This window comes from Capra hircus (assembly GCF_001704415.2).
Source record: "Capra hircus breed San Clemente chromosome X unlocalized genomic scaffold, ASM170441v1, whole genome shotgun sequence".
NCBI classification, from domain to species: Eukaryota; Metazoa; Chordata; class Mammalia; order Artiodactyla; family Bovidae; genus Capra; species Capra hircus.
In genome coordinates this window covers 1,060,868-1,349,225 of record NW_017189516.1, presented here as the reverse complement: position 1 = coordinate 1,349,225, position 288,358 = coordinate 1,060,868, and the positions used below count along the sequence as shown (strand labels likewise).

Sequence of the window (288,358 nt, the reverse complement as noted above, 5' to 3'; positions counted from 1 at the left end):
AAGTTTGTAATTGCTGGATTTTATGGTACTGCATGTCTAGTTTTTGAGGAAACTGTTGCATTATTTTGCAAAATGGTTGTACAATTTTACATTCCCCAAAAAATTTACTAATGATTCAGTTTATCCATTTCTTGACCAAAATTTGGTGGTGCTATTGTTTGTTGTTGTTGTTGTTTTATTGCAACAAGCTTGTAGTGGTGACTTGTGATTGTACTTTGCATTGCCCTAATGGTTAATGTTAACGAACATCTTTCACATGATAATTAGCCACTTGCTTGTCCTTTTCCATAAAATGTCTGCTATGTCTTTTGCCAATTTTTAAATGTATTATTAATATTTCTGTTTAAACTGTCCCATTTCAAGTGTCCCATACATGTATATATGTGTATGTATATGTATATTCAAGGTATTATATAACCATATATATATATATATGCATAAGTGAGTGAAGTCACTCAGTCATGTCCGACTCTGCGACCCCATGGCAGGCTTCTCCGTCCATACTGGAGTGGGTTGCCATTTCTTTCTGCAGAGGATCTTCCTAACCCAGGGATTGAATCCAAGTCTCTGGCATTGTGAAAGTGAAAGAATGTGAGGTCGCTCAGTCATGTCCTACTCTTTGCAGCATTGTAGGCAGATGCTTTACCATCTGAGCCACTAAGGAAGTCCTATATATATATATATGCTGCTGCTGCTGCTAAGTCGCTTCAGTCGTGTTCGACTCTGTGCGACCCCATAGACAGCAGCCCACCAGGCTCCCCCATCCCTGGGATTCTCCAGTATACATATAAATATGTATGCATATGCTTTTATGTATATTCACACATATATATACATATCAGTTTATCCATTTTTGTCATTTTATGGATTATGATTTTGTTATTGTGAAGTCTAAGAAATGTTTTCTTAGCCCTAGATTTCAAAGAATTTCTCCAGGGTTTCTTTTTTTTTTGATTTTATGATTTTATATTTTATATTTAAGTTCATGATCCACTTTGTGTTGGATTTTATGTAGAATGTGAGGTTTAGGTCAAAGTTCTTTTATGTTTTTCAATATTTTTGACCTATAGGTATTCAGCTGTTTCAGCACAATTTACTGAAATTCTTTGCCCATTCATCCATTGAACAGTGATTTGATTTTGCAACAGTGTGAAAATTATTTGGGCATATTTGTGTGGGTCTATTTCTAGATTCTCTATTCTATTTCATTGATCTGTGTTTCTAGCTCTTTATTAATAACACACTACCTTGATTATGATATCTGTATAGTAATTCATAATATTAGGTAGAATAATTCCTTCCACTTTATTCTCCTTTTTCAAAATGATTTTACCTATACTAGTGCCTTTCTACATGTCTATATAACGTTTAGAATTTGTTGACTATGTCTATGAAAATCTTTGCTGAGGTTTTGTTAGAAATTGCATTAAAACCTATAGATCTGTTTGGAGAGAATAAATGTTTTAATAAATTGAGTCTTCTAATCTATAAACACATTATGCCTATTTATTTTATTTTTTATCAGCATTTTGTAACTTTAAACATACATCTTGGACATGTCTTGTTAGAATTTTATCTAAGTATTTCATTTTCTTTGGAGCAGTTGTAAATAGCATTGTGGGTTTTTTGTTTGTTTGGGGTTTTGTATATTCATTGTTAGTACATAGAAATGTGATTGCTTTTTGTGTATTCATCTTGTATCCTGCAAACTTGCTGAACTCAGTTCCATAAGTTTTGCTGTGTTTTTTATTATTTTTTTATAGATACCTTGGTATCTAGTTATTCTAGGTAGACCACCATATCTTGTCTTCTACAATTATGGATAGCTTTATTTCTTCCTTTATGACATTTATGTCTTTTGTTTCCTTTTCTTGACTCATTACTTTGACTAGGACTTCAGGTACTATGTTGAAAAACTAAGAATAGAACTGCTGTATGATCCAGCAATTTTACTTCTGGGTGTATATCTGAAGAAAATAAAAAAATATGTCCACACTCCCATGTTTATTTTAGCATTATTCTCAATAGCCAAATAAGGAAACAACCTAAGTATCTGTCAATGGATGAATGCATAAAGTGTATACAATAAGATATTATTTAGCCATGAGAAAGAAGGCAAATCTTGTGATTTGCAACAACATAGGTGGACGTTCAGGGCATTATATGGACATTTCAGACAGAGAGAGAGAGATACTGTATGATATCACTTACATGTGGAATCAAGAAATGCCAGACTCATCAAAGCAGTGTGTATTGCTGCCTACAAGGGGCTGGAGGTGGGAGTATTGGGGGGATGTTGGTCAAAGGATCCAAACTTACATTTAAAAGGTGAATAAGTTCTGGAGAGCTAGTGCATAGCATTGTGATTATAGTTAACAATATTGTATTATATAATTCAAAGTTATTAGGAGACTGGATTGTAAATGTTCTTTCCAGAAAAAGAAATGACAATTATATGTTGCAATGGAGGTATTAGCTAAGGCTATACTGGTAATTATATTGCAATATATAAATGCATCACATCAACATATTTTATACCTTAAACAGTGTTATCAATTCAGTCGCTAAGTCGCATCCAACTCTTTGCGACCCCATGGACTGCAGCATGCCAAGCTTCCCTGTCCATCACCAACTCCAGGAGCTTACTCAAACTCATGTCCATCGACTCAGTGATGCCATCCAACTGTATCATCCTCTGCTCCCTTCTACTGCCTTCAATCTTTCCCAGCATCAGGGTATTTTCTAACATCAGGGTCTTTTCCAATGAGTTAGTTCTTCTCATCAGGTGGCCAAAGTACTGGAGTTTCATTTTCAGCATCAGTCTATCCAATGAATATTCAGGACTGATTTCTTTTAGGATGGACTGGTTGGATCTCCTTGCAGTCCAAGGGACTCTCAACAATCTCCTCCAATACCACAGTTCTAAAGCATCAATTATTCAGTGCTCATCTTTCTTTATAGTCCAACTCTCACATCCATACATGACTAATGGAAAAACCATAGCTTGACAAGACTTTTACTTCAATTTTAAGTAAAGTGATGAGAGTGAGCATCTTTGCCTTCTTCATAATTTTAGATATTCTCACCAAAATCTATGTGCTTTTTACAGATGCTATTAAGTTGTAGAAGTTCTTCCCAATGCCTATATTTCTGAGAGTTAAAAAAATATGTAATTAAGGGTTAGGGTATTTTTCTGTGTCAGTTGATATTACCATATGATTTTTCTTCTTAGCTTGTTTATAGGAAGGATTACATCAATTGATGTTGCAATATTGAACAAGTCCTGTGTAAACGAAGTAAATCCCACATAGTCACAGTCACAACTAATTTTACATATTGATATGTATGATCTACAATTTTTTTTTTCAGATTTTAAAATCTATTTCAAGAGGTATATTGGTCTATATTTTTCTTTTATTATGTTGTTTTTGGTTATAATATTAGTGTAACACTAGTCTCATAAAATGAGTTAGGAAGTATTTTCTTCTATTTTCTGGAAGAAATTATGGATATATATTATTTTCAGGAGATTTTTTCCCCAATAGCAGTTTTATTGAGATGTAATTTATATGTCTTAAAATTCACCATTTAAAATATATACTTCATAGGCTATTATTATATAGACTGAGTTCTGCAACCATCACCACTATAATTTTAGGAAATTTTTGTCACTCCAAATAGAAATGCCATACCAATTACCAATTAACCCCTCTAACCTTTCTTCTCTCACTCTCACAACCCATAGCAAAAACTAATCTTTCTGTGTCTAAGGAATAGCTCATTCTGGTCATATCTCATAAAAGGAAAAATATAATACGTGGGTTTTGTCATCAGTTTCTTTCAATTAGCATAATCTTTTCTCCGTCTATTCATGTTATATGAAGTATAGTTGATTTACAATATTCACAATATCATGTTAGTGACATGCACAGCAAAGTGATTCAGTTATATTTTTCAGAGTATATTCCCTTACAATTTATTATAAAATATTAAATATAATTCCCTGTGCTATACAGAAAATCCTCTTTACTTATTGATTTAATGTACAGTAGTTAATATCTGTTACACTCATAATCCTAATTTGTCCCTCATTTCCTCCCTCTCCCCTTTGGTGACCGTAAGTTTGTACTTTGCTTCTGTGTGTCTGTTTCTGTTTGGTATGTAGATGTATTTTTTATCATTTCTTTAGATTCCACATGTAAGTATTATCATACAGTATTTGCCTTTCTTTGTCTGATGTACATCAGTAAGCATATTTTCTAGTTTCACCAATGTAACTGACTATCTTATTCTTTTTTACAACTAACTTTCCATTGCACATATATAATACACTCCTTTAAATATATATATTTAAATATATTATATATATATATATATATATATAACACATTTTTTAAGCTATTCTTTAGTTCTTTCCATTGTCTTGGCTATTATAAACAATTATAATATGAACAAATTGGGTTGCATTTGTCTTTTCAAATTAAAGTTTCATTTTTTTCATATATATGCCCAAGAGTGGGAGTGCTGGATAATGAAGTAACTATATTTTTAAATTTCTTAAGGAATCATCATAATATTCTCCATAGTGTCTGTACAAATTTACATTCACACAAATACAGCAGGAGGGTTCCTTTTTCTCCACATCCTCTCCAGCATTTATTGTTTGTAGATTTACTGATAATGGCCATTCTGACCTGTGGGAGATGATAACTTATTGCAGTTTTGATCTGAGTCTCTACAATCCATTGAATTCTACAGGCCAGAATACTGGAATAGGTAACCTTTCCCTTCTCTAGTGATCTTTCCAACCCGGGAATCAAACTGGGATCTCCTGCATTGCAGGCAGATTATTTACCAGCTAAGCTACCAATTCAGTTCAGTTCAGTCGCTAAGTCGTGTCCGACTCTTTGTGACCCCATGAATCGCAGCACGCCAGGCCTCCCTGTTCATCACCATCTCCCGGAGTTCACTCAGACTCACGTCCATCGAGACAGTGATGCCATCCAGCCATCTCATCCTCTATCGTCCCCTTCTCCTCCTGCCCCCAATCCCTTCCAGCATCAGAGTCTTTTCCAATGAGTCAACCCTTTGCATGAGGTGGCCAAAGTACTGGAGTTTCAGCTTTAGCATCATTCCTTCCAAGGAAATCACAGGGCTGATCTCCTTCAGAATGGACTGGTTGGATCTCCTTGCAGTCCAAGGGACTCTCAAGAGTCTTCTCCAACACCACAGTTCAAAAGCATCCATTCTTCAGCATTCAGCCTTCTTCACAGTCCAACTCTCACATCCATACATGACTACTGGAAAAAACATAGCCTTGACTAGATGGACCTTAGTCAGCAAAGTAATGTCTCTGCTTTTGAATATGCTATCTAGGTTAGTCATAACTCTTCTTCCAAGGAGTAAGCATCTTTTAATTTCATGGCTGCAGTCACCATCTGCAGTGATTTTGGAGCCCAAAATCATAAAGTCTGACAGTGTTTCAACATTTTCCCATCTATTTCCAATGAAGTGATGGGACCAGAAGCCATGATCTTCGTTTTCTGAATGTTGAGCTTTAAGCCAACTTTTTACCTCTCCACTTTCACTTTCATCAAGAGGCTTTTTAGTTCCTCTTCACTTTCTTCCATAAGGGTGGTGTCATCTGCATATCTGAGGTTATTGATATTTGTCCCAGCAATCTTGATTCCAGCTTGTGTTTCTTCCAGTGCAGCATTTTTCATGATGTACTCTGCATAGAAGTTAAATAAGCAGGATGACAATATACAGCCTTGATGTGCTCCTTTTCCTATTTGGAACCAGTCTCTTGTTCCATGTCAAGTTCTAACTGTTGCTTCCTGACCTGCATACAGATTTCTCAAGAGGCAGGTTATTTGGTCTGGTATTTCCATCTCTTTCAGAATTTTCCACAGTTTATTGTGATCCACACAGTCAAAGGTTTTGGCATAGTCAATAAAGCAGAAATAGGTGTTTTTCTGGAACTCTCTTGCTTTTTCCATAATCCAGTGGATGTTGGCAATTTGATCTCTGTTTCCTCTGCTTTTTCTAAAACCAGCTTGAACATCAAGAAGTTCACGGTTCATGTATTGCTGAAGCCTGTCTTGGAGAATTTTGAGAATTACTTTACTAGCATGTGAGATGAGTGCAATTGTGTGAGTATTCCTTAATAATTAGCAACATTAAGCATCTTTTTGTGCGCCCATTGGCCATTCTCTATGTCTTCTTTGGAAAAGTGTCTCTTTAGGTCTTTTGCCCATTTTTCAATTGAGTTCTTTTTCTTTTATATTGAGTAGTATGAGATTTTTATATTTTAGATATTAAACCCCTGTCAGTCACACTATTGGCAAATATTTTCTCCATTCAGGTTGTTTTTTCATTCTGTTCAAGTTTATCTTTGCTTTGAAAAAAGTTTTAAAACTTTGATAAGGAAAAAATTTGATTATTTTTGCTTTTACTCATTTAGCCTTGTGTGACTGATCTAAGAAAATAATACTATTGTAAAAGGAAGTTTTGCATATGTTCTCTTCTCGGAGTTTTATGGTGTCCATTTTATATTTAAGTCTTTAAATCTGTATGTGTTTATTTTCATATATGATGTTCAGAAGCATTCTAATTTTATTGATTTTTATGTAGCTTTCCAGATTTTCTTGAAAGAGACTGTCTTCACCACTGTATATTTCTGCCTCCTTTGTCATAGATTATTTGACCATAGGTGTGTCACCTTATTTCTGGGCTCTCTATTCTGTTCTTTTGAACTATATTCCTGCTTTTGTGCAAATGTCACACTGTTTTAATTAATATATCTTTGTAGTATAGTCTGAAGTCTGTAAAAGTTATTCATTTCAGCTTTATTCTTTTTCCTGATGTTTCTTCGACAATCCTGGGCTTTTGGTAGTTTCATATAAATTTTAGGATTAAGACTTTTAGTTATGTGGACAATGTCATGGATATTTTGTAAGGAATTTCAATAAATTCGTAGCTTGCTTTGAGGGACATGGCCATTTTAACAATATAAATTCTTTCAATTCAAGACCACAGAATATATTTCCATTTCTTTGAAACATCTTTAGTTTCTCTTATCAAGTTGTATAATTTTCAGTGTATATGTCTTTCACCTCCTTGATTAAGTTTATTCTTAAGTCTTTTATTGTTATGACGTGAATTTAAATGAGATTTTTAAACTTTCTTTTCCTGATAATTCACATTCATTAAAGGAAATGGAAAAAGAAATTCTGGTTACTAATCTTATATCTCCCCTGAGTGAACAATGAGGCTAAGACTTCAGAGCTTTAGGGGATGAATACTAAGTTTTTCTCCTTACCAGAGCATGTGAGATCTTCTTTCCCAGACTGATGATGGAATGCGTACCTCCTGCAGTGAAAGCATGAAGTCTTAACCACTGGATCACCAGATGATAGGCACTGGAGCAGTGGCTATGTGGAGCTGGAGTGGCTGTGAGGAGATACCCCACATCCAGAGGCAAAGTAGAAGCCCCAGCAAGATAGTAGATGCTAGAGCAGTGGGTTCACAGAGCTGGAACAACTTGGAGTAGATAACCCACATCCAAGGGCAAAGGAGAAGCCCCAGCAAGATGGGGGGGGGGAATTTAAATTTGGAATGAAACCCCATTCCCGCAAGAGCAGCTCAGAGGGTTCAAACAAACCTTGTGTGCACCAGGACCCAGAGACCCCACAGAGACTGAGACTGAACTGTGTTTGAGTGTCTCCTGTGGAGATATGGTTCAGTAGTGGACTGCTGTGAGGGTACAGGCTCAGGATGCACCAGACATGGGTATGGCTAGGTGTAGCATACTTGGGTATGGCATAAGCCCTCTTGGAGGAGGTTGCCATTAACCCCATCATACAGCTGCCAGAACTTACACAGGACTGGGAAATAGACTCTTGGAGGGCACAAACAGAACTGTGTGCACACCAGGACCCAGGAGAAAGGAGCAGTAACCCCACAAAAGACTGACCCGGACTTGCCTAGGTGTGTCCAAGAGTCTCCAGTGGAGGCGTGGGTTGTTGTTGGCCTGCTTCAGGGTTGGGGGCACTGAGTTTAGCACTACATGCATGGGGCCTTTTGAAGGAGTTAGCCATTGTCTTCATGACCTGCCCCATAGTTTGGCCTCAGGTAAATAACATGGAGGCAACACAGCTCCACCCATCAACAGAAAACTGGATTAAAGATTTACTGAGGTTAACCCCACTGATCAGAACAAGACCCAGTTTCCCCCTCAGCCAGTCTTTCCCATTATGAAGCTTCTATAAGCCTCTTCTCCTTCTCCATCAGAGGGCACAAAGTCGGAAAACCACAATAACAGAAAACCAGCCAATCTGATGACATGGACCAAAACCTTCTCTAACTCAATGAAACTATGAGCCATGCCAAGTTCTGACAAAATGTGGTTCACTGGAAAGGGGAATGGCAAACCACATCAGTATTCATGACTTAAGAACCCCATGAACAGTATGAAAAGGCTAAAAGATGGTACACTGAAAGATGAACTCTCCAGATTGGTAGGTGCCCAATAAGCTACTGGAGATCAGTGGAATAATAACTTCAGAAAGAATAAAGAGATGGAGCCAAAGCAAAAATAACACCCAGTTGTGGATGTGACTGGTGATAGAAGCAAAGTCCAATGCTGTAAAGAGCAATATTGCATAGGAACCTGGAATGTTAGGTCAATGAATCAAGGCAAATTGGAAGTGGTCAAACAGGAAATGGCAAGAGTGAACGTTGACATCTTAAGATTCAGAGAAATAAAATGGACTGGAATGGGTGAATTTAACTCAGATGATGATTATATCAACTACTGTGGGCAAGAATCCCTTAGAAGAAATGAAATAGTCATCATAGTCAACATGAGTAAGAAATGCAGTACTTGGATGCAAACTGAAAGATGACAGAATGATCTCTGTTCATTTCCAAGGCAAATCATTAAATATCACAGTAATCGAAGTCTATCCCCTGATCAGTAATACTGAAGAAGCTGAAGATAAATGGTTCTATGAAGACCTACAAGACTTCTAGAACTAACCCCCCAAACATAGGGGTCCTATTCGTTATTGGGGACTGGAATGCAAAAGTAGGAAGTCAAGAAACACTTGGAGTAACAGGCAAATTTTGCCTTGGAGCACAGAATGAAGCAGGACAAAGGCTCGTAGCTTTTGCCAAGAGAACACACTGGTGATTAGAAACACCCTCTTCCAAAATCACGAGAAGATTCTACACATGGACATCACCAAATGGTCAATACTGAAATTAGATTGATTATATTCTTTGCAGCCAAAGATGGAGAAGCTCTATACAGTCAGCAAAAACAAGACTAGGAGCTGGCTGTGGCTCAGATCATGAAATCCTTAGTGTCAAATTCAGACTTAAATTGAAGAAAGTAGGGAAAACCACGAGACCATTCAGGTACAACCTAAATCATATCCCTTACAATTATACAATGAAAGTGAATAATAGATTCAATGGATTAGATCTGATAGAGTGCCTGAGGAACCATAGACAGAGTTTCATGACATTGTACAGGAGACAGAGAGCCAAACCATCCCAAAGAAAAAGAAATGCAAAAAAAAGTGAAATGGCTCTCTGAGGAGGGATTACAAACAGCTGTGAAAAGAAGAGAGGTGAAAAGCAAAGGAGAAATGGAAAGATATACCCATTTGAATGCAGAGTTCCAAAGAATAGCAAGGAGAGACAAGAAAGCTCTCCTCAGTGAACAGTGCAAATAAATAGAGGAAAACAATAGAATGGGAAAGGCTAGAGATCTCTTCAAGAAAATTAGAGATACCAAGGGAATATTTCATATAAAGATAGGCACAATAAAGGACAGAAATGGTATGGACCTAACAGAAGCAGAAGATATAAGAAGAGGTGGCAAGAAGACATAGAAGAACTATACAAAAAAATTCTTCACGACCCAGATAATCACAATCTAGATCACTGACCTAGAGCCAGACATCCTGGAATATGAAGTCAAGTGGGCTTTAGGAAGCATCACTACTAACAAAACTAGAGGAGGTGATGGAATTCCAGGTGAGCTATTTCAAATCTTAAAAGATGATGCTGTGAAAGTGCACCATTCAATATGGCAGAAAATTTGGAAAACACAGCAGTGGCCACAGGACTGGAAAAGGTCAGATTTCATTCCAATCCCAAAGAAAGGCAATGCCAAAGAATGCTCAAACTACCGTACAATTACACTCATCTCACACGCTAGTAAAGAAATGCTCAAAATTCTCCAAACCAGGCTTCAACAGTATGTGAATCATGAAATACCATATGTTCAAGTTAGATTTAGAAAAGGCACAGGAACCAGAGATCAAATTGCAAACATCCATTGTATCATCAAAAAGGCAAGAGTGGTCCATAAAAACATTTATTTCTGCTTTATTGAATATGCCAAAGTCTTTGACTGTGTGGATCACAATAAACTGGAAAATTCTGAGAGAGATGGGGATACTATACCACCTGACCTGCCTCTTGAGAAATCTGTATGCAGGTCAGGAAGCAACAGTTACAACTGGACATGGAACAGCAGACTGGTTCCAAATAGGGAAAGGAGTAAGTCAAGGCTGTATATTGAAAACCTGTTTATTTAAATTATGTGCAGAGTACATCATGAGAAACACTGGGCTGGAGGAGGAACAAGCTGGAATCAAGATGACTGGTTCTATAACCTCAGATATGCAGATGACGCCATCCTTATGGCAGAAAGTGAAGAAGAAATAAAGAGCCTCTTGATGAAAGTGAAAAGAAGAGGTAAAAGTTGGCTTAAAACTCAACATTCAGAAAAGTAAGATCATGGCATCTGGTCATGTCACTTCATGGCAAATAGATGGGGAAATAAATGGAACCATGAGAGACTTTAATTTGGGGGGCTCCAAAGTTAGTATAGATGGTGACTGCAGCCATGAAAGTAAAAGACTCTTGCTCTTTCGAAGAAAAGACGTGACCATCCTAGACAGCATACTGAAAACCAGAGACTTTACTTTGCCAACATAAGTCTGTCTAGTGAAAACTATGGTTTTTCCAGTAGTCATATATGGATATGAGAGTTGGACAAAAGAAAGCTGAGCTCTTAAGAATTGATACTTTTGAACCGTGGTGTTGGAAAAGATTCTTGAGAGTCCCTTGGGCTGCAAGGAAATCCAACCAGTCCATGCTAAAGGAAACCAGTCCTGAATATTCATCAGAAGAACTGACGCTGAAACTGAAACTCCAGTATTTTGGCCACTTGATGCAAATAACTGACTCATTTGAAATGACCCTGATGCTGGGAAAGACTTAAGGCAGGGGTGGGGGACAACAGGGGATAAGATGGTTGGATGGCATTGCCGTGGCAATTGAAAAGAGTTTGAGTAAACTCTGGGAGTTGGTGATGGACAGGGAGGCCTGGCATGCTTCAGTCCAAGGGGTCGCAAAAAGTTGGACATGACTGAGTGACTGAACTAAACTGAACTGAATCTTGCATCATGCTAATTTGCAGAGGTTATTTGCTCTAACAGTTTTTTATTTTTTTTTTTTTTGTGTGTGTGTGTGTGTGTAGAGTTTTTAGGATTCTCTATATAAAGTATCATGTCGTCTGCAAATAATGACTTTTTTTTTTTTACCACATCCCTTCCAACTTCTATAACTCTTTTTTCTTTCTCTTGTATAATTGCTGTGGCTCTGACTTCCAATACCATGTTCAATAAGAACAGTGACAGTGGGTATGCTAGTCTTGTTCCCAAATTTAATGAAAGGCTTTCATGCTTTTCACCATTGAGTATTATTTTGATTATGGGCTTATCATAAATGACTTTTATTTTGTGGATGTATATTACCTCTATATCCATTTTAATGAGACTTTTTTTCTTATCATGAATCGATGTTGAATTTCATCAAAAGATTTTTCCATGTCTATTGAGATGATCATGTAGTTCTTTGATTTGTTAATTAGGTGTATCATATTGGTTGATTTGCATACATTAAAATATCCTTGCTACTCTGGAACAAATCCAATTTGATCATGGTGTGTAATTCTCTTTATCTATTGGAATTGTTTGCTAATATTTTGTTGAGTATATGTGTATCTATATTCATCAGATATTGGCATGTAATTTAATCTTCTTTAGTGTCCTTGGTTTTGATATCAGGATGATGATGGCTTCATAGAAAGAATTTGGGAGGGTTCTTTCCTCTTCAATTTTTTGGAGTAGTTTGGGAAGGATAGGTATAATTTTTTCTTTTTATGTTTGGTAGAATTCCATAGAGAAGCCATATAATCCTAGACTTTTGTTTGCAGAGTTTTAATTTTTTAAATAGCAGATTCTATTTCACTTCAGTGATCAGTGTGTTCAAATTATACATTTCTTCTTGGTTCAGTTTTGACACACTGTATGTTTCTAGAAAATTATGCATTTTTTGTGTGGCTCCTGTGCTCAGTGTCCAACTCTTTGTGATGCCATAAGCTGTAGTATGTCAGGTTCCTCTGTCCATGGAATTTTCCAGGCAACAATTCTGGAGTGGATAGCCCTTTCCTACTCCAGAGGATTTTGCCAACTCAGGGACTGATCTCACAACCCTTTTGTCTCCTGCACTGCACACAGATTCTTTACCACTGAGCCACCTGGGGAGGCATAGTTTTTCCCAATTATCCAATTTGTTGTTAATTAACTGCTCATGGTGTTCTCTTAGGATTTCTTTTTTTATTATTGTTATTTTGCATTTCTTTGGTATCAGTTGAGATTTCTTCTCTTTCATTTCTTATTTTGTTTAATTGAGTTCTCTATCTTTTCTTATTGGTGAGTCTGAGGGAAGGTTTGTCAGTTTTGTCTGTCTCTTTCAAATAAATATATAAAAGCCCAGCTCTTGGTTTTATTAATCTTTTTACTGTTTATATCCTCTGATATTCATTTTTCCTTCCTTCTGCAGAGTTTAGATTTTGTTTTATTTTTCTGATTCTTTTAGTTGGTTTGCTGTGCTTAGTCACTCAGTTGTGTATGACTCTTTGCGACACCATGGACTGTAGCCTGCCAGGCTCCTCTGTCCGTGGGGATTCTCTAGGCAAGAATACTGGAGTGTACTGTCATGCTTTCCTCCAACGGATCTTCCCAACCCAGGTATCGAACCCAGGTCACACTCACTATAGGTGGATTCTTTATCATCTGAGCCACCAGGGAAACTCCTTTTAGTTGGTAGTTTGGGTTGTTTTTCAAGATATTTTCTTGTCTGTTGAAGAAGGCCTATATTGCTATGGACTTCCCTCTTAGAATTTTTGCTAAATCCCATAGATTATGTAAGGTTCCATTTTCATTTTCCTTTGTCTCAAGGTATTTTATGATTCATTCTTTGATTTCATCATTAAACTGTTAGTTTATAACAACGTGGTTTTAATTTCCATGTGTTCATTCTTTTTCTATTTTTCTTTCTGTGATCATTTCAAGTTTCACACTACTATGGTCAGAAAAAAAAATGTTTAAAATGATTTCTATCTTCTTAAATTTTTCGAGGTTTACTTTATGACCTACTGTGTGGTCTACCATAGAGAGCATTCCATGCATGCTTGAAAAATGTTTTTATTCTTGGGTTCTTTTGGATATCATTTCCTGTGGATGTCAATTTAGTCCAACTGATACTCTGTGTCATCTAGGACTTCTGTTGCCTTATTGATTTTTCTCTCTGGATTATCTGTCCATTGATATCAATGAGGTGTTAAAGTATCCTACTCTTATATCATTATCAGTTTCTCCCTTTAGGTGTTTTAGTATTTGTTTCATATACATTGATGCTCCAACTGAAAGAGTTAATTCTTAGGTAGGTTCATAAGGAATCCAGGGCTCTTGGAGGAGGAGAAAGGGGTCTGGGACACTAGAGGATGAAAAAGGGGTCTGAGGTCCTTGAAGAGTTTCAGTTCTGTCCCTCAGTGCTGTCCAATTTTTGGTGACCCCATGGACTGCAGCACGCCAGGTTTCCTTGTCCATTGCCAACTCACAGTGCCTCCACAAACTCATGTCCTTCACGCCAGTGATGCCATCCAACCATCTCATCCTCTGTCGTTCACTTCTCCTCCTGCCTTGAATCTTTCCCAGCATCAGAGTCTTTTCACATGAGTCAGTTCTTCATATCCGGTAGCCAAAGTATTGGAGTTTCAGCTTCAACATCAGTCCTTCCAGTGAACACCCAGGATGGATTTCCTTTAGGATGGACTGGTTGGATCTCCTTCCAGACCAAGGGACTCTCAAGAGTCTTCTCCAACACCATAGTTCAAAAGTATCTGTTCTCCAGTGCTCAGTTTTCTTTATAGTCCAACTCTCACATCCATACATGACTACTGGAAAAACCATAGCTTTCACTAGACAGACCTTTGTTGGTCAAGTTATGTCTCCTTTTTATATGCTGTCTATGTGGTCATAGCTTTTCTTCCAAGGATCAAGGGTCTTAATTTCGTGGCTGCAGTCACCATCTGCAGTGATTTTGGATCCCCAAAAATGAAGTCTCTCATCATTTCCATTGTTTCCTCATATATTTGCCATGAAGTGATGGGACCTGATGCCATAATCTTAGTTTTCTGAATGCTCAGTTTTAAGCCACCTTTTTCACTCTCCTCTTTCACTTCATCAAGAGGCTTTGTAGTTCACTTTCTGCTTGAAGAGGATAAAAGGACAAACTTTTTTTTTTCCTACATTCCTTCATCTTAATCACATTCGTTATTTTCTTAAACTCTGAGTTATTATGACAACACTCTTTGGGAATAACTTTCTTTAAGCCCAGAGTTAATGATTATAGAACAAAATCACTCATCTTGCTCAAGGTTATGTTTTTCCTTAAGCTTTGTGCTAATGATTACATAACAATAATATATCTTTCTTTGAGGACATGTTTCTCCTTCTTAATAGAAATATTCTGGCTAAGCTTGTTATCTTAAGAGGTATGTTGTGGGAGTGGGCCTAGTAAAACCTTTCTATTGTTAGTAACCAACTGAAAAATTATATAAGTCCCTGATAAGACTAGCAAGTGAGGCACTCTCTGCCCCCTTCTGATGTCTGTGTCAGAAGCTTTCTCTGTCCTTTTTTCACTGTTAGAAAACTCTGCTACACAAAATCTCTGAGTGAACAAGCCTTGTCTCTGGTCCTGAAGCTAAATTCTTTTCTTCTGAGATCACGAATCTGACACAGTTCACCATAAGGTATCACAATATTGAGTGTACATATGTTAAGGAGTGCAGTAACCTCTTCTTCTATTGATCCCTTTATCATTATATAATGCTGACTTTTTGTCTTTCTTTGTGGATTTTTTAAAAGTCTATTTTGCCTGATATGAGTATTGCTACCCTTGCTTTCTTGTTGTTTCCATTTGCATAAAATATAATTTCCTTCATTTCACTTTCAGTCTGTGTATTTCTTTTGCCCTGAAAACAGTCTCCTGTAAGCAGCATATTGTAAGTTTTACTCTGACCTAGATCTAGCTGTAAGCTGTGTTGTTGAGTATGTGAAGCTGGGACACTCTCTTTGAGAAACAAACTGTTGCATACTCCTGTCCAGGGAGTTACTGAGAAATATAGTACTTGACTAGGTATTCAAGCATTCAAAATGAGCACAATTTTGACACATGGATGTGAATAGGAGAGGCATGTACAGTGTAGCTGGACATTGATCAACTCAAGCAATGTTAACAGTTAAAGATTAAATTGAAATGAGGGATCTAAATGCAATGCTATTTGAAATAATGTATTATTATGTTTTAAAAAAAATAGTCATTTCCATCAGTCATTTCTATGATTTTTTTACAACAGTTCTTTTTTAAGACACATGATTTTCTAAATTTATCATGCCACCCCAAAAGTTAAGAACAATTTTTGTTCATGTTGCATATATAGAATTATAAATAGCTAGTAAATCTTTCCAAATTTTAATGTACACTTCACACTGATAAATTGTGGTACACTATTCTACCATTTCTCTCTTAAAATATCAAGGTCTCATACAATGAAAAACAACAGTCAAATAGCTAATGGCAGCTATCTGCTCCACTTGTCATCCTCAGAAATTCTTCTCACCTTCCACCTGTCAAAGCTTTTGTCTGTTGTTATAGAGATAGAGTGGTGTCTCATGCAATTGAGACACATTGTTCATTTCAGTTCCCTGAGTTGTAAGACTTGGTGGCCAGAGGCCACCATTATTTTTCTATCCCATCTGTCATCCAGCAAGCAAGAATAAGGTGTGACTTGAGATGCCAGAGGTGTCTTTCGTTTGCTCATGGTAAAGAGTCCCTATTATTTTTGGTCCCAGGCTGATCTGTTGAATTTCTGAGGTGAAGTTTCATATGATAGATTCCCCATTCAACTTAGACCATCCAGCTTATTTGTTGACTTAGGGCAAGTATAGCTCAGGGGGTACAAAGTGTGCTCCACATGCCATTGCAGTACCTGCCAGAACTCAATGGTATTATTTTTAAACTGTAACAAGCACAAAATATATTACATAGTTGGTGTTCAATCAATCATCACTGAATATATTAGTGAATGACAATAAAGGAAAATACATATAGTATGATTTGCATTGAACCCAGTCTCTGATGTGAACAGAATAAGACATACAACTATTGAACTGAGCAATGTTCAGACACTGTTGCACATAGGAATGCAACAAAAATGCATGCTTCATTTGGGTTTACATGTTCGTATCATAGGTCTTCCTTTTTCTGTATTGAAAAGTACAGATTGAAACAATATTACAAAAGCAACAGAGTCCTCCAACTTCTGTATGTGTTGTGGATAGTTTACAGGTGTGCTGAAATTTGTTCTCTCTTATCCCTCAGAGTGGTTGGCCAGCATATGAAGTGGCCAGAGTTCTAGAGATGAAGTTACCAAAGTCCCAGTGCAAGTTACCCCTGGTTCAAGAACCCCTTTCTGCTTATTTCAGTATACTATAAAAACATTTTAAATGTCCACATGTGCCATGATGGGAAGTGGTTTGTAAATTCTAGACATCATAATCTTGAGTACCCCCGGTAAATATTTTAATGTATAATACTCACCCGAGACTTGTTTTGTTGCTCCCTAGCTGCTATTGAGAGTTTACATATAATTTTTAAATATTTTAGGGATTTTCCTAGAAAATTCATCTTTACCGTTTTATCTATATATTTTTATTTAATCAAATGTGCCATACCATCTTACAATCTTAGTGAGTCCATGACAATTTAATAGTTACTCTCCTATTAGGAAACACTTTATCTGTCTAAAATGAAATAAGTGAAAGTGAAGTCACTCAGTCGTGTCTGATTCTTTGTGACCCCGTGGACTGTGGCCTACTAGGCTCCTCCATCCATGGGATTCTCCAGGCAAGAATGCTGAAGTGGGTTGCCATTTCCTTCTCCAAAAAATGGAATAAATCTGTACTAAAACAGGCCAAGGATCTGTAATTCAGTATATGCTCACCCTAATTTTTAGAGAAAAATGCATAACCACCCAGCATATACATCAAAGGAGAAGAAATACTCCTTTCTTGTGGTTAAAATGTTTGTCTCTACATTGAAACATGTGAAATTTGCCACCTGTGATAACCCATTATTGATTCACTCATTTGGCAAATATTTCTTAAGCATCTTTTTTGAAATGATAAATTCAGAAGGAGAAAAAGAGAAGGGTAAGGCATGGTTCTTATTCCCAAGGAGTTAATAGTCTGTTAGGAGAGGCAAGACATGAACACATTAAAAACAGTTTAAAATAATGTTACAAAAAAGCAAGCTATTTCCCATGGTGACATAAAATGAAATGTGTCAAAGGACTTATAATGATTATAGGTAGTATAGGGGTTCAAAGGAGCACAAGGGTGTTATGCGACTTCCTGGAGATGATGGGAGCTAAACTGGGCTTTGAAGAAAGGAGGAAGAAAAATAGTAATAACAAACACTCACATAGCAACTAATCTGTGCCAGACACCTTTTTCAGTCATATACTGCTTCATTTAATATTCACTAATACAGAAAGTTACAGGGCTTCCCTGAAGGTTCAGTGGTAAGGAAGCTGCATGCAATGAAGGAGACACAGGTTTGATCCCTGGGTCAGGAAGATGCCCTGAAGAAGGAAATGGCAACCTTCTCCGGTATTCTTACCTGGAGGATTCCATGGACAGAGGAGCCTGGTGGGCTATAGTCCAAAGGATTGAAGAGTCAGACATGACTGAGCATGAGTCACCACTGAATAGAGAAGGTTAAGAAACAGAGAGCTTTGGTGACTTGCCTAAGGTAATATAGCTAGTCGGTGTGAGAACAAACCATGGGCAGTCTATGTTTTTACCACTATACTGTATTATCCCTTGTAGATATACTAGAACATGAGAAGTAATTGAACAAAGACATAGTAGGGGGTACTAAGATCAATTAGTAAAGAAGGGGTTGAGACTGATAAGAAAGGTGATATGTTTCTTGTGACTCTGCCCCTGCTTTTTTTGACGTTAGGGCTCTTCAACCCATCTAATTATGATTAATGCTTATGGCCCAGTACTGCCAATCCTTCACAAGAACCCAAAAGACCAAAGCTTATCAACCCTATTTGTCAGTTACTTGTTTTTACTAACTCTGTAATTTCTTAGGTTTAAAAATGAGTTGTTCAGACAGGTAGTGTTTGACTTTCCCTATCAGTAACTTTGGCTTTACAAATTAAATGCTTAAGACTTATGGTTCAAGATAGAGTAGAATGGCCTGGGCTCATCTCCTCCTGTGAGCACCAAAATAGCTACTAGTTGTTGAACAACCATTGACAGGAGAATGCTGTAACCCACCAGAAAAAGATACCCCACATCCAAAGACAGAAGAAGCTGAGATGGTAGGAGGGGGCAATCACGATAAAATCAAATCCCGTACCCACTGGGGAGGTGACCCACAACCTGGAAAACAATAATAACAAAAAAGTTATCCCACTGTTGTGAAGGTTCTGAGCCCCCATATCAGGCTTCTCAGCCTGGGGATCCAACAAAAGGAACTGGGAATCCCCAGGAATCTGGCCATGAAGGCCAGTAGGATTTGATTATAGGACTTCTGCAGGACTGGGGGAAAGAGCGACCTCAGTCTTGGAAGGCACAAACAAAATCTTGCATGCGCCAAGACCCAGAGAAAACAGAAGTGACCCCACAGAAGACTGAACCAAAACTACTTGCTAATGTTGGTGGGTCTCCTATGAAGGCGTGGCTCAGTAGGGGCTCATGACAGGGATGGGGGCACTGTCAGCAGCAGTCTAGGAAGTTCCCCCTTGGTGTAAGGTCTCTTGGAGGTTGTCATTAACCCTACCACAGAGCCAATAGACCCCAGGGCTGGGTAACCTAAGCAAAAAAAAAAAAAAAAAAACAACTAACAGGAAGGGAGCACAACCCCAACCATGAGCAGATAATTGGATTAAAGATTTGCTGAGCAAGGCCCTGCCATCAGAGCAAGACCCAATTTTTCCCACTACCAGTTTCTTCCATCAGGAAGCTTCCTCAAGCCTTTTATCATCTTCCATCAGAGGATAGACAGAAGCAGCAAGAATAACCACAGTCCCACAGTGGCTAAAACCAAAACCACATAACAGAAAGTTAATCAGGATGAAAAAGCTGAAAATTATGTCCCAGAGGAAGGGACAAAATAAAACTCCAGAAAAACAACTAAATGAAGTGGAGATAGGCAACCTTCCAGAAAAATAATTCAGAATAATGATAATGAAAATGACCCAGTATCTCAGGAGAAAAAAAAATGGAGAAGACACAAGAAATGTTTACCAAAGACCTAGAAGAACTAAAGAACAAACAAACAGAGATGAGTAATACACTGCTAAGTCACTTCAGTCGTGTCCAACTCTGTGCGACCCCATAGACGGCAGCCCACCAGGCTCCCCCATCCCTGGGATTCTCCAGGCAAGAACACTGGAGTGGGTTGCCATTTCCTTCTCCAATGCATGAAAGTGAAAAGTGAAAGTGAACTCAGTCATGCCCGACTCTTAGCGACCCAATGGACTGCAGCCTACCAGGCTCCTCCATCCATTGGATTTTCCAGGTAAGAGTACTGGAGTGGGGTGCCATTGCCTTCTCCAGAGTAATGCACTAGAAGGAATCAATAGTGGAATAACTGAGGCAGAAGAACCAATAAATGACCTGGCAGAAAGAATGATGGAAATCACTGACACAGAACAGAAAATAGGAAAAAAAAAAAAAAAGAAGAAGAATAAAAAATTAAGATATCCTAAGATACATCTGGGACAACATGAAATGCACCAGCATTCACATTATAGGGGTTCCAGAAGAAGAGAGAGAGAAAGGACCTGAGAAAATATTTGAAGATATAATAGACAAAAATTTCCTTAACATAGGAAAGGAAATACTCAACCAAATCCAGGAAGTATAGAGAGCCCCAGGCAGGATAAACCCAAAGAGGAATACATTGATACATATAGAAATCAAACTGATAATAATTAAAGACACATTAAATGTGTAAACTCTGGTGTCAAACAAATTCCTCAACTTGCATTAGATGAGTTAAAATAGGTTCTTTGAGAGTCTTGCCTTTTGGATCAGGTCTTAGAGCTTTAATCTGTGTGATAATGGGGAGCAATTGGAAGTGATTGATAAGAGAACACTGAAGTAATACTGGTACTTTACCTGGCAGTCATGTGCAGGGTGAATTGATCAGTTTCCAGAAATGTACAACTATACAGAGTTCATTTTTCTAGGACTTTTTTCTCCCCTCCATTTAGGAAGTAAAATCTTATGATCAAAAAATTCTAAGCTAATTAATCTTTTTTTGTTTATTTTTACTTTTCAGTTTACCTATTCACGTGGTTTACAGACTTAACATTAAACTGAGAATATTTGCTTAACTATCTGACATACATAGAAATCTGTTTGTTTTTGACATTTTGTAGGCTTCAATATAAAAAGAATATGTACGAAATATGCAAGATTTCAACTTTCTTGTTTTTAAATTTTGAATTTATTTATTTTATCATTGAAGGATAATTGCTTTACAGAATTGTGTTTGTTTCTGCCCAATATCAAAATAAATCAGCCATAGGTATACATATGTCCCCTCCCTCTTGAAACTCTCTCCCATCTCCTTCTGTATCCCACCCCTCTAGATTGTCACAGAGCCCCAGTTTGAGTTCCCTGAGTCATACAACAAATTCCCACTGGTTATCTATTTTACATACAGTAATGGAATTTTTCATGTTACTCTCTCCATGCATCTCGCCTTTTCCTCTCTTCTCCCTGTGTCCATAAGTCTCTTCTCTATGTCTGTGTCTCTATTGCTACCCTGCAAATAAATACTTCAGTACCATCTTTCTAGATTCCATATATATGTGTTAGTATACAATATTTATCTTTCTCTTCCTGACTTACTTCACTCTGTATAATAGGCTCTAGGTTCATCCACCTCATTACAACTGACTCAATTGTGTTCCTTTTTATGGCTGAGTAATATTCCAGTGTATATATGCACCACAGCTTCTTTATCCGTTCAGCTGTCAATGAACATCTAGATTGCTTCCACATTCTAGCTACTTTAAATAGCACTGCAATGAACATTGGGATACATGTGTCTTTTCCAGTCTTGATTTCCTCATGGTATATGCCTAGGAGTGGGATTGCTGGGTCATATGATCCTTTAATTCCTAGTTTGTTTTTTGTTTGTTTGTTTTTAGGAATTTCCATAATGTATTCTATAGTGGCTGTATCAATTTACATTCCCACCAACGGTGCAAGAGAATTCCCTTTTCTCCACACCCTCTCCAGGATTTATTGTTTGCAGACGTTTTGATGATGGATATCTTGACTGTTGCGAGGTGATATCTCATAGTTTGGATTTGCATTTCTCTAATAATGGCCAATGTTGAGCATTTTTTCATGTGTTTGTTAACCATGTATATGCCTTCTTTGGAGAATTATCAGTTTATATCTTTTTCCCACTTTTTGATTGTTGTTGTTGTTGTTGTTTTTATGCTTTACCAGTGTTGACTTGTATTAGCTCCTTGTATATTTTGGAAATTAATCCTTTGTCAGTTGTTTCATTTGACATTATTTTCTCCATTTCTGAGGGTTGTCTTTACACCTTAACTGTAGTTCCCTTTGCTGTGCAAAATTTTTGTAAGATAAATTAGGTCCCACTTAAATTATTTGTGTCTTTATTTCCCTTAATCCAGGAGGTGGGTCATGGAGGGTCTTGCTGTCATTTATGTCATACAATGTTCTGCCTATGTTTTCCTGTAACAGTTTTATAGTTTACAGTCTTAAATTTATGTCTTTAATCTACTTTGAGTTTATCTTTGTGTATGTTGTTAGGAAGTGCTCTAAATTCATGTTTTACATGTTAGCAGTTCAATTTTCCCAGCACCACTTATTGAAGAGGTGGTCTTTGCCCTATTGTATATTCTTGTCTCCTTTGTCAAATATAAGGTACCTATAAGTGTGTGGATTTATCTCTGATGTTTCTAACTTGTTCCATTGGTCTATATTTATTTTTTGTGCCAGTACCATACTGTCTTGATGACTGTAGCTTTGTAGTATAGTCTGAAGTCAGGAAGGTTGATTCCTCTAGCTTCATTCTTCTTTCTAAAGATTGTTTTGACTCTTCAGGGTCTTTTGTGTTTCCATATGAATTGTAACATCTTTGTTAGTTCTGTGAAAAAAATGTCATTTGTAATTTGCTAGGGTTCACATCAAATCTGTAGATTGCAAATTGGTAGTGTAGTCATTTTCACAATATTTATTCTTCTAACACAGAAATATGAAATATTTCTCTAACTGTTTATGTCATCTTTGATTTCTTGCATCAGTGTCTTATAGTTTTCTGTATACAGCTCTTTTGTCTCTTTAGGTAGGCTTTTTCCTAGATTTTTTTTAAATGTATGGGATTGATTCCTTAAATTTTCTTTCTGATTTTTCATTTTTAATATACAGGAATACAAGTAACTTCTCTATATTGAAGTGGGTCTCTGGTAGACAGCAATATATGGGTCTTCTTTTTGTACCCACTCAGCCAGTCTATCTCTTTTGGTTGAGCACTTGATCCATTTACATTTAAAGTAATTATTGATATATATGTTTCTATTACCTGTTTCTCAATTGTTTGGGTTTTGTTTTTGGAGGTCTTTTTCTTCTCTTGTGTTTCCTGTCCATATAAGTCTCTTTAACATATGTTGTAAAGCTGGTTGGTGGAACAAAATTCTCTTAAATTTTGCTTGTTTGTAAAGCTTTTGATATCTCCATCAATTTTGAATGAGATACTTGCCACGTAGAGTAATCTTGGTTTTAGATTTTCCCCTTTCTGTACTTTAAATATATTCCACCATTCCCTTCTAATGGTAGAGTTTCTGCTGAAAGATCAGCTGTTAAGTGTAAAGGATTTCCCTGGTATGTTACTTGTGGCTTTTCCCTTGCTGCTTTTAATATTCTTTGTTTGTGTATAATCTTTGTTAGTTTCATTAATATGTGTCTTGGCATGTTTCTTCTTGGTTTATCCTGTGTGGGACTCTGTGCTTCTTGGACTTAATTGACTATTTCAATTTCTATGTTGGGAAAACTTTAGACTATAATCTCCTCAAATGTTTCTCATACCCTTTCTTTTTCTCTTCTTCTTCTGGCACTATTTTATGTCGAATGCTGGTGCATTTAGCATAGTCCCAGTGGTCTCTGCGACTATCCTCAGTTCTTTTCATTCTTTTTACTTTATTCTGTTCTTCAGTAGCTATTACCATCATCAACCCTCCAGCTTACATATCTGTTCTTCCACTTCAGATATTTTGCTATTTATTATTATAGAGTATTTTTCTTAAAGATATATCTAGTCTTTCCTATTCTATTGTTTTAGTCTTTTTTTTTTTTTTGCATTGAGCACTTAGGGAGGCTCTTATCTCTTCTTGCTATTCTCTGGAACTCAGCATTCAGTCGGATATATCTTTCCTTTTCTTCTTTGCCTTTTGCTTCTCTTATTTACTCAGCTATTTGTAAGGCATTCTCAGACAACCATGTTGCATTTTTGCATTTCTTTTTCTTGGGGATGGTTTTCATCACTGCCTCTTGTATAGTGTTATGAAACTCCATCCTTGGTTCTTCAGTCACTCTATCATATCTAATCCCTGGAATCTATTAGCCACTTCCAATGTATAATCATAAGGGATTTTTTTCAGGTCATACCTGAATGCTCCAGTGGTTATCCCTACTATCTTCAAGTTAAGTCTGAATGTGGCAATAAGGAGTTAATGATTTGAACCACAGTCAGCTCCTGGTTTTCTTTTTGCTGACTGTATAGAGCTTCTCCTTCTTTGGCTGCAAAGAATATCATCAGTCTGATTTTGGTGTTGACCGTTTGGTGATGCCCAAATGTAAAGTCGTATCTTGTGTAGTTGGAAGAAGGTCTGTGCTATGACAAGTACATTCTCTGGACAAAATTATGTTAGCCTTTGCCCTGTTTCATTTTGTACCTCAAGACCAAACTTGCCTGCTACTTCAGGTAACTCTTGACTTCATACTTCTGCATTCTAGTTCCCTATGATGAAAAGGGCTTTTTTTTTTTTTCCTGTTAGTTCTAGAAGGTCTTTTAGGTCACTATAGAACCGTTCAACTTCAGCTTCTTAGACATTAGTGGTTGGGGCATAAACTTGGATTACTGTGATATTAAAATGATTGCCTTGGAAATGAACAGAGAATATTCAGTCATTTTTGAGATTACACCCAATACTGCACTTCAAAGTCTTTTGTTGACAAAGAGGGAACATTTGTTGACCAAAGGAACCTTTAATGCAAAGATGGGCACAGTAAAGGATAGGAATGGTATGGAGTTAACAGAAGCACAAGATATTAAGAAGAGGTGGCAAGAATACACAGAACTATTCCAAAAAGATCTCCATAACACAGATAACCACGATGGTGTAATCACTCACTTAGAGGTAGACATTCTAGAGTGCGAAGTCAAGTGGGCCTTAGAAAGCATCACTATGAACAAAGCTAGTAGAGGTGATGGAATTCCAGCTGAGCTATGCCAAATCCTAAAAAGATGATGCTTTTAAAGAGCTGCACTCAATATGCCAGCAAATTTGAAAACTCAGCCCCAGGAGTAGAAAAGATCAGTTTTCATTCCAGTCACACAGAAGAGAAATGCCAAAGGATGCTCAAACTACTGCACAATTGCATTAATCTCACACACTAGCAAAGCAATGCTTAAAGTTCTACAAGCTATGTTTCAACCATACCTGAACCAAGAACTTCCAGATATTCAAACTGGATTTTGAAAAGGCACACGGACAAGAGATACAATTGCCAAAATGAATTGTATCATAGAAAAAGCAAGAGAATTTCAGAAAACCTCTCCTGCTTCATTGATTACTCTAAAGTCTTTGACTGTGTGGATGACAGCAAACTTTGTAAAGTTCTTAAAGAAATGGGAATGCCAGAAACCCTGACCTGCCTCCTGGAAATCTGTATGAAGATCAAAAGCAACAGTTAGAACCAGATATGGAACAATGGACTGGTTCCAAATTAGGAAAGGAGTACCTCAAGGTTGTATATTTTCACCCTGCTTATTTAACTTATATGCGGGCATCATCATGTGAATTGCAAGGCTGGATGAAGTACAAGCTGGAATCAAGATTGCCAGGAGAAATCTCAATAACCTCAGATATGCAGATGACACCACTCTTATGACAGAAAATGAAGAGGAACTACAGAGCCTCTTGATGAAAGTGAAAAAGTTGCCATAAAACTCAGTATTCAAAAAACTAAGATCATGGATTTAGGTCCCATCACTTCATGGCAAATAGATGGAGAAGCAATGAAAACAGTGACAGAATTTATTTTCTTGGGCTCCAAAATCACTGCGGATGGTGACTGCAGCTATGAATTTCAAAGATGCTTACTCCTTGGAATTAAAGCTATGACCAACCTAGACAGCATATTAAAAACAGAGACATTGCTTTGCCAACAAAGGTCCATCTAGTCAAAGCTGTGATTTTTCCAATAGCCATTGTGTGGATATGAGAGTTGGACTGTAAAGAAAGCTCAGCACCAAAGAATTGATGCTTTTGAACCGTGGTGTTGGAGAAGACTCTTGAGGGTCCCTTGGACTGCAAGGAGATCCAACTAGTTAATCCTAAAGGAAATCAACCATGAATGTTCATTGAAAGGACTGATGCTGAAGCTGAATCTTCAGCCACCTGATGTGATCTACTGATGCATTAGAAAAGCCCTTGATGCTGGGAAATGTTGAAGGCAGGAAGAGAAAGGTACAAAAGAGAATGAAATTGTTCAATGGCATCACTGACTCCTGCACATGAGTTTGAGCAAGCCTCAGGATTTGTTGATGGACAGGGAAGCCTGGCATGCTACAGTCCATGGGGTCACAAAGTGTTAGACAGGACTGAGTGACTGAACTGACAAAGATTATTTTTAATTTCAATATTTTTGTCATCTGTTTATTCTTTATTTTTTTCTAGGTCTTTGTTGCCTGTTTTAATTGATTTTTCTATTTTCTCCATTCTGTTTTTGAGGTTTGGATCATATTTACTATCATTACTCTGAATTCTTTTTTAGGTTGTTTGCCTAGATCCTCTTCATTTATTTGGAATTGTGTGTTTCTAGGTTGTTCCTTCATTCACGCAGTATTTCTCTGCCTTTTCATTATTTCTTTTAGCTTATTGTGTTTGAGGTCCCTTTTTCCCAGTTTTCAAGGTTAAATTCTTTCTCCCTTTTGGTTTCTGCCTCTGGTGAGTAAAGTTGATCCAGTGGTTTGTATAATCTTCATGTAGGATATGACTTTATGGGGTGAAGAGGAGATATTTGTTTTCCCTCTGATTGGCAGGGCTAGAGTTGTAATCCTGTCTGGTGGTGACTGAGTTTGTGTTTTTGTCTTGTTTTTTGTTTGGATAAGGTGTCCTGCACAGGATGCTGCTGGCAATTGTTGATGACAGGTCTTATATACAGGTGGTTGCCTTTGTGGGAGTCATCACTAATTAATACTCCTTAGGGTTAGGAGTTCTCTCATAGTCTACTGTCTTGGAGTTTTGGAGTCCCATTCCAAAAGGCTCAGGGATTTATCTCTGGCTGGGGAACTGAGAATCCACAAGTTGTTTGTTACGGCATTAAATGGGATTAAAACAAACACAAAACAGAAAGAAACAAAATTACAAAATCAGGCAAATAAAGGAATATACACAAATAAATATACACCTATCAACTCAGTTCAGTTCAGTCGCTCAGTCATGTCCAACTCTTTGTGACCCCGTGGACTACAGCATGCCAGGCCTCCCTGTCCATCACCAACTCCAGGAGTTTACTCAAACTCATGTCCATTGAGTAAGTGATGCCATCCAACCATCTCATCATCTGTTGTTCCCTTCTACTCCCGCCCTCAATCTCTCCTAGCATCAGGGTCTTTTCAAATGATTCAGCATTTTGCATCAGGTGGCCAAAGTATTGGAGCTTCAGTTCTAACATCAGTCCTTCCAATGAACACTCAGGACTGATCTCCTTTAGGATAAACTGCTTTGATCTCCTTGCAGTCCAGGGGACTCTCAAGAGTCTTCTCCAACACCACAGTTCAAAAGTATCAGTTCTTTGGTGTTCAGCTTTATAGTCCAACTCTCATATCCATACATGATTGCTGGAAACACCATAGCCTTGACTAGATGGACCTTTGTTGGCAAAGGTTTCTGTATGTGTATGTATGTATATATATATATGTATGTATACACACACACACACATATACACACATATTTGCTGCTGCTAAGTCACTTTGGTTGTGTCCGACTCTGTGAGACCCCATAGACAGCAGCCCATCAGGATTCTCTGTACACAGGATTCTCTAGGCAAGAATACTGAAGTGGGTTGCCATTTCCTTTTCACACACACACCTATAAACAAAACCAAAACAGTAAAAAAAAAAAAAAAAAAAGTACAATGGATTGACCCAGCAAACAAAGGAAACGAAAAATAATATCAACCAAACAACTAATCTCAAAAATATACAAGCAACTTATACAACTCAATTCCAGAAAAATAAACAACCCAATCAAAAAATGGGCCAAAGAACTAAATAGACATTTCTCCAAAGAAGACATCCGGATGGCTAACAAACACATGAAAAGATGCCCAACATCACTCATTATCAGAGAAATGCGAATCAAAACCACAATGAGGTACCACTTCACACCAGTCAGAATGTCTCTGATCCAAAAATCTGCAAGCAATAAATGCTGGAGAAGGTGTGGAGAAAAGGGAACCCTCTTACACTGTTGGTGGGAATGCAAACTAGTACAACCACTATGGAAAACAGTGGGGAGATTCCTTAAAAAATTGCAAATAGAACTGCCATATGACCCAGCAATCCCACTGCTGAGCATACACACTGAGGAAACCAGAAATGAAAGAGACACATGCACCCCAATGTTCATCGCAGCACTGTTTATAATAGCCAGGACATGGAAACAACCTAGATGTCTATCAGCAGATGAATGGATAAGAAAGCTGTGGTACATATACACAATGGAGTATTACTCAGCCATTAAAAAGAATACATTTGAATCAGTTCTAATGAGATGGATGAAACTGGAGCCAATTATACAGAGTGAAGTAAGCCAGAAAGAAAAACACCAATACAGTATACTAACACATATATATGGAATTTAGAAAGATGGCAATGATGACCCTGTATGCAAGACAGCAAAAAAGACACAGATGTGTATAGCGGAATTTTGGACTCAGAGGGAGAGGGAGAGGATGGGATGATTTGGGAGAATGGCATTGAAACATGTATACTATCATGTAAGAATCGAATCACCAGTCTATGTCCGATGCAGGATACAACATGCTTGGGGCTGGTGCACGGGGATGACCTAGAGGGATGTTGTGGGGAGGGAGGTGGGAGTATGGTTCATGTTTGGGATCGCATGTGCACCCATGGTGGATTCATTTCAATGTATGGCAAAACCAATACAGTATTGTAAAGTAAAATAAAGTAAAAATAAAAAGTTAAAAATGAAAAAAAAAAAATATCAACCAGTTAAAAATAAAACTAACTAAAGCAAAAAATGGAAAACAAAAATAAAGCAAGGTGCTACCTGGGGAATAAAGCAACAAAAATAAAACAAACTAACAGACATAGTGAAAAAAAGAAAGAACAAGAAGAAAAGAAAAAAAAAGAATAGAATTACAAAGTTAAATAAAGATTGATAAAGAAGATTTATACATATACTAAATGATAACTACAATGGGAAAAGAACAGTTGGAAAAGCAAACAGAGTAATAAATACAGAAAAAAAATTATGTATAAGTTAAACAAAAAAAAAGAGAGAGAGAGAGAGAGAGAGAGAAACAGGAAAACCCCACAGAACTGCAAAAGGCCAACCTAGAGGAAGAAGTACATAAAATAAAAAAATAATGATTTGAAAAAGTTTCAAATGCTTAAATAGATTTAACAAAATCAACAACTACCACAACAGCGGGAGAAAAAGGGAAAAAAGTAAAGGAAGAAAATCCAGAAGCAACTACAAAACAAGTCAAAATAGAAGAATCATAAGTGTTTTTATTGAGTCTCTGTTGTCAGTGTCGTTTTCCTCATTGGCAATCACAGTCCACCTCCCCACTCTAGGATGCCCTCCAATACTGGGCTAGTTTCTGGACCTGTTATGGGGGCAGCTCAGACTCTATTCTGGTTCTACTCCTGTTTGTTCTTGCCTCCAATGTTCAGAGCTATCAGAATTAGTGTGTTTTCTTTTGTGGGCACTCTCATTGTCCTTTTACATATTCCATAGGCACAGAGACTGCCTAGTTGATCACTCGGTTTTAATCTACAGCTTGTACAGGTATTGGGAAGGTTTTGGGTCCTCTTCCTTAGCCTCACTCTCCCTGGGTTTCAATTGTAGTTTTATCTCCATCTCTACAAGTGGGTCGTCCACAGGGGCTTGCTCCTGAGGCTGCCCTGGAGGACTTGGGTCTGCCACAGTAATGACCAGATGTGGAAGTATTGAAGCAGGTTGGCTCTCAGGTACCCTGGCAGCACCAGATAGTCAGGGAAGTCAGCAGCCAGGCCTACAGGAAACATGATATAAAAGAGATACCCCTCTTCCAAGGTAAGGAGCAGCAGCTGCTGAAGATCACTGGAGAAATAACTCCAGAAAGAATGAAGGGATGGAGCCAAAGCAAAAACAGTACCCAGTTGTGGATGTGACTGGTGATAAAAGCAAGGACCAATGCTGTAAAAAGCAATACTGCATAGGAACCTGTAATGTTAGGTCCATGAATCAAGGCAAATTGGAAGTGGTCAAACAAGAGATGGCAAGAGTGAACGCCAACATTCTAGGAATCAGCGAACTAAAATGGACTGGAATGCGTGAGTTTAACTTAGATGACCATTATATCTACTACTGTGGGCAGCAATCCCATAGAAGAAATGGAGTAGCCATCATGGTAAATAAAAGAGTTTGAAATGCAGTACTTGGATGCAATCTCAAAAACAACAGAATGATCTCTGTTCATTTCCAAGGCAAACCATTCAATATCACAGTAATCCCAAGTCTATGCCCCAACCAGTAATACTGAAGAAGCTGAAGTTGAACGGTTCTATGAAGACCTACAAGGCCTTTTAGAACTAACACCCAAAAAAGATGTCCTTTTCATTATAGAGGACTGGAATGCAAAAGTAGGAAGTCAAGAAACACCTGGGGTAGCAGGGAAAATTTGGCCTTGGAATATGGAATGAAGCAGGGAAAAGGCTAATAGAGTTTTGCCCAAGAGAATGTGCTGGTCATGGCAAACACCCTCTTCAAACAACACAAGAGAAGACTCTACACATGGACCTAACCAGATGGTCAACACCAAAATCAGATTGATTATATTCTTTGCAGCCAAAGATGGAGAAGTTATATATAGTCAGCAAAAACAAGACTGGGAGCTGACTGCAGCTCAGATCATGAGTTACTTATTGCCAAATTCAGGCTTAAATTGAAGACAGTAGGGAAAACCACTAGACCATTCAGACATGACTTAAATTAAATTCCTTATGATTATACAGTGGAAGTGAGAAATAGATTTAAGGGCCTAGATCTGATAGATAGAGTGCCTAATGAACTATGGAAGGAGGTTCGTGACATTGTACAGGAGACAGGAATCAAGACCATCCCCATGGAAAAGAAATGCAAAAAAAAAACAAATGGCTCTCTGAGGAGGCCTTGCAAATAGCTCTGAAAAGAAGAGAAGTGAAATGCAAAGAAGAAAAGGAAAGATATAAGCACCTGAATGCAGAGTTCCAAAGAATAGCAAGGAGAGATAAGATCACTTCCTCAGTGACCAATGAAAAAAAATAGAGGAAAAGAACAGAATGGGAAAGACTAGAGATCTCTTCAAGAAAATTAGAGATAATCAAGGGAACATTTCCTGCAAAGATGGGCTCGATAAAGGACAGAAATGGTATGTACATAACAGAAGCAGGAGATATTAAGAAGAGGTGGCAAGAATACACAGAAGAACTGTACAAAAAAGATCATCATGACCAAGATAATCACGATGGTGTGATCACTCACCTAGAGGCAGACATCCTAGAATGTGAAGTCAAGTGGGCCTTAGAAAGCATGACTATGAACAAAGCTATTGGAGGTGATGGAATTCCAGTTGAGCTCTTTCAAATCCTGAGAGATGATGCTGTGAAAGTGCTGCACTCAGTATGCCAGCAAATTTGGAAAACTCAGCAGTGGCCACAGGACTGGATAAGGTCAGTTTTCATTCTAACCCCAAAGAAAGGCAATGCCAAAGAATGCTCAAACTACCACACAATTGCGCTCATCTCACATGCTAGTAAAGTAATGCTCAAAATTCTCCAAGCCAGGCTTCAGCAATACGTAAACCATGAACTTCCAATGTTCAAGCTAGTTTTAGAAAAGGCAGAGGAACCAGAAATCAAATTGCCAACATTCCCTGGATCATAGAAAAAGGAAGAGAGTTCCAGAAAAACATCTGTTTCTGCTTTATTGACTATGCGAAAGCCTTTGACTGTGTCAATCACAATAAACTGTGGAAAATTATGAAAGAAATTTAAAATAAATAAATACATAAATTTTACTAACCAAAAAACAAAATTCTGAAAGAGATGGGAATACCAGACCAAATTACCTGCCTCTTGAGAAACCTATATGCAGGTCAGGAAACTACAGTTAGGTCTGGACATGGAACAACAGACTGGTTCCCAATAGGAAAAGGAGTATGTCAAGGCTGTACTGTCACTCTGCTTATTTAACTTATATGCAGAGTACACCATGAGAAATGCTGGGCTGGAAGAAGCACAAGCTGGAATCAAGATTGCTGGGAGAAATATCAATAACCTCAGATATGCAGATATAACACCACCCTTATGGCAGAAAGTGAAGAGGAACTAAGGAGCCTCTTGATGAAAGTGAAAGAAGAGAGTGAAAAATTTGGCTTAAAGCTCAACATTCAGAAAACAAAGATCATTGCATCTAGTCCCATCACTTCATGGGAAATAGATGGGGAAACAGTGGAAACAGTGTCAAACTTTCTTTTGGGAGGCTCGAAAATCACTGCAGATGGTGACTGTAACTATGAAATTAAAAGATGCTTACTCCTTGGAAGGAAAGTTATGATCAACCCAGATAGCATATTCAAAAGCATAGACATTACTTTGCCAACAAAAGTCCATCTAGTCAAGGCTATGGCTTTTCCAGTAGTCATGTATGGATGGGAGAGTTGGACAGTGAAGAAAGCTGAGTGCCGAAGAATTGATGCTTTTGACCTGTGGTGTTGGAGAAGACTCCTGAGAGTCCCTTTGATGGCAAGGAGATCTAACCAGTGCATTCTAAAGGAGATCAGTTCTGCATATTCTTTGGAAGGACTGATGCTAAAGCTGAAACTCCAATACTTTGGCCACCTCATGTGAAGAGTTGACTCAGTGGAAAAACCCTGTTGCTGGGAGGCATTGGGGACAGGAGGTGAAGAGGAAGACAGAGGATGAGATAGCTGGATGGCATTACCTACTAGATGGACGTGAGTTTGTGCGAACTCCACAATTTGGTGATGGACAGGGAGGCCTGGCATGCTGCAATTCATGGTGTGGCAAAGAGTCAGACACGACTGAGCAACTGAACTGAACTGAACTAGCCTCTGGCAGCTCTGCCCCAGTGAGGATTGAGCATGAAGGTGGTGAAGCTGCCTGGGTCACAGGTACCCTGGTAGCGCCAAGTTTGCAGGGATACTGACTGCCTCAGCCACAGAAGCTATGGCTCTATCAGGGTCTTTTTCTAGCCTCTGGCAGCTGGCAATCAGAGGGCCCATTTGGCTGGTCCTTCTCTCTTGTGCAGCCCATTCAGGCACTTAAATCGCCCCCTGGCTAGGGTTCTTCTCTGTTTCTGAGCACTTGAGGCGCTTAAATGCCCACCCTGAGTAGGGTCCTTTAATATTTCTAGGCTCTTCAGGCACTTAAATCTCCCTCTTCCCCCCACCCCAGGCTGGGCTCCTACTCTGTTGTTGGGTGCATCAGGCACTTGAAGGGCCAGCTTCTCTATTGTTTAGCTATTGGTGCTGGCATATGGGGAGAGAGAGGTTACTGTGATGACTGCATCCGCTATGCATGACTCAGCAGTATCACCTTGCCTCCATGGCTGCCTGGCTTTCCTCCACAGGTATTTCCAACTACAATCTCCTCTTTCATGTTCCTTGGGGCTGTCTCCCAGCAGTCAACAGCAGACCTTGCCCTTGGATTGCTCCACAATCCCTATTCTCCAGCTCCCAGCTGCTGTGCTTTCTAGGGAACTTCTGTCCCTCTCCAGGCTTTGGTAGTGGTTGTCTGTGTGATTCTTATTCCATTTAGACTGTCACAGATCAGTTGCTTCACTCACAGCCTCAAATGTTTCTCCTCTGTCCCAAACTATTGCCCCAATGTAGGGATTGAACCCCTGTTTCAGTTTCCCCACCCATCAAGGCATGACCAATCCTGCTGACTCTCCTCCCGCCCCCCCCCCCACACTGTTTCTTCCATCCTACCAAGTTTTGCATGATTCTACTTATTATTTTCCATTGGTAAGGTACTCCTGCCTGCTCTCAGCTGGTGTTCCGCAAGATCCTCTGTATCTAGAAGTATATTCTTGATGTATCTGTGGAGATAGATGTACTCCACATCCACATACTTCTACGCCATCTTGTTCTCCCTAAGATTTCAATTTTCAATGATTTATTTTAGGCTGTCACCAAAATTTGAAGGGAAAATTTTAGGAATTTCACAGAGAAACTTTACATCTCATTATCTCTGCATTAAAATATTGTATTACTTCCCACTATAAACTTGCTTTTAAACTGTTCAAAATCTGCTGTATATGTTAAGAAGTCTTTGCAGCTTTTGCTTTTCATTTTCCCTTTATTTTACTTTGTAAATCCAAGAAATCCAATTCTGAAAACAATTCTATTTTTCTTTATGGTGCTTGCTCCAAATCTTCTTTGGTAAGGGGAAGCCCTGATTATCTACAATTTCCTCAGTCTAACCTAACAGCTGTAAACACTTAACAGCTAATCAGTTGAATTCAACTCACCTGTGTGGGTGATCCTTGCCCGCTCCATCTGCTTTGATTCAAGGTTTTTATTTGTTTTGTTTTGTTTTTGGTTTTGTTTTTTTTGTTTTTTTTTTTTTTTTTTGTAAAAGGCTTAAAGGGAAAAGAACTAATAAACCTGCAAGATTACCTTTAGCTATTTTGAGTGTTATTCAAAGTACAAAAGTTATAAAACAATATATTTAGTTTTTATTGACTTACAATGTGTCAGTTTTTAGGTGTACAGCAAAATAATTCATACATATGTAAATTCTTTTTCAGATTCTTTTCTAAGTTGCTACAAGATATTGAATATAGTTCCCTATGTTGTTCAGTAGGATACATTTGTTTAATGCTTATTTCTAATCAACAAATGACTAACATTATTGACAATAAATACTATTGACAACAAATGGAATTAGGCTTAGGGTTAAGGTTAACCTATGGGGTTTGAGGCTCTGACACACATAAACATGAAAGGGAAAAAGAAAAGACGAAGTGGATATTGTTTATTGTAACTGTTCTGGGTGTTGCTTTCTGAAACTACATAGATAGTGCAAACTTTGCAATTGGGTCTATGAGCATATTTGCTAGACCTGTAACTTGTTTTGACTTGAGGTAGTATGGCATGTTTTTACTTATTATTTTTTTAATCTTCCTTTACTGGACACCAGGGTCATGCTGACTAAATGTGTGTAAGTGCTATTCTTTCTCTTTTAAAAACTTGAAGTGATGCAGTCCTGTCATATCTGATGTTTGGTCTTTGTGATGAAAGGAATAGAAGTGTGTTTGTTTTACACATTCAAAACAGAGCTAGAAGACCAGAGTTGGCATTTTATCAAGCACATTCCTGCATCTCTGGGATCTTGAATTTCCTGAATTGTATCAAACTCCAGGACAACACCAGCCCTTCTCAAAGGAACATCTGCTAGCAGCTTCCAGCTGCAAACCTATAGTCTCAAAGTCTTCTCTGGGAATATACAAAACAAGGATTTCAAACCCCAACTAATATGTTTTCAGCAACCTTACTTCTTGCAGCTCCAGTGATATTTCATTAGAAAGAACTCATGGAACTAAGTGTAATGCTGCAGATTTTGCCTTTATAAGGCTACCTCATCCCCACTTTGTAATCCAGTGGGAGACAATTCAAGTGCTTCTGAAATCTGTGTGTTCCAGCCTCTAGCTTTCACTTTTGCTCAAATGAAACTCTCTTCTTCTGTTCTTATTATGAATTGTATGCTGATTATTTCCATGGACAAAATAGAAAGTAAACAATTCAAATGGAAAAGAAAACAAAATAGAGCAAATAAACAACAACAAAATAGAAAAAAACAAACCAACTCAAACTCTTAATCTTTGTCAACTGGAAAATATTATTAATTAGATTAAATTGGAAATGTTTGCAAATGAATGTACCATTCTGTGAAACTACATGTTAGGACTTTTGGTAGAGAAACTATTGTTGGGCAATATGACAGATAACAGGGCCAGCAACTTATATTTCAATTTCAAGAAGAAAAATAAAATAAAATGTCCAAGCCACTATCACTCTTATTGTCCAATTGATTCCTGAAAAATTTTCCTCAGCAAAATCTGTCCCTGCAATCGTGGTGGTTATTTATATATTTGTGAACAACCCTGGAAGGGAATCAATGCATCTGGATGATCCAACAAAGCCTTGATATGCTCAACAAATCCATGGTGGGAAAACCAACTGGATTGCATAGAAACTGCTGGCAAACTGTTTATTTTTTAAAACTGAGATAAGCATTTAAGATCTATACCTTAGCTAGTTAATGCATAATATAATATCATTAACTATAATCACAATGCTATATATTAGATATCCAGAGATTATTCATATCCAAACTGCAAGTTTGTATACTTTTGTCAACATCTCCCCATTTTCCCTGATAGCCACCAATCTACTCTCTGATTCTGTGAGTTTAGCTTTTTTAGCCTTTACATAGAAATGATATTGTCTTTCTGTCTTAATTCACTTAGCATAATTCCCTCAAGATCCATACATGGTGTTGCAAATGACAGGACTTTTTATTTCTCTCTCAATTGACTAGTAGGTAGGTATGCAGATAGACAGATATCACTGCTCAGTCACAAATTCCTGTCTGACTCTGCAACCCTGTGGATGCATGCATGCCAGGCTCCCCTGTCCATCACCGTTTCCTGGAGTTTGTTCAAACTCATGTCCATTGAGTTGGTGATGCCATCCAACCATCTCATCTTCTGTCATCCCCTTTTTCTCCTGCCTTCAATCTCTTTCTGGAATTCCCTTGCTTTTTCTATGATCCAACAGATGTTGGCAATTTGGTGTCCAGTTCCTCTAACTTTTCTAAACCCAGCTTGTACATCTGGAAATAAGTTAATATTTGAAATATATAAAGAAATAATAAAGTCAATAAAAAGAAAGCCTCAACAATCCAATTAATAATAGACATTGTTCCAAAAAAGACATATAAATGGTAAACAAGTAAATTAAAAGATATGTGATAGCATTAATCATCATGGAAATACAAATTAAAACCACAAAGAAGTATCAGTTAATACTCGTTAGAATGACTATTGTCAAAAAGACAAGAGATAACAAATATTGATGAGAATGTGAAAAAAAAAAAAACCCTCTTGTGCACACTGGTGAGAATGTAAATTAATTGACTCAATAACTCTGGAAATTTCTAAAAAAAAAAAAAAAAACAATAGAACTACCATATTATCCACCAATCACACTTCTCTGTATATATCCAAAGTAAATGAAAACAGGTTATCAAAAAAAATCTACATTCCCATGCTTATCACACTATTAGTCACAATAGTTAAGATATGGTAACAAATGTATCATATACACTGATTATGGTAACAAACATATTCATCAGTCAATGGACAAATGGATAAAGAAGATGCAAGAGAATTCCAGAAAAAAACATCTACTTATACTTCATTGACTACACTAAAGCCTTTGACTGCGTGGATCACAGCAAACTGTGGAAAATTCTTAAAGCCATTAAATACCAGACCAACTTAACTGCCTCCTGAGAAACCTGTATGCAGGTCAAGAAGCAACAGTTAGAACCAGACATGGAACAATGGACTGATTCGAAATTGGGAAAGGAGTATGCCAAGGCTATATATATTTTCACCTTGCTTGTTTAACTTACATGCTGAGAATATCATGTGAAATTCTAGGCTGGACGAATCACAAGCTGGAATCAAGATTGCCTGGAGAAATATCAACAACCTCAGATAATGTAGGTAATACCACCCTACTGGAAGAAAGAGAAGAGGAACTAAAGAGTCTATTTAAGAGGTGAAGGAGGAGAGTGAAAAAGCTGGCTTAAAATTCAATACTCAAAAACTAAGATCATGGTATCTGGTCCAATCACTTCATGGGAAATAGATGGGGAAACAGTGGAAACAGTGTCAGATTTTATTTTGGGGGGCTCCAAAAACACTGCACATAGTGACTGCAGCCATGAAATTAAAAGATGCTTACTCCTTGGAAGGAAAGTTATGACCTAACTAGATAGCATATTTAAAAGCAGAGACATTACTTTGCCAACAAAGGGCCGTCTAGTCAAGGCTATGGTTTTTCCTGTGGTCATGTATGGATGTGAGAGTTGGACTGTGAAGAAGGCTGAGCACCAAAGAATTGATGCTTTTGAACTGTGGTGTTGGAGAAGACTCTTGAGAGTCCCTTGGACTGCAAGGAGATCCAAACAGTCCATTCTAAAGATCAGTCCTGGGTGTTCTTTGGAAGGACTGATGCTAAAGCTGAAACTCCAGTACTTTGGTCACCTCATGCGAAGTTGACTCATTGGAAAACACCCTGATGCTGGGAGGGATTGGGGGCAAGAGGAGAAGGGGACGACCGAGGATGAGATGGCTGGATGGCATCACTGACTGATGGACATGAGTTTGAGTGAACTCCAGGAGTTGGTGATGGACAGGGAGGCCTGACGTGCTGTGATTCATGGCGTCCCAAAGAGTAGAACACGGCTGAGTGACCAAACTGAACTGAATTTCTGGCACATAACTCTATATTTCAAATATTGTTATTCCTTATCATTTTATACTTTATTTATAATACCTTATTAATTGACAACAACCCAGTACTGACTTCATCTTATTCTATCCTCCAAGCATAGTTAAAATGCTGCTGCTGCTAAGTTGCTTCAGTCGTGTCCGACTCTGTGCAACCCCATAGATGGCAGCCCACCAGGCTCCCCCGTCCCTGGGGTTCTCCAGGCAAGAACACTGGAGTGGTTGCCATTTCCTTCTCCAATGCATGAAAGTGAAAAGCGAAAGTCAACTCGCTCGGTCGTGTCTGACTCTTCGCGACCCCATGGATGGCAGCCCACCAGGCTCCTTCGTCCATGGGATTTTCCAGGCAAGAGTACTGGAGTGGGGTGCCATTGCCTTCTCCATAGTTAAAATATAATTTGTAATTGACTTAGTACTAATTTACAATATCATTATGACTGTGCAAGTGCTGCTCGTGACTGAGCCAAGGAGTATACAATAACTATATTTCTTTGTTTGTAATTTTCTGCTTTTCCCAGTGTTTAAAATGGTGTTTGTATTTACCACAGTATTTTTCAGGGATTGATAATTGCCCTGTTTAAAATTTTTCATTTTTTTTCCTTTGTATCTATTGTTACTCTTCCCTCCATCTCCAATAGCCTCTCAATACACTTTTCTACATAATCAATAGTATCTGATTATTAATTACTGTATTTTTAATTTTTTTTTCCATTTTTGTTCTAATAATACTTGCATACAGATACCTCCATTTTCCTGTAGTCTGGACTATTTGCTCTTCAAGCCTACTGCACAATTTTAATCCTGGCAATTTCTTTACCTTTCTCCTAATTCCCTCCATACTATATTTTCTGCTGTCTTGCTTTAATCCTCCTTTTTGCCGAAGCACCTCATGTATGATCTTCAAAAGGAATGGTGCAATGATGATAAATGTTGAGCCCTTGTGTGTTTAAATATACATTTATCATACTTTTGCTTAATTTAGTTTGCCTGGATATTAACTTTTAGATTGAAAAAATTTACCTAAGAGTTTTTTAAAAATTCCTACATATCACAACTTCCAATGATGCTTCTCAGAAATATGATTTTATTTTAATTCCTTTACAAGTGACATGCTTATTTTTGAAACTCTTAAAAGTTTTTACAACTGTTTCTTTATCCCTGATGCTCTCAAATGACTTTCAGGTTATTCTTTATTTATCACGTTGTACACTAAGTCAGTTAAGTTATACTTACGCTATTTATTTGTATTTAACTTTTATTTAAAATATATGCACATATAAACACATTTAATTTTATATAAATTCACAAATGTGACTTAAATCATATTTTGCTCTGAGGGCAGATAGCCTGGATTCATATCCTATCTGCATTATTTACCATTTATGAGACCTTGGTAAAGTCATAAAATTTCTCTATTTCTCAGCTTCACCGTCTGTATAATGAAGTATGTATATCATATAGTCAATGAGAAATGAGTTTATACATATAAAGAAATTAGTCCATGGCATGTATGAGTTATTGAATATATGACTTTAAGTCTATCTCTTATTAAAATTTATATTTTTTCTTGCCTCTTCCCACCCAATTTTTTCTCTACTTTTTCATAACTATAATCACGACCTAGTATATATTGTCTTATTTTTCTCCCTGCTCATAAAATCACATATAGACAGCAGTCATTGTATTGACATTCTGCTGGTGTTGAATTTTCTTATTTGTCCTTTAATTGAAGAAGAATTTTTCCTTCTCTCTTATAAGATATTATTGTTTGATAGAGAATTCTTGGGTGGTAGGTTTTCTAACAATATTTTGGCCACTATAAAAATGTTGAGTCTTCTTGCTTTATATTTTCTGATTGGAAGACAGATGGTTGTAAATCAATGAAATCCTGAATGTAATGACTTATTTTCCTCTGGCTAATATTGAGAGAGTCAATTCCTCTCTCAATAAGAAGAAAAAGTCCAGGGGTCCCCAAGGAGGGAGGGGTCTGGAATTCTCAAGGAAGAGAAAAGGACAAATGTGCTTTTATTTCCTCTACATTCCTTAGGATTATATAACAATAATGTATTCTGCTTGAGGACAATTTCTAGAAAAAACCTTCTGACTAATCCTGTTATCTTAAAATGTAAATTATGGGAGTGGGTCTAGTAAGGTCTTTACAACCTCCAGACATTCTTTTGATTCACTGTAATAACTAATTAAAAGGTATATAACTCCATTGCTAACACTAGCAAGGGGGTCCTCTTTCTGCCCCTTTCTGATGTTTATTTCAGAAGCTTTATCTATCCCTTTTATATCTTAATAAAACATTATTACACAAAAGCTCTGAGCAATCAAGCCTCATCTCTGGGCCTGGATTGAATTCTTCTCCTCTGCAGGCCAAGAATCCCAGCATCTTTCGTGGTTCAGCAACAACCTTTCATCTTGGGGGCTTGTCTGGGATTCTTCAGGACAAGATAAGGATGCTTGGAGCTCTAGTTCTTTGTTCTCCTAGCAAACACATTTTCTGCTGTATTTTACTAACCGTACAGTATGCTTGTGTGAATGAATGACATGCCCTGTGCAAAGCAAGTGAGGAGCCCTGCTCTGTGGTTCTGCAGTGACCTCATACAGTTTATGGCAGAAACCTGTTGGGGGATTATACTGACCTGCCAATGCCAAGAGGCACCAAATGTCTCCTTCGGGGACTGACGAGAAATGCACAAACTCTCCTTGGGCCTGTGGCCCAAACTCTCCTTTCTCAGTCAAACTTTCCTGACCATTTCATAACTTCATGGGAATTAGAACTACTTCGGATTACAGACTTTCAAGGGACATGTGATCTATGCTGTTACTGTGTGCTGTTACTTAGGTCCCAAACTTGGATTGGTAGTCAGGAAGCACCTAGCCTCATTAGAAATCAAAAGTTCAGAAGCTAGATGGAGCTCTAGCTTCAAGAGCATCTCTGAGGTTAAAGGTTATGCAGATTGGAAGTACAATGAGTTTCTTCCTTTGATAATGCTAGCTCTTAGTAGACCAGAGGAGGCTTTCCAGTGGCTTTTGTCCCAAATCCTTAGATATTCTTTCTGTGGAATCTGTGCAAATTAAATGGAAGGACTGGCCCTAATAACTCGAGGACAAAAATCACTTTTTCCTCACTGGCTAGCCCTTCACCATCTCTTTTGCTATCACTTATACTGGTGTGGTGACACTTGGAAGGAACATCTGTTTTATGTTCGTACCAGTCTTATTGTGGTCATAAATATACTCAGGGCTGTGCACAGGCACTCAGGTGAGGTCATAAATATACTCAGGGCTGTGCACAGGCACTCAGGTGAGGTCATAAATATACTCAGGGCTGTGCACAGGCACTCAGGTGACAAATGTTTCCCCCAGCAGTCTTAGCTTGGGAGGCATTCCAGAAGGTTACTTTGATTGCACCCCAGGTGGCATCAGAGGCAAGCAAGGTTTTAATGGTGAGGAACTGGATATCAGTCTGGGATGCCATCCGGTCTACCCCTGGTGCATCTCCACCCCAACTCAATGGGAGGGACAAGTATGGAAAGTAATGGACAGACTACGTACAACCAGGGAAGGAAAGCTTCAGTGTAAACTCTGTCTATACCCCAATCTATAGCAGGGAGGGATGCCTCTGGTAGAAATATGGCACTTGTTCCTTTCTTTCTTACAGATGGGAGCTAACAATTCCAGCCTCACTCCTTTGAACTGTATCCTGAGAAACTGGGATAGATTTGATCCTCAGAGCTTAAAGAAGGCACTCCTGATCTTCTTCTGTGATACTGAATGGCCACAGTATTCTTTAGAAGACGGGGAACACTGACCTGTTGAAGGATATCAATTATAACTGTTTGACAATTAGACTGGTTCTGTAGCAAACAAGGGCAATGGTTAGAAGTAGCATATGTGTTACCCTTTTTCTCTCTGCAAGGTATGCCAGATTTATGTCCTAAGGGCATAGATTTGGGTATGAAACCTTCAGCTCCCTCCTGTCCTCCTACTTTGCCCCCATACCTGGGACTCCAAGCTGAGCAAACTGAAAGTCAGAGAATCCCCTCCCCCCCCCAAGAAGGGTTTCCTTCATCTCAGTAGAAACCCAAACTAAGATTCAAATGGCCCAAGTAGAGGTCCAAACAACCCCTCTCTTAGTATTACCTCAGACTACTCTGGTTTCAACAGAAACTCAATCGAAGTAAGAGAAGCTCAGACAGCAAAAATTAAGGGTGAAATACAGGATTAAGATGGAGGACACGAAACAGAGAGATCAAGAAAAGCAAGTTTCTCCAATCTATCCCTGGGATCTTATGCACAGAGCAGCCAGAGAGACTTAGGAACAGCCACACAAGCTGTTGCATCTTCATGAAGCACCCACCAGGAGAAATAATCAGTCTATGAGAGTTAATAAGCCCTTTTCTTAACAAGGAATACAAAGAACCAAGGATCATCTGGAAGATTATTTAGAGGACCCAGAAAAATTTATTAGAGGTTTTAAAGGTGTTACATCCTTACTTGAAAGGATGTGTTGTATATCTTGGGACAAACACTGACTCCTAACTCAAAAACTCAAGTTTTGAGGAAAGCGGTTACTTATGGAGATGAATGGCTTGGTGATGAATCAGTAGAGAAGAGAGAGGATGAGATAGCCACCCTACCCACTGGGAATCAGGCAGTCCTGACCATAGAACCAGACTGGGACTATAACACTGCTAAAGGAAGATGGGGTCAGAGTCATTTTGTCAGATGTACTCTTGAAGGACTCAGGCAAGCACGTGCTAAGACTTTAAACTATGCCAAATTGGCAGACATAGAACAGGAGGAGAAGGAAGCTCCTGGTAAATTCCTAGATAGACTGAGAGAAGCTCTTCACAGATGCACTGAGATTGATCCCGAAAGTGAAGAGGGAAGAGTGATCTTAAAAGATAGATTTCTCACTCAGTCAGCTCTAGATATCCACCATAAGCTATTAAAACAGGCATATGGACCAAAACAGTTTTTAGATAATCTGTTGCAACTGGTCTATTATGGTAGGGAATATGAGGAAAAGAAAGAAAGGCAGAAAAAGACAAAGGAACACCCTTGTAATGGTTGTCAGAACCATTCTTAAACAGCCTGAGAAAAATGCCCAGAGGGAACGAGGTGAAAAGGGATGAGTTTTCTATTACTGTGGAAAGGGGGGGCACCTCAAGCAGGATTGCCCTCAGGCATCTAAGCTGCCCCCGGATCCATGTCTGGTCTACAATGGACCACACTGGAGGAGACACTGCCCTCAGAAGTGTAGGTTTCAGGGGTTGGACTCTCAAGACAATCAGGACTGAAGGTGCCTGGGGGTCCCTACACAAGCTCCCATCTTAATTACACCTGAGGGACCCCGGTAACTGTGGCAGGCCAATCTGTCGATTTCCTTTTAGACACTGGGGCGACTTTCTTTGTGCTTACTGAAGCCCCTGGCCCACTTTCTTCCTGATCCACTTCCATAGTGGGACTGTCTGGAGAAGTCAAAAGGTATTATTTCAGTTGTTCTTTAAGTTGTAACTGGGACACTGATATTCTCACATGAGTTTTTGATCGTGCCAGAGTCTCCCTCACCCCTTTTGGGGAGGGATATACTGAGCAAGGTCCATGCCTCTGTTTTCATGAATATGGAGCCCTCCCTTTTTCTCCCTTTAACTGAACAAAATGTAAATCCTAGAGTGTGGGCTGATGGAAAATCTGTGTGTCGAGCACAAAATGCTATTCCTATAGTTGTCAAGATTAAAGACCTGCACTTATTTCCACATAAGAAGCAGTATCCACTGAAACCTGAGGTTAAGGATGGGTTAAAACCCATAATTGAGAATTTAAAGGAGCAGGGGCTATTAATTCCCTGTAACAGTAAATGCAACAGTCCGATTTTGGATATAAAGAAATCAAATGGTACATGGAGACTTTTAACTTCTATATATTGTACTAAAGAAGTAGCTGTTATGCACTGTAAAGGGCACAGCAGGGATGGGAGTAAAGTAGCCAAAGGTAATCAGCTGGCTGACTGTAAAGCCAGGAAAGCAGCACTTTATGAAACCCCTTCACTGCAGACACCTTTGATCTGGACAGGTCCTATGGAACAGGAAAAACCACAATATACTGAGGAAAGATATGAGAAAAGAGCAGTAAAGATTACTGATAAAGGATGGTTACAGTCCGCAGATGGATGATTAATTGAAAATGCCCAATGGAAAGTTTTCCTAAAGCCTTAGAATTAACTAATTATGTAGTTCAGCTCTCAGCTTTTCAACAGGCTTTAATGGAACTCCAGGAGATGACTCCTGACCAAGCCTCTGAGTCAAGCAAGCCTCTATTTGAGCCAGGAACTGAAGTTCTGTTAAAAACATTGGGATCTGGGAGCCAATCCCTGAAGCCCCTGTGGGAAGGCCCTTAGGTTATTCTTTCTTCTCCCACATCTGTCAAAGTGCCAGGAATTGATTCGTGTGTGCATCACACTTGAGTTAAGAGGTGGCACCGTGACCAGAACTAAGTGATGTCATTTTATGTTTTTACTTTATATGCTCTGACTTTGTTTTTTACAGATGAGCCTGATAATCTATGTGAGCCTACTTCTGCTGACTTCAAAAGTCCTGAGTCTGCCATTTGACCATCAATACAATGCCTTCCTGTCCTGCACTCATGCCTATGCCACATTCCACAATTGGTCTAATTGCTGGGTCTGCAGAGCACTCCCCTCCTCATCAGTTGAAGACTTCCCATGGTGGGTTTCTTTACATCAAGGAAATTACTCTCTTCAACTCTGTGATGACATCTAACAATCCTCAGATGGACTGATGTAACTACGGACACAATGTGACTTTTAATTTTGATTTTAACTTGGTTTAATGAGTATTTTGCCTTACATCTGTAACTGTATAATGAGGTTTGTTTCTAGCCATCTGAAAGCTTTTAAGTTACAAATGGTTGTCCAAGCTCCTACGAGTGCCACAGCCTCATCCAACTATTACTTACCAGGGCCCCTGGATCAGAGATCCTCAATATGAGGGTTAGGAGAATATGTTGCCTCACCAATTTAGGGACAATGCCCCTTATCAGCTCAGAAGCAGTTATGGAATGAAAATGACTCCCCTTTTCCTTGACAACATAATTCTCCTAAAAGAAAAGTGGGGAATGAGAGCGTCAATTCCTAGGCAGGTTGATAAGAAGTCTGAGGGTCCCCAAGGAAAAAGGAGTCTGGAATTCTCAAGGAGGAGGAAAGGACAATTTTTTTCCCCTCTATATTCCTTAAGGTTATATAACAATAATGTATCCTACTTGAGGACCGTTTCTAGGAAAAAAAAAAAAAAAAACCTTCTGGCTAATCCTGTTACCTTGAAATGTAAATTATGGAATTGGGTCTAGTAAGGTCTTTACAACCTCCAGACATTCTTTTGATTGACTGTAATAACTAATTAAAATGTACATAACTCCATTGCTAACACTAGCAAGGGGGTCCTTTTCTGCCCCTTTCTGATGTCTATGTCATAAGCTTTCTTTATCCTTTTTATACTTTAATAAAACTTTATTACACAAAAGCTCTGAGTGACCAAGCCTCATCTCAGGCCCCAGATTGAATTCTTCTCCTCTAGAGGCCAAGAATCCTAGTGTCTTTCGTAGTTCAGGAACAACCTTTCAATGTCAACATGTTCTACTTATATTTGTGTTTTAGTACTTTGAATTTCACTTATTTACACAAGGTTTTCTTTTCTTGAAAAGCAGGCTTATTGAAATGTATTTGATATAATTTTTAAAACTGTACATGTTTAATATATGCAACTTGATGAGTTTGGATATAAGCATACACCTGTTAAACCATCTTCACAATCAATGCAATAAGATATATTTATTACATTCAAAAGTTTACTTGTGTCCAGTGTGTGTGTGTGTGTGTGTGTGTGTGTGTGTGTGTTTATAGTGAGAACACTTAACATGAGGTCAACACTCTTAATGAAATGTTATGTGCATACACAATATTATTGACTGTATCACTAAATTATACAGCAGATCCCTAGAACAAATTCATCTTACATAAGTGAAGCTTGATCAGGTACCTCATGTTGCTTCCCTAGTGGCTTAGATGGTAAAGAATCTGCCTGCAATGCAGGAGAATTGGGTTCAATCCCTGGGTTGGGAAGATCCCTTGGAGAAGGGAATGGCAACCCACTCTGGTATTCTTGCCTGGAAAATTTCATGGAGAGAGGAGCCTGACCATCTACAGTTCATGGGTTCACAAAGAATCAGACATGACTGAGAAACTCACACACACACACACGCACACACACACACACACACACACCCCTCATGTTAGTGAAGTCATGCTGTATTTATTCTATGACTGACATTTCTTTTTGCATAAAACCATCCAGATTCATCCACATTGTTGCAAATGGCAGAATTTCATGTTTTTGGGTTAACTAAAGTGTTATTGAACATTTTTGTAGATTATACTTCATTTGCAGTTATTATAAAATGTCAGCTATTTCCCCTGTGCAGTACAATACTTCTTTTTATCTTATATATTTTACATTTAGTAGACTATGCCTCTTAATCCCTTTCACCTGTCTTGCCCATCCCCTCACTGCTCTCCCTATGGGTAGCCACTAGTTTCTTCTCTGCATCTGTGAGTCTGTTTCTTTTCGTTGTATTCATTTTTTAAATTCCTCATACAAGTAACAGTAAATACTATTTGTGTTTCTTTCTTTGACTAATTCACTAAGCATAATACACTGCAGATCCATCCATTTTGTCACAAATGACAAAATTTCACCTGTCTTATGGCTATTAAATATTACATCATGTGCATACACACACACCACAGCTTCTATATCATCTGTTGATGGACATTTAGGTTGAATTCATCTCTTGGTTATAATGGCAAAAAGTGAAAAGAAATTAAAGAGCCTCTCAATGAAGGTAAAAGAGGAGAGCAAAAAAACTGGCTTAAAACTCAACTTTCAAAAAACTAAGTTCATGGTATCCAGTCCCATCACTTCATGGTAAATAGATGGGGAAAATAAGGAAACAGTGACAGGCTTTATTTTCTTGGGCTGCAAAATCAATGTGGGTGGTGACTGCAGCCATGAAATTAAAAGATGTTTTCTCCTTGGAAGAAAAGCTCTGACAAGTCTGGACAGTGTGTTAAAAAGTAGAGATGTCACTTTGCCGACAAAGGTCTATCTTAGTCAAAGCCATGGGTTTTCCAGTAGCCATGTATGGATGTGAGAGTTGGACCATAAAGAAGGCTGAATGCCTAAAAAATGATGCCTTTGAGCTATGGTTCTAGAGAAGACTCTTGAGATTCCCTTGGACAACAAGACGATAAACAGTCAATCCTAAAGAAAATTAACACTAAGCAGTCATTGAAAAGACTAAGGCTGAAGGGGAAGCTCCAAATTTTTGGCCACCTGATGCAAAGAGCTGACTTATTGGAAAAGACTTTGAAGCTGGGAAACATTAAGGGTGGGAGGATAAGGGGATGACAGAGGATGAGATGATTAGATGGCATCATTGACTCAATGGATATGACTTTGAGCAAATTCCAGGAGATAGTGAAGGACAGGGAAGCCTGGCGTACTGCAGTCCATGGGGGTCCCCCCACCATGGGGACATGACTAAGTGACTGAACAAGAAAATATATATGTATGAATGCATGTGTGCTCAGTCATGTCCAACTCTTTATGACCCTGTGGACTGTAGCCCACTAGGCTCCTCTATCCATTGGGTTTTCCAGGTAGGAATGTTGGAGTGGGTTGCAATTTCTTCCTCCAAAGCAATTTCCCAACCCAGAGATCGAACCCGTGTCTCCTGTGCTTCCTGCATTAGCAGGTGGGTTTTTTTTTTTATTACTTAGCCACCAAAGAAACAGTGGTATGAAGCTAAAAATCAATTGTTGTTTTTCAGTCACTCAGTCGTGTCCAACTCTTTGCAAATTCATGGACTGCATCATTCTAAGTTTCCCTGTCCTTCACCTTCTCCTAGAGTTTGCTGAAACTCATGTTCATTGAGTCGATGATGTCATCCATCCATTTTATCCTGTGTCACCCCCTTCTCCTCCTGCCCTCAATCTTTCCCAGCATCAGTATCTTTTCCAATGAGTCAGCTCTTCCCATTAGGTGGCCAAAATAATGGAGCTTCAGCTTCAGCATCAGTCCTTCCAATGAATATTCGGGATTGATTTCCTTTAGGACTGACTGGTTTAATCTCCTTGATGTTCAAGGAAATCTCAACAGTCTTCTCCAGCACAACAGTTTGAAGGCACTTTTTGTGGTTCAATTCTCACATCCATACATGACTACTGGAAAACCCATAGCTTTGACTAGACAGACATTTGTAGGCAAATGATGTCTCTGCTTTTCAATATGTCATATAGGTTTGTCATAGATTTTCTTCCAAGGAGCAAGCGTCTTTTCATTTCAAGGCTACAGTCGACATCCACAGTGATTTTGGATCCCTCTTCCAAAAAAAGCCTGTCACTGGTTCCATTTTTCCCTATCAATTTGCCATGGTGGAATGGGATCAGATGGCATGATCTTCATTGTTTTGAATGTTGAGTTTTAAGCCAGCTTTTTCACTCTCCTCTTTCACCTTCATCAAGAGGCTCTTTAGTTCTTTGCTTTCTGCCATTAGGGTGGTGTCGCCTGTATATCTGAGGTCATTGATATTTCTCCGGGGAATCTTGATTCCAGCTTGTGCTTCATGATTCTTGATTCCAGCCTGGCAGTTCACATGATGTCCTCTACATATAGGTTAAATAAGCACGGTGACAATATACAACCTTGACATATCCTTTTCATAATGTGGAACCAGTTTGTTGTTCCATATCCAGTTCTAACTGTTGCTTCTTGGCCTGCATACAGGTTTCTCAGGAGGCAGGTAAGGTGGTCTGATATTCCTATCTCTTTAAGAATTTTTCACAGTTTGTGTGTTCCGGAGAGTCAAAGGCTTTAGCATAGTCAATGAAGCAGAAATATTTTTTTTTTTCTGGAACTTCCTTGCATTTTCTATGATCCCACAGATGTTGGCAATTTGATCTCTAGTTCCTCTGACCTTTCTAAATCCACCTTTTACAACTGGAAGTTCTTGGTTCACGTTCTGATGAAGCTTAGCTTGAACAATTTTGAGCATTACCTTGCTAGCATTTGTGGTTAGAAAAGATGTAATTTCTATTGTTTTATTTTATTATTATTATTATTATTATTATTTAGTTTTTTTATTTTTAAAATTTTAAAATCTTTAATTCTTACATGCATTCCCAAACATGAACCCCCCTCCCACCTCCCTCCCCATAACATCTCTCTGGGTCATCCCCATGCACCAGCCCCAAGCATGCTGTATCCTGCATCAGACATAGACTGGCGATTCAATTCTTACATGATAGTATACATGTTGAGACTGCCTTCTATTCTGTTAATATCATGTGATCTATTATGGAGAATGTCTCATGTTCACTTGAAAAAAAAAAAAGTGTATTCTGACTGGTATTAAATAGAATCTCCTGTAGATATCTGTTAAGTCTAACTGGTCCAATGTATCATTTAAGGCCATTGTTTCCTTACTGATGTCCTGTCTGGATGACGCATACATTAATTTAAGTGGGATACTAAAGTTCCCTACTATTAGTATATTTTTGTCAATTTCTCTTTTTGTATCTGTTAATATCTGCTTTATTTACTTAATATTTCCTTATTTTTCTATACATATGGGTACCTCCATAGGACTATAAGAAGCTTTTTTCAGTAGACTCTTTGCAGGCCCGAAGGGAATGGCATGATTTATTCAAATTATGAAAGAAAAAAAACTTTCAACCAATAATACTTTGTCTACCAAAGTTATTGTTTAAAAATTGAATGACAGATAAAGAGTTTTCTAGAAAAACAAAAGCTAAAGGAGTTTACCAACACTAAATGGCCTTAAAAAAATGTTAAACTGACTTCTTTAAGCTGAAAATTAAAGGTGTGACTAGTAATAAGAAAACATTTTAAAGAATAAATCTCACTGAAAAAGTAAGTAATATAATAGAGATACTGGATTAATCATACATAAAGGATATGTAAAGGATCTGGAGAAGATGGTGGGGGAGTAAGATGGGGAGATCACCTTTCTTCCCACACATACATCAAAAATAAAGCTGCATGTGGAATAACTCCTGCAGAACATTTGCTTAATGCAGACAGAAAACTCCAGTTTTCCAAAAACACAAGTCAATCTGCTCAGAATGAGGTAGGCCAAAGAAAAAGACAAAAAAGAGACAAAGATTTCAGGATGGGGGCCTGTGCCCTGGGGAGGGAGTCCTGAAGGAGGAAAACTTTCCACATCTTGGCAATCACTTCACAGTCAGAGATGGGGGTAGGGGAGTAGGGAGCTGCAGAAACTCAGAGGGGAATTCAGCAACAGGTGCCAGGAAGGGAAAACAGAGAGAATTCATGACAGAGATCTTTAAGGAAAAGCACTTCCCAGCCAAAAAGCGGTTTACATTGCCCACAACAAGAGGGGCCTGGGTGCTGAGGTTCATGCTGTGGGGGTCATACCCCAGGGAGAGGTCCAGTGTTGGTTGCCAAGAAAATACTCTGAGGAAGCTAGAACATAGCTGAGGGAATCCAGAGAAAAGGCTGGGCTTGTCAGAGAGGCAAGAGATTGTTGGCAAAGTTCAGTTCAGTTCAGTTGCTCAGTCGTGTCCTACTCTTTGCAACCCCATGAATCGCAGCACATCAGGCCTCCCTGTCCATCACCAACTCCCAGAGTTCACTCAGACTCATATCCATCGAGTCAGTGAGGCCATCTAGCCATCTCATCCTCTGTTGTCCCCTTCTGCTCCTGCCCCCAATCCCTCCCAGCATCAGGGTCTCTTCCAATGAGTCAACTTCACATAAGGTGGCCAAAGAACTGGAGTTTCAGCTTTAGTATCATTCCTTCCAAAGAAATCCCAGGGCTGATCTCCTTCAGAATGCATTGGTTGGATTTCCTTGCAGTCCAAGGGACTCTCAAGAATCTTCTCCAACAACACAGTTCAAAAGCATCAATTCTTCAGTGCTCAGCCTTCTTCACAGTCCAACTCTCACATCCATACATGACCACAGGAAAAACCAGAGCCTTGACTAGACAGACCTCAGTCGGCGAAGTAATGTCTCTGCTTTTGAATATGCTATCTAGGTTGTTCATAACTTTTCTTCCAAGGAGTAAGCGTCTTTTAATTTCATGGCTGCTATCACTATCTGCAGTGATTTTGGAGCCCCAAAAAAATAGTCTGACACTGTTTCCACTGTTTCCCCATCTATTTCCCATGAAGTGATGGGACCAGATGCCATGATCTTCGTTTTCTGAATGTTGAACTTTAAGCCAACTTTTTCACTCTCCTCTTTCACTTTCATCAAGAGGCTTTTTAGCTACTCTTCACTTTCTGCCATAAGGGTGATGTCATCTGCATATCTGAGGTTATTGATATATCCTCAGGCAATCTTGATTCCAGCTTGTGTTTCTTCCAGTCCAGCGTTTCTCATGATGTACTCTGCATATAAGTTAAATAAGCAGGGTGACAATATACAGCCTTGATGTACTCCTTTTCCTATTTGGAACCAGTCTGTAGTTCCATGTCCAGTTCTAACTGGTGCTTCCTGACCTGCATACAGATTTCTCAAGAGGCAGGTCAGGTGGTCTGGTATTTCCATCTCTTTCAGAATTTTCCAGTTTATTGTGATCCACACAGTCAAAGGCTTTTGCATAGTTAATAAAGCAGAAATAGATATTTTTTCTGGAACTCTCTTGCTTTTTCCATGATCGAGCAGATGTTGGCAATTCGGTCTCTGGTTCCTCTGTCTTTTCTAAAACCAGCTTGAACATCTGGAAGTTCACGGTTCACATATTGCTGAAGCCTGGCTTAGAGAATTTGAGCATTACTTTACTAGTGTGTGAGATGTGTGCAATTGTGTGGTAGTTTGAGCATTCTTTGGCATTGCCTTTCTTTGGGATTGGAATGGAAACTGACATTTTCCAGTCCTGTGGCCCCTGCTGAATTTTCCAAATTTGCTGCCATATTTAGTGCAGTACTTTCACAACATCAGCTTTCAGTATTTGAAATAGCTCAACTGGAATGCCATCACCTCCACTAGCTTTGTTCGTAGTGATGCTTTCTAAGGCCCACTTGACTTCACATTCCAGGATGTCTGGCTCTAGGTGAGTGTTCACACAATCGTGATTATCTGGGTCATGTAGATATTTTTGTTCAGTTATTCCATGTATTCTTGCCACCTCTTCTTTATATCTTCTGCTTCTGTTAGGTTCATACCATTTCTGTCCTTTACCGAGCCCATCTTTGCATGAAATGTTCCCATGGTATCTCTAATTTTCTTGAAGAGATCTCTAGTCTTACCATTCTGTTCTTGTCCTCTATTTCTTTGCATTGGTCGCTGAAGAAGCCTTTCTTACCTCTTCTTGCTCTTCTTTGGAACTCTGCATTCAGATGCTTATATCTTTCCTATTCTCCTTTGCTAGTCATTTCTCTTCTTTACACAGTTATTTGTAAGGCCTCCCCAGACAATCATTTTGCTTTTTTGCATTCCTTTTCCTTGTGGATGTTCTTGATCCCTGTCTCCTGTACAATGTCACGAACATCCTTCCATAGTTCATCAGGCACTCTATCTATCAGATCTAGGCCCTTAAATCTATTTCTCACTTCCACTGTATAATCATAAGGGATTTGATTTAGGTCATACCTGAATGGTCTAGGGGTTTTCCCTGCTTTCTTCAATTTAAGTCTGATTTGATAATAAGGAGTTGATGACCTGAACCACAGTCAGCCTCTGGTCTTGTTTTTGTTGACTGTATAGAGCTTCTCCATCTTTGGCTGCAAAGAATATGATCAATATGATTTTGGTGTTGACCATCTGGTGATGTCCATGTGTAGAGTCTTCTCTTGTGTTGTTGGAAGAGGGTGTTTGCTATGACCAGTGCATTTTCTTGGCAAAACTCTGTTAGTCTTTCCCCTGCTTCATTCCACATTCCAAGGCCAAATTTGCCTGTTACTGCAGGTGTTTCTCGACTTTCTACTTTTGCATTCCAGTCCCCTATAATAAAAAGGACATCTTTTTTGGGTGTTAGTTCTAAAAGGTCTTATAGGTCTTCATAGAACCGTTCAACTTCAGCTTCTTCAGCATTACTGTTTGGGGCATAGACTTGGATTACTGTGATATTGAATGGTTTGCCTTGGAAACGAACACAGATCTTTCTGTCATTTTTGAGATTGGATCCAAGTACTGCATTTTGGACTCTTTTGTTGCCCATGATGGCTACTCCATTTCTTCTGAGGGATTCCTGCCCACAGTAGTCGATATAATGGTCATCTGAGTTAAATTCACCCATTTAGTCCCTTTTAGTTTTCTGATTCCTAGAATGTCAATGTTCACTCTTTCCATCTCTTGTTTGACCACTTCCAATTTGCCTTGATTCATGGACCTGACATTCCAGGTTCTTATGCAATATTGCTCTTTACAGCATCGGACCTTGCTTCTATCACCAGTCACATCCACAAATGGGTATTGTTTTTGCTTTGGTTCCATCCCTTCATTCTTTCTGGAGTTATTTCTCCACTGATCTCCAGTAGAGTGTTTGGCACCTACTGACCATCATTTTGCCTTTTCATACTGTTCATGGAGTTCTCAAGGAAAGAATACTGAAGTGGTTTGCCATTCCCTTCTCCAGTGTATCACATTCTGTCAGACCTCTCCATCATAACCCACCCATCTTAGGTTGCCCCATGGGCAGGGACCCTTTAATTCCTCACAGATCTCAGGAATTGCTCTAATTTCTTGCAGATATCAGGAACTTGCCTTCATAAAGGCCATAAGTTGTAGGAACAGCAGTTATGAATTTACCATAGAGAACATAGAGTTGTTCAGAAAAGATGGCAGGAAAGCCAGAGGTGAAACTAGATGCAACTGCAGTTTACAGTCCCAGAGTGAGGAACTCAAACCGAGTGGCTACTACCAAAGCCAGGGAGAATGCCTGCAACAGTGGACAAAATAGTACTGCTGTGGTTCCAGCCCTGGAAGTAGCAGCGACCATCAAGCCATGAGCAGGCACAAGCTATAGTCCACACATTCCTGGGAGCCAAAGCAGCTTGGCTCTTTCTATGGACCCATGACCTGGGAGCAGTTTCTCTGGGAGATCTCATGACCTGCCTCAGACTATAATAACATCAATCAGGTCTCTGCCACCACAGGCATTCCCTGGTACATTACAATTGTGGCTGCCATACCCCACCCTCTCCCCAGCCCAACTGAGCTAGTGAGCTTTAATAAACCTCGGCCTTCATCACCTTTTTTCTGGGCAGGGAACAGACACCGGAGGGTGGCCTACAAGCAGAGGAAGTCCCAAAACTAATGCAGACCACCATGGGCTGCATGACAAAACAAGAGGTATGGAATTAGCACTTGAAGCCATAGGTTCAGCAAATTAAATCCCCACAATTAACTCGAGAGTGTGGACTATGGGGGTAGTTGTGGACTTTGCAAGCAAGTACAAGCTGGCTAAGGACAGATCTGAGTCTGAGCAGAACCCATAGTGCCCTCAGCATGTCCAGACACCTTCCTAGAATAATTGGAGAACTTCATGAGTAGGCAGATTGGCTGGTGCACACTACATGAAGAGGTCAATGGAGGAGTAAGGAGGACATTCTTCTGCAAAACAGTTGAGCCTCCCAGTCCTGCCCAACTCTCTGTAACGCTAGGCCTCCCTGTCCATCACCAACTCCCGGAGTTCACCCAAAGCCATGTTCGTCGAGTCAGTGATGCCATCCAACCATTTCATACTCTGTCATCCCCATCTCCTCCTGCCATCAATCTTTCCCAGCATCAGGGTCTTTTCTAATGAGTCAGCTCTTAGCATCAGGTGGCCAAAGTATTGGAGTTTCGGCTTCAACATGAGTCCTTCCAATGAACACCCAAGACTGATCTCCATTAGGATGGACTGGTTGGATAACCTTGCAGTCCAAGGGACTCTCAAGAGTCTTCTCCAACACCACACTTCAAAAGTATCAATTCTTTGGCACTCAGCTTTCTTCCCAGTCCAACTCTCACATCCATACATGACCACTGGAAAAACTATAGCCTGACTAGACGGACCTTTGTTGGCAAAGTAATGTCTCTTCTTTGAATATGCTATCTGGGTTGGTCATACCTTTCCTTCCAAGGAGTAAGCATCTTTTAATTCCATGGCTGCAATCACCATCTGCAGTGATTTTGGAGCCCAGAAAAATAAAGTAGGCCACTGTTTCCACTGTTTCCCCATTTATTTTCCATGAAGTGATGGGACGGGATGCCACGATCTTAGTTTTCTGAATGTTGAACCTTGAGCCAACATTTTTACTCTCGTCTTCGACTTGCATCAAAAAGCTTTTTAGTTTCTCTTCACTTTCTGCCATAAGGGTGGTTTCATCTGCATATCTGAGGTTATTGATATTTCTCCTGGCAATCTTGATTCCAGCTTGTGCTTCTTCCAGCTAAGCATTTCTCATGATGTACTCTGCATAGAAGTTAAATAAGCAGGGCGACAATATACAGCCTTGATGTACCCCTTTTCCTATTTGGAACCAGTCTGTTGTTCCATGTCCAGTTCTAACTGTTGCTTCCTGACCTGCATATAGGTTTCTCAAAAGGCAGGTCAGGTGATCTGGTATTCCCATCTGTTTCAGAATTGTCCAGTTTATTGTGGTCCATGTGCGGCCGAGAGCTAGCCCACGTCCGAGGTCAGGGCAGCGTCTGGGAGGAGCTACCGAACGTCCAAGGCCAGTGGCGGCCAGGAGGAGACACCCCATGTCCGAGGTCAGGGGCGTCTGGGAGAAGCCACCTCGCGCCGGAGGCCGGGGGCAGTGACCCTGGGGAGCCATGCGGAGCTCAAGGCCAGGGGAGGCAGCTGGGATGAGCCAGCCATGCCTGAGGCCAGGGCTGGCGGCTGGGAGAAGCAACCCGAAGAGCAGTGCCTGAGCAGACACAGGAGGGCCTAGAGGAGATATCCCAAGTTGAAGGTCACAAATGGCGGTGGTAAGGAGATACCCCTCATCCAAGGTAAGGAGCAGCAGCTGTTCTTTGCTGGAGCAGCTGTGAAGATATACCCCATGCCCAAGGTAAGAGAAATGCAAGTAAGATGGTAGGTGTTGCAAAAGGGCATCAGAGGGCAGGTACTCTGAAACCATACTCACAGAAGACTAGTCAATCTAATCACACTAGGACCACAGCCCTGTCTAACTCAATGAAACCAAGACTTGCCTGCGGGGCAACCCAAGACGGGTGGGTCATGGTGGAGAGGTCTGACAGAATGTGGTCCACTGGAGAAGGGAATGGCAAGCCACTTCAGTATTCTTTCCTTGAGAACCCCATGAACAGTATGAAAAGGCAAAATGATAGGATACTGAAAGAGGAACTCCCCAGGTCATTAGGTGCCCAATATGCCTAATGCCAAATAACTCCAGAAAGAATGAAGGGATGGAGCCAAAGCAAAAACAATACCCATTTTTGGATGTGACTCTTGATAGAAGCAAGGTCCGATGCTGTAAAGAGCAATATTGCATACATAGGAACCTGGAATGTCAGGTCCATGAATCAAGGCAAATTGGAAGTGGTCAAACAAGAGATGGCAAGGGTGAACGTCAACATTCTAGGAATCAGCGAACTAAAATGGACTGTAATGGGTGAATTTAACTCAGATGACCATTATATCTACTACTGCGGGCAGGAATCCTTCAGAAGAAATGGAGTAGCCATCATGGGCAACAAAAGAGTCCGAAATGCAGTACTCGGATGCAATCTCAAAAATGACAGAATGATCTCTGTTCGTCTCCAAGGCAAACCATTCAATATCACAGTTATCCAAGTCTATGACATAACCAGTAACGCTGAAGAAACTGAAGTTGAACGGTTTTATGAAGACCAGAACCCCGGGAGATGGTGATGGACAGGGAGGCTGGGCGTGCTGTGATTCATTGGGTTGCAAAAAGTCGGACATGACAGACCAACTGAACTGAACTGAACAAGACCTTTTAGAACTAATACCCCCAAAAGATGTCCTTTTCATTATAGGGGACTGGAATGCAAAAGTAGGAAGTCAGGAAACACCTGGACTAACAGGCAAATTTGGCCTTGGAATGCAGAATGAAGCAGGGCAAAGACTAATAGAGTTTTGCAAGAAAATGCACTGGTCATTGCAAACACCCTCTTCCAACAACACAAGAGAAGACTCTACACATGGACATCACCAGATGATCAACACCGAAATCAGATTGATTCTATTCTAAACAGTGGAAAATTCTGAAAGAGACAGGAATACCAGACCACCTGACTTGCCTCTTGAGAAATCTGTATGCAGGTCAGGAAGCAACAATTAGAACTGGATGTAGGACAACAGACTGGTTCCAAATAGGAAAGGGATTACGTCAAGGCTGTATATTATCACCCTGCTTATTTAACTTATATGCAGAGTACATCATGAGAAACTCTGGACTGGAAGAAACACAAGCTGGAATCAAGATTGCCTAGAGAAATATCAATAGCCTTAGATATGCAGATGACACCACCCTTATGGCAGAAAGTGAAGTGGAGCTAAAAATCCTCCTGATAAAAGTGAAAGAGGAGAGGGAAAAAGTTGGCTTAAAGCTCAACATTCAGAAAACAAAGATCATGGCATACGGTCCCATCACTTCATGGGAAATAGATGGGGAAACAGTGTCAGACTTTATCTTTTTGGGCTCCAAAATCACTGCAGATAGTGATAGCAGCCATGAAATTAAAAGACGCTTACTCCTTGGAAGAAAAGTTATGACCAACCTAGATAGTATATTCAAAAGCAGAGACATTACTTTGCCGACTAAGGTCCGTCTAGTCAAAGCTATGGTTTTTCCTGTGGTCATGTATGGATGTAAGAGTTGGACTGTGAAGAAGGCTGAGTGGCAAAGAATTGATGCTTTTGAGCTGTGGTGTTGGAGAAGGCTCTTAAGAGTCCCTTGAACTGCAAGAAGATCCAACCAGTCCATTCTGAAGGAGATCAGCCCTGGGATTTCTTTGGAAGGAATGATGCTAAAGCTGAAACTCCAGTCCTTTGGCCACCTCATGCGAAGAGTTGACTCATTGGAAAAGACTCTGATGCTGGGAGGGATTGGGGCAGGAGGAGAAGGGGACGACTGAGGATGAGATGGCTGGATGGCATCACGGACTAGATGGTAGTGAATCTGGATGAAATCTGTGTGATGGACAGCTAGGCCAGGCATGCTGCGATCCATGTGGTCACAAAGGGTTGGACTCGACTGAGCGACTAAACTGAACTGAACACAGTGAAAGGCTTTGGCATAGTCAATAAAGCAGAAATAGATGTTTTTCTGGAACTCTTTGTTTTTGTTTTTTTTTTTTTCCATGATCCAGTGGATGTTGGCAATTTGCCCTCTGGTTTCTCTGCCTTTTCTAAAACCAGCTTGAACATCTGGAATTTCACGTTTCACGTATTGCAGAAGCCTAGCTTGGATAATTTTGAGCATTACTTTACTAGCGTGTGAGATGAGTGCAATTGTGCTGTAGTTTGAGCACTCTTTGGAATTACCTTTCTTTGGGATTGGAATGAAAACTGACCTTTTCCCATCCTGTGGCCCCTGCTGAGTTTTCCAAATTTGCTGGCATATTGAGTGTAGCACTTTCACAGCGTCATGTTTCAGGGTTTGAAATAGCTCAACTGGAATTCCATCGACTCCACTAGCTTTGTTCACAGTGATGCTTCCTAAGGCCCACTTGACTTCACATTCCAGGATATCTGGCTCTAGGTGAGTGATCACACCATCTTACAACCACTCTAATATAACATTTTTTTTAATATCTTCTTTTTCATACTATTCTAATATTTTTTTATTATTCCTTTAATTTTTACCTTACATTTTTCTTTCTTAAAAGATCTACACCAGTGGCGGATCCATGTTTATGTATGGAAAAACCAATAAAATATTGTAAAGTAATTAGCCCTCAATTCAAATAAATTTTTAAAAATCTATTTTTTAAATAAACTTAGTTTATGTTTTTCCTATTTTTACCATACTATTCAGTTATATTGTATTTTATCAATTTTTCTTATTTTGTATTTTTGCTAATCTTGTGTTTAGTGTTTTTACTTATGAGTTTATTGGCTTGATTTCTCTCTTCTCTTTTTATTCTTGTTTATGCCCCTTTTTCTTTTTGTAAGTTTGTGAATTGCTTTGGGTATTCTTCGCTGATGAATGTTGCTTTCACTGTTAATCTTGGCATTTTGTCTTATCACCTCCTTCTTGAGTCTCTCTCCCCTTTCAATTATTCCAACAATTATTGGATAAAACATCCTATAAGTATCAATTAGGTCCAACTGGTCCAATGTATCATTTAAGGCTTGTGTTTCTTTATTAATTTTCTATCTGGATGATACTGACTATAAGGTTACTTTGTAGGCTGTAATTAAATATACATTAACTCTTTACTAAATAAATAGTAACAAAATGAAGTAGTTCTTTTTATGATATGCCATGGATCGTAAAATATTTCTTTCAATTTTTAAAAATGCTTTTTTCTTTCTCCTCTTTGTAACTTAAAAGTATCTTCGGTCTCACATATTCTTTCATCTGTCTGGTCTGTTCTATTCTTGATGCTTTCCCTTGCATTTTTTTTCTTATTTCAATCATTGGATTCTTCAACGTCAAAATTTTATGTTTGTTTATTTCTTTATCTATTTAAATATATATATATATTTATTTATTGTAGTTGGAGGCTAATTACTTTACAATATTGTACTGGTTTTGCCATACATCAACATGAATCTGCCACGGGTGTACATGTGTTCCCCATCCTGAACGCCCCTCCCACCTCCCACCCCATATCATCCCTCTGGGTCATCCCAGTACAACAGCCCCAAGCATCCTGTATCATGTATCAAAACTGGGCCGGTGATTCATTTCATATATGTTATTAAACATGTTTCAATGTCATTCTCCCAAATCATCCTATCCTCGCCCTCTCCCACAGAGTCCAAAAGACTTTTCTATACATCTGTGTCTCTTTTGCTGTCTCACATACAGGGTTATTGTTACCATCTTTCTAAATTCCATATATATGTGTTAGTATATTGTGTTGATGTTTTTCTTTCTGGCTTACTTCACTCTGTATAATTGGCTCCAGTTTCATCCACATAATTAGAACTGATTCAAATGTATTCTTTATAATGGCTGAGTAATACTCCATTGTGTATATGTACCACAGCTTTCTTATCCATTCATCTGCTGATGGACATCTAGGTTGTTTCCATGTCCTGGCTATTATAAACAGTGCTGCAATGAACATTGGGGCATATGTGTCTCTTTCAATTCTGGTTTCCTCAGTGTGTATGCCCAGAAGTAGGATTGCTGGATCGTATGGCAGTTTTATTTCCAGCTTTTAAGGACTCTCCACACTGTTCTTCATAGTGGCTGTACTAGTTTGCATTCCCACCAAGAGTGGAAGAGGGTTCCCTTTTCTCCACACCCTCTCCAGCATTTATTGCTTGTACACTTTTGGATCACAGACATTCTGACTGGCGTGAAATGGCACCTCTTTGTGGTTTTGATTGGCATTTCTCTGATAATGAGTAATGTTGAGCATCTTTTCATGTGTTTGTTAGTCATCTGTATGTCTTCTTTGGAGAAATGTCTATTTAGTTCTTTGGCCCATTTTTTGATTGGGTCGTTTATTTTTCTGGAATTGAGCTGCAGGAGTTGCTTGTATATATTTGGATTAATTCTTTGTCAGTTGCTTCACTTGCTATTATTTTCTCCCAATCTGAAGGCTGTCTTTTCACGTTGCTTATATTTTCCTTTGTTGTGCAGAAGCTTTTAAGTTTAATTAGGTCCCATTTGTTTATTTTTGCTTTTATTTCCAATATTCTGGGAGGTGGGTCATAGAGGATCCTGCTGTGATTTATGTCCGAGAGTGTTTTGCCCTTGTTCTCCTCTAGGAGTTTTATACTTTCTGGTCTTACATTTAGATCGTTAATCCATTTTGAGTTTATTTTTGTGTATGATGTTAGAAAGTGCTCTAGTTTCATTCTTTTACAAGTGGTTGACCAGTTTTCCAGCACCACTTGTTAAAGAGATTTTCTTTTCTCCATTGTATATTATTGCCTCCTTTGTCAAAGATAAGGTGTCCATTGGTGGATTTATTTCTGGGCTTTCTATTTTGTTCCATTAATCTCTATTTCTGTCTTTGTGCCAGTACCATGCCATCTTGAAGACTGTGGCTTTGTAGTAGAGCCTGAAGTCAGGCAGGTTGATTCTTCCAGTTACATTTTTCTTTCTCAAGATTGCTTTGGCTATTCGAGGTTTTTTTGGATTTCCCTAAAAATTGTTAAATTATTTGTTCTGGCTCTGGCAAAATGCCATCAGTAGTTTGATAAGGATTGCATTGAATCTATAGATTGCTTTGCGTAGTGTTCTCATTTTCACTATATTGATTCTTCTGATCCATGAACCCAGTATATTTCTCCATCAGTGTCCTTTTTGTTTTCATTCACCTGTGTTTTTTAGTTTTCTATATACACATCTTCTGTTTCTTTAGGTACTGGAGTGGGTTGCCATTTCCTTCTCCAGGGGATCTTCCTGACCCAGGGATCGAACCCAGGTCTCCCGCATTGCAGGCAGACGCTTTAACCTCTAAGCCACCAGGGAAGCCAGATGTGTTCCAAAGTATTTTATTCTTTTCGTTGCAATGGTGAATGGAATTGTTTCTTTAATTTCTCTTTCTATTTTCTAATTATTTGTGTATAGGAATGCAAGGAATTTTTGTGTGTTGATTTTATATCCTGCCACTTTACTATATTCATTGATTAGCTCCAGTAATTTCCTGTGGAATCTTTAGGGTTTTCTATGTAGAGGATCATGTCATCTGCAAACAGTGAAAGTTTTACTTCTTCTTTTCCAATTTGGATTCCTTTCACTTCTTTTTCTACTCTGATTGCTGTGGCCAAAACTTCCAAATCTGTGCTGAATAGTAGTGGTGAAAGTCGACATCCTTCTCCTGTTCTTGACTTTAGGAGAAATGCTTACAATTTTTCACCATTAGGGATAATGTTTTCTGTGGTTTTGTCATATATAGCTTTTATGATGTTGAGGTATGTTCCTTCTATTCTTGCTTTCTGGAGAGTTTTTATCATCAATGGATGTTGAATTTTGTCAAAGGTATTCTCTGTATCTATTGAGATAATCATATGGCTTTTACTTTTCAATTTGTTAATATGGTGTATTACATTGATTGATTTCCGGATATTGAAGAATCCTTGCATCCCTGGGATAAAGCCCACTTGATCATGGTGTGTGATCTTTTTAATGTGTTGTAGGATTCTGATTGCTAGAATTTTGTTAAGGATTTTTACATCTATGTTCATTGGTGATATTGGCCTATAGTTTTCTTTTCTTTCTTTCTTCTTCTTCTTCTTTTTTTTTTTTTTTTTTGTGGCATCTTTGTCAGGTTTTGGTATTAGGGTGATGGTGGCCTCATAGAATGCGTTTGGAAGTTTACCTTCCTCTGAAATTTTCTGGAAGAGTTTGAGTAGGATAGGTGTTAGCTCTTCTCTAAGTTTTGGTAGAATTCAACTGTGAAGCTGTCTAGACCTGGGCTTTTGTTTTCTGGAATATTTCTGATTACAGTTTTAATTTCCATGCTTGTGATGGGTCTGTTAAGATTTTCTATTTATTCCTGGTTCAGTTTTGGCAAGTTGTACTTTTCTAAGAATTTGTCCATTTCTTCCACGTTGTCCATTTAATTGGCATATAATTGCTGAGAGTAGTCTCTTGTGACCCTTTGTATTTCTGTGTTGTCTATTGTGATCTCTCCATTTTCATTTCTAATTTTATTGACTTGATTTTTCTCCCTTTGTTTCTTGATGAGTCTGGCTAATGGTTTGTCAATTTTATTTATCCTTTCAAAGAACCAGCTTTTGGCTTTGTTCAATTTTGATATGGTCTCTTTTGTTTCTTTTGCATTTATTTCTCCCCTAAATTTAAGATTTCCTCCCTCTACTAACCCTGGGGTTCTTCATTTCTTCCTTTTCTAGTTGCTTTAGGTGTGGCATTAGGTTATTTATTTGACTTTTTTCTTGTTTCTTGATATATGCCTATATTGCTATGAACCTTCTCCTTAACACTACTTTTCTAGTGTCCCACAGGTTTTGTGTTGTTGTGTTTTCATTTTCATTCGTTTCTATGCATATTTTGATTTCTTCTGTGATTTGTTGGTTATTCAGCAGCGTGTTGTTCAGCCTCCATATGTTGGAATTTTTAATAGTTTTTTTTTTTTTTCCTGTAATTGATATCTAATCTTACTGCATTGTGGTCAGAAAAGATGCTTGGAATGATTTCAGTTTTTTTGAATTTACCAAGGCTAGATTTATGGCCCAGGATGTCATCTATTCTGGAGAAGGTTCCATGTGCACTTGAGAAAAGGTGAAATTTATTGTTTCAGGGTGAAATGTCTTATAGATATCAATTAGGTCTAACTTGTCTATTTAAAGTTTGTGTTTCCTTGTTAATTTTCTGTTTAATTGATCTATCCATAGGTGTTAGTGGGGTATTAAAGTCTTCCACTATTATTGTGTTATTGTTAATTTCCCCTTTCAGACATGTTAGCATTTGTCTTACATATTGTGGTGCTCCTATGTTGGGTGCATATATATTTATAATTGTTATATCTTCTTCTTGGATTGATTCTTTGATCATATGTGGTGCCCTTCTTTGTCTCTTTTCACAGCCTTTGTTTTAAAGTATATTTTATCTGATATGAGTTTTGCAACCCCTGCTTTCTTTTGGTCTCTATTTGCATGGAATATTTTTTTCCAGCCCTTCATTTTCAGTCTGTACGTGTCCCTTGTTTTAAGGTGGGTCTCTTGTAGACAACATACACAGGGGTCTTGTTTTTTGTATCCATTCAGCCAGTCTTTGTCTTTTGGTTGGGGTATTCAACCCATTACGTTTAAGGTAATTATTAATAAGTATGTTCCCATTGCCATTCATTTTATTCTTTTGGGTTCGAGTTTATACAGCCTTTTTGTGTTTCTTGTCTAGAGAAGACCCTTTAGCATTTATTGGAGAGCTGGATTGGTGGTACTGAATTCTTTCAGCTTTTGCTTGTCTGTAAAGCTGTTGATTTCTCCTTCATATTTGATTGAGATCCTTGCTGGGTACAGTAATCTGGGCTATAGGTTATTTCCTTTCATCACTTTAAGTATGTCCTGCCATTCCCTCCTGGCCTGAAGAATTTCTACTGAAAGACCAGCAGTTATCCTTATGGGAATCCCCTTGTGTGTTATTTGTTGTTTTTTCCCTTGCTGCTTTTAATATTTGTTATTTATGTTTGATCTTTGTTAATTTCATTAATATGTGCCTTGGGGTGTTTCACCTTTGGTTTATCCTGTTTGGGACTCTCTGGGTTTTTTGGACTTGGGTGATTATTTCCTTCCTCATTTTAGGGAATTTTTCAACTATTATCTCCTCAAGTATTTTCTCATGGTCTTTCTTTTGGTCTTCTTCTTCTGGGACTCTTATGATTCAAATGTTGGGGTGTTTACTATTGTCCCGGTGGCCTCTAAGATTGTCCTCATTTCTTTTAATTCATTTTTCTTTTTTCCTCTCTGATTCATTTATTTCTACCATTCTATATTCTACCTCACTAATCCTATTTTCTGCCTCCATTATTCTATTTGTTACCTCCAGAGTATTTTTTATCTCATTTATTGCATTGTTCATTATACATTGACTCTTTTTTATTTCTTCTAGGTCCTTGTTAAACCTTTCTTGCATCTTCTCAATCCTTGTCTCCAGGCTGTTTTTCTGTAATTCCATTTTGTTTTCAAGATTTTTGATCATTTTCACTATCATTATTTGGAATTCTTAATCAGGTAGATTCCCTATCTCTTCCTCTTTAGATTGGTTTGGTGGGCATTTATCCTGTTCCTTTACCTGTTGGGTATTCCTCTGTGTCTTCATCTTGTGTATATTGCTGCATTTGGGGTGGCCTTTCTGTATTCTGGCAGTTTGTGGAGTTCTCTTTATTGTGGAATTTCCTCGCTGTGGGTGGGGTTATATCAGTGGCTTGTCAAGGTTTCTTGGTTAGGGAAGCTTGTGTCAGTGTTCTGATGGATGGAGCTGGATTTCTTCTCTTTGGAGTGCAATGAACTGTCCAGTAATGAGTTATGAGATGTCAGTTGTTTTGGGGTAACTTTGGGCATCCTGTATATCGAAGCTCAGGGATGTGTTCCTGTGTTGCTGGATAATTTGCCTGGTATGGCTTGCTCTGGAACTTGTTGGCCCTTGGGTGGTGCTTTGTTTCTGTGTAGGTATGGATGTGAGAGTTGGACTGTGAAGAAGGCTGAGCACCAAAAAATTGATGCTTTTGAACTGTGGTGTTGGAGAAGACTCTTGAGGGTCCCTTGGACTGCAAGGAGATCCAACTAGTCCATTCTGAAGGAGATCAGTCCTGGGATTTCTTTGGAAGGAATGATGCTGAAGCTGAAACTCCAGTACTTTGGCCACCTCATGCGAAGAGTTGACTCATTGGAAAAGACTTTGATGCTGGGAGGGATTGGGGGCAGGAGAAGAAGGGGACGACAGAGGATGAGATTGCTGGATAGCATCCCTGACTCGATGGACGTGAGTCTGAGTGAACTCCGGGAGTTGTTGATGGACAGGGAGGCCTGGTGTGCTGCGATTCATTGGGTCACAGAGAGTCGGACACGGCTGAGCGACTGAACTGAACTGAACTGATGGAGGCATTAGATGAGCTCCTATCAATTAATGTTCCCTGGAGTCAGGATTTCTCTGTTGTTCTCAGGATTTGGACTTAAGCCTCCTGTTTCTGGTTTTCAGTCTTATTCTTACAGTAGCCTCAAGACTTCTCCATCTATACAGTACAATTGATAAAACATCTAGGTTAAAGATGAAAAGTTTCTCCACAGTGAGGGACACCCAGAGAGGTTCACAGTGTTACATGGAGAAGAGAAGAGGCAGGAGGGAGATAGAGGTGACCAGGATGAGATGAGGTGGAGTCAAAAGAGAAGAGAGCAAACTAGCCACTAATCACTTCCTTATGTGCACTCCACAGTCTGGACTGCTCAGAGATGTTCACTGAGTTATACAGAGAAGGGTAGAGGGAGGAAGGAGACAGAGGTGGCCAGGAAGATAAAGAGGGGAATCAAAAGGAGAGAGACGGATTCAGCCAGGAATCAGTTCCCTAAGTGTTCTCCACCGTCCAGAACACACAAAGAGATTCACAGAGTTGGGTTGAGAAGAGAAGGGGGAGGAAGGAGATAGAGGCCTGGAGGAGAAAAAGGAGAGTCGAAAGGAGGAGAGAGCAGTCAAGCCAGTAATCTCACTCCCTAGTAAAAATGGGTACTGAAGAGTGGGTTCTTAAGGGTACAAAATTGATAACAAATACGAAAGAGCAAATATTAAAAATCTAAAAAAGAGGTTGGATTTTCAAAAATACAATATTAAGGAAAAGAAAAAAGTCACAAAAATTATGAAATATATATGTATGAAGTTTGCTTTAAAAAATAGGGCCTCATTTTTTGGCAAGGTAATAGTAGGTTATAAAACTGAAAAAGAAATAATAGAGGACTTAAAAACTTAAAAAAGTAAAGAATGATTGTAAAAATATATCTAGGACTTCCTCTGGTGTTGTTGTGGGTAGTGTGGGGTCAGTTCATTTTTGGATAGTTTCTTGATCCGGCTTATATTTCTCAAGACATACAGGCCCTTTCCTATGTAGTCAGTAGTAACTACAGGTTTTTAATCTATTGCACCTGTCACTTCCAAGGCGGTTCCCTCTGTTTTAGCTTCTTCTGTTTGCTGGTCTCTTCAGTGTCTAATTTCCACCCTGACACAAGGGGGCGCTGAAGGACACTTTTTTAGGCTCACTTGTTCAGTAGTGCTGTGGGGAGGGAGTAGTGCTGCAAACAAATAACACTGGAGTGTGCTCGCAGTGTCTAGGCCACACTGGGTTTGCCCTCACTCATGGTGTGTGTGCTTTCCCTGTCTACACTTAGGCTCTAGCTTGCTCTGCTGGGAACTGTCTGAGGGTGGAGCTGGGTTGTATGCACTTCCCAGGTCTAAGCTGCTCAGGTTTAGTTACTCAGGTAGTCCTCAGAGGTGCAGACTCGGTTGGGCTTGCATTTTGTGTCCTTCCCAGGTCCGAGCAGCTCAGGTGATCAGGTGTTTAGTGAGTGTAGTCGCTGCGACTTATTGCCTCCCCCGTCCCTGCCACTCAGTTTTCTGGGTGTCCAACTGGTGTACCTTCTCAGGCAGATGTTGACCATCCAGAATCCTAAGAAGTCTGTTATCAATGAAGCCTGCTTGCAGTTCTGGGGCTGTGAAGGTCCCCTTCCGGCTCTGGCTGCCTGTCACCAGAGTGGGATGCTCTGCAGCCGGCTAGCTTTGCTCAGTCCTTTGTTCTGTGAGTGGCACTGATAGTGTCTTATGTTAGGGCTTTTCATGTAACTCTAGTCAGTCCTTTGTTCTGTGAGCTGGCCTGGCGGTGTCTTAGGTTAGGGCTTTTCGCGTGGTAGCTATCCCACAGTCTGGTTTGCAAGCCCAAGTTAGTTCCCTCAGATTGCCCTTGGGGCATTCAGGCCTGGTCCATACTCTAAGCAATGCAGCCCACACCTCCTTGCCCAGCCCCTGCTTGCTAGTGGTGGATACAGACATTTGTGCTGCTTCTCCGCTGGGGGTGTGGGTTTGAATTATTTATTTATTTTTCCTCCTGGTTATGTTGCCCTTTGTGGTTCCAAGGTTCGCCACAGACTCAGCAGTGAGAGTGTTTCCTGGTGTTTGGAAACTTCTCTCTTTTTTAAGACTTCCTTCTCAGGACAGAGCTCTTTTCCCACCTCTTTTGTATCTCTTTTCATCTTTTATATTTTTTCCTACCTTCTTTCAAAGACAATGGGCTGCTATTTTGGGTGCCTGATGTCCTCTGCCAGCATTCAGAAGTTGTTTTGTGGAATTTACTCAGCCTTTAAATATCTCCCCATCCTATTCCTCTGCCATCTTAGGACCACCTCTTATGTTTCTTTCTTATTTTGATAACTTCTATGTTAAATTTCTAATTTTATTCATATGTTATTTTACTAATTTCATTGAATTTTCTTTCTGTGTCTTTTTTATAGCTTATTGATTTTCCTCAAAATGGCTACTTTGAATACTTTCTATTGTAAATTATAAATCCCATGTTTTGGGGTTTGTTTACTAAAGACTATTGTGAACCTTTGTTTATGTCATGTTTATTTTCTCATGTTTCTTAGAGATTTGTGTTACTAAAAACCCGTCTATTGTTGCACTTGAAAACCAGTCTGCTTTTGAAAAAGCTGTCACTTCCTCTTGTCTTTACTAACTGCTTTCATAGGAGAAACAACTTTTGTCATTCTAGCCATACAGCCCATGGAATTTTCCAGGCCATAATACTAGAGTGGGTAGCCATTCCTTTCTCCAGGGGATCTTTCCAACCCAGGGATTGAACCCAAGTCTGCCACATTTCAGGCAGATTCTTTACCAGGTTAGCCACCACAGAAGCCCAAGAATATAGGAGCGGGTAGCCTATCCCTTCTGCAGGAGATCTTCCTGACCCAAGAATTGAACCAGGGTCTCTTGCATTGCAGGTGGATTCTTTACCAGCTGAGCTACCAGAGAAGCCCAGAAATTCTTAGGCTTTCTCAGAACTTGTATGGATACATTTACTCCACACTACTTGTTCCTTCTTGTGACAGAATTCTTCAGCTTATATAATTTATCTCAGACTTACAACACACCAGGCCAACTTCTGAGACCATCTCTATTCCTAAAAGTGGTACTACAGCTGCAATTTATGGTTTCTACTGGTCTGTGGACCCTAGTCTGGTTTTTGCATTTTCTTCTGAACTGTCTACTAAAACTTACTCTTGCCAATGCCTTCAGGAGTGTTCACAGGGGGCAGTTGAAGAGTGGATGTATAGGAGTGAAGCACATGAGATATTGGGTTTTCCTAAGGCCAGTTGGAGAGATCTGAGGGTTAGGCTTTCCTTATATTTCATGGGCAGGCTTTCTGATAAGTTCCACAGGGCAGTAAGAAGAGACTGCATCCTTTTAATGCCTTCTGAAATATTATCTGCCTCTCTCTTGTCTGTCCCCAGTCAGGAAGCTTCTGATTTATTGTAGAGACTGACATAGAGTTTAGTCCTTTTGACAGTGTCTTGCCATCACTAGAAGCCACACTCACTATCCTGATCCCCCTTCTTCCTGTGGGAGACATCTTAGTCTTTGAAGATCTCATTTAGCCTTAACCTGTGCAATTTGGTGGAGGGGCGATGCTGCATAGTTATCTTACCCACCCCATTTAGTCCAAATTTGTATTTCTTGCTCTAGCTGTGGGCTGGAACTTCTTATCCTGATTTTCCACAGGGATCATTCCTCCATGGGTGACTGCCCAAGTCAATATTTTTCATGTGCACCCAGAAATGGTCAAGAGGGGCTGGAACAAATTCACAGTCTACTGCAAGGTCCACAATCAAATCCACCACAAAACAAGTATTTGTTATCCATTTACAAACAAACTGCCTCAGTGGGAGTTGTGAGATACAACACTATGCACAAAGGGACCAAAAGAGACTCTTGCCCACATATGCATCAGGGAATAGACAGACAGAAGTTACTGTTTGTAATTTTGTTTTAATGATGGCCAATCTGACTGGTATGAGTTAGTAACTCATTGTAGATTTGATTTGCACTTCTCTGATAATGAGTGATGTTGGGCATCTTCTCATGTGTTTATTGGCCATCACTATGTCTTCTTTAGAGAAGTGTCTGTTTAGGTCTTCAGTTCATTTCAATTCAGTCACTCAGTCATATCTGACTCTTTGCAACCTCATGGACTGCAGTATGCCAGGCTTCCCTGTCCATCACCAACTCCCAGAACTTGCTCAAATTCATGTCCATCGAGTCAATGATGCCATCCAACCATCTCATCCTCTGTTGTCCCCTTCTCCTCTGGCTTTGAATCTTTCCTAGCATCCATGTCTTTTCCAATGAGTCAGTTCTTTGCATAACATGGCCAAATTATTGGAGCTTCAGCTTCAGCGTCAGTCCTTTCAATAAATATTTAGGACTGATTTCCTTTAGGATTGATGGGTTGTATCTCCTTGCAGTCCGAGGGACTCTCAAGAGTCGTCTCCAGCACCACAGTTCAAAGCATCAATTCTTTAGTGATCAGCTTTCTGATGTCCAACTCTCACATCCATACATGACTACAGGAAAAAAAAAAAAAAAACCTTCTCCTGACCATTTTTTTTATTGGGTTTTTGCTTTTTCTGATATTACTGCATGAACTACTTATGTACTTTGGAGATTAATCCTTTGTCATTTGTTTGGTTTTCAATTATTTTCTCCTATTCTGAAGGTTGTCTTTCATCTTGTTTATAGTTTCCTTTGCTGTGTAAATGCTTTTAAGTTTAATTAGACACCATTTGTTTATTTTTTTTTATTCTTGTTACTCTAGGAGATGGATAAGAGAGGATCATGCTGCAATTTGCATCAAAGAGTGTTCTGTCTATGTTCTCCTCTAAGAGTTTTCTAGTTGCTTACACATAATCTTACTTTTAGCATATAAGTCTATAATCCAGGTCCTAATTTCATTCTTTTACATGTAAATCTCCAGTTTTCTCAGCACCATTTATTGAAGAGGCTATCTTTTCTACTTGTATTTTCTTGCCTCTTACGTCAAAGATAAGGTGTCCAGACAAGCATGGATTAATTTCTGGGCTTTCAGTCTGGTTCCATTTATCTATATTTCTATTCTGTGCCAGTATCATGTTGTTTTGAAGACTGTAGCTTTGTAGTACAGTCTGAAGTCAGAAATGTTAAATCCTCCAGCTCCATTTTTCTGTCTTAAGGTTGCTTTGGCTAGTCAGGTTCATTTGTGTTTCCATACAACCTGTGGAATTATTGGTTCTGTGAAAAATACTGTTGGTAATTTGCTAGGGATTGCACTGAATCTGTAGATTACTTTGGCTTGTATTGTTATTTTCACAATATATCGCTCTGTCAGTTTGTGCGATCTTTGATTTCTCTCATTGCTGTCTTATAGTTTTCTGCAGGCATGTCTGTTGTCTCTAGGTAGGTTTATTTCGAATTATTTTACTTTTTGTTGCTGTTGCAATGGTGAATGGGATTGCTTCCTTTTTTTCCTGATAATGCATTGTCTGTGTATAGGAATGCAAAAGATTACTCTGTATGACTTTTGTATCCTGCAACTTAATTGATTAGCTCTAGCAATTGTCTGGAGAAGGTAATGGCACCCCACTCCAGTACTCTTGCCTGGAAAATCCCAGGCAAAATCCCAGGATGGAGGAGCCTAGTAGGCTGCAGTCCATGTGGTCGCTAAGAGTTGGACATGACTGAGAGACTTCACTTTCACTTTTCACTTTCATGCATTGGAGAAGGAAATGGCAACCCACTCCAGTGTTCTTACCTGGAGAATCTCAGGGACTGGGGAGCCTGGTGGGCTGCCATCTGTGGGGTTGCACAGAGTCATACATGACTGAAGTGACTTAAAAAAGCAATTGTCTGGTGTTATCTTCAGGGTTTTCTATGTATAGTATTCTGTCACCTGCAAGCAGTGAGAGATTTAGTTCTTTTTCAGTTTGAATTCCTTTTCTTTTTCTTCTCTGATTGCTTTGGCTAAGAATTACAAAATCATATTGAAAAATAGTGGTAAGAGTGGGCATACTTGCCTTGCTAATGATGTTAGAGGAAATGCCTTTCAGGTTTTCACTGTTGGGAATAACGCTTTCTGTGGCTTTGTTGTATGTGGACTTTATTATATTGAGGTAGTTTCCTTCTATGCTGATTTTCTGGGTTTTTTTTAATTATTATTTTTTAATCACAAATGGGTGTTGAATTTTTTTGAAAGCTTTCTTTGCATCTATTGAGATGATCATATTGTTTTATCTTTCCATTTGTTAATATGATGTATCTCATTGATTGATTTGCATATACTGAAGAATTCTTGTACCCTTGGGATAAACCCTACTTGATCATGGTGTATAATCCTTTTAATGTGTCATTGAATTTTATTTACTAGAATTTTGTTGAGGAATTTTACATCTATGCTCTTCAGTGATATTTGCATGAGTAATTTTTTTAATTGGTATCTTTTTTTTTCTTTTTATTTTAATTGGAAGCTAATTACTTTACAACATTGTAGTGGTTTTTGCCATATATTGACACGAATCAGCAATGGTGTACATGTGTTCCCCATCCTGAACCCCCTCCCACCTCCCTTGCCATCGCATCTCTCAGGGTCATCCCAGTGCACGAGCCCTGAGCACCATGGCTCATGCATCAAATCTGGACTGGCGAACTATTTCACATATGATAATATGCATGTTTCAATGCTATTCTCTCAAATCATACCACCTTTATTTCTCCCACAGAGTCCAAAAGAGTGTTCTATACATCTGGGTCTCTTTTGCTGTCTCATATATAGGGTCATCATCCCATCTTTCTAAATTCCAGATATATGCATTTGTATACTGTATTGGTGTTTTTCTTTCTGGCTTACATCAATCTGTATAATAGGCTCCAGTTTCATCCACCTCATTAGAACGGATTCAAATGTATTCTTTTTAATGGCTGAGTAGTACTCCATTGTGTATATGTACCACAGCTTTCTTATCCATTCATCTGCTGATGGGCATCTAGGTTGTTTCCATGTCCTGGCTATTATAAACAGTGCTGCAGTGAACACTGAAGAACACGTGTCTCTTTCAATTTTGGTTTCCTCAGTGTATATGCCTAGCAGGGGGTGGATTGTTGGGTCATATTGCAGTTCTATTTCCAGTTTTTTTAAGGAATCTCCACACTGTTCTCCAGAGTGGCTGTGCTAGATTGCATTCCCGCCAACAGTGTAAGAGGGTTCCCTTTTCTCCACACCCTCTCCAGCATTTATTGTTTATAGACTGTTGGATAGCAGCCATTCTGACCAGCGTGAGATGGTACCTCATTGTGGTTTTGATTTGCATTTCTCTGATAATGAGTGATGTTGAGCATCTTTTCAAGTGTTTGTTAGCTATCTGTATGTTTTCTTTGGAGAAACTCTGTTTAGTTCTTTGGCGGACTTTTTGATTGGGTTGTTTATTTTGCTGGAATTGAGCTGCATGAGTTGCTTGTATATTTTTGAGATTAATTCTTTGGCCATTGCTTCGTTTGCTATTATATTCTCCCATTTTGAAGGCTGTCTTTTCACCTTGCTTATAGCTTCCTTCATTGTGCAAAGGCTTTTAAGTTTAATTAGGTCCCATTTGTTTATTTTTGCTTTCATTTCCATTACTCTGGGAGGTGGGTCATAGAGGATCCTGCTGTGATTTATGTCCGAGAGTGTTTTGCCTATGTTTTCCTCTAGGAGTTTTATAGTTTCTGGTCTTACAGTTAGATCTTTAATCCATTTTGAATTTATTATCGTGTATGGTGTTAGAAAGTGTTCTAGTTTCATTCTTTTACAAGTGGTTGACCAGTTTTCCCAGCACCATTTGTTAAAGAGATTGTCTTTTCTCCATTGTATATTCTTGCCTCCTTTGTCAAAGATAAGGGGTCCATAGGTTCGTGGGTTTATCTCTGGGCTTTCTATTTTGTTCCATTGATCTATATTTCTGTCTTTGTGCCAGTACCATACTGTCTTGATGACTATGGCTTTGTAGTAGAGCCTGAATTCAGGCAGGCTGATTTCACTAATTCCATTCCTCGTTCTCAAGATTGCTTTGGCTATTCGAGGTTTTTTGTATTTCCATACAAATTGTGAAATAATCTGTTCTAGTTCTCTGAAAAATACCCTTGGTTGCTTGATAGGGATTGCATTGAATATAGATTGCTTTGGGTAGTACACATATTTTTATGCAACTGATTCTTACAATCCATGAACATGGTATTATATGCATCTATTTGTGTCATCTTTCTTTCATCAGTGTTTTATATATATGAGTCTTTTGTTTCTTTAGGTAGGTTTATTCCTAAGTATTTTATTCTTTTCTTTACATTGGTGAATTGACTTGATTCCGTAATTTCTCTTTCTGTTTTCTCATTGACAGTGTATAGGAATACAAGGGATTTCTGTGTGTTGATTTTATATTCTGTAACTTTACTATATTCATTGATTATCTGTAGTAATTTTCTGGTGGAGTCTTTAGGGTTTTCTATGTAGAGGATCATGTCATCTGCAAATAGTGAGAGATTTACTTCTTTTCCAATCTGGATTCCTTGTATTTCCTTCTCTGCTCTGATTGCTGTGGCCAAAATTTCCAAAACTATGTTGAACAGTAGTGATGATAGTGGTCACCCTTGTGTTGCTCCTGACTTTAAGGGAAATGCTTTCAATTATTCACCATTGAGGATAATGTTTGCTGTGGTTTTGTCATATATAGCTTATATTATGTTTCTTCTATTCCTGCTTTCAGAAGGTTTTCTTTTATCATAAATGCTTGTTGAATTTTGTCAAAAGCTTTCTCTGCATCTATTGAAATAATCATATGTTTTTTTGTCTTTCAATTTGTTAATGTGGTGTATGACATTGATTGATTTGAGGATATTAAAAAATCCTTGCCTCCCTGGGATAAGTTCCACTTGGTCATGATGTGTGAACTTTTTAATATGTTGTTGGATTCCATTTGATAGGATTTTGTTAAGGATTGTTGTATCTATGTTCATCAGTGGTATTGGCTAGCAGTTTTCTTTTTTTGTGTCATCTATGTCTGGTTTTGGTGTTAGGGTGCTCTTGGCCTCACAGAATGAGTTTGGAAGATTACTTTCCTCTGCAATTTTCTGGAAGAGTTTGAGTAGTATAGGTGTTAGCTCTTCTCTAAATTTTTGGTGTAATTCAGCTTTGAAGCCGTCTGGACCTGGGCTTTTGTTTGTTGGAAGATTTCTGATTACATTTTCGATTTCTGTGCTTGTGATGGGTCTGTTAAGATTTTCTATTTGTTCCATGTTCAGTTTTGGAAAGTTATACTTTGCTGAGAGTTTGTCCATTTCTTCCACGTTGTCCATTTTATTGTTATATAGTTGCTAATAGTCTCATGATCTTTGTATTTCTGTGTTGTCTGTTCTGATTTCTCTATTTTCACTTCTAATTTTGTTGATTTGATTCTTCTCCCTTTGATTCTTGATGAGTCTGGCTAATGGTTTGTCAGTTTTATTTATTTTCTCAAAGAACCAGCTTTTAGGTTTTTTTACTATGGTCTTTGACTTAGGTTTTTTTTTTTTTTTTTTTTTTTTTTTTACATTATGGTCTCTTTTGTTTCTTTTGCATTAATTTCTAATCAAATTTTTCATGATTTCTTTCCTTCTAGGAACCCTGGGGTTCTTCATTTCTTCCTTTTCTAGTTGTTTTATGTGTAGAGTTAGGTTATTTATTGGACTGTTTTCTTGTTTCTTGAGGTAAGCCTGTATTGCTATGAACCTTCCCCTTAACACTGTTTTTACAGTGTCCCATAGGTTTTAGGCTGTTGTGTTTTCATTTTCATTTGTTACTATCCGTATTTTCTTTTTTTATTTCTTCTGCAATTTTTTTTAGTTATTCAGAAGCATGTTGTTTATCCTCCATATGTTAGAATTTGCCTTGTGGTCAGAAAAAATGCTTGGAATGATTTCATTTTTTTTGAATTTATGAAGGCTAGATTTATGGCCCAGGATGTGATCTATCCAGGAGAAGATTCAATGTACACTTGAGAAAAAGGTGAAATTCATTGTTTTCGGGTGAAATGTCCTATAGATATTATTTAAGTCTAAGTGATCCATTGTATCATTTAAAGTTTGTGTTTCCTTGCTAATTTTCTGTATTGTTGATCTATCCATAGGTGTGAGTCGGGTAGTCTCCCACTATTATTGTGTTATTGTTAATTTCCCCTTTCATACTTGTTAGAATTTGCCTTACATATTGCGGTGCTCCTAAGTTGGATGCATATATATTTATAATTGCTATATCTTCTTATTGGATTGATCCTTTGATCATTATGTAGTGGCCTTCTTTGTCTCTTTTCACAGCCTTTATTTCAAAGACTATTTTATCTGATGTGAGTATTGCTACTCCTGCTTTCTTTTGTTTTCCATTTCTGTGAAATAACTTTTTACAGCCTTTCACTTTCAGACTGTATGTTTACCTTGTTTTGAGGTGGGTCTCTTGTAGACAGCATATATAGGGGTCTTGTTTTTGTATCCATTCAACCAGTCTTTGTCTTTTGGTTGGGGCATTCAACCCATTTGCATTTAAGGTCATTATTGATAAGTATGATCCAGTTTCCATTTACTTTGTTGTTCTCGGTTCGAGTTTATACAACTTTTCTGTTTCCTGTCTAAGGAAGATCCTTTAAAATTTGCTGAAGCTCTGGCTTGGTGGTGCTGAATTGTCTCTGCTTTTGCTTGTCTGTACAGCTTTTGATTTCTCCTTCATATTTGAATGAGATCCTTTCTGGGTATAGTAATGTGGGTTTTAAGTTTTTCTCTTCAATCACTTTCTAAGCATGTCTCACCTTTCCTTTCTTGTCTGAAGAATTTCTATTGAGAGATCAGTGGTTATCCTTATGGGAATCCCCTTTTGTGTTTTTTGTTGTTTCTCCTTTGCTGCTTTTAATATATGTTCTTTGTGTTTGATCTTTATTAATTTAAGTAATATGTGTCTTGGGGTGTTTCAGCCTTAGGTTAATTTTGTTTGGGACTCTCTGTGTTTCTTGGACTTGGATGACTATTTCCTTCCCCATTTTAGGGAAGTTTTCAGCTATTATCTCCTCAAGTATTTTCTCATGGCCTTTGTTTTTGTCTTCTTCTTCTCGGTCTCCTATGATTCAAATGTTAAGATGTTTGAAATTGTCCTAGAGGTCTCTGAGATTTTCGATATTTCTTTTAATAATTATTTTTTTTCTTTTTTCCTCTCTGCTTCATTTATTTCTACCATTCTATCTTCTACCTCACTTATCTTATCTTCTGCCTTAATTATCCTACTGTTGGTTTCCTTCAGAGTGCTTTTTATTTCATTTATTGTATTTTACATTACTGACTTTGTCTTTTTTATTTCTTTTAGGTCCTTGTTAAACATTTCTTGCATCTTCTTAATCCTTGTCTCCAGACTATTTATCTGTAACTCCATTTTGTTTTCAAGATTTTGGATCATTTTCACTATCATTGTTATGACTTCTTTTTTCAGGTAGACTCCCTATCTCCTCCTCTATTGTTTGGTTTGTGGGCATTTGTCATGTTCCTTTACCTGCTGAGTATTTATTTGCCTTTTCTCCTTGTTTATATTGCTGTGTTTGGGGTGGCCTTTCTTTATTCTGGCAGTTTTTGGTTCCTCTTTATTGTGGAGGTTTCTCCCTGTGGGTGGGGTTGGACAAGTGGCTTGTCAAGGTTTACTGGTTAGGGAAGCTTGTGTCGGTGTTCTGGTGGGTGGAGCTGGATTTCTTCTCTCTGGAGTGCAGTGACATGTCCAGTAGTGAGTTTTGAGATGTCAATGTGTTTGGTGTGCCTTTGGGCAGCCTGTATATTAAAGCTCAGGTTTATTTTCCTGTGTTGCTGGAGAATTTGTAAGGTATGTCTTGCTCTGGAACTTGTTGTTTCTAGGGTGCAACTTGGTTTCAGTGTAGGTTTGGAGACTTTTGAATGATCTCTTACTGATTAATGTTCCTGGAGTCAGGAGTTCTCGGGTGTGCTCAGGTTTTGGACAAAAGCTTCCTGCCTATAGTTTTCAGTCTTATTATTACAGTAGCCTCAAGAATTCTCCATCCATACAGCACCAATGATAAAACAAATAGGTTAATGAGAAAATATTCTCTGCAATGAGGGAAACCCAGAAAGGTTCTCTGAGTTACACAGAGAAGAGAAGAGGGAGGCGGGAGACAGAGGTGATCAGGAGGAGAAGAGGAGGAATCAAAAGAGGAGAGAGCCATCTAACCATTAATCAAATCCTTATGTGCTCTCCACAGCCTAGAACACCCAGAGAGGGTCACAGAGTTACAGAGAGAAGAGAAGAGGGAGGAAGCATATAGAGGTGACCAGGAGGAGAAGAGGAGCAGTCAATAGGAAAGAGACAGATATAGCCAGTAATCAGTTCCCTAAGTGTTTTCCACAGCCCAGAATACCCAGAGATTCAGAGTTGGGCAGAGAAGAGAAGGGGGAGGGAGGAGATAGGGGTAACCTAGGGGAGAAAAAGGGGAGTCAAAAGGGGGAAAGGGCAACCAAGCCAGTATTCATGCTCCTAAGTAAAAATGAGTACTGAAGAATGGATTCTTAAAGGTACAAAATTGATAAAAATTCCAAAAGGCAAAAATTAAAAATCTAGAGTAGAAGTTAGACTTTCAAAAATACAATATTAAAAAAAATCACAAAAATTATAAAAATATATATATGATGTTTGCTTTAAAAATAGGGTCTTTTTTTGCAAGTTAATAGTAGGTTATAAAATGAAAATTAAAGGAGTAATAGAGGACTTAAAAATAAAAATTATAAATTATAATAGTAAAAATATAATACACCGAAGAACTGTACAGAAAAGATCTTCATGACACTGATAATCACGATGGTGTGGTCACTCACCTAGAGCCAGACATCCTGGAATGTGAAGTCAAGTGGGCCTTAGGAAGCATTACTACGAGCAAGGTTAGTGGAGGTGATGAAATTCCAGTTGAGCTTTTTTCAAATCCTGAAAGATGATGCTGTGAAAGTGCTGCACTCAATATGCCAGCAAATTTGGAAAACTCAGTATTGGCCACATGACTGGGAAAGGTCAGTTTTTATTGCAGTCCCACAGAAAGGCAATGCCAAAGAATGTTCAAACTACTGCACAATCACACTCATCTCACACACTAGTAAAGTAATTCTTAAAATTCTCCCAGCCAGGCTTCAGCAATACATGAACTGTGAATTTCCAGATGTTTAAGCTAGTTTTAGAAAAGGCAGAGGAACCATAGATCAAATTGCCAACATCTGATGGATCATCAGAAAAGCAAGAGAGTTCCATGAAAACTTCTATTTCTGCTTTATTAACTATGCCAAAGCCTTTGACTGTGTGGATCACAATAAACTGTGGAAAATTCTTCAAGAGATGGGAATACAAGACCACCTGACCTGTCGTTTGAGAAACCTGTATGCAGGTCAGAATGCAACAGTTAGAACCGGACATGGAACAGCAGACTGGTTCCAAATAGGAAAAGGAGTACGTCAAGGCTGTATATTGTCACCCTGCTTATTGAACTTATATGCAGAGTACATCATGAGAAACACTGGGATGGAGGAAGCACAAGCTGGAATCAAGATTGTCAGGAGAAATATCGATAACCTCAGATATGCAGATGACACCACCTTTATGGCAGAAAAATTGGCAGGAGGAGAAGGGGACGACAGAGGATAAGATGGCTGGATGGCATCACTGACTCAATGGACGTGAGTTTGAGTGAACTCCGGGAGTTGGTGATGGACAGGAAGGCCTGGCGTGCTGCAAACCATGGGGTCTCAAAGAGTCAGACATGACTGAATGACTGAACTGAACTGAACTATGGCAGAAAGTGAAGAAGAACTAAAGAGTCTCTTGATGAAAGTGAAAGAGGAGAGTGAAAAGGTTGGCTTAAGGTTCAACATTCAGAAAACTAAGATCATGGCATCCAGTCCCATCAATGCATGGCAAATCGATGGGGAAACAGTGGAAACAGTGGCTGACTTTATTTTTCTGGGCTCCAAAATCACTGTAAATGGTGATTGCAGCCACAAAATTAAGACACTTACTCCTTGGAAGCAAAGTTATGACCAGCCTAGACAGCATATTAAAAAGCAGAGAGATTACTTTGTCAACAAAGGTCCATCTAGTCAAGGCTATGGTTTTTCCTGTGGTCATGTCTGGATGTGAGAGTTGCACTATAAGGAAAGCTGAGCGGCAAATAATTGATGCTTTTGAGCTGTGGTGTTGAAGAAGACTCTTGAGAGACCCTTGGACTGCAAGGAGATCCAAACGTCCCATCCTAAAGGAGGTCAGTCTTGGGTTTTCATTTGAAGGACTGATGTTGAAGCTGAAACCCCAATACTTTGGCCACCTGATGGGAAGAGCTGACTCATTTGAAAAGACCCTGGTGAAGGAAAGATTGAGGGCAGGAGGAGAGAGGGATGACAGAGGATGAGATGGTTGGATGATATCACAGACTCAATGACATGGGTTTGGGTGAACTCTGGGAGTTGGTGATGGACAGGGAGGCCTGACGTGCTGTAGTTCATGGGGTCGCAGAGTCGGACACGACTGAGCGACTGAACTGAACTGAAAAATATATCTAGGAATTTCTCTGGAGCTGTTGTGGTCAGTGTGGAGTCAGTTCAGTTTCAGATAGCTCCTTGTTCCAGCTTATATTTCTCAAGATCTATAGGCCCCTTCCTACATAGTTGGTGCTAACTACAGGGTTTTAATGTGTTGTACCTGTTACTTCCAAAGAGGTTCCCTCTGTTTATTTTGGCCTATTCTTTTTGCATGTCTCTTCAGTGTCTAATTTCTGCCCTGACACAAGGGGGCAAAGGTGGTCACTTATTTAGGCTGACTTGTTCAGTTGTGCTGTGGGGAGGGAGTAACACTGCAAACAAATACAACTGGCATGTGTGGGGAGCACACGTAGTGTCTCAGCCACACTGGGTTTGCCCCCACTTATGGTGTGTGTGCATTCCCAGTCTAAACTTCTCAGGCTCCAGGTTGCTCTGCAGGGAACTGTTTAAAGCAGGCCCTGGTTTGCTTGCACTTCCCAGGACTTAGCTGCTAAGGCTCAGGTTCTCAGGTACTCCACAAAGGCACAGATTCGGTTGAGCCTGTGTTTTATGTCCTTCCCAAGTCCGAGTAGCTCAGGCTACCAAGTGCTTGCCAAGCGCACACTCCCCAGGTGCGGTGTGTCTTAACGCCTCCCCAGTTCCAGCTGCTCAGTTTCCTGGGTGTGCAGTGGGTGTGCTGTCTCAGGTGTGCTATGTGTCTCTTCTGGGGAGCTGATCTCTGGCTGCAACCCTCCTGGCAGATGTGAACAGTCCAGGATCTCAGGAAGATTTGGTTAGCAGCTGGGAGCCTGCTCACAGTTTGGTAAAGAATGCCATCTCTGGGGCCGAGATTGCACCTTTCCAGCTCTGGCTGTTGCCCGCCTGCCTTTTTTCCTCCAGCAGAGGATGGGGCGGTCCGCTGCCAGCTAACTCTCCTCTGGTATTCACTCAGTCCTTTGTTCTGTGAGCAGGTCTGGCCGTGCCTTAGGTTAGGGCTTTTCATGGGAAAGTTCTCTCTCTCTCTCTTTTTTCTCTCTCTTTCTGGCTATCCCACAGTTTAGCTTGCTATCTCACATTAGCTCCCTCAGATTGCCCTCAGGGCATTCAGGCCTGGTCCTTACCCTAAGCAGTGCAGCCTGTGCCTCCCTGTTCAGCCTCAGCTTGCTGGTGGTGGATACTAGTGCTGGGAGTTGCCATTAGGCATGTAATCTGTGGGGTTTATTTATTCATTTATTTATTTTTCCTCCCAGTTATGTTGCCCTCTGAGATTCCAAAGCTCCCCACAGACCCGCCAGTGAAAGGGTTTCCTGGTGTTTGGAAACTTCTTCTGTTTTACGACTCCCTCCCGGGATGGGTTTCCATCCCTAACTCTTTTGTTTCTCTTTTTATCTTTTATAGTTTGTCCTACCTCATTTCAAAGACAATGGGCTGCCTTTCTGGGTGCCTGGTATCCTCTGCCAGAATTCAGTTGTTCTGTGGAATTTGCTCAGCTTTCAAATGTTCTTTCAGTGAATTTGCGGGGGAGAAAGTGGTCTCCCCGTCCTATTCCTCTGCCATCTTAGGACCGCCCCCAATGTGGTATATTTGTCTGGTTTTGATATCAGGATGATGGTGGCCTTGAGAGAGTCAATTCCCAGGCAGGTTGATAAGAAGTCCGGGGTCCACATGGATGAGGAGAAAGGTCTGGGGCTCTTGAACAGGAAATAAGTGTTTGGAATTCTCAAGGAGGAGGAAAGGACAAAGTTGTTTTTTTTTTTTTTTTCTACATGCCTTAGTCTTAGTAAAGATTATATAAAAACAATGTATCCTGCTTGAGGACAAGTTTCTCCTTGAGCACCTTCTGACTAATCCTGTTATCTTAAAATGTATATTATGGCAGTGGGTTTAGTAAGATCTTTACAACTTTGAGACATTCTTTTGATTTATTGTAATAACCAGTTTAAAAAGTATATCACTCCCTTGCTAAAACTAGTGAGGGGGGCACTCTCTATCTCCCTTCTGATGTCTATGCCAGACGCTTTCTCTGTCCCCTTTCACTTTAATAAAACTCTGGTATACAAAAGCTCTTGAACGATCAAGCCTGGTCCCTGGTTCCAAAGCTAAATCTTCTTCTTTGGAGATCACAAATCCAATATCGTTCACCATAAGTTATCATCTTGGGGGCTCATCCAGGATCTTCAGGACAAGGTAAGAACACTCAGAGCTCTAGCCTCTCTGCTTTCTCAGTATACACATTTTCTGCTTTGCTTTACTAACTCTATAATATGTTTGTGTGAATGAATGACATGCCCTGCTCAAAGCAAGTGATGAGCCCTGCTCTGTGGTTTCATGGTGCCTTGTGATGACTGAAGGCAGTCCCAGAAAGGGGATCCTTGTTGGGGACTTTATACCGACCTGCCAATGCCAAGAGAAACACAATATCCCTGTGAAGGGAGAGGCCAGAAATGGGCAAAGCATGTGGACTGAATTTTCTTTTCTCAGTCTCCTTTTACTGGTCTCTTTGACCATTTCATAATTGCGTGGGGAATTAGAACTACTAACCTACTCTTTCGGTTCATAGACTCACTAGGGCCTGGTGACCCATGCCGTTAAAGTGTACTTTTACTGAGACCCCCTGTATGGAAGCACCTAGTCTTGCTGGGAGCCGAAAGTTGCAAGAGCATGTTTGGGAGTGAAGTGGAGCTCTAGCTTTAGGAACGTCTCTTAGGCTAGAGATCACTCTCTTAGCTGTCTGCCTCAAGGGCCTCCAACCTGAAAGTGAATCTTTGTCTGATCTGTGTGGATACAAGCATTGCTGGTGACCATTAGGTGTTTAAGGACACAGATAGGGCATTGCAGGTGTTATGCCCAAGGCACAAAATCTCCCAATGACCACCAGGGAGCCGATATCTGATGCAAAAGCAAGAGAGTTTTTAATACCAACCTCGAGCTGGGGCTCCCACCGTTACCGACACAGTGGCTAAGGAGAGGAGCCCCGAACTCTGGGTTACATTGCTTATATAGGGTATTCTCGTGCGAAAAATTAGAAAAACAGGAGTTTCCGAGTTGGGAGATGTCTAATTGGTTACCTTCTGCGGAAGGGTTAGGTGTTGGGTTCTAATTGGTTTCCATTTCCCGGGCTTAATTCAAATTTCCCGGGCAGGTCATAAGTCTTGAACGTAAAGTCAGGAGATCCTAATCTGGGATCTGATTGGCTCGCAGGTGATGGGGTGAGGTCAGGGGATTTCCAAAGACTCTTTCCTCAGAACTCTAAAATGGCAAAATAGAGTGGCTTAGGCTCTTCATTTCCCCCTTCTCAAGGACCCAGGACAGACTCAATCATGGGTGTGTAACCAGCTCTATATTTTCTTTCGCTAAGTGGGCCACTGGCAGAGCTGTATATTGGGACCTGGTGGAAGTATAAGTCAGGCCCCAATGTGTTTACAGGGTGTGTGGCAGTCGTCTGGTTCAGCACCTCGTATGTCTCTCCATTTTGTAGTTTCCAGGTTACTTTAAAAGATTGGTGTGAATTTTGGTCCTGGGCCACACTTAAAGCCTTCCAGCCCAGGAGGGAGAGCACCAGGAGTAGCCAGGTAGCCATTTTACCTACTTTTGTTGTCTTCGCAGTTTCAGCTTGAGCGGGTTAGTTTTGTCCATTTCTGCCTTCCACTGGGGGAGGAAATCTTCTCGTAAGGCGAACAGGTCCGCAGGCTGTGTGTGGGTGAAGTGGACCCAAGCAGAGATGCTGTCAACTTTGAGAACAGTTGGTGTCGTCAAGACGACAAGGAAGGGTCTCTTCCACCTAGGCTCTAGGGTCTCTTGGCGATGATGGTGTATGTACACTCAGTCTCCTGGCCAGTAGCAGTGAGGTTCAGGTGGAGGGCCTGATTCATATAGTGCTTTGAGCCTCTTCCATGTGTCCCTGTGGGAGTATTGTAAGGACCGGAGACAAAAAAGCAACTTCTGATCATCTATTTCTTTTAACACTTCTGCCTTTAGGTTAGGGATTATTGGGGGTTCAGTTCAATTCAGTTCAGTTCAGTTCGGTCACTCAGTTGTGTTTGACTCTTTGTGACCCCATGAATTGCAGCACACCAGGCCTCCCTGTTCATCACCATCTCCCAGAGTTCACTCAGACTCATGTCCATCGAGTCCGTGATGCCATCCAGCCATCTCATCCTAGGTCGTCCCCTTTTCCTCCTGCCCCCAATCCCTCCCAGCATCAGAGTCTTTTCCAGTGAATCAACTCTTCATGTGAGGTGGCCAAAGGACTGGAGTTTCAGTTTTAGCATCATTCCTTCCAAAGAAATCCCAGGGTTGCTCTCCTTCAGAATGGACTGGTTGGATCTCCTTGCAGTCCAAGGGACTCTCAAGAGTCTTCTCCAACACCACAGTTCAAAAGCATCATTTCTTCAGCCGGAGGTATCCCATACATGATTTCAAAAGGGGTGAGTCCCAGTTGGTAAGGTGAGTTCTGCACCTGATACAGGGCAAAGGGAAGGAGAGCCACCCAGTCCCCGCCAGTCTCAGCAACTAGTTTTGCTAATGTCTCTTTAAGCGTCCTATTCATCCTTTCCACTTGCCCTGAGCTCTGGGGCCTATAGGCACAGTGCAGCTTCCATCAGGCCCCAAGCTCAGGCTTACCTGAGACACGAAGGCTGGCCCATTATCTGACCCCACCTGTGCCGGAAACCCGAACCGTGGCAAGATGTCTTCAATCAGCTTTTTGGCCGCCACCTGTGCTGCTCCTCTCTTGGTGGGGAAAGCTTCTACCCACTCTGAGAAGGTATCTATGAACACCAACAGGTATTTGTATCCGTATTTACCCGGTTTTACCTCAGTGAAGTCCACCTCCTGGAAGTCCTTCACTTCAGTGAAGTAAGCTCCTGGTCTTGTCCCCTGTTCTCTAATTCCTTGGTTGGCCGGATGAGGGACAGCGTTCATGAGCTGGCATGCTTTGCAGTTTGATACAATGTCTCCTATTATCGTCCTGACATCTTTCATGGTAATCTTGGCATGTCTAATCAGGTCTTGCATCTTGTGGGTTCCCAGGTGAGTGGCACGATGCACTTTTAGTAATACTTGTTTTCCTAGTTCTTCTGGCAGGATTAGAGAGCTGTCTGCTGCTCTCCACCACCCGGCCAGCTGTTGGGCCATAGGCAGGCTTTTTATCCAGTCTAAGTCTCTTGTTGAGTAATTGGGCAAAGCTGGCAGAATAGGGCTCCCAGGGTCAGGCAGCTGAAGAGTGGCCTCTATCATGGTATTCTGGGCTGCATCCCTGGCTGCCCTGGCTGCCAAGTTGTTTCCCCTTGGTGTGTCTGGCTTCTGGTGCCCCGGGCAGTGTATTATGGCTAGTTTTTTAGGAAGCCATAATGCTGAGAGGAGAGCTTTTATTTCTTCGTTTTCAATCGTCTTACTCTCGGCCATGAGGAGTCCCCTCTCTCTGTAGATGGCCCCGTGTATGTGGGCAGTAGCAAAGGCGTATTGGCTATCAGTAATGATGTTAAGCTTTTTGTCCTTTCCCAACTGAAGGGCTTTTGTTAGGGTGATTAGTTCAGCCCTTTGAGCCGAAGTACCCGGAGGTAGTGCTTCTGCCCACACAATTTGGGTTTCCGTGGTTACAGCTGCCCCCGCATACCTGAGTCCATCTCTAACGAAACTGCTCACGTCCGTATACCAGGTGACCTCAGCATCCGCCAGGAGGTGATCTTGCAAGTCCTCTCGAGTCCCATGCACCAGGGCTAGTATGTCGCTGCAGTCATGGATTGGGGCTTCCAAGTCCGGGTTAGGAAGCAACGTAGCCAGATTGAGAGCAGTAGGCAGTAGAAAGATGATTCTGGAGGGGTTTAGCAGTATTCCCTGGTAGTGGGTCAGCCGAGCGTTGCTGATCCATCTATTTGGGGGTTGTTCCAGTATGCCCTCAATGGCATGGGGGGCAGTAATATGTAACTCCTGCCCTAGTGTCAATTTGTTTGCATCTTTGACCATTAGGGCCACTGCCACAATCATGTGGAGGCATGGGGGCCAGCCTGATGCTACCAGGTCTAGGCGTTTAGACAAGTAGGTCACTGGCCGTTTCCAAGGTTGCAAATATTGCATCAGCACCCCTTTTGCTACTCCTTGTTTCTCATCCACATACAGGAGAAAGGGTTTTGTGACGTCAGGCAACCCTAGGGTGGGGGCTGACAGCAGAGCGGTTTTAATAGTTTTGAAGGCAGCCTCCATCTGTTCTGTCCAGCTGAAAGGGGTGGTTCTTTTCCGTGGCTTCATATAAGGGTTTAGCCAGTTCCGCATAGTTTGGAATCCAAAGATGGCAGAAGCCAGCAGACCCCAAGAATTCTCTCACCCTTCGAGGTGAGTCTGGGGTTGGTATTTTGAGTACCATCTCCTTTCATGCATCTGACAGCCACCTCTGCCCTTCTTTTAACACATACCCTAAGTAGGTGACCTCTGGTTGGCATTTCTGAGCCTTTTTGGCTGAGGCTCGGTACCCTAATTTTCCAAGGGTCCGCAATAGTTCTCAGGTGCCCATGAGGCAAGTCTGTTGGTTTTTGCTGCAACTAAGAGGTCATCTACATATTGCAACAAGGTTAGTTGGAGGTGCTGTTGTCTAAACTCACCCAGGTCTTCATGGAGGGCCTCATCAAAGATGGTGGGAGAATTTTTAAATCCCTGTGGCAGTCGCGTCCAGGTCAGCTGTCTGTTGATCCCCTCTTCCAGGTCGGACCTCTCAAAGGCGAAAAGCTCCTGGCTCTTGGGCACCAGGGATAGACTAAAGAAAGCGTCTTTTATATCTAGGACTGTATACCAGTGATGATCTGGTGGGAGCGAGCTCAAGAGTTTGTATGGGTTTGGCACCATAGGATGAATATCTAGAACTCAGCGGTTAACTTCCCACAGGTCCTGTACTGGCCAATAGTCATGAGAATTTGGTTTTATAACAGGGAGCAGGGGAGTGTTCCACACCAACTGACAGGGTCTCAAGATTTTCTGGGCTAGGAGCCTGCGGATATGGGGGGTGATTCCCTGTCGGGCCTCTAAGGTCATAGGACACTGTCTGATTCAGACAGGATCGGCCCCTGACTTGAGATCTATATATATAGGAGGGCGGTGCCTAGCCAAGCCGGTTCCCCCTGTCTCAGGCCACGCTTCAGGGAATTCATCTAGCCACTTCTGGATGTCCGTTTGGGGAAGGGTCAGTTTTTGGTGCAGCCGATATTCATCCTCTAATTGAATTGTCAGTACTTGAATCGGCCTGCCCGCCTGATCAAGTATTTTAGTTTCTCCTGAGAGGAAGTGAATTTGAGCTCCCATACTGATTAACAAGTCTCTTCCCAACAGTGGTACGGGGCATTCTGGGATGACCATAAAGGAGTGGGATACCCGGCCCGTGCCCAAATCCACTGATCTTCGAGTAGTCCATTGATATTTTTTCATCCCAGTGGCCCCCTGCATCCATGAAGTCTTTCTGGCCAGTTTCCCTTGGGGCTCCAGCAAAACTGAATATTGAGCCCCTGTGTCAACAAGGAAGTCAATTGGGGTCCCCTCCACTCTTAGGGTTACCCTGAGTTCGGGGAGGGGCGCCAAACCCTGTCTCCCCTAGTCGCTCAGTTCATCGACGATGACCAGGATAGGGGTCTTTCATGGTCCCTTCTTTTTCTTAGGGCATTCTTTGGCGCAGTGTCCTTCCTCCTTACAATAGGCACATTGGTTCTTTCCTAATGCTGGTCGCATATGGGGGCGGCTCTTACCTTCAGCCACTAGGCAGTGCAGCTGGTGTTCCCTTCCTCCAGAATCAGGAACTGTTGCCACTAGCAGGATGCACGCCATATTGCGGGTCTGGTGGTCTGCTGCCTTAGCTTGTTTTTCCTCGGGGGTCTCTCGAGTATTGTAAACCCTTTCTGCCACTGTTATTAAATCCTGGATACTCTTTTAACCCAGGTGTGCTAGTTTTTGTAACTTTTTCCTGATGTCTGGAGCCGCCTGGTTGACAAAATGCATTATCAAAGCAGCCTGAGTGCCTTCTGCTTCTGGGTCCATGGGGGTGTATTGTCTAAAGGCCTCCATCAGCCTTTCCAGATAAGTGGCTGGACTCTCAGTGAGGCCTTGTTGGACATCTCTTACTCTAGCTAGGTTAGTGGGTTTCCGTGCAGCTGCCTTGAGCCCCCCCAACAGAGTCTGGTGGTAGACCCGGAGTCTCTCCTTACCTTGTGCCATATTGTAATCCCAGTAAGGTCAAGATAAAGGAAAAGAGGTGTTAATTTCATCTATACTAGTGGTGGGTTCTCCATTTGCCCCTGGGACCCTTTTACGGGCCTCATTCTGTATTCTCTCTCTCTCTTCTGTGGTGAAGAGAATCTGGAGCAGCTGTTGACAGTCGCCCCAGGTGGGCTGATGAGTAAAAAGCACAGTCTCTAGAAGGTTAGTTAGATCTCTAGGGTTATCTGAAAACTTAGCATTCTGTGACCTCCAGTTATATAGGTCACTGGTAGAGAAGGGCCAGTATTGATGAGGTTGGTTCCCTTCCTCGTTGGGGGGACCGGCCACTCGTAAAGGGAGGGCAACAGTTGAGTCTACCGGGCCCGCCGGAGACATGGCTCGCCTATGGCGAGTATTTTGTGCAGGCCCCCCTTCTGATGCGTCGGCCCTAGGTGGAGGGATAGCAGGGGCCTGCAGTGGCTCGAGGGGTTAGTAAGGGGGTGGGAAGAGAAGTTCTTCCTCTGTTCCCCCTTGTAAAATGGGGTACAGCGGTGCCTTTGGTTCAGGTTCCTTGGGATATTTCAGGTTCTTTCCTATACGTGTCACCAGTACCTGCATGGTGGAGAATTCCTGTTGAGGCAAGAAGGTTTTACCCATGGAGGGGGGCACAATATGAGATCTTCCCACACTATGACATAGGGAACTTAGTCAGGGTGCCCGCTCCACAGTTGAAAGATGATGTCTCGAACTCAGTGCATGATTTCTAAGTCAAAGGTGCCCTCTGGGGGCCATCCCTCGTGGAAGGTTGGCCATTCCGCACTGCAAAAAGTGATTAATTTATCTTTCTTAATTTCCACACTGAGGTCATGTGAGCACATCTTGACCTCCTTAAAATGGTCAGTGATCAGGGATAGAGGGGTAGCGTTAGATTGACTTTGCCCCATCATTCCTAGATCAGTCAGATGTTGGTAAATTAACACAGACAGTACAGATAGCCACACAGACAGACAGAGAGATAGAAGATACAGACCTCCGGGAGTCCGAAGGCAAAACTGAAAGTAAGACGACGGCCTCCGGCCGTTCAGTGGGAGCGACCCACTATCGTCTACAGAGAACAGGGGCACTCCGTCCCCTCCGAAGGGGCCAGGGACGTCTCCCAACGACCCGCACTGGTGACCCATAGGTTTGTCCACCTGAGTCTTGTACTGGTCTCAGAAAATAGGCCTTGTCAGAAACAAAGAGACAGAGAGGAGCTTACTGGCTGTGGATAACTCCCCGGATCGGTTTCCCTGCGTGGCCAGTGGGAGATCCCAGACGAGCCCCCAAATGTTATGCCCAAGTCACAAAATCTCCCAATGACCACCAGGGAGCTGATATCTGATGCAAAAACAAGAGAGTTTTTATTACCAAGCTCGAGCTGGGACTCCCACCATTATGGACACAGTGGCTAAGGAGAGGAGCCCTGAACTCTGGGTTACATTGCTTATATAGGGTATTCTCACGGGAAAAATTCGAAAAACGGGAGTTTCCGAGTTGGGAGATGTTTAGTTGGTTACCTTCTGTGGAAGGGTTAGGTGTTGGGTTCTGATTGGTGCTCATTTCCCGGGCTGGCCACGGGTTCTAATTGGTTCCCATTTCCCAGGCTTAATTCAAATTTCACGGGCAGGTCATAAGTCCTGAACGTAAAGTCAGGAGATCCTAATCTGGGATCTGATTGGCTCGCAGGTGGTGGGGTGAGGTCAGGGGATTTCCAAAGACTCTTTCCTCAGAACTCTAAAATGGCAAAATGGAGTGGCTTAGGCTCTTCACAGGATCTGGTCAGATTGGAAGTGCAGCAGGCTTCTTCCTTTGGTAGTGCTAGCTCTTAGCAGACCAGAGAAAGCTCCTGAATGGCTTCTGTCTCAACTCAGCTTCCTTTGTGGAAGCTGTGGAAATGAACTGGAAGTATTGGTCCTAGTAACTTGAGGGCAAAAATCACTTTTTGCTCACTGGCCAACCTCTTTTGCTATCACATATACTGGTGTGGTGACACTCAGAAGGGACATCTTGGTTGTTGTTCATCCCTTTATGACTCACTGCTTCTACTGTGGTCAGGACTGTATTCAAGAATGTCCATAGGCAAACAGAACATGGATGCTTCCCATAGTAGACCTAGCTTGGGAAACATTCCAGAAAGCTACTCTGCTCCACCCTGGGTGGCATCAGAGGAAAAGGGCAAATCAAAGGTCTTGGTGGTAAGAAACTGAAAATCAATCTGGGATACCATTAGGTCTACCTCTGATGCATCTCCACCCCACCTCAGTGGTAGAACCAGGAAGGACAAGTAAGGCACCTGCGTCACTAAGGGACAGACTAAGTCCAATCAGGAAAGGAAAACTTAGGTGGAAAGTCTGTCTATGCCCCCATCTAGAGCAGGGAGGGATGCCTCCAGTGGAAAGAAAATCACAGCTGTAGATGATGTTTTTTCTCTCTTACAGATGGGAGCTAATAGTTCCAGAACCACTCCTTTAAGATGTATTAAAAAAATGAAATAAAACTGGGACAAGTTTGATCCCCAAATTTTAAAAAAGGCACGCCTGATCTTCTGTGATACTTAATGGCCACAGTACCCTTTGGAAGATGAGGAACACTGGCCAGTTGAAGGGTCTTTTAATTATAATACTGTTTTGCAATTATACCAGTTCTGTAGAAAACAAGAAAAATAGGTGTAAGTGCCATATATGCTGCTCTTTATCTCTCTGCAAGATATGCCAGACTTGTGTCCTAAGGGTGCAGATTTGGGTGTGAAAACTAAAGCTGCCGCCTGTCCTCTTACTTGGCCCCAGTATCCAGGGCTCCCAACTGAACAGACTGAGAATCAGGGCACCCTTCCAGGAGAGGTTGCCTCAGTCTCATTAGAAATTCAAGCAGTCCCAATTGTGGTCAAGACTATTTAGAGGATCCAAAAAGTACATAGAAGCCTCTACAGGACTAACTTTACTTTATGACCTGACCTTACCTGGAGAGATGTAAAGTTCGTCTTGGGATAGGCGCTGCTGACTCCTGACTTGAGAGCTTGAGTTCCGGGGAAAGTTACTACTTTTGGTGATGAAAGGCTTGACTGTGAGACAAGGGGAAAGAGGGAACACGAAATAGCCCTCCTTCCTACTGGGAGTCAAGCAGTTTCCATAACAGAGCCACTTTGTCAGATGTATTCTTAAAGGACTCAAGCGAGTGCACACTAAGACTTTAAAATTATGCTAAGTTGGCTGACATAGAACAGGGATAAACTCCTGCTGCTACTGCTGCTAAGTCACTTCAGTCGTGTCCGCCTCTGGGCGACCCCATAGATGGCAGCCCACCAGGCTCCTCCATCCCTGGGATTCTCCAGGCAAGAGCACTGGAGTGGGTTGCCATTTCCTTCTCCAATGCATGAAAGTGAAAAGTCAAAGGGAAAACGCTCAGTCATGTCAGACTCTTCCTAGTAAATTCCAAATAGACTGGAGGATCTCCACAAGTTTATTGTCATTGATTCTGAAAATTCAGAGGGAGAAATAATCTTCAAAGATAGATTCATCACTCAGTTGGTTCCAGCTATCTGCTGTAAGCTACTACAACAGGTGTTTGGACTGAATTAGTCTTTAGAAAAACTGTTGCAGCTGGCTCAGACAGTATGTTATGATAGAGAATATGAGGAGGAAAATAAAAGGCAAAAAAGAACCAGGCAAAGACTGAAGTTTCAGCACGGCTGTTAGATCCACTCTGAAACAGCCTGAGGAAAAATGTGCAGAGGGACCCAGGTGAAAAGGGATTTGCTTGTTATTACTGTGGAAAAGAGGGCTATCTAAGCTAACCCTGCTCCGTGTCTGGTCTGTAAAGGACCACATCTGAGAAGAGACTGCCCTCTGAGACATAGGCCCCAGGAGTTGGACTTTCAAGGCAATTGGGACTGAAGGTGCCCAGGGATCCCCACACAAGTTCCCATCCTAATTACACCTGAGGAACCCCAAGTATTAATAACTGTGGGAGCCAATCAGTTGATTTTACTCTGGACACTGGGGCAAATTTCTCTGTGGTCACTGAAGACCCTGGTCTGCTTTCCTCCTGATCAACTACCTTAATGGGACTGTCTGGATGAGCCAAATGTTATTGTTTCAGTTGTCCTTTAAGCTGCAACAAGGACTCTTGTGCTGTTTTCTCATGAGTTTCTAATTGTGCCAGAGTCTCCCTCATCCTTTTCAGGGAGGGATATACTGAGCAAGGTCCAAGCTGGGGGTGGCCTCTGTTTTCATGAATATGGAGACTACTCTTTCTCTCCCATTAATTGAACAGAATGTAAATCCTAAAGTGTGGGCTCATGGAAAAACTGTGGCTCGAGTACAGAATGCTGTTTCTGTCATTATCAAGCTCAAAGACTCCCACATATTTCCACATCAAAAGCAGTATCCATTAAAGCCTGAGGCTAAGGGTTAAAACTCATCATTGAAAATTTAAAGGAACAGAGGCTATTAACTTCCTGTAATAGTCCATACACCAGTCCTATTTTGGGTGTGAAAAAGTCAAATTATAAATAGAGACTAGTTCAAGATTTATGAAGAATAAATGAGGCTGTGGTCCCTTTTACTCATATGCCAAAAACAAATGGATTTTCTTGCTTACAGGTCTGGGTGGACACTTTTACTGGATGGATTAAGGCCTATCCCTGCTGTAGTGAACAGGCTAAGGAAGTTAAAAAATTTTTAATCCATGAAATTATTCCCGGGTTTGGGCTGCCACAGAGCCTCCAGAGCAACAATGGCTACACCTTTAAAGCTGCTGTAAGTCAAGGGGTGTCAAAAGCTCTAGTAATAGAATATCACTTTCACTATTCCTGGAGACCCCAATCTTTAGGAAAGGTAGAAAAGGCTAATGACATTATTAAGAGACATCTGCATAGATTAACCCAAGAAACACAAGAAAGTTGGTTTAAAGTTATACCCATAGCTTTAATGAGGGCTTGAACTGCCCCTAAAAAGAAGGGACTGTCTTTATGACAGACTGTTTTTGCACACATATATTATCGCAAATCCTAAAGTCTTAGAATTAATTAACTATGTTACACAGCTTTCAGCTTTCAACAGACATTATGAGAACTCTGGGAGGTTAGCCCTGACCCAGCCTCCATAATCCGTCTAATTTCTGGGTCTGTGGACCGGTCCTCCTCCTCATCAACTGAAGGATTCCCATGGTGGGCTTCTCCATTTCAAGGAAAGGACTTACTTCAACTCTATGCATACCTTCACCAAGAGCAATCATATGTGACGCCTCTTCTTGATCTGATGACATCTAGCAATCTTAAGATGGACTGATGTAACTATGTGCATAATGTAACTTTTAATTCTGATTATGTTTTAACTTGGTTTAATGACTATTTTGCTGTACATAAGAAGGTGAATGGGTCTAGATCTGGTGGTTTTCTACCTGATGCTTATCAAATATGGGATGAGGCCATATGGCTAACTCCTGAAGAGGGACACCTACTATCTAATGCTCCCATATGCTGGGAACTAACAGAGCCATCCATGGAAGTTAGATGACAACTTAATTATAATGACTGGAAACAATTGGGACTTTGGGGCCTCAAGAAATATGAAATGAAATCATTCCTGTGCTTTTCAATCCCAGTTCAGGTCGTCCTTTTGCCTCGTCAGGCACTGATTGGGACTGGATCCCACAGTCATGCTGGCTTGCCCCAAATGGGACCTACTGGATATGTGGCTCTTATCTATGGGTGTGGCTTCCCCCTGGCTGGATAGGCAGATGCACCCACAGTTCAGTTCAGTTCTGTCGCTCAGTCGTGTCCGACCCTATGCGACCCCATGAATAGCAGCACGCCAGGCCTCCCTGTCCAACACCATCTCCCAGAGTTAACTCAGACTCATATCCATTGAGTCCATGATGCCATCCAGCCATCTCATCCTCTATCGCCCCCTTCTCCTCCTGCCCCCAATCCCTCCCAGCATCAGAGTCTTTTCCAACAAGTCAACTTTTCGCATGAGGTGCCAAAGTACTGGAGCTTCAGCTTTAGCATTATTCCTTCCAAAGAAATCCCAGGGTTGATCTCCTTCAGAATGGACTGGTTGGATCTCCTTGCAGTCCAAGGGACTCTCAAGAGTCTTCTCCAACACCACAGTTCAAACTCATCAATTCTTCGGCACTCAGCCTTCTTCACAGTCCAGCTCTCACATCCAAACATGACCACAGGAAAAACCATAGCCTTGACTAGACGGACCTCAGTCGGCAAAGTAATGTCTCTGCTTTTGATATGCTATCTAGGTTAGTCATAACTCTTCTTCCAAGGAGTAAGCGTCTTTTAATTTCATGGCTGCAGTCACCATCTGCAGTGATTTTGGAGCCCAAAAAGATAAAGTCTGACAGTGTCTCCACTGTTTCCCCATCTATTTCCCATGAAGTAATGGGACCGGATGTCATGATCTTCGTTTTCTGAATGTTGAGCTTTAAGCCAACTTTTTCCCTCTCCTCTTTCACGTTCATCAAGAGGCTTTTTAGCTCCTCTTCACTTTCTACCATAAGGATGGTGTCATCTGCATATCTGAGGTTATTGATATTTCTCCCAGCAATCGTGATTCCAGCTTGTGTTTCTTCCAGTCCAGCGTTTCTCATGATGTACTCTGCATAGAAGTTAAATAAGCAGGATGACAATAAACACCCTTGACGTACTCCTTTTCCTATTTGGAACAAGTCTGTTGTTCTATGTCCAGTTCTAACTGTTTCTTCCTGACCTGCATACAGATTTCTCAAGAGGCAGGTTAGGTGGTCTGCTATTCCCATCTCTTTCAGAATCTTCCACAGTTTATTGTGATCCACACAGTCAAAGGCTTTGGCATAGTCAATAAAACAGAAATAGATGTTTTTTTCTGGAACTCTCTTGCTTTTTCCATGATCCAGCAGATGTTGGCAATTTGATCTCTGATTCCTCTGCCTTTTCTAAAACCAGCTTGAACATCAGGGAGATCACGGTTCACTTATTGCTGAAGCCTGGCTTGGATAATTTTGAGCATTACTTTACTAGCATGTGAGATGAGTGCAATTGTGTGGTAGTTTGAGCATTCTTTGGCATTGCCTTTCTTTGGAGTTGGAATGAAAACTGACATTTTCCATTCCTGTGGCCACTGCTGAGTTTTCTAAATTTGCTGGCATATTGAGTGCAGCACTTTCACAGCATCATCTTTCAGGATTTGAAACAGCTCCATGGGAATTCCATCACCTCCACTAGCTTTGTTCATAGTGATGCTTTCTAAGGCCCACTTGACTTCACATTCCAAGATGTCTGGCTCTAAATTAGTGATCACATCATCATGATTATCTGGGTCATGAAGATCTTTTTTGTACAGTTCTTCCATGTATTCTTGCCACCTCTTCTTAATATCTTCTGCTTCTGTTAGGTCCATACCATTCCTGTCCTTTATCGAGTCCATCTTTGCATGAAATGTTCCCTTGGTATCTCTAATTTTCTTGAAGTGATCTCTAGTTTTTCCCATTCTGTTGTTTTCCTCTATTTCTTTGCATTCATCGCTGAAGAAGCCTTTCTTAACTCTGCATGGCTTCATATTTTCAGAGTTTCCAGGGAAGCCTGCAAATCTGCCATACCTTAGCCATACCTTAAAACTAATTGGGCAAGGTCTGTATTTCACTGGTATGATTATCTAGCTGCAATATTTTTTTCCCTCTCCAAGAATTACAGATGTTGTGCTATGAGTTCATGCTCTAACTTTACTTAACATCCTTAACAAGTCTCTCAAAAAGGTATTTCAGCCCTTAATACCAAACAAATACAAATTAGAAAGATGGTTTTACAAAACAGATTGGCCTGAGATATTCTATTGGCCACACAAGGAGAAACTTGTGCTATTATTCATACTCAATGCTGTACATATATACCAGATATGAATACTAATGTTACTCAGGTTACTAAACACATGGACAAGATGATTCAAGCTATGGATTCTCCTGAAGCCTCAGTCACCTAACTTTGGGAAACATTAACTAGCTCCCCATGGTGGAAAACTATCTTAATCATAATAATTTTAATTGTTCCGTTTTTACTGTTTGATCCCTGCATCTGTAAATGTGTAACTGGATCTGTTTCTAACGATCTAAAAGCTTTTAAGTTACAAAAGGTTGCCCAGACTCCTACGAGTGCCACAGCCTCTTCCAACTATTACTTGGGGCCCCTGAGTCAGAGGATTAGGAGAATATGTTGTCTCAACAATTTAGAGACGATGCCCCTCAGAGCAGGAAGTAGTTATGGAATGAAAACGATGCCCCTTTCCCTTGGCAACATAATTCTCCTAAAAGAAAAGGAGGGGCTGAGAGAGTCAATTCCTAGGTAGGTTGATAAGAAGTCCGGGTTCCACAAGGAGGAGGAGAAAGGAGTCTGGGGCTCTCAAGGAGGAGATAAGGGTCTGGAATTCTCGAGGAGGAGAAAAGGAAAATCTTTTTTTTCTACATTCCTTAGTCTTACTAAGGATTATATAACAACAATGTATCCTGCTTGAGGACAAGTTTTCTCCCTTTTGAGAACCTTCTGACTAATCCTGTTATCTTAAAATATATATTATGGGAGTGGGTCTGGTAAGATACTTACAACCTTGGGACATTCTTTTGATTTATTGTAATAACCAGTTGAAAAGTGTATATAGCTCCCTTGCTTAGACAAGTGAGCGGGGCACTCTCTCTCCCCCTTCTGATGTATATGTCAGAAGCTTTCTCTATCCCTTTTCACTTTAATAAAACTCTGCTACACAAAAGTTCTTGAGTGATCAAGCCTGGTCCCTGGTCCTGAAGCTAAATCTTCAGAAATCATGAGTTCAACATCATTCATCTTAAGCTCTCAGCCTTACTGAATTAGTTGGTGTGTGTTCCTCCCTCTGCATTTTTTTTTAATCTGATCAGCAGCATTTTATTATAAAATCAACAGGGAATCATGACCTGGTGACTCATGCTGGAGTGTACAGTTGTTCTTAGCTTATCTAAAAAGGAAGAAGAGTTCATTAAAATTCAAGTGTGGAGAATACACATCTGAAAACCTATTTTTTTTATTTTACTTATTTATTTTAATTGGAGGCTAATTACTTTACCATATTATATTGGTTTTGCCATATGTCAACATGAATCTGCCATGGGTGTACATTTGTTCCCTATCCTGAACCTCCTCCCACCTCCCTCCCCATACCATCCCTCTGGGTCATCCCAGTGCACCAGCCCCAAGCATCCTGTATCCTGCATCGAACCTGGACTGGCGATTCATTTCTTATATGATATTATACATGTTTCAATGACATTCTCCCAAATCATCCCACCCTCTCCCTCTCCCACCTTTGCAATTTTTAAAATGAGTTTGAGCAGGATTTGTGTTAACTTTCTCTAAAAGTTTGATAGAATTCAGCTGTGAAGTCATCAGGTCCTGGGGTTTTGTTTGTAGGAAGATTTTTTGTTACAGTTTTCATTTCATTGCTTGTGATTGTTCCGTTCATATTTCCTATTTTTTCCTGGTTCAGTCTTGGAAGGTTATATTTTTCTAAATATTTGTTCATTTCTTCCAGGTTTTCCATTTTATTCTATATAGTTGCTCAAAGTAGTCTCTTATGATCCATTGTATTTCTGTGTTATTTGTTGTGACTTTTCATTTTTTATTTCTAACTTTATTGATTTAAGTTTTCTCCCTTTTTCTCTTGATGACTCTGGCTAATGGTTTGCCAATATTATCTTTCAAAGAACCAGTTTTTAATTTATTGATCTTTGCTATTGTTTCCTTCATATTTTTTCATTTATTTTGGCTCTGATCTTTATGATTTCTTTCATTCTGATAACTCCAGGTTTTTTTTTTTTAATTGTTCTTCTTTTTTTTTTTTTTGCTTTAGTTGTAAGATTACATTTTATTATTTGATGTTTTTTTCTTATTTCTTGAGGTAAACTTCTATTTTTATAAATTTCCACCTTATCACTGTTTTTGCTGCATGCCATAGATTTTGGCTTGTCATCTTTTCGTTTTCATTTCTTTCTAGATTTTTTTTTTTATTTCCTGGTTGATTTCTTCTATGATCTCTTGATTATTTAGACATGTGCTGTTTAGCCTCCATGTGTTTTTACATTTTTTCCTGTAATTGATATCTGGTCTTATAGTGTTGTGGTCAGAAAAAAAATGCTTGATACAATTTCAGTTTTCTTAAATTTACCAAGGCTTGATTTGTGACCCAAAAAGTGATCTATCCTGGAAAATGTTCCATGTGCACTTGAGAAAAAAATGCATTCTACTGTTTGGGATTGTAATGTCCTGTAGATATCAATTAGGTTCTCCTGTTACAAGCTATTATTTAAGATATGTTTCCTTATTAATTTTATGTTTGGATGATCTGTCATTTGGTTTGAGTAAGGTGTTAAGTCCTCCACTATTATTGTGTTACTGTCAATTATCTTTTTATATGGTTAGCATTTGTCTTATGTATTGTGTTCCCATGTTTGGTGCATATATATTTATAATTGTTATATCTACTTCTTAGATTGATATTTTCATTATTATATATTATCTTTCTTGGTCTCTTACAACAGTTTTTGATCTTAAAGTCTGTTTTATTTAATATGATTATTGCTACTCCAGCTTTCTTTTGATTTTCATTTCCATGGAATATCTTTTTCCAGCCCCTCACTTTCAGTCTGTATGTGTCCCGAGGTCTGAAGTAGGTCTCTTGTAAACAGCATATATACAGTTCTTGTTTTTCTATCCATTCAGCCAGTTTGTGTCTTTTGGTTGGAACATTTAATCCATTTACATTTAAGGTAACTATTGTTATGCACAATCCTATTACCATTTACTTTTTTGTTTTGGGTTTGTTTTTGTAGGTCTTTTCTTTCCTTGTGTTCCCTGTCTAGGGAAGTTCCCTTACCATTGGTTTTAAAGCTGGTTTGATGGTTCTGAATTCTTCTAACTTTTGCTTATCTGTAAAGCTTTTGATTTCTCTGTTGAATCTGAATGAAACCCTTGCTGGATAGAGTAATCTTTGTTGTAGTTTTTTCCCTTTCATCACTTTTTAAAATATATATATCCTGCCACTCCCCTCTGGCCTGAAGAGTTTCTGCTAAAAGATCAGCTGTTAACTTCTGGGGATACCTATATATGTTATATGGTGCTTTACCCTTGCCACCTTTAATAGCTTTTTTCTTTTTGCTTAATTTTTGTTACTTTGATTAGTATGTGTCTTGGGGTGTTTCCCTTAGGGTTTATCCTGTATCAGACACTTTGGGCTCCTGAGACTTGGGTGGCTGTTTACTCTCTCATGTTAGGTAAGGTTTTTTACTATAATCTCCTCAAATATTTTCTCATACCCTAACTTTTCTAATCTTCTCTGAGACCCCCATAATTTGAATGTTGTGCTTAATGTTGTCCCAGAAGTCACTGAGCCTGTCCTCATTTCTTTTAATTCTTATTTCTTTTTGTTTGTTTGTTTTGCTTCAATTATTTCCAACATTGTATCCTCCAGCTCACTTATAGACTCTTATTCCTTAGTTATTCTGCTATTGGTTCCCTGTAGTGTATTTTTTTAATGTGAGTTATTATGTTGTTCATTGATGATTGTCTGTTCTTTATCTCTTTTAGTTCCTTTTTAAGACTTTCTTGTGCCTTCTCAATTTGTGCCTCTGTTCTATTTATCTGTATTTCCACTATATTTCTGAGGTCTTGGATCATCTTTACTATCATTACTCTTAATTCTTTTTCAGTTAGATTGTCTATTTCCTCTTCATTTATTTGGTCTTGTGGGGTTTTAGCATATTCCTTCACTGTGGCATATTTCTCTGTCCTTTCATTTTAATTTACTGTGTTTTGGGTCTCCTTTCCACAGGATTCCAGATTGTAGTTCTTACTTGTGGAGTCTGTTTCCAGTTGGTGGGGTTGGACCAGTGTCTTATGATGGCTTCCTGATTTGGGAGGCTGGCACTTGTATTCTTGTGAGTGGAGTTGAATCTTGTCTCTCTGAAGGGCAGTGTCACATCTAGTGGTATGTTTTGAGGTGTCTGTGGGTCTGTTATTGCTTTGGTCAGCCTGTCTGCTGGGCTTCCCTGATGACTCAGCAATAAAGAATCTGCCTGCAATGCAGGGCACCCAGGCTGGGTCAGGACCATCCCATGGCATGGCAACCGACTGCACTATTCTTTTCTGGAGAATCCCATGGTCAGAGGAGTCTGGAAGGCTCACAAAGAGTTGGACATGACTGAAGTGACTGAACACACACACACTCAGCCTGTCTGCTAATGGGTAGGATCCAGTTCCTGTTTTACTAGCTGTTTGACATGCATAATCTGACACTGGAGCTTGTTGGCCTTTGGGAGGGACCATATCTTAGTTGTTGAGATGCAGACCTTTGGGAAATGTTAAACCAATTAATATTCTGTGGAGTCGGGAGTTCTCTAATGTTTCAGTCTCTTGAACTCGGTTCTACAACTTTAGATCTTCAGACCCACCTCCTGGGTAGTGCCCCAAGACTTCCTCTTCATTTTATTTTATCTTCATTATTGACCAAAATGGATTAAGATATATAATATGCCTCTAAGCTGACTTTTTTTTTTAAATGAACCTTAAGTGGCTCCCCTACTATCTCTTTCCATTTCTGCCTACTGAAGCAGAAGACTCGGTGTTTAGAACAGGTCAGTACTCCTCAACATTGTTAAGGTCATAAAAAATGAGGAAAGTATGAGAAATTGTCACAGCCAAGAGGCACCAACGGAGACATAAAGACTGAATGTAACACTGTATCCCAGCTTATCACACTCCACTGTGGGGATGTGGAGCTTTTGTAATTCAGAAAGTCTCCTTCACAACAGAAGCTGTCTTTTCATTTTGTTTATTGTTTTCTTTGTATGTAAAAGCTTTTAATTTTAATTAGGTCCTATTGGTTTATCATTGTGTTTATTTTCGTACTCTAAAAGGTAAATTTTAAAAGATCTCGCAATGATTTATCTAGAAGGGTGTTCTGCCTAAGTTTTCCACTAAGATTTTCATAGTGTTTGGCCTTATATTTTATCTTTAATCAATTTTCAATATATTTTGTGCATTTTTAAAATTTATTTTAATTGGAGGCAAATTACTTTACAATATTCTGGTGTTTTTTTTTTTTTTTTGTCCTACATTCAAATGAATCAGCCATGGGTGTACACGTGTTCCCCATCCTGACATTGCCTCCCACTTCCCTCCCCATCCCATCCCTCAGGGTCATCCCAGTGCAACAGTCATGAGTAACCGGTCTCATACAATGAACCTGGACTGGCGATCGATTTCACATATAATAATATACATGTTTCAATGCCATTGTCTCAAATCTTCCCAACCTCGACTTCTCCCACAGAGTCCAAAAGTCTGTTCTTTACATCTTTGTCTCTTTTGCTGTCTCACATATAGGGTCATCATCACCATCTTTCTAAAATCCATATGTATACATTAATACTGTATTGGTGGTTTTCTTTCTGACTTACTTGACACTATATAATAGGCTCCAGTTTCATCCACCATATTAAAACTGAGTCAAATGCATTGTTTTAAATAGCTGAGTAATATTCTGTTGTATATATGTACCACAGCTTTTTATTCATTAGTCTGTCGATGAGCATCTAAGTAGCTTTGGCCATTGTAAACAGTGCTGAGATGAACATTGGGGTACACGTGTCTCTTTCAATTCTCGTTTCCTTGCTGCGTATGCCTAGCAGTGGGATTGCTGGGTCATATGGCAGTTCGGTTTCCAGTTTCTTAAGGAATCTCCACACTGTTCTCCATAGTGGCTGTACTAGTTTGCATTCCCACCAACAGTGGAAGAGGGTTCCATTTTCTCTGCATTCTCTCCAGCATTTATTGCTTGTAGACTTTTGGATCGCAGCCATTCTGACTGGTGTGAAATGGTACCTCATTGTGGTTTGATTTGCATTTCTCTGATAATGACTGATTTTGAGTATCTTTTCATGTGCTTGTTAGCCATTTGTATGTCTTCTTTGGAGAAATGTCTGTTTAGTTCTTTGGCCCATTTTTTTATTGGGTCACTTATTTTTCTGGAATTGAGCTGCAGGAGTTGCTTTTGTATTTGTGAGATTAATTCTTTGTCAGTTGCTTCATTTGCTATTATTTTCTCCCATTCTGAAGGTTTTCATCTTGCTTGTAGTTTCCTTTGTTGTACAAGAGCTTTTAAGTTTAATTAGGTCCCATTTGTTTATTTTTCCTGTTGTTTCCATTACTCTGAGATGTGGGTCATAGAGGATCCTGCTATGATTTACATCAGAGAGTGTTTGGCCTATGTTTTCCTCTAGGAGCTTTATAGTTTCTGGTCTTACAAATAGATCTTTAATCCATTTTGAGTTAATTTTTGTGTATGGTGTTAAAAAGTGTTCTAGTTTCATTCTTTTACAAATGGTTGACCAGTTTTTCCAGCACCACTTGTTAAAAGAGATTTTCTTTTCTCCATTGTATATTCTTGCCTCCTTTGTCAAAGATAAGGTATCCACAGGTAAGTGGACTTATCTCTGGGCTTTCTATTTTGTTCCACTGATCTATGTTTCTGTCTTTGTGCCAGCGCCATACTGTCTTGATGACTGTTGCTTTGTAGTATAGCCTGAAGTCAGGCAGGTTGATTTCTCCAGTTCCATCCTTTTTTCTCAAGATTCCTTTGGCTCTTCAAGGTTTTTTTTTTTTTTATGTACATACAAATTGTGAAATTATTAATTCTAATTCTCTGAAAAATACCATTGTTAGCTTGATAGGGATTGCATTGAACAGTATAATTGCTTTGGGTAGTATACTCATTTTCACTCAATTGATTCTTCTGATCCATGAGCATGGTATATTTCTCCATCTATTTGTGTTCTCTTTGATTTCTTTCATCACTGTTTTATAGTTTTCTATATATAGGTCTTTTGTTTCTTTAGGTAGATTTATTCCTAAGTATTTTATTCTTTTCATTGCAATGGTGAATGGAATTGTTTCCTTAATTTCTCTTTCTGTTTTCTCATTGTTAGTGTATAGGAATGCAAGGGATTTTTCTGTGTTGATTTTGTATCCTGCAACATTTCTATATTCATTGATTAGCTCTAATAATTTTCTGGTGGAGTCTTTAGGATTTTTTATGTAGAGAATCATGTCATCTGCAAACTGAGAGTTTTATTCTTTTCCAATCTGTATTCCTTTTGTTTCATTTTCTTCTCTGATTGCTGTGGCTAAAACTTCCAAAACTGTGTTGAATAGTAGTGGTGAGAGTGGGCACCCTTGTCTTGTTCCTGACTTTGGGGAAATGCTTTCAATTTTTCACCTCACATTGAGGATAATGTTTGCTGTGTGTTTATCATATATGGCTTTTATGATGATGAGGTATGTTCCTTCTATGCCTGCTTTCTGGAGAGTTTTTATTTTTTTATCATAAGTGGATGTTGAATTTTTTCAAAGCTTTCTCTGCATCTCTTGGGAAAATGATATGGTTTTTATTTTTCCAATTTGTTAATGTGATGTATCATGTTGATTGATTTGCAAATATTGAAGAATCTTTGCATCCCTGGGATAAAGCCCACTTGGTCATCAAGTATGATCTTTTTAATATGTTATTGGATTCTGTTTGCTAGAATTTTGTTAAGGATTTTTGCATCTATCTTCATCAGTGATATTGGCCTGTAGTTTTCTTTTTTGTGTGGCATCTTTTTCTGGTTTTGGTATTAGGGTCATGGTAGTCTCATAGAAGTTTGAAAGTTTACCTTCCTCTGCAATTTTCTGGAAGAGTTTGAGTAGGATAGGTGTTAGCTTTTCTCTAAAATTTTTGTTGAATTCAGCTGTGAAGCATCTTGTCTTTGGGTTTTGTTGGAAGATTTCTGATTACAGTTTCAATTTCCGTGCTTGTGATGGTTCTGTTAAGATTTTCTATTTCTTCCTGGTTCCGTTTTGCAAAGTTATACTTTTCTAAGGATTTATCCATTTCTTCCAAGTTGTCCATTTTATTGGCATATTGTTGCTGATCGTAGTTTCTTATGATCCTTTGTATTTTTGTGTTGTCTGCTGTGATGTCTCCATTTTCATTTTTAATTTTGTGTCTTGATTCTTCTCCCTTTGTTTATTGATGTGTCTGGCTAATGGTTTGTCTAACCCTTTCTTATCTTCTCAAAAAAACAGCTTTTAGCTTTGTTGATTTGGCTATGGTCTCCTTTGTTTCTTTTGCATTTATTTATGCTGTAATTTTTATAATTTATTTCCTTCTGCTAATGCTGGGGTGCTTCATTTCTTCTTTTTCTAGTTGCTTTAGGTGTAGGATTAGGTTATTTATTTTATTTCTCTCCTGTTTCTTGAGTTAAGCTTGTATTGCTATGAACCTTCCCCATAACACTGCTTTCACTGAATCCCATAGTTTTGGGGTTGTTGTGTCTTTGTCATTCATTTCTATGCACATTTTAATTTATTTTTTTATTTCTTCTGTGATTTGTTGGTTATTTATAAGTTTGTTATTTAGCCTCCATATGTTTGATTTTTTAATAGTTTTTTCCCTGTAGTTGACATCTAATCTTACCGCATTTTGGTCAGAAAAGTTGCTTGGAATGATTTCAATTTTTTTGAATTTACCAAGGCTAGATTTATGGCCCAGGATGTGATCTATCCAGAAGAAGGTTCCGTGTGCACTTGAGAAAAAGGTGGAATTAATTGTTTTATGGTGAAATGTCCTACAAATATCAATTAGGTCTAAGTGGTCCATTGTACCATTTAAAGTTTGTGTTTCCTTGTTAATTTTCTGTTTTGTTGATCTATTTATAGGAGTGAGTACGGTATTAAAGTCTCCCACTATTATTGTGTTACTGTTAATTTCCCTTTTCATACTTCTTAATATTTGCCTTATATATTGTGGTGCTCCTAGTTGGGTGCATATGTATTTATAATTGCTATATCTTCTTCTTGGATTGATCCTTTGATAATGATGTAGTGTCCTTCTTTGTCTCTTTTCATGGCCTTTATTTAAAAGTCTGTTTTATGTGATATGAGTATTGCTACTCCTGCTATCTTTTGGTCTCCATTTGTGGAAAATATATTTTTCCAGCCCTTCACGTTCAGTTGGTATGTATCCCTAGGTTTGAGATGTGTTTTTGTTCAATTCAGTTCAGTTCAGCTGCTCAGTCATATCCGACTATTTGCGACCCCATGAACCGCAGCATGCCAGGCCTCCCTGTCCATCACCAACTCCCAGAGTCCACCCAAACCCATGTCCATTGTGTCGATAATGCCATCCAACTATCTCATCCTCTGTCATCCCCTTCTTCTCCTACCCTCAGTCTTTCCCAGCATCAGGGTCTTTTAAAATGAGTCAGCTTTCTGCATCAAGTGGCCAAAGTATTGGAGTTTTAGCTTCTATATCAGTCCCTCCAATGAACACCCCACCTAGGACCTTTAGGATGAACGGGTTGGATCTCCTTGCAGTCCAAGGGACGCTCAAGAGTCTTCTCCAACACCACAGTTCAAAAGCATCAATTCCTCGGTGCTCAGCTTTCTTTATAGTCCAACTCTCACATGCATACATGACTACTGGAAAAACCGTAGCCTTGATTAGATGGACCTTTGTTGGCAAAGTAATGTCTCTGGTCTCTTGTAGACAGCATATATAAGGGTCTGGTTTTTGTATCCATTCAGCCAGTCTTTGTCTTTTTTGGGGGCATTCAACCCCTTTACATTTAATGAATTATTGATAAGTATGATCCTGTTGCCATTTACTTTATTGTTTTGGGTTTGACTTTATCAACCTTTTCTGTTTTTCCTGTCTAGAGAAGATCCATTAGCATTTGTTGAAGAGCTGGTTTGGTGGTGCTGAATTCTGTCAGCTTTTGCTTGTCTCTAAAGCTTTTGATTTCTCCTTCATATTTGAATGAGATCCTTGCTGGGTACAGTAATCTTGGTTGTAGGTTTTTCTCTTTCATCACTTTAAGGATGTCCTTCCATTCCTTTCTGGCCTGAAGAGTTTCTATTGAAAGTTTCACTGTTATCCTGATGGAAATCCCCTTCCAAGTTATTTGTTTTTCCCTTTCTGCTTTTAATATTTATTCTTTGTTTTTGATTATCAATAAATTAATTAATATGTGTCTTGGGGTGTTTCACCTTAGGTTTATCCTGTTTAGGTCTCTCTGGGTTCCTTGGACTTGGGTGGATATTTCCTTCCCCATTTTAGGGAAGTTTTCAACTATTAACTCCTCAAGTATTTTCTCATGGCCTTTCTTTTTGTCTTCTCCTAGGACTCCTATGATTCAAATGTTGGGGCCTTTAACATTGTCCCAGAGGTCTCTGAAGTTGTCCTTATTTCTTCTAGTTCTTTTTTTCTTTTTTCCTCTCTGTTTCATTTATTTCCACCATTTTGTCTTCCACCTCACTTATCCTATCTTCTGCCTCAGTTATTCTACTGTTGGTTCGCTCCAGAGTGCTTTTGATCTCAGTTATTGCATTATTAATTATTGGACTGACTCTTTTTTATTTCTTCTTGGTCCTTGTTAAACTTTTCTTGCATCTTCCCAATCCTTATCTCTAGACTATTTATTTGTAACTCCATTTTGTTTTCAAGATTTTGGATCATTTTTACTGTCATTATTCTGAATTCTTTTCCAGTTAGACTCCTTATCTCCTCCTCTTTTGTTTGGTTTTGTGGGCTTTTGTCATGGTCCCTTACCTGCTGAATATGTCTCTGCCTTTTCATCTTGTTTTGATTGCTGTGTTTGAAGTGGAAGTTTGTGGTTGCTCTTTATTGTAGAGGTTTCTCCCTGAGGGTGGTGTTGGATGAATGGCTTGTCAAAATTTCCTGGTTAGGAAAGCTTGTGTCTGTGTTCTGGTGCTGAACTGTGTTCTGGTGGGTGGAGCTGGATATCTTCTCTCTGGAGTGCAATGAAGTGTCCAGTAGTGACTTTTGAGATGTTTTTGGCTGCCTGTATTTTGTGCTCAGGATTATGTTCCTGCTTTTTTGGAGTATTAGTTTAGTATGCCTTACTCTGAAACTTGTTGGCTTTTGGGTGGAGCTTGGTTTCAGTGTAGGTATGGAGGCTTTTGGAGGAGCTCTTGTCAATTAAGGTTCCCTGGAGTCAGGAGTTTTCTCATGTTGTCAAGTTTTGGATTTAAGCCCCTGCCTCTGGCTTTCAGTCTTATTCCTACAGTATCCTCAAGACTTCTCCATCCATACAGCACTGATGATAAAACATCTAGTTTAATGGTAAAAGGATTCTCTGCAGTAAGGAACACACAGAGAGGTTCACAGAGTTACATGGAGAAGAGAAGAGGGAGGAGGGATATAGAGGTGGCCAGGAGGAGAAGAGTGGGAATCAAAAGGGGAGAGAGGAATCTAGCCAGTAATCAATTCCCTATTGTTCTCCACAGTCTGGAACACTCAGAGAGGTTCACAGAGTTCCATAGAGAAGAGAAGAGGGAGGAAGGAGATAGAGATGACTAGGAGGAGAGAAGGGGGAGTCCAAATGAGAGAGACCAATCTAGCCTGTGATCAGTTCCCTAAGTGTTCTCCACAGCCTGGAACACCCAAAGAGATTCACAGAGTTAAGTAGAGAAAAGAGGGGAGAGGGAGGAGATAGAGGTGACCTGGGGGAGAAGAAAGAGTGTCAAAAGGGAAGAGAGCAATAAAGCCAGTAATCACATCCCTAAGCAAAAATGGGTACTGAAGATTGGATTCTTAAAGGTTCAGAATTGATAACAAATATCAAAGAGCAAAGATTAAAAATCTAGAGCAGAAGTTAGACTTTCAAAAATACAATATTAAAAAGACAAAACAAAACAACAAAACTTATTTTAAAAATATGAAATTTGCTTTAAAGATAGGGTCTTTTTTGCAAGATAATGAAAATTAAATAAGTAATAAAGAACTTAAATTTAAAGAAAAATTAAAAATGATAATAGTAAAATATATTTAGGATTTTCTCTGGAGCTGTTGAGGACAATGTAGGGTCAGTTCAGTTTCAGATAATTCCTTATTCCAACTTATACTTCTTCTCAAGGTCTATAGATCTCTTCCAGTTTAGCAGTGCTAACTACAGGGTTTTAATCTGTTGCACCTGTCAGTTCCAAAGAGGTTCTCTCTGCTTTGTTTATTTTGGCTTCCTCTGTTTGCAAGTCTCTTCTGTATCTAACTTCTGCCCTGATACAAGGGGCTGAAGGTGGTCATCTATTTAGGTTCACTTGTTCAATTGTGCTACAGGCAGGGAGGAACACTGCAAACCAATATCACTGGCATGCATGGGGATTGCTGGCAGTATCTGGGTCACAATGGGTTTGCCCCCGCTCATGGCATGTATTCTTTTCTGGTTTATACTGTTCAGGTACCAGGTTGTTTTGCAGGGGAAATGTCTAAGGCAGGCCCTGTGTTAAGTGTACTTCCCAGGTCTAAGCCACTCAGGTTCAGGTTCTCGGGTACTCCATAAAGGTACAGACTCGGTTGGGCCTGCGATTTGTGCCCTTCCCGGGTCCGAGAAGCTCAGGTGACCAGGTACTTGTGAACACACTCTCCCCTGCTCAGTTTCCCGGGTGCACAGATGGAGTTGCCGCCTCAGGTGTTCTGTGTCTCCTCTGGGGAGCTGATCTCTGGCTGCAACTGTCCTGGCAGATGTCACCTGTCCAGGATCCTAGGAAAACTTGATTAGCAACTGGAAGCCTGCTGTCAGTTTGGTCGAGGATTCCATCTCTGGGGCTTAGTTTGCCCCTTGCCTTCCGCCTCTCACTGTCGGCCACATGCCTCTGGCAGGCAGGGGATGGGCCAATCTGCAGCCAGATAGCTCTCCTCTGGTATTTACTCACTCCTTTGTTCTGTGAGTGGGCCTGCAGTGCCTTACATTAGAGTATTTAGTGGTAAATTTCTCTCTCTCCACTTTTTTTTTTTCCCCCTCTCTCTCTGGCTATCCCACAGTTTGGGTTGCTCGCTCATGTTAGCTCCCTCAGATTGTCCTCAGGGCATTCAAGCCCCATCCTTACCCTAAGCAACGCAGCCCATGCCTCCGTGTTCAGCCTCTACTTGCTGGTGGCAGTCATGAGCGTCTGGGCTACTTTTCTGCTGGGAGTTGCAGTTAGGCACGTAATCTGTGGGTTTTATTTATTTATTTATTTTTTCCTTCCAGTTATGTTGCTCTCTGAGATCCAAAACTCCCCACAGACCCACCCGTGAGAGGGTTTCCTGGTGTTTGTGAACTTCTCTTTTAGGACTCCCTCCCCAGGACAGGTCTCTTTTGTCTCTCTTTTTATATTTTATATTTTGTCCTACCTCCTTTCCAAGACAATGGGCTGCCTTTCTGGGTGACTGTGTCCTCTGTCAGCATTCAGAAGTTGTTTTGTGGTATTTTCTCAATGTTCAGATGATCTTTCCATGGGGGAGAAAGTGGTCTCCATGTCCTATTCCTCTGCCATGTTTGACCTTCTCCCCTGCATTGTTGTTTGATTGTTCTAATTTCATTCACTTACTTGTAGTTGTCTAGTATTCCCATAACCACTTATTGATTAGATAGTCATTCCTCATTGCAGAGTCTTGGCTCCTTTTTCATCTATAAGGTGACCATAAGTGTGTGGGCTTATCTCTAGACATTCTATCATATTCCATTGATCTATATTTATTTTTGTGTGCCAATATCATACTGATTGGATGATTCAGGCTGAGATCATAAAGGCTGATTTATCCAGCTTTTATATATGTGTTTGTGTGTGTGTGTGTGTGTATATATATATATATATATATATATATATATATATATATAGTTTTTTTTTTCCTTTCTCAAGAGTACTTTGGCTACTTGGGGTCTTTTGTCTTTCTATACAATTTGTAAAATTTGTATATCCTATTTATATACCCTAATTCAATGAAAAAATGCCACAGGTAATTTGATAGGGAACACATTTAATCTGTAGATTGCTTTAGGTAACATAGTCATTTTGAAAATATTGACCCTTCCAATCCAAAGACATGGTATATCTCTCCATATGTTTGTCTTATTTTTGAATTATTTCATCAATGTTTAATAATTTTCTAAATATAGGTCTTTTGGCACCTTATGTAGGTTTATTCTTTAGTATTTTATTCTTTAAGATATAACAGCAAGTGAGATTGTTTTGTTAATTTTTTTCTTTCCAAATTTTAATTGTTAGTTTATAGGAATAAAGTGATTTCTGTTCACTAATTGTGTATCCTGCAAATTTACAAAATAGCTTAATGAGCTCTAGTAGTTTTCTTGTAGCACATTTAAGATTTTCCATGTGTAGTATCATGTCATCTGCAAATAATGACAATTTTATTTTTTTTCTTTTACAATTTGGATTACTTTTAGTTCTTTTTATACTGATTGCCATAGCTAGAACTTCCAAAATTATGTTGAATAAGAATACAAAGAGTGTACATTCTTGACTTCTTTTTGATCTTAGAAGAAATGTTTTCAATTTTTCACCTTTGAGAATGTTTGTTGTTAATTTGTTATATACAGCATTTATTATGTTGAGGTAGGTTCTCTCTGTGCCCACTTTCTGGAGAGTTTTTATTATAAATAGGTGTTAAATTTTGTCAAAAGTATTTTCTTCATCTATTGAGAAGATCACATGGTTTTTATTCTTCAGTTTCTTAGTGTGGTGTATCACATTAATTGATTTGTTTATATCAAAGAAATTTTATATCCCTGGAATAAATGTCATGTGAACAAGGTTTATGATCCTTTTAGTATGCTGTTATATTTGGATTGCAGGTACTTTCTTGAGGATTTTTGTATTTATGTTCATCAGTGATATTGGCCTGTGATTTTCTTTTTTGTGTGTGGTATCTTTGTCTGGTTTTGGTATCAGGGTGATGGTTGCCTCATAGTTTCAAAAGGATAGGTGTTAACTACTCTCTAAATGCTTGGTAAAACTCATCTGTTAAGCCATCTGGTCCTGGACTTTTGTTTGCTGGATCATTTTAGTCACAGTTTCAATCTCATTCTTTTTTTTTTTTCTTTTTTAGTTCTACCAGTTTATTGCTACCAATCCATCTCCCTCCACCCTCATGCACACATGCTCAGTCATGTGACCCCATGGGCTGCAGCCCACCAGGCTCTTCTGTCCATGGGATTCTCCAGGCAAGAATACTGGAGTGGGTCAATTTCATTCTTATGATTGGTATGTTCATATTTTCTTTCTTTTTGGTTCAATCTTGGAAGGTTTTACCTTTCTAAGAATTTGTCTGATTATCCTAGGTTGTCCTTTTTATTGGCATATAGTTGCTTGTAGTAGTCTCGATTCTTTGTATTTCTTCGGTGTATGTTGTAACTTCTTTTTCATTTCTAATTTTAGTGATTTAAGTCCTCTCCTTTTTTTTCTTGATTTCAATTTTGTCTGCTTGCTCAAAGAAATAGGTTTGTATTTCATTTGCATTTTTCATTATTTTCTTTGTCTCTATTTCATTTATTTTTCTATTTCATTTTATCTGCTTGATCTTTAGGATTTCTTTTCTTCTACTACCTTTGAGTTTTGTTTGTTCTTCTCTCTCTAGTTGCTTTAGGTGAAAATTTAGGTTGCATGAGGTTTTTTCTTATTCCCTGAAGTAATATCCAACTCCCGGAGTTCACTCAGACTCACGCCCATCGAGTCAGTGATGCCATCCAGCCATCTCATCCTCTGTCGTCCCCTTCTCCTCCTGCCCCCAATCCCTCCCAGCATCAGAGTCTTTTCCAATGAGTCAATTCTTCGCATGAGGTGGCCAAAGTACTGGAGTTTCAGCTTTAGCATCATTCCTTCCAAAGAAATCCCAGGGCTGATCTTCAGAATGGACTGGTTGGATCTCCTTGCAGTCCAAGGAACTCTCAAGAGTCTCCTCCAACACCACAGTTCAAAAGTATCAATTCTTCGGCGCTCAGATTTCTTCACAGTCAAACTCTCACATCCATACACGACCACTGGAAAGACCATAGCCTTGACTAGACAGACCATCACTGACTCGATGGACGTGAGTCTCAGTGAACTCTGGGAGTTGGTGATGGACAGGGAGGCCTGGCGTGCTGTGATTCATGGGTTCGCAAAGAGTCTGACACGACTGAGTGACTGAACTGAACTGACCTGAATATTACATTGCTAAAAACTTCCCTATTTGACTTGCTGTTTCCCCCCGCCCCCCATAAGTTTTGGATCATCATGCTTTCATTTTCATTTGCCCCTAGGCAGTTTTTATTTTCCTCTTTGATTTTATCAGTGACTTATTGGTTGTTTAGTAACATAGATTTCAGTCTCCATGTGCCTGTGTTTTTAACATTTTTTCCTATAACAGATTTCTAATCTCACATTGCGGTGTTAGGAAAAGATGCTTGATATGAGTTTACTTTTCTTAACATTACCAAGGCTTAATTTGTGACCCAAAGTGTGATCTGTTATGGAAAATGTTCCACGTGGGTTTTAAAAGAAAATCTATTCTACTGCTTTTTGTTGGAACATCCTATAGATATAAATTAAGTCTATCTGGTATAATGTATCATTTAAGGTTTTTGTTTCCTTATTAATTTTCTGTCTGGATGATCTGTCTGTTGATGAATGTGGGGTGTTAAAGTCCACCCATAATTATTTTGTTACTGTCATTTGCCTTAAAAATTGAGGTACTGCTATGTTGGGTTCATATATATTTACAATTGTTGCATATTTTCTTGGAATGATCCCTTGATCATTATATAGTATCCTTTATCTCTTGTAGCAGTATTTATTTTAAAGTCTTTGTTTATCAAATATGAGTGTTTTTATGCCAACTTTCGTAGACAAACCTAGACAGAGTGTTAAAAAGCAGAGGCATAAATTGCCAACAAAAGTCCATATAGTTAAGTTTGTTTTTTCCAGTAGTCGTGTATGGATGTGAGAGTTGGTCCATAAAGGAAGCAATGTGCTGAAAAATTGATGCTTTTGAAGTGTGCTGCTGGAGAAGCCTCTTGAGAGTCCCTTGGACAGCAAGAAGATCAAACCAGTCCATCCTAAAGGAACTCAACACTGAATATTCATTGGAAGGACTGATGCCATTGATGAAGCTCTAATACTCTGGCAATCTGATACAAAGAGCTGACTCACTGGAAAAGACCCTGATGCTTGGAAAGATGGAAGACAAATGGGGAAGAGGGTGGTAGAGGAAGAAATGGTTAGATAGTATCACTGACTCAGTGGATATTAATTTGAGCAAACTGTGGGAGATTGTGATGGGCGAGGAAGCCTGGCACAGTTTAGTCCATGGGTTCACAAAGAGTCATTCATGACTCTGTGACTGAACAAAAACATTAGAGTTTTGTTTTTGTATCTACTCAACCAGTCTGTGTATTTTGTTTGAAATATTTAATCCACTTACATTTAAGATAACTATTAATATTTATTTTTCTATTGCCAGTTTATTTGTTTTACATTTGTTTTTATAGGTGTGTTTTCCCACTTGCTATTTTGTTCTTTTCTCTTGTGGTTTGATAACCATCTTGTGTCATTTTTGGGTTGCTGTTTCTTTTCTGTGTGTGTATTTATTTATTTATTTATTTATTTTTGGTTTGCATTTCCCAATAGGATTTGATATAGCAATCTGTATATATTCAAGTTATTTTAAGTTTTTGGCCCCTCAATTTGAAGTGCAATTCCTTTGCTACATTTTTACTCTGTTCTTATCATGGTTTCTGGTATTAATATTGTATTTGTGTATGAATAGTATCCTACTTTTACAGTATATTTGCCTTTTGTAATTGTTGTTAGTTATAAAGTAGTGTCTGAATATTTGCAATATCATGGACTGTAGAATGTCAGGCTCCTCTGTTCTCCTCTATCTCCCAGACTCATTTTCATGTTCATTGAATCAGTGATGCTCTCTAAACATCTCATCCTCTGCCCCTCCCCTTCTTTTGCCTTCAATCTTTCCCAGCATCAGGTTTTTTTCCAGTGAGTCGGCTCTTTGCAACAGGGGGCCAAGGTATTGGAGCTTTAGCTTCCAACAATTCTTTCAATAAATATTCAGGGTTGATTTCCTTTACTGGTCTGATCTTGCAGTCCAAAGAACTTTCAAGAGTTTTCTCCAGCACCACAATTTGAAAGCATCAGTTCTTCAGTGCTCAGTCTTCTTTATGGTCCAACTCTCAAATCCAAACATGACTACTGGAAAAACCATAGCTTTGACTATATGGACCTTTGTCAGCAAAGTGGTGTCTCCACTTTTTATTATGTTGTCTAGGTTTGTCATAGCTTTTCTTCCAAGGAGCAAGTGCCTTTTAATTTCATGGCTGTAGTCACCATCCACAGTGATTCTGGATCTCAATGAAGTGGCGGGAGGGAGGAGGAAATCTGTCATTGCTTGCACTTTTTCCCCTTCTATTTGCCCGTGAAGTGATGTAACCAGATTCCATGATCTTCATCTTTTGAATGTTAAGTTTTAAGCCACGTTTTTTCACTCTCCTATTTTACCTTCATCAAGAATCTCTTTAGTTCCTCTTTACTTTCTGCCATTAGGATGATGTCATCTATATATCTGAGGTTGTTGATATTTCTCCTGGCAATCTTGATTCCAGCTTGTGCATGATCCAGCCCAGCATTTCCTATGATGTAATCAGTATAAGCAGGGCAACAATAGACAGCTTTGAAGTACTCCTTCCCAATTTGGAACGAGTCCATTGTTCTATGTCCAGTTCTAACTATTGTTTCTTGTCATGCATACAGGTTTCTCAGGAGGCAGGTAAAGTGGCCTGGTATTCCCATCTTATCAAACATATTCCAAAATTTGTTATGATCCACACAGTCAAAGGCTTTAGTGTAGTCAGTCAAGCAGAATTAGAATTTTTTGCAATTCCATTGTTTTTTCTATGATCCAGCAGATTTTGGCAATTTGATCTCATGTTCCTCTGCCTTTTCTAAATCCAGCTTGTACATTTGGAAGTTCTCAGTTCACATACTGCTGAAGCCTAGCTTAAAGGATTTTTTTTAGCATAACCTTGCTAGCATGTGAAATGAATGCAATTGTACTGTAATTTAAACATTTGGCACTGCCTTTCTGCAAGATTGGGAGGAGAAAAGTTGACCTTTTCCAGTACTGTGGCACTACTGAGTTTTCCAAATTTGCTGGCATAGTGAGTGTAGCACTTTGATGGCATAACCTTAGGATTTTGAATAGCTCACTTGGAATTCCATGACCTCATGAGCTTTTATCATAGCAATGCTTCTTAAGGCCCACTTAATTCATACCTCCAGGATGTCTGGCTATAGGTGAATGACAACACCATCATAGTTTCTGAATCATTAAGAACTTTCTGTATAGTACTTCTGTGTATTCTTGCCACCTCTACTTAATGTCTTCTCCTGTTAGGTCCTCGCTGTTTTTGTCCTTTATTCTGGCTAACTTTGCATGAAATATTCCCATGGTGTCTCCAATTTTCTTGAGAACTCTAGTCTTTCCCATTCTATTATTTTCCAACATTTCTTTGCATTGTTCACTTGAGAAGGCTTTCTTATCTCTCCTTGCTATTCTCTAGAACTCTGCCTTCAAGTGGGTGTATCTTTCTCTTTCTCCTTTGCCTTTCACTTTTCTTCTTCTTTTTTTTAGATTTATTTATTTTTTTTATTTTTTAAATTTTAAAATCTTTAATTCTTACATGTGTTCCCAAACATGAACCCCCCTCCCACCTCCCTCCCCATAACATCTCTCTGGGTCATCGCCATGCACCAGCTCCAAGCATGCTGTATCCTGCATCAGACATAGACTGGCGATTCAATTCTTACATGATAGTATACATGTTAGAATGTCATTCTCCCAAATCATCCCACCCTCTCCCTCCCTCTGAGTCCAAAAGTCCATTATACACATCTGTGTCTCTTTCCCTGTCTTGCATACAGGGTCGTCATTGCCATCTTCCTCAATTCCATATATATGTGTTAGTATACTGTATTGGTGTTTTTCTTTCTGGCTTACTTCACTCTGTATAATCGGCTCCAGTTTCATCCATCTCATCAGAACTGATTCAAATGAATTCTTTTTAATGGCTGAGTAATACTCCATTGTGTATATGTACCACAGCTTTCTTATCCATTCATCTGCTGATGGACATCTAGGTTGTTTCCATGTCCTAGCTATTATAAACAGTGCTGCGATGAACATTGGGGTACATGTGTCTCTTTCAATTCTGGTTTCCTCGGTGTGTATGCCCAGCAGTGGGATTGCTGGGTCATAAGGTAGTTCTATTTGCAATTTTTTAAGGAATCTCCACACTGTTCTCCATAGTGGCTGTACTAGTTTGCATTCCCACCAACAGTGTAGGAGGGTTCCCTTTTCTCCACACCCTCTCCAGCATTTATTGCCTGCAGATCTTTGGATCGCAGCCATTCTGACTGGTGTGAAGTGGTACCTCATTGTGGTTTTGATTTGCATTTCTCTAATAATGAGTGATGTTGAGCATCTTTTCATGTGTTTGTTAGCCATCCGTATGTCTTCTTTGGAGAAATGTCTATTTAGTTCTTTGGCCCATTTTTTGATTGGGTCTTTTATTTTTCTGGAATTGAGCTGCAGAAGTTGTTTGTATATTTTTGAGATTAGTTGTTTGTCAGTTGCTTCATTTGCTATTATTTTCTCCCATTCCGAAGGCTGTCTTTTCACCTTGCTTATATTTTCCTTTGTTGTACAGAAGCTTTTAATTTTAATTAGATCCCATTTGTTTATTTTTGCTTTTATTTCCAGAATTCTGGGGGGTGGATCATAGAGGATCCTGCTGTGATTTATGTCTGAGAGTGTTTTGCCTATGTTCTCCTCTAGGAGTTTTATAGTTTCTGGTCTTACATTTAGATCTTTAATCCATTTTGAGTTTATTTTTGTGTATGATGTTAGAAAGTGATCTAGTTTCATTCTTTTACAAGTGGTTGACCAGTTTTCCCAGCACCACTTGTTAAAGAGATTGTCTTTACTCCATTGTATATTCTTGCCTCCTTTGTCAAAGATAAGGTGTCCATATGTGTGTGGATTTATCTCTGGGCTTTCTATTTTGTTCCATTGATCTATATGTCTGTCTTTGTGCCAGTACCATACTGTCTTGATGACTGTGGCTTTGTAGTAGAGCCTGAAGTCAGGCAAGTTGATTCCTCCAGTTCCATTCTTCTTTCTCAAGATTGCTTTGGCTATTCGAGGTTTTTTGTATTTCCATACAAATCTTGAAATTATTTGTTCTAGTTCTGTGAAAAATGTTGCTGGTAGCTTGATAGGGATTGCATTGAATTTGTAAATTGCTTTGGGTAGTATACTCATTTTCACTATATTGATCCTTCCGATCCATGAACATGGTATATTTCTCCATCTATTAGTGTCCTCTTTGATTTCTTTCATCAGTGTTTTATAGTTTTATATATATAGGTCTTTAGTTTCTTTAGGTAGATATATTCCTAAGTATTTTATTATTTTCGTTGCAATGGAGAATGGAATTGTTTCCTTAATTTCTTTTTCTACTTTCTCATTATTCGTGTATAGGAATGCAAGGGATTTCTGTGTGTTGATTTTATATCCTGCAACTTTACTATATTCATTGATTAGCTCTAGTAATTTTCTGGTGGAGTCTTTAGGGTTTTCCATGTAGAGGATCATGTCATCTGCAAACAGTGAGAGTTTTACTTCTTCTTTTCCAATTTGGATTCCTTTTATTTCTTTTTCTGCTCTAATTGCTGTGGCCAAAACTTCCAGAACTATGTTGAATAGTAGCGGTGAAAGTGGACAAAATATGCATAGAAACTAATGAAAATGAAAACACAACAACCCAAAACCTGTGGGACACTATAAAAGCAGTGCTAAGAGGAATGTTCATAGCAATACAGGCATACCTCAAGAAATAAGAAAAAAGTCAAATAAATAACCTAACTCTACAATTAAAGCAACTAGAAAAGGAAGAATTGGAGAACCCCAGAGTTAGTAGAAGGAAAGAAATCTTAAAAATTAGGGCAGAAATAAATGCAAAAGAAACAAAAGAGACCATAGCAAAAATCAACAAAGCCAAAAGTTGGTTCTTTGAAAGGATAAATAAAATTGACAAACCATTAGCCAGACTCATCAAGAAGCAAAGAGAGAAAAATCAAATCAATAAAATTAGAAATGAAAATGGAGAGATCACAACAGACAACACAGAAATACAAAGGATCATAAGAGACTACTATCAGCAATTATATGCCAATAAAATGGACAACGTGGAAGAAATGGACAAATTCTTAGAAAAGTACAATTTTCCAAAACTGAACCAGGAAGAAATAGAAAATCTTAACAGACCCATCACAAGCACGGAAATTGAAACTGTAATCAGAAATCTTCCAGCAAACAAAAGCCCAAGTCCAGATGGCTTCACAGCTGAATTCTACCAAAAATTTCGAGAAGAGCTAACACTTATCCTCCTCAAACTCTTCCAGAAAATTGCAGAGGAAGGTAAACTTCCAAACTCATTCTATGAGGCCACAATCACCCTAATACCAAAACCTGACAAATATGTCACAAAAAAAGAAAACTACAGGCCAATATCACTGATGAACATAGATGCAAAAATCCTCAACAAAATTCTAGCAATCAGAATCCAACAACACATTAAAAAGATCATACACCATGACCAAGTGGGCTTTATCCCAGGGATGCAAGGATTCTTCAATATCCACAAATCAATCAATGTAATTCACCACATTAACAAATTGAAAAATAAAAACCATATGATTATCTCAATAGATGCAGAGAAGGCCTTTGACAAAATTCAATATCCATTTATGATAAAAACTCTCCAGAAAGCGGGAATAGAAGGAACATACCTCAACATAATAAAAGCTATATATGACAAACCCACAGCAAACATTATCCTCAATGGTGAAAAATTGAAAGCATTTCCGCTAAAGTCAGGAACAAGACAAGGGTGTCCACTTTCACTTTTCTTCTTTTCTCAGCTGTTTGTAAGGCCTCCTCAGCCAGCCACTTTGCCTTCTTGCATTTCCTTTTCTTAGGGGTGCTTTTGGTCACCACCTCCTGTACAATGTTATGAACTTCCATTCATAGTTCTTCAGGCACTCTGTCTACCAGATCTAGCACCTTGAATCTATTCATCACCTTCACTGTATGATCATAAGGGATTTTATTTAGGTCATACCTGAATAGACTAGTGGTTTTCCTTGATTTCTTCAATTTGAGCCTGAATTTTGCGATAAGGAGCTGATAATCTGAGCCACAGTCAGCTCCAGGTCTTGCTTTTCCTGACTGTATAGAGCTTCTCCATCTTTGGCGGCAAAGAATATAATCAGTCTGATTTCAGTATTGACCATCTGGTGATAACTAAGTGTAGAGTTGTCTCGTGTTGTTGGAAGAGGTTGTTTGCTATGACTAATGAGTTCAGGAGATCCAACCAGTCCATTCTGAAGGAGATCAGCCCTGGGATTTCTTTGGAAGGAATGATGCTAAAGCTGAAACTCCAGTACTTTGGCCACCTCATGCAAAGAGTTGACTCATTGGAAAAGACTCTGATGCTGGGAGGGATTGAGGGCAGGAGGAGAAGGAGACGACAGAGGATGAGATGGCTGGATGGCATCACTGACTTGATGGACGTGAGTCTGAGTGAACTCCGTGAGTTGGTGATGGACAGGGAGGCCTGGCGTGCTGTGATTCATGGAGTCACAAAGAGTCAGACATGACTGAGTGACTGAACTGAACTGAACTGAATGAGTTCTCTTGGCAAAACTCTGTTAGCCTTTGCCATGGTTCTTCTGGGACCCCTATAATGTGAGTTAGTGCAATTAATGTTTTCCCAGAGGTGTCTGAGAATTTCCTCATTTCTTTTCGTTCTTTATTCTGTTCTGTGCCACTGATTTCCACCATTTTGTCTTCCATCTCACATCTGTTCTTCTGCCTCAGTTATTCTGTTAGTGATTCCTTCTAGTGTAGTTTTCATTTCTGTTATTGCATTACTCATCTCTCTTGTTTGTTCTTTAGCTCTTCTAAGCCTTTGTTAAACATTTCTTTTTCAATTAATTATTTTTGAAGAATAATTACTTTAAAATATTGTGATTGTTTCTGCCATACATCAATAACAGGTTCCCCCCACATGTTCCCCCCATCCTGAATCCCCCTCACCTCCCTCCCCACCCTGTCCCTTTTTGTTGTCCCAGACCACCAGCTTTCGATGCCCTATTTCATGCATTGAACTTACATTGGTCATCTGTTTTACATATGGTAACGTATATGTTTCAATGCTATACTCTCAAATCATCCCACCCTGCCTTAAACACTTCTTGTATTTTCTGTATCTGTTCCTCTTTCACTTTCCAAAATATCAGATCTTCTTTACTATCATTACTCTGAATTCTTTTTCAGGTAGATTGGTGATCTCTTCATTTAGATAATCGTGTTTGTGTTTATCTTGTTCCTTTGTCTGCAACAGATTTCTGTGTTGTCTCATTTTGTCTAACTTACTGCATTTGTGCTCTCCTGTTTGCAGGCTGCAAGATCATAGTTAATCTTTCTTCTGGTGTCTGCCCCCATGTAAGTTAGATTAGTTCAGAGATTTGTGCCATTATTTCCTAAATAGGGGGATTGACATGTGTGGTGGTGACTAGGGCCTGCCCTGGATATTGTTCTGTGGTTGTCACTGTCCTGTCAGGGGCAAGGTCTGGTTACTAGTTTGTTGGAGTAGAGGCCCACAGGTCTTCTTCTTAGCTGTGTTTTTTTATCTCTGGTGCAAAGTAGGTGGGAGTAGAGCACTCCCATGTCAGAAGAAGCCACCAACTATTCTTTCTCTGGAGCTGTTCAGTTCTGAATCTGCTCTATTGTGTCCCCTTTCACCCACTGTGTGGGTTCACAGAAGATAGCATTGTTTGCAGTGCTCTCGGTCCCACATTTACTATGGATATGCCAGCCGTTCACCCTGGTGACACTCAGGCATAGTTTTCACCAGGCCAATGGAGCAGATCAACTGAGGTCAGGTGCCAGAACTGCAAGATTCATGCACCTGGACTAGCTATGGGAACTATAGAGACAGTTCAGGCTCTGGCCTGAACCAACTTCCATGTTTACATACCCACAATGCCCACAGCTACTAAAGAAAGACCTGTCTCAGCTATAGGTGCAATTGTTTTAATTTTTGATGCTCTGCAGGCGCTGGATTTAGGAAGCTGTCAGCAGATGTGTAACCCAAGGTTTGTGCAACCACAAGAAGAGACTTCAGCTCTTCTTCATTACTCATATGGCTCCTGGGGCTCAGCTGTGGTTTCAGCCGCACATCTTTGTGTGTTTCTCCCACTGGAGCCTTCTTCAGAGGTTGCTAGAGCACAGGAGCTCATCAGGCAAGAGGGGGTTAAGGTGAGATCAGAGCTAGTGAGTTGCCTACATGGGAAGGGTGCTGGGTTAGTGGTTGGAATGCAGCCCATCAGGTGTGGGAGACAGAAGAGGTGATGGTGGGAGTATACAAGCTGGTTTCAGCTCCAGAGGGAGCCCTCCCTAGGAGATGACACAAGAGGAGAGAATCTGCAAAGGGGGCCCCGTCCTTTTCATGTCACTCAACAATGGTGCTTGGATTCTATGGCAGTCCAGGTTTCCTCCACAAGCATTCTGGGCTGTCAAGCTCCTTGCTTCCATCCCCTCAGGTTGTCTGCTGATAGCCAATAGCAGTTGCCTCCCCAGATCTGCTCTCCAGACCCCATGTTCCAGTGCTCAGTCCTTGCTCACTGATGGATGCCAGTCTCAGGTCGAGGCATGCAGGACTGTGGCATAGACCAATTATGTAGGTCTCACTCTATCCTGCCTGCCACACACTGGCTGCTGGGCTCACCTTTTAGCCTCCAAATCTCCCCTCCTGCCGAAGCTGATCTCCTCATCAATAAAGGTGCTTCCCCAGATGCAGGACCTTCTCCTCATCTTCAGCTCCCTGCCAAGGGCACAGGTCCTGTCCTGCTTCCTCTCCTCTTCCTTTTCCCTTTTTCTTTCTTTCATACTTCCCAGCTATATGGGAATCTTTCTCATCCTTTTGTGGTCTGAGGTCTTCAGCTAGTGTCCAGCAGGTACTTTGTGAGAATTGCCCCGTTTATAGATCCACTTTTGAGAATAGATTAACTGCCTGTCTTTGTACTCTTCTGCCATGTTGAGGATCCTAGATCTAAGTTTTCAGGTGTGTTTGGGTCCTATTTAGGTTATCATAACTGGAAACTATTGTTGGGATTCCAAAAGCTATGATTTACATAAATTAAGCACTTTGTTATGCATGAAATAAGCACTGAGTTATAAAGACCCTTGTACTCTTTAGTTTTTTCATCATCTAAATTAGCAAGACTTTTTATTAGTGACACATATTTCTCTCATAGTTCTTGCCCTATGTCTAATGACAAAGTCTTCCATGTACTAGTGTAGGAAGAAACTTATGAAGTTATAGAATTACTGAGTCAAGCCTAGAGCTTAATATCTTCCTCTGATCAAATGTAGTGGAGCAACATATGATTCAGACTCATTTTTTTCTGAATTAGGCTCTAGCAAAAAGGTCCTCTTCTATGCTCATCAGGGGCTTCCCTGGTGGCTCAGAGGTTAAAGCATCTGCCTGAAATGCAGGAGACATGGGTTCAATCCCTGGGTTGGGAAGATCCCCTGGAGAAGGAAGTGGCAACCCACTCCAGTACTCTTGCCTGGAGAATCCCATGGAGGGAGGAGCCTGGTAGGCTACAGTCCATGGGGTTGCAAAGAGTTGGACATGACTGAGCAACTTCACTTTCACTTTCTATGCTCATCATGGCCAACTAGTCTATAGAATTTTTCATTCTACTTTTGGAAGGGTATCTAATTTCCTGGAGAAGGTTATACCTTGGTTATTGAAAGCCAGGTGAGCAAGAAAGTCAAGCATTCCAGGAAGGAGAAAGGGAACAGCTTATGCAGAGGTAGTGTGATGAAAGAGATAATAAGACTTTTTCAAGGCACAAGTTTTATTTAACTTTTATTGATAAGTCAGTGCAGTAAGGATCATTACTCCTCCTTTATTACTAGAAGTTGAGTTTCTTCAAAGCATAGATTCCACAAAAATTTAGATGTAACATTCTTATGTTTAAAAAAGCAGTCCCTCAGATTTTAAGGATGATCAAGGTAGTAATGAAAAGAGAAGTCTCCAAACATCTAGACAACTGTAGTCACTGTGATATGAATTTCATTGTACTTTTCACAAATGTGCTGAACAGATGTCATCATCTTTCAATGTGTCCATGATATATATATATATATATATATATATATATATATATATATATATATTTTAACAAAAGCTTGGAAAGCAGTAGCTTAGAGAATTAAGTGTCTTAAGTAAGAGATAGGGCCATAATTGGAATCTAGGAGTTCTGACTCTATGCCTAAGGCCTTTTCCCTACCTCACAACATACTTTGCATTAGGAAAGATTTTTGCTCAGGACACTACAACTTCACACTCATACCAAGTTAGAGTATTTTCTTTTTAATATTTGACAAGATGGAAGACATTAATATAAAATTTTATAGGTCATGTAGACTCACACTTTCCTGAACATGAAATAGAGAGGCCAGAGATGGCTTTTTAACAATTATTTAATGCAGCTTGTAGAATTATTTTTAATTAAGAATATTTTGTTCAACTAATAATAAATAATTTAGAAATAACTATTTTTAAAACATTTTAAATTTGTAATATTATGTTTTTCGTTTTAAAAATAATTTTTATTGGATTATAGTTGTTTATAATTTTTGCAGCCAAAGATGGAGAAACTCTATACACTCAGTAAATACAAGACATGGAGCTGATTGTGGCTCAGATCATGCATGTGGGCAAAGTTGCTTCAATCGTGTCTGACTCTTCATGACCCTATTGACAGTAGCCCACCAGGCTTCTCTTTCCATTGGATTCTCCAAGCAAGAAGAGGAATGGGTTGCCATGCCCTCCTCCAGGGCATCTTCCTGACCCAAGGATCAAACGCTTGTCTCTGGCATCTACCTGCATTGGCAGGCAGGTTCATTATCACTAGTGTCACCTGAGAAGCCCATGGGTCAGATCTTTAGATCCTTATTGCAAATGTCAGGCTTAAATTGAAGAAAAGGAAAACCACTAGGCTATTCAGGCTTGATTTAAATAAAATCCTTTATGAATATACAGGGAAGGTGATGAATTGATTCAAGGGATTAGATCTGACAGACAGAGTGCCTGAAGAGCTATGGATGAAGGTTCAAAACACTATATAGGAGGCAGTGACCAAAGCTATACCAAAGAAAAAGTTATGAGAGAAGGCAAAGTGATTATCTGAGGAGGCCTTACAAATAGCTGAGGGGAGAAGAGAAGTGAAATAGAAGCGAGAAAGGGAAAAATATACCCAACTGGATGTAGAGTTCCAGAGATAGCAAAGAGAGATACAAAGTCCTTCCTAAATGAACAATGAAAAGAAATAGAAGAAAAATCAGAATTGTAAAGACCAGAGATCTCTTCAAGAAAGTTGGTGATATCAAGGGAATATTTCATCCAAGAATGAGCACAATAAAGGACAGAAATGCTAAGCACCTAACAGAAGCAAATGAGATTAATAGATGGTGGCAAGAATATACAGAAGAACTATACAAAAGAATCTTAATGACCTGGACAAACATGATGATGTGGTCATTCACCTGACGCTGAACAACCTGGAGTGTGAAGTCAAGTGGACCTGAGGGAGCATTAATATGAACAAAGCTAGTGGAAGTGATGGAATTCCAGGTGAGCTATTTAAAATTCTAAAAAGCAATGCTGTTAAGGTGCTGCACTCAATATGTCAGCAAATTTGGAAAACTCAGCAGTGGCCACTGAACTGGAAAAGGTCAGTTTTCATTCCAATCCCAAAGAATTAATGGTTATACCAAAGAATGTTCAAACTATTGTACATTTGCACTCATTTCACATGCTAGCAAGGTTATGCTCAAAATCCTTCAAGCTAGGCTTCAGTAGTATGTGAACCAATAACTTCCAGGTGTATAAGCTGTGTTTTGATGAGGCGGTGGAACAAGAGTTCAAATTGACAACAGTCATTGGATCACAAGAAAACAAGGGGATTCCAGTAAAACGTCTACTTCTGCTTCGTTGACTATGCTAAAGCCTTTGACTGTGTGGAGACAACAAACTTTGGAAAACTTAATGAGATGCAGATACCAGAGGACCTATTTCCTAAGAAACTTGTATGTCGGTCAAGAAGTAACAGAACTGAACGTGGAACAACTGACCAGTTCAAAATTGAAGAGGAGTATGACAAGGCTGTATATTGTCACTCTGCTTATTTAACTTCTATGCAGAGTATATCATGCAAAATATCAGGCTGGATGCATCACAAACTGGAATTAAGATTTCTGGGAGAAATATCAACAACCTCAGATATGCAGATGATACCACTATAATTCCCGAAAGTGAAGAGGAACTAAAGAGTCTCTTGATGAAGGTAAAAGAGGAGAGTGAAAAATTTGGCTTAAAGCTCAACATTTAAAAAAAAAAAAACACTAAGATCATGGCATCTGGTCTCATCACTTCATGGAAAATAAGAGGGGAGAAAGTGCAAGCAGTGACAGGTTTTATTTTCTTGGGATCCAAAATAAATGCAGATGATGGCTACAGCCATGAAATAAAAAGATGCTTTTTCCTTGGAAGGAAAGCTATGACAAACCTAGACAGCATCGTAGAAAGCAGAGACACCACTTTGCCCACTAAGGTCTGTATAGTCAAAGCTATAGTTTTTCCAGTAGTCATGTATGGATGTGAGAGAAGACTGAGTGTTGAAGAACTGATGCTTTCAAGTTGTAGTACTAGAGAAGAGTCCTGAGAGTCCTTTGAACTGCAAGGATATCCAACCAGTCAATCCTAAGGAAAATCAACCCTGAATACTCATTGGAACAACTGTTGGTAAAGCTGAAGCTCCAATACTTTGAACACCTGATGGGAACAGCTGACTTATTGGAAAAGAGCCTGGTGCTGGTAATGATTAAAGGCAAAAGAAGAGGGTGGCAGAAAATGAGATTCTTAGACAGCATCACTGACCGACACAATAGGCATGAATCTGGGCAAACTCCGGGAAAAAGTTAAGAACAGAGGAGCCTGGCGTGCTACAGCCCATGAGGTCACAGAGTTGGACATTACTTAACGACTGAACAACAGCAACAACATAGCTGATTTACAGTGTTATTATGCTTTCTGCTGTAAAACAAAGTGAATTAATTATATATATGCATATACCCACTCTTCTTTAGATTATCTCCCCCTATACGTCAATTCAGAGTATCAAGTAGAGTCCCCTGGGCTACACAGAAGGTCTTTGTTAGTTATGAATTTCATATATACTAGTGTTTAATATGACAATCCTAATCTCCAAATTTATCCCTCTGGCCCCATCCCCCTTGGTAACCATAGTTTATTTTCCCTACAACTCTGACTCTTTTTTGAAATGTTTATTTATATCATTTTTAAAAATTCTACAAATAAGCAAAATGTAAAATTAGCTTTTCTCTGTCTCCATTCAGTATGACAATCTATGTCAATCCACGTTGCTGCAAATGGCATTATTTCATTCTTTTTATGGCTAATATTACACTTTGTACATGTACCACATCTTTATCCATTCATTCATTGATGGACATTTAGGTTACTTCCATTTAATAACTATTGTAAATAGTGCTGCAATGAACACTGGGGTGCATATACTATACCAAATTATTAATTCCTCTGTATATATGCCTAGAAGTTGGATTGCAGGGTCATATGGTAACACTATTTTTAGCTTTTTAAAGGAAAATCCATACTCTTCTCCAGAGTAGCACTATTAACTTATATTTCCACCAACAGTGTAGGAGAGTTCCCTTTTCCCCAAACCCTCTCCAGCATTTATTGTTTGTAGGCTTTGTAGATTTTGATGATGGCTATTCTAAATGGTGTGAGGTGATATCTCATTGTAATTTTCATTTGCATTTTTCTCTTTATTAAAAATGTTGAGCATCTTTTCTTGTGCCTTTTGGCCATCTGAATGTCTTCTTTGGAGAAAAGTTTACCTGTGTCTTCTGCACAGTTTTGATAGGGTTGTTTGTTCATTTTTGATATTGAGCTGCATATGCTGTTTGTACATTTTGAATATTAATCTCTTGTCAGTTGCTACTTTTTCAAATACTTGATCCCATTCTATGGGTCGCCTTTTTGTTTTAACTAAGTCTCTTTTTCTATGCAAAAACTTTTATGTTTCATTAGGTCCCATTTGTTTAATTTTGTTTTTATTTTCATTATTCTAGGAGGTGGGTCAGAAAATATCTTGCTACAATTTATATCAGAAAGTATGTTGTCTATGTTTTCCTCCAAGAGTTTTATAAGTATCCAGTGTTACATTTACATATTTAATTCATTTTGAATTTATTTTTGTGCATGATGTTATGGAGTTATCTAATTTATTTCTTTACCATGTAGCTGTTCAGTTTTACCACCACCACTTACTGAAGAAACTGTCTTTTCTCTATTGTATATTCTTGCCTCATTTGAAATATATTAGATGATCATAGGTGTGCTGGTTATTCTCTGGACTTTCCATTCTGATCCATTGATCTACCTTCCTTTTTTGTGCCAGTACCCTACAGTTTTGATGACTCTAACTTTGTAGTTTGGGTGAAGTCAGAGAGTCAGATTCCTTCAGCTCTGTTTTTCTTTCTCAAGATTGCTTCAGCTATTTGGGGTCTTTTGTTTCTCCATATAAATTGTAAAAAAAAATTGGTATAGTTCTGTGAAAAATATCCTTGATGATTTCATAAGGATTGCATTAAATCTGTAGATTCTTTCAGTAGTATACTCATTTTCACAATACCAATTCTTACAATGCAAAAACATGGTATATATTTTCATCTGTTTGTGCCATCTTTTATTTTCTCCATCAGCATCTTATATTTTGCTATGCTTTTTCCATAGTCATGGACAAATGTGAGAGTTGGACCATAAAGAATGCTGAGTGCCAAAGAATCGATGCTTTCAAACTATGGTGCTGTTCAAGACTCTTGAGAGTTCCTTGGACAGCAAACTGATCAAACCAGTCATTCTTAAAGGAAGTCAACCCTGAATATTCATTGGAAAGACTGATGCTGAAGCTGAGTTCCAATACATTGGTCACATGATGTGAAGAGCCAATTCATTGGAAAAGACCCTGATATGGGGAGAGATTGAGGGCAGGAGGAGAAGGGGCTGACAGAGGATGAGATGTTTGGATGGCATCATCAACTCAATAGGCATGAGTTTGAGCAAAGTCTGGGAGATAGTGGTCAGGAAAGCCTGGTGTGCTGCAGGACATGGGGTCGTGAAGAGTTGGACATGACTGAACAAATGAGCAACAACAATCTTATAGTTTTCAGGGTACAGATTTTTTGCCTCCTTAGGTAGTTTTATTTCTAGGTATTTTATTCTTTTTTATGTGGTGGTAAATTGAATTCTTTGTCTAAGTTCCCTTTTCTGATCCATTGTTTTTAGTATATAAAAATGAGGGAGATTTCTGTATATTAATTTTGTATCCTGCCACTTTACAAAATTCATTGATGAGCTCTAGTAGTTTTCTGGCAGCCTCCTTAGGATTTTGTGTGTATAGTATCACGTCATTTACAAACAGTGTCAGTTTTACTTCTTTTCCAATTTGAATTTCTTTATTTTTTTCTTTGCCATGTCTAGGCTTCCAAACCTATGTTGAATGAAAGTGAAGAGTAGACATTCTCGTTCCTAATCTTGAAGGACACACTTTCAGTTTTTCACCAGTGAGAATGATGTTGACTGTAAGTTTGTCATATGTGTCCTTCATTATGCTGAAGTATGTTCCCTTAAGGGTCTTCCCTTGTAGCTCAGCTGATAAAAAAATCCGCCTGCAATGCAGGAGACGTGGGTTTGATCCCTGGGTTGGAAAGATCCCCTGGAGAAGGGAAATATTACCCACTCTAATAGTCTGACCTGGAGAATTCCATGGACTGTAGCTCAGTTGGTAAATAATCTGCCTGCAATGCAGGAGATCTGAGTTCAGTCCCTGGGACGAGAAGATCCCCTGGAGAAGGAAATGGCAGCCCACTCCAGTATTCTTGCCTGGAGAATCCCATGGACAGAGGAGCCTGGCAGGCTACAATCCATGGGGTCATAAGAATTGGACATGACTTAGCAACTAAACCACCATATTCCCTTTATGTCCATTTTCTGGATAGGTTATTTTTTTAATCAGTGTTTTGAATTTTATCAGAAGCTTTTTCTGCATCTATTGACATGATCATATGATTTTTATTATTCAGTTTGTTAATGTGATGTGTCACATTGATTGATTTACATATATTGAAGTATCCTTGCATCCCTGTGATAAATCCAGCTAATCATGTTATATGCTTTTAATATGTTGTTGGACTTTTTTGCTAGTATTTTGTTGAGGAATTTTGCTTTTCTGTTCATCTGATATTGGCCTGTAATTTTTGTGTGTGTGATATGATTTTCTGCTTTTGATATCATGGTAACTGTGATATTATACAATGAGCTTGGGAGTGTTCCTTCCTCTGCAATATTTTGCAGTCGTTTGAGAAGTATAGGGGAAACTCTTCTCTAAATGTTTGATAGAATTCACCTTTGAAATCATCTGGTCTCAGACTTTTGTTTGTTGAAAGTTTTTACATCACAATTTCATTTTAAGTACTAGAGGTTGGTCTGTTCATAATTTCTATTTCTTTCTGCTTCAGTCCTAGAAGGACTTACCTTTCTAAGAATTTGCTCATTTATTCTTGACTTTCCATTTTAATTGCATACAGTTGTTTGTAGTAGTCTCATGATCCTTTGTATTACTCTAGTGTCCATTGTAATTTCTGTTTCATTTATAATTTTACTGATTTGAGTTTTATCTCTTTTTTCTTGATTAGTGTGGAAAAAGTTTTGTGTTTGTCTTCTCAAAGAATTATCTTTTAGTTTCATTGATCTTTGCTATTGTTTCTTCAACTCTTTTTCATTTATTTCTGCTCTGATTTTTATTTTTCTTTTGCAAACTATGAGTTTTGTTTGTTCTTCTTTCTCTAGTTACTTTAGGTACAATATTAAGTTGCTTGAGTTTTTTTTTTTTTTTCCTGATGTAAGATTATATTGCTATAAACTTCCCTCCTAGAACTACTTTTCTATATCCCATAGGTTTTGGATCATTGTGTTTTCATTTTTATTTGTCTCTAGGTAATGTTTTTTTCCTCTTTGATTTCTTTGATTATTATTTTTTTTAGTAACATATTGTTTACCCTCCAAGTGTTTGTGTTTTTTACATTTTTTTTTCTGTAATTGACTTCTAATCTTGTACTGTTATGGTTGGAAAATATATGATATAATTTTAATTTTCTTACATTGATCAATGTTTATTTGTAGCCCAAGATATGATCTATCCTGGAGGTTGTTCCATGTGGATTTGAAAAGAAAGTGTCTTCTGCTGCTTTTTGGTGGAATGTCCTATAGATATCAACTAAGTCTATCTGATCTAATGTGTTATTTAAGGCTTTTTTTTTTTCCTTAGTAAATTTCTGTTTGGATGATGTCTGTTGATTAAAGTGGGTGTTTAAGTCTCCCACTATCATTTTGTTACAGTTGATTTCTCCCCTTATAGATGTTAAACTTGCTTTGTAAATTGAGATACTCCTATGTTGGGTGCATACATATTTACTTATTGTTTTAACTTCTTGGATTGATACCTCGATCAGTTTGTCTCTTTTAAGCCTTTATTGTAAATTTTATTTTGTGTCAAATAAGTAGTGCTACTCCAGCTTTATTTGTTTTTCATTTACATGGAATATCTATTTGCATCCCTTCACTTTCAGTCTGTTTGTGTCCCTAGGTGTGAAGGGGACTCATAGACACATTACATAAGGTTCTTGTTTTTATATATTCACTCAATCTCTGTGTTTTTGTTAGAACATCTAATCCACTTACAATTAAGGTAATTATCAGTAAGTACATTCCTATTGCCATTTTCCTAATTGTTGTGGGTTTCTTTTTGTAGTTTTTTTTTTCTCCCTTGCTACTTTGGTCTTTTACAGTGTGATGACAATTTTTAGTGTTGTGTTTGGTTTTGTGTGTGTTTGTGTGTGTGTGTGTGTGTGTATCTTTTATATTTTTGAGTTTGCTCTTTTAATGAGGCTTTGATATAGCAGTCTATATATGTATAGGCTTCTTTTAAGTTGCTAGTCTCTTTCTCACCTAGAGAAGTTCCTTTAGCATTTGGTATATTGTGGCTTGTTGGTCCTGAACTTTCTTGGCTTTTGTTTGTCTGTGAATATTTTAATTTCTTCATGTAATCTTAATTGAGTTTCCCAGGTGGCTCAGTGGTAAAGAATCTACCTGCAATGCAGGAGATACAGGATACTCAGGTTTGATCCCAGGGTTGGGAAGATCTCCTGAAGGAGGAAATGGTGATGCACTCCAGTATACTTGCCTGGGAAATCCCATGAACAGAGTAGCTTGATGGGCTACAGTCCATGGGGTCACAAAGAGTTGGACACAACTTAGTGACTAAACAACAACAATCTTAATTAGAGCTTTGTTGGGTAGATAATTATATTTTTTTTCTTCTTTTCTCTTCATTTATTTAATCTGTCATTTTGGGGGTATATTTGACGCATATCTTTCACATTTCTTTGCAAATAGTATTTTTCAATTTCATTTTAAAAAATTTATTTATTTTAATTGGAGGATAATTACTTTACAATATTGTGACAGATTTTGCTGTACATACATCAGTATAAATTGGCCATAGGTATATATGTGTCCCCTCCATCCTGAAACCCCATCTCTCTTCCTTCCCCACCCTATGCTTCCAGGTTGTCACAGAGCATCAGCTTTGGGTGCCTGCCTTCTTACATCAAATTCGCACTGGTTATCTATTTTACATATAGATTATGTCTCAATGCTATTCTCTCAAATGATCCCGCCTTCTCCTTGTCCAACCAAGTCCAAAAATCTGTTCTTTATGTCTGTGTCTCCTTTGCTGCCCTAGATTGTTGGTACCATCTTTCCAGATTCCATATATATACTAACATATGACATTTGTCTTTCTCTTTCTGACTTATTTCATTCTGCATAATAGACTCTAGGGTATTCCACCTCATTAGAACTGACTGAAATGTGTTCCTTTTTATACCTGAGTAATATTCCATTCTGTTTATGTACTACAGCTTCCTTATCCATCCAGGTCTATAGACACCTAGGTTGTTTCCATGTCCTAGCTATTGTAAAGAGTGCTGCAATGAACACTGGGGTGCATAATGTCTTTTTCACTTCTGGTTTCCTCAAGGTATATGCCCAGTAGTGGGATTGCTAGGTCATATGGCAGTTTTAATACTAGTTTTTAAAGGAATCTCCATAATGTTCTCCATAGTGGTTGTATCAGTTTTCATTCCCACCATCAATGTAAGGGGGTTCCCTTTTCTCCTCACCCTCTCCAGCATGTACTGTTTGTGGACTATTTGATGATGGCCCTTCTGACCAGTGTGAGATGATACCTCATTGTGGTTTCAATTTGCATTTCTCTAATAATAAGCACTGTTTAGCATCTTTTTATGTGTTTATTAGACATCTTTATGTCTTCTTTGGAGAAATATCTGTTTAGGTCTTCTGTTTACTTTTTGACTGGGTTGTTCATTTTTCTGTTTTTGAGTTGCCTAAGCTCTTTGTATAGATTGGAGATTAATTGTCAGTTGTTTCATTTGTATTATTTTCTGCCATTGTTAGGGCTGCCTTTTCACCTTGCTTATATTTTCCTTTGCTGTGCAAAAGTTTCTAAGTTTAATTAGTTCCTATTTTTTTTTAATTTTTATTTTAACTGGGAGGTGGGTCACCGAAGATCTTGCTGTGATTTATGCCAGAGCGTGTTCTGCCTATATTTTCCTCTAAGAGTTTTATAGTTTCTGGTCTTATATTTTGGTCTTTAATCCATTTTAAGTTTATTTTTGTCTAAGGTGTTAGAAAATGTTATAATTACATTCTTTTATGTGTAATTGATCAGTTTTCCCAGCACCACTTGTTGAAGAAACCGTCTTTCCTCCATTGTATATTTTTTCCTCCTTTGTCAAAGATAAGGTGTCCATAGGTGCATGGATTTCTCTCTGGGCTTTCTATTTTATTCCTTTCATCTATATATCTGCTTTTATGCTATTACCATACTGTTTTGATGACTGTAGCTTTGTCATATAGTCTGAAGTCAGGACCATTGATTCCACCAGTTCCATTCTTCTTTCTCAAGATTTCTTTGGATATTCATGGTCTTTTGTGTTTCCATACAAATTATAAAATTACTTGTTCTAGTTCTGTGAAAAAATGCTGTTAGTTGTTTCAAAGGAATTGCATTGAATCTATAGATAGTTTTAGGTAGTATAGAAATTTTCATTACATTGAATCTTCCAACCAAAGAACATGATATATCTCTTCATCTACTTGTGTCATCTTTGATTTCTTTCATCAGTGCTTTATAGTTTTCGCCATATAGTTCTTTGGTCTCATGCAAATTTATTCCTACATATTTTATTATTTTGTTGCAGTGGTGAATGGGATTGTTTCCTTATTTTTTCTTTCTGATTTTTCATTGTTAGTGTATAGGAATGCAAGGATTTCTGTGAATTAATTTTATATGTTGTGACATTACCATATTCATTGATTAGCTCTCATAATTTTATGGTGGCATTTTAGGGTTTTCTGTGAAGAGAATCATGTCATCTGCAAACAGTGAGAGTTTTTCTTCTTTGTTTCCAACCTCAGTTCAGTTCAGTCTCTCATTCGTGTCCGACTTTTTTTGACCCCATGAATCGCAGCAAGTCAGGCCTCCCTGTCCATCAACAACTCCCAGAGTTTACCCAAACTTATGTCCATTGAGTCGGTGATGCCATCCAGCCATCTCATCCTCTGCTGTCCCCTTCTCCTCCTCCCCCAATCCCTCCCAGCATCAGGGTCTTGTCCAATGAGTCAATTTTTCGCATGAGGTGGCCAAAATATTGGAGTTTCAGCTTTAACATCAGTCCTTCCAATGAACACCCAGGACTGATCTCCTTCACAATGGACTGGTTGAATCTCCATACAGTCCAAGGGACTCTCAAGAGTCTTTTCCAACACCACAATTCAATAGCATCGATTCTTTTGTGCTCAGATTTCTTCACTGTCCACTTTTCACAACCATACATGACCGCTGGAAAAACCATAGCCTTGACTAGACGTGTTGGCAAAGTAATGTCTCTGCTTTTGAATATGCTATCTAGGTTGGTCATAACTTTCCTTCCAAGGAGTAAGCGTCTTTTAATTTCATGGCTGCAATCACCATCTGCAGTGATTTTGGAGCCCCCAAAAATAAACTCTGATACTGTTTGCACTGTTTCCCCATCTATTTCCCATGAAGTGATGGGGACCAGATGCCATGATCTTAATTTTATGAATGTTGAGTTTTAAGCCAACTTTTTCACTCTCTTTTTTTCATTTTCATCAAGAGGCTTTTTAGTTCCTCTTCACTTTCTGCTGAAATGCAGTACTTGGATGCAATCTCAAAAACTATAGAATGATCTCTGTTCATTTCCAAGGCAAGCCATTCAATATCACGGCAATCCAAGCCTATGCCCCAACCAGTAATGCTGAAGAAGCTGAAGTTGAATGGTTCTATGAAGACCTCCAAGACCTTTTAGAACTAACACCCCAAAAAGATGTCCTTTTCATTATAGGGGACTGGAATGCAAAAGTAGGAAGTCAAGAAACACCTGCAGTAACAGGCAAATTTGACCTTGGAGTACAGAATGAAGCAAGGAAAATGCTGATAGAGTTTTGCCAAGAGAACACACTGATCATAGCAAACACTCTCTTCCAACAACACAAGAGAAGAGTCTACACATGGACATCACCAGATGGTCAACACCAAAATCAGATTGATTATATTCTTTGCAGCCAAAGATGGAGAAGCTCTATACAGTCAGGAAAAACAAGACCAAGCACTGACTGTGGCTCAGATCATGAACTTCTTATTGCTAGATTCAGACTTCAGTTGAAGAAAGTAGGGAAAACCACTAGACCATTCATGTATGACCTAAATCAAATCCCTTATGATTATACAGTGGAAGTGAGAAATAGATTTAAGGTTCTAGTTCTGATAGACAGAGTGCCTGATGAACTATGGATGAAGATTCATGACATTGTACAGGAAACAGGGATCAAAACCATCACCATGGAAAAAAAATGTAAAAAAGCAAAATGGCTGTCTGGGGAGGCCTTACAAATAGCTGTGAAAAGAAGAGAAGTGAAAGGCAAAGGAGAAAAGGAAAGATATAAGCATCTGAATGCAGAGTTTCCAACCTAAACTCCTTTTATTTATTTTTCTATCTGATTGCTGTGGTTAGGATGTCACAAAAGTCAGGCAAGACTTAGTGACTTAACAACAACAATCTTAATTAGAGCTTTGTTGGGTAGATAATTCTTGATTATAGGTTTTTCCCTTCCATCATATGAAATATATTGTTACACTTCCTGCTATCCTGCAGTTTCTGCTAAAAAGTCAGAAGATAACCTTATAAGGATTCCTTTGTACATTATTTGTTGCTTTTCCCTTTTTGCTCTTAATATTTTCTCTTTGCATTTAATTATCAGCTATTTGATTTATATGTGTCTCAGCATTTTCCCCCTTGGGTTCATTCTGCATGAGATGCTCTGCATTTCCTGGGCTTGAGCATTTCCTTTCTGTTGTTTGGGAAGCTTTTGTCTATAATATCTTCAATATCTTTCTTTTCTCCTCCTGGAGCCCCTATATTGCGAGTGTTAGTGTATTTAACGTTTTCCCATAAGTCTCTGAGATTGTCATTTCTTTTCAGTTTTTGTTTATTCTGTTTATGGCAGTGTTTTTCACACAACAACTTCCAGCTCACTTATTCATTATTCTGCCTCATTTATTCTGCTATTGATTCCTTCTAGCATATCTTTCATTTCAGTCATTGTATTGTTCATCTCTATCTGTTCTCTTAATCTTCTATTTCCTTGTTAAGTATTTCTTTTATTTTATCAATCTTTGCTTCCATTGTTTTGAGATTTTGAATCATCCTTAGTATCATTTTTCTGAATTCTTTTTTAGATAAGATTCTTTATCTCTTCTTCATTTACTTGTTCTTGAGAGTTTTTATCTTATTCCTTCATTTGCAAATATTTTTTGTTACCTCATTTTGTCTAATTTTCTGTGTTTGTGGTCTCCTTTCCACACGTTTCAGGATCATAGTTTCTCTTGCTTCTGGTGTCTGCCCCCTGGTGGGTTAGGTTGGTTCAGGGTCTTGTGCAGGCTTCCTGTTGGGAAAAACTGATGTCTGCCCTCTGGTGTGTAGAGCTGGGTCTTGTCCCTCTGATGGGCAGCACTGTGTCAAGTCATGTGTTTTGAGGTGGCTGTGAGCTCAGTTTGACTATAGGCAGCCTGTCTTCTGAAGAGGAGAGATGCATTTCTATGCTTTTTGGTTATTTGACGTAAGGATTTCGAGCACTGGAGCCTGCAGGTTTTTGTGTGGGGCCAAGTCTTGGTACATTGAGAAAACTAAGATCATGGCATCTAGTCCCATCACTTCATGGGAAATAGATGGGAACCAGTGGAAACAGTGTCAGAGTTTATTTTAGGGGGCTCCAAAATCACTGCAAATGGTGATTGCAGCCATGAAATTAAAAGACGCTTGCTCCTTGGAAGGAAAGTTATGACCAAACTAGATAGCATATTGAAAAGCAGAGATATTACTTTGCCAACAAAGGTCAGTCTAGTCAAGGCTATGGTTTTTCCAGCGGTCATGTATGGATGTGAGAGTTGGACTGTGAAGAAAGCTGAGCGCCAAAGCATTGATGCTTTTGAACTGTGGTGCTGGAGAAGACTCTTGAGAGTCCCCTGGACTGCAAGGAGTTCCAACCAGTCCATCCTAAGAGAGACCAGTCCTGGGTGTTCATTGGAAGGACAGATGCTGAAGCTGAAACTCCAATACTTTGGCCACCTCATATGAAGAGTTGACTCATTGCAAAAGATTCTGATGCTGGGAGGGATTGGGGGCAGGTGGAGAAGGGGAAGACAGAGGATGAGATGGCTGGATGGCATCAACGACTCGATGGACATGAGTTTGAGTGAACTCTGGGAGCTGGTGATGGACAGGGAGGCCTGGCGTGCTGTGATTCATGGGGTTGCAAAGAGTCGGACACGATTGAGTGACTGAACTGAACTGAAGTCTTGTTACAAAAATGTGGACCTCTGAGAAATTTCACTCAGATAATTATCCCCTGAGGTTTCCACCACCAATATCCTTTTCCCCCAAAGTGAGCTATATTTAACCTTTGCTTCCACAGGCAATCCTTCAAGACTCCTTGATAAATGTTGTCCAGGTTTCTATGAAAGTGAAGTCGCTCAGTTGTGTCCAACTCTTTGTGACACTGTGGACTGTAGCTCTCCAGGCTCCTCTGTCCATGGGATTCTCCAGGCAAGAATACTGGAATGGGTTGCCATTTCCTTCTCCAGGGGATCTTCCCGACCCAGGGATCGAACCCAGGTCTCTTGCATTGCAGGCATATGCTTTAACCTCTGAGCCCCCTATGGAGATACTTATTTGTGCTGCATCCCAGTGTACTTAAAACATTGTGTGTGCCCTTGAAGAGTGGATTCTCCATGTTCCTCAGCCATGTGGAGCTCCTGCATGCAAGCACCCCTTGCCTTCAAAGTTAAATGATGAGTTGTTTTTTTTTTTTTTTTTTTCCTCCTGATGCCAAAACCTTTATCTTGAAGCGCTATTTTTATGTGGAAACATCCCTGTGTAGCCTGTAGGGGTTTAATATTTTTGACGAAAGGGCTGTTTTTTTCTGCCACTTCTTTTTTTTGTGTGTGAATAAAGACTGTTATCCTCTTGATAAGGAGGTGTGACTGATATTTTGGTGACCAGAGCCTGCACTTGGTATTGAGCAGGTGCTCTGTGGTTATCACTACCCTGTTAAAAGTGGAATCTGCTCTCTAATTGTTGATACGGAGGTGCCCAACTGTTTTTGATCTGTGGCACTAGGTAGGTGGGACTGGAGCATTCCCACTGGGAGAGAAGCTAGAGTATCCTTCGTCTGGAGTTGTTCACCTCTGAGTATGCTCTGTTCTGTCACCTTTCACCTGTTGTGTGAGCTCTCAGATTACATTGTTATTGGTACTGCCCTCAGCCCCACCTAAAACATGGGTATGCTGGCAGTTGCCCTGATATATATCACATGTTTTTTGTTGTTGCTGTTGTGTTTTGTTTTTGTTTTTTAACCAGGCCATCAGCATAGATCCACTGGAGTCAGGTCCCAGAATTGCAGTAATCATGGATCTAGACCCACTGTGGATGCTAGGGGGCAGCTCAAACTCTGGTGAGCTCAATTCCCGTGGATATGTGTCCATAACATCTACAGCTACTAAAGCTAGGCCTGTCTTGGCTACAGGAGCACTTGTTGTCCATTCAAATGTTCTGTAGGCACTGAACTTACAAAGCCAGTCAGTGTGTCAATTTGCAGTTTACACATGCAGAGATGTCAGGTTTTCTTCCTTAGTTGCATAGCCTCTGGGGATCAGTTGTGCCCCACCTCTGTGTGTGGGTCACCCATCGAGTTCTGCTCCTGATTCTGCCACAGAGCACAAGAGTTCTGTCCAGCAAGGAAGAGGTGCAGAGCCAGCAGCATCTGGGGTGGCAAGAGCCCTGGTGGGGACAGCTATCATGGGGAAGCTGGTGAATGCATGCACAGGAGACCCATCCCTTGCAGGGATGGGGTATGCAAGGGAGACAGTGGCCATGGATGTGAGAAAGCTGGCCTTGGCGGAAGCTCTCCTTAGTACCTAGGGAAGCTGGGGTCAGCTCATGGGGACAGAGGCTGCAGTAGTGCCCCCACTCCTTGTCTGTCACTCAACAATGGATCTTCATTGTTACTGTGGTCTGAGTTTCCTCCACCAGCATTCCGCATTGGAGATTTCCCCACTCTCATCCCCTCAGGTTGTCTCATTGCAACCAACAGTAGTCTTCTCTCCATGTTTGCCCTCTAAATCCTACATTCCAGCACCCAATCCCCATTAGCACTGACAAATACATATTTCAGGCTAGGTCACACAGGTCTGTGGCATGGACCATCTGTGTATGTCTCACTCTGTCTTCTTGCTTACCACAGACCAGTTGCTGCAGTCTCCTCTGACAGTCCCCAAAGTTCCCCTTCTGTCCCATCTGGTCTCCCTACTGTTGAGGGAGTTTCTCTGCATGCAGAACCATTCCTCTCCTTCAGCCCTCTCTTTTCTTTCATCTTACTCTATTATTTGGGGATTGTTTTTGTCCTTTTAGGTATCCAAGTTCTTCTGCTAGTGCTCAGGTTGTTATCTGTGAGAATGGTTCTATTTGTAGATATATTCTTGATGAATTTGTAGGGACAGATGATCTCCACACATTCTTACTCCTCCACTACCTTGACTTCTGTAAAATTGCAGTTTTTTTTTTAATTTAAAACGTTCATTCTATTGTTATAGTCACATTATAAAAGATTACCTTTCCTCTAGTTTTTCACAGAAAACAGGAAATCAAAAGTGGTACTTTAAAGGGAAATTAGATCAACATAATCAGTTTTTATTACAAAGCAGATCTTGTCAACATTTCTTCTATTAATAACAGAGTATCCTGGGGCCTATCCAACCCTACCTACAAGGGACAGGTTTTAAGTGACACTAAATTTGTTTCATGATCCCATAAAACAGTCTTTGATTTACCTTGAGACCAAATTTATTTTCAGATTACCCATAAAGCATAGCCTCACTAGAAATACTACAAGGGAAAAGTATTTTTATCTGTATCACTATGGGTAAAATAATAACAAAAATTATATCAGAACAATTTCTAGACTACCTGTCTTGAATGTTCACAGTAAAGTGAAGTTTTATCAGGAGGCCATAGTCCTAATGTACCTTTCTTAATGATTGCTTGTATTGCTGTGGAAGGTCAATACTCTTTTCCACCCATTAACCAAACTATACTACATATTGTTAATCAAACATTGACTATGCATTACTGCCTTCAGGCCACACTCTTACAATTCTTCCAGACTGTAAGCAGGACTCTTCTTTCATTCCCACACATTCAAGCAAATTTACCTATCCTTCAAGATTTATCTCCATGTTCCCCATCATGAAGCCTTCCTTAACCAAATGCATATATACTTGGAAGGATTACTTCTTATGAGTGTCTATATATTTATCATACTTATTTTATTTTTATTAAATATTTTATTTTGTCTTAAAAAACATGGTATTATTTCATTGGTATGTTTTATTCTTCCCTTACTACATAGTTATTTGAGCATAGGATCCTGTGTGTATCCTTCACAACACAGATTACTTCATACTGAGTTTTGTACAAATAGGTTTTTGATAAATAAGTTTGTTGAGTTGAGATTTAACAAAATATCTAGATGACATGGTTGCCTCCAACATTAAACTCAGGCTCCAAAACAGTCTAGACTTTGAAGATTTCTCTGTAGTTCATCAGTATTACAGGAACATGAAAGCAATATTATATTTTGGTTATCATCATCAAGGCATATTTGTGTGGTAAATATGCTCTGTAGTTTAACCTTGACAACTTCTTTTTATCTCTGTATCTCTACATCCAGAAAGCAAATATTTTCTTTTGTCAGTCTATTTGTCTGAGTAATGTTGCTAGTAAACTGTTAAATGACAAAGCGTTTTAACATCAAATGAGTTGAGATTTGTATATTAAGATGAAAGGAACATCAAGCTTGGAATCATGAGGCATCAAAGATTCATTCTATCAATAATTATCATCTCAATTCAATAAAATTTTTGAGCTGCAATTTTATTATATGTTAAAATAAATTCTATGAAGACTACTGAAATTGCATCAATTCATTCATCAAATATTTACTGAGGGCTTGCTTTGTGTCAGACACTATATTGTAGGAACAAGGGAAATGAACAATGAATACAAGAGAAAAAACTCGATTTTCATAGATTTATATTATAATTGGGAAAAAGATAATGAACTATCAAACAATAACCAATAAGATAAAAGGTAGCTTATTTTATAATAAATAATAAATTTATAATTATATTTCAGTCTATTTTCCTTATTAAATTTATTGTTACCTTATATATTATTGGTTATTGTTTGATAGCTTATTATCATTTTCCCAGTAGAATGCAGATCCATGAGAGCAATGCTTTTTATTAGAAAGTGACCAGGGGTAAACACTAATTGAGACTGAGTGCCGAGATAAGTCCTAATTAATGGTGCATTTAAACTGAGACCTGACTGAAAAGAAGAGCAAGTATTGTGAATAACTGATTGCAGAATATTTCATATAGAAGTAAAAATGTGCAAAGAATATTAGGTGAGAATAAGTTTGATATGCTATTAGTAAAAATGTATGGTCATTTTGGACAGAACAGAGTTATGAAGACAGTGGCAGAAAATAGGAAAGAGAGATAAGCCTAGTCCAGATTACTTAAGGCCATATATGCCAAAGTAATTGGTTTAAATTTTATTCTAGATATCATGGGGAGCCAACAGATGATGTTAAGCTGAGGAGTAATGAAATCTTATTTATATTTTAAAAATATTACACTGATTGTGGGAAATGAGTTGTCAGTAACTGGCAGCAGATTGTTCTATGCAGATGCTAACTACCTATTAGTCATTCACTTTTCACTCCCCAAACATAGAAATGTTCAATACAATTTTCAACTTTATCAAAAAAGTTAAGACATAGATGAGCTCAAAAGTAAAGAAATGCTCAAATATCAGAACATAAATGTGAATGTCAAAACCAGAGGGCTGAATACATAATACCAGTTGATGTTTTAATAATCTAGCAAGATAAAGTCTAGGATTTTCAAGTGGCCTTGGATTTGTATTAAAAAACTGGAATCATTTGTATAAAGGCTGAAACACTGAAGGACTGCTAACTTCATGAAAAACAGACGAGAAAATCCCATCCTCACATGTGACGGAATTAGGCAGTTATCATATGGTCACTATTATGAAAGGGAAAAAAAAAAGGTTTCTATATAAAATCAAAGCTACCAAACTGTGCCATGATTGGGTATAGGATTCATATTTAAATTACCTTTATGATTTTAAAAATGAAGGCATGAAACTAGTATGAAAACTGACCTAAAACCAGTGAAACCACTGGGACAATGGCAGGAGCAAACATAGCAGCGTTCTGTTGGGACTCTTAAAAAATCCAGGGCTTTCTGACATGCATAACAAAAAGATAAGCACAAATAACAGGAGCTTATATTTTTAAATTAAGCATGACTCTTCAGGAGAAAAATAAAGGGACCAAAATAAATAAAATCAGAATGAAAAGGAAGCTACAAACAACACAACAGAAACACAAAGGATCATAAGAAATTACTAAGAAAAAGTATATAAAAATTAAATTGACAACCTAGAAAAAATGCATAAATATCTAAAAATGTCTAATTTCCCAAGATTGAATTTTAAAAATAAACATAAAGATGAACACAGTGATTACCCATAATGAAATTGAGTCAGTAATAAAAAGAAATTCCCAACATACAAAAGTTCAATATCAAATGGCTTCACAGCTGAATTCTACCAAACATTTTGAAAAGAATTAACACCTACGTACCTCAGATTATCCCAAAAAAAAAAAAAAAAAAAAAAAACTGCAAAGGAAGGAATGCTTACAAAGTTGTTCTAGAAAACAAAGTCTGTGAAAAAGAAAATAACAGATTAATACCATTGATGAGTATAAATGCAAAATCTTCAACAAAATATTAGCAAAATTAAATCAACAATATATGAGAATCACACAATATGATCAAGCAAGATTTATCCAAAATATTGCAAGTATGGTTCAATATCCACAAATCAGTCAATATGACATACCACATTAACAAATGGAAAATAAAAACCACACAATCATCTCAACAGATGCACAAAAAGCTTCTAACCAAATTCAACATTCATTTATGATAAAAAGAACTCAACAAAATGTGTATAAATGGGACATAACTCAACACAATAAGGCCTCATATAGCAAACCTATAAGCAGCATCATACTTAGTGTGAAAAGCTGGAAGCACTTTTTTTAACATCAGAATAAAAAAGGGTGGCCACTCTCACCACTTTTATTCAACATAGTCTTGGAAGTCCTAGCCACAGCAATCAGACAAGGCAAAAAAAAAAAAAAAAAAAAAGGAAGAAAAAAAAGAAAGAATTCCAAATTGGAAAAGATGAATTAAAACTGTGACTGTTTGCAGATAGCATGATAATACATATAGGAAATTCTAAAGAATTTACTAAAAATATATCAAACTGATAAATAAATTTAGTAAACATGCAGAATGTATAAAATTATTACTAATATACAGAAGTTTACTGCATTTCTATACACAAATTACAAACTATCAGAAAGAAAAATTTTGAGAACAATCCCACTCACAATTGCATGAAAATGAATAAAATACCTGGGAATAAATCTAACCAAAGATGTGAAAAACCTATACTTGGACAATCATAAGTTGTTAATGAAATAAATTAGAAATGAAACAGGCAAATGGAAAGATATACTGTGCTTATGAATTAGAAGTATCAATACTGTCAAAATGATCATACCACACAAAGCAATCTACATATTCAATGCAATCTGTATCCAAATAACAATGGCATTTTCACTGAACTATAACAAATGATTCTACGATTTGTATAGGAATAAAACCCACAAATACTCAAAACAATCATAACAAAGCAAAACAAAGCTGAAGGTATTGCATTTCCTGGTTTCAAACTATGTTACAAAGATATATTAATAGTAACCCAAACAGTATTGTAATGGCACAAAAAAGACAAATATTATCAATAGAACAGAATAGAACACTCAGAAATGAGCTGACACTTAAGTGGTCAAATAATCTTTGACAAAAGAAGCAAGCATATACAATGGGGAAAAGATACACTCCTCAACAAATTATGTTGGGAAAACTGGTTAATTACATGCAAAATGATTAAATTGGACTACTTTCTCATACCATTTGCAAAACATAAGCACAAAGCCTGAAGGTGTACAACTTTTAGAAGAAAATGTAGCACACTTTTGATATTGGTCTTAGCATATTTTTTGGGGGTATATCTCCTCAGAAAAGAGAAAAAAAAAGCAAAAATAAGAGGACTACTTCAAACTCAAAAGTTTTTGCGTGGCAAAGGAAACTATCATTAACACAAAAAGGCAGTCTATTGGATGCAATAAGGTATTTGCAAATGATATCTCTGATAAGAGGTTAATATCCAAAATATACAAAGAACACCGTTCAACATTAGGAAAACAAACAACCCTATTCAGAATGAGCAAAGAACCTGAATAGACACTTTTTCAAGGAATACCTACAGATGGCCAACAGACAAATAAAAAGATGCTCAACATCACTCATTGTCAGGAAAATGCAAATCAAAACCACCATGAGATATCACTTCATACCTGTCATAATGCCTGATATCAAAAACACAGCAATAAATGTTGGTGAACTTTTGTGCACTGTTATTTGGTGTAGTTGCTCTGGAAAACACTGTAGTTTCCTAAAAAAAATTAAAACAATAGAGTTAACATAGAACTTAAAAATTCCACTTCTTAGTTTTTATCAGACAAAAACAAAAACACCACTTCAAAAAGAAAAACACCACTTCAAAAAATATATATACAGCATTCTTCAAAATATCCAAGATATGAAGCAACCTAAGTGTCCTCATTACAGAAGGTACACACACACACACACACACATATATAAGGGCACACACATATATAATATATATATATATATGAATATATATATTATATATATAAATTACACACACAATGGAGTCTTACTCAGCTATAAAAAAGAATGAAATTTTACCACTTGTTGGAATATGGATGGACCTAATAGCTGTTATGCCAAGTATAATAAACTGGACAGAGGAAGAAAAAGAGTATGATTTCACTTATATGTGAAATCTGATAAATGAAACAAACATAGCAAAACAGAGACAGAGTCATAGATACAGAGAACAAAAAAGTTCTTCTAAGAAGGAGGTGAGTGAGAGGTTGAGTGAAATAAATGGATGAGGTTAAGGGAGATAAAGTTCAAGAAACAAAATAAATGAGTCACAGGGATGAAATGTACATTGTGGGGAATATATTCAATTATAAAATAATATATTTGAATAGTGATGAAGGAGGTCAATAGGTACAAATTTTCAGGTATAAGCTAAATACTAGGGATGTAATATAAAACATAATTAGTATAATTAACACGTTATATATATACGTGTATATGCATATATATATATATACATATGTTAAGATAAATTCTAAAAATTATTAAAACAAGGAAAAAATTGTTTTTTCTTTTATTTTGTACCTCTATAAGATGATGGAAGTTCACTAAATATATTGTGGTAATAATTTCATGATAGTTGTTTTTCAGTCATTCAGTCGTGTCCGACTCTTTGCAACCCTATGGACTGCAGCACGCCAGGCTTCCCTGTACTTCACCAATGCCTGGAGCTTGCTCAAACTCATGTCCATTGAGTCGGTGATGCCATCCAAGCATCTCATCCTCTGTCGTCCCCTTCTGCTGCTTTCAAACTTTCTCAGCATCAGAGTGTTTTCTAGAGAATCAGCTCTTCCCATTAGGTGGCCAAAGTATTGGGGCTTCAGCTTCAGCAACAGTACTCTCAATGAATATTCAGGATTTATTTCCTTTAGAATTCACTGGTTTGATCCCCTTTTGTCTAAGGGACTCTTAGGAGTCTTCTCCAACACCATAGTTCAAAAGTATCAGTTCTTTGGTGCTCAGCCTTTTTTATGGTCCAACTCTCATATACATACATGACTACTGGCAAAAGCATAGCGTTGACTAGATGGATCTTTGTTGGCAAAATAATCTCTGTGCTTTTTAATACACTATCTATGTTTGTCATAGCTTTTCTTTCAAGGAGCAAGTGTCTTTCAATTTCATGGCTGCAGTTGCCATCTGCAGTTATTTTGGAGCTCAAGAAAATAAAGTCTGTCATTGTTTCCATTGTTTCACCATCTATTTTCCATGAAATGTTAGGACTGGCTGCCATGATCTTAGTTTTTTTAATGTTGAGTTTTAAGCCAGCCTTTTCACTCTCCTCTTTCACTTTCATAAAGAGGCTCTTTAGTTCCTCTTCGTTTTCTGCCATAAGGGTGCTGGCATCTGCATATCTGAAGTTATTCATAGTTCTGCCTGTAATCTTGATTCCAGCTTGTGCTTCATCCATTCTGACATTTCTCATGATGTACTCTGCGTATAAGTTAAATAAGCAGAGTGATAATATATAGCTTTGACACACTCTTTTCCCAACTTTGAACAAGTCCATCGTTCCATGTCTGGTCTTAACTGTTGCTTCTTGACCTGTATACATGTTTCTCAGAAGGCAGGTAAGGTGGTCTGGTATCCCCATCTCTTTAAGAATGTTCCACAGTTTGTTATGATCCACACAGTCAACGACTTTAGCATAGTCAGTGAAGCAGAAATAGAAGTTTCTCTGGAATTGTCTTGCTTTTTCTATGTCAAAGGATGGTGGCAATTTGATGGTTGGTTTCTCTGCCTTTTTGATGTCTAGCTTGAATATCTGGAAGTTCTCGGTTCATGTACTGTTGAAGATTAGCTTGAAGAATTTTGAGCATTACTTTGCTAGCATGTGAGATGAGTGCAATTGTGCAGTAGTTTGAACATTCTTTGGCATTGCCTTTCTTTGTGATTGAAAATAAAACTGACATTTTCAGTCCTGCGGCCACTGCTGAGCTTTTCAATTTTACTGGCATATTGAATGCAGCACCTTAACAGCATCATCTTTTAGGATTTGAAATATCTCAGCTGGAATTCCATCATCTCTACTAGCTTTGTTCATAGTGATGCTTCCTAAGGCACACTTGACTTTGGACTCCAGGATGTCTGGCTCTAGGTGAGTGATCACTCTATTGTGGTTATCTGCATTGTTAAGATCTCTTTCACACAGTTCTTCTGTGTACATCATTTCATGATGTATGAAGTCAAATCACTGTACACCTTAAACTTGTACAGTGCTGTGTGTCAATTCCATTTCAGAAAAATTGGAATTAAAACAGAAAATAAATTTTCATTTATAAACTATCCATGAGATTACATATATACACATGTACACAGAAAAAATAAGGACAATAATTTGAACGAATAGAATATTCTAAGAGGGATTCTGAAGTAAGTATAGTTAAAATTATAGTGGAATTCAAGAGGAAATGTCAGCCAACATGGAAAATAATAATACTATGCAAAATGCATATTTGTAAAAGAAAAAAATTAAAATCTAATAATGACAGACAACAAAATTCTGTAAAGCAATTATTCTTCAATAAAAAGATAAATTTAAAAATATTAAATTCAATAAATGTAAGTAGAAGTTTTATATAGTCAGAAAGAAAATTAGTAATTTGAAAGGCAGGAAAACATGTGAAATTACAGAGTGGAACCCAAAAAGTAAAAAGTGGAAAACAGGAAAGAGTTTGAGAACTGGAAAATACAATAAGCAAGTCAAATACCCATGTAGACTGAATGTGCCCCATCAAAAATTAATATATAGAAGCCCTAACTTCCATTGTGATGGCATTTGGAGGTAGGGCCTTTGGGAAGTAATTAGATTTAGATTAGATCATTGGGTTTAAATTAGGACCCTCATAAAAGGATAAGTGCCCTTAGAATATGAGGAAGAAATATTTCTCTCTCTGTCCCTTCCTCCCTCCATCCCTCCCCATGTGTATGTACTGAGAAATGCCATGTCCACACACAGTAAAAAGATAATCATCTTCAAGGTATGAAAAGGGCTCTCACTGAAACTTGACTATGCTGCCATCCTGATCAGGAGCTTTTAGCCTCAAGAAATGTTAGAAAAAGACTGTCTATTGTTTAAGTGACACAATCTATGCTGCAGCCCAAGTAGACTGATAGTATATCTAAAAGAAACTTAGAGAGAACAGACACAATCAGAGAAAGAAGATTTTTTAAAACTAAAGAAATACCAGTGTTCTCAAATTGAATAAAGGTACTGATTACTGACTATAATAAATATAAATAAATATTAAACTAGACATATTGTGGTATACCCAATATAGAACAACAATAACTAAGAAAATATTGAGAGCTTTTGAGAAATAGTCTATCTAAAAATAACAATTAGACTTATAGTAAATTATTAACATTAATTTATTCCAGCAGACAATATAATAATATTGTCAAAGCCTTAAAGGAAAACAATTACCATCTTAGAATTATGTACCAGCCAGTTTATCATTCAAAAGTAATAGTTAAATAACTAGAATTTCGGGCAGAAAAAGTTTACAGAGTTTAACATTTACTGACCTTTCCTGAAAGAGATATTGAAGGCTATACTTCATTAAGAAAGACATTGAAATTCAAAAGAGGAAGTGGAAACAAGATCAGTAAGGAACAAATAAACTAGAAATACACGGGTAAATCTAAATAATAATGAACATTTCACAAAACCAAAATTATCATAATATCTATGGGAGATCATAAAGTGGAATTGAAACACTAGACATGTAAAATAAAATTGAAGATGAAAGGGTGAAAAAATAGTGTCAAATTTTTAAAAGACCTTTCAGCTGTTGTTCAGGATAATATTATAGATATTAATTGATTTGTAAAAGTTTAATCACTTGAAAGATTCAAGTTTAATATATAACTTTCAAACCAGCAGAGAATAAAAAGAATGTAATAAAGAAAATAATGAATCCAATGGAAGACAGGAAAGGAAAAAAAAAATAAAGAGAAAATAGAGTGAGATGGCAGAAATAAGTCAAAATATATCAGTAGCCACATTAAATATAACTAAACAAAGTGTATATATAAAGAAAATACATTGTAACACACCAGAGTAGGATCACTAATGTTATTACTGATTTTATATAAAGTTAGACATATGGATTCCATGCAAGAAAAAAATGTTGAATTGCTTTGACACCATGGATGAACCTTGAGGATATTATGCTAACTGTAATAAGACAGAGAAATACAAATACTATATGATTTCATTTATATGTGGAACCTGAAAAATTAAACAAACAAGTAAACAAAACCAGATTCATAAATACATAGAACAGATTGGTGGTTACCAGAGGGCAGGGGGATTGAACAAGCTAAGTCATTTCAGTTATGTCTGACTCTTTGTGACCCTATGGACTGTAGCCCAACCAGGCTCCTCTGTCCATGGAATTCTCCAGGCAAGAATACTGGAGTGGGTTTCCATGCCCTTCTCCAAGGGGATCTTCCTGACCCTGGGATCGAACCTGTGTCTCTTACATCTCCTGCACTGGCAGGCAGATTCTTTACCTCTAGCACCACCTGGGAAGCCCAGGGACATTGCGGGTGGGCAAAATTGGTGAAGGGGATCAAAAGGAACAAACTACCACTTATAAAATATAAATATGTCATAGAAATGTAATGTTCAGCATGGCGAGTATAGTAAATAATAGAGCATTAACTCTGTATGGTGACAGATGAAAACTAGACCTACTATGGTGATCATTTCACAATGTATATAAATGTTGAATCACTAGTTTGAACACCTAGAACTAATATAATATTGTATGTTAATTATAATTCAATTAAAATAGAAAAGTGAAAAATTATTCGCAACAGTGTTATTTAAAACAAAACTTGAAAATGAATGTTAACCAAGGAATCACTAAATAAGCTGTGATAAATCATGTAAGGGAATTCTGGCTAACACTTTAACTGAAGTTCAATAGGCAATAGGCACTAAACTGGAAATTTCATCAAAGGGGAGATTAAAAGAAAGTTTTAGAGTGATGTTTATTATGTTACTGTTCATGGGGTTCTCAAGAATAATGGAATGGTTTACCATTCCCTCCTCAAGTGGGCCATGTTTTGTTAGAACTCTCACTATGACACATCTGTCTTAGTGGTCCTACATGGCATGGCCCAGGCTTCATTGACTTATGTAAGCCCCGTAATCATGACAATGCTGTGATGCATGAAGAGGGTCCCCAGGTTGGAAGGTGTCAAATATGATACAGAGGAAGAGTAGAGAAATAGCTCCAGAAGGAATGAAGTGGCGAAATGATTCTCAGTCGTGAATTTGTTTGATGGTGAAAGTAAAGTTCAGTTCCATAAAGAACAATATTGCATGGGATCCTGGAGTGTTAGGCCCATGAATCAAGATAAATGGGACATGATCAACCAGAAGATGGCAAGAGTGAACATAAACATCTTAATAATCAGTAATTTAAAGTGGATGGGAATGGGCTAATTTGATTGGATTCATCAGTACATCTACTTCTGTGGACAAGAATCCCTTAGAAGAAATGGAGTAGCCCTCACAGTAAAAAAAAAAAAAAAAAAAAAAAAAAAAAAAAAAAAGTCTGAAATGCAGCAATTGGGTGCAATCTCAAAAACAACAGAATAATCTCAGTTCATTTTCAAGGCAAACCATACAACATCACAGTAATCATAGTCTACGCCCCAAACACTGTCGCTGAAGAAGCTAAAGTTCACTGGTTCTATGAAGACCTACAACAATTTCTAGAACTAGCACCCATCCTTTTCATCATACAGAATTGGAATACAAAAGTAGGAAGTCAAGAGACAACTAGAGTAACAGTAAAGGATGGTCTTGGAGTACAAAATGAAGTAGGGAAAATGCTAACAGTTTTATCAAGAGAACATGCTGGTCATAGGAAACACCGACTTCCAATAATTCAACAGATGACTCTACACATGGACATCACAAGATGGTCAATGCCAAAATCAGATTGATTATATTCTTTGCAGCTGAAGATAGAGAAGCTCTATACAGTCAGCAAAAACAAGACCTGGAAATGATTGTGGTTCAGATCATGAATACCTTATTGCAACCTCAGGCTTAAACTGAAGAAAGCAGGTAAAACCACTAGGCCATTCAGGTATGACATAAATCAAAGCACTTATGACTATACAATGAAGGTGGCAAACAGATTGAAGGGATTAGATCTGGTAGGCAGAGTGTCTGAAGAACTATGGATGGAGGTTTATAACAATGTACGGGAGGCAGTGACCAAAACCAACCCCAAGAAAAAGAAATGCAAGGAGTCAAAGCTGTTGTCTTAAGGGACTTTACAGTTAGGTGAGAAAAGAAGAGAACCAAAATACAAGAGAAAAAGGGAAAGGTACACCCAACTGAATGCAGAGTTCAAGAGAATAGAAAAGACAGATAAGGAAACTTCCTAAGTGAACAATACAAAGAAATAGAGGAAAATTATAGAATGGGAAAGACTAGAGATATCCTCAAGAAAATTGGGGATATCAAGGGAAAATTTCATACAAGGATGGGCAGGATAAAGGACAGAAACAGTAGGGACCTAACAGAAGCAGAAGAGATAAAGAAGAGATGGCAAGAATACACAGAACTCTACAAAAAAGATCTTACTGACCTGGATAAAAACGATGGTGTGATCACTCACCTAGAGTGTGGAGTGTGAAGTCAAAGAGGCCTTAGGAAATATAACTATGAACAAACCTAGTGGAGGTGAGGGAATTCCAGCTGAGCAATTTAAAACCCTAAAAGATGATGCTGTTAAAGTGCTGCACTCAATATGCCAGCAAATCTGGAAAACAGCAGTGGCCACAGGACTGGAAAAGGTCAGTTTTCATTCCAATCACAAAGAAGGGCAATGCCAAAGAATCTTCAAACTACTACACAACTGTGCTTACTTCACATGCTAGCAAAGTTATGCTCAAAATCTTTCAAGCTAGACTTCAGCAGTATGTGAACCCAAAATTTCCAAATATGCAAGCAAAATTTAGAAAAGGCAGAGGAACCAGAGATCCAACTGCCAACATCTGTCAGATCATAGATAAAGAAAGGTAATTTCAGAAAAACAAAATCTACTTATGCCTTACTGACTAGCTAAATTCTTTGACTGTGTGGATCACAACAAAAGAAAAAATTCTTAAAGAGATGAGAGTATCAGATCACCTTACCTGCTTTCTCAGAAACCTATATTCAGTTCAAGAAGCAACAGTTAGAACTGGAATGATGGAATGTTTCAAAATTGGGAAAGGAGTACATCAAGGCTGTATATTGTCACACTGTTTAACTAACTTATATGCAGAGTACATCTTGCAAAATGTCAGGCTGGTTGAATCACAAGCTGGAGTCAAAATTTCCAGGAGAAATAGCAACAATTTCAGATATGCAGTGATATCATGCTAATGGCAGGAATTGAAGAGGAACTATAGAGCCTCTCGATGAGGGTGAAAGAGAAGAGTGTAAAAGATGGCTTGAAATTCAACATTGAAAAATACTACGATCATGGCATCTGGTCCTAAAACTTCATGGCAAATAGAAGTGAAAAAGGGGAAGCAGTGATGTTTTATTTTCTTGGGCTCCAAATCACTACAGAGGTTGGCTACAACCATGAAATAAAAAGATGATTTCTCCTTGGAAGGAAAGCTATGACAAACCTAGACAGCATATTAGAAAGTAGAGACATCATTTTGTCGACAAAATTCCATATAGTCAAAGCTATGATTTTCCTAGTAGTCATGTACGGATGTGAGAGTTAGACCATAAAGAAGGCTGAGTGCCAAAGAATTGTTGGTTTTGAACTGTGGTGTTGGAGAAGACTCTTGAGGGTCCCTTGGACTGCAAGGATATCAAACCAGTCAATCCTAAAGGAAATATTCGACACTGGGTATTTATTGGAAGGACTGAAGCTGAAGCTCCAAAACTTTGGCCACTTGATTCAAAGAGCCAACTCATTGGAAAAGATCTTGATGCTGGGAAAGAATGAGGGCAATAGTACCAGAGTGTGACAGGATGAGTGGTTGGGTAACAATACTGACTCAATGGACTTGATTTTTTTTTAATTTTTTATTTTTTTACTTTATTTTACTTTAAAATACTGTATTGGTCTTGCCATACATTGACATGAATCCACCACGGGTGTACACAAGCTCCCAATCCTGAATCCCCCTCCCACCTCCCACCCCATATCATCACTCTGGATCATCCCCATGCACCAGCCCCAAGCATCCTGTATCCTCTATTGAACATAGACTGGCACTTCGTTTCTTACATGACAGTATACATGTTTCAATGCCATTCTCCCAAATCATCCCACCCTCGCCCTCTCCCTCAGAGTCCAAAAGTCCATTCTATACATCTGTGTCTCTTTTGCTATCTCGCATACAGGGTCATCATTACCATCTTTCTAAATTCCGTATATATGTGTCAGTATACTGTATTGGTGTTTTTCTTTCTGTCTTACTTCACTCTGTATAATTGGCTCCAGTTTCATCCACCTCATTAGAACTGATTCAAATGCATTCTTTTTAATGGCTGAGTAATACTCCATTGTGTATATGTACCACAGCTTTCTTATCCATTCATCTGCTGATGGACATCTAGGTTGTTTCCATGTCCTGGCTATTATAAACAGTGCTGCAATGAACATTGGGGTACATGTGTCTTTCAATTCTGGTTTCCTAGGTGTGTATGCCCAGAAGTGGGATTGCTGGGTCACAAGGCAGCTCTATTTGCAATTTTTTAAGGAATCTCCACACTGTTCTCCATAGTGGCTGTACTAGTTTGCATTCCCACCAACAGTGTAAGAGGATTCCCTTTTCTCCACATCCCCTCCAGCATTTATTGCTTGTAGACTTTTGGATTGCAGCCATTCTGACTGGTGTGAAATGGTACCTCATTGTGGTCTTGATTTGCATTTCTCTGATAATGAGTGATGTTGAGAATCTTTTCATGTGTTCTAATAGCCAAAGCAATCTTGAGAAAGAAGAATGGAACTGGAGGAATCAACTTGCCTGACTTCAGGCTCTACTACAAAGCCACAGTCATTAAGACAGTATGGTACTGGCACAAAGACAGAAGTATGGATCAATGGAACAAAATAGAAAGCCCAGAGATAAATCCACGCACCTATGGACACCTTATCTTCAACAAAGGAGGCAAGAATATACAATGGAGTAAAGGCAATCTCTTTAACAAGTGGTGCTGGGAAAACTGGTCAACCACTTGTAAAAGAATGAAACTAGATCACTTTCTAACACCACACACAAATTAAACTCAAAATGGGTTAAAGATCTAAATGTAAGACCAGAAAGTATAAAACTCCTAGAGGAGAGCATAGGCAAAACACTCTCCAACATAAATCACAGCAGGATACTCTATGATCCACCTCCCAAAATACTGGAAATAAAAGCAAAAATAAACAAATGGGATCTAATTAAAATTAAAAGCTTCTGCACAACAAAGGAAACTATAAGTAAGGTGAAAAGACAGCCTGCTGAATGGGAGAAAACAATAGCAAATGAAGCAACTGACAAACAACTAATCTAAAAAAATATACAAGCAACTTATACAGCTCAACTCCAGAAAAATAAACGACCCAATCAAAAAATGGGCCAAAGAACTAAATAGGCATTTCTCCAAAGAAGACATACAGATGGACTTGAATTTGAGGAAACTCTAGGAGATGGTGAAGGATAAGGAAACCTGACATACTGCAGTTCATGGGGTCATAAATAGTTGAACACAACTTGGGGACTGAACAGCAAGAAAAACAATATGTTTATGATAACAATTATTTTAAATTACATACACATTTAATCTGAGGTGAAACCATGTGAAATGTTCAGTATTTTGATTACTAAATATAGCAATTTTATATAATTCAGTCCAATTATTATATAGCTTTATGGGTATATATATATGTGTCTATGGGTTTCCCTGGTGGCTCAAATGATATAGAATCCACCTACAATGCAGGAGACCTAGATTCAATCCCTGGGTTGGGCAGATCCCATGGAGGAGGGCATGGCAATCCACTCCAGTACTTTTGCCTGGAGAATCCCCATGGACAGATGAGCCTGCTGGGCTACAGTCAATGGGGTCACAAAGAGTCAAACATGACTGAGCAATTAAGCACAGCATAGCACATATATGTCTATGTAGCCATAGACACATGTACATGCCTGCAGTCCATGGGGTCGCAGAGTTGGACATGACTGAGAGGTGGAGCAACAATATGTGTCTAAATTAATAGAAAAAGTTTTGAAAAGATACATATTCAAAATGTAGACACAACAGGGGATGGTAGACTTACATGTAATATATTAAACTTTTTACAAGGAAAATATATTCTGTTATTTTATACTTAAGTTTTCAAATGCTGCTTCATTACATCTATTGAGTGACTATTATTGGCAAATCACATTGCAGCAAAATTTTGGTATATTTTTAACTTGTTCTATTGTCCTCCAAACAAAGAATTTTTAAGAGTTTAAATAATGTGGCCTAATAGTTTATTCCATAGGGCATTTGGTCTGCCTTTCTAATTGTAATTACAAACAAATCTTGCCAGAGCTGGATAGATTTACCAATTAAATGCAATATTTTAAAATAAAATTTACTGAGTTACCATTCAAGCCCTTTTTCACAAAGTTGCAGTCATGCTCCATATTTCCTAGAAAAAGTCTTACATTACTGGAAAAAACAAGTTTTCAATGGGGACTCAAATAGAGAAAAAATCAGCATCCATCCAAATAGCTGCTAGGGTGAGAAGGACGTGAATATCAGAGTGAGCTGTCAGCAACTCACTAGAAATTGAAGGAGCCCAACAAATGCTCTTTTCAAAAAACTAAGATCATGGCATTTGGTCCCATCAATTCATGACACATGGCACATAGGGAAACAATGGAAACAGTGACAGACGACATTTACTTGGGCGCCAAAATCACTACAGATGGTGACTGCAGCCATGAAATTAAAAGACACTTGCTCCTTGGAAGAAAAGCTATGGCCAAACTAGACAGCATATTAAAAATAGAGACATTACTTTTCTGACAAAGGTCCATCTAGTCAAGTCTATGGTTTTTCCAGTAGTCACATATGGATGTGACACTTGGACCATAAAGAAATCTGAGAGCTGAAGAATATGCTTTTGAACTGTGGTGTTGGAGAAGACTCTTGAGAGTCCCTTAGACTGCAAGGAGATCCAACCACTCCATCCTAAAGGAAATCAGTCCTGAATATTAATTGGAAGGACTGATGCTGAAGCTGAACCTCCAATACTTTGGCCACCTGATGCAAAGAACCAACTCATTTGAAAAGACCCTGATGCTGGGAAAGATTGAAGATGGGAGAAGTGAATGACAGAGGATGAGATGGTTGGATGGCATCATCAAGTCTATGGACATGAGTTTGAGCAAGCTCCAGGATTTTGTGGTGGTAGCACGCTAAGCCTGGGCTCACAAACAGTTGCACAAGACTGAGCTATTGAACTGGAACTGGACCAAACACTCCACGTGTTCTGATCTCTGCTGTCAATCACCATTCACCAATAGCTCATTCTTTTTATTAAATTGTCAACTGTGCCAAGATATAAACTTTTGGATATAATTTTTGTGGGCTGTAATTTATCATTATTTGGTAATTAATATAAAGCATACTTTGGAGTGGGTTGTTGCTATTCAGTCGCTAAGTAATGTCTGATTCTTTGGGACCCCACAAACTGCAGCACACCAGGCTTTCCTGTCCATCACCATCTCCTGGAACTTGCTCAAACTCATGTCCATTAAGTTGGTGATACCATCTAACCATCTCCTCCTTTCATCCACTTCTCCTTCTGCTTTCGATCTTTTCCAGCAATAGGATCTTTTTCAATGAGTTGGCTTTCTGCATCAGGTGGCTAAGGTATTGGAGCTTCAGCTTCAGCATCAGTCCTTCCAGTGTGTATTCAGGATTGCTTTCCTTTATGATTGGCTGGTTTGATCTCCTTGCTGTCTAAGGGACTTTCAAGAGTCTTCTCCAGCACCACAATTCAAAAGCATCAATTCTTCAGCACTCAGCTTTCTTTATGGCCCAACACTTACATCTGTACATGACTCCTGGAAAAACCATAGCCTTGACTAGATGGACCTTTGTCAGAAAAGTAATGTCTCTGCTTTTTAATATGCTGCTAGGTTTGTCATAACTTTTCATCCAAAGAGCAAGTGTCTTTTAATTTCATCACTACAGTCACAGTCTGTGGTGATTTTGGAGTCCAAGAAAATAAAACCTGTCACTGTTTGCATTATTTCCCCATCTATATGCCATGAAGTGATGAGACGGGATGCCATGATCTTAATTTTTTGAATGTTGAGTTTTAAGCCAGCTTTTTCACTCTCCTCTTTCACCTTCATCAAGAGACTCCTTAATTCCTCTTTGCTTCCTGTCATAAAATGGTGTCATTTGCATATCTGAAGTTATTCATATTTCTCCCAGCAATCTTGATTACAGAGTGTGCTTCTTCCAGCCTGGCATTACATGATGTAATCTGATTATAAGTTAAATAAACAGGGTGACAATATACAGCTTTGATACACTCCTTTCCAAATTTTGAACCAGTCTGTTGCTCCATGTTTGGTTCTACCTATTGCTTCTTGATTTGCATACAGGTTTTGCAGGAGGTAGGTAAGGTCGTCTGGTATGCCCACCTCTTTAAGAATTTTCCACAATTTATTGTGAGCCACAGGGGTAAAGGTTTTACCATATTTAATGAAGTGGAAGTAGATGGTTTTCTGGAAATACCTTGCTTTTTCTATGATCTAATGGATATGGGCAATTTGATGTCTGGTTCCTCTGCCTTTTCTAAATCCAGCTTGAACATCTGGAAGTTCTTGATTCACATACTGTTAAAGCCTAACTTGAAGGATTTTGAGCATTACCTTGCTAGCATGTGATATGAGTGCAACTGTGCAGTACTTTGAAGATTCTTTGGCATTGCTCATCTTTGTGATTGGAATGAAAACAGACCTTTTCCATTCCTGTGGCCACTGCTGAGTTTTCCAAATTGGCTGACATTCTGAGTGAAGCACTTTAACAGCATCATGTTTTAGGATTTGAAAGTGCTCACGTGGAATTCCAAAACAACCACTGGCTTTATTTGTAGTGATGCTTCCTAAGGCCTCTTTGACTTCACACTCCAAGATGTCTGGCTCTAGGTGAGTGACCACACCATCATGGTTAGTATCAGTATCAGTTCAGTCACACAGTCGCGTCTGAATCTTTGCGAACCCATGAACCGCAGCATTCCAGGCCTCCCTGTCCATCACCAACTGCTGGAGTTTACCCAAACTCATGTTCAATGAGTCGGTGATGCCATCCAACCATCTCATCCTCTCTCATTCTCCTTCTCCTCCCTCCTTCAATTTTTCCCAGAATCAGGGTCTTTTCAAATGAGTCAGCTTTTTGCATCAGGTAACCAAGGTATCAGAGTTTCAGCTTCAACATCAGTCCTTCCAATGAACCCCCAGGAGGATTGATTTCCTTTTTGATGGACTGATTGAATCTTCTTGCAGTCCAAGGGACCCTCAAGAGTCTTCTCCAACACCACAGTTCAAAAGCATCAATTCTTCTGTGCTCAGCTTTCTTTATAGTCCAACTCTCGCATCCATACATGACTACTGGAAACACCATAGCCTTGACTAGATGGATCTTTGTTGACAAAGTAATATCTCAGCTTTTTAATATGTTGTCTATGTTGGTCATAACTTTCTTTCCAAGGAGTAAGCGTCTTTTAATGTCATGACTGCAATCACCATTTGCAGTGATTTTGGAGCCCAAAAAAACAAAAGCAGCCACTGTTTCCAGATCTATTTGCCATGAAGTGATGGGACCGGATGCCTTGATCTTAGTTTCCTGAATGTCGAGCTTTAAGTCAACTTTTTCACTCTCCTCTTTCACTTTCATCAAGAGGCTTTTTAGTTCTTCTTCACTTTCTGGCATAAGGGTGGTGTCATCTGAATATCTGATGTTACTCATATATCTCCCAGCAATCTTGATTCCAGCTTGTGCTTCCTTCAGCCAAGTGTTTCTCATGATGTACTCTGCATATAAATTAAATAAGCGGTTAAACGATAAGTGACAATATACAGCCTTGATGTACTCCTTTTCCTATTTGGAACCAGTCTGTTGTTCCATGCCCAGTTCTAACTGTTGCTTCCTGATCTGCATACAGGTTTCTCAAGAGGCAGGTCAGGTTGTCTTGGTTATCTGGGTCATTCAGATCTTTTCTGTATAGTTCTTCTGGGTATTCTTGCCACCTTTTCTTTTATTAAAAAGTAATTAATTTTAATTGTAGGATAATTAATTTACACTATTTGATGTGTTTGCCATACATCAATATGAAGCAGCCACAGATTCACATTTGTCACCCATCCTTAAACCCCTCCCATATCCCTACCCACCCCATCATTTTGGTTGTCTCAGAACACCAGCTTTGAGGACCCTGCTTCATGCATCAAACTTGCACGGGTTGTCCATTTTATATATGGTAATATACATGTTTCAATGCTGTTCTCTCAAATCATCCCACCCTTGCCTTCTTGCACAGAGTCCAAAAGTCTGTTCTTTACATATGTGTCTCTCTTGCTGCCTTATATATAGGATAATTTCTACTTCTGTTAGGTCCATACTGTTTCTTTCCTTTATTGTGCCTATCTTTGCAGGAAATGTTATCTTTGTATCTCCGATTTTATTAAAGAGATATCAGGTCTTACACATTTAATTATTTTCCTCTATTTCTTTGCATTGTTCACTTAGGAAGGCTTTCTTTCTCTTCTTGCTATTCCTTGGAAGTCTGCATTCAGAAGGGTATATCTTTCCTTTTCTCATTTGCCTTTCACTTCTCTTCTTTTCTCAGCTATTTGTAATGCCTCCTCAGACAAACATTTTGCCTTGTTATATTTATTTTCCTTGGGGATGATTTTGATCACTGCCTCCTGTACAATGTTATGAACATCCATCAATAGTTCTTCAGGCACTCGATCAGATCTAATCCCTTGAATCTATTTGTCACATCCACTTTATAATCATAGGGATTTTATTTAGATCATAACTTAATGGCTTAATGGTGTTCTGTACTTTCAATTTAAGTCTGATTTTTACAATAAGGAGTTCATGATCTGAGCCACAGTTAGCTCCTGGTCTTGTTTTTGCTGACTTATAGAGCTTCTCCCAGAGAAGGCAATAGCACCCCACTCCAGTACTCTTGCCTGGAAAATCCATGGATGGAGGAGCCTGGTAGGCTGCAGTCGATGGGGTTGCTAAGAGTTGGACATGACTGAGTAACTTCACTTTCACTTTTTACTTTCATGCATTTGAAATTGCAACCCACTCCAGTACTCTTGCCTGGAGAATCCCAGGGACGGGGGAGCCTGGTGGGCTACCGTCTATGGGGTCGCAAAGAGTTGGACATGACTGAAGTGACTTAGAAACAGCAGCAGCAGCAGCCGAGCTTCTCCATCCTCAGCTGTAAAGAATATAATCAAACAGATTTCAGTGTTGACCATCTGGGGATACCCATGTGTAGAGTATTCTCTTGTGTTGTTGGAAAAGCATTTTTGCTATGACCAGTGTGTCCTCTTGGCAACAGTCTGTTAGCCTTTGGCCTGCTTAATTTTGTATTGAAAGGCCAAACTTGCATGTTACTCCAGGTATCTCTTGAATTCCTACTTTTGAATTTCAGTCCCCTATGTTGAATATGTCATCTCCTCTGGGTGTTAGTTCTACAAAATCTTGTAGGTCTTCATAGAATGGTTCAAGTTCATCTTCTTCACAATTACTGTTGAGGAGTATACTTGGATTGAATAGTTTGCTTTGGATATGAACCGAGATAAAATTGTTGTTTCTGAGATTATACAGAAGTACTGCATTTCCGACTATTTTGTTGAGTATGAGGGTGACTCCATTTCTTCTAAGGCTACTCCATTAGAAGAAATGGAGTACTAATGTCTATATCTGCCCGCAGTAATAGATATAATGACTATCTGAATTGAATTCGCCTGTTCCAGTCCAGTTTAGTTCACTGATTCCAAGAACATTGATGTTCACTCTTGCCATCTCCTGTTTGACCACTTCTAGTTCATCTCAATTCACACGCCTAACATTCCAGATTCCTATGCAGTATTGTTCTATTATATGGCATTCTTTGGTATGTCTGATTGTACAGCCTTGGACTTTGCTTTCACTACCAGTTCAGTTCAGTCACACAGTCATGTCTAGGTTTTGCAGCCCATGGACTAGAGCATGCTAGGCTTCCCTGTCCATCATCAATGTCTGGAGCTTATTTAGACTCATGTCCATTGCGTTGGTGGTGCTATCCAACCATCTCATCCTCTGTTGTCCCCTTCTGCTCCTGCATTCAATCTTATCCAGCATAAGATACTTTTTTAATGAGTTGACTCTTCATATATGGTGGCCAAAGTATTGGAGCTTCAGCTTTGGCATTAGTCCTTCCAATAAATATTCAGGAAGGGTTTCCTTTAGGATTGACTGGTTGGATCTCTGTGCAGTCCAAGGGACTCTCAAGAGTCTTCTCCAACACTAAAGTTCAGAAGTATCAATTCTTCAGCTCCCAACCTTCCTTATGGCCCAGCTCTCACATCCATACATTGCTACACGAAAAACCATAGCTTTGACTAGATGTAACTTTGTCAGCAAAGTAATGTCTCCACTTTTTAATATGCTGTCTAGGTTTGCCAAAGATTTTCATCCAAGGATCAAGTGTCTTTTAATTTCATGGCTGCAGTCACCATCTGCAGTAATTTTGGTGCCCAAGGAAATAAAGTTTCTCCCTGTTTCTATTGTTTCCACATCTCTGCCATGAAGTGATGGGACCGGATGCCATGATCTAAATTTTTTGAATGTTGGGTGTTAAGCCAGCTTTTTCATGCTCCTCTTGCACTTTCATCAGGGGGCTCTTTATTTCCTCTTCAATTTCTGACATAAGGGTTGTGTCATATGCATATATGAGGTTATTGATGTTTCTCTTGGCAAACTTGATTCCAGCTTATGCTTCACCCTGCTCTGCATTTCACATGATGTATTCTGCATGTAAGTTAAATAAACAGGGTGACAATATACAGCTTTGACATACTCCCTTCCCAGTTTGGAACCAGTCTGTTGCTATGTGTCTGCTTTTTGACTTGCATACAGATTTCTCAGGAGGCAGGTCAGGTGGTCTGGTATTCCCATCTCTTTAAGAATGTTCAAGAGTTTGTTGTGATCCACACAGTCAAAGGCTTTGAGATGGTCAATAAAGCAGAAATAGATGTTTTTCTTGAATTCTCTTGCCTTTTCTATGATCCAACAGATGTTGGCAATTTGATCTCTGGTTCCTCTGCCTTTTCTAAACCTAGCTTGAACATCTGGAAGTTCTCAGTTCATGTAAAGTTGAAGCCTAGTATGGAGAATTTGAAACATTACTTTGGGGGCCTGTGAGATGAGTGCAATTGTGCAGTAGTTTGAACATTCTTTGTCATTTCCTTTCTTTGGGATTGGAGTGAAACCTGACCTCTTCCAGTCCTGTAGTTACTGCTGAGTTTTCCAAATTTGCTGGCATATTAGGTGCAGCACTTTCACAGCATCATCTTTCAGGATTTGAAATAGCTCAACTGGAATTCCATCACCTCCACTAGCTTTGTTTGTAGTCATGTTTCCAAAGGTTCATTTGTCTTTGAACTCCAGGATGTCTGACTCTAGGTGAGTTATCACACAATCGTGGTTATCTGGGTCATTAAGATCTTTTTTGTATAGTTCTTCTGTGTTTTCTTGCCACCTGCTCTTAATATCTTATGCTTCTGTTAGTTGCATCCCATTTCTGTCCTTTATTGTGCCCATCTTTGCATGAAATGTTCCCTTGGTATCTCCAATTTTCTTGAAGATATTTCTTGTCTTTCCCATTGTATTGTTTTCATCTGTTTCTTTGAATTGTTCACTTAAGAAGTCTTTCTTATCTCCCCTTGCTATTTTTTGAAACTCTGCCTTCAAATGGATATAGCTTTCCTTTTCTCCTTTGCTTTTTGCTTCTCTTCTTTCCTCAGCTATTTATAAGGCCTCCTCAGACAACCATTTTGCCTTTTTCATTTCTTTTTCTTGGGAATGGTTTTTATCACTGCTTCCTGTACAATGTCACAAACAATGTTTATAGTTCTTCAGACACTCTATCAGATCTAACCCCTTAAATCTTTGTCTCACTTCCATTGTATAATCATAAGGGATTTGATTTAGGTCATACCTGAATGATCCAGTGGTTTTCCCTGCTGCTGCTGCTGCTGCTGCTGCTAAGTCGCTTCAGTTGTGTCCGACTCTGGGCGACCCCATAGACGGCAGCCCACCAGGCTCCCCCGTCCCTGGGATTCTCCAGGCAAGAACACTGGAGTGGGTTGCCATTTCCTTCTACTTTCTTCAAATTAAGTCTGAATTTTGCAATGAGGAGTTCATGCTCTGAGCCACAGTCAGCTCTCTGTCTTGTTTTTATGACTGTATAGAGTTTCTCCATCTTCAACTGCCAAGAATATAATCAATCTGATCTGGTATTTGGTATTGATCATCTTTTGATGTCCATTCATCACTTGTGCTGTTGGAAGACGGTGTTTTCTATGACCAGTGTGTTCTCTTGGCAAAACTCTGTTAGCCTTTTCCCTGCTTCATTTTGTACTTCAAGGCCAAACTTGCCTGTTTACTCCAGGTGCCTCTTGACTTTCTACTTGTGCATTCCAGTCCCCTATGATGAAATGGACATCATGTTTTGATATTCATTCTAAAAGTTCTTGTATTTCTTCATAGAATCGTTCAATGTCAGCTTCTTTGTCACTAGTGGTTGGGGCATAGACTTGGACTACTGTGATGTGCTGGTTTTCCTTGAAAACAAACAGAGATCATTCTGTCATTTTTGAGATTGCACACACGTACTGCATTTTGGACTCTTTTGTTGACTGTGAGCACTGCTCCATTTCTTCTAAGGGATTCTTGCCCACAGCAGTATATTTAATGGTCATCTGAATTAAATTCGCCCATTTCTGTCCATTTCAGTTCACTGACTCCTAAAATTTTGATATTCACCTTTGCTGTCTCCTGTTTGACCACTTCCAATTTATCTTGATTCATGGACCTAACATTCCAGGTTGCTATGCAGTATTGTTCCTTACTTCCATCATCAGTCACATCCACAACTGTGTGTTGTTTTTGCTTTCATTCCATCTCTTCATTCTTTTGAAACCATTTCTCCACTCTTCTCTAGTAGCATATTCACCACCAGACACATCCATAACTGGGTGTTGTTTCTACTTTGGTTTAGCCTTTTCATTCTTTCTAGAGCTATTTTTCTGCTTTTCTCCAGTAGCATATTGGGCACTTGCCTATCTTGGGAGTTCATCTTTCAGTGTCATATTTTTTTGCCTTTTCATACTAGTCATGACATTCTCAAAGCAAGAATGCTGAAGTGGTTTCCCATTCCCTTCTCCAGCGGACCACATTGCACAATGTTATAACCCTCCATTCATAGTTCTTCAGGCACTCTGCTAACCAGATATAATTCCTTGAATCTGTTCATCACCTCCTCTGTATATCGATAAGTGCCTTGATTTAGGTCATACCTGAATGATCCAGTGGTTTTCCCTACCTTCTTCAATTTAAGCCTGAATTTTCCAATGGGGAGTTCATGCTGTGAATCACAGTCAGTTCCAGTTTTTGTTTTTACTGACTGTATAAAGCTTCTCCATCTTCAGCTGCAAAGAATATAATCAGTCTGATTTTGGCATTGACTACTAGTTATGTCCATGTGTAGAGTCATCTCTTGAATTATTGAAAATTGGTGTTTGCTATGACCTGCACGTTCTTTTGACAAAAACTGTGTTAGCCTTTGCCCTGCTTCATTTTGTACTCCAAGGCCATACTTTCCTTTTCTTTGTGGTATCTTTTGGCTTCCTTCTTTTGCATTCCAATCATATGTGATGAAAAGGACATCTTTCTTTTGGTGTTAGTTCTAAAAGGTGTTGTTCAGTTTTCATAGAGCTGGTCAACTTCAGCTTCTTTGGCATCTGTGGTTTGGGCATAGACTTGGACTAGTGTGATGTTGAATGGTTTACCTTGAAAATGAACCAAGATCATTCTGTCATTTTTAAGGAAGTACCCAAGGACTGCATTTTGGACTTTTTGTTGACTGTGAGTGCTACTCCACTTCTTCTAGGGGATTTTTGCTCACAATAGTAGATATAATTGTCATCTGAATTAAACTGGCCCATACCCATTCATTTTAGTGTACTGATTCTTAAGATGTTGATGTTCAATCTTGCCTTCTTCTGCTTGACTAGGACCAATTTACTTTGATTCATGGAGCTAATTTTCCCAGTTCCTATGCAATATTGTTCTTTATAACATCAGACTTTACTTTTACTGGAGCTTCCCTGGTGGCTTAGAGGTTAAAGCGTCTGCCTGCAATGCAGGAGACCAGGATTTGATCCCTGGGTCGGGAAGATTCCCCTGGAGAAGGAAATGGCAACCCACTCCAGTATTCTTGCCTGGAAAATCCCATGGACGGAGCAGCCTGGTGGGCTACAGTCCATGGGGTCGCAAAGAGTTGGACACGACTGAGAGACTTCACTTTCACTTTACTTTTACCACCAGATACATCCACAACTGTGTTACATTTCCACTTTGGCCCAGCTGCTTCATTCTTTCTGGAGCTATTATTAATTGCCCTCTGATCTTCCCCATTAGCATTTAGTTGGTTTTTTTTTTTTTCTCACTCTCCTCTAATCCCTGGAACCTATGAATATGTTACCTTTCATGGCAAATAGGACTTTTGTTGCAGGTATGATTAAAGGCATAGAGTTTGAAATTATGCACTTATTGTGGAATATCTGAGTGGATAAAATCTAATTACACCTGTTCTTAACATTGGGACAATCTTCATGGGCTGGGGTCAGAAGGAAATGTAATTGAGGAATTATGGTCAGAAAGATGTAGTATTACTGGCTTTGAAGGTAGGAGGAAGTGGCCCTAAGCCAAAGAATGCAGGTGGCCTCTAGAAACTGGAGATGGCAAGGAAATCGAATTTCCCCTAGAGCCCAATTTAGCTTGAAACTTGAAAAGCTAAAAAAAAAAAAAAATGGTGAAAATCCCTTGCTTTAGCTTAGTGAGACCCATGTCTGACTTTTGACCTACAGAAATTTGTAGTTGCAAAGACAGAATATTTGGGGGAAAATTGCTCTTAACCTCTCTTCTCATATCCATCCAGGAAAATAATTCTAATGTTTGCCTCAAGATAGAATGACTACACTAAGAAGAAGTAGACTAAACTTCTATTCTCAAAGAGGCAATATGGTCTTATACCTTCTCCTTTATTCCCTTATTCATCTTTAGTCCTATAACTCTCAGTGCATTACTGAACCATAACCAACATCCAACTTTGAGCATTTTCATGCCTAATTACTCTTTTGGTGATAGTCTTCACCTAGATCTCAAAAGGTCAATTTTACTATTAATAGAATTTTCCTCTTTGTTTTGACTTCAGTAAATGCCCCTAATAATATATTGGGAACTTGTCTGTTCCAACTTTTCTCTTCCTCTGCTAGTATTTTCAGCTTAACAAGAAAGAAAGAAAGAGACACCCAGGCAGCAGAACAGTTATGAGGCTTTTAAAGTTACATTTCTTTGCTCCACAGGGTCAAAAGGCCTGTGGGGCACCTTTCAAACACAGCTGTTCCCTCTCTTTACTAAACTCAGTTGGTGGGATTATGGAATAAGAAAATTATCTTCTTCAATATCTACCTGGAAGCCAATTCAAATTTCTTCCCTACCAGCAGGGCTAGCTGCAAATTTAACCTTTGGAAAGAGTTCTAAACAAAGTATATCTCAGAAAGACATTTGAACTGCAAGCATAGCTTCTATCCTCTTCCCATTTCCCACTCTCTCCACTCTATCTTTCTCTTCCCTTCAAGCATCCTCTCATTCTTCCTTCGTTTCCTCTTCCCTCCTTTGTTCTTTTCTCCTCTCTCCTCTTTCACTTACTTTCTTCTATCCTTTGAGTTGAAAGTCACTGGATGAAAGCTTGCAATCGCCATCTACTGACTGTAGGATGTAAGTACAGGTTGTGGCTGTGTATTCATGAATATTTGCATGTTTGAGTATTGTCTGTCTCTCTGAGGTTATAGAAAGAGGCAAAGAATCTGCCTGCAGTGCATGAGATCCAGGTTAGATCCTTGGATTGGGAAGATCACCTGGAGAAGGGACTGGCAGCCCACTACAGCATTCCTGTCTGGAGAACTCATGGATAGACCATGGGGTTGCAAAGAGTTGGACATGACTGAGTGATTAACGCTTTCACTAAGGCTATAATTTTCCTTTTAGATTGCACAGTGTAAAATTATTTCGTGTCAAAGGTAAACATTTATCATGTCTTACTTTTTTAGAGGATGTGTTTCTAAGAGACTTTACCAATATAATTATTAAATTATGCAGAGAAGGACTTTCCAAGTGCCTGGCCCATAGTAAGAATTTTTTGGGTATTTTTTGAATGAATATTAGTTGAATTGGTCCCTTGACACAGAAACAAAGTCTGTGAGGGGTTGGGGGTTGTCCGTGTCAACTGGCTATTGTAGTTGCAGCTTAATTAGATCCCTTGCCTTTATTCCATTCCTCTCTAATCATTCTACATTTGTCTATAAGTCAGTTTTCCTAAAGTTGAGCTCTCTATTCATGAAAACAAAAATTTATATGTTGGCAATGACCTTCCATTTCCCACAGAATGATATTGAAAGTCATTAGCCTGACATCCAAATCTTTAATTCTTCAAATCTGAGTTCATCCTAATTTACTGAGTTAGTTTCCTATAGTCCCCTTCACAACAACAACAACAAAATGAATTAACTGTCACTTGCAAAACAGACTATGCAGTTCACTGTCTCTGTACCTTCTTTTAGACTGTGATTTCCCTTCCTGCTCCACATTTCACAGGGCTTCCCAGATGGTGCTAGTGGTAAAGAACCTACCTGCCAATGCATCAGATGTAAAAGATGCTGATTTGATCCCTGGGTCAGGAAGATCCTCCTGGAAAAAGGAATGGCAACTCACTCTAGTATTCTTACCTGGAAAATCCCATGAAGAGAGAATCCTGGTGGGCTACAGTCCATAGGTTCACAGAGAGTCAGATGCAACTTAGCATGCACATCCACATTTTGCAACATTTACCTTGTCTTTGAATAAGTGACTATCTCTTTTAAACCTTCTTTCATTATCAGTGGCATATATGTTGCCACAGCAGAAGTGCCTTCTTTCTTCTGAAGTCCCCGATTACTTCATCTTATTGTTTCTAGTCACTTGGAACTTTCTACTTTGTATTCTAATTATCTGTGTGCATGTTGTATTCCCTCTACTGATTGTGAGCATCACAAACAAAATAGATACTATCAATATTATTCATGCTTATGGAACACTAATAGGTCAGGATTACTGAGAGGTAATATAGGACCTAATATGTAGTAAAGGCCAAATAAATGTTCAGTTCAGTTCAGTCACTCAATCATGTCTGACTCTCCATGACCCCATGGACTGCAGCACGTCAGGCTTCCCTGTCCATCACCAACTCCCAGAGCTTACTTAAACTCATGTCCATAGAGTCCATGATGCTATACAACCATCTCATCTTCTGTCGTCCCCTTCTCCTCCTACTTTCAATCTTCCCCAGCATCAGGGTGTTTTCAAATGAGTCAGTTCTTTCCATCAGGTGGTCAAAGTATTGGAGTTTCAGCTTCATCACCCTCATCAATACTGATAGAAATGCTTAAAATCGGGAATCCCCAAAGGTGAACCATTTTTTAGGCCAATTTTGATGTAGTTTACCATAGTCAGAGAACCTGATTTAACTTGGGTTCTCCATACAACTTTGGAAACAGCAAGTTTGGGATAATAGGCCCTAGATTCAAATCCCAGCTTTGCCATATCTTAGCTGTATGACCTTGGGCAAATCACTGACCCTGTTTCCTTATCTGTCAAATGGGGCTTCCGAGGTGGCTCAGTGGTAAAGAATTCACCTGCAATGCAGGAGACACAGGAGACTTGGATATGATTTCCAGGTTGGGAAGATTCCCTAGAGGAGGAAATGGCAACCACTGCAATGTTCTTGCCTGGGAAATCCCAAGGACAGAGCAGCCTAGCAGGCAATAGTTGCTGCTGCTGCTGCTGCTAAGTCACTTCAGTCGTGTCCGACTCTGTGCGACCCCATAGACGGCAGCCCACCAGGCTCCCCCGTCCCCGGGATTCTCCAGACAAGAACGCTGGAGTGGGTTGCCATTTCCTTCTCCAAGGCAATAGTCATGGGACCGCAAAGAGTCAGACACGATTGAGCATGAGCAAACACATTTCTACTTTTGAAGTGAAGTGAAAGTCACTCAGTCCTGTCTGACTCTTTGTGACCCCATGGACTTTATAGTCCGTGGAATTCTCCAGGCCAAAATACTGGAGTGGGTAGCCTTTCTCTTCTCCAGGGGATCTTCCCAACCCAGGGATCGAACCCAGGCCTCCCACATTGCAGGCAGATTCTTAACCAGCTGAGCCACAAGGGAAGCTAAAGAATACTGGAGTGGGTAACCTATCCCTTCTCCAGCAGATCTTCCTGACCCAGGAATCAAACCAGGGTCTCTTGCATTGCAGGTGGATTCTTTACCAACTGAGCTATCTGGGAAGCCCTCTACTTTAGAAAGTTGTCGGTATTAAATGACTTGATGCACATAAAGGCTTAGTGCAGTTCTTGGCACATGGCAAATGCTTAAATAGCGTTAGTTGTTTTACTCTAGCTTCTGTTGGCTCCAGGGCAGGGCAAGCCTGTAGCCTTATGTCCTCTACAAAAGGAGCTTTATCATCTATTCAAGTAGGGTTAATAATAATAATTATATGCATAACCCTAATATTTACATACCTTTAAGTTTTCAATGAAGTATTTGTAAATATCTTGGGACCCTGCACAGTTGAGAGAAACAAATATATTATTATCCTCACTTTACATGTGAAGAAATTGAGGCCCTTTGAAGACGTTTAGTGACTTACTCAAGGTCACAGGTTTACTGAGCAACAGAGACGATGAAACTAAGATCTCTTGGTTGGTACTTCCTCCTTTAAATCAAATTATCTTTAAAGGACCAGGATGGAACCTCAAAGTTTAGTTCCTTTGCTTGCTGGCTTTGCCTCTCATGTATGAACGCTTTTACAGCCTCTGTCAGTTGCCCTTCTTTTTTGTTTTCTTGACAAAATTATCTCATCGTTTCCATTTCAAGGAAAACTGTGAGAGACCTAAATTTTGATAGTCACTTTCTTTTTTTTAATGTTCAATAGAGTGTACAATCACAGATCCATTTCTTGATGTTTCAAATCCTGTGAGAGAGCATGTATACCACACATTTAAAAGTATTTCTCAGCAGTGTGGAAAGAGGAAGACTACCAGGACGAAAATGCCCCTTGACTTTCAGTAAATAAAATTGAGTAGCAGAAAATGACTAAGAAATAAAGGTTTTCCTTTGTCTTGTTGGTGCTTTTCTTTTTCTCTTTCAACTGTTTTCATTCTTTCCTTTATTCTTTTTACTCTCGAAACATCAGAGGAAGAAGAAAGTCACCTCAAATCTTGAGTTCCCTGACTTTTGTCATTTGAAGCACAATATTACATTCCTTAAACATTATCTAGACTTTATACAGGGTGTTCAATTGTCCCATTACTAGCATCTGGGCCTCGTTACATGGCTTTCCTTTTTGGCACATGAAATCATATTTCAATGTGACACAAGTCATAGTGTGCAATGTTTTTCTTCCTTTCTTTTTAAAGAAATTTTTTTGATAAGTAATTAACATAGGAAATAGCTGGCCAAATAGAGATAAGTTTCAAATGATCAATTATCCAAAGGAAGGTGTAGAGGGAGCATATGCTATGCTAACATTTTCTTTTCCTCACTAGTAACTCCACAATGGAATTAAAGCACGTAGATACTGGCCTTCGCAAGTCCATGCCAGATGGGTTTCATGACCGTCTCTTTACTGTGTCTCATTTTAATCTACTACTTAATCAAATATTTGGAAGCTTCTAATAGCAGTTCTGAATAACAAAGGTCTATGATTTACTGTCTGATTCTTTCAGCTCCTGTTTTTCTCTTGTTGGGCTTTCATATGGAATAGCAGAGGTCAATAACCCTAGGAGTTCTGAGTAGTCCCTTCAGCTTCATTTGTTGGTATCAGTCCATCCTTATGACTCTCTTCACAGACTTGCAAGAAATGTTCCCATTCATCAACACTGAGATGATAATTGATTTGTAGGAGCCCATTCTTCAGTTCCATTTATGAAGTCACCTACCAAGTTTGCTGTTCATTGTCAAAGGGAATTCAATTAATACACCATAAGTGTGACAGTCTTCAATGTTCAATATTGTTACCAGTAGTTTTGAAGTTTCTGGACCATCTAGTTCTTGGCTACCCAGGGAGGCCCAAGAATAATGGAAGAATTCTTCAAAGATTTTTTTTTTCTTTTTCTCCTTCTCTTTCTCTCAATTTCCTTTTTTACCAGCCTAATGGGAAATGGCCCAATTTATGCATCTGAGAGCCATACATTAATATGATCAAAGGGGGAAAGATTGAATTCCCTATTAAATGCAAAAGCAAACTCTGAAAACAATTTAATGAACACCATATTATTACTGAATTGTGAGCTAAACAGTGTGTATCTGAGCATTGGTAAACATATTTCATGTGTCTTATATGCGGCCAAAGAATCTCATAAATCTGCAGCTTTTCCTAATTCCCATGGTCCTCTATAAAGAACAAAGGTGGCATACATTTATAATGTGCCTAGCTGGATTTTAAAATAATATTTGGAATACATTCCCAAATTAAATATTATACTCCATCTATCCCTCTCTGAGATTCTTAATGCTTCCTTACTGGATTTTGTTCAAACAATAGTCTGTGCCTTCTACATGAGTGTCAATGTAATAACATCTTTTAAAATGAAAAAAGAAAACAAAGATTAAAGAAATAAGTTGTGACTCACTGAGTTCCCTAAAGTAGACACACCATAGTTTGACAGTTTATGTCTGGAAACTTCTGGTATCACACTTATACTAGAGAATAGGAAGATGTATTGTGGATTAGCTTCAGGAGAAAACTGTATTTGCTTCATTGACTTAAGATTTTTAGCAAAGTCTTCTTCCCTGGTGGCTCAGAGGTTAACGCCTCTGCCCGCAATGCGGGAGACCCTGGTTCGATCTCTGGGTTGGGAAGATCCCCTGGAGAAGGAAATGGCAACCCACTTCCAGTATTCTTGCCTGGAGAATCCCATGGAGGAAGGAGCCTGGTAGGCTACAGTCCACGGGTTCGCAAAGAGTCGGACACGACTGAGCGACTTCACTTTCACTTTTGCCTGAATTAATTTGTCAACCAAAGTTGAGTTTAAAAAAAAAAAAGATACCAGCAGCATTTTACCTTGATTAGATTTTACCTAAATTAGATTAGAATTTGTTTTCCACAGGTCACAAGCCAAAGAAATTTCTTAAGATTAGATGCCTTCATACCAACTTTTAAACAATAGAATTAGAAGCAGAAGCCATGCATAGGTTTTTGTCCCAGTGCTGTCAGTTTCCAGCTGTATGGCCCCAAGGCAAGGAAACATGAGCTGTTTCTATAGCCAACTGCTTCAGTTGAAAAAATAAGATAGCCTTATTTTTTTCTTTCAGATAAAATGTATTTTTTATTTACTTCTCTCTATTTTTTTACTGTAACATTTGAGAGTAATTTGCAAAAATGATGACATTTCACACTTCACCCTAACTATTTCAGTGTGTATTTCTGAAGAATAAATAAAATATCTTATATAAAATAGTACAATTATCAAACACATGGCAAGTAACACTGATGCAATTCTAGTAACCTATGTACAGCCCATATTAAAAAATTGCTAATTATATAAAAAGTTACTTTTTAAATGAACCTATTAGAAAGGAGTAGCATCATTAGTTCAGAGGAGGAGGTAATATTATTGTAAGGATTGTGTGAATCTGAGAATTTTCAGTATGTCTCAGTTTACCCTCATTTAAAATGTTCTTCATAGTATATTTTAGACATCTGTTTCTCTTTCCCTTTTGCTCTCTCTTCCTTTCCCTTCCCCATAAGCTAAACTGAGATTCTGTAGCAAGGAAAGGGGCAACTTCTAGTGAAGTAAAGATATCAGATAAAGTCATTACTGCTGAAATCTTAATTTTATTTACTTATTTTTATTGAATTTTATTTATTAAAAAAATTTAATTGTAGATGGAATTGAGAGGGTAACAGGCAGGAAGGCAAGGGGACTTCAAATGGAGAAAATAGGCTGCAAGTGTCAGACATTTTTTATTTCTCTTAAGAGGCAGAAGGAAACAGACTGGTGATATTTTTTCCCTTCTCAATACAAATTTAAAAGGAGGTTTCTCTTAAAATACTGTGTTGCCATAACAGCACCTGGTTTCACCTGAAATTAACTATTCTCAAACCTTTAGTTAACCAATTCATTTTTCTTATGGAGATGTTTGTCTTAAGCTATATTAATATATTATGCATTTACCCCAGACTCTGTCTTCAAGTCGGTTCCACCTCATGGCTCAGAAACTGCTTGACAAACCATTATGTTAAACTCAGACACTGTTCCCCTTATCTATGTAAATGAAACTATTTGTATGGTAATCTGCCCTTCTACAAGATTCAAACCAATAGATTTATGGCCCAGGATGACTCATCTGGTGCCAAGATTATCCCAAAATACATCTTATGGATGAGGGGCCTGGTGCCATTCTGAGATTTAAGACATTATTTTCTTTCATTAACAAACTGCTAGTGACTCTATAACATCCAGCTGAAGACTAGCAGGGGGGTACTCTTTCTGCCCCCTTTTGATGCCTATGTCAGAAGCTTTCTCTATCTCCTTTATACTTTAATAAAACTTTACTACACAAAAGCTCTGAACGATCAAGCCTCATCTCTGGCCCCAGATTGAATTCTTCTCCTCTGGAGGCCAAGAATCCTGGCGCCTTTTCGTGGTTCAGCAAAAACCTTTCAGAATCACATATCATCAGATTTACCATCATGTGGTTAACACTCTAGACTTTGAAAACTAATTTTATAGTTAACCACATTGGTATTAAGAATTCACTGAAATAGAGCAATTTAAGATAATATGAAAAAATTGAAGAATGAAGATTCCTTCTTGGATCAGCAACAAAGACTGACTGCTTCAATTCCAAAGTGCACCATTGCCTTTTAAAACACTTTCATGTTTTTATCCAATGTTTAAGGAGATGCACAAATGAAATTATGCCCTTAGCTAGGGTAGGACCCCAAACAATGCTGGCAGATGCCCCATTGTGTTTGCAAAGTGCACTGACTGGTGCCAAAAGGGGCTGCCTCAGACATCCTATAAATGTAACTGACTAGAGGGGAAAATGAGTGGGAAGACTATCTACACATTAATTATGTCTCCTAAAATACCCAAAGTCTTCAAGGGTCAATAATATCTGGATTCTACCCTAAAGGCTAGGAGAAATGGAATTATGTTGATGAGGGACTACCAATTAAACACTTATTTAGAATCAATCATTCTGTGAGGGTCTCAGGAAGATCTCTAGGGATATATGTAAGACAAAACAGAGGAATAAAATTATAATCTGGATGCATGTGTCTTTCTAAGAGTCATCATCTCTATTACCTTCTGCAATATAGTGGTTAAATATATGGATTGTGAAGCTGGTACAAATCCAGCTCTACACTGTAGCTGCTTAATGTTGAGCATTTGCTGTCACTGTGTCTCAGTTTTCTTGTCCACAAAATGGGAATAATAACATATTTTTATCTCATAAGGTCATTATGAAAATTAAATAGGATAATATTTTTAAATGATCAGTGCTAACATTGAAAGAAATATGAGTGCTTCCTAATTAAATAACTTTGCATTTTGTAGAAACAGATTCTTTAGTAAATGTTAATGTGACAATTATCAGAAATATGATAAAAATATATTGGAGAATGCAAAGTAAAAGCAAGAGTATGGACATGTAAAGAAGTTAGTAAAAGGTGGCATGTTTTTTGTGTTAGTTTCTTCACCAATCAGTGGAGTGGGCCTTCCCTCACTCTCAGTCTTGTCTATGCCTCAAGCTGGATGATGATTAAAAAAAAGAAAAAAAAAAAAAGGATAAAGTGATCATGAAACAATACTCCTGGGGAGCGACTATGCTGGAAAATGAACAGAAAATTCAACAGCCAAGGAGTGTCTGGAGTAGATGTTATCAGGAAGTTCAAGAGCACCAGGCAGGTTAGCTCATCATTTATTACTTCTCTCCTGGAGAGCCAGACATTCTCAAATCTATTCTGTGCCTTTCCTCTAGCTCCCTTGCTACATGAAATACTCTCCTTCTCATCCAGCTCTCATTCTGCAAAGTCCATTTTCTTCACAAAACTCTCTCAGCTTCCTCACAGTCACAACTGCAGTGTCAGTTCAGTTCAATCACTCAGTTCAGTTCAGTTCAGGCGCTCAGTCGTGTCCGACTCTTTGGGGCCCCATGAATCACAGCATGCCAGGCATCCCTGTCCATCACCAACTCCCAGAGTTCACTCAGACTCACGTCCATCGAGTCCGTGATGCCATCCAGGCATCTCATCCTCTATCGCCCCCTTCTCCTCCTGCCCCCAATCCCTCCCAGCATCAGAATCTTTTCCAATGAGTCAACACTTCTCATGAGGTGGCCAAAGTACTGGAGTTTCAGCTTTAGCATCATTCCTTCCAAAGAAATCCCAGGGCTGATCTCCTTCACAATGGACTGATTGGATCTCCTTGCAGTCCAAGGGACTCTCAAGAGTCTTCTCCAACAACACAGTTCAAACACATCTCAGCCTTCTTCACAGTCCAACTCTCACATCCATACATGACTACCAGAAAAACCATAGCCTTGACTAGACTGACCTTAGTCGGCAAAGTAATGTCTCTGTTTTTGAATATGCTATCTAGGTTGGTCATAACTTTTCTTCCAAGGAGTAAGAGCCTTTTAATTTCATGGCTGCAGTCACCATCTGTAGTGATTTTGGAGCCCCTCCCCCCCCAAAAAAAAGTCTGACACTGTTTCCACTGTTTCTCCATCTCTTTGCCATGAAGTGATGGGACCAGATGCCATGATCTTCGTTTTCTGAATGTTGAGCTTTAAGCCAACTTTTTGACTCTCCTCATTCACTTTCATCAACAGACTTTTTAGTTCCTCTTCACTTTCTGCCATAAGGGTGGTGTCCTCTGCATATCTGAGGTTATTGATATTTCTCCTGGCAATCTTGATTCCAGCTTTTGTTTATTCCAGTCCAGTGTTTTTCCCAGTCCAGTGTTTCTCATGATGTACTCTGCATATCAGTTAAATAAGCAGGGTGACAATATACAGCCTTGACGTACTCCTTCTCTTATTGGGAACCAGTCTGTAGTTCCATGTCCAGTTCTAACTGTTGCTTCCTGTCCTACATACAGATTTCTCAAGAGGCAGGTGAGGTGGTCTGGTATTCCCATCTCTCTCAGAATTTTCAACAGTTTATTGTGATCCACACAGTCAAAGGCTTTGGCATAGTCAATAAATCAGAAATAGATGTTTTTCTGGAACTCTCTTGCTTTTTCCATGATCCAGCAGATGTTGGCAATTTGATCTCTGGATCCTCTGCCTTTTCTAAAACCAGCTTGAACATCAGGAAGTTCACGGCTCACATATTGCTGAAGCCTGGTTTGGAGAATTTTGAGCATTACTTTACTAGTGTGTGAGATGAGTGCAATTGTGCGGCAGTTTGAGTATTCTTTAGCATTGTCTTTCTTTAGGATTGGAATGAAAAGTGACCTTTCCCAGTCCTGTGGCCACTGCTGAGTTTTCCAAATTTGCTGGCATATTGGGGGCAGCACTTTCACAGCATCATCTTTCAGGATTTGAAACAGCTCAACTGGAATTCCATCAGCTCCACTAGCTTTGTTCATAGTGATGCTTTCTAAAGCCCACTTGACTTCACATTCCAGGATGTCTGGCTCTAGATGAGTGATCACACCATCGTGATTATCTGGGTTGTGAAGATCTTTTTTGTACAGTTCTTCTGTGTATTCTTGCCACCTCTTCTTAATATCTTCTGCTTCTGTTAGGTCCATACCATTTCTGTCCTTTATCGAGCCCACCTTTGCATGAAATGTTCCCGTGGTATCTCTAATTTTCTTGAAGAGATCTCTAGTCTTTCCCATTCTGTTGTTTTCATCTATTTCTTTGCATTGATCACTGAAGAAAGCTTTCTTATCTCTCCTTGCTATTCTTTGGAACTGTGCATTCAGATGCTTATATCTCTCCTTTGCTCCTTTGCTTTTCACCTCTCTTCTTTTCACAGCTATTTGTAAGGCCTCCTCAGACAGCCATTTTGCTTTTTTGCATTTCTTTTCCATGGGGATGGTCTTGATCCCTGTCTCCTGTACAATGTCATAAACCTCATTCCATAGTTCATCAGGCACTCTATCTATTAGATCCAGGCCCTTAAATCTATTTCTCACTTCCACTGTACAATCATAAGGAATTTGATTTAAGTCATACCTGAATGGTCAAGTGGTTTCCCCTGTTTTCTTCAATTGAAGTCTGAATTTTACAATAAAGAGTTCATGATCTGAGCCACAGTCAGCACTTGTTCTTGTTTTTCCTGACTATATAGAGCTTCTCCACCTTTGGCTGCAAAGAATATAATCAATCTGATTTTGGTGTTGACCGTCTGGTGATGTCCATGTGTAGAGTCTTCACTCGTGTTGTTGGAAGAGAGTGTTTACTATGACCAGTGTGTTCTCTTGGCAAAACTCTATCAGCATTTTCCTTGCTTCATTCTGTACTTCAAGGTCAAATTTGCTTGTTACTCCAGGTGTTTCTTGACTTCCTACTTTTGCATTGCAGTCCCCTATAATGAAAAGGACATCTTTTTGGGGTGTTAGTTCTAAAAGGTCTTGGAGGTCTTCATAGAACCGTTCAACTTCAGCTCCTTCAGCATTACTGGTTGGGGCATAGACTTGGATTACCGTGATATTGAATGTTTTGCCTTGGAAACGAACAGAGATCATTCTGTCATTTTTGAGATTGCATCCAAGTACTATATTTCGGACTCTTCTGTTGACCATGATGGCTACTCCATTTCTTCTGAGGGATTCCTGCCCACAGTAGTAGATATAATGGTCATCTGAGTTAAATTCACCCATTACAGTCCATCTTAGTTTGCTGATTCCTAGAATGTCGACGTTCACCCTTGCCATCTCTTGTTTGACCATTTCCAATTTGCCTTGATTCATGGACCTGACATTCCAGGTTCCTATGCAATATTGCTCCTTACAGCATCAGACCTTGCTTCTATCACCAGTCACATCCGCAACTGGGTATTGTTTTTGCTTTGGTTCCATCCCTTCATTCTTTCTGCAGTTATTTCTCCACTGACCTCCAGTAGCATATTGGGCATCTACTGACCTGGCGAGTTCCTCTTTCAGTATCCTATCATTTTGCCTTTTCATACTGTTCATGGGGTTCTCAAGGCAAGAATACTGAAGTTGTTTGCTATTCCCTTCTCCAGTGGAGCACATTCTGTCAGACCTCTCCACCATGACCTGCCTGTATTGGGTTGCCCCTTGGGCATGGCTTATTTTCATTGCATTAGACAAGGCTGTGGTCCTAGTGTGATTAGATTGACTAGTTTTCTGTGAGTATGGTTTCAGTGTGTCTGCCCTCTGATGCCCTCTTGCAACACCTACCATCTTACTTGGGTTTCTCTTACCTTGGGTGAGTGGTGTCCAGCTCTGTGACACAATGGAATGCAGCGCACCAGGCTTCCCTCTCCATCACTAATCCCCAGGGCTTGCTCAAACTCATGTCCATTGAGTCGGTGATGCCATCCAACCATCTCATCTTCTGTTGTCCCTTTCTCCTCCTGCCCTCAATCTTTCCCAGCATCAGGGTCTTTTCCAATGAGTCATCCCTTCACATCAGGTGGCCAAAGTATTGGAAATTTAGTATCAGTCCTTCCAATGAATATTTAGGGTTGATTTCCTTTAAGATTGACTGGTAAAAAGAAGAAATGGATGGTAAAAAATAAAAAATAATACTGACGTGTAAAATACACCCTCTCATAAATGTTGAAGGCCTCATAGCAAATATCCTTAGTCTCCTGCAATCAGTCTCATTCTACGTGGCCTTCAAGTCCATATACACACTAAAAACAACATACTGCATAACTATAAAGGGAAATATCTTAAAGCATCTATCTTGGATATCAGATCACATTGGATTCCCTCAGCTTCCATTTCTAGTCAAACTACAATAACAGGGACCAGGTTTATGCGCCTGCTTGAAAGATCCAAGAGAGATAAAGAAACTATATATATATTAAAAAAATACAGCTTTTAAGATACTGTACATCAGGCAACAAAGGACAGTGAATTCTGAGATGTGAAAAACAAGTTAACAAGTTGTCCCTAGGTTATTATTTGAGAGAGTTTCCAGGCCACAGCTTTCCAGGTTGCTCAGTGGTAAAGAAACAGCCTGCCAAGCAGGAAAGGTGGGTTTCATCTCTGGGTCAAGTTCCTTGGAGAAGGAACTGGCAACCCACTCCAGTAATCTTGCCTGGAAAAATCCCATGGACCGAGGTGCCTGGTAGGTTACCGTCCATGGTGTTGGAAAGAGTCACACGCAACTAAGTGACTAAACCACCACCACCACCAGGCCATAGAACAAAGGGAGGGAACACAGGCAAAAAAGACTCCCTGTGTTGAGGAAATGGAGTTCAAATTCCAGGGAGATCAAAATCAAGTGGGCTAGAGTTCACAAAACAAAGTGCCAGAGGGGAAAGAGCTACAGAGAAAGGACTCTGGAGAGTTGCAGAGGGTGTTTAGCAGAGTACACCTCAGTGAATGAATGTAAGTAAACTACTGGAGAAATAACTATCTAATAGAATTAGAAAGATGAGTGCTCACAAAGGGCTAGAATTAGTGCCTATTACTATCAGTGATATTAGCAAACATAATTTATAGTCAAATAAGTACTCAGAAGGCATTTGCCTCAGTGGTGACAAATAATGAGTATTGAGTCTATGCCAGATGAAATGCAGTTCTTGTCTTGCCTAACAAATTTTACAGTGAAGACCTGGAATGTTACAAACTCTTTTCAAGTAACTTAATGGTAGCCTAGAGTAAGGCTGAAGAATATTTATAAGAATACAAAAATATCCAACATTCTAAAAGGTAAAATTCACATTTGATATCCAATCAAAAACTACGAGGCATAACAAAAACAAGAAAATGCATACCATAAATGAGAAATATTAATCAATCAAAAATGATTCAGAACTGACACAGATACTAGAATTATCAGAAAAGGTATTAACATAGTTATTGCAACTACATTTCATATGTTTAAAAAGTTAAATGGAGACACGAATGATATAAAAAAAAATACCCAAGTTAAGCTTCTAAAGATGAAAATTACAATTCTTGAGATTTGAAATTCACTGGCTGTGATTAGTAGCATATTACAAAATTACATATCTTAGAAGAAAAAGTGGATTTGAAGACACTGCAATACAAACTGTTCCAAATGAAACACAAACAGAAATTAGAATTTGAAAAAGTGAAAAGAATATCAGGAAGTGGAGGCAGAAAAACATCTGAAGAAATAATGGCTGCAAAGTGCTTAAGTTGTTAATATTATACAAGTTTTTTTGTGAGGGTAAACAGAAAAGTTGCTATTTTCACAATGTATGTGTTTACAAGTCGGTAAGAAAAGTGGCCATTTTGATTCAATGCAATAGTAGAAGCAAATAAAAGTTTAACAACAAGCTCTCTGAAGACAAATAAAATAAAAACATCCTGATTTGTCTTGGTATATGTGTTCCCATCATGACTAATTTCAAGCTAACTTCCTTAAAGATTAATAATAAAGTTCTCATGAACCCATCCTAGCCAGCTTCAGCATACCACTGATTTCATTGTGCATATGTAGTATAACTTTCCTATCCATTCATCTGTCAATAGACATCTAGGTTGCTTCCATGTCCTGGCTATTATAAACAGTGCTGCGATGAACATTGGGGTACATGTGTCTCTATCAATTCTGGTTTCCTCAGTGTGTATGCCCAACAGTCAGATTGCTGGGTCATATGGCAGTTCTATTTCCAGTTTTTCAAGGAAATGCCACACTGTTCTTGATACTGGTGTAGTAGTTTGCATCCCCATTAACAGTGTAAGAAGGTTCCCTTTGCTCCACAGCCTCTCCAGCAATTTATTGTTTGTAGACTTTTTGATAGCAGCCATTCTGACCAGGGTGAGATGATACCACACTGTGGTTTTGGTTTGCATTTATCTGATAATGAGTGGTGTTGGGCACCTTTTCATGACTTTGTTAGCCATCTGTATATCTTCTTCGGAGAAATATCTGTTTGGTTCTTTGGCCCATTTTTAATTGGGTCGTTTATTTTTCTGGTATTGAGTTACATGAGCTGCTTGTATATTATTGTGATCACTTTTTCCTCAGTTATTTCGTTGTTATTACTTTCTCCCATTCTGAAGGCTCTCTTTTCACCTTGCTTAAAGTTTTCTTCGTTGTGCAAAAGCTTTTTATGTTTAATTAGGTCCCATTTGTTTATTTTTGCTTTTATTTCCATTACTCTGGGAGGTGAGTCATAGAGGATCCTGCTGTGATTTATGTCAGAGTGTGTTTTTGCCCATGTTTTCCTCTAGGAGGTTTATAGTTTCTGGTCTTACATACAGATCTTTAATCCATTTTGAGTATGGTTTTAGAAAGTGTTCTAGTTTCATTCTTTTACAGGTGGTTGATCAGTTTTCCAAGCATGATTTGTTAAAAGATTATCTTTTCTCCATTGTATATTCTTGCCTCCTTTGTCAAAGATAAAGTGTCCATAGGTGTGTGTATTTATGTCTGAGCTTTCTATTTTGTTCCACTGATCCATATTTCTGTATTTGTGCCAGGACCATACTGTCTTGATGACTGTGTCTTTGTAGTATAGTCTGAAGTCAGGCAGGTTGATTCTTCCTGTTCCATTCTTCTTTCTCAAGATTGCTTTGGCTATTAGAGATTTTTTTGTATTTCCATACAAATTGAGAAATTATGTGTTCTAGTTCTGTGAAAAATGCCCTTGGCAGCTTGATAGGGATTGCATTGAATCTATAGATTGCTTTGTGTAGTATCCTCATTTTCACTGTATTGATTCTTCCAATCCATAAACACGGTATGTTTCTCCATCTATTTGTATCCTCTTTGATTTCCTTCATCAGTGTTTTATACTTTTCTATATATAGGTCTTTTGTTTCTTTAGGTAGATATATTCCTAAGTAATAAATAAAGTGAATGGAATTGTTTCCTTAATTTTTCTTTCAGTTTTCTCATTGATAGTGTATAGGAGTGCAAGAGATTTCTGAGTGTTAATTTTATATCCTTCAACTTTACTATATTAATTGATTAACTCTAGTAATTTTCTGGTGGTGTCTTTGGTGTTTTCTTTTTTCTTTTTAGTTTTTCAACATTTTCCATGTTCTTTTTTTAAATTTAAATTTATTTATTTTACAATATTGTATTGGTTTTGCCATACATCAACATGAATCCACCACAGGTGTTCACGTGTTCCCTATCTTGCACCCCCCTCCCACTTCATTCCCCGTACCATCCCTCTGGGTCATCCCAGTGCACCAGCCCCAAGCATCCTGTATCCTGCATCGAACCTGGACTGGCAATTCGTTTCTTATATGCTATTTTACATGTTTCAATGTCATTCTCCCAAATCATCCCACCCTCTCCCTCTCCCACAGAGTCCAAGACCAGAAACTATAAAACTCCTAGAGGAGAACATAGGCAAAACACTCTCTGACATAAATCACAGCAGGATCCTCTATGACCTACTTCCCAGAATACTGGAAATAAAAGCAAAAATAAACAAATGGGACCTAATTAAAATTAACAGCTTCTGTGCAACAAGGGAAACTATAAGCAAGGTGAAAAGACGGCCTTCAGAATGAGAGAAAATAATAGCAAATGAAGTAACTGACAAGAACTAATCTCAAAATTATACAAGCAACTCCTGCAGCAATGACCCAATCAAAAAATGGGCCAAAGAACTAAACAGACATTTCTCCAAAGAAGACATACAGACGGCTAACAAACACGTGAAAATATACCAACATCACTCATTATCAGAGAAATGCAAATCAAAACCACAATGAGGTACCCTTTCACTCCAGTCAGAATGGCTGTGATCCAAAAGTCTTTGGTGTTTTCTATGTAGAGGATCTTGTCATCTGCAAACAGTGAGAGTTTTACTTATTCTTTTCCAATCTGTATTCCTTTTATTTATTTTTCTGCTCTGATTGCTGTGGCCAAAACTTCCAAAACTATGTTGAATAGTAGTGGTGAGAGTGGGCACCCTTGTCTTGTTCCTGGCTTTAGGAGAAATGCTTTCGATTTTTCACCATTGAGGATAATGTTTGCTGTGGGTTTATCATATATGTCTTTTATTATGTTGAAGTATGTTCCTTCTATGCCTGCTTTCTGGAGGATTTTTATCATAAATGGATGGTGAATTTTAACAAAGGCTTTCTGTTCATCTTTTGAGATAATCTTAAGGTTTTTGCCTTTCAATTTGTTAATATGGTGAATCATATTCATTGACTTGTAAATATTGATGAATCCTTGCATCCCAGGGATAAAGCCCACTTGGTCATGATGTATAATCTTTTTAATATGTTGTTGGATTCTGTTTGCTAGAATTTGGTTGAGAATTTTTGCATCTATGTTTGTCAGTGATATTGGCCTGCAGTTCAGCTTTGGAAGGTTATACTTTGATAAGAATTTGTCCATTTCTTCCAAGTTGTCCATTTTGTTGGCATATAATTTCTGATAGTAATCTCTTATGATCCTTTGTATTTCTATGTTGTCTGTTGTGATTTCTTCATTTTCATTTCTAATTTTGTTGATTTGATTCTTCTCCCTTTTTTCCTTGATGAGTCTGGCTAATGGTTTGGCATTTTTTTTTAATCTTCTCAAAGAACAAGCATTTAGCTTTGTTAATTTTTGTTATGGTCTCTTTTGTTTATTTTGCATTTATTTCTGCCCTAATTTTTAGGATTTCTTTCCTTCTACTATCCCTGGGGTTCTTAGTTTCTTTTTTTTCTAGTTGCTTTAGGTGTAAAGTTAGGTTATTTATTTGATTTTCCTCTTGTTTCTTGAGGTAAGCATGTATTGCTATGAACCTTCCCCTTAGCACTGCTTTTACTGAACCCCATGCGTTTTCATTTTCATTTGTTCCTATGCATATTTGGATTTCTTTTTTATTTCTTCTGTGATTTTTTGGTTATTCAGAAGTGTGTTGTTTAGCCTCCATATGTGTGCATTTTTCATAGATTTTTTTTCTGTAGTTGACATCTAATCTTACTGCACTGTGATAAGAAAAGAGGCTTGAAATGATTTCAATTTTTATGAACTTACTAAAGCTGCATTTATGACCAAGGATGTGGTCTATCCTGGAGCATGCTCCGTGTGCACATGAGAAAAAATTAACATGCATTGTTTTGAGGTAAAATGTCCTATAGACAATATTAGGTCTAACAGGTCCATTGTATCATGTAAAGTTTGTTTCCTTGTTAATTTTCTGTTTGGTTGATCTATCCATAGGTATGAGGGGGGTATTAAAGTCTCCCACTATTATCGTGTTACTGTTAATTTCCCCTTTCATACATGTTCAGTTCAGTTCAGTCACTCAGTCGTGTCCGACTCTTTGTGACCCCATGAATCACATCACACCAGGCCTCTCTGTCCATCACCAACTCCTGGAGTTCACACAGACTCACGTCCATCGAGTCAGTGATGCCATCCAGCCATCTCATCCTCTGTCTTCCCCTTCTCCTCCTGCCCCCAATCCCTCTGAGCATCAGAGTCTTTTCCAATGAGTCAACTCTTTGCATCAGGTGGCCAAAGTACTGGAGTTTCAGCTTTAGCATCATTCCTTCCAAAGAAATCCCAGGGCTGATCTCCTTCAGAATGGATTGGTTGGATCTCCTTGCAGTCCAAGGAACTCTCAAGAGTCCTCTCCAACACCGCAGTTCAAAAGCATCAATTCTTCAGCACTCAGCATTTGCTTTACATATTGCAGTGCTCCTATGTTGGGTGCATATATATTTATAATTGTTATATCTTCTTAGATTGATCCTTTGATCATTATGTAGTAGTATCCTTCTTTTTCACTTTTTATGGCCTTTATTTTAAAGTCTATTTTATCTGATATGAGTATGGCTAGTCTTGCTTTCTGTTCATCTCCATTTGCATGAAGTAAATTTTTCCAGCTTTTCACTTTCAGTCTGTATGTGTCCCTTGTTTTGATGTGAGTCTCTTGTAGACAGCATATATAAGGGTCTTGTTTTTGTATCCATTCAGCTAGTCTGTCTTTTGGTTGGGGCATTCAACCTATTTACATTTAAGGTAATTATTGATAAGTATGATCCTGTTGCCATTTACTTTGTTGTTTTGGGTTTGAGTTTATAAACCTTTTCTGTGTTTCCTGTCTAGAGAAGATCCTTTAGAATTTATTAAAGAGCTGGCTTGGTCGTGCTGAATTATCTCTGCTTTTGCTTGTCTGTAAAGCTTTTGGTTTCTCTTTCATATTTAAATGAGATCCTTGCTGGGCATAGTAATCTGGGTTTTAGGTTTTTCTCTTCCATCATTTTCTAAGTATGTCCCTCCATTCGTTTCTTGTTTGAAGTTTCTATTGAGAGTTCAGCTCTTATCCTTATGTGAATCCCCCTATGTGTTATTTGTTGCTTTTCCTTTGCTGCTTTTAATGTTTGCTCTTTGTGTTTGATATAGTTATCTTGATTAGTATGTGTCTTGAGGTGTTTCAGCTTGGGTTTATCCTGTTTTGGACTCTCTAGATTTCTTAGATTTGGGTGGCTCTTTCCTTCCCCATTTTAGGGAAGTTTTCAACTATTATTTCCTCATGTATTTTCTCATGCCCTTTCTTGTTGCCTTCTCCTGGGACTCCTATGATTTGAATGTTGGGGCACTTAACACTGTCCAAAAGATCTCTGAGGTTGTCTTCATTTCTTTTCATTCTTTTTTCTTTTTTCCTCTCTGCTTCATTTATTTCCACCATTCTATCTTCCACCTCACTTATCCTCTCTTCTGCCTCAGTTATTCTACTGTTGGTTCCCTCCAAAGTGTTTATTTTTTATCTCAGTTATTGCATTATTCATTATTGATTGACTTTTTTAAAATTTCTTCTAGGTCCTTGTTAAACATTTTTTGTATCTTCTCAATCCTTATCTTAGTCTATTTACTTGTAACTCCATTCAGTTTTCAAGATTTTGGATCATCTTTACTATTTATTATTTTTCAGGTAGACTCCCATCTCCTCATCTTTGGTTTGGTTTGGTGGGTTTTATCATGTTCCTTTACCTGCAGAATATTTATCTGCTTTATCATTTTGTTTAGATTGCTGTTTTGGGGGTGGCCTGGTGTGCTACAATTCATGGGGTCGCAAAAAGTCGAACACAATTAAGTGACTGAACTGAACCAATAAACAAATATTAAAAATCTAGAGTAGAGGTTACACTCTCAAAATTACAATATTAAAAATATAAAACACAATCACAAAAAATATAAAAATATATATGTGAAATTTGCTTTAAAAATAGGGTATTTTTTGCAATGTAATAGTAGGTTATGAAAATGAAAAATAAAGGTGTAATTAAAAAACAACTTTTTTTAATTTAAAAATTATAATAGTAAAAATATATCTAGGAATTTCTCTGGGGTTGTTGTGGGCAGTGCAGGGTCAATTCAGTTTCAGGAAGCTTCTTGTTCCAGCTTATATTTTTTCTCAAGGTCTATAGGCCCCTTCCAAAGCTCAGTAATTGCTAACTACAGGGTTTTAATCTGTTGCACCTGTCACTTCCAGAGCAGTTCCCTCTTCTTTGTTTATTTTGACTTTTTTCTGTTTGCAAGTCTCTTCAGTGTCTAATTTCTGCCCTGACACAAGGGGGTGAAGGTGGTCATTTATTTAGTCTCACTTGTTCAGTCGTGTAGTGGGGAGGAAGGAACACTGCAAAGGAATATCACTGGTGTGTGTGAAGAGTCCTCACATACATGGACCACACTGGGTTTGCCCCAGCTCATGACAGCATGTGCTTTCCTGGTCTACACGTTCAAGCTCCAGGTTCCCCTGCAGGGGTACTGTCCAAATCAGGCTCTGTGTTTCATGAACTTCCCAGGTCTAAGCTGCTCAGGTTCAGATTATCGGGTATTCCGCAAGGGCAGAGTCAGTTGGACATGCGTTTTGTGTCCTTCCCAGTTTCGAGCAGCCAGGAGACCAGGTGCTTGGCAAGCACACTGTCTCAGGTGGGCAGTGTATCTTAATTACCTCCCTGGTCCCGGCCACTCACTTTCCTGGGTACGCTGCAAGAGCACCGTCTCAGGTGTGCTATGTGTCTACTCTGGGGAGCTGATCTCAGGCTGTGACCCTCTTGGCAGATGTCTATTGTTCAGGATCCCAGGAAGACTTGGTTAATAACTGGAAGCCTGCTCACAGTTTGGTGGAAGTTGCCGGTTTCTGGGGCTGAGATTGCCCCTTGCCTTCCAGCTGTGGTTGTCACACTCCTGCCTCTCTGCTTCTGGCCAGGAGCGGGGAGCGAGGGGCCTATACGCAGCTGGCTAACTCTCCTTTGGTGTTTGCTCAATCCTTTGTTCTGTGAGCTGGCCAGGCTGTGCATTAGGTTAGAGAACTTTTGTGGGAAAGTTCTCCCTCTCTCTCTCTTTTTTTCTCTCTCTGGCTATCCCACAGTTTGGGTTGCTATCTCACATTAGCTCCCTCAGATTGTCCTCAGGGCATTCAGATCTCGTCTTTACCCTAAGCATGCAACCCGAGCCTCCTTGTCCAGTCCCAGAATGCTGGACTGGAATCATAGTTTATCACGTTAGTTATATGGCTTCTAAAAAGTAGCATTCCTGCTCTTTAATGGTGTGTGGCAGCGGATGCAATCATTTGGGCTACTTCTCTGCTGGGAGTTGCAGTTAGGTGCATATTCTCTCTCTCTCTCTTTTTTCATCTGGTTATGTTGCCTTCTGAGATTTCAAAATTCCCCACGGACCTGCCAGTGAGAGGGTTTCCTGCTGTTTGGAAATGTCTCCTCCTTCATGATTCCCTCCCCAGGATGGGTCTCCATCCCTAACTCTTTTGTCTCTCTATTTGTCTTTTATATTTTGTCCTACCTCCTTTCAAAGAGAATGGGCTACTTTTCTGGATTCCCGGTGTCCTCCACCAGCATTCAGAAGTTGTTTTGTGGAAGTTTCTCATCATCCAAATGATCTTTTGATGAATTTGTGGGGGAGAAAGTAGTCTCCCTGTCCTATTCTTCCTCCACCTTGGGACTGCACACTAGATTTATTTTATTTTATTTTATTTTATTTGCTACTTTCAAATTATTCTTACATAGGTACTAGGTGCTTTCACACATACAATCTCGTATATTAAGTGGGATAGTGATAATAGATAACTGTGTGATTCCAGGGACTATACCTTAAAAGTCAGGAAGATAAATTCTCATAAATGTGACTGTTAAGTAACCACACATAACACTGCATTTTCAGCCAATTCTTCTGCCTTATCTGGCATAAGACTGACACACCACCTTCCCTTCAAACCACCTCTAAACTTCAAATAGTGAATTTTTAAAACTATCATCTAACCTGACCAGAAACAACAACTATCGTGTCTCATCTGTAAACTTCATAAGAGAGGGGAGGTGGCCTGTTCTGAGTATGCAACTTTTATATTTAGCATGTTTAGGAAGTTGAGACCAGAGTGTTCTAGCTGAGTGAAGTTCCAAAGTACAGACTATTTTTAAAATGCCACCTTCACTTCTCACACCAGCTCCTCACACTTCTCAGCACCATCTGCCTGGGGGAGAAGCCCTTCCCCTGCCTCGAGGTGGCTGCTGCTTCCGCCAGAGGTGGTCTCTGGTGATCCACAAGTGTAGCCCCAGGATCCAGAACTGTAGCCTTAGATCTGCCATAGGGATGCATAGCCAGAAAGGCCAGGCCCTTGAAAATGGGAAGGACTATGTAAGTTTGTTTCATTTCAAGAAGGGGGCCAAGAAAAAGGAAGAAGCCCCCCGGTCATACAGAGTAGTCAGAAATAAAACCCAGATCTCCTGTTACACAGAGCTGAACTTTAGTGTATTCTACCATGCTGGCTTCAGGCAGGATATAGCAATCCACTCCAGCATTCTTGACTAGAAAATCCCATAGACAGAGGAGCTTGACAGATTACAGCCAATAGGGTCGTAAAATGTCAGACACGACTGAAGCAACTTAGCATACACCATCACTTCTCAGTTCAGAAGGACCCCCTAAGTTCCTGACTCACCCAGGTTGTGCTGTAAACAGTCTATAAGGGGGAATCATAGTTTATCACATTAGTTCTATGGCTTCTAAAAAGTAGCACTCCTGCTGTTTAATGGTGTGTGGCAGCTCAGCCTCCATGCTTATGGTTCAGGACATGAAGAGCAAGACTTGAGCCCTAAAGGTAGTAGGGAAGACAGGGAAACAATTGTGGCAAAAATTCTAGGCAAAACTGTAGCAAAAAGTCTAGGAGCCAGAATCAGTATGCCTGGGATTTCCTCTTAGCCCTAACACTAACTTCTGGACAAGTCTTTTTTTTTTTTTTCCTTCTCTACCTTACATTTATATCACCTGAACAATGAAAATGTTGGACTAGTGGTTTCTAAAGGCCTTTCTAGCCCCAATATTCAATGATTTGGGGGAATCCTTTAACACCTCTGACTTTACATTAAGGAAAGTGAAAGAACTCACAACGTCTTCAAGCTACATGGTCTAGTTCAGCTCAAAAAGTGCTCTCTTTAACTGCAATGTGTTCTGATCTTAGCAACAGCCTTCTGAAATAAGTAGAGTGGGTATGTTCACCCTCAATTGACAGATGAAGAAACTGAGGCTCAGAGGCTATATAATATTTATTGACCACTTGGTCTTTGTCAATGTGTTAAGCATGTTATATGGATCATCTCAATTAGTCCTTTCTATGATCTTTTGAGGAAGAAGGCAATGGCACCCCACTCCAGTACTCCTGCCTGAAAAATCCCATGGATGTAGGAGCCTGGTGGACTACAGTCCGTGGGGTCACTAAGAGTCGGCCGTGACTGAACGGCTTCACTTTCACTTTTCACTTTCATGCATTGGAGAAGGAAATGGCAACCCACTCCAGAGTTCTTGCCTGGAGAATCCCAGGGACGGGGGAGCCTGACGGGCTGCCATCTATGGGGTCGCACAGAGTCGGACACAACTGAAGTGACTGAGCAGTAGCAGCAGCATGACCTTTTGAAGACCTTTACAGTAGGTAATACAATTATTCAAATTTTACAGATAAAGACATTCTTGTACAAAGACCTTCAACGATTTGCCCATGGTCACCTGGTAGCAAGTGTCAGTCTGATTTCTAAGACTTACACTTAAACAATTACCACATATTGTCATTGTCTCGCTCATAAGAGCACAAATGGGGTGTTGCCTTTGATAATAGGAGCTAAGAATTGGAGAAGAAACACCAAGAATTAGAGAACAGATGGGTGGGTTATAAACCTGCATTGGGCAAGCTGACTCTTGGCAAAATTCTAAATACAGCTTTTATTTGTTGCCACCTGATATGTCCCTCCTCAAGAGGCTCCAACACCTATTAAGACCAATTTCCACAGGCCCTACTCTCTAAAGCTGAAGGAGGTGGTAAAATGGTTTGTACAACAGGGGTTTTCAACCCTCATTGGTTAAGTGGGATTCTTTAAACATTACATTAAATTGGGGAAAATCAGATTCAATTTTATGCTTTCCAGGTGATTCTAATGTGCACTCAAGGCTCAGAATAAATGTTCAGTCTTGGCTGCACATTGAAACAATCTTGCTGTTATTGTTCAGTTGCCAAGTACTGCTCGACTCTGCTGCATCATGGGCTGCAGCACAGTAGGCTTCCCTGTATTTCACTATCTTACAGAGTTTGCTCAAACTCATGCCCATCAAACTGGTGATGCCATTCAACCATCTCATCCTCTGATGCCCCTTTATCCTTTTACCCTCAATCTTTCTTAGCATCAGGGTATTTTCCAATTAGTTGGCTCTTCACATCAGGTGGACAAAGTATTGGAGCTTCAGCATCAGTCCTCCTAGTGAATATTCAGGGTTGATTTACTTGAGGATTAACTTGTTTAATCTCCTTGCTGTCCAAGGGACTTTCCAGAGTCTTCTCCAGCAACACAATTCAAAAACATCAATTCTTCAGTGCTCAGCCTTCTTTATGGTACAACTCTCACACCCATACATGACTAATACAAAAACTACAGCTTTGACTATATAGACTGTTGTCAGCAAAGTGAAGTCTCTGCTTTTTAATACACTGTCTAGCCTTACTATAGCTTTTCTTCCAAGGAGCAAGTGATTGTTTGTTTGTTTGTTTTAATTTCATGTCTGCACCCACCTCACAGTCTGCAGTGATTTTAAAGTCTAAGAAAATAAAATAAAATCTTATTGTTTCCATTTTTTCCCCAACTATTTGCCATGAAGATACCACCCTAATGGCAGAAAGCAAAGAGGAACTAAAAAGCCTCTTGATGAAGGTTACAGAGGAGAGTGAAAAAGCTGGCTTAAAAGAAGAATCAACAAACTAAGATTGTGGCATCAGGTCCCATCACTTCATGGCAAATAGATGGAGAGAAAGTGGAAACAGTGACAGATATTATTTTCTTGAACTTCAAAATCACATCAGATGGTAAGTGCAGCCATGAAATTACAAGATGCTTGCTTTTGGAAGAAAAGCTATGACAAAACTAGAAGGCTAGTAAAAAGCAGAGACATCACTTTACCAACAAAGATCTGTGCAGTCTAAGCTATGTTTTTTCCAGTAGTCATATATGAAAGTGAGAATTTGACTATAAAGAAAGCCGAGCATGGAAGAATGCTTTCAAAATGTGGTGCTGGACATGACTCTGGAGGGTCCCTTGAACAGCAAGAAGATCAAACCAGTCAACCCTAAAGGAAATCAACCCTGAATATTCACTGGAAAGACTGATGCTGAAACTAAAGCTAAAGACTTTGGCCATCTGATGCGAAGACTCAATTTATTGGAAGAGTGCCTGATGCTGGGAAAGATTGAAGGCAGGAAGAGAAGAGGGCAGCAAAGGATGAGATTGTTGGTTGGCATCACCAACTCAATGGACACGAGTTTGAGCAAAATTTGGGAGAACGTAAGGACAGGGAATGTGGCATGCAGCAGTCCATGGGTATGAAAAGAGTCAGGCACGACTCAGCTACTGAATAACAACAAATTTGCTGTGAAGTGATGGGAGTGAATGCCATGATCTAAGTTTTTTGAACACTGAGTTTTGGTTCAGCTTTTTCACTCGCTTCAAGAGGGTTTTTAGTTCCTCTTTACTTTGTGCAATTAGGGTGGTACCATCTGCATATCTGAGCTTGCTATTTCTCAAGGCAATCTTGATTCCAGCTTGTGAATCATCGAGCCCAGAATTTCATATGATGTACTCTGTATAAAACTTAAATAAAGCAGGGAGACAGTATACAGCCTTGGTGGACTCCTTTCCCAATTTTGAACCAATTCACTGTTTCAAGTCCAGTTCTAATTGTTGCTTCTTGATCTCCATATGGGTTTCTCAGGAGAGAGGAAGGTGGTCTGGTATTCCCATCTCTTTAGGAATTTTCCACAGTTTGTTATGATCCACACAGTTAATGAGCTTAGCATAGGCAATGAAGCAGAAGTAGATGTTTTCTAGAATTCCCTAGCTTTCTCTATAATACAACAAATGTTGGAAAGTTAATCTCTGGTTCCCCTGACTCTTCTAAATCCAGCTTCTACATCTAGAAATTCTTGATTCACATACTGCTGAGGTCTAGTTTGAAGGATTTTGAGCACTACCTTGCTAGCATGTGAAATGAGTGCAACTGTGCAGTAGTTTGAATCTTCTTTGGCATTGCCTTTCTTTGGGATTGGGATGAAAACTGACATTTTCCAGTCCAGTGACCACTGCTGAGTTTTCCAAATTTGATGACATATTGAGTGTAACACTTTCATAGCATCATCTTTTAGGATTTGAAATAGCTCAGCTGGAATTCCATTAGCTTTGTTCATAGTAATGCTTCCTAAGGCCCATTTGACTTCACACTCCAGGATGTCTGGCTCTAGGTGAGTGATCACACCATAGTGGTTATCCCAGTCAGTAAAACTTTTTTTTTTTTTGTAGAGTTCTTTTTTCTATGTATTCTTGCCACCTCTTCTTAATCACTTTTGCTTCCTTTAGGTCCTTACAGTTTCTGTCCTTTATTAAGCACATCCTTGCATGAAATTTTTCCATGATATATCCAATTTTCTTGAAGAGATATCTAGTCTTTCCATTTTTTCCTCTATATCTGCATTATTCATGTACAAAGGCTTTTGTATCTCTCCTTCCTATTTTCTGGAATACTGCATTCAGTTACATATTTCTTTCCCTTTCTCCTTTCTTTCACTTTGTTTCTCAGCTATTTGTAAGGCCTCCAGAAACAACTACTTTGCTACTTGCCTTTGTTTTGTTTTGTTTTGAGATAGTTTTGGTCACCACCTCCTGCATAATGTTTTGAACCTCTGTGCATAGTTCTTCAGGTACTCTGTCTGTCAGATCTAATCCCTTGAATCTATCCATCACGTCCACTGTGTAACCATAAGGGATTTGATTCAGGTCATACCTGAATCGCCTAGAGGTTTTCCCTACTTTCTTCAATTTTAGCCTAAATTTCGCTGTAAGGAGCTCATGATCTGAGCCACAGTCATCTCTAGGTCTTGTTTTGGCTGACTTTACAGAGCTTCTCCATCTTTGGCTGCATGTAATATAATCAATCTGATTTCAGTATTGACCATCTTGTGATGTCCATGTGTAGAGTCCTCTCTTGTTTTGTTGGAAAAAAGTGTTTTCTATGACCAGTGTGTTCCGTTCACAAAACTGTTAACCTGTTGTCCTGCTTAAATTTCTACTCTAAGCCCAAGTGAAAGTGAAAATCGCTCAGTTGTGTCCGACTCTTTGCAATTCCATGGGCTGTACAGTCCATGGAATTCTCCAGGCTAGGATACTGGAGTGGGTAGCCTTTCCCTTCTCCAGAGGATCTTCCCAACCCAGGGATCGAACCCAAGACTCCTGAATTACAGGCAGATTCTTTACCAGCTGAACCACAAGGGAAGATAAGAATGAAGGAGTGGGTAGCCTATCCCTTCTCCATGGCCAAGCTTGCCTGTTACTCCAGGTATCTCTTGACTTCCTACTTTTGCATTCCAGTCCCCTATGATGAAAAGTGAATGTGAAGTTGCGACCCAATGGACTGTAGCTTACCAGGCTCCTCAGTCCATAAAATTTTCCAGGCAAGAATACCAGAGTGGGTTGCCATTTCCTTCTCCAAGGGATCATCCTTACCCAGGGATTGAACCCAGGTCTCCCACATTGCAGTCAGAAGCTTTACAGTCTGAGCCACCAGAGAAGCCCCCTATAATGAAGGGGACATCTTTTTTGGTGTTAGTTCTAAGAGGTCTTGTATGTCATCATAAAACCTTTTGACTTCATCTTCTTTGGCATTAGTGGTCAGGGCATAGACTTGGATTACCGTGATACTGAATGGCTTGCCTTGGAAAAAAAACAAGATTATTCTGTCATTTTTTTTTAATTTATTTATTTTCTTTTTTTCTTTATTTATTTATTTTTTTTTTAATTTTAATTTTTACTTTATTTTACTTTACAATACTGTATTGGTTTTGCCATACATTGACATGAATCCACCACGGGTGTACATGCATTCCCAAACATGAACCCCCCTCCCACCTCCCTCCCCATAACATCTCTCTGGGTCATCACCGTGCACCAGCCCCAATCATGTTGTATCCTGCATCAGACATAGACTGGTGATTCGATTCTTACATGATATTATACATGTTTCAATGCCATTCTCCCAAATCATCCCACCCTCTCCCGCTCCCTCTGAGTCCAAAAGTCCGTTATACACATCTGTGTCTTTTTTGCTGTCTTGCATACAGGGTCGTCATTGCCATCTTTCTAAATTCCATATGAAACTGGAGCCGATTATACAGAGTGAAGTAACCCAGAAAGAAAAACACCAATACAGTATACTAACACATATAAATTTATTTATTTTCAATTGAAGGATAATTGCTTTACAGTATTGTGTTGGTTTCTACCAAGCATCAACACGAATCAGTCATAGGTTTACCCATGTCCGCTCCCACTTGAACACCCTTCCCATTTCCCTCCCTATCCCACCCCTCCACTTGAACACCCTTCCCATTTCCCTCCCTATCCCACCCCTCCAGGTTGTTACCAAGCCCCAGTTTGAGTTCCCTGAGCCATACAGCAAATGCCCATTGGCTATCTAATTTAGATATGGTAATGTATGTCTCCATGTTATTCTGTCCATACATCCCACCCTCTCCTTCCTGCCCACACCAGCTGTGTCCATAAGTCTGTTCTCAATGTCTGTATCTCCATTACTGCTCTGCAAATAAGTTCATCAGTAATATCTTTCTAGATTTAATATATATGCATTAGTATACAGTATTTGTTTCTCTCTTTCTGACTTACTTCATTCTGTATAATAGGCTCTATGTTCATCCACCTCAGGACTGATTCAATGAGTTCACTTTTATGGCTGAATAATATTCCATTGTATATATGTACCACAGTTTCTTTATCCATTCATCTGCTGATGGACATCTAGGTTGCTTCCATGTCCTAGCTATTGTAAATAGAGTTGCAGTGAACACTGGGGTACAAGTGTATTTTTCAATTTTGGTTTTCTCAGGGTATATGCCTAGTAGTGGGATTGCTGGGTCGTATGTGGTTTCATTCCTAGTTTTCAAAGGAATCTCCATACTGTTCTCCATAGTGTCTGCATTGGCTTACATTCTTACCAACAGTGCAAGAGGGTTCCCATTCTGTCATTTTTGAGTTTGCACCCAAGTACGGCATTGCAGACTCTTCTGTTGATTGTGAGGGTTACTCCAAAGATTATTGCCCACAGTAGTAGATATAATGGTCATCTGAATTAAATTCACCCAGTCCCATCCATTTTAGTTCACTGATTTCTAAAATGTCAATATTCACTCTTGCCATGTCCTACTTGACCACGTCCAGTTCACCTTGATTCATGGACCTAACATTTCCAGGTTCCTATGCAATACTGTTCTTTACAGTATCGAACTTTACTTTCACCACCAGACACATCCTCAACTGAGCATTGTTTTTGCTTTAGCTCAGCCTCTTCATTCTTTCTGGAGCTATTTCTCCACTCTTCTCAGTAGCATATTGGAGCATATTGACCTGTGGTCTCATCTTCCAGTGTCATATCTTTTTGTCTTTTCATACTATAATGGGGTTCTCAAGGCAAGAATGCTAAAGTGTCTTGCCACTCCATTCTCCAGTGGACAATATTGTCTCAGAACTCTCCACTATGACCCATCCATCTTGGGTGGCCCTGCATGGCATGGCTCGTAGTTTCACTGAGTTACACAAGGCTGTCATCCATGATCCATGTTATCACTTTGGTTAGTTTTCTGTGATTATGGCTTTCATTCTGGAGGCTGCAGGATTTTAGATCTTGCTTTTTCTTTCTGCACCCTGATGAGTGAAGATAAGAAGCTTGTTCAAGCTTTCTGATTGGAGGGACTGGCTGTGTGGAAACCTGTGTCATGTTGGTGGGCAGTGCCATTCTCAGTAAATCCTCAATCCAGTTGTCTGCTGATGGGTAAGTCTCTTCTCCCTTCCTATAGTTTAGCCTGAGGCAGCCCAGTCCTGGAGTCTGCAGGCTCTATGGTAGGGCTAAAGGTGACCTCCAAAAGCATTTATTGCAACACATGCCTCCCAGGACTGCTGCTACCAGTTCCCCTGTCCCTGAGATGGGCCACTGCCATCCCATGCCTCCATAGGAGACCCTCAAACACTCAAAGGCAGGTCTGGCTCAGTCTCTTGTGGGGTCTCTGCTCCTTCTTCCTGGATCTTGTTGCACACAAGGTTTTGTTTGTGCCCTCCAAGATCCTCTGTTTCCCTCAGTCCTGTGGAAGTTCTGTAATCAAATCCTGCTGACCTTCAAAGTCAGATTCAGTGATTCCAAGATGGCAGAGAAGAAAGACATGTGTTCTTCTTCTGCAAGGACGCTGAAATCATAACTAACTGCTGAACAATCATCAATAGGAGGATGTTGGAACACACCAAAAATGATAACCCACATTCAAGGACAAAGGAAAAGTCATGATGAGATGGTAGGAGGGGTGCAATCACATTAAAATTATATCCTATACTGCCAGGTGCATGACCTACAAACTGGAGAAAAATAATACCAAAGAAGTTCTCACACTGTTGTGATGTTTCTAGGCCCCACATCAGACTCCCCAACCTGGGGATCTGGCAAAGATACTAGGAATTCCCAGAGAATCTGACTTTGAAATCATTTAGAATTTTTAAAAATTACCCAAGTATGCCCACTGACTTGATAATTGCTTTACAGTACATTTTCCAAGCATGTCATCTGGCCCTCAAAGTCCCCATCTGTTCCTTGAAGGGGACCAGACATTCATAGATAGCACAGTTTTCTGGGTATTCATAGGGAGGAAAGAAGCCCTAGATGAAGAAGGCTCCCAACACAGCCTCCTTTCCTGTCCAGAAAGGATAGCCTGAGGGCCATAGAAGAAATAGTGACCCTTTGTAGGGGCCTGTACTCTGGAGAGAGGTCACATGGAGAACTCTGGGTGGCTCACTGTTGCCTTCTCCCACTGAGCTGCTTTCAGTGGAAGATTCACAAATTCTAAAGACATTCCAGGGCAGTGAAACAGTGGTCCACACTTGCTCACAGCTCCAGGCAGTACCTATGAAATGATTTCTCAATTAACAGCAAATAGTCCAAGGAATTGAAACAATTCAGAATCACTTCTCTTTGAATCATCCACTGGGTAAATGAAGCAGCTCATTTACAGAAGAGCCCTGCTGTATTTGCCCTGGTATCTACAGCCCTCATCCTCCATGTCCTAGTACTGAATTAACTGAGTAGAGACTGTTTATACAAAACGTAAGAAAACAAAACTCTGTGTTCAACCTCAAAGGCCCTTACAGCCTACCATTGTCAGAAAAGCAGTGACTCCTAGCTGGTCAGTTTCCATGGTTATCTAGCACAGATTGCTCCATGTGGAAAAGCAAAGTGCTGCAAAGAATAGATGATCATATCTGCATAAGGTAGGCATCAAGAGTAGTTCCACTGTTGAAACAGAGGTTAATTTAGGTAATGAGACTGGGCAAGTGGATAACAGAGAACAAGTGCATGTGTGCTCAGTCACTCCTGATTCTCTGCGATCCCATGGACTGTAGCCTGCCAGGCTTTTCTGTCCCTAGGATTCTCAAGGCAAGAATACTGGAGTGGGTTGCCGTTTCCTCCTCCAGGGGATCTTTTCCACCCAGGGATTGAACTAGAATCTTCTGCATTGGCAGACAGATTATTTTACCACTGAGCCACCTGGGAAGCCTGTAACAGAGAACCTGTTTCTAAAATGTTTATCTCCACCTAAGTAAGAGGAGGGATAGTTCAGACAGTGATACCCTTAAAAATAGATGCATATGTCTCCCACTGAAAAATATCTTCTTGTAAGCCTTGCAATCATACCATAAATTCAACTGGCAGTACTTGGGTTAAGCATTTCCCTCTTCCTAAGTCCATAAAGGAGAAGGAAATGGCAAGCCACATAAGTGTTCTTGCCTGGAAGATTGCATGGACAGAGGAGCCTGTCAGGCTACAGTCCATAGGATCACAAAGAGTAAGACATCACTGAAGCGACTTAGGGAGGTCTTAAAATGGAAAGCAGCTATTTACAAAGTTGCTTAATTTCTCTAAAGTTCAGTTTCCTCATCTTAAGAAAGAGTAAATAATAGTACCTTCCTCGAAGGGTTGTTATGATGATTAAAGGATAATATTATTTTTCCACTCTGTTTTTAAAATTTTAATTTATTTTTAATTGAAGGATGATTGCCTTACAATATTGTGCTGGTTTCTGCCAAATATCAACATGAATAAGCCATAAGTATATCTATGTATCATCCTTCTTGGATCTCCCCACAAGAGATAACACTCTTAAGTGCTTAGTACAGTTCTTAGAACTTATAAAATATATTTTTTTAATGGCAGCTGTTATTATTACCTAAAATCCAAAATCTCTTGAAGGATATTTCCAAAGTCTTCATGAGAGAATTTGGCTGATGCCTTTTTTTCAGAGACAGTTTCAGTTCAGTTCAGTTCAGTCGCTCAGTCATGTCTGACTCTGCAACCCCATGAATCGCAGCACGCCAGACCTCCCTGTCCATCACCAACTCCCAGAGTTCACTCAGACTCATGTCCATAGAGACAGTGATGCCATCCAGTCATCTCATCCTCTGTCATCTCCTTCTCCTCCTGCCCCCAATCCCTCCCAGCATCAGAGTCTTTTCCAATGAGTCAACTCTTCTCATGAGGTGGCCAAAGTACTGGAGCTTCAGCTTTAACATCATTCCTTCCAAAGAAATCCCAGGGTTTCATCCATCTCATCAGAACTGATTCAAATGAATTCTTTATGAAACTGGAGCCAATTATACAGAGTGAAGTAAGCCAGAAAGAAAAACACCAATACAGTATACTAACACATATATATGGAATTTAGGAAGATGGCAATGACGACCCTGTATGCAAGACAGGAAAAAAGACACAGATGTGTATAACGGACTTTTGGACTCAGAGGGAGAGGGAGAGGGTGGGACGATTTGGGAGAATGGGAATTCTAACATGTATACTGTCATGTAAGAATTGAATCGCCAGTCCATGTCTGACGTAGGGTGCAGCTTGCTTGGGGCAGGTGCATGGGGATGACCCAGAGAGATGTTGTGGGGAGGGAGGTGGGAGGGGGGTTCATGTTTGGGAATGCATGTAAGAATTTAAGATTTTAAAATTAAAAAAATAAATTAATTAATTAATTAATTAATTAAAAAAAAATAAAATTCATTGACTTAAATATTGGCACGTGCCTTTAGAGAATATACACACTTTGCTATTGTTTCTTCTTAAAAAAAAAAAAAAAAAGAAATCCCAGGGTTGATCTCCTTCAGAATGGACTGGTTGGATCTCCTTGCAGTCCAAGGGACTCTCAAGAGTCTTCTCCAACACCAGAGTTTAAATGCATCAATTCTTCGGTGCTCAGCCTTCTTTACAGTCCAACTCTCACATCCATACATGACCACAGAGACAGTTTAGTAGAGTGGAAACTTTGGATTCAGATATGGGGTTAAATCTGAGCTCTCTAGTTTCAGCTCTGAGGCTCCTACTAAATTAATTTACCTGTCTGAGCCTCAGGTCCAGCCTATTGTAAAATGGGGATTAACATCTCATTTTATGGGACTGTTGTGAGAATTACAAGATATGTGTGACATGCCTGGTAAACAGTAAGTGCTTAAAACATTAATTCCTTCTCAGGAAAGTAATGATCTCTGACACATGATGAGAGGAAGTGTGCTGAAAGTAGGGCAACAGGTGTTAAAACAAAAGGCAGGAAACTGGAGAAAAACTTATGCCTTCTGGGTCTGACCTGAGATTTTAGCAGTCTACTGTCAAGGTAATGGAAAAGGTGTAAGGACCCAGTGACATAAAAATGTTAGTACACCGTAATAATAATAAAAAATATATAGTTACATGATATACATGGTATATCTATACGTGGTTTAGGGATCATTGTACAGGATAGGGCATTTAAAGTGTTTCCCATTCTCACTTCATCATTCTTGTCTTAAAAACCTCATGAACAGTACAAAAAGGCAAAAAGATAGGACACTGAAAGATGAACTTCCCAGGTCGGTAGGTGCCAAATATGCTACTGGAGAAGAGTGGAGAAATAGCTCCAAAAGGACTGAAGAGGATAAGCCAAAGTGGAAACAATGAGCAGTTCTGGATGTGTCTGATGGTGAATGTAAAATCAGATGCTGTATAGGAACACAGAATGTTAGGCCCATGAATCAAAGTAAATTGGAAGTGATCAAACAAGAGATAGCAAAGTGAATATTGACATTTTAAAAATCAGCAAGCTAAAATGGACCAGAATGGATGCATTTTATGCAGATAATCATTATATCTACTACTGTGGGCAAGAATCTCTTAGAAGAAATGGAGTAGAACTCATAATCAACAAAAGGATCGAAAATGCATGACTTGGGTGCAATCTCAAAAACAACAGAATGATCTCTGTTCAATTCCAAGGCAAACCATTCAATACCAAAGCAACTCAAGTCTATGCCCCAACCAATAATGCCAAAGGAGCTAAAGTTGAATGGCTCTATGAAGACCTCTAAGACCTTCTAGAACTAACACCCCCCCCCAAAAAAAAAGTCATTTTCATCATAGGGGACCGGAATGCAACCCTAGGAAATTAATAGATACCTGGAGTAACAGGAATTGATGGCCTTGGAGTGAAAAATGAAACAGGGCAAAAGCTAAACGTTTTGCCAAGAAACCACAATGGTCACAGAAATAAAACTTCTTCCAACAACAAAAGACTCTACACATGGACATCACCAGATGGTTATTACCAAAATGAGATTGTTTATGTTCTTCATAGACAAATATGGAGAAATTCTATATAGTCAGCAAAAAAAGGCTGGGAACTGACTGTGGCTCAGATCATGAACTCCTTATTGCCATATTCATATTTAAATTGAAGAAAATAGGGAAAACCACTAGGCCATTCAGGTATGACCTGAATCAAATCCCTTATGATTACACAGTGGAGGTGATGAATAGATTCAAGGGGTTAGATCTGATAGACTAAGGGCCTGAACAACTATGGACAGAGGTTTATAACATTGTACAGGAGACAGTGATCAAAACCATCCCCAAGAAACAGAAATGTAAAAGGCAAAATGGTTCTCTGAGGAGGACTTACAAATAGTTGAGGAAAGAAGAGAAGGAAAAGGAGGAAAGGAAAGATATATCCTTATGAATGCAGAGTTCCAAAGGACAGCAAGGAGAGATAAGAAAGCCTTCTTAAGTGATCAATGCAAAGAAATAGAGGAAAACAATAGAATACAAAAGACTAGAGATCTCTTCAAGAAAATTAGACATATCAAGGGAACAATTCATGGAAAGATGGGCACAATAAAGGATAGAAACAGTATGGACCTAACAGAAGCAGAAGATATTAAGAAGAGGTGACAAGAACGCACAGAAGAACTATACAAAAAGGGTTTTAATGACCAAGATAACCACTATGGTGTGATCACTCACCTAGAGCCAGACATCCTGGAGTATGAAGACAAGTGAGCCTTAGAGTGTATCACTACAAACAAAGCTAGTGGAGCTAATGGAATTCCAGCTGAGCTATTTCAAATCCTAAAAGATGTAGCTGTGAAAGTGCTGCACTAGATATGCCAGCAAACGGAAAACTCAGCAGTGACCACAGGACTGGAAAAAGTCAGTTTTCACTCAAATCCCAAAGGAAGGCAATGCAAAGAATATTCAAACTACTGCATAATTACACTCATCTCACATGCTAGCAAGAAATGGTCAAAGTTCTCCAAGCCAGGCCTTAACAGTGCATGAACAGAGAACTTCTAGGTGTTCAAGCTAAATTAAGAAAAGGCAGAGAACCAGAGATCAAATTGTCAATATTTGTTCTATCATAGAAAAAGCAAGATAATTTCAGAAATACATCTATTTCTGCTTCATTGACTATGCAAAGCCTTTGACTGTGTGGATCACAACAAACTGTGGAAAATTCTTAAAGAGATGGGAATACCAGACCACCTGACCTGCCTCCTGAGAAACCTGTATGCAAATCAAGAAGCAACAGTTAGAACCTAATATGGAACAAAGGACTGGTTTAAAATTGGGAAAGGAGTACATCAAGGCTGTATATTGTCTCCTTGCTTATTTAACTTATATGCAAAATACACCATGAGAAATGCCCACCTGGATGAAGCACAAGCTGAAATCAAGATTGCTGTGAGAAATATCAATAACGTCAGATATGCAGATGATACCAACCTTATGACAGAAAATAAGGGGAACTAAAGAGACTCTTGATGAAGGTGAAAGAGGAGAGTGAAAAAGCTGGCTTAAAACTCAACATTCAAAAAACTAAGATCATGGCATCTGGTTACATCACTTTATGGCACATAGATGGGGAAACAATGGAAACAGCGATAAATTTTATTTTCTTGGGCTCCAAAATCACTGAAGATGGTGACTACAGCCATGAAATGAAAAGACACTTGCTCCTTGGATGAAGACATATGGCAAAACTAGGCAGCATATTAAAAAGCATAGACATTACTTGCCAACAAATGTCCATATAGTCAAAGCTATGATTTTTGCAGTAGTCATTTATGGATGTGAGAGTTGGACCATAAGAAGGCTGAGCACCGAAGAGTTGATACTTTGAACTGTGATATTGTAGAAGACTCATGAGTGTTCCTTGGACTGCAGATCAAGCCAGTGAATCCTAAAGGAAATCAATCCTGAATAGTCAGTGGAGGGACTGATGCTGAGGCTGAAGCTCCAATATTTTGGCCAACTGATGTGAAGAGCCAACTCATTAGCAAAGACCCTGATGCTGGGAAATTTTGAAGGCTGGTGGAAAAGGGGTGACAGAGCTTGATATGGTTGGATGACATCGCCAACTCAGTGGACATGATTTTGAGCAAGCTCTGGGAGATGGTGAAGGACAGGCAAGCCTGTTGTACTGCTGTCCATGGGGTGACAAACAGTCAGACATTACTGAGCAAATGAATAGCAAAATTCTCACTGTATCTTTCTCAGGACTTCCTTATCCTTTGGTGACCATTCCATTCAGCAGCATATAAAGGGCTTTTTAATTTGTATGAGAACTTTGTTTGTTAAGGTGCCTAGTGAAATGATAACTGTCTGAGTCCATCATATCCTCTCTCAAATTTGGTAGTGATGGAGGAGGATTTGTTGTTTTCTAGTCACTAAGTCATGTCTGACTCTTTGTGACCCCAAGGACTGTAGCCGGCTCCTCTGTCCATGCAATTTCCCAGGCAAGAATACTGGAGGTGGTTGCTATTTCCTTTTCCAGGGGATCTTTCCGACCCCATGATCAAATGGCATCTCCTGCATTAACAGGCTAATTGTTTACCCCTGAGCCACTATGGAAGTCTAGGAAGAGGATTAAGGACATGGAAAATATAAATAAGGTTGGTTATGGCAATAATGGATGGTGATTGAAGCAGTAGAAACACATAGAGTAAGCTGATAATGGTGATCATTACATCACCAAAATGCTGTAACATTAGGGGGAGGAGAAACCAAACAGTTCTGAGGGGAACATTTATTAGAGGCGTTGATAATCCATCTTTCTTGTTAGATTGCTAGAGCTATCTTGAAGATGTAAAGATTCCAGTTATTTATGAGGCCTGGTTTATGGTCATCAAAATCATGTACTGACTTCTATCTCTCTACATATTTTAAAAATAAATCCTCTTTAGCAGTCATTATCTAAGCTCATTTAGATTCTGAGAGAGTTAATTCTTAGGTAGGTTTATAAGGAGTCTGAGGTCCTTGAGGAAGAGAAATGGGTCTGGGGCCCTTGAGGAAGATAAAGGGACAAAGGTTTTTTTTTTTTTTTTTTTTCCCCCCAAAATTTCTTTGCCTTAGTCACATAACACGTTTTTTTTTCCTTAAACTCTGAGTTGTTATAGCAACAATCTATTTTGCCTAAGACTAAATTTCTTCAAGACCAGAACTAATGATTACACAACAAAATAAGTCATCTTGCTCAAGGGTGTTTTTCCTTAAGCTCTGTACTAATTATTATATAAAAGCAATGTATCTTGTTTGAGGACGTGTTTCTCCTTCTAAGATGTATGTTGTAGGAGTGGGTCTGATAAGACCTTTCTATTGTTAGTAACCAATTGTAAACGCATATAAGGACTTGATAAGACTAGAGAGTGGGGCACTCTCTATCCTCTTCTGATGTCTATATCAGAAGCTTTCTCTATCCCTTTTTCACTGTAATAAAACTTTGCCACAGAAAGCTCTGAGTATCTGAAGCCTCATCTCCATCTCTGGTCCAGAAGCTAAATTCTCTTCTTCAGAGATCACGAATCCTGCATTGTTCACCATAAGCTATCAATTCCTTGCAAACTAAAAAACTTTAAATAGTTTGGCATGAATTCCAGCCCTGCCGCTTACTAATTTCTTCATCCATAAAGTGGAAGTGATGATTAAAACTTTTCACAAAAACTTTTAGAATAGCAAATATTCAAAATATATTAATTACTATCTCCTTACTTTGGACAAGAACTAAATTGTTTTCGTATCTGTAAAATTGGATTACATTCATCTCATGAGGATGTATAGAGGATTAAAAGAAGTAACAGTAAAATAATAATAGTTATGTACCTGGGACTTAATATATATTGGTTATCATCTCCCTCCCCTCAAAAACAAAATCTCTAAATATTTTGAATCATCAAACATCTGTCTGTACAGTATAAGTGAAGACAGGTTTGGCCCTTTTGCAGAGTCAGTGCTGAAAAAATAGTTATTTGCTGTGAAAATTTCCTGTTTCATTGAGTGTTGCCATTTTGATCCTTAATCTCTAGCCTATCACACAACATCAGAAGAATTGCAGTGTCTCATATATGGTTCTACATGAAGATTTATAGCAACAGGAAGGCTTTTCCATAGGGTTCAGGACTTCTTGGCCAGTTAAAAAGAAACAAGATAATTTCAAGTCCTTTACAAGCGGAGTGGTATTGCTGTCTTCACCTGAGCTAATAATGCCTCCTCTTTATGAAACTTACAAAAGATGTAACACAAATGGGAATCATAAATTTGACTTTGAATTCAATTTTCTTCCTTTGGTAAATATGCAATTCCACCTTTAGGTCCTCAACAAGGCATATTGAGCTAGTAAATCTCTATAGATTTTGGTAATTGAAAATGTTTCTTTTCTTCTCATCTGGAAAATTATCCTCCATTATATATTTCATTTAACCTCAGGATGGCTTAATGATTTAATCTAAAGAATTAACAAAATTCTATATAATTATTGTTATTTCAAACTCAAACCCTTTATGGAAATTAAAAAAAATCACTGTGCAATATTTTCCAAAATTGTTAATATTTTTCTCTCAATGATTTCATGTCATTTTAATAAAGCAAAAGTTAAACATACTGTTGTTGTTGTTCAGTCCCTAAGTCATGTCTTACTCTTTGAGACCCCAGGGAGTGTAGCACACCAGGCTTCTCTGTCCTTCACTGTCTCCCAGGGTTTGCTCAAATCCATATCCATCTCATCCTCTGCCGCCCTCTTCTCCTTTTGCCTTCAATCTTTTCCAGCATCAGAGTCTTTTCCAATGAGTCAGACGTCTGCATCAGGAGGCCAAAGCTTTGGAGCTTCAGCTTCAGCATCAATCCTTTCAATGAATATTCAGGGTCGATTTCCTTTAGGATTGACTGTTTTGATCTCCTTGCTGTTCAAGGGACCCTCAAGATTCTTCTCCAGCACCACAATTGGAGACATCAGTTCTTTGGTGCTCAGCCTTCTTTGTGGTCCAACTTTCACATTCATACATGACTACTGGAAAAACCATAGCTTTGACAATATGGACCTTTGTTGGCAAAATTATATCTTTGCTTTTTAATACACTGTCAAGGCAAGTAGTACAGTTGGTCATTAAATACTCTTTGCCAATACCATGGCCTTTCAGAGTCCTTTACAGTCTTATGACATTGATGTCTGCCCACCCCATGTTATGATCCTAAACTCCCCTGGGCTAAAAGTTATTTGCATGGCTGGGCAAAACATTTTATTCTAATTTATTTTCCACTTCATTTCTTCCATTTGCATGAGTTGTTTAAGATAAAGCAATGAACACATTCAACCAAGACTTACAGTACAGTTGACCTCTGAACAACACAGTTTTTAACTGTGTGGGTACAATTATAGACAGATTTTTTTCAATAAATATTGCAGTAATATACAATCCATTTGGTTGAATATGTGAATGTGGAACTGCAAATACAGAGGGTCACCCATAAATTTTGAACTGTGGTGTTGGAGAAGACTCTTGAGAGTAACTTGGATGGCAAAGAGATCCAACCAGTCAATCCTAAAGGAAATTAGTCTGGAATATTCGTTGGAAGGACTGATGCCAAAGCTGAAGATCCAGTGTGGCCCCTGATGCAAAGAACTGACTCATTTGAAAAGACCCTGATGCTAGGATATGATTTAGATCGTACATGAATGGTCTAGTGATTTTCTCCACTTTCTCCAATTTCCGTCTGAATTTGGCAACAAGGAGTTCATGATCCAAACCACAGTCAGCTCCTGGTCTTTTTTTGTTGGCTGTATAAAGCTTCTCCATCTTTGGCTACAAAGAATATAATCAATCTGATTTTGGTGTCAACCATCTGGTGATGTCCATATGTAGAGTCTTCTCTTGTGTTGTTTGAAGAGGATGTTTGCTATGATCAGTGCATTCTTTTGGCAGAACTCTATTAGCCTTTGCCCTGCTTCATTCTGTACTCCAAGGGCAAATTTGCCTGTTACTCCAGGTGTTTCTTGAATTCCTACTTTTGCATTCCCGTTCCCTATAGTGAAAATGACATTTTGGGGGGATGTTAGTTCTAGAAAGTCTTGTAGGTCTTCATAGAACTGTTCAACTTCCGCTTCTTCAGTGTTACTGTTTGGGGCATAGACTTGGATTACTGTGATACTGAATGGTTTGCCTTGGAGACAAACAGAGATCATTCTGTCATTTTTGAGATTGCATCCAAGGACTGCATTTTGGGCTCTTTTGTTGACCATGATGGCTACTCCATTTGTTCTAAGGGATTCCTGCCCACAGTAGTAGATATAATAATGGTCATGTGAGTTAAATTCACCCATTCCAGTCCATCTTAGTTCGCTGATTCCTAGAATGTCTATGTTCACTCTTGTCATCTTCTGTTTTACCACTTCCAATTTGCCTTGATTCATGGACCAAACATTCCAGGTTCCTATGCAATATTGCACTTTACAGAATCGAACCTTGCTTCTATCACAAGTCTCATCCACAGCTGGGTGTTGTTTTTGCTTTGGCTCTATCCCTTCATACTTTCTGGAGTTATTTCTCCACTGATCTCCAGTAGCATATTGGGCACCTACCGACTTGGGGAGTTCATCTTTCAGTGTCCTATCTTTTTGCTTTTTCATGTTGTTCATGGGGTTCTCAAGGCAAGAATACTGAAGTGGTTTGCCATTCCCTTCTCCAGGGGACCCCATTCTGTCAGATCTCTCCACCATGACCCATCTATCTTGGGTAGCCCCACATGGCATGGCTTAGTTTCACTGCGTTAGACAGGGCTGTGGTCCATGTGATTAGACTGGCTAGTTGTCTGCAACTATGGTTTCAGTCTGTCTGCCCTCTGATGCCCTCTGTCACTGTCTACAGTCATACTTGGGTTTCTCTTATCTTGGATGTGGGGTACGTCTTCACTGCTACTCCATCAAAGTGCAGCCACCATCAAATGCTTTATACTATACAGTGGAAGTGAGAAATAGATTTAAGGGCCTAGATCTGATAGACAGAGTGCCTGATGAACTATGGACGGAGGTTCATGACATTGTACAGGAGACAGGAATCAAGACCATCCCCAAGAAAAAGAAATGCAAAAAAGCAAAACAGCTGTCTGAGGAGGCTTTACAAACAGATGTGAAAAGAAGGGAAGTGAAAAGCAAAGGAGAAAATGAAATATATGTTGATTTGAATACAGAGCTCCAAAGAATAGCAAGGAAAGATAAGAAAGCCTTCCTCAGTGATCAATGCAAAGAAATAGAGGAAATCAATAGAATGGGAAAGACTAGAGATCTCTTCAAGAAAATTAGAGATACCAAGGGAAAATTTCATGAAAAGATGAGCTCAATAAAGGACAGAAATTGTAGGGACCTAACAGAAGCAGACAGAGAGGCAACGTCACCCCACTCCAGTATTCTTGCCTGGAAAATCCCAGAGGAGCCTGGAAGGCTGCAGTCCATGAGGTCGCTGAGGGTTGGACACGACTATGTGATTTCACTTTCACTTTTCTCTTTAATGCATTGGAGAAGGAAATGGCAACCCACTCCAATATTCTTGCCTGGAGAATATCAGGGACAGTGGAGCCTGGTGGGCTGCTGTCTATGGGGTCGCACAGAGTTGGACACGACTGAAGCGACTTAGCAGCAGCAGCAACAGAAGCAGAAGATATTAAGAAGAGATGGCAAGAATACAGAGAACTGTACAAAAAAGATCTTCACAACCCAGATACTCACGATGGTGTGATCACTCACCTAGAGCCAGACATCCTGGAATGTGAAGTCAAGTGGGCCTTAGGAAGCATCACTACGAACAAAGCTAGTGGAGATGATGGACTTCCAGTGGAGCTATTTCAAATCCTGAAAGATGATGCTGTGAAAGTGCTGCACTCAATATGCCAGCAAATTTGGAAAACTCGGCAGTGGCCACAGGACTGGAAAAGGTCAGTTTTCATTTCAATTCCCAAGAAAAGCAGTGCCAAAGAATGCTCAAACTACCACACAATTGTACTCATCTCACACATTAGTAAAGTAATGCTTAAAATTCTCCAAGCCAGGCTTTGGCAATATGTGACCCGTGAACTTCCAGATGTTCAAGCTGGTTTTGGAAAAGGCAGAGGAACTAGAGATCAAATTGCCAACATCCACTGGATCATCGAAAAAGCAAGAGAGTTCCTGAAAAAACATCTATTTCTGATTTATTGACTATGACAAAGCCTTTGACTGTGTGGATCACAATTAACTGTGGAAAAATCTTCAAGAAATGGAAATACCAGACCACCTGACCTGCCTCTTGAGAAGCCTGTATGCAGGTCAGGAAGCAACAGTTAGAACTGTACATGGAACAACAGACTGGTATGTATATATATATATATATATATATATATATATATATATATATATATATATATACACACACACACAACAGGATTCTTGAGGATTATGTATATATAGTATATATATATATTATTATTTATATATTGCAATTATATACTGTGTATATATTATGTATTATTTATTTATATATATAGTATATTTATATACAATAAGATTATTAAGCCAAAATATCAGTGGTGTTAAGTTTGAGAAATCCTACTCTAATATCAAATTTTAAAAAATTATCTACTAAACTTGATTTCCACTGAGAGTCAGTAAGGCTATATAATATGGCAGTATTTGTTTTTCAAGACCTCCCCTGCTATGTTTTCAAGCCCAATTTTATTCCACTTTTGGTATAAATAGAAACAAATTCTTAGCTTCATATTATTCAAATAGTCTTTTTATACATAGCTTGGTCTCTTCTAGAATACTTAAAAATCACCCTTCTTACTACCTCCCTGTTGGTATATGGGCCATATTAGAATAGTAGCAAAGCCAGATAGTATACTACCTGTTCTCCAGCTGCTGTTCTCAAATATTGCAAACCTGATTTATTAACCTAGGTTTTAATTCACTAATGAGAGAGCTACATTAGTGAATTTAAAGAGCTGATAAACTTTAAGTTCATTCTTCGACACTAGGATAATATTCATCAATTCTATTTTCCAGGTGTCTTAAAGAACTCACAATCTTTTACTCTACCTTTGAAGATAAAACATAAAATTTCAGTATTGCCCATTCATAACCTTTACCTTTCAAAAATATCATCATTCTTTACTACAACGTTCTCTTGAAATAGGAAATATATGAGAGAATATTGATATAACTTCTGTATCATTGGAGAAGGGAATGGCTACTTATTCCAGTATTCTGGCCTGGAGAATTCCATGGACTGAATAGTCCATGGGGTCACAAAGAGTTGGAGGCAACTTAAAGACTTTCATTTGCTGTATCAAAGATAATATTATGGTCAAGTCATTCCCTTCAAATATTAAGGGCCTAAAATAAATAGCCCAGTAATAAACTGTCTGTTTCTAACAGCTGTACCACAAAGGGAACTTTAAAAAAATAAATAAATAACCATCTGCAATTATGAAATGTTGCCATATTGTGAACTCCTTGGACATTTTGCACATATTGCTCCGTTTGCAGGACTCAAACTGGGCTTAATACTTAATGGCTGGATCATTGTAGAATTATTTTGGAAGATCATATTAAATATTAAAGATTTGATATATACTGAACACAAACAGTATTGAGGAAAATTTTTAAGTACTCCTGCCTTCCTCAATCACTTTCCTTCATTTCTTTTGTTTTTGTAGTTTGTTTTTGTTTGCTTTTTATATGAATTTATTTATTTTAATTGGAGGTTAATTACTTTACAATACTGTAGTAGTTTTGCCATATATTGACATGAACCCGCCATGGGTATACATGTGTTCCCCATCCTGAACCCCCCTCCCACCTCCCTCCCCACCCTATCCTTCTGAATCATCCCAGTGCACCAGTCCCTAGTAACCTGTTTCATGCATCGAACCTAGACTGGTGATCCGTTTCACATATGATAGTATACATGTTTCAATGCCATTCTCCCAAATCATCCCACCCTCACCCTCTCCCACAGAGTCCAAAGGACTGTTCTATACATCTGTGTCTCTTTTGCTGGCTCACATATAGGGTTATCATTACCATCTTTCTAAATTCCATATATATGCATTAGTATACTGTACTGGTGTTTTTCTTTGTGGCTTACTTCACTTTGTATACTAGTCTAGAGTTTCATCCACCTCATTAGAACTGATTCAAATGTATTCTTTTTAATGGCTGAGTAATGTTCCATTGTGTATATGTACCACAGCTTTCTTATCAATTCGTCTGCTGATGGACATTATAAACAGTGGCTATTATAAACAGTGCTGCAATGAACATCAGGGTAGACGTGTCTCTTTCAATTCTGGTTTCCTCGGTTTGTATGCCCAGCAGTGGGATTGCTGGGTCATAAGGCAGATCTATTTGCAATTTTTTAAGGATTCTCCACACTCTTCTCCATAGTGGCTGTACTAGTTTGCATTCCCACCAACAGTTTAAGAGGGTTCCCTTTTCTCCACACCCTCTCCAGCATTTATTGTTTGTAGACTTTTGGATCACAGCCATTCTAACTGGCGTGAAATGGTACCTGATTGTGGTTTTGATTTGCATTTCCTTTCTTTCTTATCACACACTAGCTGAATCTATGTACAGAGGCTTTTAAGAAAAAACTAGGATGATTTGAACATAGTCACATTTTTATGAGCATGACAGAGCTCCAAAGGTCCTTGAAGCACTAAATTCTAGATCAAAACCCTAATTTTGGTGGTAAAGACAAATGTTTTCATTTGCATTACATAATTGTAGGACTTATAGATATTAAATCAAGATTATCCAAAAGGTCTGAATGAATTCTTACCCAGCTTCATCTGCCATTTCTTGAAGCAGTATATCCACTTGGTTCCAGCAATTTTTTTTTAATGAGAATTTGTATTTAAATTTTATTTGGATTTTGAGTAGGTTTTTTTTTTTTTCTGATCTAGCTTTAAAAAAAGAAAACTGTTCAACAATTTTTAAAAGAAAGTTAAAAAAAAATTTCCACCATATGGAGCTGAATTATAAAATATTTATTTCTAAATTATGTGAAATTATAAAGCCTTAAACTATGAGGTTATGTGAAAAATATTTGCAGTCATATTCATACATGCTGCTGCTGCTAAGTCACTTCAGTGGTGTCCGACTCTGTGCAACCCCATAGACGGAAGCCCACCAGGCTCCCCCATCCCTGGGATTCTCCAGGCAAGAACACTCGAGTGGGTTGCCATTTCCTACTCCAATCCATGAAAGTGAAAAATGAAAGTGAAGTCACTCAGTCGTGTCCGACTCTTAGCGACCCCATGGACTGCAGCCCACCAAGCTCCTCCATCCATGGGATATTTCCAGACAAGAGTACTGGAGTGGGGTGCTATTGCCTTCTTCGATATTCATATATAATTTGAATATATTATATATATATTCAGAGTGAACCAATTTATAAAGCTCCGTTTTTACTCACTTTGCTTGTATTTAAAATGTAATACATTTAAATTATAGATTAATCATAACTGTCCCTTCTGCTAGTTGATGCAAATTTGATATTAAAGATTACTCTTTTAATAATATCTAAAGATAAATAAGGGGCTTCCCTAGTGGCTCAGAAGTTAAAGCATCTGCCTGCAATGCAAGAGACCTGGGTTCAATCCCTGGGTTGGGAAGACCCCCTGGGGAAGGAAATGGCAACCCACTCCAGTATTCTTGCCTGGAGAATCCCATGGACAGAGGAGCTTGGTGGGCTAAAGTCCACGGGGTCTCAAAGAGTCAGACACAACTGAGCGACTTCACTCAAAGATGAATAAAATATACATACTGAGATAGTTACAACAGTAGGGGAGTTCTCAAGGAATAGAGTCCAATTACTCAAAAAAAAAGTTTTTAACTCAGTTAAAATATTTTAAGTATACAGATGGGAATGCTTAGATATAGTTACCACTCTACCACTAACAAGATACATTATTTTAAGCAAATCTCTAATGAGGCCATTGGGACTTAATCTCTCTTGGCTTCCATTCACCTTCAAAAAATACAGAATTCAGAAAATAATATATCAAATATTAATGTAAATTTAGATGGCATTGTGTTTACTTCATATCTGAAATAGCATTATTTGTATTTTTAAAATTTACTTAAATAGTATCATACTATGTATGCGTGCATGCTAAGTCGCTCAGTCACATCCAATTCTTTGTGACCCCATGGACTGTAGTTCACCAGGTTCTCTGTCCATGGGATTCTCCAGGAAAGCATACTGGAGTGGGTTTCTATGCCCTCCTCTAGGGATTCTTCCTGACGCAGGTATTGAACCGAAGTCTTTTATGTCTCCTGCACTGGCAGGCAGGGTTTTTGTTGTTGTTGTTGTTGTTGTTGTTTGTTTTTTTGTTTGTTTGTTTTGTTTTTTTACCAATGAGCCACTTGGGAAGCCCTTTACTGCAACTTGTTTTTTTTCATTCAACCTTATAAGATCTAGTTGTATTGATCTAGTTGGTCTACAAGTCTAGTTCATTAACTTTCATTCCTGTATAATAGTGCAGTATAGAAATACTCTAGATTTTATTCATTTTGATTCTGGACATTTACACATTTTCCCCTGATCTCTTCTGATTATAAACTGATACAATGAACATTTTTGTGTAGAAGTATATTTGTACATCCACAAAAAATGTTTAATACTTCTACATAAAAATGTTCATTGTACTACTGTTTATAATCAGGAGGAATTAGGGGAAATTTTCTAGAATCAAAATGAATGAAATCTAGAGTATTTCAATACTGCACTATTATACAGTAGTGAAAGTTGAAGAACTAGAATTGTAGATCACAATACAACTAGGTCTTATAAGGTTGAATGAAAAAAGCCAGCTGCAGAACAGTATATAGTATACATTGTATAAGGGCTTCCCAGGTGGCTCAGTGGTAAAGAACCAGCCTGCCAGTGCAGGAGACATGAGACCTCAGCTCAATCACAGGGTCGGGAAGAGTCTATTTGTACATATGATTTGATGGGTGGCTTAGACAGTAAAGAATCTGCCTGCAATGCAGGAGAACCAGGATCAATCCCTGTATCAGGAATATCCCCTGGAGAAGGGAATGGCAACCCACTCCAGTATTCTTGCCTGGAGAATTCTATGGACAGAGGAGACTGGCAGGCTACAGTACAAGGGGTCACAAAAAGTCAGGCATGACTGGGTGGCTAACAGTAATATTTGCACATACATGCAGGGATTTTTTGGTATAAATTTAAAAGTAGAGGTATTAGCTAGCTCATATGTTACATGCATTTTCATATACTCTGATCACCTCAAAAATATTAAATGAATGTCAACTTTATGTCAGATACCATTTTAAGTGCTAGGGACAGAATAATAAACAAAAATGATAAAAAAAAAAGACTTCTGTTTTCATAGAGCTTATTGTTGTTAAGTTGCTCAGTTGTGTCCAAATTCTTTCAATCCCATGGACTGCAGCATGTCATGCTTCCCTATCCTTCACCTTCTCCCATAGTTTGCTTAAACTCCTCTCCATTGAGTTGGTGATGCCATCCAAGCATCTCATCCTCAGTGGCCCCCTTCTCCTCCTGCCCTCAGTCTTTCACAGAATCAGGGTGTTTTCCAATGAGTCAGCTGATTGCATCAGGTGGCCAAAGTATTGGAGCTTCAGCATCATTCCTTCCAATGAATATTCAGGGCTGATTTCCTTTAGGATTGATTTGTTTGATGTCCATGCTGTCCAAGGGATCTTCAAGAGTCTTCTCCAGCACCACAGTTCAAAAGCATCAATTCTTTGGTGCTCAGCCTCTTTTATGGGTCAACTCTCACATCCATACATGGAGAAACCATAGCTTTGTCTAGATGGACATTTGTCGTCAAAGTGATGTCTCTGTGTTTAATATGTTGTCTAGGTTTGTCATAGCTTTTCTCCCAAGGAGCAAGCATCTTTTAATTTCATGGCTGCAGTCACTATCCCCAGTGATTTTGGAGCCCAAGAAAACAAAATCTATCACTTTCCATTTTTTCCCCATCTATTTGCCATGAAGCGATTGGACCAGATGCTGTGATCTTGGTTTTTTGAATATTGAGTTTTAAGCCAGCTTTTTCACTCTCCTTTTTCAAATTCATCAACAAGCTCTTTGATTTCTCTTCATTTTCTGCCATTTGGACGGTGTCATCTGCATATCTGATGTTATTGATATTCCTCCTAGTTATCTTGATTTCAGTTTGTGCTTCATCCAGTCTGGCCTTTTGCATGATGGCTAAATATAGGCTCAATAAGCAGGGTGACAGTATACAGTGTTGATGCACTCCTTTCCCAAGTTTGAACCAGTCCGTTTTTTCCATGTCCAGTTCTAACTGTTGCTTTTTGACCTGCATACAGGTTTCTCAGGCATTCCAATCTCTTTAAGAATTTTCCACAGTTTGTTGTGATCCACACAGTAAAAGGCTTTAGCACAGTTAATGAAGCAGAAGTAGGTGCATTTCTTGAATTTTCTAGCTTTTTCTATGATCCAATGGATGTTGGCAATTTGATCTCTGGTTCCTCTGTCTTTGCTAAATTCAGCTTGTATATCTGGAATTTCTCAGTTCATGTACTATTGAAGTTTAGCTTGAAGGATTTTGAGCATTACCTTGCTAGCAGGTGAAATGATCGCAATTGTTCAGTGGTTTGAGCACTCTTTGTCATTGCCCATTTTTGAACTGGAATGAAAACTGATATTTTCCACGCCTGTGGCCACTGCTGACCTTTACAAATTTGCTGGTGTATTGAGCACAACACTGTAACAGCATCATCTTTTAGGATTTGAAGTAGTTCAGCTAGAATCCCCTCACCTCTGCTAGCTTCATTCATAGTAATGCTTCCTAAGACCCACTAGACTTCACACTCCAGAATGTTTGTCTGTAGGTGAGTGATCACACCATCGTGTTTATTCAGGTCATTAAGACCTTTTTTTTACAGTTCTTCTGTGTCTTCTTGTCATCTCTTCTTAATATCTTCTGCTTCTGTTGGGTCCAAACAGTTTCTGTCCTTTATTTTGTGTCCATCTTTACATGAAATGTTCCCTTGTTATCTCCAATTTTCTTGAAGAGATCTTTCCCATTTTATTGTTTTCATCTATTTCTTTGTTTTGTTCACTTACCAAGGCTTTCTTATCTCTCCTTGCTATTCTTTGGAACTCTGCATTCAGATGGGTATATCATTAAGCCTAAATTCTATTATGTGCAGATAATAATGTTCAAGGGGAGTATACAAAATTTATAAAAATTATGAAGATGATTGTACAATGGAGAAAAATAAAGCAGGGGTGGAAGATAAGGAGTATAGCACATGGTAAATGTGTTACTGACATACTTCTAAGTAGCATGGTCATAAAAGACCTCACTGAGAGAATGCCATTTGAACAAAGAGCTGAAGGAGATGGGGGAGTGTGAAATGAGGATGCATGCAAGGTAGAAGGAAGAGATTCAGGGAGAGGAACCTGTAAGTGTAATGACTTTGAGGAAGAAATGTAGGTTGTGTGTTTGATAAATAACAAGGAGACCAATAACTTAGTAGAGTGATGGACAATAACCGAAGATAAGGTCAGAGAAGACAAATGAGGAAGATTCTAGAGGCCACTATAAAGAATTTAGATTTTATTTTGAGTGAGATCTTGAGCCATTTAAGGATTCTAAGCAGAAGAATTATTTCATCTGGCTTGTTTTAACAGGACTGCTCTGGTTACTACATTAAGAGTGGATTTTTGATATTACCATATTGCTTTTCCAAAGTGAATATACCAATTTAAATTCTAATTACTCATTAGCAGGGCATGAGGATTTGGGCAGCTAAGCATGTTCAACTAGATCCCTCTCCATTTCTGTTATAAGATTTGGTTGACTTTTTATCAAGAATGTTGTGCATATACCTGAATATCATCAGCACCTAGCACAATACCTGAAATGGGGAATTTTTGATGATACGTGAATGAATCTCAAAATTTTTCAGAGCTAAAAGACATTCAGATATCATCAAATCCAACCTTATATTCACAGATGTAAGATACTCAGACCCAAGGTAGTGAGTATCTTAAGGTCCCAAAATTAATTTTGCCAGAGTGGGGATTAGATATCCAAGTGTCCTGACTTTGAGTTAATTTTCCAGTCCCCATGTGTTTTCCTAAACTTGACCATAAAAATCACCTGGAAATCACCTCACATGCCTGAATAAGAATCAGAAACTCTGGGACAGTACTTCTCAAAATCAGTGCCTAAATATCACCTGTAAACCTTATTAAAATGATTCTGATTCAGTGTATTTGTGGGTAGGATCTGAATGTCTGGAGTCCTGATGAGCTCCCAGATGATACAGATACGCCTGATTTTTTCACAACACTTTATGGAGCAAGGCTATGGAAGATGTATAAAAGTAGAAGATGTATAAAAGTAATAGCTACATTACAGACAAGCAAAAACAGAGAATTCAGCACCATCAAACAAGCTTTTAACAAATGCTAAAGGAACTTCTCTAGACAGGAAACACAGAAAAGGTGTATAAACTCGAACCCAAAACAACAAAGTAAATGGCAATGGTATCATACTTATCAATAATTACCTTAAATGTAAATGGGTTGACTGCTCCAACCAAAAGACAAAGACTGGATGAATGGATAAAAAACAAGACACCTATATATGTTGTCTACAAGAGGCCCATCTCAAAACAAGGGACACATACAGACTGAACGTGAAGAGCTGGAAAAAATATTCCATGCAAATAGAGACCAAAAGAAAGCAGGAGTAGCAATACTCATATCAGATAAAATAGACCTTTAAATAAAGGCTGTGAAAGAAGACAAAGAAGGACACTACATAATGATCAAAGGATATATCCAAGAAGAGGATATAACAATTATAAATATATATGAACCCAACATAGGAACAAAACAATTTGTAAGGCAAATGATAACAAGTATGAAAGGGGACATTAACAATAACACAACAATAGTGGGAGACTTTAAAACCCCATTTGCACCTATGGATAGATCAACTAAACAGAAAATTAACAAGGAAACACAGACTTTAAATTATGCAATGGCATTTAGACATAACTAATATCTATAAGATATTTCAACCAAAAACAACGAATTTCACCTTTTTCTCAAGTGCACACGGAACCTTCTCCAGGATTGATCACATCCTGGGCCATAAATCTACTCTTGGTAAATTCAGAAAAATTGAAATCATTCCAAGCATCTTTTCTGACCACAATGCAATAAGATTAGATGTCAATTACAGGAGAAAAATTATTAAAAATTCCAACATATGGAAGCTGAACAACATGCTGCTGAATAACCAAAAAATCACAGAAGAAATCAAAAAAGAAATTAAAATATGCATAGAAATGAATGAAAATGAAAACACAACAACCCAAAACAAAAGCCCAGGACCAGACGGCTTCACATCTGAACTGTACCAAAAATTTAGAGAACAGCTAACACCTATCCTACTCAAACTCTTCCAGAAAATTGCAGAGGAAGGTAAACTTCCAAGCTCATTCTATGAGGCCACCATCACCCTAATAACAAAACCTGACAAAGATGCCACAAAAAAAGAAAACTACAGGCCAATATCACTGATGCACATAGATGCAAAAATCCTTAACAAAATTCTAGCAAACAGAATCCAACAACATATTAAAGAGATCATACATCATGACCAAGTGGGCTTTATCCCAGGGATGCAAGGATTCTTCATTATCTACAAATCAATCAATGTAATACACCACATTAACAAATTGAAAGATAAAACCCATTTGATTATCTCAATAGATACAGAGAAAGCCTTTGACAAAATTCAACATCCATTTATGATAAAAAAAAAAAAACACTCCAGAAAGCGGGCATAGAAGGAACATGCTGCTGCTGCTGCTGCTAAGTCGCTTCAGTTGTGTCCGATTCTGTGCAACTCCATAAAGGACCTCAACATAATAAAAGCCATATGTGACAAACCCACAGCAAACACTATCTTCAATGGTGAAAAGTTGAAAGCATTTCCCCTAAAGTCAGGAACAAGACAAGGATGCCCACTCTCACCACTACTATTCAACATAGTTTTGGAAGTTTTGGCCACAGCAATCAGAGCAGAAAAAGAAATAAAATGAATCCAGATTGGAAAAGAAGTAAAACAATCACTGTTTACAGATGACATGATTCTCTGCATAGAAAACCCTAAAGACTCCACAAGAAAATTACTAGAGTTAATCAGTAAACATAGTAAAGTTGAAGGATATAAAATTAACACACAGAAATCCTTTGCATTCCTATACATTAACAATGAGAAAACAGAAAGAAAAATTAAGGAAACAATTCCATTCACCATTGCAAAGAAAAGAATAAAATACTTAGGAATATATCTACCTACAGAAAACAAAAGAAGTATATATAGAAAACTATAAAACACTGGTGAAAGAAATCAAAGAGGACACTAATAGATCGAGAAATATACAGTGTTCATGGATCGGAATAATCAATATTGTGAAAACGAGTATACCTCCCAAAGCAATCTATAGATTCAATGCAATCCCTATCAAGCTATCAATGGTATTTTTCACAGAACTAGAACAAATAATTTCTCAATTTGTATGGAAATACAAAAATCCTCGAATAGCCAAAGCAGTCTTGAGAAAGAAGAATAGGACTGAAGGAACCAATCTGCCTGACTTCAGGGTATACTACCAAGCTATAGTCATCAAGACAGTATGGTACTGGCACAAAGACAGAAATGTCTATTAATGGAACAAAATAGAAGGCCCAGAGATAAATCCACGCACCTATGGACACCTTATCTGTGACAGAGAAGGCAATAATATACAATGGAGAAAAGACAATGTCTTTAACAAGTGGTGCTGGGAAAACTGGTCAACCACCTGTAAAAGAATGAAACTACAACACTTTTTAACACCATACACAAAAATAAACTCGAAATAGATTAAAGATCTAAATGTAAGATCAGAAACTATAAAACTTCTCCAGGAAAACATAGGCAAAACCCTATCTGACGTAAATCACAGCAGGATCGTCTCTGACCCACCTCCCAGAGTAATGGAAATAAAAGCAAAAATAAACAAATGGGATCTAATTAAACTTAAAAGCTTTTGAACAACGAAGGAAACTATAAGCAAGGTGAAAAGACAGCCTTCAAAATGGGAGAAAATAATAGCAAATGAAGCAACTGACAAAGAATTAATCTCAAAAATATACAAGCAACTTCTGCAGCTTAATTCCAGGAAAATAAACAACCCAATTAAAAAAAAAAAATGGGCCAAAGAACTAAACATACATTTCTCCAAAGAAAACGTACAGATGGCTAACAAACTCGTGAAAAGATGCTCAACATCACTCATTATCAGATAAATGCAAATCAAAACCACAATGAGGTGCCATTTCACACCAGTCAGAATGGCTGCGATCCAAAAGTCTACAAACAATAAATGCTGGAGAGGGTGTGGAGAAAAGGGAACCCTCTTACACTGTTGGTGGGAATGCAAACTAGTACAGCCACTATGGAGATTACTGTGGAGATTTCTTAAAAAACTGGAAATAGAACTGCCATACAACCCAACAATCCCACTGCTGGGAATACACATCAAGGAAACCAGAATTGAAAGAGACACGTGTACCCCAATATTCTTTGCAGCACTACTTATAATAGCCAGGACATGGAAGCAACCTAGATGTCCATCAGCAGGTGAATGGATACGAAAGCCATGGTACATATACATGATGGAATATTACTCAGCCATTAAAAATAATAGATTTGAATCAGTTCTAATGAGGTGGATAAAACTGGAGCCTATTATACAGAGTGAGGTAAGCCAGAAAGAAAAACACCAATAGAGTATACTAACACATATATATTGATTTAGAAAGATGGTAATGATAACCCTATATGCAAGACAGAAAAAGAGACACAGATGTATAGAACAGTCTTTTGAACTCTTTTGGAGAAGGTGAGGGTGCAATGATTTCGGAGAATGGTATTGAAACATGTATATTATCATATGTGAAACAGATTGTCAGTCCAGGTTCAATGCATGAGACAGGTTGCTTGGGGCTGGTGCACTGGGATGACCCAGAGGGATAGGATGGGGAGGGAGGCGGGAAGGGAGTTCAGAATGAGGAACACATGTTCACTCATGGCTGGTTCATGTCAATGTATACAAAACCACTACAATATTGCAAAGTAATTAGCCTCCAATTAAAATAAATAAGTTTTAAAAATAGCTACATATATCCTCTCTATAAGACATACACATGAATACATTCTTCCTTCTTTTTTTAATATAAATTTATTTATTTTAATAGGAGGTTAATTACTTTACAATATTGTATTGGTTTTGCCATACATCAACATGAATCCACCACAGGTATACACGTGTTCCCCATCCTGAACCCACCTCCCTGCCCATACCATCCCTCTGGGTCATCCCAGTCCACTAGCCCCAAGCATCCAGTATCATGCATCGAACCTGGACTGGTGATCCATTTCATATATGATATTATACATGTTTCAGTGCCATTCTCCAAATCATCCCACGCTCGCCCTCTCCCACAGAGTCCAAAAGCCTATTCTCTATATCTGTGTCTCTTTCACTGTCTCGCATACAGGGTTATCATTACCATCTTTCTTAATTCCATATATATGTGTTAGTATACTGTATTGGTATCTTTCTGGCTTACTTCACTCTGTATAATAGGCTCTGGTTTCATCCACCTCATTAGAACTGATTCAAATGTATTCTTTTTAATGACTGAGTAATACTCCATTGTGTATATGTACCACAGCCTTCTTATCCATTCATCTGCTGATGGACATCTAGGTTGCTTCCATGTCCTGGCTATTATAAACAGTGCTGCAATGAACATTGGAGTACATGTGTCTCTTTCAGTTCTGGTTTCCTTGGTGTGTATGTCCAGTAGCGGGATTGCTGAGTCATAAGGCAGTTCTATTTCCAGTTTTTTAAGGAATCTCCACACTGTTCTCCATAGTGGCTGTACTAGTTTGCATTCCCACCAACAGTGTAAGAGGGTTCCCTTTTTTATACACCCTCTCTAGCATTTATTGCTTGTAGATTTTGGATCACAGCCATTCTGATTGGTGTGAAATGATACCTCATTGTGGTCTTGATTTGCCTTTCTCTAATAATGAGTGATGTTGAGCATCTTTTCATGTGTTTGTTAGCCATCTATGTGTCTTCTAAATAAACAAATGGGACCTAATTAAACTTAAAATCTGTACAACAAAGGAAACTATAAGCAAGGTGAAAAGACAACCTTCAGAATGAGAGAAAATAATAGCAAATGAAACAACTGACAAACAACTAATCTCAAAAATATACAAGCAACTCCTGCAGCTCAATTCCAGAAAACTAAACGATCCAATCAAAAAATGGGCCAAAGAACTAAATAGACATTTCTCCTTCTTCCTTCTTAAATGTAAAACTTAAGTATAGGCCTGTTTTATTATTAGTTACCTCTCAGTGAAACTCATCACTTGCAGCAAAATTTTGATGGATGGTTATTGAATTTTCTATTAACCTATTTTATAAATTTTATGTTTTCCATATTATCATCTGAAGTGGTGATGACACAAATTTTTTTAAATTTGATTAACCATGTGATTGGTTCTAGGATCAAAAAGAGTGATAAGGAAATACATTTTGTACCTTCGTATTCAAGTTAACAAAATTTTTGTTTCTGGCTCATCCAAACTAGTTTCAAATTTAATTTTCTCTGTAGCACATATCTCTCTAAATTGCAGATTCAACAACATCCTAGAAAACATCTTAGTTTTCTGAAAAAATAATTGATATTGTAATTTATTATATGTTCTCTTGTGATTTGTCTATAAATAACATGCTTACAGAGTAGGCAGGAAGGAAAATTCATGCAATGAGATTAATTAACTGGGGTTAGGATAATACCTAATACCCACTGGTCTCTGTGAGCCTCTAGTGCTCAGTAAGGACCACCGGCATCAAGGGAGAACCAAGTTCCAGACTTTCTAAGCTTGTGACCTATAATAATTCTTAGAACTTCAAAATAAGATAGGAAATGTCTTCTAATATGTTCCCAGGAATCCAAAGTCAGAGCATAACTTCCTACTTGCATTTTGAGGATATAGCAAGTTTACTTCACATTCTAGACAAGAGTTAGCCTCACAAAGCCATTGTATTTTGAAATTAGATAATTTGACACAGAGGGGTGATATGGAGAGGGAGGTGGGAGGGGCGTTCAAGATGGGGAACACGTGTGCACCCATGGTGGATCCATGTTGATGTATGGCAAAACCAATACAATATTGTAAAGTAATTAGTCTGCAATTAAAATAAATATTTTTTTTAAGTTAGTCTAAGGAGAGAAAGTATTCTTACTTGTGGAGTTGTTAAGGTAGTAGTACTGGTAATAGTGTCTTCCATTTGTTGTGTTTGAACATCCTGTGCTTCAAACTGCAGTATCAAATTTATCCTCTTCAGGGCAGAAATCTGGAAAAAATGAATATGGTCATAAGAAAAAACTTTCTCTGAAAAGATACTATCGGAATAACAATTTATTTATTTATTTACTTTTACCTTTTCAAGGTTCATACTCCTTAGTTTAGCATCCATAGACTTAAATACATCTGCAATGGACTCGGTTACCTGTAAGGAGTATTTAAAAATGACTGAGATGGCAATGATGACCCTGTATACAAGACAGCAAAAAAGAAACAGATGTATATAGCGGACTTTTGGACTCAGAGGGAGAGGGAGAGGGTGGGATGATTTGGGAGAATGGCATTGAAACATATATACTATCATGTAAGAATCGAATCGCCAGTCTATGTCTGATGCAGGATACAGCATGCTTGGGGTTGGTGCACGGGGATGACCCAGAGGGATGTTGTGGGGAGGGAGGTGGGAGGGGGGTTCATGTTTGGGATCTCATGTACACCCGTGGTGGATTCATGTCAACGTATGGCAAAACCAATACAGTATTGTAAAGTAAAATAAAGTAAAAATAAAAATTAAAAAAAAATGACTGAGAATCCTGTAATATAAACAATCTCAAAATTTTTATAGTTTCTTATTTTACTTGCAGATCATCTTACAAAATTATTTACCATTTTATTAACAGTAAAAATGCAGTATATATTTCTGGTCTAGGCACTGACTATCTTTTATCTTTATTCACTTCAAGACAACTAATTAGACCTTAGTTGAAAAGCCACTACAAAAATCATTTTCCTCACTAAGCATTTTGACTATATCTCTCCTTCCCATGAAGGACTTTACCAGTAAGTACCCTTGTAGTACCTTGCAACAAGGTGACTTTAGACTTCTGACAATTCTTAATACCTTCAACAACTTAAATCAAAATACTAAGGTTTACTTTGCCCATTGTTACTGCAGTTTCAACTCTGGCTGCCACAGCATCAAACCTAGCACTCATTCTCAAGAACTTAATTGCTTGTTCCTTCTGACAGATTACATCCTTATCATGTATTCATGCAACTTCTGTATTTCCCTTCTGAATAGCCTGTTTTTAACAGAGCAGAAGTAAATAGTGAAAAAAAAAAAAACACTGAAAAGAAATACTGGGAGCGAAAGTACAGATATTTTAGAAATGGGGAAACAATGCTCAAATAACCAATTTTTAAAAATATTTAAGAGCTTTTACAATTAGTTTTTTAGCAAATAAAAGGAGAATTTGGGAGCCATCCAAAGATGGTGGAGGAATAGAATGGGGAGACCAATTTCTCCTCCAAAAATTCATCAAAAGATAATTTGAATGTTGTGCAACTTCCACAAAAAAATGTTTGAATGCTGGCAGAGGACACCAGGTACCCAGAAAGGCAGCCCAATCTCTTTGAAAGGAGGTAGGATAAAATATAAAAAATGGAAACAGAGACAAAAGATTTAGGGATGGAGACTGTCCTGGAGAGGGTGTCATGAAGGAGGAGATGTTTCCACACAGTAGGAAACCCTCTCACAGGCATGTCTGTGGGAAACTTTGGAATCTCAGAGGGCAAAATAAATTGGAGGAAAAAAAAATCCCACAGAATGCATGCCAAACTGCAACTACTAGCATAGAAGTGGTACAGCAGCAAGTGAGAGCTGAGTAGGGAGGCACAGGCTGCATAGTTAGTCCTTAGGGTAAGGACCGGGACTAAATGTCCTGAGGACAATATGAGGGAGCTAATGTGAGATAGTAACACAAGTTATTGGATCACTAGAGACTATATATATATATATATATATATATATATATATATATATATATATATATATCTTTCCTGCAAAAGGCTCTAACTCTTCAGAGTGACCCCTGGTGCTCTCACAGAACAAATTATTGAACGAATACCAAAGGAGAGCAACCCAGCTGCCATATACAGCCCTCCCTCCCAAGAGGCAGAGAGGGAGATGTATGACAGCCAGAGCCTGAAGGCAAGGGGCTGCTGCCATCTTGGCCCCAGATACCTCATCTTCCTCCCAACTATGGGCAGGCCAGTTTCTAACCACATCTTCCTGGGATTCTGGATGCTTCACATCTGCCAGGAGTGTCACAGCCTGAGATCAGCTTCCCAGAGGAGACACACAGCACACCTGAGACTGTGCCCTCTGGGCACAGCAGGGAAACCAAGCGGTCGGGACTGAGTAGGTGCATAACACGCATAGCCCATCTGGGTCAGTGTGCTTGCCAAGTACCTGGTCACCTGAGTTGCTTGGACCTGGGAAGGGCAAAAAATGAACAGCCCATTGGGGTCTGTGCCCTTGCAGAGTACTCAGGCACCTGAGCAGCTTAGCCCAGGGAAGGGCACAGATGCAGCACACACTTGGGCCAGTGCCACTGCAGAGCACCATGAAGCCTGAGCAGTGTGGACCTGGGAAGTACACACTGCCTTGGGCTGTGTCAAAACCAGTGTGGTTCATCCACTGCAAGCACTTCTCACACATGACAGTGGTATTTGTTTACAATGTCCCTCCCTCCCCACAGCACAACTGAACTGATGCTGCTAAGTCGCTTTAGTCATGTCCGACTCCATAGATGGCAGCCTACCAAGCTCCCCCATCCCTGGGATTCTCCAGGCAAGAACACTGGAGTGGGTTGCCATTTATTTCTCCAATGCATGAAAGTGAAAAGTGAAAAGTGAAAGTGAAGTCGCTCAGTCGTGTCTGACTCTTAGCAACCCACGGACCGCAGCCTACCAGGCTCCTCCATCCATGGGATTTTCCAGGCAAGAGTACTGAAGTGCATTGCCATTGCTTTCGCTGCACAACTGAACAGGTGAGCCTAAATAAGTGGCCACATTCACCCCTTGTGTCAAGGTGGAAATTAGATACTGAAGAGACTTACAAACAGAGGAAGCCAAAATAAACAAAGAAGGGAGAAGTGCTCTGGAAGTAACAGGTGCAACAGACTAAGACCCTGCAGTTAATGCTGAGACTGTGCATGTAAGGAACAACCAGAGACCTTGAGAAGAAGTATAAGCTGGAACAAGGGGCTATCTGAGACAGAATTGACCCAACACTGTCTCAACTGCTCTACAGAAGTTCCTAGATATATTTTTACTATTATCACTTCTTAACGTTTTTGAAGCATAAGTTCTTTATTATGCCTTTAGCTTTCATTTTATAGCCTATTATTACCTTTCAAAAAACCCCTATTTTAAAAAACAAATTCCATATATGTTTTTTAAATTTTTGTGATTGATTTTGTTTTGTATTTTTTATATTGTATTTTTAAGACTCTAACCTCTATTCTAGGTTCCCAATCTTTGCTTCCCCATATTTTTAATCAGTTTTGTACCTGATTAAAGTATCCATTTTCAGTATCCATTTTCACTTAGAGATTTGATTACTGGCTTGATTGCTCACTCCACTTTTGATTCTCCCTTTTCTCCTCTAGGTCACCTCTATCTCCTTCCTCCCTCTTCTCTTCTCTACATAACTCTGTGAAACTCTCTGGGTGTTATGGGCTATGGAGAGAAGTTAGGGATTTGACTACTGACTTGATTGCTCCTCCCCTTTTGACTCTAACTTTTCTCCTCCTGGTACCTCTATCTCCCTCCTCCCTCTTCTCTTCTCTATATAACTCTATGAATCTCTGGGTGCCCCTGGTTGTGGAGAATTGTTTCACCATTAACCTATGGGTTTTATATTCTGTGCTCTATGGATGAGAAATCTTGAGGCTACTGTAATAGATGGATCAAAAGCCAGAGGCAGGAAACTTAACTCCAGAACTTTAGAACATCAGAGAACATCTGACAGCAGAGAACATTAATAGATAAGAGCTCACCCCAAATTCTCCATACCTACACTGAAACCAAGCTTCACCCAAGAGCCAACGATTTCCAGTGTAAGGCACACCATGCTAATTTTCCAGAAAAACTGGAGCACAACACTGAACATTAAACGACAGGCTGCCCAAAGTCATGCAAAACCCATGGACACCTCAAAAGTCACTACTGCACACTTCATTGCACTCCAGAAAGAATAGGTCCAGTTCTACCCACCAAAACACAGATGCAAGCTTCCCCAAACAGGAATCCTTGACAAGGCACTAGTCCAACTCCACCCACAGGGAGCGCACTCCACAATTAAGAGGAATCATGATCTTCCAGCCTGAAGAAAGGGCACCCCAAACACAGCAACCTAAAAAAAAAAAAAAAAAAAGGCAAGGCAGAGAAATATTCAGCGGGTGCAGGAACATGATAAAAACCCACCAAACCAAACCAAAGAAGAAGAGATAGGGAGTCTACCTGAAAAAAGAATTCAGAATAATGATAGTAAAGATGATTCAAAACTTGAAAACAAAATGGAGTTACAGATAAATAAACTAGAAACAAGGATTGAGAAGATGCAAGAAATGTTTAACAAGGACGTAGAAGAAATGTCAGCTCACTCCAGTATTCTTGCCTGGAGAGTCCCATGGACAGAGGAACCTGGTGGGCTACAGTCCATGGGGTCACGAAGAGTCAGACATGACTGTGCGATGACTAACACACAGAAGAAATAAAGGAGAGTCAATCAATAATGAACAATGCAATAACTGAGATTAAAAGCACTCTGGGGGGAACCAACCATGTAACAGCTCAAGCAGAAGAGAGGATAAGTGAGCTGGAAGATAGAATTGTGGAAATAAATGAAGCTGAGAGGAAAAAAGAATTAAAAGAAATGAGGACAACCTCAGAGACCTCTGGGACAATGTTAAATGCACCAACATTTGAGTGATAGGTGTCCCAGAAGAAGACAAAAAGAAAGGGCAGGAGAAAATACTTGAGGAGATAATAATCCAAAAGTCCCTAAAATGGGGAAAGAAATAGCAACCCAAGTCCAAGAATCTCCTATTTATCCCAAATAGGATAAACCCAAAGCAAAACACTGCAAGACACATATTAAACAAAGTAACAAAAAATTAAACACAAAGAACAAATAATAAAAGCAGCAAAGGAAAAGCAACAAATAACAGACAAGGGGATCCCCATATGGATAACAGCTGACCTTTTAATAGAAACTCTTCAGACCAGAAAGGAATGGCAGGACATACTTAAAGTGATGAAACAGAGAAACCTACAACGACGATTACTCTGTTGAGCAAGGATCTCATTCAGATATGAAGGAGAAATCAAAAGCTTTACAGACAACCAAAAGCAGAGAATTCAGCACCACCACATCAGCTCTTCAATAAGTGCTAAGGGATGTTATCTAGACAGGAAACACAGAAAAGGTTTATGGAGCTCAAAACAACAATGTAAATGGTAATTGGAACATCCTTATCAATAACTACCTTAAATATAAATGGGTTAAATGCTCCAACCAAAAGACAAGGACTGGCTGAACGGATACAAAACAAGACCCATACATATGCTATCTACAATAGACCAACAACAAACCTAAGGCTAATGCGGACTGAAAGTGAGGGGATGGAAAACAATATTTCATGTAAATGGAGACTAAGAGAAAGCAGAGTAGCAATACTCATATCAGATAAAATAGAATTTGAAATCAAATCGTGAGAAGAGACAATGAAAGACACTACATCATGATCAAAGGATCAATCCAAGAAGATGTAAAAATCATAAATATATATGTGTTCAACATAGTTAAGTTCAGTTCAGTCTCTCAGTCATGTCCGACTCTTTGCAACCCCATGAATCACAGCAGGCCAGGCCTCCCTGTCCATCACCAACTCCCAGAGTTCACTCAATTCACGTCCATCGAGTCAGTGACGCCATCCAGCCATCTCACCCTCGGTCATCCCCTTCTCCTCTTGCCCCCAATCCCTCCCAGAATCAGTCTTTCCAATGAGTTAACTCTTCACATGAGGTGGCCAAATTACTGGAGTTTCAGCTTTAGTATCATTCCTTCCAAAAAAAATCCCAGGGCTGATCTCCTTCAGAATGGACTGGTTGGATCTCCTTGCAGTCCAAGGGACTCTCAAGAGTCTTCTCCAACACCACAGTTCAAACGCATCAATTCTTCAGTGCTTAACCTTCTTCACAGTCCAACTCTCACATCCATACATGACCACAGGAAAAACCATAGCCTTGACTAGATGAACCTTAGTTGGCAAAGTAATGTCTCTGCTTTTGAATATACTATCTAGGTTGATCATAACTTTTCTTCCAAAGAGTAAGCGTCTTTTAATTTCATGGCTGCAATCACAATCTGCAGTGATTTTGGAGCCCGCCCCACTAAAAAAAAAAAAAAGTCTAACACTGTTTCCACTGTTTCCCCATCTATTTCCCATGAAGTGATGGGACCGGATGCCATGATCTTCGTTTTCTGAATGTTGAGCTTTAAGCCAACTTTTGCACTCTCCTCTTTCACTTTCATCAACAGGCTCTTTAGTTCCTTTTCACTTTCTGCCATAAGGGTGGTGTCATTCGCATATCTGAATCTATTGATATTTCTCCTGGCAATCTTGATTCCAGCTTGTGTTTCTTCCAGTTCAGCTTTTCTCATGATGTACTCTGCATAGAAGTTAAATGAGCAGGGTGACAATATACAGCCTTGACGTACTCCTTTTCCTATTTGGAACCAGTCTGTTGTTCCATGTTCAGTTCTAACTGTTGCTTCTTGACCTGCATACAGGTTTCTCAAGAGGCAGGTCAGGTGTTCATCTCTCTCAGAATTTTCCACAGTTTATCGTGATCCACACAGTCAAAGGCTTTGGCATAGTCAATAAAGCAGAAATAGATGTTTTTCTGGAACTCTCTTGCTTTTTCCATGATGCAGCAGATGTTGACAATTTGATCTCTGGTTCTTCTGCCTTTTCTAAAACCAGCTTGAACATCAGGGAGTTCACGGTTCACGTATTGCTGAAGCCTGGCTTGGAGAATTTTGAGCATTACTTTACCAGCATGTGAGATGAGTGCAATTGTGTGGTAGTTTGAGCATTCTTTGGCACTGCCTTTCTTTGGAATTGGAATGAAAACTGACCTTTTCCAGTCCTGTGGCCACTGCTGAGTTTTCCAAATTTGCTGGCATATTGAGTGCAGCACTTTCACAGCATCATCTTTCAGGATTTGAAACAGCTCTACTGGAATTCCATCACCTCCACTAGCTTTGTTCGTCGTGATGCTTTCTAAGGCCCACTTGACTTCACATTAAGATATCTGGCTCTAGGTGAGTGATCACACCATCATGATTATCTGGGTCATGAAGATCTTCTGCTTCTGTTAGGTCCATACCATTTCTGTCCTTTATCTAGCCCATCTTTGCATGAAATCTTCCCTTGATATATCTAATTTTCTTGAAGAGATCTCTAGTCTTTCCCATTCTGTTTTTTTCCTCTATTTCTTTGCATTGATCACTGAAGAAGGCTTTCTTATCTCTCCTTGCTATTCTTTGGAACTCTGCATTCAGATGCTTATATCTTTCCTTTTCTCGTTTGTTTTTCACCTCTCTTTTTTTCACAGCTATTTTTATGGCCTCTTCAGACAGCCATTTTTCTTTCTTGCATTTCTTTTCCATGGGGATGGTCTTGATCCCTGTCTCCTGTACAATGTCTTAAACCTCCGTCCATAGTTCATCAGGCACTCTGTCTATCAGAGCTAGGCCCTTAAATCTATTTCTCATTTTCACTGTATAATCATAAGGGATTTGATTTAGGTCATACATGAATGGTCTAGCAGTTTTCCCTACTTTCTTCAATTTAAGTCTTAATTTGGTAATGAGGAGTTCATGATCTGAGCCAGAGTGAGCTCCTGGTCTTGTTTTTGTTGACTGTATAGAGCTTCTCCATCTTTGGCTGCAAAGAATATAATCAATCTGATTTTGGTGTTGACCATCTGGTGATGTCCATGTGTAGAGTCTTCTCTTGTTTTGTTGGAAGAGGGTGTTTGCTATGACCAGTGCATTTTCTTGGCAAAACTCTATTAGTCTTAGCCCTGCTTCATTCCACATTTCAAGGGAAAATTTGCCTGTTACTCCAGGTGTTTCTTGACTTCCTACTTTTGCATTCCAGTCCACTATAATGAAAAAGACATAAATCAAAAAATAAGTCAAAATATGCATAGAAACAACTGAAAATGAAAACATGACAGTCAAAAACCTATGAAACTTAGTAAAAGCAGTGCTAAAAGGGAAGTTCATAGCAATACAAACCTATCTCAAGAAACAAGAGAAACATCAAATAAACAACCTAACTTCACGCCTAAAACAACTAGAAAAACCAGAAATGATTAACCTTATAGTTAGTAGAAGGAAAGAAATTATAAATATCAGGGCAGAAATAATTGGAAAAAAATGAATGAGAGTATAGCAAATATCAACAAAACTAAAAGCACATTGTTTGAAAAGATAAATAAAATAAACAAAGCATTAGCTAGACTCATCAAGAAAAAAAGAAGAACCAAATCAATAAAAAATTAGAAATGAAAATGGAGAAATCACAACAGACAACACAGAAATTTAAAAATATCATGAGACTACTATGTGCAATTATATAGCAATAAAATGGACAACTAGGAAGAAAAGGACAAATTCTTAGAAATGTATCAGTTCAGTTCAGTTCAGTCTCTCAGTCGTGTCCCATGAATTGTGACCCCATGAATTGCAGCACACCAGGCCTCCCTGTCTATCACCAACTCCCGGAGTTCACACAAACTCACATTCATTGAGTCGGTGATGCCATCTAGCCATCTCATCCTCTTTTGTCTCCTTCTCCTCCTGCCTCCAATCCCTCCCAGCATCAGAGTCTTCTCCAATGAGTCAACTCTTCACATGAGGTGGCCAAAGTACTGGAGTTTCAGCTTTAGCATCATTCCTTCCAAAGAACACCCAGGACTGATCTCCTTTAGAATGGACTGGTTGGATTTACTTGCAGTTTAAGGGACTCTCAAGAGTCTTCTCCAACACCACAGTTCAAAAGCATCAATTCTTCAGCGCTCAGCCCTCTTCAAAGTCCAACTCTCTCATCCATACATGACTACTGGAAAAACCATAGCCTTGACTAGACTTTGTTGGCAAAGTAATGTCTCTGCTTTTGAGACATGCTATCTAGGTTGGTCATAACTTTTCTTCCAAAGAGTAAGTGTCTTTTAATTTCATGGCTGCACTCACCATCTGCAGTAATTTTGGAGCCCCAAAAAATAAAATCTGACAGTGTTTCCACTGTTTCCCCATCTACTTCCCATGAAATGAGGGGACCACATGCCATGATCTTAGTTTTCTGAATGTTGAGCTTTAAGCCAACGTTTTCACTCTCCTCTTTTACTTTCATCAAGAGGCTTTTTAGTTCCTCTTCACTTTCTGCCGTAAGGGTGGTGTCATCTGCATATCTGAGGTTATTGATATTTCTCCCAGCAATCTTGATTCCAGCTTGTGCTTCTTTCAGCCCAGCATTTCTCATGATGTACTCTGCATATAAGTTAAATAAGCAGAGTGAGAATATACAGCCTTGACATAGTCCTTTTCCTATTTGGAAACAGTCCGTTGTGTTATAACCTTCCAAAATTGAATCAGGAAGAAATAGAAAATCTTAACATATCCATCACAAGAACAAAAATTGAAACTGTAATAAAATGCCTTCCAACAAAAGACCAGGACCAGTTGGCTTCACAGGTGAATTCTACCACAAATTTAGAGAAGAGCTAAAAACTATCCTACTCAATTTCTTTCTGAATACTGCAGAGGAAGGTAAACTCCCAAGTTCATTCTGAGTCCACCAACAGTCAAACACCAAACCCAAAGTTGCTACAAAAAAAAAAAAAAAAAAAAACACTACAGACTAATATCATTGATGAACATAGATGCAAAAATCCTCAATAAAATTCTAGCAAACACAATTCAAGAACATATTAAAGGATTATTCATCTGACCAAGTGTGTTTTATCCCAGGGATGCAAGGATTCTTCCAATATTCACCAAAAAATTCAATATGATGTACCATATTAACAAACTGAAAGATAAAAACCATATTGTTATCTCAATAGATGAAGAGAAAGGCTTCAACAAAATTTAACACCCAATATCATCAAAACTCTCCAGAAAGCAGACATAGAAGGAACATAGCTCAACATAATAAAAGTCATATATGACAAAGCCACAGCAAACATTATCCTCAGTGGTGAGAAATTGAAAGCACTTACTCTAAAGTCAGGAATAAGACAATGATGCCCACTCTCACCACTAATATTCAACATAGTTGTGGAAGTCTTAGCCACCACAATCAGAGAATAAAAAGAAATACAAGAATCCAGATTTAAAAAGAAACAGTAAAACTCTCACTGTTTGTAGATGACATTACCCTCTACATGAAGTGAAGTGAAGTTGCTCAGTCGTGTCCGACTGTTTGTGACCCCATGGACACCAGGCTCCTCTGCCCATGGAATTTTCTAGGCAAGAGTACTGGAATCGGTTGTCATTTCCTTCTCCAGGAAACTTTCCAACCCAGGGATTGAACCCAGGTCTCCCACACTGTAGACAGACGCTTTACCGTCTGAGCCACCATCCTCTACATAGAAAACCCCAAAGATACCACCATAAAATTACTAAAGCAAATCAATGGACATAGCAAACTTGGAGGATATAAAAATTAATGCACAGAAATCCTTTGTATTCCTATACACTAACAATGAAAAAACAGAAAGAGAATTTAAGGAAACAATCCCATTTGCCAGAGCAACACAAAGAATACAATAGTTAGGAATAAATTCACCTAAAGAAACAAAAGACCTATATATAGAAAACTATAAAACCTTAGAAGTCAAAGATGACACAAATAGATGGAGAAATATACCATGTTTATGGATTGGAAGAATCAACATAGTGAAAATGAGTATACAACCCAAAGCAATCTATAGATTCAACTCAATCTTTATGAACTAACCAAACATATTTTTCAGAGAACTAGAACAAATAACTTAACAATTCATATGGAAACATGAAAAACCTCAAATAGACAAAACAGTCTTGAAAAAGAAGAATGGAACTGGAGAAATCAACCTGCCTTACTTCAGACTATACTACAAAGCTACAGTCATCAAGACAGCATAGTACTGGTGTGAAGAGAGAAATATAGATCAATGGAACAAACTAGAAAGCCCAGAAATGAATCCACGCACCTATGGACAATTTATTTTTGGCAAAGGAAGCAAGAATATACAATGGAGAAAAGACAATCTCTTCAACACGTGGTGCTGGGAAAACTGATCAACCACCTGTAAAAGAATGAAACTAGAACACTTTCTAACACCATACACAAAAATAAAACCAAAATGGATTAAAGATCTAAACTTAAGACCAGAAACTATAAACCTCTTAGAGGAAAACATGGGCAGAGCATTCTCTGACATAAATCACAGCAAGAACCTCTCTGACCCACCTCCCTGAGTAATGGAAATAAAAACAAAAATAAACAAATGGACATAATTAAACTTAATAGATTTTGCACAATGAAGGAAATGCTAAACAAGATGAAAAGGCAGCCTTCAGAATAGGAGAAAATAATAACAAATGTAACAACTGACAATGAATTAATCTACAAAATATAAAAGTAACACATGAAGTTCAATACCAGAAAAACAAACGACCCAATCAAAAAGTGGGCTAAAGAACTAGACATACAGTTTCCCAAAGAAGACATATAGGTGGCTAATAAACACATGAAAAGATGCTTAACATCAGATAAATGCAAATCAAAACCACAACGAGGTACCATCTCACACCAGTCAGAATGGCTGCCATCAAGCTGAGCACCGAAAAATTGATACTTTTGAACTGTGGTGTTGCAGAAGACTCATGAGAGCCCCTTGAACTGCAAGGAGATCCAACCATTCCATCCTAAAGGAAATCAGGCTCGAATATTCATTGGAAGGACTGACGCTAAAGCTGAAACTTCAATATTTTGGCTACCTGATGTGAAGAACTGACTCATCTGAAAAGACCATGATTCTGGGAAAGATTGAAGGTGGGAGGAGAAGGCGAGGACAGAGGATGAGATGGTTAGATGGCATCACCGACTCAATAGACATAGTTTGAGTAAACTCCAGGAGTTGGTGATGGACAGGGAGGCCTGGCATGCTGCAATCCATGGGGTCACAAAGAGTTGGATACTACTGAGCATCTAAACTGAACCGAAGTGAACTGAAAAAATCTACAAATAAATGCCAGAGAGGGTGTGGAGAAAAGGGAACCCTCTTACACTGTTGGTGGGCATTAAAACTAGTATAGCCACTATGGAGAACTTTGTGGAGATTCCTTATAAAATTGGAAATAGAACTGCCATACAACCCAGCAATGTCACTGCTGGGCATTCACACCAAGGAAATCAGAAATGAAAGAGACACATTTACCCCAATGTTCATTTCAGCACTGTTTACAGTAGCAAGGACACGGAAGCAACCTAGACATTCATCGTCAGACAAATGGATCAGGAAGTTGTGGTACATATACACAATGGAATACTACTCAGCTACAGAAAATAACTCATTTGAGTCATTTGTAATGAGGTGAGTGTAGTGAAGTGAAGTGAAAGTCGCTCAGTCGTGTCTCTTTGTGACCCCATGGACTATACAGCCCATGGAATTCTCTAGGCCAGAATACTGTAGTGGGTAGCCTTTCCCTTCTCCGGGGGATCTTCCCAACCCAGGCATAGAACACAGGTCTCCCACATTGCAGGTGGATTCTTTACCAGCTGAGCCTCAAGGGAAGCCCAATGAGGTGGATGAAATTGGAGCCTATTATATACAGTGTAGTAAATCAGAAAGAGAAACACCAATATAGTATATTAACACATATACATGGAATTTAGAAAAATGGTACTGACTATCCTATATGCAAGACAGCAAAAGAGGCACAGATGTAAAAAAAGAGATTTTCAGACTCTATGGGAGCAGGTGAGATTGGGATGATTTGAGAGAATAACATTGAAACATGTATATTACCATTTGTAAAATAGATGATCAGTGCAAGTTTGATGCATGAAGCAGGGCATTCAAAGCTGGTGTTCTGGGACAACCCAGAGGGATGGGGTGGGGACAGAAGTGAGAAGGGGGTTCAGGACTGGGGAACATATGTGCATCCATGGCTGATTCATGTCAATATATGGCAAAACCACCACAATGTGGTAAAGTAATTAGCCTCCAATTAAAGCAAATAAATTTAAATTTAAAAAAGACTCTCTCTATATATATATATACTTAATTTTGCCTAAAATAGGAGAATTGGTAGTTCTTTATTCTTATTTATGATTAGAATTTATATGCTTGTTAATATTTTAAGAAATTAGAAGATAAAGTTCAAAATTTTTGATTTTTCCCATAATCACTCAGCCATTACAACTTATTAATATTTTAGTGTAAACTATTCCAAGTACATAAACCTATAAATTACAAAAGTACATGCATAACAGCATACTGTTTTCTCACCTAATTAAAAACTTTTTAAGTCAATAAGTATATGACAACATCATCATTTCTAGCAGTTGTCTTATATGGATATACCATTAACCAGGGCTTTTATTGTGTGATAAAACTAATGATATAGTACATAAAATTATTATAGATATTACACAGACATAAGCATATTCATTTTAAGTATGCATTTATTTAAATTTATATATGAGATGGATGTAACTATACAGATACATGCTTCTTGTTACACTGCAATAGCTATGACCAGAGGTAAAGTTAAAAGTCAATTTAAAGAAAAATATTAAATATACCAGAATCAAAGGGTACATAAGTGACTGAAATTAGAGAACATGAATCAATTAATATCCCTGTTTGATGGGTATGCAGTTTGTTTCCAGTTCTTCAATAATATAAACAGCAATGTGATCAATATATTAGTACATGCAGCCTCATTTTCCAAGTTTTTTTCTAGATAACATCCATAACCACACAGTTATATATTTTTTTCCTGTGATGAGAACTTTTAAGATCTAACTCTTAAAAGCGAAAGTGAAGTTCCTCAGTCCTGTATGACTCTTTGCGATCCCATGGACTGTAGCCTACCAGGTTCCTCCATCAATGGGATTCTCCAGGCAAGAATACTGGAGTGGGTTGCCATTTCCTTCTCCAGGAGACCTTCCTGACCCAGGGATTGAACCCAGATCTCCTGCATTGTAGGCAAATGCTTTACCGTTTGAGCCACCAGGGCAGTGCAACTTTCAAATATGCAATATAGTATAAACTATAGTCACAGTTCTGTGCATTATATCCCCAGGCCTCATTTCATAACTGAAAGTTTGTTCCTTTCAGCCATCTTCATCCATTTCACACCCCCACCCTCTTCCTCTGGACACTACAAATCTATCCTCTTTTTCCATGATTTTTTTTTTGAGATTTCACATAATTTAGATTATATGTCATTTGCCTATCTCTGTCTGATTTATTTCATCTAGAAGATGCTCAAGATCCATCCATGTTGCTGCAAATGGCAGAATGTTCTTACTTTTCATCAGTGAATAATGAAAAGGCAAAAAGATAGAACACTGAAAGATGAACTCCCGAGGTTGGTAGGTGCCCAATATACTACTGGAGATCAGTGGAGAAACAAAGCCAGAAAGAATGAAGGGATGGAGAAAAAGCAAAAACAACACCCAGTTGTGAATGGGACTGGTGATGGAAGCAGGGTTTGTGCTGTAAAGAACAATATTGCATAGTAACCTGGAACGTTAGGTCCATGAATCAAGGCAAATTGGAAGTGGTCAAACAGGAGATGATAAGACTGAACAATGACATTCTAGGAATCAGTGAACTAAGATGGACTGGAAATGGGTGAATTTAACTCAGATGACCATTATATCTACTATTGTGGACAAAAATGCCTTAGAAGAAATGGAGTAGCTATCATAGTCAACAAAAGAGTCCAAAATTCAGTATTTGGATGCAATCTAAAAAACAACAGAATGAACTCTGTTCGTTTCCAAGGTAAACCATTCAATATCATGGCAATCCAAGTCTATGCCCCAACGGGTAACACTGAAGAAGTGGAAGCTGAACAGTTCTATGAAGATCTACAAGAACTTCTAGAATGAACACCCAAAAAACATGTCCTTTTCATTATAGGGAACGGGAATGCAAAAGTAGGAATTCAAGAAACACCTGGAGTAACAGGCAAATTTTCCCTTGGAGTACAGAATGAAGCAGGGCAAAGGCTAATAGAGTTCTGCCAAAAGAATTCACTGATCATAGCAAACACCCTCTTCCAACAACACAAGAGAAGACTCTACACATGGACATCACCAGATAGTTGACACCAAAATCAGATTGATTATATTCTTCGCAGCCAAAGATGGAGAAGCTCTATACAGTCAACGAAACCAAGGCCAGGAGCTGACTGTGGATCAGATCATGAACTCCTTATTGCCAAATTCAGACTTGAACTGAAGAAAGTAGCAAAATCACTAGACCATTCAGGTATGACCTAAATCAAATCCCTTATGACTATGCAGTGGAAGTGAGAAATAGATTTAAGGGACTAGATATGATAGAGTGCCTGATGAACTATGGACGGAGGTTTATGACACTGTACAGGAGACAGGGATCCGAACCATCCTCAAGAAATAAAAATGCAAAAGAGCAAAATGGCTGTCTGAGGAGGCCTTACAAATAGCTGTGAAAAGAAGAGAGGCGAAAAGCAAAGGAGCAAAGGAGAGATATAAGCATCTGAATGCAGAGTTCCAAAGAATAGCAAGGAGAGATAAGAAAGGCTTCTTCAGCGATCAATGCAAAGAAATAGAGGAAAACAACAGAATGCGGAAGACTAGAGATCTCTTCAAGAAAATTAGAGATACCAAGGGAACATTACATGCAAAGATGGGCTTGATAAAGGACAGAAATGGTATGGACCTAACAGAAGTAGAAGATTTTAAGAAGAGGTGGCAAGAATACACAGAAAAACTGTACAAAAATGATCTTCACGACCCAGATAATCATAATGATGTGATCACTCACCTAGAGCCAGACATCCTGGAATGCAAAGTCGAGTGGGCCTTAGGAAACATCACTATGAACAAAGGTAGTGGAGGTGATGGAATTCCAGTTGAGCTATTTCAAACTCTAAAAGATGATGCTATGAAAATGTTGCACTCAATATGCCAGTAAATTTGGAAAACTTAGTAGTGGTCACGGTACTGGAAAATGTTGGTTTTCATTCCAGTCCCAAAGAAAAGCAGTGGCAAAGAATATTCAGACTACCTCACATTGCACTCATCTCACAGGATAGTAAAGTAATTCTCAAAATCCTCCAAGCCAGGCTTCAACAGTACGTGAACTGTGAACTTCCAGAAGTTCAAGCTGGTTTTAGAAAAAGCAGAGGAACCAGAGATCAAGTCTCCAACATCCAGTGAATCATCAAAAAAGCAACAGAGTTCCAGAAAAAGAACATCTATTTCTGCTTTATTGACTATGCCAAAGCTTTTGACTCTGGATCACAGCAAACTGTGGAACATTCTTAAAGAGGTGGGACTATCAGACCACCTGACCTGCCCCTTGAGAAACCTGTAGGCACGTCAGGAATCAACAGTTAGAACTGGACATGGAACAACAGATGGTTCCAAATAGGAAAAGGAGTACCTCAAGGCTGTATATTGTCACCCTGCTTATTTAACTTATATGCAGAGTATATCATGAGAAACACTGGGCTGGATGAAGCACAAGCTGGAATCAAGATTGCCAGGAGAAATATCAGTAACCTCAGATATGTATATAACACCACCCTTATGTCAGAAAGTGAAGAACTAAAGAGCCTCTTGATGAAAGTGAAAGAGGAGAGCAAAAATAGTTGGCTTAAAGCACAACATTCAGAAAACAAAGATCATGGCATCCAGTCCCAGCACTTCATAGTAAATAGGTCAAGAAACAGTGGAAACAGTGGCAGACTTTATCTTTTATTTTTTATTTATTTAATTTTTATTTATTTATTTATTTCTTGCGCTCCAAAATCGCTGCAGATGGTGACCGCAGTCATGAATTAAAAGACGCTCACTCCTAGGAAGAAAATTTATGACCAACATAAACAACATGTTAAAAAGCAGAGACATTACTTTGTCAACAAAGGTTAGTCTAGTCAAGGCCATGGTTTTTCCAGTAGTCATGTATGGATGTGAGAGCTTGACTATAAAGAAAGCTGAGTGGCAAAGAATTGATGCTTTTGAACTGTGGTGTTGGAGAAGACTCTTGAGAGTACCTTGGACTGCAAGGAGATCCAACCAGTTCATCCTAAAGGAAATCAGTCCTGAATATTCATTGGAAGAACTGATGTTGAAGCTGAAATTCCAATATTTTAGCCGCCCAATGCAAAGAGCTGACTCATTGGAAAAGACCCTGATGCTGGGAAAGAATGAAGGCAGAGGAGAAGGGGATAACAGAGGATGAGATGGTTGGATGACATCAACGACTCAATGGAAATGAGATTGAGTAAATCCAGTAGTTGGTGATGAACAGGCAGGCCTGGCATGCTGCAGTCCATCGGGTGGCAAAGAGTCGGGCAGAACTAAGTGATTGAACCGAACTGAACTGACAGTGCAATTTTCATATCCATACATGACTACTGGAAAACCCTAATTTAGACTACACAGACCTTTCTCGGAATAGCCGTGCTTTTTAATATGCTGTCTAGGTTTGTCCTAGCTTTTCTTCTAAGGAGCAAACATCTTTTATTTTTGTGGCTGCAGTCAACATCTGCAGTGATTTTGGAGCCCAAGAAAACAGTCTATCATGGTTTCCATTGTTTCTCCATCTATTTGACATGAAGTGATGGGACCAGATGCCATGATCTTAGTTTTTTAAATGTTGAGTTTTAAGCCAGCTTTTTCACTCTCTTTCATCTTCATCAAGAGGGTCTTTCTTTCCTCTATGCTTTCTGCAATTATGGTGTCATCATCTGCATGTTTATGGTTATTGATATTTCTCCAAGTGATCTTGATTCCAGCTTATGCTTCATCCAGCCTGGTATTTGACACTATGTACTCTGCATAAAAGTTAAATAAGCACCTTTGGCTGATTCTTGTTAATGTATGGCAATAAACCACCACAATATTGTAAAGTAATTAGCCTTCAACTAAAATAAATTAATTAGTTAAAAAATATACAGTATGACAATATATGGCCTTGATGTACTCCTTTCCCAATTTGGAACCAGCCCGTTGTTCAATGTTCAGCTCTAACTATTGCTTCTTGACCTGCATACAGGTTCCTCATGGGGCAGGTAAGATAGTCTGGTATTCCTGTCTCTTTAAGAATTTTCCGTACTTCGTTGTGATTCACACAGTCAAAGATTTTATTGTATTCAGTGAAGCAATAGATGTTTTTCTGAATTTCCCTTGCTTTTTCTATGATCAAACGGATTTGGCAGTTTGATCTCTGCTTCCTCTGCCTTTTCAAAATCCAGCTTGTACATCTGGAAGTTCTAGGTTCACTTAGTGTTGAACCCTGGCTTGGAGAATTTTGAGCATTACTTTGCTAGCATGTGAAATGAGTACAATTGTGAAGTAGTTTGAATATTTTTTGGCAGTGCCCTCCTTTGGCATTGGAATGGAAAGTGACCTTTTCCAGTTCTGTGACCACTGCTGAGTTTTCCAAATTTGCTGGCATATTGAGTGCAACTCTTTAATACCATCATATTTTAGGATTTGAAATAGCTCAGCTGGAATTTCATCACCTCCACTAGCATTGTTCATAGTGATGCTTCCTAAGATCCACTTGAATTCCTATCCAAGATGTCTGGATCTAGGCGAGTGATCACACCATCGTGGTTATCTGGGTCATTAAGATCTTTTTTGTATAGTTCTTTTGTGTGTATTCTTGCCACCTCTTCTTAATATCTTCTGCTTCTGTTAGGTCCATACCATTTCTGTCCTTTATCGAGCCCACCTTTGCATGAAATGTTCCCTTGGTAACTAATTTTCTTGAAGAGATCTCTAGTCTTACCCATTCTGTTGTTTTCCTCTATGTCTTTGCATTGATCACTGAGGAAGGCTTTCTTATATTTCCTTGCTATCCTTTGGAATTCTGCATTCAAATGGGTATATTTTTCCTTTTCTTCTTTGCCTTTAGCTTCTCTTCTTTTCTTAGCTTAAGAGCTAAGCCTTCCTCAGACAACCATTTTGCCTTTTTGTATATATTTTCCTTGGGCATGCTTTGGATCATTGCCTCCTGTACAGTGAACCTCCACCCACAGTTCTTCAGGAACTCTGTCTATCAGGTCTAATCTCTTGAATGTATTTGTCACTTCCACTTTATAATCTTAAGGGTTTTGATTTAGGTCATATCTGAATGGTCTAGTGTTTTTCTCTACTGTCTTCAATTTCAGCCTGAATTTTGCAATAAGGAGTTCATTATATGAGCCACAGTCAGCTCCAGGTCTTGTTTTTGCTGATTGTATGGAGCTTCTCCATCTTCAGCTGCAAAGAATATCATCAATCTGATTTCAGTACTGACCATCTGGTGATGTCCATGTGTAGAGTTTTCTCTTGTGTTCAACCCTTTAGTAAAAGGTAAAATATACTGTAAGAAAAAGACCCTCAATTTTAAATTTATATGTAAAAAAAAAGTGTGTTTGTGTGTGTTTGCAGTCGGGGGAGGGGGGCTTCCTTAGTGGCTCAGTGGTAAAGAATCCACCCGCCAGTGCAGGAGACATAGGTACAATTCCTGGTACAGAGAGATCCCACATACCAAGGAGCAACTAAGTTTGTGAGCCATGACTATTGAGACTCTGCTCTAGAGCCTGAAAGGCACAACCACTGAGAGCCTCATGCCCTAGTGCCAGTTCCACACAATAAGAGAAGTCACTGCAAAGAGAAGTCCATACACTGCAACTAGAGAATAGACTCTGCTCACTATGAGAAAAGGCTATGTATCAATGAAGACTCAGAACAGCCAAAAATAAATAATTTTTTTAACATATAGGGTTTTTTAGAAAAATAAACATATACCATATAGTTTAAAGGGCCGATTTTTGGCTTGATTATATTATTATCAGAAAATAAGAATTATTTGATTATTTACCAAAGCTAAACCATAAATTTAATCTTGTTCATCTCTCAGTACCTTCAGGATTTTATCACCTTTTATTTATAGATAATAAGAGGAACGACTTTGCTACATTGAGTATTTTTCACAACAACAGATGTACCTAGAATTGCTAACAAAATAAGTATATGTGAATGAAATCTCGGTAGTTTTAATGTATCATATACTTTATGTTTTAAAATAAGAATTATCAAATTTAGCTAGATGACTGAGAAAATTATAGCTCCCATTATGAATAGGGTTTTTCAACCTAAGCACTATTGATATTTTGGGCTAGGTCATACTTTTTTTGTGGGGGATGTCCAGGAAGTTTATCAGCATTCTCTGCCTTTACCCACTAGAGAACACAAGCAATCCCCTCCCCATCCCTTTAATTGCAACAGATAAAAATGTCTCCAGACATTGTCAAATGTCACCTGAGGTGGGGAAGAGGCAAAATCAAATCCTGCTGAGAATCTGAATCACTGATATAGATGAAAATAAAGAAAGAAAATTAAATGAGTTTCTCATTTCTCAAATCATCTCCCAAATAGAATTTCTGTTTCTTTAGAAAAAGTCACTATTGTTAAAAGCTGGATTAAGCAGCCAAATATTTCAGATGAATCCACATAATTCATATATTCATTGCTGTTTCTAAAGAATGATTTAATTTTCCCTTAAAACTGAAATTTACTATAAACTGCAAATACTGAGGACTGACTGTGTTGCTATTATTCAGTCACTAACTCATGTCTGACTCTTTGTGACCCCATGTACTGCAGCACACCAGAATTCCCTGTCCTTTACTATCTCCAGGAGTTTGCTCAAACTCATGTCCATTGAGTCAGTGATGCTAATCTAACCATATGATCCTCTGCTGCCCTCTTTTCTTGCCCTTAATCTTTCCCAGCACCAAGGTCTTTTCCAGTGAATTGGCTCTTGGCATTAGGCGGACAAAGTATTAGAGCTTCAGCTTCAGCATCAGTCATTCCAATGAATACTCAGAGTTGATTTCCTTTTGGATTGACTGGTGTGCTCTCCAGGCAGTCCAAGGGACTCACAAGAGTCTTCTGCAACACCACATTTCAAAAGCATTATTTCTTTTTTATTCAGCCTTCTTTATGGGACAACTCTCACATCCATACACGACTACTGGATAAACCATAGCTTTGACTGTATGGACTTTGTGGGCTTTTTAATATGCTGTCTAGGTTTTGTTATAGCTTTACTTCCAAGGAGGAAGTGTCTTTTAATTTTGTGGCTGCAGTTGAGAGGGTTAACAGGTAGGAAGGCCAGAGGTCCCCAGGTTGCAGGAGGAAATAAACTGCAAGTGTCAGATTTTGTTGTTCCTTTTCTACACAAAATTAAAAGAGGCTTGCTTCTTTTAATTTTGTGTTGAGGAAGCCTGGTTCAGCCTGAAGTTTTCTCATACCTTGGGCTTAATCAATGCGTTTTTCTTGTGGGCATGTTTTCTTAAGCTATGTTAGTGGAACTATTTATTTGCTTTGGAATCTGCCTTTCTTCAAATTTGTTCTGCCTAAGACTAATTTTTTTTCTTTTCTCAAACCTTGGGCTGATAATCACTCAACAAACCCATATTCATGCCAATTGTTATATGACCCAGGATGACACACCTTGTGCCATTCTAACTCAAAAATGCATATTGTGGAAGACAGGACCTGGTAAAACTCCCTCAGCCTTGAGGTGTCTCTCTTATTTGATTAGCAGCTTTCTTGCTCGTTGGAAGAAAAGCTATGACCGATTGAGACAGCATATAAAAAGGCAGAGATATTACTTTACTGACAAAGGTCCATCTAGTCAAAGCTATGGCTTTTCCAGTAGTCATGTATGGATGTGAGAGTTGGACCGTAAAGAAAACTGAGTGCCAAAGAATTGATGGTTTTGAACTGTGTTGTTGGCAAAGACTCTTGAGAGTCCCTTGAACTGCAAGGAGATTCAACCAGTCCATCCTAAAGGAAGTCTGTCCTGAATATCCATTGGAAGGACTGATGCTGAAGCTGAAACTCCAATACTCTGGCCACCTGATGCAAACAGCTGACTCATTGGAAAAGACACTGATGCTGGGAAAGATTGAAGGTGGGAGAAGGGTACAACAGAGGATGAGATGGTTGGATGACATCAGCGACTCAATGGACATGAGGTTGAGCAAGCTCCGGGATTTGGTGATGGACAGGAAAGCCTGAAATGCTGCAGTCCATGGGATCAAAAAGAGTCAAGACACGACTGAGGGACTCAACTGAACAGACATAAAATGGCTTCCTAAAAACTAGCAAGGGGGCATTCTTTCTCTGCCCTTCTGATGTCTATGTCAGAAGCTTTCTCTCTTTTATAATTTAATAAAATTCTCATACACAAAAAGGTCCACATGGTCAGGTCTCATCTCTGGCCCTGGATAAAAATCCTCTCCTCCAGAAGTCACAAATCATGGCGTAGCACATGGCTCACAGCTGCAACCTTTCACAATCACATCCACAGTGATTTTGGAGTTCAGGAAAATAAAATCTCACTGTTTCCACTTTTTGACCATCTATTTGCCATGAAATGATGGGACAGGATGCCACGATCATAGTTTTTTGAACGTTGAGCTTTAAGCCAGCTTTTTCACTCTTCTCTTTCACCCCCTTCAAGAGGCTCTTTAGTTTCTCTTCATATTCTGCCATTAGAGTGGTATCATCTGCATATGTGAGGTTGCTGATATTTCTGCCAGTAATCTTGATTCCAGTCTGTAATTCACCCAGCCCAGCACTTCACATGATGTACTCTGCATAAAGTTAAGGGTGACAACATACAGCCTTGACCTACTCCTGTCCCAATTTTGAACCAGTCAGTTGTTCCATGTAAGATTCTAACTGTTTCTTCTTGACCCACATAGAGGTTTATTAGGAGATGGTAAGATAGTCTGGTATTCCCATGTCTTTTAAGAATTTTCTACAGTTTGTTGTGATCCAATAAGTGAAAAGCTTTAGTGTAGTCAATGAAGCAGAAGTAGATGTATCTCTGGAATTCCCTTGCTTTCTCTATGATTCAACACATGTTGGAAATTTGATCTCTGGTTCCTCTGACTTTTCTAAATCCAGCTCATATATCTGGAAGTTCTCAGTTCATGTACTGCTAAAGCATAGCATGAAGGCTTTTGAGCATAACCTTCTTAGTATGTGAAATGAATGCAATTGTACAGTACTCTGAACATTCTTTGGCATTACCTTTCTTTGGGATTGGAATGAAAACTGATCTTTTCCAGTCCTGTGACCACTGCTGAATTTTCCAGATTTGCTAACATATTAAGTGCAACACTTTAACAGCATCATCTTTTAGGGTTTGAAATAGCTCAGCTGGAATTCCATCACCTCTACTAGTTTTGCTTGCAGTAATGCTTCCTAAGGCTCACTTGTTTTCACACTCCAGGATGTCTGGTTCTAGGTGAGTGACCATACCATCATTAGCCAGATGATTAAGATCTTTTTTGTATAGTTCTTCTCTATGTTCTTGCTACCTCTTCTTAGTCTTTTATGTTTCTGTTAGGTTCTTATTATTTCTATCCTTTATTGTGCCCATCCTTAAGTGTTGTTTCCACTTTGGCCCAGCCATTTCAGTCTTTTTGGAGCTATTAGTAATTGCCCTCTGCTCTTTCCCAGTAGCATATTGGACACCTTCCTATCGGGGGGGGGCGGGGGGAGGCACTCATTTCTGATGTAGTACATTTTTGTCTTTACATATTGTTCATGGGGTTCTTGCAGCAAATGTCTTGGGGTGGTTTGCCATTCCCTCCTCCAGTGGATGATGATTTGTCAGAACACTTCACTATGAGTCACCCATGCCATGGTTCATAGCTTCACTGAGTTACACAAGCCCCTTCTCCACAACAAGGCTGTGATCCATGAAGGAGAAGGACTGACTACTGAATGCCTATTACAGCTGTCAACTAAGAAAAAAATATTCACAACCTAACAGTTGAGTTATGTTTTATTTGGCATGAATTTTCAGAACTTAAAGCCTAGGGGACAGCACCTCAAGTAACCATGAGAGAACCATTGCAAGGAAGTGAGGGGGAATCCAGGATATATAGAAGTTTTACAACAAAGGGAAGGTAGTCAGAACATTAAAACATTACTGTTAACTAAAAAATACCAGATATCCGAAGGTAAGGAATTTGGCACTTTTCTATGTATGGGAAGATGCAAGAGTCTGGCTCACTGAAATCATTCCTTTGATATGCACCTCAGTTATCGGTGGCCAGTATCCCATGTTTTTACATCCTGAGTTTCCTCACAGCTCACCTTGGGAATGGATATAGTCTGATGGCTGCCAGATGTCAGATATTCTTTTCTTCCTGAGTTCTCTTAGGGCTTATCAGCTTACTATTGGCAATGGCTGTAATCGCTGATGACTGTGACATCCTTTGTTTACTGATATGGCAAGCAATATTCCATTTGTGATAGCCAACTCTAATTTAATATTAATAGTTGAGATTGATCATGGCATAAAATATTAGTCAATAAATTAATAGGAGATCCATTACAAAAGTCCATATAATACCATCAAGCTTTCCCTCCCTTTATCCTAAAAAGACTGAACCACTTCCATTATAATGGAGGCCCAGACATTTATAAAAACACATTGAAATATTAAATAAACTACAACAAATGCCCTTTTAAACACAGAGCTTAGATTACAAAAGTGAAAGGAAAATCCTCAGGAGACAAAGAGAAAGAGGAAAAGTAAATATCAGTAGTAGGTAAGCACTGAAGCCACTGAAGACAAATCCCCTATAGAGCACAAAGAAGATGAGATGCTGGAACTGAATTGTCGTAATAAAGCTAGAACTTGTGAAGGCTACAATATTAACATAAGGGTACAACATAAAGAAGTCTTATCAGCTGGTAAAGAAAGATGAGTCAACATGATTAACTGTCATGGGCCTTGGCTCACAGCTAGAGGTGGAGCAAACTAAATAAAAAGAAAATTAGACAAAGCTGATGAGAAAATCAGCGAACTGACTATACATGTGCCTAAAGATTAGAGTGGAAACAGGTTAATATGGAAGAGAAGATAAGAAAAAAACAGAAAATAGAATTAATTAAAAGGTCTAGTGTCCAGAAATTGTGTGTTAGTTGCTCAGTTGTGTCAGATTCTTTGCGATTCCATGATAGACCAAGAGGCTTTTCTGTCCATGGAATTCTCCAGGCAAGAATACTGGAGTGGGTTGTCATTTCCTACTCCAGGGAGTCTTCTTGACTCAGGGACTGAACCCAGGTCTCCTGCATTGCAGGCAGATTATTTACTATCTGAGACACCTGGAAAGAATGTCTGGAATACCCACAGACATGATAAGAGAATGTGTAAAGTGATATATTTAAAGAGATGTTACTTTAGAGTCTGCCATAACTGATGAGAGGAGGAAATCTTTATTTTTATTTACTTTTTTGGATTTTTATTTCTGTTTTTTTTTAATAAATTTATTTATTTTAATTGGAGGTTAATTACTTTACAATATTGTATTGGTTTTGCCATACATCAACATGAATCCGCCACAGGTATACAAGTGTTCCCCATCCTGAAGGCCCCTCCCTGCCCGTACCATCACACTGGGTCATCTCAGTGCACTAGCCACAAGCATCCAGGATCACGCATCAAGCCTGGACTGGTGATTCATTTCATATATGATATTACACATGTTTCAATGCCATTCTCCCAAATCATCACACTCTTGCCCTCTCCCACAGACTCCAAAACACTGTTCTATACATCTGTGTCTCTTTTGCAGTCTCGCATACAGGGTTATCATTACCATCTTTCTAAATTCCATATATATGCGTTAGTATACTGTATTGGTGTTTTTCTTTCTGGCTTACTTCATTCTGTATAATAGGTTTCAGTTTCATCCACCTCATTAGAACTGATTCAAATGTATTCTTTTTAATGACTGAGTAATACTTCATTGTGTATATGTACCACTGCTTTCTTATCCATTCATCTGCTGATGGACATCTAGGTTGCTTCCATGTCCTGGCTATTATAAACAGTGCTGCGATGAACATTGAGGTACATGTGTCTCTTTCAATTCTGATTTCCTCAGTGTGTATGCCCAGCAGTGGGATAGCTGGGTCATAAGGCAGTTCTGTTTCCAGGTTTTTAAGGAATTTTCACACTGTTCTCCATAGTGGCTGTACTAGTTTGCATTCCCACCAACAGTGGAAGAGGGTTCCCTTTTCTCCACACCCTCTCCAGCATTTATTGCTTGTAGACTTTTGGATCACAGCCATTCTGACTGGCGTGAAATGGTACCTCATTGTGGTTTTGATTTGCATTTCTCTGATAATGAGTGATGTTGAGCATCCTTTGATGTGTTTGTTAGCCATCTGTATGTCTTCTTTGGAGAAATGTCTATTTAGTTCTTTGACCCATTTTTTAATTGGGTCGTTTATTTTTCTGGAGTTGAGCTGTAGGAGTTGCTTGCATATTTTTGAGATTAGTTGTTTGTCAGTTGCTTCATTTGCTATTATTTTCTCCCATTCCTAAGGCTGTCTTTTCACCTGGCTTATAGTTTCCTTTGTTGTGCAGAAGCTTTTAAGTTTAATTAGGTGACATTTGTTTATTTTTCCTTTTATTTCCAGTATTCTGGGAGGTGGGTCATAGATGATCCTGCTGTGATTTATGTCAGAGAGTGTTTTGCCTATGTTCTCCTCTAAGAGTTTTATAGTTTTTGGTCTTACATTTAGATCTTTAATCCATTTTGAGTTTATTTTTGTGTATGGTGTCAGAAAGTGTTCTAGTTTCATTCTTTTAAAAGTGGTTGACCAGTTTTCCCAGCACCACTTGCTAAAGAGATTGTCCTTAAACCATTTTATATTCTTGCCACCTTTGTCAAAGATAAGGTGTCCATAGGTGCATGGATTTATCTCTGGGCTTTCTATTTTGTTCCATTGATCTATATTTCTGTCTTTGTACCAGTACCATACTGTCTTGATGACTGTGGCTTTGTAGTAGAGCCTGAAGTCAGGCAGGTTGATTCCTCCAGTTCCATTCTGCTTTCTCAAGATTGCTTTGGTTATTCGAGGCTTTTTGTATTTCCATACAAATTGTGAAATTATTTGTTCTAGCTCTGTGAAAAATATTGTTGGTAGCTTGATAGGGATTGCATTGAATCTATAAATTGCTTTGGGTAGTATACTCATGTTCACTATATTGATTCTTCTGATCCATGAACATGGTATATTTCTCCATCTATTAGTGTCCTCTTTGATTTCTTTCACCAGTGTTGTATAGTTTTCTATATATAGGTCTTTAGTTTCTCTAGGTAGATATATTCCTAAGTATTTTATTCTTTTCGTTGCAATGGTGAATGGAATAGTTTCCTTAATTTCTCTTTCTATTTTCTCATTATTAGTGTATAGGAATGCAAGGGATTTCTGTGTGTTGATTTTATATCCTGCAACTTTACTATATTCCTTGATTAGCTGCCAACTTAAAAATCCACACAACGTGAGAGTTGTGAGTTAAGTTTCATTTGGGACAAAGTGAAGGCTATAGCCAAGGAAACAGCATCTTGATACTCCTGAGAAACTGCTCCAAAGAGGTAGGAGGAAAGATTGGTATATATGTCATTTTGGTAAAGGGGGAGTACATGCAATCATGCATACATTTTTTTTGCAGAAGGTTTCTGCTAGTTTCATGAAGGTTACTTCTAGTCACAAGGAACAGACGTCACCATGAAGGAGTTTAGTGCTTTTCTAGATAGGAGAAGATACAAGAATCATGCTTACAAAATCATCCACTGAAGATAACTAGCCACCTGAAGACCTTTTCTGCCAGTTTTTTCTGAGCACAGAAGGCCTCATTTCTGATCTCCACCCTGAACTCCTTTCAGGGGCTGTTGGAAGGGCAGCAGCTGCAGCAGTTCATGATTTAAACCTTATAGAGATAGATGGAAAGTGCCAATTTGTAGTTGACAAAGCACAAACAAACAAAGAACAATCTCAAGTAGGAAATATAAAATTCAATCTATACTTAGATACATCACAGTACACCTCAGAATATCAAATACTAAATATTTAAGACAGGCATAATGAAAATTCAGATTATTTATGAGTTAAAGATTGGACTGACCAGAATTTCAAATGAAATGGTAATGTAACTTCCCAAGGATCTACAGTAGATTCACAATATTCATAGTAGTTATGCTTCATAAAATCACTGCAAACAGGGAATTAATGAGTACAGAAACACTGCTCCTAAGGAAAATACAGGGCTAAGTTCCTGTGAGTCTCTGGTCAAAACACTTTTGTCAACCTATGAATACATAACTTTGTTTTCTGTGTATTTTTCTTTTAACACATCTTACATAATACATATTCCTGAGCCATTAACACTGAATTCATGGCAAACAGCACTGTAACTCATGCATGAAAGAAGTATATCTAACAAACATATACTCTCCATAAGCCGCATCATAGTCCTGCAATTTGGAACATTACACTGCACTTCAACATTACACTTGTACATTCGTTATTGTTCAGTCACTCAGCTGTGTTGAATTCTTTGTGACCCCACGGACTGAAACACACCAGGCTCCCTTGCCCTTCACTATCTCTCTGAGTTTGCTCAAACTCATGTACATTGAGTCGGTGATGCCATCCAACCATTGCATCCTCTGTCGTCCCCACCTCCTGCCTTCAGTCTCTCTGAGCATCAGGGTCTTTTCCGATGAGTCATTTCTCCCCATCAGGTGGCCAGAGTATTGGAGTTTCAGCTTCAGTATCAGTCCTTTCAATGAATATTCAAGGTTAATTTCCTTTAAGATTGACTGGTATGATTTCCTTGCTGTCCAATAGCACTCTCAAGAGTCTTCTCCAGCATCACAGTTTGAAAGCATCAATTCTTCAGTGCTCAGCCTTCTTTATGGTCCAACTCTCACAGCTACCCATGACTACTGGAAAAACCACAGCTTTAACTCAGTGGATCTTTGTCGACAAAGTGTTGTTTCTTCTTTTTAATAATCTGTCTAGGTTTGCCATAGTTTTTCTTCCAAGGAGCAAACGTCTTTTAATGTCATGACTGCAGTTACTGTCCACAGTGATTTTGGAGCTCCCCAAAATAAAGTCTGTCACTGCTGGCATTTTCTTCCCATCTATTTGCCATGAAGTGATGGGACAAGATGCCATGATCTTCCTTTTTGACTGCTGAGTTTTAAGCCAGCTTTCTCACTCTCCTATTTCACTTTCGTCATGAGGCTTTTTAGCTCCTCTTCACTTTCTGCCATAAATGTGGTGTCATCTGCATATCTGAGGCTATTGATATTTCTCCCTGCAATCTTGATTCCAGCTTGTGCATGATCCAACCTGGCATTTCACATGATGTACACTGCACATAAGTTAAATAAGCAGGGTGACAATATACAGCCTTGACATACTCCTTTCTCAAATGTGAATCAGTCCTTTGTTCCATGTGTCTTTCTAAATGTTGTTTCTTGACCTGCATACAGGTTTCTCAGGAGGCAGTTAAGTTGGTCTGGTATTCCCATCACTTTAAGAATATTCCACAGTTTTCTGTGATCCACACAGTCAAAGGCTTTAGAATAGTCAGTGAAGTAGATTTTTAATTCCCTGGCTTTTTCTATGATTCAGCAGATTTTGGCAATTTGATCTCTGCTTCCTCTGTCTTCTAAATCCAGCTTGACCATCTAGAAGTCTCAGTGCATGTACTATTCAAGGCTAGCTTGAAGGATTTTGAGCATTACCTTGTTAGCAGGTGAAATGAGTACAGTCGTGCAGTAGTTTGAACATTCTTTTTCATTGCCCTTCTTTGTGATTGGAATGAAAACTGACCTTTTCTAGTCCTGTGGCCACTGCTGAGTTTTCCAAATTTGTTGGCATATTGAGGGAAGCACTTTATCAGCATCTTCTTTAGGATCTGAAATAGTTCAGCTAGAATTCCATCACCTCCACTAGCTTTGTTTGTAGTAGTGTTTCCTAAGGCCCACTTGACTTCACACTCCAAAATGTCTGCCTCTAGCTGAGTGATCACACCATCACTGTTGTTTGGGTCATTAAGACCTTTTCATACAGTTCTTCTGTGCATTCTTGCCCTCTCTTCTTAATATCTTCTGTTTCTGTTAGGTCCATACCATTTCTGTCCTTTGTTGTGCCCATCATTGAATGAAATGTTCCCTTGGTATCTCCAATTTTCTTCAATAGAACTAGTCTTTCCTATTCTATTGCTTTCCTGTTTCTTTGGATTGTTCACTTAAGATGGCTTCCTTATCTCTCCTTTCTATTTTTGGAACTCTGCATTCAGATGGGTATATCTTCTTTGCTTTTCTTCTTTTCTTAGTTATTTGTAAGGCATTCTCAGACTACCATTTTGTCTTTTTGCAGTCATTTTTCTTGGGGATGGTTTTGATCACTGCCTCCTGTACATTACAAACCTCTGTCCATAGTTCTTCAGGCCCTCTATCAGATCTAATTCCTTGAATCTATTTGTCACTTCCACCATATAATCATAAGGGATTTGATGTAGGCCATATTTTAATGGCTTAGAGGTGTTCCCTACTTTCTTCAATATAAATTTGAATTTTGTAATAAGTAGTTCATGATCTGAGTCACAGTCAGCTCCCAGTCTTGTTTTTGCTGATTGTATAGAGCTTCCCCATCTTCAGCTGCAAAGAATATAATCAATCTCATTTTTCTTTATTGGAGATAAGTGAAATCACCAACAAAAAGTGTAAAAAAAAAAAGATTGATGAAGTGAAAATAATGTTTGTTTACATTATGAGAGCTAAAATAAGAAGGAAGAGCATCACACTGTTCACCCTCAATTGTGAACATGCTCCTTTGAACATCCAAATTTTTCACTGCCAAAGCATGTCCATGAATAACATTGAAAACACATCAAGGACTAATTTAAGGCTAAAAACAGATTTTAGTAACTGAATTTGCAAATTCATAGTCTGTGAATAATGATGACCAAATGTACATCACAAGAAACAAAATTAGGTCTGACATAATGAAAGGCTTAGTGAGCACAGAGACTGGTGAACACAGGTAAATCCAGAGAAGTGCTGAGTATAAGATAATCATAAGGTCTAATTCTGGAGGTGAAAAAGGGAGAACAAATGAAAATTAGACAATAAACATCATATAAGACAGAGGATGGGGTGACAAGTTATATGTTTGAAAATCCAAGAAAAGAGTTTCTAATTAGACATGAAATTAACTATGCATGTAAAAATGTGAAGGGTACTACTAAGGAAATAGTATGTATCTTCTAAAATAATAGAGGAAAAAATGGGGTAAACCACTTAATCCAAAAGAAAGTAGCAAAATTGAATCACTGAGGAAACAGAATAAACAGAAATCATAAAATAAAAAGAAAGATCCCCAATATATCAGGATATATTAAAAAAATAATGAAACAAATTAAAAATATGTACTTTAGACAGGATTTTAAATCATAACAACTCACTGGATGTTAAAAGTCAGAAAAAATTGTACCAGACAAATTGTTGTTTAGTTGGTAGGTCTTGTCCAACTCTTTTTGTGAAACCACGGACTGTAGCCTGCCAGGGTTCTCTGTCCATAAACACTAACCTAAGAAAACAGTTGTAGCTTTATCAATCAAAGCATACTATCTAAAAGCATTAGAAAATTTTTAAAAATGTGGATCACTATAAAACGATAGAAAGTACATTCACAAACTGAAGTAATTGTAAACTTTCATGTTCCTCTGTGCTGTACTTAGTCACCCAGTCATATATGACTCTTTGCAACCCCATGGACTGTAGCCTGTTGGGCTCCTCTGCCCATGGGGATTCTCCAGGCAAGAATAATGGAGTGGGTTGCCATGCCCTCCTCTAGTGGATCTTCCCAACCCAGGAATCAAACTGGGGGTCTCCTACATTGCAGGTGATTCCTTACCAGCTGAGCTACCAGGCAAGCACTCATGTTCCTCCATATAGCCTCAAAGTATGTTTGTATGGATATATATAAAACTGACACAGGGAATTATTAACCTTGGTGGATTTTCATAAAATTCTCTCAGTACCTGACAAAACTAAGACTAATAAAATTACAAAAGACCTGATTAAGTATCTTAATTTAAAAATTAACATATAGACAATTATAGTGAAACCTGTGCCCATTAATTTGTGAGTACACATCATTTATAAGCATACAACACATGAAATTGATCATCAGTTCAGTTTAGTTCAGTTCAGTCGCTCAGTCATGTCCGACTCTGTGACCCTATGAATTGTAGCACATCAGGCCTCCCTGTCCATCACCAACTCCCAGAGTTCACTCAGATTCCCGTCCATCGAGTCAGTGATGCCATCTAGCCATCTCATCCTCTGTCGTCCCCTTCTCCTCCTGCCCCCAATCCCTCCCAGCATCAGAGTCTTTTGCAATGGGTCAACTCTTTGCATCAGGTGGCCAAAGTACTGGACTTTCAGCTTTAGCATCATTCCTTCCAAAGAAATCCCAGGGCTGATCTCCTTCACAATGGACTGGTTGGATCTCTTTGCAGTCCAAGGGACTCTCAAGAGTCTTCTCCAACACCACAGTTCAAACACATCAATTCTTCGGTGCTCAGCCTTCTTCACAGTCCAGCTCTCACATCCATACATGACTACTGGAAAAACCATTGCCTTACTAGACAGACCTTAGTTGGCAAAGTAATATCTCTGCTTTTGAATATGCTGTCTAGGTTGGTGATAACTTTTCTTCCAAGGAGTAGCACCTTTTAATTTCATGGCTGCACTCACCATCTGCAGTGATTTTGGAGCCCCCCAAAATAAAGTCTGACACTGTTTCCACTGTTACACTGTGCCATAAAGGAGATATAAAACATATCAGACAAACCTACTGCCTAACCACAGTTCAATAATGAATTACTATGATAATTTGCTTCAGAATTTTTTGTAAGAATCTAAAACTGTTCTAAGAGTTAAAGTTTATTTAAAATACATATATAGGTCTCCAGGCCAGGGGAGCCAGCTTGGGAGGCCCCCAGCCTGCTGCCTCTTAAAGCAGGTGACTCAGTCTCGCTCTGTCAGTGACACTGGTGCGGCGTTCCTAAGATGGTGGAGGAATAGGAAGGGGAGATCACTTTCTCCCCCACAAATTCATGAAAAGAACATTTAAACGATGAGTAAATTCCACAAAACAACTTCTGGATGCTGGCAGAGGACATCAGGCACCTAGAAAAGCAGCACATTGTCTTCGAAAAGAGAGAGAAGAAATCCAGCTCCACCCACCAAAACACTGACACAAGCTTCCCTAACCAAGAAACCTTGACAAGCCACCTGTACAACCCCACCCACAGAGAGGAAACTCCACAATAAAGAGAACTCCACAAACTGCCAGAATACAGAAAGGACACCCCAAATGAAGCAATATAAACAAGATGAAGAGACAGGGGAATACCCAGCAGCGAAAGGAACAGGATAAATGCCCACCAAACCATACATAAGAGGAAGAGATAGGGAATCTACCTGATAAAGAATTCCAAATAATGATAGTGAAAATGATCCAAAATCTTGAAATTAAAATGGAATCACAGATAAATACCCTGGAGACAAGGATTGAGAAGATGAAAGATAGGTTTAACAAGGACCTAGGAGAAATAAAAAAGAGTCAATATATAATGAATAATGCAATAAATAAGATCAGAAACACTCTGGATGCAACAAATAGTAGAATAACAGAGGCAAAGGACAGGATTAGTGAATTAGAAGATAGAATGGTAAAAACAAATGAGTCAGAGAGGAAAAAAGAAAAATGAGTTAAAAGAAATGAGGACAATCTCAGAGACCTCCAGGACAGTGTTAAATGCCCCAACATTCGAATCATAGGAGTCCCAGAAGAAGAAGACTAAAAGAAAGACCATGAGAAAATACTTGAGGAGATAATAGTCGAAAACTTCCCTAAAATGGGGAAGGAAATAATTACCCAAGTCCAAGAAACCCAGAGAGTCCCAAACAGGATAAACACAAGGCGAAACACCCCAAGACACATATTAATCAAATTAATAAAGATCAAACACAAAGAACAAATATTAAAAGCAGCAAGGGAAAAACAACAAATAACACACAAGGGGATTCCCATTAGGATAACAGATGAGCTTTCAATAGAAACTCTTCAAGCCAGGAGGGAATGGCAAGACTTAAAGTGATGAAAGAAAATAACCTACAGCCCAGATTACTGTACCCAGCAAGGATCTCAATCAAATATGAAGGAGAAATCAAAAGCTTTACAGACAAGCAAAAGCTGAGAGAATTCAGCACCACCAAACCAGCTATCCAACAAAGCCTAAAGGATATTCTCTAGACAGGAAACACAAAAAGGGTGTATAAACTCGAACCCAAAACAATAAAGTAAGTGGCAATGGGATCATACTTACAATAATTTCCTTAAACATAAATGGGTTGAATGTCCCAATTAAAACACAAAGACTGGCTGAATGGATGCAAAAACAAGACCCCTACACATGTTGTCTACAAGAGACCCACCTCAAAACAGGGGACACATACAGACTGAAAGTGAATGGCCAGAAAAAGATATTCCATGTAAACAGAGACCAAAAGAAAGCAGGAGTAGCAATACTCATATAAGATAAAATAAACTTTAAAACAAAGGCTGTGGAAAGAGACAAAGAAGGACACTACATAATGATCAAAGGACCAATCCAAGAAGAAGATATAACAATTATAATTATATACGCAGCCAACATAGGGGCACCACAATATGTAAGACAAATGCTAACAAGTATGAAAGCGGAAATTAACAATAACACAATAATAGTAGAAAACTTTAATACCCCACTCACACCTATGGGTAGATCAACTAAACAGAAAATTAACAAGGAAATGCAAACTTTAAATGACACAATAGACCAGTTAGACCTAATTGATATCTATAGGACATTTCACCCCAAAACAATGAATTTCACATTTTTCTCAAGTGTGCACTGAACCTTCTCCAGGATAGATCACATCCTGGGCCATAAATCTAGCTTTGGTAAATTTTAAAAAAATTGAAATCATTCCAAGCATCTTTTATGACCACAGTGCAGTAAGATTAGATCTCAATTACAGGAGAAAAAATATTAAAAATTTCAACATATGGAGGCTGAACAACATGCTGCTGAATAACCAACAAATCACAGAGGAAATCAAAAAAGAAATCAAAATATGCATAGAAATGAATGAAAATGAAAACACAAGAACCCAAAATCTGTGGGACACTGTAAAATCAGTGCTAAGGGGAAAGTTCATAGCAATACAGGCATACCTCAAGAAACAAGAAAAAAGTCAAATAAATAACCTAACTCTACACCTAAAGCAACTAGAAAAGGAAGAAATGAAGAACCCCAGGGTTAGTAGAAGGAAAGAAATCTTAAAAATTAAGGCAGGAATAAATGCAAAAGAGACCATAGCAAAAGTCAGCAAAGCCAAAAGCTGGTTCTTTGAAAGGATAAATAAAACTGACAAACCATTAGCCAGACTCATCAAGAAACAAAGGGAGAAAAATCAAATCAATAAAATTAGAAATGAAAATGGAGAGATCACAACAGACAACACAGAAATACAAAGGATCATAAGAGACTACTATCAGCAATTATATGCCAATAAAATGGACAACGTGGAAGAAATGGACAAATTCTTAGAAAAGTACAACTTCCCAAAACTGAACCAGGAATAAATAGAAAATCTTAAGCACGGAAATTGAAACTGTAATCAGAAATACTCCAGAAAACAAAAGCCCAGGTCCAGAAGGCTTCACAGCTGAATTCTACCAAAAATCTAGAGAAGAGCTAACACCTATCCTACTCAAACTTTTTCAGAAAATTGCAGAGGAAGATCAAATTCCAAACTCATTCTATGAAGCCACCATCACCGTAATACCAAAGCCTCACAAAGATGCCACAAAAAAGAAAACTACAGGCCAATATCACTGATGAACATAGATGCAAAAATCCTCAACAAAATTCTAGCAATCAGAATCCAGCATCACATTGAAAAAATCATACACCATGACCAAGAGGGCTTTATCCCAGGGATGCAAGGATTCTTCAATATCTGCAAATCAATCAATGTAATTCACCACAGTAACAAATTGAAAAATAAAAGCCATATGATTATCTCAATAGATGCAGAGAAAGCCTTTGACAAATTTCAACATCCATTTATGATAAAAACTCTCCAGAAAGCAGGAATAGAAGGAATATAACTCAACATAATAAAAGCTATATATGGCAAACCCACAGCAAGTATTATCCTCAATGGTGAAAAATTGACAGCATTTCCCCTAAAGTCAGGAACAAGACAAGGGTGTCCACTTTCACCATTCCTATTCAACATAGTTTTGGAAGTTTTGGCCACAGCAATCAGAGTAGAAAAAGAAATTAAAGGAATCCCGATTGGAAAAGAAGAAGTAAAACTCTTACTGTTTGCAGAAGACATGCTGCTCTACATAAAAAACCCTAAAGACTCCACCAGAAAATTACTAGAGCTAATCAATTAATATTGTAAATTTGCAGGATATAAAATCAACACACAGAAATCCCTTGCATTCCTAAACACTAATAATGAGAAAATAGAAAGAGAAATCAATGAAATTATTATATTAACTATTGCAACGAAAAGAATAAAATATTAAGAATATATCTACCTAAAGAAACTAAAGACCTATATATAGAAAACTATAAAACACTGGTGAAAGAAATCAAAGAGGACCTTAATAGATGAAGAAATATACCATGTTCGTGGATTGGAAGAATCAATATAGTGAAAATGAGTATACTACCCAAAGCAATTTTTAGATTCAATGCAATCCCTATCAAGCTACCAACGATATTTTTCACAGAGCTAGAACAAATAATTTCACAATTTGTATGGAAATACAAAAAAATTCGAATAGCCAAAGCAATCTTGAGAAAGCAGAATGGAACTGGAGGAATCAACCTGCCTGACTTCAGGCTATACTACAAAGCCACAGTCATCAAGACAGTATGGTACTGGCACGAAGACAGAAATATAGATCAATGGAACAAAATAGAAAGCCCAGAGATAAATCCATGCACCTATGGACACCTTATCTTTGACAAAGGTGGCAAGAATATAAAATGGATTAAAGACAATCTCTTTAACAAGTGGTGCTGGAAAAACTGGTCAACCACTTTTAAAAGAATGAAACTAGAACACTTTCTAACACCACACACAAAAATAAACTCAAAATGGATTAAAGATCTAAATGTAAGACCAAAAACTATAAAACTCTTAGAGGAGAACATAGGCAAAACACTCTCTGACATAAATCACAGCAGGATCATCTATGACCCACCTCCCAGAATACTGGAAATAAAAGGAAAAATAAACAAATGTCACCTAATTAAACTTAAAAGCTTCTGCACAACAAAGGAAACTATAAGCCAGGTGAAAAGACAGCCTTAGGAATGGGAGAAAATAATAGCAAATGAAGCAACTGACAAACAACTAATCTCAAAAATATGCAAGCAACTCCTACAGCTCAACTCCAGAAAAATAAACGACCCAATTAAAAAATGGGCCAAAGAACTAAATAGACATTTCTCCAAAGAAGACATACAGATGGCTAACAAACACATCAAAGGATGCTCAACATCACTCATTATCAGAGAAATGCAAATCAAAACCACAATGAGGTACCATTTCACGCCAGTCAGAATGGCTGTGATCCAAAGTCTACAAGCAATAAATGCTGGAGAGGGTGTGGAGAAAAGGCAACCCTCTTACACTGTTGGTAGGAATGCAAACTATTACAGCCACTATGGATAACACTGTGGAGATTCCTTATAAAAGCTGGAAATAGAACTGCCTTATGACCCAGCAATCCCACTGCTGGGCATACACACTGAGAAAATCAGAATTGAAAGAGACACATGTACCCCAATGTTCATCGCAGCACTGTTTATAATAGCCAGGACATGGAAGCAACCTAGATGTCCATCAGCAGATGAATGGATAAGAAAGCAGTGGTACATATACACAATGGAGTATTACTCAGTCATTAAAAAGAATACATTTGAATCAGTTCTAATGAGGTGAATGAAACTGGAGCCTATTATACAGAATGAAGTAAGCCAGAAAGAAAAACACCAATACAGTATACTAATGCATATATATGGAATTTAGAAAGATGGTAATGATAACCCTGTATGCGAGACCACAAAAGAGACACAGATGTATAGAACAGTGTTTTGAAGTCTGTGGGAGAGGGTGAGGGTGTGATGATTTGGGAGAATGGCACTGAAACATGTATAATATCATATATGAAAGAGTCGCCAGCCCAGGTTCAATGCATAATACTGGATGCTTGGGGCTGATGCACTGGGATCACCCAGAGGGATCATACGGGGAGGGAGAAGGGAGGGGCATTCAGGATGGGGAACATGTGTATACCTGTGGTGGATACATGTTGGTTTATGGCAAAACAAATACAATATTGTAAAGTAATTAACCTCCAATTAATATAAATACATTTATATTAAAAAATAAATAAAACCCAAAAGGTTTCTCTTAAAAAAATAAAATAAAATAAAACATATATAGTCATACATATATTTGGAAAAGTCTATATGTATGAACTTAAGAAACACTTTTTTTAATTTAATAACAGTTACTATTGAAAGACAAATAAATAAGTGGAATGTGGCTTGTGGAATGTAAAGTTAATGTCATACTTAGAATTTTCTGTACTTAAAAACTCACTTTAGAAAGGAAGGTAAGCTAAAAATTAACTCATTAAGCATTCATCTCACAAAGTCAGGAAAAACAGAGAATAAATCTGAAGGAGGTATAAGAAAATAAACTCAGTGGTTAAAAAAATAGAAATACAATAGAAAAGATCAAAAAGTTTAAAGTTCAGTTCTCTGTAAAGACTATTAACATACCTCTACAGAAAGTGATAAGGGAAAAAGACAAGGCATAAATGAAGTACAGAAATAAAAATAGAAAATAGCTGTAGATGAAGTTACTTTAAAATGATAAATTATGAACAGTATGCCAATAAATTGGAATTAGAAAAAATGGACATATCATAGGATAATATTTCTGAAATAAATTAGAAACAGTTAAATAGTATTTTAAATTTTGATTAAATATGTTAAAACATATAAACAAATTAATTAACAACAGACACAGTACCAAATGGTTTTACTGGTACATTACTGGTACATTACATTTACTGGTACGTTACATCAATCATTTGAGAAAAGAGCAATTCCTATCTTAAACAAACTCTTCCAAAGAATAGAAAATATAAAGAACACCCCCCAACTTTTGATACCCAAAACAAAAAAAGAATACTACTATAAATGAATGGACAATTATAAACTAAACTCACTTGAAAACAGAGAGGCAAAAATACTATACAAAAGATTATCAATGAAACAATATTCCGCCTCATGCCCTGTGGAATTTTTTCTTGCACTTTTAATGAATGAACATAAGCCTGATCACTTCAATTAATTACTCCAGTAGCTTCCAAGACTCTAAAAACATCATGGAACAATGCTTTAAAAACAGTTTCTTTCATCATTCAGAATCAAAGTGTGGAGACTGAGAAAAACATTATTCAAGCAATGCATTAAAAATACTTCATGATGGGTTTAGCCTAGAAATGTAAGTATAGTTTAATATTTGAAAAATGGATCTATGTATTTTAACCATATTATGAAGTTAAAAAAAAAAACACAAATGTTAACCTGAACATAAAGAGAAAAAACATTAGATAAAATCCACCATTTGATGTATTCAACAAACCAACTTTCAGATGAATGGTTCATGACCTAACATCTAGTAAACTAGGATGGGAAAACAAAACATCCATGAAAACTGATGGTCAACTAACAGATTTGCGTAATCACAGATATAGATCGATATATAAATATGAAATTAAGCATTGTTCTGGATTCCTAGTAAATGTAGTATAGATTACAATGGAAATCAAAAAAGAATCATTACTTGAAAATACCTATAGTCTCTAACCCAGCAACCCCACTCAGGTATATTCCCGAGAGAAACTGTTCTCAGCTGACATAGGAAATATGTACAAGAATGACCAAAGAACTATTGTTTACAATGACAAAAACTATGGAAACAGCCTAAATGTACATCAGTAAATAGAATGGGTAAATTGTGTGATATTTCTATAATAAAAAACTATACTGAGGTGAAAGTGAAAATGACATAATGAATCAGACATATCATCTTGAATAAAAAAGAAAGCAACATGATACCATGCATATAAAATTGGAAAATATACAGCATAAATTATACCTTTTTTAACTTGTATTTAACTGGAGGATAATTGCTTTACAATGTTGTGTTGGTTTCTGCCACACATCAACATGAATTAGTCATAGGTATACATATTTCCTCTCCCTTTTGAACCCGTCTTCCATGTCTCACCCCATCCCATTCCTCTAGGTCATCACAAAGCACCAGGCTGAGCTCCCTGTGTTATATAACAATTTCCCACTAGCTAACAGTTTTACATATGGTGAAGTGAAGTCGCTCAATCGTGTCTGACTCTTTGTGACCCCATGTAGCCTATCAGGCTCCTCCATCCATGGGATTTTCCAGGCAAGAGTGCTGGAGTGGATTGCCATTTCCTTCTCCAGGGGAACTTTCTGACCCAGGAATCGAACCCCGGTCTTCCACATTGCAGGCAGACGCTTTACCGTCTGAGCCACCAGGGAAGCCTGTGTTTCAACACTACTTTCAATTCGTCCTACCTTCTCCTTCCCCTGCTATGTCCACAAATCCCCCATCTATATCTGTGCTTTTATGCCCTCCCTGCAAATAAGTTAATCAGTACCATTTTTCTAGTTTTCATATATATGCATTAACACACTATATTTTTCTCTTTCTGACTTACTTCACTCTGTATAACAGGCTCTAGGTTTGTCCATCTCAGTTCAACTGACTCACATTAGCTCCTTTTTATGGCTAAGTAATATTCCCCAGCAAAGAGTTACTCATGGTTTCTCTCTACAACGTTCTAAGTTTTAGTGTGGAGAGCTGGGAAGAAAAACAAGACACCCAAATAATAATAATAACAACAAAAATAACAACAATTGTCATAAAAATTTAAAGGATGAATGAACTGGTTTTAGGTAAGCATACCACACAGGGTATGAAGTGATATGGGGCGGGAGGATCATTGGTTCTGATGCATCTTCACCTAGAGAAAATAAAACCTCATTTTGAAACTGGTTCACACATCCCGAATATAGATAAAAATCTTATATACCTCAACCTTTCTCCTTTCATATGCAAAGATCAAGAACACATAGCTTTCTTTGAAGACTGGGCAGGTTGATTTTGGCCACCATAAGTTGGTGAAGAAATGGAGGGGTTAGGGGGTCCATGTGGTGAGCACAAATCTATGGACAGAGGAGTTCTGAGTCCCAGGAGGTCTGAGACACTGAGGTTGTTGGGTCCTGGGGTCTGACTGGAGAACAGGCCGCTGAGCACAGCTACAGTATGATCAGTTTCTAGTCACTGTTGGCAGCTAAAGTGAGGGGGTCAATTGACTGCATACAATGCTTAGGAAAAAAAATCCACCTCTGTGTGCCCAACCCAACTCTATGCTGGGGTGAGATGTAGCAGGAACTAGCCGAGCAATGCACCTAAGGCTGCCACTCGCAATAATCACTGTGGATTTAAAGCTTTATTTAGGCTTCATCTGTACCCTTGTAGTCGATAAGGTTTTGCCACATTTTATTAGTGAGGTTGAGAGATGTATCATTTATTTGTTGTTCTGTACCTTCCCCCAATATTAAACTATGAAATTTGTGATTTGTTTAAACTCCGGGTGAATCATAGCTTAGTCTGCATGCCCAGGGGCTCAGGCAATTCAGAAACCAGAGACAAGGTGTTTATCTTCAAGCACCAAATCCAGATTATAGGAGGGTAAACAAACACCTATTTTTCCTCTTCAGTCTCACATTACCAGTTGTAGAATTTCCTCACTCTGCAAAGGACAGGAGTGCAGGCGGGTGAGGCCTGGGCTGGGTTTGGCAGGAAAACCTGGGGAGCAACAGGTATTGCTGCCTGGCTTTCTCAGAAACCCCAGCACCCACCTAGCCTCCTCTCCCCTTCCAGCTGCACCCAGGCCCCTGAGTGGGTGGAGGACCACACGACCCCTGCTGGGTTCTTCAGTCACAGAAGAGAGGCTTGTCTAAGCACAGTAGAAGAGCTGCCATCTGAGGGAGACAAGGAAAATCTGTGGGCAGACACTCAAAAGGAGAGCTGGGTGGGGGTGGCTCAGATCTCCCAGGACAAATTGATGACCATCAAACTGATGACCTACAAATAATAATAATACATAAACCAAAAAGGGGGTGGGATCAGATATTACATCTATGCATGTTTTCCATCAGTTAAGTTGCCAGGGGATTCTTCTCTGTCTGGAAACTGCAACAGTAATGGCATGTCTAACACTGTGAGAGTGGAAACATGTACGAGGTCGAAGCTAGAATCTTTCCTGGCATTGGCTTGAACCAAATTAGAAACCTTCATTAACCACATTCTGCAATACACTGAGGACCAAATTACAGCTCCATCATGTAGCAAACAGAATAAAACAACAACAACAACAAAATGTATTTGAGAAATGATCATCTTTTTCACATATCCTCTGGGAATTTACATGAAATTCACATCACTTTCTTCCAGTTATTGGCCCTAGGTATCCAAGGGCATTTTTTTTTCCTCTTGTTTCCAGCTCACAGAACAAACGTTACTATCATAGATTCACAAAAGTAAGTTCACACACATCAAGATAGAAGGTAAGGTTAATTCTTACTCTCCAAATAATTTATTAAAATATATCCTTTGTTTTTCAAAAAGTCATTTTGGGAGCACACAACACCCAGGATGACTCCAATGGGCTGGTAAGTAGTTAAGGCACTCGAATAGCATGTGCTGCATCTCTGTACAGTCAGTAAGGCTATGGCACAGAGGAGGCAGCTGCCCTACTCTCTCTCTCTTTCTGTCCCCCAAATCACTGAAGGACACTAAGGATACCTCAGAAAACATAGATTTAGGACACTTTGCTCTGCTGGCTTTCATCTGTGGGCTTGGGGGCAGGCCAGGCAATCACTCCAGGCCCAGGAGAAAGGCACTGTTGGCAGAAGCCAGGAAAGGGTGGGCAGGCCTCCGGCTGGACAGCTCTAGCACATCCTGCATAAGTGGAGCTGGGCTCTCCTGGCCAGGGTCACCCTGACATACCAGCTCCTAGGGGCTGCCTACAGTGGTGGCCCTGTGATCACTCCTGCCAGCCTTGTCCTGGCCAGTGATGGTGGTCCCACCCACTGGCCTCTCCTCATGGTGGCCATGCTCTCCTGGCTCTGGGTGACTGCCATGTGGTTGCTGGCAAGCAGGCCCAAGTCCACCTTGCTCTCTGACATGTGGGTGATGCCACTGTGGGTAAACTCATTCTTGCCATCCCCCTTGGCCTCTCTTTCACTGTCCTTGTTGTGGTGCTCGGTGTGCCGGGCCTTCTGGTGGACCCCTGGTGGCGCACCAGGCTGTGCTTCAAGGAAAAGGTCCACTTTCAGGTCTGGGACTTGTACAGCTTCTCTCCTGTGTGTGACCTCATGTGCTGCATCAAGTCCTGTAGGGAACAGAACCTCTTGCAACACATGCTGCACATCTTCTTCCTCTTGTCCGCCTTGCTGGCTGTGCTCATGGGGGAGCCTGTCTTTGGCTTCTTGTGTCACTCTTCTCCAAGGACTTCTTCTCTGCAGCCCCCCACCCCACTCTTCCCCCCACATGGTCAGAGGGCCCCTTGACCTCCTCGTCTGCTTATCTTCCAGGGCTTCAGGTCTGGCCTCCACCTTGGCCAGGGGTTCCAGGGTCTGGGGCTCAGCTGGCCTGGGAAGTGGCTCAGTGGTGGTCCCTTAGGCTCCCGCAAGACAGTGCTCTTGCCCCAGGCTCCTCAGGGCCCTGTGCCTTACAGAGGCAGCTGAGGGTCCCAAGGAACTTGAAGCTCTTCCCACATACGTGGCAGGCATGCTTGTAGTCCTGTGCACCTGTTCCCATCTTCTCCTTAGGCAGTTTGTAGCCCATCAGCTTGTTGGCAAGGTTGAGGTCCAGGCTCTTATTGCTGACCATGCCGTCCTCAGAGTCATCAGCATCCTCATCCCATTACTCCTCAGTGTGGTCCTCCTCTTCCTCAGCCACCACTTGCTTCACTATGTCCTGCACTGCCACTGGGGCTCCTCCAGGACCGGGATGGGGAGCAGGCTGGGCTTAGCAGCTCCTGCTCCCAGGCGATGAGGTCCAGCACTTCACTGCTGGCCAATGAGGCCTCCGTGTCTGACTGGTTGTCAGTGTGGGTCAGCATGTGCCTCTGTAGTAGCTCCCAGCATCTTAATCATCCTTTGTATATGTATGGATTGTAGAGTTTGAAAATACGGAAACTCAAGATCTTCAGAATTGAAAGAAAACTTAGAGATCACTTGTCAACTTCCCTCATTTTACAAATGTGAAAACTGAAGCTCAGAGATGGATAATCGAGTAACTGATTAATAGAAGAACAGAAGGAAGGAAGAATTCAAAGCCAGCTCAACTATTATTTCTTTCTTTGCATTCTAACTTTCATAGTGACTTTGAGTTGAGCTGGCATTGAATTCCTCCTTCCTCTTTGTTCTTCTATTCAGCAGTTAAGTATCTATCTCTAGGCTTCAGTTTTCACATCTGTAAAATGAAAGAAGTTGACAAGTTCATCAAATGATGAATCATAAGCAATCCTTACATGCGATACTTCTTATAAGATACATCTTCTACTAGTTAGCTAGGACATAAATCATAAGACTACTTTCAGGTTATATTGAAAAACAAAATTTGAAATATTAATAATATTGTGGTCAAAAAATGCATTTGTCAATAATAGCAAAGCTTCAGAGACAATAATAGCAAAGCCTCAGAGACTCTGATATGTAATTCTGCTTTAGCATGTAAAGCCATTCACAACGGAGAGCATTTGTAAGGTAGCTGGCAACTTTTGCCTATAACACAGTCTCATCTTTTTAGGTGACTACAAAAGGAGACAATGATACTAGTCCATTTTATAACATCCCTTTGTTTACTCTTATGTCTACAGTACCTATTATCTACTTCATTGATTCTCAACCTTTTCCAGGTTAGGGTCCCTTGGAGAAACAGATGTCAACAATAGACGTTTTCCCCAGGAAAAGGCACATACTAATATACAAAATTTTACATACCATTTCAAGCTTAGTAAATCCACACATGGGATTAAGAATTGCTGTTCTAGCATTCATTTTCTTATGTGTCCTGGTTCAGTTAGATCAAAAGTTGCTTAAAATTGTGAATGGGTCCTATAAATCTCTGTACTGACATCCTAAATGCACTGCTCAGCCCACAGTAGAGACTCAATAAGTGTTAATTCTTAGCAGGTCATCTGCTCTTTTTTTTTTTTTTTTTTTGCTCACTATGGGCCAAGCACTGTGTGGGAAAATGAGGATTCAAAGAAAAATTATAAGAACTCCATCCTTATAAGTAAACATATGATTATAAAGGTAAAAATAAAAGGGGGAGCTTCTAAAATGAAAAGGAAATAGATGGAGAAAGGAGGAAACAATAGGGATTTGTGGAAAATTGTGCTTTCAGATGGAGAAGGCAATGGCACCCCACTCCAGTACTCTTGCCTGGAAAATCCCATGGATGGAGGAGCCTGGTAGGCTGTGGTCCATGGGGTCTCTAAGAGTCGGACACGACCAAGTGACTTAACTTTCCCTTTTTACTTTCATGCATTGGAGAAGGAATGGCAACCCACTCCAGAATTCTTGCCTGGAGAATCACAGGGACTGGGGAGACTGGTGGGCTGTCATTTATGGGGTTGCACAGAGTCGGACACGACTGAAGCGACTTAACAGCAGCAGCAACAGTGCTTTCAGATTTGGTTTGTTGGGATGATGGGTTAGGAGATTCGGTAGATGAACTGGAAGGCTTCCTGGAAATGAATATGTTTTAACTAAGTCCAACGACAACAACAAAATAACAGAAAAATGTCAGAACATTTTCCTAACCTCAACCTCATTGCTTAAGGAATAACACAGTAGAGTGGTAGAAAATGAAAGAAGCAAAAAAGGAAAAAAAAGAACATTGGGGTACGGAAGTATCCTTCAATTCTTTCCTTGTTTCATCAAGCACTACTCTTGAAACAATGTTCATATTGCACACATATTGCTATTAACTATATACTTGTAAAACATCTACATGAACACATTACAAAAAATAAATCTGGCTACTCCATCAAACTGTTTAAAATATGACTGGTCTAATCTAACATCATTGCTTTAGTGTACTTAACTGCCTGAAGACAGAATTCACAATTACCATGCTAATTCGATTGTGGTAGCACATTTATTCTTTTTGCATACTGCAACAATGAGATTTCTGCATTTTATATAGGTGACAAATAAATGTTAATCAAGTTTCAGTTCAAGTTATTTATTTATGAAAGATAGGTCTGAGTTCACGTCATTTTCTTCTTCCTCTACTCAAAGGAAAAGGTCCATTTACTAAAAAAAAAAAAAAAAAGAATCAAGAGAACTAATCACTGCCAGATGGTATGATTCAAGTTAAACCTCTTCACTTCCCACTTCCTTTGATGGACTGAAGAGTTGTTGGTAGTTCATTTTTGTTAGGTACTAAACTATTGATAATAGTATCATTAATTTAAATTATAGGCAGGCATACATACTTCACAGTGAAAGAAAATTAGTAAATATCTTAATGGAAATCACATAGCAAAGGCTTTTAGGTAGAGCGAAAGTAACCTGTATTACTAAAGTAGAAAACAAAGGCAGTGTTAGAGCTATTACCTCAAATTCTTCCAAAAGATCTGGGGAAAGAGACAGCAATTTGTACTCTACTTCTTAATGCTTAACATGTTTAAAAAGTTTACAATTTGGTGAGCCCTTACATTTCATCTTCACAAAAGCTTTAAAAGCTTGGCAGGTCAAAATGTTTACAGATGAGTAAACATTACATGACAAAGACTATATTACACATCTCAACACATGTTTTTTAAAAGGCAGAAATGAGATTGGAAATTGACTTTCTGACTCATAGTCCAGTGCTCTTTCTTTTATGATGGTTCTTTAAAAAATATTATCTAACACAACTACACGTCTGTAAATTATATCCTTTAAACTGAGCCTTTCAGATATCTACTCTGCTCATAAAATGATCTATTTCTGCATCTCCACAAAGGTTCATATTTTTTTCTTGGTTTATCTTGGCCAGTTCAGCACAAAATGTTACCAATATTCTCAGTATGGTTTACATTATTTAATCCTCTCACCAAATGTTTTTCTATATTTCAGATTTACAAATTAATATAGGCAAAATAGTTTTAATATGAGCTATCAAAGAATTACTATGACCCACATTTTGTTATTTTGCCAAGTTTCATTCAATAGCAAGATACCAAACTACTCTATTTTTGTAATACCAATTTCTGGAAGAAGAACAGCCACATGGAAATTCTGTGATGGCATTTCAGTTGTGAAAAACTATCTCATCCTTCTTCAATTCAGGGCTTCCCACAGGTTCGTTTCTAACCTCAACCTCCTTGCTTAAGGGGTAACACATGTGGCACTGATGAATTTTCGTAGCTTTAGGAACTGAGTTTCCTCATCTGTTAAATCAGATTATTAAAAAGCAAGCACTCAATTTAGTTCAGAGGACTGATATTAAGAACCTTAACTCATTACCAGTCACCTGCATCCAGAAAAAGGAAGAAGTACCACAAAAATTAAGTTCAGTTCACTCAATCATGTCTGACTCTTTGTGACCCCATACGCTGCAACACGCCAGGCTACACTGTTCACAAAAACTATTTGCCCTCATTATCCATTCAAAACCTATACCTCTGCCCCAAACCTCTGGTAAACTTCTGTCACCTGTTTCCACACGACCCTACTTCGATTTGTCAGGAGTGGATAAATTCACAGAAAAAAACAGGTAACAGTAGTCCTCAACAAGCAAGGGTTCACGTTCAAGAAGCTTCTCAAACCAGTCCCGTGACTCCTGACTCTTGGCAAAGCAGTCCCATGTCTCCTGATTCTAGGATGGATGCAGCTAACAGGAAAACAATAACAAACAAACAAACAAAAAACAAGCTGCCAGCGCTGTCAGAGCCCTCACACATCCTCAACTAGACCTGAAAAGGTCTCCACAATGGCACCCCACTCCAGTACTCTTGCCTGGAAAATCCCATGGACAGAAGAGCCTGGTAGGCTGCAGTCCATGGGGTCACTAGGAGTCGGACATGACTGAGCGACTTCCCTTTCACTTTTCACTTTCATGCATTGGAGAAGGAAATGGCAACCCACTCCAGTGTTCTTGCCTGGAGAATCCCACGGATGGGGGAGCCTGGTGGGCTGCTGTCTCTGGGGTCGCACAGAGTCGGACACGACTGAAGCGACTTAGCAGCAGCAGCAGAAGCCACTTTCAGGGCTCCCAGCCCTCCCCTTCCCCGCTTCCTTAAGCCATAGCAGCCGCTTTTCAAACAGGAAAGAATACGCTCCATATTCGATATGGTCCCATGACTTTCATGGACTGCAACAGCCATTGGCAGCAGCAAGGATTTGAAGGCGCTCAGAGCGTGGTTCTAGCCCAGAGCTGCCTTTTTCCCTGCTCCACGGTTCGCAATTCAGCTTCCTGTTTCTGCGCAGGTTGGGGGAGGAGCCGTCTGCGTCAGAGGGGCGTGGCTGGGGCAAAGTCAAAATGGCTGCCATTCGGAGAAGCCATTAGAGTGTGCGGCAGTCACTGGGGGGCGTTCGGGGGCTCGAGGGCAAGAGGTCACGCCCCTCCCCCTCGTGTCTTTAGCGTGACCAGCGCCTAACGGTTTTCCTCACCCAGCAGACACAGTTGTTTCTCTCGTCCTACTCCATACTCTCTTTAACCTTCTGCCACACTTCTTTCCTCAGATTTCATACTATCCTTGATGCCTCACTTCTGTTCTCAGAGCTTAAGTTTTACGGATGAAGGAAAAAGGTATAGGGATTTTAAAGTACTTTTAAAAACTTATGCTTGTATGAAATAAGGACCTGAGGGATTTGGCGCTGGTGATTTTGATTTGTTAGGTTAGACGGGGAGGACAAAAAAGTAAGCCTAGGAGTTTAAGAGATGAAGTTACTGTGAAATATATCTTAGTAATAGATTGTTTTTTTATAATAAATGGTGTAAAATAGGAAAGCTACTACGAAATCTATAGTGAGCGGGAGGTTAATAGAAATGCTAAATAGTGATTAGCATTTATATGTGATTTATTAATATGCCCAAAGGTAATTTACTAGATGCTAAATCTCTAGATTTATGGGAAGGATCTTTGGCATTGGCGTCGTGTTTCAATTCAGAACTCTTAGAAATTCCAGGAAAGCACTAATATATATTACTTTAGGGGAAAAAATAGCCATAATAATTATATTTTTAGTGGGGAAATTTATGTGTGATGTTAACGTTTTTCTTATCTTTAATATTTAACTATGTGGGAAAAATAATGAACAAATAATTTGGTAAGCCTCTTTTTATGTTAAAGACCATTTCCTATTGAACCAAAATGGTTCAAAATGATACTGTTGATTCTTTTGTGTTAATGATTATTAGACTTCAGACTGTTAACTAATTCTAAACCCGTAATGCTGGAAAAACAATCCTTTTTGTGTATAGTTCTGAGGAAGAATAATCTGTAAACCACTTCCATAGGTGAAACTGTATAAATATTTTTATTTCTTTCCACATATATGTGTTTGAGATGCAAGATTTACTTTTCTGGAGACAAAACTTGGCAGATTTCATTATTATTTTATCACTTTACTTGCTAAATAAACAATTGTATTTCACAGTTTGAGGACTTTTTTGGTGAAAAGGTAAAAAATAATGTTTCTAAAAATTCTTTGCTACATTTTTAATATGTATTTATACAATTCTTTCAGTAAATCCACATGTAGACCAGAACAATGCACCAAAGCTTAAGCATTTCTAAGTTTTATGTAAAGTACTTTAGTTATGGGGGCTTCCTTTGTGGCTCAGCTAGTAAAGAAACCGCCTGCAATGTGGGAGACCTGGGTTCAATCCCTGGATAAGGGAAAGGCTACCTACTCCAGTATTCTGGCTTGGAGAATTCCATGGACTGTATAGTCTGTGGGGTTGCAGAGTTGGACATGACTGAGTGACTTTCACTTTACTTATGTTCTTCTAAAAAAGAGCAAATCTTTTTTTTTTAAAAAGTATTTTAAAAGTGTTTTTGCATATTGTGGATCTTCTTAAGAGAGGGTTATTAGGATAGGATCAGGTTTGGGGTAAAAATAAGTTCTGAAGATATTTGTCCAGTTTGTAAGTTTGTTACTGTTGTCCATCTTAAGTTAGAAAAAAAAAAAGAGTTCTAAAATAATTTTGATTCCAAAAACTGCCCTTGTATTATCCTTGAACTTCTTTTTTTCTTAAAGTTAGATTTAGTATTTTTTTTTAAATCTTAGGCACAGTAATATAACTATTTAAAGTAAATACATGTGTTAGTCACTCAGTCATGTCTGACTCTGTGACTCCATGGATTGTAACTTGCCAAGATCCTTTATCCATGGAATTCTCCAGGCAGGAATACTAGAGTGTGTAGCCATTCCCTTCTCCAGGGGATATTCCTGACCAAGGGATTGGACCCAAATCTCCTGCATTGATGGCAGATTCTTTACCATCTGAGCCACCAGCATATTCAGTTATAACTGCTGCTGTTTGAAACAAAGAACTGAAATCTGTTAATCATATACTTGTTTTATGACAGAGCAAATATATTACAGAGAAAATAAATACATGAAATTTTAATTTGTTTTAAACATCGAGTGCCTGTAAAATAATATTTGTAAAACATGAGTACATAACAACAAACTCCTGTGACTATCCATTATGAGAAAAGAAAATTACCATTCCCCAAAAATTCTCTTGTGTAATCCTCTCCTAATCACATTCCTTTCCTTCTCTCTTTAGAGGCAACTATTGTCTTAACTTTATATATAATATCCCTGTTTTTTTTTAATAGTTTTACTATAGTATTTGCATTCCTAAACAGTATGTTCTTTAGTGTTATGTGTTTTTGAACTTTGTGTTGATGAAATCATAACTACTTTTCCTTCTTCTTTGACTTGCTTTTGTAACTCATTATAATGTTCCTTATTTATGTTACTACATGTAACCATAGTTCATTCATTTTCACTGTAATAGAGTTTTCTGCTGTATAAATATATCATGATTTATTCATGTACTGTCCTGAGGATGGTTATTTGGGTTGTTTCCAAATTAATAGAGTCTCTAAAAATATATTAATGTTATATTAGCACATAATCCAATTAAACATTTAAGATCACTGAACTTATTGTATTCTCATAAACATGTTAGTATGAAATCTGGAAATGTTCAATTGATCAATGTTAGTGTTTTTAAAAGCTAGATGTAGTCTTCAAAAATCTAATTTTGCACTCTAGGCACACCCTAGGCACAATTATTCATTCATTGTTCATTGTATTTAGTAGTATTTCTTTTTGTTTCGGGTTATATTAGATATTGGTTTTGTTTCTTCCACTCTACCAGATTTAGTAATACCTCCTACCCTGTCTAACCTAAATAGGCAACTGTGTTTTTCTTTTTTCACCCTTAAAACATGGGTAAAGTGATAAAGGTGATATGTATGAGTGAAGTGAGTGGAAGTCGCTCAGTCATGTCCGACTCTTTGTGAACCCATGGACTATATAGTTCATGAAATTCTCCAGGCCAGAATACTGGAGTGGGTAGCCTTTCCCTTCTCCAGGGGATCTTCCCAACCCAGGGATTGAACCCAGGTCTCGTGAACTGCAGGCAAATTCTTTACCAGCTGAGCCACAAGGGAAGCCCAAACTGTTCTTTTGGGACTTTAAATAACAAGGTTTAACTGAAACAGCGTAAGTCACATATTGATAAACTCAGATATGGTAAATTTCATGTATGAAACTTAGAGACATGTGTTTTGAAATCTTGAATTTTTACTGGAATAATTGAGATGTAAAGAAACAATATAGTCTCTTAACTCAGGAACTATTGAATGTGTTAAACTCTGGCATGAATAAAGCTAATATGGTAATTATAATTCCCCCAGGATATTGAGTTATTTTCATAATTCTTCATTTTTAAATTATCTATTTTTCAATCCATTTTAATACAAAGAACAAGCTTCCCTTTTTAAAATTAAAAGCGCTTATCAGACAATTTCAGTTGAATTCTAAATTACTTTTTAAAATTTAATTGAGATTGCTTTGTGACAACAGAACAGCATTTTCATTGTATTTTAGCAAACAACTTAAAGATAATAAGAAAATTCAATGGTACATAACAGTTAAACTTTCCTTGATGTAGAAAGAAAAGAATATGCCAGAAAAGAGAATGATGTACTATTATATGTGTGTTAGTAGCTCAGTCGTGTCTGACTCCTTGCAACCTCATTGTCTACAGGCTCCTCTGTCCATGTGATTTGCCAGGCAAGAATACTGGAGTGGGTAGTACCTCTCAAACTTTAGTGTTCTTGCTAAAAATACAGATGGTTGAGACTTGCCTCTATAGATTCTGATAGAATAAGTTTGGAGCAGGCCTCAGAAGTCTGTATTTTGCCTGTGGTGTGTAATGGAAATGAAAGTTCTAATATAGAGGAATATAAATCTCATTATACTGCCTAAAATAACTCAATTTGGATGGAACTTTATAGTTTACAAAGTACTGCTTTATATCATTTTGTTTGGATACTTAGTAATCTGAGAAATAAATTTAAGGGACTAGATCTGATAGAATGCCTGCTGAACTAAAAGGAGACAGGGATCAAGACCATCCCCATGGAAAAGAAATGCAAAAAAGCAAAATGGCTGTCTGGGGAGGCCTTACAAATACCTGTGAAAAGAAGAGAAGCAAAAAGCAAAGAAGAAAATAAAGATATAAGCATCTGAATGCAGAGTTCCAAAGAATAGCAAGGAGAGATAAGAAAGCCTTCCTCGGTGATCAATGCAAAGAAATAGAGGAAAACAACAGAATGGGAAAGACGAGAGATCTCTTCAAGAAGATTAGAGATACAAAGGGAACAATTCATGCAAAGATGGGCTCGATAAAGGACAGGAATGGTATGGACCTAACAGAAGTAGAAGATATTAAGAAGAGGTGGCAAGAATACACAGAAGAACTGTACAACAAAAGATCTTCACGACCCAGATAATCACAATGGGGTGATCACTCATCTAGAGCCAGACATCCTGGAATGTGAAGTCAAGTGGGCCTTTGAATGCATCACTATGAACAAAGCTGGTGGAGGTGATGGGATTCCAGTGGAGCTCTTTCAAATCCTGAAAGATGATACTGTGAAAGTGCTGCACTCAATATGCCAGAAAGTTTGGAAATCTCAGCAGTGGCCAAAGGAATGGAAAAGGTCAGTTTTCATTCCAATCCCAAAGAAAGGCAATGCCAAAGAAGGCTCAAACTACCGCACAATTGCACTCATCTCACACACTAGTAAAGTAATGCTTAAAATTCTCCAAGCCAGGCTTCAGCAATACGTGAAACATGAACTTCCAAATGTTCAAGCTGACTTTGGAAAAGGCAGAGGAACCAGAGATCAAATTGCCAACATCCGCTGGATCATGGGAAAAGCAAAAGAGTTCCAGAAAAAAATTTATTTCTGCTTTATTGATGATGCCAAAGCCTTTGACTTTGGATCACAATAAACTGTGAAAAATTCTGAAAGAGATGGGAATACCAGACCGACCACCTGACCTGCCTCTTGAGAAATCTGTATGCAGGTCAGGAAGCAACAGTTAGAACTGGACGTGGAACAACAGACTGGTTCCAAATAGGAAAAGGAGTACATCAAGGGTGTATATTGTCACCCTGCTTATTTAACTTATATGCAGAGTACATCATGAGAAATGCTGAGCTGGAAGAAGCACAAGCTGGAATCAAGATTGCCGAGAGAAATATCAATAACCTCAGATATGCAGATTACACCACTCTTCTGGCAGAAAGTGAAAAGGAACTAAAAAGCCTCTTGAGGAAAGTGAAAGTGGAGAGTGAAAAAGTTGGCCTAAAGCTCAACATTCAGAAACCGGAGATCATGGCATCCGGTCCCATCACTTCATGGGAAGTAGATCGGGAAACAGTGGAAACAGTGTCAGATTTTATTTTTGGGGGGCTCCAAAATCACTGCAGATGGTGACTGCAGCCATGAAATTAAAAGACGCTTACTCCTTGGAAGAAAAGTTATGACCAACCTAGATAGTATATTCAAAAGCAGAGACATTACTTTGCCGACTAAGGTCCATCTAGTCAAGGCTATGGTTTTTCCAGTAGTCGTGTACAGATGTGAGAGTTGGACTGTGAAGAAGGCTGAGCGTCAAAGAATTGATGCGTTTGAACTATGGTGTTGGAGAAGTCTCTTGAGAGTCCCTTGGACTGCAAGGAGATCCAACCAGTCCATTGTGAAGGAGATCAGCCCTGGGATTTCTTTGGAAGGAATGATGCTAAAGCTGAAAGTCCAGTACTTTGGCCACCTCATGTGAAGAGTTGACTCATTGGAAAAGACTCTGATGCTGGGAGGGATTGAGGGCAGGAGGAGAAGGGGACGACCAAGGATGAGATGGCTGGATGGCATCACTGACTCAATGGATGTGAGTCTGAGTGAACTCTGGGAGTTGTTGATGGACAGGGAGGCCTGGCATGCTGCAATTCATGGGGTCGCAAAGAGACAGACACAACTGAGCGACTGAACTGAACTGATCTTCCTGTTTATAATGAAAAAATATTTTCCCTAGGCAGACAAAAATATTTCCCTTGCTTGTTTCATTGTTCTGCTGTTTTTTGTTTGATTTTCAAAAATTTGTGCAAGTGACAGGTGAAAAAGTTTAGGGCTACAGATTAGGTAAAGCTCTTTTAACTGAGGCAAATAGAAGATTAAATGGGATTAGAAGTTTAAAGACAAAAAGAATGGGTTTAAGTGGCTGCCATAGGTGACTTAAAAATTTATCCAATTTATACTGATAATTAGAAAGTGAGAGATGAGAAAGGCGACAAGATGAGAATCTGGATGCAAGATTTAAGTGAACCAAAAAATAATGAAAAATAGTCTTGAATAGTTAGGAAAAATACATCTACATATTTACCATTTCTATATGGGAAATTTTTAATATTTCACTATTACTTTTATAAGAAGTGGTAATATTTGGTGATTAAAATATATAGTTATCCAAAAGACCATTTTTCTAGAAACCTTTACTATGACAGAGCACTCAACCCTTTAAAATTTCTTTTTGCCAGGAAACCTTTTTAAAACTTGGATAATCAGGTGAGTTGATTGAGTCTTAAAGGATAATATTGTGAGAAAGAACAAAGCATTTGCTACTGTTAGAGATACTTTCCACTTCAGATGACGCCAAAACAGTTTTGAGAGTTGTGTGAGTCAGAAATTATTTAATCTAAGTGTAAGTGTTCATATAGAAACTTTTTAGTTTTCTTTTTTATTGAAGTTTAGGTGATAGTTTCAGAAGTACAGCATAAGTGATTCAACATCTTTATATATTGTACTTCATTTAATATTATAAAATATTGGCTATATTCCCTGTTCCATACGTTACACCCTTGTAGTTTATTTTATACATAGTAATTTTACTTCTTAATCCACTACCCCATCCCTCTCCCCAATGATAACCAATGCTTGTTATGCATATCTGTGAGACTTTATTATGTTTTGAAGATTCCATTATTTCATTGATGGACACTTAGTCTGCCTCCATATCATGGCTGTTGTAAATAATGCCTCTATGAACATTGGTGTACATATGTCTTTTTTGAATTGGTGTTCCTTTTCTTGAAATACCTATTTTTAGTTTTTTTGTGCAGCTTTCATATTATTTTCCATAGTGGCTGTAAGCAATTTATATTCCTGTCAACAGTGTATCAGTGGTCCCTTTTCTCTCTGTCCTCTTGAACATTTGTTATTTGTTGTCTTTTTGATGACAGTCATTCTGACAGATGTGAGGTCATATTTCATTGTTGTTTTTATTTGCAGTTCTCTGATGATTAGAGATGTGGAATATCTTTTCTTGTGCCTATTGGACATTTATATGAGTTTTTAAAAATGTCTATTTAGGTGTTCTCTTAATTTTTTATATTAAGTTGTATGAGCTGTTTATATATTTTGGATATAAATCCTTTTTTGGACATTATCATTTACAAGTATTTTCTCCAATTCAGTAAGTTGTGTTTTCATTTTGTTGATAGTTTCCTTTCCTGTGTAAAAGCTTTTAAGTTTGATTAGGTCTATTTGTTTCTTTTTGTTTCTGTGTCCCTTGCTTTAGGAGACAGATTGCTATGACTTTTGTCAAAGAGTGTACTGCCTGGTTTCTTCTAGGAGTTTTATGGTTTCCAGCCTTACATTTAGACTCTAAATCTACTTTCAGTTTATTTTTATATGATGTGAGAAAAATTTCTAATTCTATTACTTTACATACAGACCTCTAGTTCTCCCAGCACCACTTATTAAAGAGATTGTCTTTTCTCCAGTGTGTTCTCCAATATATTCTTACCTCCTTGGTTGTTGATAATTGACCAAAATGCATGAGTTTACTTCTAGGCATTCTATTTTGTTTCATTTATCTATATGTTTACTTTTGTCCTAGTTCCATGCTGTTTTGACTACTGTAGTTTTGTTGTATAGAGTGAATACAAGAGCATTATCCTTCTAGCTTTATTCTTTTTTTTTTCCTCAATATTGTTTTGGCAGTTCAGGTTCTTTGTGGTTCTCTATGAATTTTAGGATTACCTGTTCTAGTTCTGTGAAAAATACCATGAGTGTTTTGATAAGAATTGCTTAAATCTGCAGATTGCTTTGAGTAGTATGGACATTTTAATAATAACAGTTCTTCCAATCATGAACACAGGATATCTTTCCATTTCTTTGTATCATCTTCAATTTCTTTCAGTGTCTTATGGTTTTTAGAGTGTAGGTCTCTCATCTTCTTGGTTAAGTTTATTCCTAGGTATATATATATATATTTTTTTTTTCTAATGCAATTTTAGATGGGATTCTTTTCTTGCTTTCTCTTTCTGATAGTTCATTATTATTGTACATAAAAGCAATGGATTTCTGTATAAAATTCATGTCTCTTGCAACTTTACTGAATGCATTTATTAGTTTAGTATATTTTTGGAGACTTCAGTTTTTCTGTGTATAATATTATGTCATCTGCAAAAAGTGACAGTTTTACTTATTTCCTTCCATTTTGGATGCCCTTTATTTATTTTTCTTTTCTGATTGCTATAACTAGGACTTCCAGTACTATGTTAAATAGATATGTTGAGAGTGGTCATCCTTGTCTTATTCCTGATTTTAGAGGAAAACCTAAGAAGCTCATTTTAAATAAACCTTTTCCTTATCTCTCTTATTTTAGCATGTAGGAGCTATTTGAAGAAAACCCTTAAAAGAAGAAAAAGCAAAAAATAAGAGACTATTATCATAAAAACATGTGAATGCAAGGCAAAAAGCAAACAAACAAAATACCTGCTCTCTTAAAACCAACAACAACAAGAACCAGGTGGCACTAGTGGTAAAGAATCCACCTGTCAATGCAGGAAATACAAAAGAAATGGGTTTGATCCCTGGGTTGGGAAGATCCCCTAGAGTAGAAAATGGCATCCTAATCCAGTATTTTTGCCTGAAAAATTCCATAGACAGAGGAGCTTAGCAGGCTACATTCCATGGAGACATAGAGCTTTGGACATGTTTGAGCATGTGCATGTGCACACACACACACACACACACACACACACACACACACACACACACCTAGAGTAAATGTAAATTTGCTTCTAGAATCTTTTCTTTTAAATAATTTTGTAAATTGGAGAATACAATATTGTGATAGTTTTTGCTATATATCAACATGAATCAGCCACAGGTATATTGTCCCCCCCATCCTAAAACCCTCCCTCCTCCCTCCCCACACTATTCTTCTGGGTTGTCCCAGAGCACTGGATTTTGGGTGCCCTGATTCATGCATCAAACTTGCACTGGTCTTCTGTTTTACATATGGTAATATATACATGCTTCAATGATATTTTCTCAAATCATCCCACCCTCGCCTTCTCCTGGTTAGTCCAAAAGCCTGTTCTTTACATCTATGTCTCCTTTGTTGCCCTGCATATATATGCATTATATATATGCATATATATATATATAACATATATATATTAATATACAGTATTTGTCTTTCTCTTTCTGACTTATTTCAGTCTGTATAATAGGTTCCAGGTCCATCCACCTCAGTAAAACTGATTCAGATGGGTTCCTTTTTATAGCTGAGTATTACTCCATTGTGCATGTGTACCAAACTTCTTATCCCATTCATCTGCTGATGGAAATCTAGGTTGCTTCCATGTCCTAGCTGTTGTAAATAGTTCTGCAATGAACATTAGGGTACATGTGTCTGTTTCAGTTCTGTTTTCTGCAGGGTGTACACCCAGCAGTAGGATTTCTGGGCCATATAGCAGTGTCAGAAGATACCTCATTGTGGTTTTGATTTCCATTTCTCTAATAATGAGTGATATTGAGCATCTTTTCATATGTTTATTACACATCTGTTTGTCTTCTTTGGAGAAATATCTGTTTAGGTCTTTTGCCCATTTTGTGACTGAGTTGTTCATTTGTCTGGTATTGAGCTTCATGAGCTGCTTGTATATTTTGGAGATTAATTCTTTGTGATTTGTTTTGTTTGCTATTATTTTTTCCCATTCTGAGGGCTTTATTTTCACATTGCTTATAGTTTCCTTCATTACACAAAACTTTTAAGTTTAATTAGGTCCCATTTGTGTATTTTTGTCTTTATTTCCATTACTCTGGGAGGTGAGTCATAGAAGATTTTGCTGTGATTTATGTCATAGAGTGTTCTGCCTATGTTTTCCTCTAAGAGTTTTATAATTTCTCATCTTACATTTAGGTCTTTAATCCATTTTGAGTTTATTTTAGTGTGTGGTGTTAGAAAGTTATTCTAGTTTCATTCCCTTACACGTAGTTGACCAGTTTTCCCAGCACTTGTTGAGGAGACTGTCATTTCTCCATCGTATATTTTTGCTTCTTTTGTCGAAATAAGTTGTTTATAGTTGCATGGATTTATCTCTGGGCTTTCTATTTTGTTTCATTGATCTATGTTTCTGCCTTTGTGCCACTACCATACTGTCTTGATGACTTTATCTTTGTGGTATAGTCTGAAGTGAAAAAGATTAATTACTCCAGTTCCATTCTTCTTTCTCAAGATTGCTTTGGCTATTCAGGTCTTTTGTGTTTCCACAGAAATTGTGAAATTATTTCTTCTAGTTCTGTGAAAAATACCATAAGTAGTTTGATAGGGATTGCATTGCATATAGACTACTTTGGGTAATATACTCATTTTCACTATATTGATTATTCCAATACAAGAACATGGTATATTTCACCATCTATTTGTGTAATCTCTGATTTTTCATTCTTGTTTTATAGTTTTCTGTATACAGATCTCTTTTCTTTAGGTAAATTCGTTCCTAAGTATTTTATTATTTTTGTGGCAGTGGTAAATGGGATTGTTTGCTTAATTTCTCTTTTTTATTTTTCTTTGCCAGTGTATATAAATGCAAGGGATTTATGTGTATTGATTTTATATCTTGCAATTTTACTATATTCATTGGTTAGCTCTAGTAATTTTCCAGTGGCATCTTTAGGATTTTCTATGTAGAGAATATAGAAGAAGTTGAGGTCTCCCTTAACCATGCTAATCTTATTCTTTATACTTCCTCCTGAAAACAACTACTTTCATGAGTTACTGTGTATCCTTTTACATGCGTAAATATACAGTCATGGGTAATATACAATATTTTGTATGTATTCTTAATTTATATAAATATTGCACCTAGTATATGTCCAAGTTCTATTCTTTTACCTCAGCTTTGTTTTCGAGACCTATATGTGCTGACGTATGTACATTTGTATATATAATACCCCATCATATCAACATGCTGCATTTTATTTATCTATTCCCATCTTGATGCACATTTATAAACTGCTTTCATTTTTTTCAGTTATAAGCAGTGCTACTGTGATTCATTTTGTCTCACTGTACACGTTTGCAAGAGTTCTCTAAGGTCTGTACTGGAATTGGAACTACTGGGACATTAGGGTAGAAATAGCTCTTTTGAAATGAATAAGAGAAGTACCATTTTATATGTTAAAAGGTTTTATATACTGAAAAAATGAATATTCAGAAAAGAGTTAACTTTTAATGCATTTTATGGAAGAGCTAGCTTTTCTGTGGGAATTGGTGCCTTAGAAATCACACATGTCTCCTTATTTCAAGAACAGTACAGTGAAATAAGATTGCCTACTGTGTGCTCAGTGTTATAAAACTGATGTTATCAATAACAGATTACTGAGCTGGATGGACTCTGAATCTGATCCAGAATGGCTTTTATTCTGCTTTATTCAATTAGAAGGAAAAATTATCTACAGAACAAGATCAATGTATCAGGCAAAAGTCTACAAAGAGTAAATGTAGCAGGTTAATTGCATATTTGATTTGCATAGCTCTGGTGTAGAATGTTTGTCAGGCACTTCCATCCTCTCTGAACTTCAAAATTTTAAAGACTATTGTTAGCTGTAGAGGAGCTATACTAAAAATTAACATTTCCATGTATATATTAATAACTCTTTCATAAAGTGGGGTATTGGGTAAAGCATGTGAAGATATATAGGAAAATATATATCACTTGATTCACAATAAAACTAGAATAAAAAAGGCAGCCAGTTAAAAAAAATTCTCATAAGAATGTAAAGAAAAATAAGAATTTATTTAAAAAAAAGTCAAAGTATAAAAAGCCAATCCTATGGACACTCAAGACAGTAACTTGTTCAAATGGTGTTAATCAGACTTTTCATATAACTTTTCATTGAGATAACCACTCTCACTACAATAAGTCTCAGATTTTGTATTTGGTTAAAAAAGAAGAAAACCCAAACAAACAAACAAACAAACAAACAAACAAAAAACTCTTATTATTCCAGACTGCGTATCTCAGTTGCCTGAAAATAAAACAGTGACTTTCAATGGCAACCAAATTCATCTGACCCACTTCCAAGTCAGGTCCTATGCCAAAGTTTAATCAGAACTGGCAATTGTACAGATTACACAAAAATTAATTACGGTCTGTTTCTGTTTTTCAGATTTAATTCTTTGTGAAAAAGAGATCATCTGATATTTGACATCTATCTAACTGAAGTTTTACTAACTGAAGGTAAGATAGGAAGTTTAGAGAGATGCAAGTCTGCAAATTAGAGGGAAAAAGAGCAGTTATATAACTTGATAAATACTGTATATCAGTTTGGTATGAATTAAGCATTTCATTCTTTATTTTGCCCTTCAGATCACACATCATTTAAGATGCTTTTATGAACAGGGTAGAGGATCATCTTGAAAATTCCCTTTGATAATAATAATAAATAAAGTATGATTTTCATAAATAGTTGTTCAACTTTGGATAGAAGAAAGATTATAGATATACACTTGACATATGCTCCATTATATTATTCTTTTGCATTTCTTTTTTTGTTTAAACTTATATTTCTCTATTAATATCCCTTTCTCCTTTGTTATTAACTTTCTCTATTTTTTTTAATTTTCGTATTCATCCACAGTACAACTCTTTTGGATAATTCAAAAATTATGCTTGACCAAGGAATCTCAAGCTCAACCTAGCTTTTTATACTTTAAACCCAAAGGAATTTACTGGAACTCATAGGATGCAGTGCACTTAAAATGAAGTTTTAGTTCATAGTCTTATGCTAAGTGCATGAGTGTATAAGTGTCCTAGAAGCCTATCAACTTCTGAAAAGATGGCATTAAAATTTAATATCAAACATTCAAAGTGATGTGGGTTTTCCAGGTGGTGTTAGTGATAAAGAACATGCCCGCCATTGCAGAAGACAAAAGAAACACAGTTCAATCCCTAGGTTGAGAAGACCCCCCCTGGAGGAGGACATGGCAACCTACACCAGTATTCTTGCCTGGAGAATCCCCATGGACAGAGGAGCCTGGCAGGCTACAGTCCATAGGGTCGCAAAGAGTAGGACACGACTGAAGTGACTTAGCACACATGCATTCAGAGTGATATAATCACTGTGGTAATCACACTGCTAAACAAGTTGGGTTACTACTTAAATTTATTATTATTATTATTGTTTGTATGTGTGCCTTTTTATTGTTTTTTTTTTTTTTTTCCCCACTAAGTTATGTGTGACTCTTTTGCAAACCCATGGATTGTAAACTTCTAGGCTTTTCTGTCCATGGGATTTTCCAGGCAAGAATACTGGAATGGTTTGCCATTTCCTTCTCCAGGGAATTTTCCCAACCCAGGGATCAAACATGCATCTCTTGCATTGGCAGGCAGATTCTTTATCCACTGAACCACTTGGGAAGACCTATGTGTACATTACCTCTTCATTAATTTATAATCTTCCTTAGGATCAAGTCATTTTATTCCTTATGTGACTTTGACCACTGGAACCAACTGATTTACTTGCAAATAGTTGAAATTTATTTAGTATACTTTTAATGTTGATGAGATTTTATTATTACTCTTAAAAATAGAATTGTTTTATTCAGAGAGCTATCTTCATATCCTGTTACATTTATTTTATTGAAAGAAATATGCAAATGTTTAAGAAGTAAGATATAACAGATAATTGCTGAAAAGAAAAGAGAAACTCTTAGGCTATTTTCAATAGCCAAAAAGTCTGTTAAAATCATCTTTCTCCTTAAGTGAACAGTATATCTAAAGTTGAGAACTGCTTGATTAATACAAATAGCAGATGCTTTATATCTTAACATATTAGTTACTTTTGATACCAGTCAGTAACTGAGCATGAATCAACTTCCCACAGAATTAGCAGTGGAAAATACTCTCTTAATGAACCTTGGATGTTTTTGGGCTGATAGTGATAAAACAACATAATTTTGGTGCTAGCAAAGCTGATCATGATTTTATGAATGATATAATTATAACTTAA

General features: G+C 38.7%; 3 pseudogenes; all 3 read right to left on the bottom strand.

The window, feature by feature from the left end:
* Positions 1-87,382: 87,382 nt before the first annotated feature.
* On the bottom strand, positions 87,383-88,720 carry LOC102175935 (annotated as a pseudogene).
* A 2,067-nt stretch (positions 88,721-90,787) lies between these two features.
* Positions 90,788-232,639, bottom strand: LOC102175659 (annotated as a pseudogene).
* Positions 232,640-268,332: 35,693 nt separating this feature from the next.
* LOC102175377 lies at positions 268,333-269,349 on the bottom strand (annotated as a pseudogene).
* Positions 269,350-288,358: the final 19,009 nt, after the last annotated feature.